Genomic DNA, 288,358 nt, shown 5'->3' with positions numbered 1-288,358 from the left:
ACAGATGCTTGGTCTAACTGAGATCTGGAGAATTAGATAACCAGATCTTTAACACTTCTGAACAGATCTTGTAGTCTTCTGAACCGAGAGCTGATGTTGATCCAGGTATTTGTTTGTGCCATTGCCAACTATCCAAATGCTTTCTAGTTGCCTGATCAGGCCTCAAAATTTTTACAACTCTTCTCACATACATCTTCCAGATGTTGCTGTCACTTCTCACTTCCAACTTTATCCCCACTGGTGTCTTTTTGGTCCATGTCTTATATCACTATGTCCAGTTGATTGGCCAATACCTATCTGTCCATATAGATAAGGAAGTCCGTGCTCTTGTTCATGACCTTCTGTGCAATCTCCCATCTGGATTTGGGAGGCTTTAGCACATATCCTAAGCAGGTGTTCCTAGCAAAATACCAAGAACTTGGTAGGTCCATTCAATTTATGCTGTTCCTAACTGCATCTAGCAATCATGTTATGTGTTGGATTCTCTCTAATTGCTATATTAAGTTAGTAACCATTTACATACCAGAACATATGCAGTCAATTTGTATACAACTATTTCTGCAACAACTAGTTAAATGTTACAAGTATTAGTTTACAAAAAACAACCATAGTTATGTGTAGTCAAATAAAGACAAATAAAGAGGTTCCTCTGAATGTGTTCAGTTGTGTTTATCTGTAAAACATTGTCTGGTAATTGCCTGTATATTGTATGTGCTATTGTATAGTGCCACTCAAGATGCATCCACCATATAAATTCATGTATTTTCTACCGATGTGGGATTCCTCCAGGCACTCCAGTTTACTCTCACATCCCCGAAAACATATACATAAGTTAAATGGTAGTCCCTAGAGGCAGCGCTCACAAAAGTCCCCCCCCCCCCCCCAAAAAAAAAAAAAATGGATAGCAGCTGGGTGTTCTACATACAACGTACAGTCCCCAGTCTCCATCCACAGATTAGATGCAGAATGTGTATCGACATCCTTAAAAACCTACTGGCAGATCTAATGGCACCTTGGGGCCATTGATTGATCATCCCCCACCTCTATGGCACAATTTATAAAATTGTTCTCCACCAATAAAACAATCTCCTCATTCCAATCAGCTCAGCCAAACATGGATGCCTCCACAAATAACCTAAAAAAAATGTCTGATCGCAAAAACACATTCACATTTATTATTTATAAAAACAAATTACACTCACATATCTTTCACACATATGTCAGTATAGAGTGATTTATCCTACGGGCTCTACCCCATTTGTAGGTATCTGGTGGGCTCAGCAGTGTGTGGCTTCTTCCTGCCCATTGATTGGTAATGAACATCCCGATAACACGCGTCAGCACAGTCCACTCTTTACTATGTGCGCTCCTATGTGTTTCCTGTGTATTTCTTTTATAGTTTGTGCTTTAAGAATTACAGAGTTTGAGACACACAAATGTACTTAAAAACTACCGGTATTTAGAATGAATTCAGCAGTTATGTGGTGGACATACATTCTTTTAGGCTATATTTTTTTCATTGGATAAGCATGACATTGTCCTTATGACTGTTTCATATATGTTTAGAGCACCAGGTTGTTTTCAGTAAACAAAATCATTTTTGTTATAATGAAAATCAAATTGTGCGATTGTGCATATTAGGCCTCAATAACTACCTTCACTTCCTTTCCCATCAGCAAAGCAAATGAATCTGTTCAGATCTAGCACCCGTAATGTTAGAAGCTGGGCAGTGCGTCAAAGCTGTGTGTTTGTTCTTGGGATGAAATATTCATGCATGATGATTTTCTTGGCTAAAATATATTTTAGCACAAGCCCTAATGCATTTTAAAACATGGAAAAAATCAATGTACCGGTAGTTTTACTTTTCAAATGCTTGTTTAACGTAAAATATTTGGGACTGAAAATCATCACATGATGCAAATACACAAACAAGAGCTGTCCAAATACGATAAAGTAGATCAATATTAAAATGGGAGATTTACCTTCAACAATAGTCATATAGCCAACAGTGAGGCAAGTAAAAACACTTTATTACAATGTGTTTAGCCAGCTCCCCTTGCTTCCTCAGGCAAAAACAAAACGCCGTCTGCTTATGTGAAGGTTTCCCTGTTTTATACGGGTGGACCCTAGATTATCTGAGAAAGGTGGCGCCAAAATACGCGGTTCATCAGATGAATGGACAACACTTTTTGAATGACGTTACCATCTTTTCCCATCGTTTGTGTAAACGTCTCATCTCTCTCTGGTCGCTACATGTAGCGTCCAGGATTGGCTACATTTGGCACTACTGTGTCCCCCCTAGGGCGTTAAAAGTGCGACGCGATGACCGTACAAGGGGAACCAATGCCAAACGTTTCTCTGCTTGTTTGCAAAAAATCTTTTAGCATTGGCTAAACACAACACCAACTCCTTATGGTGCCCATCCATGGTTTGGGGTACAATTTTTTTCATTTTTCTTTTTTATTAGATAATTTTGTTCAATTATTCCGTTAGATCGAATATAAAGATTTTTCCAACATGTTCGATCAGATTTTTATTGAAAAAAACGGGATAATCATTTGTTTTTCTTGATCAAAAAAAAGACTCTTTTGAGTTATTATTCCTTCACTCAATGAGTCACCCATTTGTTACAGGAGTATGACCAAACATTTGGACTGGTTCCAGGGCAAGGCTTCTATTATCCTTTCCCACAAAAAAACAATTAGTAATTGCCTATTCTGCTGTCAGTCAGCAATGAGTGAATATAATAATCTCCACCACTCGGTTTATGTGTGTAAGGGCCAGGTAGGTGTCCCCTGTTTTGTCCCTTTTTTATTGTCTAGCCAAGGACCGAAAAGCAGTTTTACTCTATTTATATAAATAATGCTATTGATCTTTAAAGTCTGAGTGAATGCATGAAAATAAGAAAATAATATGTTGCTGGGACACATTATATTGAAATTCATATATTCTAACACCGCGTACACTTCAGCAATTTAGATCAGTTAAAAATAAGTAAACCTTCAAGAATATTCACTGAAAACGAAGCTTGAAAATATTTGTTTGTCTTACTCACATAAAAGAGATAGTTCAAAGCTGCATCAAACCCAGAGATTCACAAATAGCACCGTTTACTGGAGCACATTAGGTTCATTTCTTATAAATTAGTAAGTCATATTAGTCTGAGAGAAAGCTTTTGTTATTAGAATTAGGTTGAGAAGCGCAGAATGAGAAATGTGAATCTGATTTTTTTTCTTTTAAAGATAAACACTCACCATTAAACACAGAACATAGCTTCCTACAGCAAGTCTATTTGAGGAAAGTCTGTGGGCCTAATTCAATTCACTTTTTCTCCTAAGTTTTCTCCTAGGTGATATTTTAATACCCTATCAATTAAATGCCTTTTAAAGAGACTGTGAAGCCTCCAAAAATACCCGTTTTTACTTGACAGTTCTCTTCAGTATTAATGCCATAGCTGAAACTCCGCATCCCAGTGGATGAACGCTCAATGAATACCCCCGAAATCCCTGGGGGGGCAAATTTTGTGGATCCTTCCCGATAGAGGCAGAGCTTTGTGCAGTAGCTCTGCCTCTACTCGCGTCAATTGGTGCGGATCTCCGCATCCTCCCGCCCCCTCAGTTTTTTTCACTGGAGGTGGAGATCCGAGGAGATTGACACGACTGGAGGCAGAGCTACAGCGCACAGCTCTGCTTCCCCAGGCAGCAAAATCCACGACCTGGGAAGTCATGGAATTTTGCTGCTGGATTTTGGGGGTATTAATTGAGAGTTCAGCAGCGGGGATGCAGCGTTTCAGCTATGGCATTAATGCTAAAGAGGGCTGTCAAATAAAAACAGATATTTTTAGAGTCTTCAGACTTTCTTTTGCCATCTATTTTTCACCTACTTTTTGGTACTTTTTCAGTTACAGAGTACTGCAAAGTTATTGTAAACAGAACATGAAAAATAAGCTTCTAGGAGAAAATTTAGGAGATAATTAGGAAATAATATAATGCATACATTATTTTTTTGAACTAGAAACCTCTGTTAGTAGAAGGCTTTTATAGAAAAATGTTCCCCTGCTCTGTACGCTTAGCATAAGCATTCATTGCTATTTTATGAAAATAGGATGTTCGAATTGACGAAAAGTTGCAAATGGGGAAAACAATTATATTTACACAAGTCTTCAATTTGTATCTATAATAATAATTTCCAAGCTTATGTACTTCTGCCCCACAAAAGCCCCGACCTGTCTTAGGCCCACTGTGATGTGCTCTGATTGGCTGCGCCATTCGGAGTTTACACACATCTTCGGTCTATAGCGGTCTAGGTTGCTTGTGCTCTGTTAGGCCATCACTTCATTCCCTTCTGGACGCCCCCCCCCCCCCCCTTCTGAAAGCCTCCTTCAGAAGAAGCCACTCAGCTGCGACTGCGCCAGGCTGCCTCCCTGCCTCTCCACAAGTGCCTTTTCTTGGGTAAGCCAGCTCATCTGCACTCTTGCACTTGGCTTATTAGCATCTTATCTACTGCACTTTATCTGCACTGCTTCTATCGTTAATTGATATACTCATGTCCATATACATGCACCAATTGAATGCACAGGACACTTTCTTTTTGCAAGTTGATTGGCGTTTTTTGCACTGCCCGTGTTTTACATTTGTATGAGGTTTTTTGAAACCCTATTTGATTGGTTTGTTTTTATAAAACAATGGACACTGTGTGACCTGTAGTTTTTTGGCTGTTCAACATTAACCTATATATAACGGGTTGACTCACAAACCACCAGCAAATTTGCTGTGGGCAGAGATTACACAAAAATGTTACCAGTATTTATACAAACATGCATTGAGCACTCAGCACAACTCACATTACGTATGGTATGTAACACATGCGTTGCTAGTATAACAAGCATTACACTACTTACGTAACTCACATTATGGAATCAACACGCTCATCACCTACATAGTGCAACTTGTGGTATGTGCTCAATGAGTGTTACATCATTTGCTTAAATACTTGTAAAATTGCCATGAGCTGTCTGCGCATGGCATTTCACCATTGGTTGGTGAATCAAACTCTGTCCCTAAAATGCATGCCAAACAAATCATCCCAGAGAGTAAACACTGCTAACACAACTGAGACATTTTGACATAATTTACTTGAAAAGTTGTTAAAGAGGAACTGTCGTGAAAATCTTAAAATTTAAAACACATACAAATAAGAAGTTTATTTCTTCCAGAGTAAAATGAGCCATAAATAACCTTTCTCCTATGTTGCTGTCACTTACAGTAATTATTAAAAATCTGACATTACCGACAGATTTTGGGCTAGTCCATCTCTCCATAGGGGATTCTCAGCATGGCCTTTATTCTTTAGAAAGACATTCCCTGAAAAAGATTTATATAAAGAAGCTGGCCAGCCTCCCTGTTCACTGCACACTATTTTGCCAGTTGGACAGAGCAACTGCCATTTACTAATTGTTTTAAAAATAAAGAAAACCCTGAGAACCCCCTATGAGAAGATGGGCTAGTCCAAAATCTGTCGGTAATGTCAGATTTCTACTACTTACTGTAAGTGACAGCAATATAGGAGAAAAGTAGTTTATGGCTCATTTTACTCTGGAAGAAATGTACTTCTTATTTTGTATATGTTTACATGTATGTCAAATTTTAAGATTTTCGTGACAGAGGTCCTTTAAAGATTGAATTTCTTATAGGAAACCATCTAAAATAGGTAATAATTATAAAGTTTCAAAGAAGTCTCCTTACTCAGTGGAATGGAAGAGAAGTATCTCTTAACTGTGCAAGTCAGTCTGCAGTATAAGGTAATTTGATTTTAGGAATGCTGGAGTTATTGTACAAGGTGGCCACAGCCTTGGCTCTTGTCATGGCCGGTTCTGGTAACAATGGGACCTTCTGGCAAAATTAACCTGGTGCCCCCCTGACCACATACTGACAGACCTGATCCCCCTCCACCTCTTCTTTAAAGCAGCATTATGGCCTCCTTGTTGTTATTTACCCCCAAGATCCCAAGCTGGTTGCCAGCCCCCCCCCCCCCAGGTCACCCCAAACTTAACTCTGCTCCTTGGGGCTTCTCCAGAATCTTCAGCAGAATAGCGCCTCACCTGTCTTGGTGGGTGGGCTGCTCTTCTGTCAGTCTGTGCACTCCTGTCTTCATCCTCACAGAGGCATCTCTCCTCTTTGACCCGTCACATCTTATTACGTGATAACATGCCCTGGGTCACAGAGGAGATGCAGCCGCCGGCCGGCAGTGGATGAAGACAGGGAGCACAGACTGACAACGGAGCAGCACGCCCGTGGGGACAGGTGAGGCGCTATGCTGATGAAGATTCTGTGGGCCCCAGGGAGCACAGTTAAATTGGAGGGGTGACCTGGTGGGCCCAGCAACTAGCTCGGGGCCCTGGGGCAATTGCCCAGGTTGCCATACTGGATACAAACTGGAGTTAGTAAAGTGTAACTTTTGTTAACCGGTATTGTCACACTGAGGAATTAATCCCAAAAAATATGAATTTTCTGAAAAAAAGCATAAGGAGGATTCAGCGACAATCAGCCCCGGTAACTGGTTCGGTCACATTAGTTGGGGTCTTCTGTGCATGAGTGGGAGGTCTGCACATGCGCAGAAGACCCCAACTGACGCAACTGAACCAGTTACTAGGGCTGATTGTGGCTGAATGGCAGACCGTGGGAGGATGGCGAGAGACTCAGACATGCTTATGGTGCTGGAGGAAGCCCTGGGTAAGTACCAAATCTTTGTTATTCTATGTCTCTGGTTTCCTTTAAGATGTCTTTAACAGACATTCATTTTAACCACTTCCCGACCGCTTAACGCACAGGGGCGGCCGGGAAGTGGAGCCCTTAAGGACCGGCTCACCCACAGAGGCGGCGGTCCTTGTAAGGGCATGGGCGGAGCGATCGCGTCATCCGTGACGTGATGCTCCGCCGGCTCCTGACGCCGCTCACCCGCCGCAACATCCCGCTGGCTATACGGAAGCGCCGGCGGGATGTTAAACCGACGATCGCCGCATACAAAGTGTATAATACACTTTGTAATGTTTACAAAGTGTATTATACAGGCTGCCTCCTGCCCTGGTGGTCCCAGTGTCCGAGGGACCACCAGGGCAGGCTGCAGCCACCCTAGTCTGCACCAAGCACACTGATTTCCCCCCCCCTGCCCCCTGATCGCCCACAGCACCCCTCAGAGCCCCCCCCTGCCCACCCCCAGACACATGTTTACACCCAATCACCCCCCTAATCACCCATCAATCACTCCCTGTCACTATCTGTCAACGCTATTTTTTTTTATCCCCCCCTGCCCCCTGCTCCCTCCTGATCACCCCCCCCACCCCTCAGATTCTCCCCAGACCCCCCCCCCCCCATGTACTGTATGCATCTATCCCCCCTGATTATCTGTCAATCACCTGTCAATCACCTGTCAATCACCCATCAATCACCCCCTGTCACTGCCACCCATCAATCAGCCCCTAACCTGCCCCTTGCGGGCAATCTGATCACCCACCCACACCAAAAGATCGCCCGCAGATCCGACATCAGATCACCACCCAAGCGCAGTGTTTACATCTATTCTCTCCTCTAAACACCCACTAATTACCCATCAATCACCCATCAATCACCCCCTATCACCACCTGTCACTGTTACCCATCAGATCAGACCCTAATCTGCCCCTTGGGGGCACCCAATCACCCGCCTGCACGCTCAGATTGCCCTCAGACCCCCCCCCCCCCCCTTATCAATTCGCCAGGGCATTATTTACATCTGTCCTTCCCTGTAATAACCCACTGATCACCTGTCAATCACCCATCAATCACCCCCTGTCACTGCCACCCATCAATCACCCCCTGTCACTGCCACCCATCAATCAGCCCCTAACCTGCCCCTTGCGGGAAATCTGATCACCCACCCACACCAATAGATCGCCCGCAGATCCGACATCAGATCACCACCCAAGCGCAGTGTTTACATCTATTCTCTCCTCTAAACACCCACTAATTACCCATCAATCACCCATCAATCACCCCCTATCACCACCTGTCACTGTTACCCATCAGATCAGACCCTAATCTGCCCCTTGCGGGCACCCAATCACCCGCCTACACGCTCAGATTGCCCTCAGACCCCCCCCCCCCTTATTAATTCGCCAGGGCATTATTTACATCTGTCCTTCCCTGTAATAACCCACTGATCACCTGTCAATCACCTGTCAATCACCCATCAATCACCCCCTGTCACTGCCACCCATCAATCACACCCTGTCACTGCCACCCATCAATCAGCCCCTAACCTGCCCCTTGCGGGCAATCTGATCACCCACTCACACCAATAGATCGCCCGCAGATCCGACATCAGATCACCTCCCAAGTGCAGTGTTTACATCTGTTCTCTCCTCCAAACACCCACTAATTACCCATCAATCACCCCCTGTCACTGCTACCCATCAGATTAGACCCCTATCTGCCCCTAGGGCACTCAATCACCCGCCCATACCCTCAGAATGCCCTCAGACCCCAGCCCTGATCACCTCGCCAGTGCATTGCTTGCATCTATTCCCCCCTCTAATCACACCTTGAGATACCCATCAATCACCTCCTGTCACCCCCTAGCACACCTACCCATCAGATCAGGCCCTAATTTGCCCCGTGTGGGCTCCTGATCACTCGGCCAAACCCTCAGATCCCCCTCAGACCCCCTTCCGATCACCTCCCCAGTGCATTGATTGCATCTATTTTCCCCTCATACCCCCCCCCCCCCACCCCCCCTGAGACACCCATCAATCACCTCCTGTCACCCCCTAGCACTCCTATCCATCAGATCAGGCCCAATACAACCTGTCATCTAAAAGGCCACCCTGCTTATGACCGGTTCCACAAAATTGGCCCCCTAATAGACCACCTGTCATCAAAATTTTCAGATGCTTATACCCCTGAACAGTCATTTTGAGACATTTGGTTTCCAGACTACTCACGGTTTTGGGCCCGTAAAATGCCAGGGCGGTATAGGAACCCCACAAGTGACCCCATTTTAAAAAAAAAGACACCCCAATGTATTCTGTTAGGTGTATGACGAGTTCATAGAAGATTTTATTTTTTGTCAAAAGTTAGCGGAAATTGATTTTTATTGTTTTTTTTCACAAAGTGTCATTTTTCACTAACTTGTGACAAAAAATAAAATCTTCTATGAACTCACCATACTCCTAACGGAATACCTTGGGGTGTCTTCTTTCTAAAATGGGGTCACTTGTGGGGTTCCTATACTGCCCTGGCATTTTAGGGGCCCTAAACCGTGAGGAGTAGTCTACAAAACAAATGCCTCGAAATGACCTGTGAATAGGACGTTGGGCCCCTTAGCGCACCTAGGCTGCAAAAAAGTGTCACACATGTGGTATCGCCGTACTCAGGACAAGTAGTACAATGTGTTTTGGGGTGTATTTTTACACATACCCATGCTGGGTGGGAGAAATATCTCTGTAAATGGACAATTGTGTGTAAAAAAAATCAAAAGATTGTCATTTACAGAGATATTTCTCCCACCCAGCATGGGTATGTGTAAAAATACACCCCAAAACACATTATACTACTTCTCATGAGTACGGCGATACCACATGTGTGGAACTTTTTTGCACCCTAACTGTGCTAAGGGGCCCAAAGTCCAATGAGTACCTTTAGGATTTCACAGGTCATTTTGCGGCATTTGATTTCCAGACTACTCCTCATGGTTTAGGGCCCCTAAAATGCCAGGGCAGTATAGGAACCCCACAAATGACCCCATTTTAGAAAGAAGACACCCCAAGGTATTCTGTTAGGACTATGGTGAGTTCATAGAAGATTTTATTTTTTGTCACAAGTTAGCGGAAAGTGACACTTTGTGAAAAAAAACAATACCAAATCAATTTCCGCTAACTTGTGACAAAAAATAAAATCTTCTATGAACTCACCATACTCCTAACGGAATACCTTGGGGTGTCTTCTTTCTAAAATGGGGTCATTTGCAGGGTTCCTATACTGCCCTGGCATCTTAGGGGCCCTAAACCGCGAGGAGTAGTCTGGAAATCAGATTCCGCAAAATGACCTGTGAAATCCTAAAGGTACTCATTGGACTTTGGGCCCCTTAGCGCAGTTAGGGTGCAAAAAAGTGCCACACATGTGGTATCGCCGTACTCGGGAGAAGTAGTACAATGTGTTTTGGGGTGTATTTTTACACATACCCATGCTGGGTGGGAGAAATCTCTCTGTAAATGGACAATTGTGTGTAAAAAAAATCAAAAGATTGTCATTTACAGAGATATTTCTCCCACCCAGCATGGGTATGTGTAAAAATACACCTCAAAACACATTTTACTACTTCTCCTGAGTACGGCAATACCACATGTGTGACACTTTTTTGCAGCCTAACTGCGCTAAGGGGTCCAAAGTCCAATGAGCACCTTTAGGCTTTACAGGGGTGCTTACAATTAGGCACCCCCCAAAATGCCAGGACAGTAAACACACCCCACAAATGACCCCATTTTGGAAAGTAGACACTTCAAGGTATTTAGAGAGGGGCATGGTGAGTCCGTGGCAGATTTCATTTTTTTTGTCGCAAGTTAGAAGAAATGGAAACTTTTTTTTTTTTTTTTTTGTCACAAAGTGTCATTTTCCGCTTACTTGTGACAAAAAATAATATCTTCTATGAACTCACTATGCCTCTCAGTGAATACTTTGGGATGTCTTCTTTCCAAAATGGGGTCATTTGGGGGGTATTTATACTATCCTGGAATTCTAGCCCCTCATGAAACATGACAGGGGGTCAGAAAAGTCATAGATGCTTGAAAATGGGAAAATTCACTTTTTGCACCATAGTTTGTAAACGCTATAACTTTTACCCAAACCAATAAATATACACTGAATGGGTTTTTTTAAATCAAAAACATGTTTGTCCACATTTTTCGCGCTGCATGTATAAAAGAAATTTTACTTTATTTGAAAAATGTCAGCACACAAAGTTAAAAAAATCATTTTTTTGCCAAAATTTATGTCTTTTTTGATGAATATAATAAAAAGTAAAAATCGCAGCAGCCATCAAATAGCACCAAAAGAAAGCTTTATTAGTGAGAAGAAAAGGAGCCAAAATTCATTTAGGTGGTAGGTTGTATGAGCGAGCAATAAACCGTGAAAGCTGCAGTGGTCTGAATGGAAAAAAAGTGGCCGGTCCTTAAGGGGGGTAAAGCCCACGGTCCTCAAGTGGTTAAAGAGCAAAGAAGAAGAAAACATATAAGACAAAAATTGTAACAAATATAAATGGTGGACAGACTGAACCATAATTACCAGTTAGTTCTCCTAGCAACTACCTGGGTCTTATTATTTGTCTTAAGTGTTGTTATAATTGGAACAGATATTTTCAGTTATTCTATTAATTATCTTAATGGGTTGGTAGATGTGATGTTACCATTTTTACACTCTGTAAAAATTGTAAAGAATTACTAAAACTCTGCAGGATACTGATATATTACTAAAAGATCTTGGGAAAATAGTAACAGCAAGTTAAGTTTGATACTGATCAATATATGTTTATGAACCTAGGCCACAGTAATATCATTATACTCTATGCATTACATGGACTTCAGTTGTGCAGAACAGAAATATATTTATCTTAGAAATTCTAGTGAATATTAGTATAAGCTGTCAATACCTAATTGCAACTATAAATTAATATCCTTTACTATCCAAAAACATGGAGTCCAAGATGCCATTGCGTAAGTCACTTGGAAGACTACATCACAAACATAGAGTAGCATACTGGTCACCATATCATAAGAAAAACAACAGATATCGTTCCTTGTTCAATACAATGTTTCTCTTGAGTTTTCTCTTAGGACAGGGATATCCAACTCCAGTCCCTGAGTGCAATATCCATGCCAGTATTTTTTGAATGGACAGAGACATGTATTCTACTTGATATACCACACCTTTCCTGATTCAGTTCCATCAATTAATTTAAGCTATGCTTAGAATGTGCGAGGACCTCAGCTCTTGAGGACTGAAGTTGGATATCCCTGTCCTAGGAGATAACTCGTAATATACCTTTCAGAAAATATCTGCACTCCACAATCTAAAGGTGTGCAGGTACAGGATAATCAAGTCACAAACCATTGAAAAAAAACAACCTGTACATAATCACTGCACCACCGTGTAAATATACAAGTATCAATTTTATTGAATCACAGAAAACACAGAAAATCAACTAAAAACAAGGAAAACCTGTTTAGACACATAATAATGTCAAACAATGTAACAAAAGCGCCTCACCACCAAAAATGCCTTAATAACCTGCGCTGCTAGATCATTTATCTTGGGGGTTCAAATAATGAACCCCGAAGTTTCTAGTGGAGACCCGGATTTTGACATAAAGTGACTAGTGTCTAAAAATCATATGAGTGCCGTGCACACGAAAGGGATAGATAGGCCCAAGTTGTGGAAATGAGATTACAAGAGACATATGCTCACAGTTAGACCAGCAAATATTACTAGTGCGAAGACATGATAAATGGATAAGGCATAAATAAGTATACTACACCGGTTAGCGTCACCATTATGAGGAAGATTGAGGCAGCGATAGATGCAGGAGGTGGGGAGCAGGTGGGGAGTAGGTTAAAAAGGTAACATAAAACTATTTTTTATATTTTCTATCTTGCTGGTGGCTTAAAAGACATTTTATGGATAAGGTGTGAAAATATCAAGAGAAAATAGAGGCACATATCACAAATGTTCAAGCCCATTGTGTATCTTCACCTTACAGAAATGATAGGGAACCATCTGAATATTTGAAGGGAACCTGAAGTGAGAAGCATATGGTGGCTGCCATATGTATTTCCTTTTAAACAATACCAGTTGTCTGGTGTCTTGCTGATCTCTCTGGCTGAAGTAGTGTCTGAATCATACACCAGAAACAGAGGCTGTGGCTAAAAGTATCAGAGGCAAATGTTCAACATCGCCAGGCAATTTGCACACCATATTTCTCTCGCTTCAGGTGGGTTTCATTTTAGGAATTAGCTCACAAGGTCTGAGCTCCTACAGCATATGATTTGTATAAAATAATACGTTTAATATAAATGCCAATGATGAAATTACACCTTTTCCACTTTGCTTAGGCCTCGTTCACATCATTTAGAGCAGATGGCTGTCCGATCACACGCCATCTGCGCTACTATGCGCTGTGCTGCAGATCCCATTCATTACAATGGATGGGATCTGCGCTGCGATTCCCAAAAATGCATGCAGCATGCGATAGCGCATATAAAGGGAACGGCAGAAGGGCTGTCTAAGCCCTTCTACCGTTCTTGCGTGTCGCACACTATACGCGCTGCCAAAATGCGCACGGCAGCGTGTATAGTCTGAACGAGCCCTGATAGTTCAAGTTGCCTGCTACCAACAGCAAATAAAGTATTACTGAACACAAACAATAAACTATTATAAAGTAGCTGGACTGTAGTGAAACATACATAGATATTTGGAAATGAAAATAATTTCCTCTCATACCATGTATGCCTGTAGTGACTGGGATATCACCAGTAGCATATGATCCTATGCAGCTGAATGCACTTAGGAGGGATGTGTGAACAGTTATTCAATAGCTGGCCTTGTCCGGTGGGTTGGTGTTTTCAAGGTTAGCATTTGATATGAATAATGATATTATAGAGAAGAAAAGGGAATTCCTAGGTGTAAATCAGAAGAAGTGGTTTGCCAGATGGTTCTTCATGAGATTCCACCTACCTTCACACAGTATATGGATACCTACAAAATGGGGATTTAAAACAAACCTGACAGTCTTGCCAGAGGAAACACACTTTTCATTCATTTATAAAACTGCAGCAATCAACCCACTGATTATTAGTTCTAAGCTCATTGTCGCTTTAATGATTTGTTAATTTCAAGATTATATCTATATCCTCTCATGCTTCAAATAAACCTCAAGAACAGAGACCTGCATCCTAAGCAATTATTGTAACAGGCCATGTGCTAGTTTGCACCCATGCTCATTTGCCTCAGGGTCCCAATGGGCAACAGGGAGGGAAGTCCTGCAACAGGGAGGGAAGTTCTGCAACAGGTAGGGAAGTCCTCCCTGATATTTGCATTCCTAAACCCACATGAAAAGGCTAAGTGGGAACACTCCTTTGTTCTGCAGTGTTGGTTGTCATTTTGACTATATTACTCCAATTCCTCCAATATTGATCCTCTATGCTGGGCCTCCTCTGCCTTGTCAACTCAACAGAGATGTGTCAGGCATGCGGAGCTTACCTCCACCGCGGCGATCAGCAGCGCATCTGCGACTTCCGGGTCACCGGGCTGCGCTGTCGGAGATGACGTCAGCGGCTCGTCAGCTGAGCTTCACTCGCAGGAAGAGAAATAGGGTGGACGCACACGCTGTTTGCGTCGCACCTCTTATGCCCTTAGGAAGCGTGTCAGCTGACAGCCGGTCAGCTGACACGCAGGGCTCCACCTCCATTGCTGATTGCTGGGCAGGAGGGAGGCGTGGTTGCACTCCCACCTCGGGCTATTTAGCCTCACACTGCCAGACTCTCTTTGTCTTCACAGTGAAGGCTTCAGACTTTAGTCAGATCTGTGTGTGCTTTGAACCGGCAGGACCCCGGGGATTTCACACTAGCTCAGGAATAAACATATTATTGTGATTGTATTATTTGACCTCTGCCTTGCCTCTTACTACTCCTTTGCCTAACGATTCTGTACCTTTGCCTATCTGATCTGTTGCCGACCTCTGCCTGAATACTCACTCTGATTTTGCCTAACGATTCTGTACCTCTGCCTATCTGATCTGTTGCCGACCTCTGCCTGTATATTTACTCTGATTTTGCCTAACTAATTTGTACATTACCTGTCAGATCTGTTACCGACCCGATTTGTTGACCAATGTATTATTAACCGAGACAGTATTGCTTTCTACTGTCTGCAAGCTATTCCCTTATTGGGAACCTCTAAAACCTGTCTGTCTGCTAGTGCTCTCACATTCACTAGCAGATTGTTACAAGATGGAACAGGAAGTTGGCATGGAAAATTCAGGTTGGGAGCACACATAATCACACACACAATCAACACTATAAAAACAAGGAGAAGTGAGTATAGTATGCACATCACTGCTTTATCTTTTTATTCTCTGCAGGTTAGGGTGAGGGGGACCACTGCAGGGCATAATAAAGATTTGAAGGGCACTAGATATCATATATATATATATATATATATATATATATATATATATATATATATATATATATATATATATATATATACTGTATATATTGCAGCAGGATCTGGATAGGATGGCTATATGGGCACATAAATGGCAGATGAAAATCAATGTTGAAAAATGTAAAGTCATGCATTTTGGTCATACCAATGGTCTAGCACCAAACAAAGTTAACGGGATACAGATGTGGATATCAAACTTGGAGAAGGACTTAGGAGTACTCATCGATAACAAGTTAAATAATCGTATTCAATGCAAAGCCGCTGCAGCTAAAGCTAATAACATTTTGGGATGCACTAAAAGGGAAATAAAAACTTGAGATGCTAGCATAATATTGCCCCTGTTTAACTCTCTAGTAAGGCCACATCTGTAATATGGAATTCAGTTCTGGGCACCACATTACAGGAAGGGTATTGCAGTTTTAGAGCAGGTGAAGAGACGAGCAACAAAATTGATACGAGGGATGGAAGGTCTCACTTACCAAGAAAGGTTAGATAAACTGGGTTTATTCAGTCTAGAGAAAAGACGCCTTAGAGGATATAGATATATATATATATATATAATTTCTATTAGTTGGATGTCTTGAGCACTGATACTGTTATACCTAAATCATCAGGGATTGCAGGAATTCCTACAGCTGCATTCTCATCCTAGGCAAGGCATTTTCCATCCTACTGGACAGTGCAGCTCTGTCTGAAGCTGCGGGTTACAGGCTTTTGGCCATAGTATAGGCACAAAGCTGGGGTTATTTTAACCCTATTTGATTATAGATTGTAAGCTCACAAGGACAGGGCTCTCTCACCCTTTTGTGTCTTGGAGTTTGCTATTCATTTCATAGCTTGCACTCGGTTATACCTTTTATTCATCATGTTACCTCTGTCATTGTAATCACCAGTTCTGTATTTTGTACCAGTGTCCACATTTGATGTATATCATTGTTTGTTTCATTATGTACCCCTTGTTTGTTTTCCTACTTCAAACAGCGCCACGTAAAAAGTATTCAAAAAGCACTTGTGTGCAACCTGAACTTGCTTGCAGCCATCAGTCCATAAAAGAGAGTGCACACAAGTGGTCCAGCTCAGTTATTGTATGGAGTCAGCAGGAAGCTGTGAGTTTTAAAACCACCGCTTACATCTCAGGTCAGTAGTCTGGATAAACTGCATGAATATACAGTACCTTTTACCCCCTTGAAGACCGCAGTGTTAAACCCCCCTAAAGACCAGGCCATTTTTCATTAAATTGGTCACTGCAGCTTTAAGGCCAAGCTGCAGGGCCACTCGACACAGCACACAAGTGATTCCCTCCCCCCCCCCCCTTTTCTCCCCACCAACAGAGCTCTCTGTTGGTGGGGTCTGATCCCCCCCCCCCCCAATGTTTGTTTGTTTATTTGTTTGTACTTTTTAAAATAAAAATAAGTGTTTTTTAAACTACTGTAACCCCCCTCCCTCCCCCCGCCAGCCAATTCCCGTGATCAACTGTCATAGGCTTCAGCCTATGACAACCGATCATCTCTGTGCCTCAGGAGGGGACAGCCGTGTCACACGGCTGTCCCCAGTACAGCGCTGCTGCAGATCGCAGCGCTGTACGTGTAATAAGATGGTGGTTACGCCGTCTAACAGTCTCCCGAGCAATCGCCGCTCGGAGACTAAAGGCAGAGCTCCGCCCACCAAGTATGAGATGCGCATGCACCCTGCGTGCGATCTCCTGCAAAAGAGAGCCCCAGGACTTTATGCCAATCGGCGTTAGGCGGTCCTGGGGCTGCCACCGCGTCCACGCCCATCGGCGTGACGCGGTCGGCTAGTAGTTAAAGTAGTTATTGATATTTTATACCGACATCAACCCAACAAATGTTAATTTAGGTAACACCTTTAATGACAAACTGGGCATAAACATTAACAATATTATCTTAATCAACAATTGTTGGTTTGATGTCAGCAGATCTGATCCATAAACACCTACCTCATCACCCTAACTCATACTTTACTCTATAAATATTTTAATATTTTAATAATGCTATTTCCATTTATGCATGTAAAAGCTTGTATGAAATATCTGAACTGCGAACCATGGGTACAGTATTTTGTTATTGCGTTTTTTATGTGCAGCAGCATTACATAGATGTAATTATTTCAGGCATTATGTGTTTTTGTGCTGTACATATCATCAGAACCAAATGGTAATCCTTTTATGACGGATTTAAGAATGACAAGGAACAAGATGAAAGAGTCAAGAGGTGAACAAATCCCTGCAGCAAAACAAAGCACACTGTCCGTACAAGGACAAGATTTTTAGTTGAAAGGATGATGCCTTGAAATGAACATACAAGCATTATTTTACATTGTCCATCTTAAGGTCCATACACACGCCGGACTGGAGGCTCGGAAACAGCCGTATCAGTCCACCGACAGACTGTACACACGCCGGACTGTCGCTGGAACGTCCACCCAGCGGGAGGTGACGACGGACCCGTCGTTGCCTCCAGTCTGGCGTGTGTACGGACCTTTAGGGTCCAGTAAAAGGAAGGACTGATGTTTACTCTAAAAAAAAAAAAATTTAGCCCTCCATACCTTTGCACCAGGCTTGCCCTATTTATTAGACACAGAACATTTATATCACAGGCTTTTCTCCTGGTGGACTCAAAGCACCAGGGCTGCAGCCACTTGGGTGCAATCAGTAGGCAGCAGCAATGTTAGGGAGTCTTGCCCAAAGTCTCCTTACTGAAAAGGTGCTGGCTTTCTGAACAGGAAGAGCTGAGGTTCAAACCCAGGTTTCCTGTGTCAAAGGCAAGGACACTTGTGGCTGGGTAGCATATTGGTTAAGACCAATATGCTATCCAGCCACAAGTGTCCTTGCTGCAGAACTACCTGGGTCATCCTCTCTTCTGTGGCCTCATCGCTCTCCTCGCTCACCTTCTCTCACACTGCTGCAAAAGGAAGCAGAAAAGTCAGAAAGGCCTGGTCACCACAGCTGTTCCATAGCATGACCTACACATGCTGCACTGGGAGGCACATCAGTAATGGTGGAGTAACAGAGCAAAGCGAGTGGTGGCAATATGTGGACAGTAAGCTTAATCAGCTTCAATTGTATTGTCCTATTCATTTGTCGGGGGAAAGGGAGGGGGTACACTGTAAAGTTAAATATTTTTATTCTACCTTATGATGCCTCTTCCCTGTAAACCTCCTCTTTAAGTATTATCCTTCTTTCTTTGCTTATTTTTTTATTAGGGTTGTCCTACAGTTACATTATTCAACTATTTCTCTGTTTTTAACAAGCAGTCTTGCAAACAACAAGTGCTTCTTGGAAAGTCACAGCCACACATTTAAAAATAACACTGCAAAGCAACACTGTCAAGCTCCATTATACATTTGTTACAATAAAACAACTGCAAAATGTGGACATTTTGTTATGTTAGATATCTATCACATCCATTCTGACAGTGACTGGCTGGCATTACACATACAAACCATACAGTAAATAAAAACCGCACATCTTTGGAAACAGAGTTATGACAGTTCACAGTCAAAAAAGATGTTGGTTGAAACTTTTATCAAGTTAATATAGCTGGCCAATGTTTCTTGAGAAATTTTGGCCATGGCCTGCACCCAGCATCCAAATGGCACCCATGTCCCACAAAAGAGGACCACATAGAGGCACTCAGTACCCATCCGTGCCTTGCACCTATGTGGCTTTCAGTATAATTTCCCACATAGCATCCAGTAGCACTTAGCATCCACATGGTACTCAGTACTACCTACCTATATGACACCCATTACCACTTAGTACCCACCTGGTACCCAGTACTGTTTAGCACCCCTATCTATTAAGAACCTCCTGCTTTATGGTGCTCCTTATCCATAAACACCTACTGCTGCTCTGCACTCATTACTGCTAAGCACCCACTACAGCTTGGCACATCATACTGCTTAGCATCAATTGCAACTTGGCAACCACTGCAGCTTGGCTCCCAATTCTGCTTAACACCCACTGCAGTTTGACACCAAAGGCCACTTAGAATCCACTGCTACTTTGCACCAAGTAGTGCTTAGCAAATTACACTGCTTAGAACCTACTGCAACTGGGCATCCTATACTACTTAATACCCACTGTTGCATGGCACCTACTAAAAACTTGGCACATAATACTCCTTAGTATCCACTGCAGCTTGGCATCCAGTAGTGCTTAGCAACAACAGCAATCTGGCACCCATAGCAATTTTGCACCCAATACTAGTTTTCACCCACTTTGAAGTTGGCACATAATACTACTTAGCAACCACCACAGCTTGATATTCAGTGCTATTTAACACCTGCTGCTGCCTGGTACCCCCTAAAACTTGGTTCCACAACTTGTCTGTACACACTATCTAGTACTTGCCAAACCACTATCTATCACTGATTGCCATCTATTGACTATTAGTACTTGTTTACCACTTAAATATACAGGTCCGTACCAGACTACCACTAAAATCTATAATCACTATCAGCCTGCCACTAGAATCTACCGATCACTTCCAAAGTGCCACTAGAATCTACTGATCACTACTTGTCCACCTTTTGGAATCTACCAACCACTATAGCACATCTGGCTACCTATATTGGGAGGCTACAGGGGCACAACTGGCTACCTATACTAGGTGATCACATTTGGCTATCTATACTGGGGGGCTACCTAATACTGAGGAATAATTAATAACGGGGGCATAGGCGGCTACCTATACTTGCGGGGAAATATTTTCTACCTATACTGGGAATACATCTGCTACCTGTACTAGGGGAGCTATCTAATACTAGGGATACATATGCAATCTCCACTCGAGACACAAAATATTGGGGGCACATCTGCTATCTATCTTGAAGGGGGTCAATTATACTGGCGGAGGGGGGCACATCTTCTACCTATACTGGGGGGGGGGGAGGGTACCTGGAACTGTGGACACAGCTGACTATCTAGGAGGAGCACTTCTGCTACCTATACTAAAGTGGGCTACCTAACACTGGGGGCACATCTGCCACCTATACACATCTATTACCTATAGTATGGGTGCAACCTAACACTGGGGGCACTTCTGGCTAATTAATACTAGAAGTGTACATCTGGATAATACTGGGGAGATACCTCTGACCACCTAGTACTTGGGGCCACCTCTGGCTACTTAATACTGTGGGTACCTCTGGCTACCTAATACTACCAGGCACCTCTAGTGACCTTAAACTATCGGAGGACACTAGCTCCCTAATACTATTAGACAGTTTCCATCCTAAGCACATTAAGAACTCTATAATTTACAGCCAAGCTAAAAGGTACAACCGGATTTGTTCTGACAGGATGGACAGAGACAAGCACCTGGATCGCTTTAAGAATGTTTTCAGTATACAAGGTTACAGTCCTCCTATGACTGAGACCCAAATTAGGAAAGCCAACATCATCCCAGGACTGAACTCCTGAAATATAAGCAAAATCAGAAAGATGACAGTGTCCCTATGGTTGTCACCTACAACCCACACCTGGAAATCATAAGGAGGATTGCTAAGGAATTTCACCCCATTTTACACAAGGATCACAGACTGAGAAAGATATTCCCTAAACCTCCCCTCCTGTAATATCGGCAACCACCCAATCTAAAACAGAAGTGCTTTGAATAGGCCACAACAAAACGGAACATCACCCTGTCGACAAAAAGGTGTGGGACCTGCAGATACATTTACTCCACTGACAGGCTAACGATACCAGGTTCACAACAGGAGTACAGAGTACAAGGCACATTTTCCTGTGAATCCACCAATCTGGTATATCACGTGTGCTAAATGCCCCAATGTTATGTACGTGGGAGAAACTGGACAAACTCTGCGCAAACGTATGAATGGACACAGGCACACTATTAACGATACCAAATCTGAACTCCCAGTTGCTCCGCACTTTCGTTCCAACGGACACAGCATGTATGATCTTTGTGTCACTTCCCTGAAGGGTGGCTTCAAAACGTCAAATGACAGATTAATAGCGGAAACAACATTTATAAATTGGTTCAAAGTGGTGGAAAAAGCCTCATACTGGTATTAGGCTGATGATATTTAATGCCAAAACTCTTTCTCAGCCTATTTAGTTAAACTTGTGAACTCAGAATTTACGATGCCTCTGTGACAGTCTAACTCCCAGGTCTGTGAGCATTGTGTAAACAAGGAGTCTTATCTCAGCCAACAACCTCCCACCCCATTTAGATGTTCTGTTTCACTTAAAGGGGAACTTCAGCCTAAAAAACATACTGTCAGCAAGTTACATTAGTTATGTTAATTAGCATAGATAGGTAATATAATCTCTTACACACCCTGTTTTAAAAGAACAGGCAAATGTTTGTGATTCATGGGGGCAGCCATCTTTGTCATGGGGGCAGCCATCTCTTTGTTTGAAAGGTGGTGACAAGGAGCAGGAGACACAGTTCCAACTGTCCTGTGTCCTGATCACCTCTCTCAGTTGCACACGCTAGGCTTCAAATGTCAAATTCAAAATGTAAAAAAAAAATGTGCACCAAAACAGGAGAACGAAAACAACAACATTAGAAATCCCATCATGCTTTGCACAGCATCAGGGGAAAAAAGCCCGGGCAGTTTTCTTCTGTGCAGCTAAAAATGAGGCTTGTATAAGAGAAACAAAGTTCTGATGCTGTGAAACTGTTAAAGAAACACAAAGCTTTTTCAGTGCTGCTGAGTCGATTTTTAGTCCGGAGGTTCACTTTAAGGCATCTTAATGACATGTATTTATGCTTGAAAAAATCTATGTATCCCCTTTTGCTGTTGCATGTATATAGCTCAGCTGTCTGTACCATCAGCTTGCAAGCAAACAGGATTGAAGCCCGATGAAGGATGCAAAGTTGAAAGCTTGCTTACTCTTATTCTTTTAAATTAGCTAATAAATGGTATCATCCTGATTCAAAACATCTTGCTAATACTATTAGTGACACATATAACTCCCTAATATTATTTGTGGTACATATCTCACTACCTAATACTACTATCTAGAACAGGGGTGATCAAACTACGGCCCATCTGTCTATTTCATCCATCCCACCAATGCAGGGCTGTATTCATTGCCCCAGATCTTGCCCCCTGTAGGTGAACTGGCCTGACACCCACCAGTTCATCGGTCGTACCTCTCCAGTTCTAGGCTGCAGGAGTCTCAGTTAATTCTGGCAGAAGGGCTAAGGGAAAATGGTGTCCAAAGGCGTTGCCTTATTATGTTTATTTTGTGGGGAAACACTGCTGCATTATGTGTATTTTGAGGGAAACGCTGTGGGATTATGTGCATTTTGTGGGGAAATGCTGCCTAATTATGTGTATTTTGTGGCAAACGCTGCCACATTATGTGTATCTGTAGGGAAAACACTGCCCCATTATATGTATTTTGTGGGCAAGCACTGCCGCATTATCTTTATTTTGTGGGGAATGCTGCCACATTATGTGTATTTTGGGGGGAACATCACATTATGTGTATTCTGTGGAAGACACTGCCACAATATGTTAATTTTGTGGGAAAAAGCTACAGCATTATGTGTATTTTGTTTAAAAATGATGTCACGTTATGTGAATTCTTTGGGAAATGCTGCTTATGTATATATTGTGGGGAAACACTGCAGCATCAACTGATACTGCTAATACTGGGGCATACTGGTCAACTTAAACTCATCAAAATCATCTGAATTGAAATCTAGTAATATACTTTTTGTTCAATTTTAAAAAATGTGATGTGATTGACATTTTCTGGTGACAGTCATGATTGCTTGTCTGTGACCACTTTGCCAGCGTGCTGCTGAAGGTTCTTTTGGACTAGAGAATACTGGATGCTGGGCATGCAAAAACCTCAATGGCATACTATGTCAATTGTGGGCAGATCTTAAGCCTGTTGACCCAAAACTGACCAGCGTCACTGCTGTCCGGACAAGAATCCTCCTCATAACTGCAGCCACTAATGGTCCTAATTCACTAATCTTTACTGTGCACTGAAAGCATTTTTTAGAAAACTATTTTCACTATTAATGCACATTTGTACAAGTACAATTCTCATAACTTTCGGAATTTTTGTGGCAGAATCCTGTAAACTCCTAATTCAGACTTCGACTCAAAATTTCATACCAACAGTCAGAATTCCACAAAATCGGTGCACTCATCCCAATAAGTACATCATCCCAACCTCTGGGTTTCTTCTCGTACAACCTCCATTAAGAATCAAGAAGGATTTATTCGCCAAGTACGGTGGTGCCGTACTCGGAATTGCTTGTGGTACACATGGCTTAGGCAAAATACACAACAACAGTTGTACGTGTTACATAAACGGAGATAATAGCATTAAAGCTGTTGGTTAACATTTCAAAAGTATAAAATCTTTTGCAAATTTGAAAACTAGAGCTACACATGAGTGTCTTACAAATACTGTATGTTTTTTTCCAGTACAATATAAAATGTTTACTGTACAATAAGTGACATAGAACATAAGCACAACCTTACTTGAAATGTTATTTATATATAAAATATTTGAATATTAACACAATCAAGGAAATTACTGCTTTGTACATTAACCCTCTCCTGACTGCCTAACACTGATCAGCGGTGGGAGAGTGGCGCTCTCAGGACTGCCTAACGCCAATTGGTGTCAAAGTCCTGGAGGTGGGGAAATGTGCACAAATAAATAAGATCTAGCGCAGCGCTGTATAGGAGACAGCCTGATCACTTAACTGTCCCTCCTAACGGCTCACAACCTGATCCCTCTCATAGGCTGATGCCGATGATTGTGTAGTGTAGTGTATGGATTGCAGTCTAGGGCCAATTTAAAGTGGGTAGGGAGGGAATAAATGAAGTTTTTTTTTGTTTGTTTTTTTTATTAAAAAAATTGCTCTTTTTTTTAATTAATAAAAAAATGTAATCACAGCAGCAATCAGAGACCACCAAAAGAATGAGTGGTAAAAAAGGAGGTAAAATTCAATTGGGTGCTAAGTGGTATGGCCGAGCAATAAACTGTTAAAGTTGCAAAGTGCTAAATTGTAAAACAATCGCCTGGTTGCTAGAGGGGTATAAACCTGTGGGTCCTCAAGAGGTTAAGAAAACTTTACTGCCCACTTAGAAGAATCTGTATTAGTATTACCTGTCTGCTTTTTAAAATGCATGAATGGCTGCCCATTAAGTTCTTGGATTAGATTAATGTTTTATTTCTCTGTAAAGAGGTTCTCACTTGAGAGTTCTCATCCATGGTGCCGTGATTGTCTCTCAGTATTCAAAATTATTTCAGTACCAAAGGAATTTCCAATAACACAAATCTTATTGTGAATGTTTTCTGTGATTCTCGCTTTGCATTTATTACTTTGTGAACAACCTTGAGCATGCTGAACAGCTAAAGAAATGCTTTTATAAAGTGCAAGTCTACCAAGAGTTGGGAAGAAGCCGCCGAGGCCTTACTGAAAACTGTTTTCACCTTGATGTACCTTTTCCACAGCTTGAAAGTTTTGGTTCAAGCAATTCTCTTGTCCCATTTTTAGGAAATGTTGAGCTTTAAAATCAGCGTACACGTGTGTGTGTGTGTGTGTGTGTGTGTGTGTGTGTCTCTGTGTGTCTCTGTGTGTGTGTGTGTGTGTGTCTCTGTGTGTGTGTGTGTGTGTGTCTGTGTGTGTGTGTGTCTGTGTGTGTGTGTCTCTGTGTGTGTGTGTGTGTGTCTGTGTGTGTGTCTGTGTGTGTGTGTGTGTGTGTGTGTGCGTGTGTGTGTTGGCCCGGAATTACATCACAGGAGCCTATAGGCACAGATGTCCTGGCACCTTAGACTTCGCCCTCCATGAACCTACAAACCCCCATGAACTGCACCATATGCTAGCTCGCCCAGCTGTCACTTCTCCCTTACTTCCCTTGCCCATCGTAGGTAGCCACAGGTGACTCTTAGCAAGAGGTACCCTCAGTATTAAGTAGCTAGTGGTGCCCTCGACTGAAGAGAGATCTTGTCAGTAAAATTCTGAGAGCTGGATGAGTAACCTCTCATTTACACTCTGCTCAGGACTCTGCATAGGGTAAGAGGGGGGGAGGCACCAGGGGAGGGGAGGGGAGTGATCCCTCTTTCCATCATCAGGCACCTGTAGGCATGTGCCTACAGTGCCTTATGGTAAATCTGGCCCTATGTATGTGTGTGTGTGTGTATGTGTGTGTGCATTTTAGTGTGCACAAATGTATACAGTAGTGTATGTATAAAATGCACTGCATTGCAATGGATTTGTGGAAACACAATCATGGATTTTTTTATCCATGTTCTTTCAAATTGTACAGGAACAACAAGCCCCATTATGTTTTAGGAATCGCTGTGGCTAAAGTTAAGCTTACTTGCTTGTTTGATGTCTTTAAGAGTGATACATACAGTTATTCTCTTCAATTATCTCCCATCCTTTTTTTCATCTCAAATATCAATAGAGCTAATTAATTAATTAAACAGATACAGAGATAAATCATGGGTTAAAGGACATCTATCAATGTTTGTAAACTGAGATGGGAATCATTTTTCTAGATGTTACCAAACACTGCTGTAAAATCTTTTCCTACTTATGTCTTCCTTTCCTGTTATAAAAGTGTTGTCAAAAACTCCCATTGATTCACTGACAACGTCAAGGAGCAATGGATCAGCTTGTTTGCATAGGTTCCCTACATCTATGAATGAAGTGTTTTTACTTTAGCCAGTGAGACCTGCAAAAGATATAACCCAGCTTAAAGTGAATGGGTACCGATTTAAAAATAAAAAAGTCAGATACTCACCTAAGGAGAGGGAAGGCTCGGTCCTAATGAGCCTTCCCTCTGCTCTCAGGATCCTCCGTTCAAATCCCCTGCCGCGGGGGACTTCGGAAGTCTTCGGGAGCACTCGGGCTCCCGAAGACGGGCCGCTCCATACTGCGCACGCGCGAGTGCGTCATAGACCCACACGAGTGCATCATAGAGGGCGCTCGCGCGTGCGCCGTATGAAGCGGCCCGTCTTCGGGAGCCCGAGTGCTCCTGAAGACCTCCCAAACTTCCCTTCGGCGGCGGAAGTGGCAGTATTTGACCGAACTGGTTGAATACTGCTACGGGGGATCCTGAGCGGGACCGGGCACCGGGAGAGGAGAGGGAAGTCTCATTAGGACCGAGCCTTCCCTCTCCTTAGGTGAGTATCTGACTTTTTTATTTTTTAAATCGGTACCCATTGGCTTTAAGCCAGCATTACACCATACAACCATGTTATCTATGGACATTACGATTAACATGCTCCTTGCGCAAGGCAACTTTACCGGAGTTTAGTGCATCATGCCCCTAGAGTTATAAATCAGAAGTTAAAGACGAACTTACCTAAACTAAATAAAATTGCTTATTTTTTTATAATATTAATTTATAAATGATTTAGTCAGTGTTTGCCCATTGTAAAATCTTTCTTTATCCAGACTTGCTTTCTTAAAATTATCACAAGGCTAGCAAGGTGCGTCACTGCAGGATGTTTGTTTGTTGTGTGTTCCGAAGTGAGCAGAAAAAACAAGGCTGCATTACATCGTAGCCTAGGCTATGTAGATACAGGAATTGATGCTGAAACCAGGTTAATTAACATAAAATTGGGAATCTTGAATAGTATGCAGTATTACATTCTGATGTATGCTGTTATGGTTCCCCTTCAAATCAGATAAGAATCTATAAATCATGAGTTAAGACAGACAAGGAGAGATAAATTGTCTTTAAATAACATCTCCTTGCATTCAAATTTCATGTAAATTATATGCAGCTTGAAATTGGACCAACCAGAATAACGTTCTGTCAATTTTTAGTGGTCCAAGTTCAAGCTGCATAATATTTACATAAAATTTGAATGCAAGAAGTACTATCCCTATTGTAATGTGTGTATTAATATCTTTCAGTTCTATATACAAATTATACGAGGCAAGTTGTGTATTTTCTGTTTCCCCTCATCTTCATGCAGCTGTATGTACTATGCACTGTCTGCTGTACATCGTAGAATATGCCAGCGCTGTATAAATTAGCAATAAATAATAAACCCAAGTCTTGTACAGTTTTTATCGCCAGTGACAGCACAAGCAAATTATTCAGTTCTTAGTACATTTTCATCTTTAATGTAATGTTGATTGCTTTAAATTGCCATTAATTTGAAGTTAATTATCTGAAGAATTTCAGAATCATCTTTATTGGTATTTGTGCTGAGGAGCCTTTTTTATTCTGCAAGAAATGTATTTATGTGGGATGACTAACTCAATCTTTTCTTGCTTGTCTGATTTATTACAGAGATAGATTTGCCTTAAATATATCTATATTTAACACTTTGTTAACAGGGGTGTCAGGCCAATCACATTGCTACAAGTCTGCTGCATGAATGATCATCCACTATTTTTCTGGCTGACACGGTAACATAGTTGATACACTTTTAAATGGGCCCGGACACTATCTGCTTGGAACAGACAACAAACAAATGACAGCTCTCATAGGCTGCAACTTAATTGTAGACCAACAGAGGCATGCAGAGCTCCACAGGGGCTAAATACATGCCTTAAGTGCAAATCAGATGCAAATCATGTACTAGTCCTAATCTATAATTTGAATGCAAATTGAAGCACATGGATGCAGCTAGCCATAGGTATACTTACATGAGTTTTCTACAGCAGGAGACATTGGCAGCGCTTCCAAACAAAGGCTGCACCCGAATTGACTACCTGCAATAGATGTGCAGTGCTCCACAATGTGGACTAAAATACACAACTTGCATTCAAAACAGGTACGGCAAAGGAGGACGTTAGCTTCAGTATAAATAATATGTGCACAAATTATTCCCTACTAGACTTCACCACGGCGATGACGGGTCCTCTCGGGGGAAGACTTACCGCTAGTCTAATGATAAAAACATGATTTTTTTCTAGTGCTGCTAATCATAAAATGGTACAAATTTCTTCAAACAGACAACAAACAAATGACAGCGCTCATAGGTTGCAACTGAATTGTAGACCAACAGAGGCATGCAGAGCTCCACAGGGGCTAAATACATGCCTTGAATGCAAATCAGATGCAAACTCTGCTTGGAGTTTGTATGTTCTACCTGTATTTGCATGGGTTTTCTCTAGGCACTTGGTTTAGCTCCCCAAAACATAAAGATAAGTTAATTGGCTTTGCATCCACTGCTGCTTGGCATTAATGGTCTGGGTTGTTGTTAAAGAAAACCTGTACTGAAAATAAAAGTCAAAATAAGCATACACAAGTCATACTTAACTTCCATGTAGTCTACTCCTCAGTGTCTTTCTCCTGTCCCACGTCCTATTTGTTCACTATGATCAAGGGAATTTTCCCTCCTCCATTTTGAAAATAGCCATTACCCCATAACAGATTTCTGGTCAGCACACAGTTAAAATGTAACATCGCCCACTTGAGCCATAGGGAAACATGAACATTACCTGGTACATCCGTTTTCCTCTCAGCTATAACTGACAGCAACTGATATTTTACTGACAGCAACTGATATATTTCAGATCTGACAAAATATTGTCAGAACTGGATGGGATTATTGTCAGAAGAAAATGGTGAGCTTCTGAGAGGAACTGATGGCAAGGTAACTCTGTAATGTTCATTTGAAGTTACCTCATGTGTTTATTTTAAATATTTTTACTCAGTACAGGTTCTCTTTAAGGTTTGTGTGGCCCCAAGCAGCATATCATTTGTGGCCCTTTGCCCCATTTCCCCAGTCAAAGACCCCTTTAGGTAGTCAAAGGCCCCCCTCCCCACTCTCCCACTCAAAAAATAGGAAGCCCTCCGGTATAGGTAGCCACCCCCAGTTTAGGTAGCCAAGGTGTCCCTCCCCCCAGTGTTCCCCTGTACAGGGCATTGGTGTCAGTGGAGGTATGTAGTATCCTGCTGCCTCCCTATCCTCAATACTCACAGATTTGCAGATCAGTGGCGACTCAAAGAGAGGAGAGCAGTGCATAGTAACCGTGCAACACTCTTCAAAATACAGGAAATGAGCAATGACCTCACTTCCACATCTGAAGTGCACTTAGTGGTAATTGCACCCCTCTCTTCTCTGTTCACATTGCCGCTTATCTGGGGTCTGTGTTTTAGTGATGGGGTGGTAGCAGTGGTCATATAAGTCACAGACAGGGTGGCCTGGCAGCATGGGAGGCCCCTGCTGTGAGGGAGACCCCAAGCAGCTGCTTGGTTTGCTTGGGCCAAGCAGCACCCCTGCTAATGATTACTTAGCACTCACAGATACTTGCCATCCTCTGCTACTTTGTATCCAGTACTACTTGACACGCACTGCTACTTAGCGCACAGTGCTCCTTAGCACCCAATGCTACTTTGCACACCCTCTCCAGCTTAGAACTCAATGCAGTGTAGCATATTAATACAGTGCCTGCAGCAATAAACCTAGGTTAACTTACTGTTATATTATGCTCAATATATGGCAAAGCTTACAATCTGTCATTGCTACACCCATACAATCTGTCATTGCTACACCCAAACAGGCAGCATCATTGTGGGCACCAACGTGGTCAGAAACAGCTTATGTACAATGGGCATACTATTACATTTATATTTCTATGCAGTAAAATTAACCACTTGAGGACCTAGGGCTTTACCCCCCTTAAGGACCGGCCACTTTTTTTCCATTCAGACCACTGCAGCTTTCACGGTTTATTGCTCGCTCATACAACCTACCACCTAAATGAATTTTGGCTCCTTTTCTTGTCACTAATAAAGCTTTCTTTTGATGCTATTTGATTGCTCCTGCGATTTTTACTTTTTATTATATTCATCAAAAAAGACATGAATTTTGGCAAAAAAATGATTTTTTTAACTTTCTGTGCTGACAGTTTTCAAATAAAGTAAAATTTCTGTATACATGCAGCGCGAAAAATGTGGACAAACATGTTTTTGATAAAAAAAAAACCATTCAGTGTATATTTATTGGTTTGGGTAAAAGTTATAGCGTTTACAAACTATGGTGCCAAAAGTGAATTTTCCCATTTTCAAGCATCTCTGACTTTTCTGACCCCCTGTCATGTTTCATGAGGGGCTAGAATTCCAGGATAGTATAAATACCCCCCAAATGACCCCATTTTGGAAAGAAGACATCCCAAAGTATTCACTGAGAGGCATAGTGAGTTCATAGAAGATATTATTTTTTGTCACAAGTAAGCGGAAAATGACACTTTGTGAGGAAAAAAAAAAAAAAAAAAAGTTTCCATTTCTTCTAACTTGCGACAAAAAAAAATGAAATCTGCCACGGACTCACCATGCCCCTCTCTGAATACCTTGAAGGGTCTACTTTCCAAAATGGGATCATTTGTGGGGTGTGTTTACTGTCCTGACATTTTGGGGGGTGCTAAATTGTAAGCACCCCTGTAAAGCCTAAAGGTGCTCATTGGACTTTGGACCCCTTAGCGCAGTTAGGCTGCAAAAAAGTGCCACACATGTGGTATTGCCGTACTCAGGAGAAGTAGTATAATGTGTTTTGGGGTGTATTTTTACACATACCCATGCTGGGTGGGAGAAATATCTCTGTAAATGACAATTTGTTAATTTTTTTTACACACAATTGTCCATTTACAGAGATATTTCTCCCACTCAGCATGGGTATGTGTAAAAATACACCACAAAACACATTATACTACTTCTCCTGAGTACGGCGATACCACATGTGTGGCACTTTTTTGCACCCTAACTGCGCTAAAGGGCCCAAAGTCCAATGAGTACCTTTAGGATTTCACAGGTCATTTTGAGAAATTTCGTTTCAAGACTACTCCTCACGGTTTAGGGCCCCTAAAATGCCAGGGCAGTATAGGAACCCCACAAATGACCCCATTTTAGAAAGAAGACACCCCAAGGTATTCCGTTAGTAGTATGGCGAGTTCATAGAAGATTTTATTTTTTGTCACAAGTTAGCGGAAAATGACACTTTGTGAAAAAACACAATTAAAATCAATTTCCGCTAACTTTTGACAAAAAATAAAATCTTCTATGAACTCACCATACTCCTAACGGAATACCTTGGGGTGTCTTCTTTCTAAAATGGGGTCATTTGTGGGGTTCCTATACTGCCCTGGCATTTTAGGGGCCCTAAACCGTGAGGAGTAGTCTTGAAACCAAATGTCGCAAAATGACCTGTGAAATCCTAAAGGTACTCATTGGACTTTGGGCCCTTTAGCGCAGTTAGGGTGCAAAAAAGTGCCACACATGTGGTATCGCCATACTCGGGAGAAGTAGTACAATGTGTTTTGGGGTGTATTTTTACACATACCCATGCTGGGTGGGAGAAATACCTCTGTAAATGGACAATTGTGTGTAAAAAAAATCAAAAGATTGTCATTTACAGAGGTATTTCTCCCACCCAGCATGGGTATGTGTAAAAATACACCCCAAAACACATTGTACTACTTCTCCCGAGTACGGCGATACCACATGTGTGGCACTTTTTTGCACCCTAACTGCACTAAGGGGCCCAAAGTCCAATGAGTACCTTTAGGATTTCACAGGTCATTTTTGTTTCAAGACTACTCCTCACGGTTTAGGGCCCCTAAAATGCCAGGGCAGTATAGGAACCCCACTAATGACCCCATTTTAGAAAGAAGACACCCCAAGGTATTCCGTTAGGAGTATGGTGAGTTCATAGAAGTTTTTATTTTTTTGTCACAAGTTAGCGGAAATTGATTTTAATAGTTTTTTTTCACAAAGTGTCATTTTCCGCTAACTTGTGACAAAAAATAAAATCTTCTATGAACTCACCATACTCCGTACGGAATACCTTTGGGTGTCTTCTTTCTAGAATGGGGTCATTTGTGGGGTTCCTATACTGCCCTGGCATTTTAGGGGCCCTAAACCGTGAGGAGTAGTCTTGAAACCAAATGTCGCAAAATGACCTGTGAAATCCTAAAGGTACTCATTGGACTTTGGGCCCCTTAGCGTACTTAGGGTGTAAAAAAGTGCCACACATGTGGTACCGCTGTACTCAGGAGAAGTAGTATAATGCGTTTTGGGGTGTATTTTTACACATACCCATGCTAAGTGGGAGAAATATCTCTGTAAATGACAATTGTTTGATTTTTTTACACACAATTGTCCATTTACATAGAAATTTCTCCCACCCAGCATGGGTATGTGTAAAAATACACCCCAAAACACATTATACTACTTTTCCTGAGTACGGCGGTACCACATGTGTGACACTTTTTTGCAGCCTAGGTGCGCTAAGGGGCCCAACGTCCTATTCACAGGTCATTTTGAAGCATTTGTTTTCTAGACTACTCCTCGCGGTTTAGGGCCCCTAAAATGCCAGGGCAGTATAGGAACCCCACAAGTGACCCCATTTTAGAAAGAAGACACCCCAAGGTATTCCGTTAGGTGTATGGCGAGTTCATAGAAGATTTTATTTTTTGTCACAAGTTAGTGAAAAATGACACTTTGTGAAAAAAAACCAATAAAAATTAATTTCCGCTAACTTTTGACAAAAAATTAAATCTTCTATGAACTCGTCATACACCTAACATAATACCTTGGGGTGTCTTTTTTTTCTAAAATGGGGTCACTTGTGGGGTTCCTATACCGCCCTGGCATTTTACAGGCCCAAAACCGTGAGTAGTCTGGAAACCAAATGTCTCAAAATGACTGTTCAGGGGTATAAGCATCTGCAAATTTTGATGACAGGTGGTCTATGAGGGGGCGAATTTTGTGGAACCGGTCATAAGCAGGGTGGCCTTTTAGATGACAGGTTGTATTAGGCCTGATCTGATGGATAGGAGTGCTAGGGGGGTGACAGGAGGTGATTGATGGGTGTCTCAGGGGGTGGTTAGAGGGGAAAATAGATGCAATCCATGCACTGGGGAGGTGATCGGAAGGGGGTCTGAGGGTTTGGCCGAGTGATCAGGAGCCCACACGGGGCAAATTGGGGCCTGATCTGATGGGTAGGTGTGCTAGGGGGTGACAGGAGGTGATTGATGGGTGTCTCAAGGTGTGATTAGAGGGGGGAATGGATGCAAGCAATGCACTGGCGAGGTGATCAGGGCTGGGGTCTGAGGGCATTCTGAGGGTGTGGGCGGGTGATTGAGTGCCCTAGGGGCAGATAGGGGTCTAATCTGATAGGTAGCAGTGACAGGGGGTGATTGATGGGTAATTAGTGGGTGTTTAGGGTAGAGAATAGATGGAAACACTGCGCTTGGGTGGTGATCTGATGTCGGATCTGCGGGCGATCTATTGGTGTGGGTGGGTGATCAGTTTGCCCGCAAGGGGCAGGTTAGGGGCTGATTGATGGGTGGCAGTGACAGGGGGTGATTGATGGGTGGCAGTGACAGGGGGTGATTGATGGGTGGCAGTGACAGGGGGTGATTGATGGGTGATTGATAGGTGATTGACAGGTAATCAGTGGGTTATTACAGGGGAGAACAGATGTAAATATTGCACTGGCGAATTGATAAGGGGGGGTCTGAGGGCAATCTGAGCGTGTAGGCGGGCGATTGGGTGCCCGCAAGGGGCAGATTAGGGTCTGATCTGATAGGTAACAGTGACAGGTGGTGATAGGGAGTGATTGATGGGTAATTAGTGGGTGTTTAGAGGAGAGAATAGATGGAAACACTGCGCTTGGGTGGTGATCTGATGTCGGATCTGCGGGCGATCTATTGGTGTGGGTGGGTGATCAGATTGCCCGCAAGGGGCAGGTTAGGGGCTGATTGTTGGGTGGCAGTGACAGGGGGTGATTGATGGGTGATAGGTGATTGGCAGGTGATTGACAGGTGATCAGTGGGTTATTACAGGGAAGGACAGATGTAATTAATGCACTGGCGAATTGATAAGGGGGGGGGGGGTCTGAGGGCAATCTGAGCGTGTGGGCGGGTGATTGGGTGCCCGCAAGGGGCAGATTAGGGTCTGATCTGATAGGTAACAGTGACAGGTGGTGATAGGGGGTGATTGATGGGTAATTAGTGGGTGTTTAGAGAAGATAACAGATGTAAACGATACATTTGGGAGGTAATCTGACGGCGGGTTTGCGGGCGATCTAATGGTGTGGGTGGGTGATCAGATTGCCCGCAAGGGGCAGGTTAGGGGCTGATTGATGGGTGGCAGTGACAGGGGGTGACAGGGGGTGATTGATGGGTGATAGGTGATTGGCAGGTGATTGACAGGTGATCAGTGGGTTATTACAGGGAAGAACAGATGTAATTAATGCACTGGTGAATTGATAAGGGGGGGTCAGAGGGCAATCTGAGCGTGTGGGCGGGTGATTGGGTGCCCGCAAGGGGCAGATTAGGGTCTGATCTGATAGGTAAAAGTGACAAGTGGTGATAGGGGGTGATTGATGGGTGATTGATGGGTAATTAGTGGGTGTTTAGAGGAGAGAATAGATGTAAACAATGGATTTGGGAGGTGATCTGATGTCGGATCTGTGGGCGATCTATTGGTGTGGGGGGGTGATCAGATTGCCCGCAAGGGGCAGGTTAGGGGCTGATTGATGGGTGGCAGTGACAGGGGGTGATTGACGGGTGATTGATGGGTGATTGACGGGTGATTGACAGGTGATTGACAGGTGATTGACAGGTGATCAGGGGGATAGATGCATACAGTAAACAGGGGGGGGTGGTCTGGGGAGAATCTGAGGGGTGGGGGGTGATCAGGAGGGGGCAGGGAGCAGGGGGGGGGGGATAAAAAAAAAATAGCGTTGACAGATAGTGACAGGGAGTGATTGATGGGTGATTAGGGGGGTGATTGGGTGCAAACAGGGGTCTGGGGGGTGGGCAGGGGGGGGGTCTGATGGGTGCTGTGGGCGATCTGGGGCAGGGGGGGGAGAAATCAGTGTGCTTGGGTGCAGACTAGGGTGGCTGCAGCCTGCCCTGGTGGTCCCTCGGACACTGGGACCACCAGGGCAGGAGGCAGCATGTATAATACACTTTGTAAACATTACAAAGTGTATTATACACTTTGTATGCGGCGATCGCGGGGTTAACATCCCGCCGGCGCTTCCGTATAGCCGGCGGGATGTTGCGGCGAGCGAACGGTGACAGGCGCCGGCGGAGGATCGCGTCACGGATGACGCGATCGCTCCGCCCATGCCCTTAAATGGACCGCCGCCTCTGTGGGTGAGGCCGTCCTGCAGGGCTCCACTTCCCCGCCGCCCCTGTGTAGTGGGCGGTCGGGAAGTGGTTAAAGACCACCTCCAGCCAAAAAAAGTCTGAATGGCAATATATACAGTATATGTAGTCTATGCACTGTGTACAGTTAGATGAACAAATAAAGTTTACATTTGGTACATCACAGTGGATAGAACAGACTCACATTTATATTTGTAAGTAACACTTCATTATTTCTCCTGAAGCCTTGCTAAAGCATTGTGCCTTCCTCTTCAGCTTGGTTAGCTTTCTTGCCCCTCCCTCCCCTGCTCTCTGCCTGCCTGGATCAAATTACTTCTCTTTTATTAATAACATAAGATTATAAATGTGTGACTCTCCTTATCGTTACCTAATCCCAAAGAAATACACAGTCAATATCTTCTTCAGGTATGCCAGTGCCTAAACCAAGTACCTTTTAACTAATCGAACTTTGTTGAATCTACTGTGTTACTGATGTCCTACCTTGTCCAAGCCAAAAACAATAATTTACCCCATTAATGAAAGGTACAGGCTTTGGTTTCCTTATAGGCTAAACCTGCACCCAATCCGCATGCAACAAAATTACCTGCTTCAAAACCCTTGGGTTTGTAAATAACAGTTAGAAAGGAGATACATATGACACAATATAACTAGGTTGAGTCCACTGTGTTGTCCATATGAACACCAGCAGCCAAATGCAATTAACTTTTTTCACCTGAGTTTCCTCCTCGGTGATATTTTCACACCTTGTCATAAAATTCCATTTAAATCCCCAGCAAATCCCCAGCAAGCAAGAAAATATTTAAAATAATGTTGATAGTACTTAAAATTGCAGAGTGTCGGAAAGTTAACTTAATAGAACATGAAAATAATGAGGGTATACTACTAATTTTTTAGCAAATGAGGGCTTGTATTTTTTGATGGGGCACCAAAAAAAACACAAAGCAGAAAAAAATACACCTTTATTTCCAAATAATATATTGTCACCATACACTGAACTAGCGACATAGTTTCAAGGTTGTAATAACCAGGACAAATGGAAAAATAAAATGTGTAGGTTTTATTTACAATAGTATAAACGTATAGGGGATGGAATTGAAGAAATTGTGTAGGTTTTCTTCTTTTTTTTCCTTGTTTTTTTCCCCTATAAAATGCATAAAAAATAAAGTAATTATTGAAAACAAGTATCGCCAGAAAAAAACGTAAATTGTGTCAAAAAAAACCCAGCATATAGATAATTTAGGTGTGATAAGCAGTGAGAAGGTTATGGCCAAATTAATTGGAGGAGCGCTGACAGAGGAAAATGGCTCTCGGCAGTAAGGGTAAAATAGCCTGTGGTGTTAAGTGGTTAATACAATATCATGCGTAAAAAGTTTTTCTCCTATAGGACTCAAAGCACATAGAAATGTCTCAGACCAAAACATAGTTACAGGGTGGACTGTTAAGTGATCATAAATACCAGACTAAACAGGTGACTTTTCAGCTTGGACTAAAACGCCTCCAGTGTTGGAGCTTGTCTTGCATGAGTGTTGCAAGGAGTTCCAAAGGATAGGGGAAGCTTGACAGAAGGCTCTGGCTCTAAAGGTGTTGAGGTGGACTCCTGGGGTGATCAAGTTATTATATCTTGTCAGGCGCGGAGCTAGGAGGGGCCAGGGTAGGACAAGTGCCCAGGGGCGCCGGGTCCCCAAGGGCGCCCTCCGCCTAGCTGAGCTGTGGGTTTTTTTTTCTTTTGGGGGGGGGGGGGAGGGGAGCAGCGTAGAGAAGAGGGAGAGCTGTGCGGACGGCGGGGAAGGGGGGCAATCACCCCCCTCCTTCCCTCACCTTAGGTGCTCTCCCTCCCTCACTCTCCCCTCCATTACTGTCCGGGTGGCTCGTGGCTGGCAGCGGCAGGTGGAACTCACCTCCGTCTCGCTCCAGCGCCGGCCGGAAGTTCGGGTCCCGCAGCCGCTGCTCTGGTCTGGACCAGACCAGAGTAGCGGCAGATCCATCCGGCGCTGCGACGAGACGGAGGTAAGTTCCGCCCGCCGCTGCCAGCCACCCGGACAGTAATGGAGGGAAGAGCGAGGGAGGGAGAGCACCTAAGGTGAGGGAAGGAGGGGGGAGATTGCCCCCCTTCCCTACCGCTGCTCACAGCTCTCCCTCTTCTCTGCGCTGCTCCCCTCCTGCTGGGGAGGGGGACACCTGGCTACCTACTCTGGGCACCTATACCCCTGCCTACATATATTGGGCACATATACCCCTAACTACATATACTGGGCACATATACCCCTGGCTACCTACTCTAGGCACATGTACCCCTGCCTACATATATTGGGCACATATACCCCTAATTACATATACTGGGCACATATACCCCTGGCTACCTACTCTGGGCACATATACCCCTGCCTACATATACTGGGAACATATACCCCTAACTACATATACTGGGCACATATACCCCTGGCTACCTACTCTGGGCACATATACCCCTGCCTACATATACTGGGCACATATACCCCTAACTACATATACTGGGCACATATACCCCTGGCTACCTAGTCTGGGCACATATACCCCTGCCTACATATATTGGGCACATATACCCCTGACTATATATACTGGGCACATATACCCCTGACTATATATACTGGGCACATATTATACCCCTGGCTACATATACTGGGCACATATACCCCTGGCTACATATACTGGGCATATATACCCCTGGCTACATATACTGGGCATATATATCCCTGGCTACATATACTGGGCACATATACCCCTGGCTACATATACTGGGCATAGATACCCCTGGCTACATATACTGGGCACATATACCCCTGACTATATATACTGGGCACATATACCCCTGACTATATATACTGGGCACATATTATACCCCTGGCTACATATACTGGGCACATATACCCCTGGCTACATATACTGGGCATATATACCCCTGGCTACATATACTGGGCACATATACCCCTGACTATATATATTGGGCACATATTATACCCCTGGCTACATATACTGGGCACAAATAACCCTGACTACATATACTGGGCACATATACCCCTGGCTACATATACTGGGCACATATACCCCTGACTATATATACTGGGCACATATACCCCTGACTATATATACTGGGCACATATTATACCCCTGGCTACATATACTGGGCACATATACCTCTGGCTACATATACTGGGGACACATACCCCTGCCTACATATACTGGGCACATATACCCCTGGCTACCTGTTCTGTGGACATCTCTAGCCCTGGCTACCTGTTCTGGGGACATCTATACTGCTGGCCACCTATTCTGGGGACACCTATAGACCTGGGAGTACCTATTTTTGGGGAACCACTGCTGTCAGATTGAGTGTATTTTGGAGAACTGCTGCCAGGTGAGAGGTGTCTACCATATTAAGGGGGCATTCTGCCTATTTATGTTAAATGCTGTCTATTTATGTGCCTCATGACTGCTGAATTTGTCTTGTTGGGGGCCTCATGGTTACTGAATTTGTCTTGTTGGGGGCCTCATGATTTGTTGGGGGCCTCAAGATTGCTGAATTTGTCTTGTTAGGGGCCTCATGATTGCTGAATTTGTCTTGTTGGGGGCCTCATGATTGCTAAATTTGTCTTGTTGGGGGCCTCATGATTGCTAAATTTGTCTTTTTTTGGGGGCCTCATGATTGCTGAGTTGGTCATGTTGGGGGCCTCATGTTTGCTCATGATTGCGGAATTTGTCTTGGAACATGCTGGAAGGTACATACTGAGGGAGGGTGGGTGAGCGTGAGCCTGCTAACCTCCATGTACATTTGGCTCCACCCATAACCACGCCCACATTTGGCCACGCACCTTCACCTTAGGGGGCGCATTAATAGTCTTTGTCCCCGGGCGCTGAAAACCCTAGCTACGTCTCTGTATCTTGTTGATGTGATGTTGGAGGTGTGATGCAGTTGCAACAAATCCTTCAGCTACCTGGGGCCTAAATTGTGTAGAGGATTTTCCTTTTTATGGGTAGCCACTAGCCAGTGGAGTGAAGGATCAGTGTTATGTGGTAATGAAGAGGTCGGTTTGTTAACAGCTTTGAGGCAGCTTTTTGTACTAATGGCAGCCGGTGTCAGGTATTTATTTGGAAGGCGGCATAGAAAGCATTGCAATAGTCCAACTGTGATGGGATGAAGTCATAAAGTAGGGTTGAAAGATCCGCTGGAGGTATGAAGTGCTTAATTTTAAGGGGAAAAGGGAATATTTCTCAACAGCTGTCACTTGTGCAATAACTTCATCAGAGAAAATAATTTTTGATACCCTGACAAAGGGAACAAAATATACAATTAGAGAGTGTTGTTCCTGTGACAAGTGGACTTGTGGACTTTCATATGCAGGGAAGACAGTGCAGAAATCTAGGGAAAGGATGGCTTCATATAATCTAATCTAATATTCGCATTACAAATATGGAATAGTCTGTGCCTGGGAACATCAGTGCTGCGGAATATGTTAGCGCTATATAAATAAAAAAAAATAATAATCAGTTTTCACAATTTACAGTTCAGATTATTAAAGGAGTTAATGTTTCATGTAAGGGAGGAGACAGGGCTAGAAAAAAAAAGTATTTGTGTATAAGGACACATAGACATACCTGATTCCTGTCTCATGCTAATAAATATTCAGTAGATCAAATAAACTGTTAATATTTAACAAATATCAATTGGTGGTGTTCTACCATGTAACACTAGATTTTATTCCAGCTTTTAGTATAAATATGAAATATTATCAACTACAGTAGCCATTGCCACTACCTTTGGACCGTTTGATGCCGCTTGATCTATTTATCGGCCAAACAATATTCATTCCTGGGCTCCAATTTCTGTTTGCCATGCTTGGTCCACCATATAGTTGAACCCAACCAATTAAGACAGGCTTCATTACAATGCTCTTGAGTAGGTCACGGCATAACAGAGACAAAGAAACAAGATGCAGAAAGGAAAATAGGAAAAAATAAAGGAGAAGAGACACAGAGAAGGAGTGTGTGTGTGTGTGTGTGTGTGTGTCTGTGTGTGTGTGTGTGTGTGTGTGTGTGTGTGTGTGTGTGTGTATTCACGCTTGTGTAAAGGTGAGGGGGTTATTTTGAACACCCTCACTTATCTTTAGTTGATGTTTAGAAAGCTGTGTTTCATATACTGATGTTGATGTATCTGATCTGCTAACAAGACCCAACAGCAGTGTAGCAATAAGCGGTGCAGAGGTTGCGAACGCACTGGGGCCCCTGGACCAGAGGGCCCCCTTCAGCGCCTGCATTAGCTCTTCATTGGTGTTATGTCAGTCGTTATCACCTATACATGGTCTTTGAATACTGGTGATCATTAATAAACTGTTCCTCTCTCTTGCTTACACCTCTCTGACATTGCAGCTATCCTTAGCAGCTTGTAGTGCTCTAATCAATCATTATGTATAGAGTGCTTGAGGGGGGCCCATGAAAAACTTGCATTGGGGTCCATAGATCCTTAGCTACACCACTGGGACCCAACCTATCAAGACTAAGAGATCTCAAAGTCTTTATAATCGTTATTGCTAGAGATGCAAAAAGATTGCTGCCATCTCAGTTTATCTACCTACCTCTTCTACTCAGGGTAGGGTTTTTCCTAGTCTTCCAAAATTGCAGAATAAGAGATCTGTCAATAAATAACACGTTGTTCATTGGAATGTTCTTAACAGATAATTCCGGCAGACTAGAAAAATGTAATACAATCTATTCCAATAAAGCACAGGTATCTATTTTTTAAATGTATTTTCTAAAGGTAAAGTTTTCTCTGCAAAACTGTTAAACTCCTGAGCAGCTTCACCATACATGAGATAATGACCCCACCTCCTTATCACATCTCTAGCACAAGGGGGGTCTTTTACTATATACATTCGTATTTAATTTAGTGTTTTTTGTTTTCATCAACTCTAATGTCAAATTGGTTAAGAAATAAAATTTGTCACACGAACATGTGGTTATTTACTCTTCATCTGAATGTTTTAACCTATCCGTGTCCAGGTGTCTATGTTTCTTTGACTAGGGCAGTGGTTCATTCCCAACCTAAATCCCCAATGGCCATAGCTGTAGATTTAATAATCATTGTTAGCATTTTCTGACTACATACAGGATAGTCTCATAAGTAAATGGCTATTATCAGACTATGAACTTGCATTACATTGATTGATGATGTTTTGTGAAATCGAGAGGTTGAACTGTTTAAAGATAAAATGTTTTTATTTAGGGACTGTTAGTTTGGCTCAGAGTGCTCTATCCCAAAATTGAAACTATGATCTAGCTCTACTAGGTGATAGGTGATTATAATAATAATTTAGTAAGTTAAAATGAAATGTAATCCTATTGTAGATGTATTTTTTTACACAATAAATTGCCTATTTTATTTTTCTAAACCATACACCTGGAATATATATAATACTGTGGCCAAAATTACAATATTCTACATAATAGGATATCATTTATAGGCAGCACAATAGTTGGCACTTTCACTGTGCAGCACTATAGTTCTGGTTTCAGTTCCTGGCCTAAGCACTATCTGCATGACTTAAAGTGGACCCAAATAAAAAATACAAGATTTCAGAAATAACATCTATTTTCATAAATTATAATGATAAATAGAAGCCTTTTTTCAGCTGCATGATTACAAATATAAAATATTTTACATTTATTGGAGGAACCCCTTCCTTCCTTTCATATTGCCGGGATTTTTCCGGCAAACTGGTGGAGGAGATAAAAAACAAAAAACAGAACACAGGCTGCTACTGATGATGTCACAGGGGAGGTGGTCTCAGCTTGTGTGAGATTTCACATAGATGATGCCCTTGTGAGGGAGGGTAGCTGATGACAAACTCCACCATGATCTAAAACCTCCTACTAAGCTCAGAAGTAATGGCTGCCACCTGTATAACCCTAGTTATGAAAAGAGAAGGGTGAAAAGCATGCACTGAAATGCTCATAGGATTATAGAAGTGTTTATTGATCTTTGTATGTGTCAGAGTGGTGCAACTAAATATTTTATATAAAAAAAATGTTTGGTTTGGGTCCGCTTTAATAAGTTCTCCCCATGTATGCATGGGTTTTCTCCATGCACTATGCTTTCCTCCTTAAAAATATACAGATGACTTTATGGACTTTAACTATGGTAAGAATTAGTCAATTTCTCTGAAGAATAGTAAGTGGCATGACTATGTAAAGCATTGTAGAAGATGACAGCGCTATCAATACATAAAAAATAATTGTAGCAAAAAGATACTATAAAGATAACAATGTATTATACTTAAATGACTCCATAGAGGTAATCAGACTACAACTGCCAATTAATATGATCCAAATTCAAATCAGTCTCTATTATTTTGCTACTTTTATACACAAGAAGCTTTCTCTCCTGTTGGTGATCAAAATATTTAAATGCATTTGCTATTCCCGATCTAAATTTTAATCTACGTCCTTTAGTGTCCCTACAGTTCCCTACATCGTTTGCTAACTCTAAATCTTTGAAGTTAATGGATGCTGGGAGGATGTCTAATTTTATCCCCCAATTCACCTTTGTGGTGACTTTTGATGTATGTGTTTGGTTGAATCACTCATCTACAATAATACACCGATGTACACTAAATACTCTACTACCCTTTCACGTGAGGAGCACGTGAACGCTTCATGGCTGAAACTTATCATGTTCTAGCACAATCTCTGCTCTTACTAATTAATTTGAAGAGTATTTAAGGAATAATATAAACCCATCATTCAATGCAAGAGTACTTTGGATGATTCATAAAGCAATCATCCCAGGTAAAATAATTACCATCTGCTGTAAAAAAAAACAAGAAAAAAGTAAGAAAGAAAGAAAAAATTTGCTAACGCTAAATAATATCCCCTTTATAAGGGTTAGAAGAGCTCGGAAAAAAAGACATTTTAGAAATCTGTAAAAATACTTTTAAATGTTTAAGGAATGAGAGGGTGGCATTGGAATCTTTACTTTGTGCTAATGTTATGATCATGTCTGCAGCGTTTACTGCTGGCTGCAGTGGTATTGTAACCCAAGCAGTTCTGATGTCATTACATGCATTTTCTTGCATAGTTTGGTTTGCACTTAAACTAGTTGCTGATTCCATCTGCAGTCGCTCTGAAGTTAATGACAGTTTAATATGCTTTTGTGTACACAAACATTGTCTGCTGCAATGGAGGGGCAATCCCTTTCCTGCAGGCTGCATATCATTGTCTGCCTTTTCCTGCTGTCAGCCTGTGATTAATTACCATTCACTTGTGTGGGAATCTGCAGGTCTGCTCCCATTGGATGACCTCAGTATAAAGAACTGCTTCCTGCAATGCTTGATGGGCTACCATAGTCTCAGATTCTGTCTGTTACTCTGCCCGTGCCCCACCTCGTTCCTAGTCCGTGTGGACTGCGCTGACTCCTGCGAAGGGGTCAGCGAGTCCTCCTAGTTCTGCTCTTGTTCTAGAAGTTGTTACTCTGCTTGTCTTGTGTCATATATTGGTTCATCGCCAATATATACGCATACTTGCGTATTTTATTATTTTCCTTGTATTCGTGTTACGTTGATACATCAGTGTCGCTGATATATACGTACACGAACTGTTTATATCCTATGTTCCGTTAGGCAGCGTTCCAGCACGCTGAGCTAGTTATCCTGTTCCTGGTCCTGTTTGTGGATTGCGTTCATCTCTGCAAAGAGATAGCGAATCCTTCTGAGTCCTGTTCCCTGTATTACTCCAGCCTTAGTCAGAGTTCCTGCTTATGTCATATATCGGTTCATTGCCGATATATACATATGTTAGTCAGACGTTACAAATAGTTTCATTGATAGCTGTAATTGTAATACGCTAGGAAATCATACTTATTGTATATTTATTTGTGTTACGTTCATCTATCTTGATCCTGCTATTTCCTGACTATCCTGTCCTGTCTTTGTGAGGCACGCCATTGCTGCAAACGCATTGGCTACCTCATTCCAGTCTGTTTTATTGTGGACGCTTGCTGTCACTAAGTAGTGGCTAGTTTAGCAAGCGTTCATTCTGTCTACCTGTCCTGATCTCCTCAGTCCTGGTTTATGCGCTCAGCGCTACTTTGCGCTGAGACGTTATTACGAAAGTGTTGTTTGTGGCTGTTCAGATCTGCACCGGCTCTGTGCACCACAATCTCCTATTGGAGTCAGTCCTCTCCTCCACTAAACTGGGGATATCCTGATTCCTTGTGCTGGTGTGTGTACCTCCTTCACGTCAGCTTATGTGTTGCATGCTGACTGTGGAGATTACACCTCCAAGCTTAACAGCTAATGATGAAAGAAGTCTGAGGTAACATAAACTTTATTTTCAAACACACAGTGTCAGCTCAAAGTCTGCTTGCAAATTAAATAATTCATTACAACAGATGCACATATACTGGTTAAAGAACAAAAAGTAAAAACTGTGTTACCTTACATGTCCCCAAATAAACATTCTCTGGATCTTCAACCTTTCCTATCAAAAAGAATATACGGTAGGTTCATGTCACAAGCTGATTCTAAATGTCACAACACAAAATGGGCATGCATCAGTGCCAAATAGGTAAACTAGCTCACAAAGTCAAACAAATAAATAAATATGTGTGTGCAGAAAAGGATCCAAAACAATTAGATTACATCCAAAAAAGCAAGATCCCCATAAATACCGCACCACACAAAATATTAGCAAAACATATTCAAATGAGCTTTATTTTTGTATTAAATTACACAAGAATATATAAAAACAATTAAATCCAAGATGTCTAGGTATCACACATATAGTACATGAATCAAGCTATACATATCATAATGGTAAAGCCCAACCCTTTCTCTACTCAAAATAATGCATACAATACAGTAGGAGGCGAGTAAAGTGACCTGTGCTAACAGCAAAAGAATAGCAAAAGTGCATTGGGTATCAATAAGGTCACACTGCCTTTCCACTCCTCCTGCTGTATTTGGTGAGTGCTTCCCTCCACGATCTCCCTTTGGGTGTTTCTCACTTGTGGTCCAGGACTGGACCTCTGTGCCAATGCTGACCTACCCTTTCTTGGGGTTTTTTTCTATTGATCATTGCACTTTAGCACGGTATTTTCTCGCACAACCTCATTCTATATCAAGTTCTATGCACCTTATTGATACCCAATGCACTTTTGCTATTCTTTTGCTGTTAGCACAGGTCACTTTACTCGCCTCCTACTGTATTGTATGCATTATTTTGAGTAGAGAAAGGGTTGGGCTTTACCAATATGATATGTATAGCTTGATTCATGTACTATATGTGTGATACCTAGACATCTTGGTTTTAATTGTTTTTATATATTCTTGTGTAATTTAATACGAAAATAAAGCTCATTTGAATATTTTTTGCTAATATTTTGTGTGGTGCGGTATTTATGGGGATCTTGCTTTTTTGGATAATATACAAGCTGATTCTAAACTGATAGATGAGCAACTACTAGCCAAGCCTATTTTGCCCAACCTTATTATAGCAATGTGCCGACATCACAGAACATGACAGTTACATAGTTACAAAGTTTGGTTGAAAAAAAGACATCCGTCTACAAGGCCTTGGCCAATTAGTCTTGTAAGGGTAACATTCCTTCACAACTCCAAATGGCAGTCAGATAAATTCCTGGATCAACTCTCCTTGGAATTACCTAGTAATTATGGCCGTGTATGTCCTTCAATGCAAGGAAGGTATCCAAGCCCTCTTTAAATACAGATATAGAATTTGCCATAACTATTTCCTGAGGTAAGATTTCTAGATTTTAACTACTCTGATTTTGATGGACCCCTTTCTAAATAGATGGCAAAAACTTTTTTCTATTTGCAAATCATGTCCCCTTGTCCGTTGTACAACCCTAGGGACAAAAAGCTTTTCTGCCAAGCTTTTGTATTGCCCTCTGAAGTATTTATACAGGTAGTCCTCGGTTAACGAACGAGATAGGAACTATCGGCTGGTTCTTAACCTGAATCCGTCCTTAAGTCAGGACGCTGTGCCAGCCATCTTTGCCCCCTTTTTTAAAGCAGAGTAGGCGCAGCGGAAGGCAGATAGAGGACATCTCATCTGTTCCACGGGGGTAGAAGGTCCCAGCGTGCTGCCCGGAAGCTGAGCTGCGCAGCCCGTCCTCTCTCTCGTCCACTGTCCTCCCGGCGGCTTCTCATGCGTCGCATAATGTTGCATCAGGAGGCGCTGCCACTAGGGGGCTTCTCCTGATTGCGTCATTATGCGACGCATAAGAAGCTGCTGGGGAACAGTGGATGGAGAGAGAGGACGGGCCGCACAGTTTCCGGGCAGCACGCTGGGATCTTCTACCGCCGTGGAACAGGTGAGATGTCCTCTATCTGCCTTCCGCTGCGCCTACTCTGTTTTACAAACGGCAGCAGTTGGGAGTTCGTAAACCGGGGACTACTTGTATATTCTAATCAGGTCACCTCTCAGATACCTTTTTTTTCAAGCTAAATAAGCCCAGTTTATCTGGCCTTTCTTGATAAGTGAGATGAACAACCTAAAACATGGGAAAAACACAAGGGCAGATGATGTCTCTCCTAAATATAACAAGATTTTTACCACCAGTTGTAATCCTCCACATAACTAATTTATTTAATTTTATAATAAAGACAAATCAAATAAAAGAAGAAATGATACTTGCCAATATTTCATACACACTTTAACCTCTAAAGGATCCCCCCTCCCCCCCCCCCCCCCCAAAAAAAAAATATGGTCTGATCTTGGATTTGAACATACGTTTAAAGCATAATGCATCTATCTTGAGCAGGTGCCTCTACACCCTGATACCTAGCATAGTGACAGTAGATCAGGCTGGGTCTATTCCTGCATGTCAACTTACAGACACTAACAGACTATGCACTTTTGCTATTCTTTTGCTGTTAGCACAGGTCACTTTACTCGCCTCCTACTGTATTGTATGCATTATTTTGAGTAGAGAAACTAGACGCAGAAGATTTACAAGTAAATCATAATCAAATGTTAATTCTAAGTATAGTTTTGGAAAAGCTCTTGTCAATATAAAATACACATTTCCCCAAAGCTACCTAGCTTTGGAGAACTACATATTTATAATTGACAAGAACTTAAAATACCTGTAATTTTTTTCTTTTCTATGTTTCCAGATGAAAGGATCACTATCTAAAATAAATAAAATGTAAAATACAAATAAAGCATACATTACTTTCAGAGTAAAAAGTACTATACATTACTTTTTCTTATGTCAGTGTCACAGTAGGTAGCAAAAATCTGGAAAATCTGACTGGTTTTGGACTTGTCTATTACCTCATGGTTAATTCTCAATAACTCCTTCATTTTTTTACAAAACCACTACCTTGAAATGATCTATATAAAGATGAGAGCCGGCCTCCCTACTGGTTTGTATACTATTCTGTCAGTTAAATGAGGAACTACTATTTAGTAAGTGCTTTTTAAAATAAAGAAAACCCTGAGAATCCCCTATGAGCATATGGACTAGCCCAAAACCAGTCAGATTAGTGAAATTATAACCACCTACTGTAAGTGACAGCAACATAGGAAAAAAAAATAATTTGAACTGCATTTAACTCTGGGACAAATGTACATCTTGTATGCATGTATTTTATACATTTTCATGATAGTGGTCTTTTAAAGCACGCCCAAAGCAGGAAAGAAAAGTTGATATTTACTTACCTGGGGCTTATGCCAGCCCACAGTAGTCTTTGAGGCCCCTTGGTGTCCTCCACATCTCCTCTGATGTGCCACTGTCACCCCTAATATATGAATCATACATGCACAGAACACAATCGAGGAGGTGTGCGACCGGGACAGTGCATGCTCTGTAGCACTGTAGCACATGACCTAGCAAGGTTGAAGACCTTAATTAGGGATGAGGGAGGGGAACTGGAGGACACAGAGGGGCCTCAAAAACTAAGAGGGGTGCTAAAAGCAGCCCCAAATAAGCAAAAATCAACTTTTTTTTTCCTGGTAATTTTGGAAAATACAGTGCAGGATAAAATTTGCTAAAAACAGTATAAAATGGGGTGTAATGGTGGACTTACCTCCCTGGAGGTGGTGGATGGGTGTGATCACCCTTTTCTTGTCTATGAAGAATGAATTCTTAGCCTGAGTGGGGACAGGTTTATACAGTATTCCCCTCATGTGCATATAGTGGTTGCCTGTGGCGGCAACCCTTACTTGTGAGTATATCACTGTTTTCTAGTTATTTATCTTCCATTGTTATAAATAATACACTATTGGGGCACTCAATTTGTTTTTGTCTCTACAACTGTACTGTCTCTACTGTCCTTTTTTTTTGTCTCTACAACTTTTTTTCCTGGTTCAGGTGTGCTTTAAATTGTGAGCTAGACATGGATGTCCCCTCTCCATGCTAATTTTTTGTTTTACTTCATCCAGACGCTGCGCTCTCATGTACTCCAGAAGAGGTCCCTCTTCAATATAGTGCTCAAAATAAAGAAAAAGAAACAAAAAACCATAGCGTGACTCTGTATCAACATTAAATTGTCCTTTACATCACACCAGTGCTCCAAACGGATTATCTGTGCTCAATATCACCACCATATAGGTCTCACAGGTTCTCACCAAATAGTGCAGCTGCCAAGCCACAGACAGCAATAAAACATTTGTGACTCTGGAGACTCCCACTCTCTCCCTCAGCGTGCAAGTGTTTCTTAATATCACACGTGGCCTCTCACCTTATTAATATGCCATCCACATTATAAGACAGCTCATGCACTTATTGTTCCCAGTCTTAAAACTCCCAAGGCAGCGGGCGCAGCCAAACGGATCATCCAAGAAGCAGCAAACTGAATCTAGTAACTAAAAAGCTTCTCATAGCATAAAACTGTATGTTTATTAAAAGATATTAAGAACAATTACACTCACATGATCCCAGTATACATAAGCATATAGTAACAAGTTGCTCCACGCCACCCACTCCACGCCTGTAAGTTCCACCCTACGCGTTTCGTGCATGCGCACTCATCAGGGGCTAGGCCTAGGCCCTTGTCCCTAGGCCTTCACAAAAGACTAGAGGACATGATCTGCGCGTGGAGGAAAAAAGTTTCAGCCATTTATTTAGTAACGGGTTCTTTACAGTAAGAGTGATTAAGATGTGGCATGCATTGCCACAGGAAGTAGTTATGCAAATTCTATATTTGCATTTAAAGGGGGCTTAGATGCTTTCCTTGCATTGAAAGACATCCATGGCTATAATTATTAGGTAATGCCCAGTGATGTTGATTTGCATATCTGATTGCCATCTGGAGTCGGGAAGGAATTTTTTTCCTTTTTGCCTTTTTGGGGCTAATTGGGACCATGCCTTGTAAGGGTTTTTCACCTTCCTCTGGATCAACAGGGATATGTGAGGGAGCAGGCTGGTGTTGTACTTTGTTCTCTGGTTGAACTCGATGGACGTATGTCTTTTTTCAACCCAAATAACTATGTAACTATGTACCATAATCATATGTGCATTGTAGTGTAGGGCCAATTTAGTATGGAACAAATTAACTTATGTGTATGTTTTTGGGATGTAGGAGGAAACCAGAGTGCCCGGAGGAAAACACGCAAACACGGGAAGATACAGACTCCTTGCAGACAGTGCCCTGGCTGGGATTTGAAACAGGAATCCAGTGCTGAAATGCAAGAGTGCTATTCACTATGCCATCGTGCTGTAAAATATGCACCTTGTCATGCCAAACTTGTATTTCTACCTGAGGGCACTTCCTTTCCCTATTTTTATTTACTAGATTAAAGCCCTCCCATTTAAAAGCGAGCGCTAGGCTTTGGCCGCTACCCCCCGCACTGCCTCTCTCCCCCGAACGACCGCACTCACACCGCCGCTCACACTCGCATGCCACATGTGAGCACACGCCCCCTGCACTCGATCTCTGCTGTCCTCTGTCCACCCGCGTGCCGCGCATGCGCAGTATGCCAAACGCACGGACACAGGGACAGAGGACGCAGGGACACAGCCATTTTATTATATAGGATTAGATTGAAATAGCGACAACATATTACGCAGTGCTGGACATTAAATAAGGTTACAGACAATGATAATATGGGTGATAGAAAACACAATACAGGTAATAATCAATAAGATACACAATGCCAGATCATGCACTGGGGTAGCAGTCCCAGTAATTCAAGTTCGTATTGTTCTGTTGTCTGGATGCATAATCAAGTATGATACACAAGGAGGGAGGATACTGCCAAAGGGTTACAATTCAAAGAGAGGGGGTGGTGACACGATGGGAGGGGTGCTGCATCAAAAGGTTCGGGCAGAGAGCGTTAGGGATTGGCGAGGTGGGGTAGGCCTTTTTGTACCTTCAGACAAGATAAGACATCTCCATTTAAAAATGTAGGATATTTATTCAGGGCCAAAGCCAAAACTACATACTAAAGTTTGTACTATTGAGAGGGAAGGTGCACGTTGTTTTGCTGTTTCTTGGTTGACTGACACTAAAGTTTGTCACTCAATGGCCTTGATTAATAAAGCATTACTGCATACGGTAATGCAGAAAACAGCTGACTTTACCAAGCACTGAGGAAAATGGAGATTCATAAATGCTGTTACTGCATGGAAAGCTGAAATGACTGAGCAGTGAGGTAAATTACCAACGTGTGCGGTAAATACCTCAACACATATCAGTAAATGTCAATTCATAAAGACTACAACATGCCTTAAAGTCCAAAAATATTACTGGCACCTCTGGTGTGGCATAAACAGTGCGGAGACTGTGCGAGACTGTGGGGAGCCAGCTGTGACTCACAGAAGCGGAAGCAGAGAGAGCTATGACTGACAGGAGCAGAGCCAATAGAAACAGACCCTGTCTCCTACAAGTCCCGCTGATCAGATTTTGATATGTTGCAAAGGCTTCTCGGGTGGAACAAGCTTTTCTACCACCCATGCAGTGAGCAAAGAGAACCGAACAAAAGAGGTTTCCCTGGAGCCCTTTGACCCTTTAACCCCTTAGGTTCCTGTTTGAAGATGCAGGGGAGCTAGTGGGGAAATCACCTAAGCATGGCATGTGTACTGTCTCTTGGAAGTTCTTCTAAGCTGTGGTAATGAAATAAAATGTTAAGAAAGACTAATAGACAGCTTTAGAGTGAGCAGAGGCAGTATAACAAACATGTATATTCTAAAAGGATGTTGGGATGCGTCTTACTGATGCAATCCCCTCACTGCATGGAACAGCTTGTTACAAAACAGACAGCTCCACACTGCTCTGCTGTTACTGAACAGGTTTTTGTCATCGGGCTTCGGTAAATTACCGAAATTCTACTGCACCTGTGGACATTTTTATGAATTAGCACACAAAAGTCTAAAATACCAAATGCGTTATTTTAACGTCCAGATTTTTTTTTAGCACACAGCCTTTTATGAATCAAGGTCAATGACTATTACATGTACAGGAGACTCCTGATGTTGATGGCATGCTCTCCTGCAGGCAACCAAGCTGTAAAAAGCTTGATTGACAACTCAGTTACTTACAGCTGCACATTTGCATCAGGATTTGTGGGTTTGGCTGAGGACAGAGTTCAGGGCAGCAAAACCTTATTGCCTATAGGCTCCTGAGTACTGAGATGTAAATCTGGCTTTGGCATCAGTCGTGCATTGCATTAAAGAACTATGGAAGTGAGAAGAATATGGAGGTTGCCATATTTATTTCCTATTAAACATTACCAGTTGCCTATCCGCCCAGCTGATCTATTCGGCAGTCGTGTTTGAATCACACACCTGAAACATGCTATTGCCTAAAAGGAAATAAATATGGCAGCCTCCATATCACTCTCACTTCAGTTTTCCTTTAAAGCTCACTATAACTGAATCAGTGTAAAAAAAAGGACTTAAAGTGTATCTGAGACAACAGCAATAAAAAATATACAGAACTGGAGCTTTCTCCAGCCCCCTTCAGGCTAATTGGTCCCCTGCCATCCTCCTCCACTGCCTAGATACTCTGGTAGATGCACGGCAACAGGAGTGCGACTGGCGCAGAACGCCCCAACTGGCGAACAAAATGGGGCATCTACCGGAAGATCTAGGCAGGGGAGAAGGACAGCGAGGGGCCGATTAGTTTGAAGGGGGCTGGAGGAAGCACCAGGTATGTATAAGTTTATATTTTTGTTTATCTTAGGTTTACTTTAAGGCTAGGTGCACATTAGTGCAGTTGTGCCGCTTAGCATCTTACTTAAACGGAATCTGAAGTGAAAATAAACTTATGATATAATGATTTGCATGTGTAGTACAGCTACAAATTAAAAAAAAAATAGCAGCAGAGATATGAGTCTAATATTGTTTCCAGTACAGGAAGAGTTAAAGAGAATCTGGGGTGGGTTCTAACAATGCTATCAGCACACAGAGGCTGAGTCTGCTTATACTGCCCAGCCTCTGTTGCTATCTTAATCCCCCTAAGTTCCCCCTGCACTCTGCTATGCCCCCATAAATCATCAGCCGAGCTGTCGACAAACAGCGTGTCGCAGCCGGCTGTTTACATCTGCAGCTGTCAGTCTCAGCGCACCCCCGCCTCTTCCATAGCTCCTGTCCCCACGCGCATCCCTTCCCTCCCCGCTGATTGGAGGGAAGGGACGCGGGCAGAGACCAGGGCTATGGAGGAGGCGGGGGAGCGCAGAGACTGACAGCTGCAGACGTAAACCCCCGGCTGCGACACGCTGTGTGTCGCTAGCTCGGCTGATGATTTTGTGTTCAATTATGTTATCTTTGACTAATAGTTAACGGTTGATGAGCAGAAACATTTAAGTGTGACAAACATGCAAAAGAATAAGAAATCAGGAAGGGGGCAAATAGTTTTTCACACCGCAGTAAATATGGCAGCCTCCATATCACTCTCACTTCAGTTGTCCTTTAAAGCTCACTACAACTAAATCAGTGTAAAAAAAAAGGCCTTAAAGTGTATCTGAGACAACAGCAATAAAAAATATACAGAACTGGGGCTTTCTCCAGCCCCCTTTAGGCTAATTGGTCCCCTGCCATCCTTCTCCGCTGCCTAGATACTCTGGTAGATGCATGGCAACGGGAGTGCCACTTGGCGCAGAACGCCCCGACTGGCGAACAAAATGGGGCATCTACCGGAAGATCTAGGCAGGGGCAGAGCCGGATTAAGGCTAAATGGAGCCCTAAGCAAACTAACTGATTTGGGCCCCAATCATGTCGTAATAGAATCAAAAAATGCAGCTGCACAGCAACATGCCGCACACATCGGGGCAGCCGAGCTACTGGTTGCTATGGGCAACAGCCCGCTTTCCTCTGTGAGTGCACAATGCACAGAATAGCAGAGGCAAAATGCAGAGTGAGAGATGAATGGCTGGGACATTTGCTCTCAGGGGCTGGGGCACCCCTGTGAAGAGGGCGCTAGATATCACAGCAGAAGCACTTTCCCCCTGCATCTCCAGCCTGGCAATAGCAGAAAACTCTGGACACCGCCAAACCGGAAGCCGTTCCCCAGACAGAATTACATAACCACCCCCACCACCGAACAACCGATTTCCTCCCAAACTAGACAGCCACCATGCAGCCTCCATCCCAGTAAATACAATAGAGAAGGCAGCCGCAGCCGGGGAGAATGACAGCACCAGATGACTCGCATTCACCTATTGCGATCCAAGCAATAGAGGTCCCATCAGTCTCCCATAGAGTGCCACTGCTCTGTTACTACCAGGGGCCCCAACCGTCCCGTTTTCGCCTTGACGGTCACGGGTCTGGGGAGGGGTCCCGCTGTCCCGGGATACCCCCCCTTGTGTCCCGGCTGGCAGCGGAGCCGGAGGTGACAAAAATGATCGAGGCCCCAGCCTCGTCCCCCTGTATGCAGAGATAACAGCGCAGCGGAGCGGGCAGTCTTACCATTCCTCCTCGTACCGGGCATCTCTCTTGCTTCCATCTACTTCCTGTGACGTCACAGGAAGCAGGAAGCGGAGAAGAGATAGAGATGCCCGGTACGCGAGGAGGAATGGTAAGACTGCCCGCTCCGCTGCGCTGTTATCTCTGCATACAGGGGGACACTGGGGGGCACATTTGGAGGGAGGGAGGGACAATATTATCCCCCAGACCCGCATCCCACACACCAAAGCCGCCGGCTGGGGCCTCGATCATTTTTGTCACCTCCACACCCATGGGCACCCTCACCCATCTCTTTAATAAATAATTGCATATATATATATATATATATATATATATATATATATATATATATATATATATATATATTGACTAGGGGTGTGTCAGGGGGTGTGGTTGGGGGTGTGGCTTAAGTGTCCCGGTTTCTCATCTCAAAAAGTTGGGAGGTATGTACTACTACTATCACTACTTCCTACTTCCTGTCTGATCTGAGAAGTTCAGAGCGAGCGGCTGCACTGTAGAAGAGACAGATGGGTTTCAGATGACGGGATCTCTATCGCTTGGATCATGGATAGGTGAGTGAGCATTTGCCATCTGCTGCTATCATTCTTGCTGCAGCTGTGGTTCTCTGTGGGAAGGGAGGGAGGAGTGGGCAGTGGCAGAGCGCAAAGTAGCAGGAGGGGGACCTAGGAGGAGAGCCTGGCTCTGAAGACAATCAGCAGCGCACGGCATCATTTGACAAGACAAATAACATTTATATTGCGCTTTTCTCCTGGCGGACTCAAAGCGCCAGAGCTGCAGCCACTAGGACGAGCCCTATAGGTAGTAGCAGTGTTAGAGAGACTTGCCTAAGATCTCCTACTGAATAGGTGCTGGCTTACTGAACAGGCAGAGCCGAGATTCGAACCCTGGTGTCCTGTGTCAGAGGCAGAGCCCTTAAAGGGACTCCGAGCAGTGCCTGTGGGTATGCCTTTAAGCATACCCACAACTAATTAATTACATCCTCACACCTACCAGCATGATGTTTGTAATTATATCCCCCTGGGTTCCTTATATTTCATTGCATTGTGCTGAATCGAGCTGCCGACTTTGGAGAAAAGTTGTCCTGTGTAATACGATGTAACTATGAAAAGATGCATATCATTTTGAAGCTCTCTTTCTCCTCTTTCCAATGATAGATAAACTGCCACCCTACGCCTTTTAGTTTTTGCTATTTTCGCGATCGAAATTGCTGTGGCCGCGATTTCAATCGTGAAAATAGCGAAAACTAAAAGCCATAGGGTGGTGGTTTATATATCGTTGGAAAGAAGAGAAAGAGAGCTTTAAAATGATATGCATCTTTCCATAGTTTCTTCCACTGCTCAGAGTCCCTTTAACCATTATACCATCCAGCCACCGCTGACAGGATGGCGGGGGCTGGTTTATGTGCTGATGGGGCCCCTTTGACTCTGAATGGGACCCCAAGCGACTTCTTTTGTTGCCTGGTCGGTAATCCGGCCCTGGGCAGGGGAGAAGGACAGCGAGGGGCCGATTAGTCTGAAGGGGGCTGAAGGAAGCACCAGGTATGTATAAGTTTATATTTTTGTTTATCTAAGGTTTACTTTAAGGCTAGGTGCACATTAGGGCAGTTGTGCTGCTTAGCATCTTACTTAAACGGAATCTGAAGTGAAAATAAACTTATGCTATAATGATTTGCATGTGTAGCACAGCTACAAAATAAAAAAAATAGCAGCAGAGATATGAGTCTAATATTGTTTCCAGTACAGGAAGAGTTAAAGAGAATCTGGGGTGGGTTCTAACAATGCTATCAGCACACAGAGGCTGAGTCTGCTCATACTGCCCAGCCTCTGTTGCTATCTTAATCCCCCTAAGTTCCCCCTGCACTCTGCTATGCCCCCATAAATCATCAGCCGAGCTGTTGACAAACAGCGTGTCGCAGCCGGCTGTTTACATCTGCAGCTGTCAGTCTCAGCACACCCCCGCCTCCTCCATAGCTCCTGTCCACACGCGCGTCCCTTCCCTCCCCGCTGATTGGAGGGAAGGGACGCGGGCAGGGACCAGGGCTATGGAGGAGGCGGGGGAACGCAGAGACTGACAGCTGCAGATGTAAACCCCCGGCTGCGACACGCTGTGTGTCACTAGCTCGGCTGATGATTTATGGGGGCATAGCAGAACGCGGGGGGAACTTAGGGGGGATCGAGATAGCAACAGAGGCTGGGCATTATAAGCAGACTTAGCCTCTGTGTGCTGATAGCATTGTTAGAACCCACCTTGGGATCTCTTTAAGAAACTCCAGTTGTTATCTATGCAAAGGAGCTTCTGTGAGCTCTGAGACTTTCAAGGTCGCAGAGAGCTCTGTCTTCTGAAGCTTATTATCTCAAGTGTCTGTCACTGTATTTTGTTTTTTCTGCAGAGGAAAGTTCAAAAGTTCAATAGCCTGCTCTGTGAAATCATTTAGAATGCTGAGTGTAGTGTGTAAACTGCAAATATTAGAGAAGGATGTAATGTTATAAAAAAAACTATGGGCTCGTTTCCACTGTTGCAGTGCGGAATCGCCTGGATTCCACTGCGGACAAAATCGCATGCGGATGCGTTTCCGCATGCGGATTTCCCCGCGATTTTGCATGGCAAGGAGCCAGGCGAATTTAACCATGTCACTGCCTGTGCAAAGTTCCATTGCATTTCATGCGAAATCGCACAGACAAAGCCGCATGCGATTTCCCTATTAAAAGCATTGCGGGCGATTCGTCCGCATTCCTGCCGCACGCGAAATCTGACGGCTCTGCCGTGCAGATTTCCCCCGCACGCCAAAACGCACCCGCACGACGCACAAGTGGAAACTATCCCATCCACTTGTATTGACTATGCGAAACCGCATGCGGTGCCTGCATGCGGATTCGCTATAGTGGAAACGAGCCCTATATGAGACTATTTTATTTGCTACTAATGTATTATTAAGTATCCATACTACACATACAAATCATTATATCATAAGTTTTTTTATCGCTTCAGTGTCACTATAAGCGCCACACATACATTGTATACCTAGGGGCCACTTGTGATTTTTCTTGCCAGGATAAAGATTTTTCTTGTGTTTGTTCAGGTTTCAGTGTTTGTGTAGGGGGAAAAACTTCCATTATATTTTAATGCTATGCACTTAAATGTATGCAAACGCAATTAAAAATCGCACATGGAAAAACGAATAAAAAAATGCAGAAAAAACACAAACCCATTAAAAAGTCCTCAAAACGTTTACAACTTTGGAGACCTCACGTGTTCAGCCAAATTGTGGCCACTAACGATACAATTTTTTTTTTATCCAAATTTACCAAATCTTTGCAAGTATAAATTGAGTGAGTGAATGAATTGAATGGATCATTTAGGCAGTCCCTTATATTATGCTGGGCATACACGCTTCGTTTATGCGCCGGTATCGAGCCAGCAGCTTGATGCCGGCGCGTCACAAGTCGTCCGCACGTGCGCGGGGATCGATTCCCGCTCGTCCCCGCAGGCGCTTCTTATAAGCGCTTCGTTTTTCTCTATTTGCCGCCCGCGGGGATCGAGCGCGGTATCGATCCGCCGCAGTGATCGGACAGGTTGGATCTTATCAATCGAACCATCAGCGGCTCGATTGATAAGAACTATCTAACCGTGTATGCCCAGCATTACATAGAAATGGTAAGAATGGATTAAAAAAAGATTGTATCATTAGTGTCCACCATAACTTTATATGCACTTAGGGCCCTTTTCCACTGGGAAGCGCGATCGCAACCACAATCGCACTGCGTTGCACAACCCACAATTTCCAATACCCACGATTCTGTAATAAGCTGCCGGGAACGGACAACAATCCCGGCGAGAACCGCGCAGCCCAACGATTGCGACTCTCACACACAAGTTGGAATTAAGCACCACAATTTACACGATATCACAGTGCTCATTGCAATCAGCAAAACGGCTGTGTTCCGTTTACAGAAGTGGAAAAGGGCCCTAAAGCAGGTTAGGACTTGTCCCTGTCTTTGGATGAATTGTCCCATTTTTGAAAAAATAGCTCAATTCATCTTTCTGTGCCCAGGCAATTTAGCACAATGACAAAGTAAGGTGTATACCTGGCCCATAATGTTGTTAGCAGTGCCTGGCTGCAAGTCTCTCCCCAAGCTCACTTGGGAAACCGTAATAAGCGTGCACAGCAGAAATGCTGCACATGCTCCGTCCCATCCATAGTGGGCTGCTGGGGACGAGCTAGGAGCGCGCACGTCTGCACGGATGCCGGGGAAGCCCGCTTTCTCACAACGTCAGCTTATTGTCCCCGAGAATCAGAGCTACATTGTAACAGTGTCACGCCTAGAAGATCTGAGTGATACTTTATCCCAGAGCCGCTGCTGCTGTTCAGCATCTTTTTGCATTGGGGATGGGCAGCTGAGCTCAGCTTTACTGGCAGCGAGCAGAGAGAGCCGTAGAGAAGTGCTGTGCTTGGCTGAGCAGTGTGACTTGGGATCTGGAAGTTCGGTGGACTCTATGGCAGGGGGGATTCCTCTTGGACATGGATCTCCTGCTCCACCCTTCTCGGAGTCCTAACCCGGTCGGATAGAATTGGTGAGAGTGAGACACTGGTGTGTTTCTTTCTGGGAAGTATCTGTGTGTGTATACTGTGTAGTAATGATGAACACTGGAGCTATGTGACAGCAGAGAAAAGCTCAGCTCCGCTGATCTGGGGAATGTTGCTCTACTGATGGAGAGTCCAGCTGTTCTGAGAGGAGGATGTGGCACGTCACTTTATCCGGCCACAGAGCCATAATATGTATAACCTATATTCAGGGTGTGCAAGCAATGTGTTTGATGGAATTTATTGTTTGTATGCGCCAGAGTCCTTCAGTGCCAAGTGAGTGAATTCTCCTCACAGCTGAAATGTGTGCATTCTTTTGACTTAGATCCCTTTAGTTTGTTGTGCATTCCTTTTTTTTTTTTTTTTTTTTTTTTTGTATGAAAAATAAAATGTTTACTGGACCCCCCTTCCTATCTCCCTCTCTCATACCTCTCTTTATATCACTTTCTCTGTCCTTCCCCATCTCTTCTCACTCTTCTTCTTCTTCTATAATCTCTTTATATCTGTCTCTCTTCCCTCTCTCTTGACATTACTCTTTCCACTACCATCTTTCTTCCTCCCTTTATCGCTCTACTCTCCCACCTCTCTGTGTTTCTTTTTTCTATTCCACCCTCTCTATATCTCTTGCTCCTCCATATCTCTATAACCTCTCCCATCTGTTATTTTTTTTTATCTCCCTGTCTCTTTCTTACCAGTATCACTCTCATTACTCTCCCAATGTTCCTCTCTACCCTCTCCTGTCTTCTCCCATCCCTTCCTTTATATCCCCTTCTTTCTCTCTCACTCTTCTAACATCTCTCTCTCTCTCTCTTCTCTCTCTCTCTCTCTCTCTCTCTCTCTCTCTCTCTCTCTCTCTCTCTCTCTCTCTCTCTCTCTCCATCTTTCTCCCTCTTGCTCTCTGATTTGTCTCTCCTCCACCCACTTTTATCTCCCTCTTTATATCCCTCTTACTCTCTCCTCTCCCTGCTTATCTCTTTCCTTCTCTCTCTTTATTCCTTTTCTTTTACATATCCCTCATAATTTCTCACTTCTCACCTCTCTCTCTCTTTATTTCTCTTCTCTTCCCTCTCTCTATCTCCCCTTATTTATTATTTTACTACCTCCATCTCTCTCTTTATTTCTCTTCTCTTCCATCTCTCTATTTATATTTCTTCTCCCGTCTCCCTTTTCATCTCTCCCATCTCCCTTTTTATCTCTCCCCTCCCATTTCTCTATTCCTCTTTTCTCCCATCTATCCCTTTATCACTCCTATCCCATCTCTCTCTTTATTTATCTCCTCTACCATATATCTCTCATCTCATTCTTTATCTCTCCTCTCCCATCTCACTCTTTCTCTCTCTCTCTCTCTCTCTCTCTCTCTCTCTCTCTCTCTCTCTCTCTCTCTCTCTCTCCTTTCTTTTCCTCTCTCTCTCTCTCTATCTTTCTCCTTTCTTTCTTTCATTCTTTCTTTCTTTCTTTCTTTCTTTCTTTCTTTCTTTCTTTCTTTCTTTCTTTCTTTCTTTCTTTCTTTCTTTCTTTCCCTCTCTCTCTCTCTCTCTCTCCTTTCTTTCTTTCATTCTTTCTTTCTTTTCCTCTCTCTCTCTCTCTCTCTCTCTCTCTCTCTCTCTCTCTCTCTTTCTCCTTTCTTTCTTTCTTTCTTTCTTTCTTTCTTTCTTTCTTTCTTTCTTTCTTTCTTTCTTTCTTTCTTTCTTTCTTTCTTTCTTTCTTTCTTTCTTTTCCTCTCTCTCTCTCTATCTTTCTCCTTTCTTTCTCTCTTTTTTTCTCTCTTTTCTTTCTCATTCTCTTTTTTTCTCTCCCATTTTTTCTTTCTAATTCTTCTGTACACCCCATTTCCAAATACTACTCACTGTTACTTTGATGTTTCTAGAGATTGTAGAAGTTGTATATTTACTAGGCAGCTGTTAGCTATTCCTGTCCATAGAAGACAATAAGATAATGTTTTGACTGAATGACTGTATAGAGTGGAAGTGGGATTGGGGGTTATTATACAGTATATTACATGGATGGAGGTGAATGTTTTTAATATATTATATGAGATTTGCTCTGAAGTGATGGGTGCGCACTTAGAAAATCAATCATGTGCAGCAAGCGTTGTTATGGGGCTCAGGCACAGCGTGAGCACCGTCAGGCATCCTTCTGCCCCTCCCAAATGACTGGGAGTCCTGTATGCAGTGTTTGACTTGACTGGTTGCACCCCATCCTTGTTCTGAGCACCCAAATGTGCTTTCACAAGAGTTATACACGAGATGGCAGCCACATGGAAGAGTCATAAAGTGGTATGTAGGAATCTGTTATTATATTACATATAAAAAAGAAAAAAAACAATGAATTGATCTGTTGTGATTATTATATAGCATTTCTATAGCTCAGACATTTCAGAAGTACTTTCAGGAGTACATTGAATAGTTAATGTAGCTAATAGTTCATCACAGGGGCTTAGTCTTTTGACCTTACCATAAATTGCAGTGTTATGTTCCTACCTTCATTTCTTACCAGTTTCTGGAAAATCTGATTAGCCTAGCAGTATGCTTTTACCATATAACAGAGATAAAACAGTTTGGAGGACCCATGCAAGTATGAGTAGAACATACAAACTCCATGCAAATAGTGTCCTGAGTGCAGTTTGATCCTGGGACCCCAGCACTGCAGGCCGAGAGTGCCAGTCGGTTAGCCGTCATGCTGCCTCGTGAAGTTTTGCTGTTGTGCAACTCAGCATAGAGGAGATCTACCATTTTTCGGTCGGTCTGCGAGACTGAAGATCCTGTGGTGATTCCTCTGTGCAGTGTGCTATTATCATCAGTGGAGTAACTCAGGGAGGGTAATTTACACCAGCAAAGTTATGCATGCTAAAAAATGATATACGCACATTTACAAAGTGAAAACCAGCCATGTGCTTGCATGGTGCACAGTCAGCTAAGGCTGTACAGTAATTCGCTAGGGGGAATTCCCACCATTTGTAGTGGCACTTTGCTTACTCAATAAAAGGTGAAGTTCCTGTGCCGATGTATTTATAGTAAACACAATGCTTAGGCGGAGCTTCACATCAATCAAAGTTCAGTGTGCCTCGGCCTTCACCTCTGTGTCCCTAGAGGTGCTCAGCACATTAGATCAGGAAGGAGGCCAGCACCTCTTTCCTGCTCTGATGTATTTATAGTAAGCAGGAATGTATTGTTAAAAACATCCCGGCAGTACTTTTTCGAATTATTAAAGTCCACACCTGGAAAACCGTTTAAACTATTGTCCCATTTCAGGTTGGTAAATGCCAGCCCATAGTGTCCGCCATAACTTTGGAGGGTTAGTCCACAGAAGGATGATGAGGGGACAACAAAACCACTTTTGACTTTTCCAATTGTCCTTGTCAAATGCATGACAGTCTCATCCCTATCTGAAGAGCACCGCCTTTGACATGGGAGACCAGGGTTCGAATCCTGGCTAGGGTCACTACCTATTCAGTAAGGAGTTTAAGGCAAGACTCCCTAACATTGCAGGGTTGGCCTCTTGAGCGCGCCCTTAGTGGCAGCAGCTCTTGAGCGCTTTAAGTCCGACGAGAAAAGCGCTATACAAATGTTCGTATTATTATTATCTCCTGCTAGGTAAGGTAGCAATGCCCTCACATGGAGGAAGATGGATTCATGATGGAGTTTGCAATATCTACTCAGTTATAAGTGAGACTCAGATGCTAGCCAGGCCCCCTCCTAGTCAGAAAAAAAGGATATTTTTTGGTATCCTTTGATATTTTGTTCTTTTGATCTGTAAAACCCTATCTCAGTCACCCATTTTTAATGCATATGATAGTACATTTGTAGTAATTAGCAATGCACAAAGTTTTTGCACATCTGGGCTTTTTGCAATAAAATTTGCCCTAGACTACGGTGGACATATGACTATGGTAGGGATTAGGTTGTGAGCCCCTCTAATGTACTCTGTACTGCGCTGCGGAAGCGCTATATAAATATTATATGATAACAATACCTGTTTGCTTTCTGACAAGCTGTATTCAGTAGCTTCTTGTTTTGAAGAAGAATGTGAGTTCCTTCCCCAGAACAAAGTAGATTAACTGATCCAGCCTTCTTCTGACCACTGGCAAGAGAGATTAACTATTTGTGGCCAGAACTGCAACTTCATAAAATCCAAATGTACCTCTTATCACCCTGTACTGCATGCAATACGAAGTCATTTATCATGGCTTTTTGTACAAACACACTGGAGAGGGTATGCTTTATTGTACCTAATGGTGAGGATCTAGACAGGAACTGATGATGAGACTGTAGAGCTGTAGTGTTGCTGTGCTGGCCACAAAGAGTTAATCCTTTGGCAGCAGAGCAGGGGTGGTCAGGTTGAGGTGATCATGCCTGTATTCACAGTGTGGTTCTCTTGTGTTTCTGTTTGGATAAATAACTAAGTGAACAGTCATTTTTCACTGTCTTATCTTATGAGGCATTTTAGGGTTTAAAGCTTTTTAAACATGTTCAGTTAATGCCTCCCTTAACAATCAGTGCCTAATGTGCACTGTACAGACATGCTGCTTAGCTAGAGAGAGGACGAGCAGTGCACAATAGAGTGGTCTCCTACAGTGCAAAACAAAGGAAGGTGATGCAATTGTTCATTAGTTCTCATGTAGCCATTTGTTGAGATAGATCGCTAAATGACACGTTAAACGACACTGTAGGATAGCTCTACACACTAGACAATGGTCTTGGCCAAAGATTATTGTGCATGTGTACTAGGCATAACTCATTATTGAGCAAATATTGGCTATAGAGAAGATTATTTCTGTCTGTCCTAAATTCTAGTTTATCTACATATAGCTAAAGCTAATGAACCTTGTGTGGATCAGCTTAAAGTGGAGATTCAGCCTTTAATACAAATTTACCTAATCGTCCTGATGAAGCGCCCCTCTTGAGGGTGCGAAACAGCTGTCGACTGAACCTTGCTTATTCCTCCCTCCCTTTCCATTGTTGCCTATGTATTTATGGAACTGGATTTTAAAGTGATTCATTAAAGTGTCGTTTTTATCCTGGCTGTGCCTTACTGCTTTTTCGACTAATATTGATGGTCTGAAAGTCTTTTCTTTGGGTCTGGAGCACCCCGGTGAAGTTATCTAGCCAGGGCCTCTGCATCTGTTTTACTATTTTACTATATCACCATATTTACCTAATCTCTTTGTCCTTTAAAGTTAAAATTACCTGTCCGTTCTTTTTCTTTTAAATCAGTCCTGGAGATCCATATCCAGCGACTTCTGGTGTGTAGCCCCCCCCCCCCCCCCCCCCACCACCACCACCACCACCAATGAAAAATTCCATTTGTTTTCTTTACTCGAGATAGAGCAAATGAGGTTACTCGGTAGGGGTGTGGCTACACACTGGAAGTCGCCAGACACGGACCCTGGGACTGATTTACAAGAAGAAGGCCGGGCACATAACTATAACTTTATGGGAGTAGAGGATCCTGTAAACCACCTCAAACTAGCAATTGGGGGAGATACTGTACAGTATAAAGACTCTGTGCGAAACCTTGGGGTGATCCTGGATGGAAATCTAAAACTCAAACAGCAGATATCAGCTGTCGTAAAGTCTTCCTTCTTCCATCTAAGAAATATAGCGAAAATCAAACACCTTATCCCAGCTGAAGACCTACCTGCCCTGGTTCATGCATTTGTATCCTCCCGCCTAGACTACTGCAACGCCCTGTTCATCGGATCTACAGAATAGGTTCTGCGCCCCTTACAGCTAGTACAGAATGCTGCAGCCAGACTCCTAGCCAATGCCCCCCGCAGCTCACACATCACCCCAGTACTGCAAACTCTTCACTGGTTACCAGTAAAATGGAGAATCAATTTTAAGATCTGCCTGCTGACATTCAAGGCTCTACACCACATGGGACCCAAATACATAGCGGATCTATTGGAACTTTATGCCCCTCCACGCACCCTCCGCTCTTCCAACAAGATAAAGGTGACTATTCCCAGGATACACTTAACATTTGGTGCTCGGGCCTTTTCCTACGCAGCCCCTACTCTATGGAACTCACTTCCACAATCAGTACGAGAGGCTTCCTCTCTGGACAGCTTTAAAAAAGGCTAAAAACTCACCTCTTTTCCCTAGCCTTTGAGACGGCATAATGCAGGGTCACAGCGCTTTGAGTCCCCAGGGAGAAAAGCGCTATATAAATATTATTGTTATTGTTGTTAAATTTGTATTATAGGCTGGATATCCGCTTTAAATTACTGCCATTTTTATTAGGGATGGCCACTTATTTGTGATTGACACTTTTGTGATGATCAGCATAAAATAGCAAAGCAGTCTTTACCACTTTCATAGCGATGACCACAATAGGCTATATTAGGCCAGCAGATTGTTGTCACTTTTTATAAAATGATTGATTGTATAGAAAAATTGTGTGTATTTTTTATGGGGATCAATGAGAAATTCGATCTTTTGAAAGCCTAATCTATTTTTAGAAAAAAAGATTGAATAGTATATGGTGCATTGGTTTGATTTTTCAAAGAGTACAATCAATCAACAACATTGATTGAGTTTAATTAATTGAATCGAAAGAAAAAAAGAAAACATTTGTGTGGAGTTTGGCCATCCTTTACTCCATTCATGAGAACTATGCTACAGATTGCCAAGTTAGGCTAATTAGGGTTGGGTGGTTAAAGCACTGATTGCCACCATAATAAATCTTATGGTCCTTTTACAAGCATAAATGAGATTTTAAAAGTGGTACTTAGATTAAAGAAGAAAAATTGCATGTTTTCTTTCCACTTAATTAATGAAACAATTTTCTGGCATGGGCTGTGTCCTAGTGTGTAAAAATGTATAGTGTTACTTTAAATTTTAAAAAAAGAAAAATTCAGAAGACTGAATTCCGAATTCTTCCGTATGATCTGTAAAATTGGGAGTTATTTTTGTCTCCATGAGTGGAAATAAAATAAGAAATTCCTATTTGAGATTTTAAGCCTGCACAAAGGGAGATAAGTATACCTTGAAATTGCTTTAAATTCACAAAGAACATTTTCAGAAAGTTCCATATTCTTGACTCCGGCTGGTGCTTTAAACTGCCTGTTGTCTGATTTCCAGCTTCGGAAGAGTAAGATAACGGCCACTTTTGACATGAATGTGGAGGAGTTAAGAGGAAAGTTGTCGTAATTCAAAAAGTAATAGCAGCAGCCTTCTAATATTACTTTAGTTCGAGCTCACTCCTTATAGCTCCATAGGCGGACCCGAATTCTAGGAAAGCTCACAACTAAAAGTCTTTATTCAACACAGTTGTTCAATAAATTTTCAGCTCTGTTCGGTCAGCGTTAAGGCACAGCAGAGTGTCCGAAGATGTGGATGAGAGCTGTGATGCTAGGTACACACTATACAATTTTCTGGCATATTTACCAGCCAGATTGATTATTTCCAACATGTCCAATCTGAATTTCGTTTGATTTTTCGATTTTCTAATCTTTATTGCAATCCTTTTTTCGATCAATTTCCGTTCACTTTTATGAAAATCATTCAGAAAAATATCGGAAAATCGAAAAGTCGATCAAAATTCAGATTGGACATGTTAGAAATAATTGATCTGGCAGGTAAATCTGCCAGAAAATTGTATGGTGTGTATTATGAGCGATCTCCTCTGTGAGAGCAGTGGCTCTCTTCTGATAAAGTAAACAGTAAAACTTAACCTCTTCTGTGCTACCAGCAAGCTCACAGGAATGTGAAATCAATTTAAACATCTGCTTTTTTAAGGCTTTCCATAAATTGTAATGACATTTTTTCCCCTAAAGGTTATTATGCTGTGGCTAATCTTTTAGAGCAGACAGGAAGTTCTGAGTTTAGATCCACTTTAAGGGCCTGAGCCCACTAACGCAGTTGTGCCCACTTCTGTCCGCTTTTCATCATCTGTAACATTGATGTGTAACTGAAAAGTGGATACAACTGCGCACAACTGGGCTCAGGCCCTTAGAGAGCGGTAAGTATGTGCTATGTATAGATGAAGAATTAGAGGTGTTTGGTTTATTCCAGTAGAGAAAGAGGTGGATGGTAATGTAATTACAGTGGGACATAAATAGGCGTTAGGTATACAAGCAAAGCTGTTTGTTTTATGCTGGTAAACAGGGAGATAAATGTGGGTAATGCAATTACAAGCGGATATAAAAAATGGTTATGTATGTATACAAGGAGATATATTTGTTTTATGCTTGTACAGAGAGTGACAAGTGTAGGTAACCAATTAATTTAAATAATAGTGTGTCTATAGACTGGAGCATGAGTCAAGCTTATTGCTACCTAATACCTAATACCTACCTAATAAGAACAGAATAGGCTATAGAATTAAATGTTTGTGTGTTTTCTGAGTACATTTTTTATGCTTTCTGCTGCTGTAAATGAACTCCCGTTACACGCTGTCTGCATATCTTAACCTCAATACAATCTCATTGAAGCAAAGAAAAAATAGAAAGAAAAAAAACAATATTGCTTAACCATTTCAGCCCGTGGGTTGTTTTCACCTAATGGACGAGAGGAATTTTCACATTGCAGCACTCCTCCCATTCATTCCCCAATAACTTTATTACTACCTATAACCACAAAATGATCTATAACTTGTTTTTTTCCGCCACCAATTAGGCTTTCTTTGTGTGGTACATTATGCTAAGAATTATTTTATTCTAAATGCATTTTAACGGGAATAATAAGAAAAAAAATCATTATTTCCCAGTTTTCGGCCATTATAGTTTAAAATTAAACCTTCTTCTGTGGATAAAAGCCACACATTTTATTTGCCCATTTGTCCCGGTTATTGCAACATTTAAATTATATCACTAGTACAATGTCTGGTGACAATATTTTTTTGAATATAATGATTTTTATTCAGAGAATTTTTCAAGGATAACATACAGTAAAGCATGAAATACAGAAAGGAAAAAGATATATAAGATACATAACGGGTTCATTACAAAAGGTAGTTATCGCTTATACAGACAGCGTGTTGATCATTACATTTGTCAAGGAGTGTTTATATGGCATTGATAGTTATGTCCCATTGACTCCTGACCACCATCGTACCCACACAGAGAACTCCTAATGGGTAAATTGGAAAAAATAATTTTGCGAAGTTACATGTAGAAGCAAGATAATGATCAGAGGGAGTTAATATTATCAGATTCAATTATTTAGATTTGTGTTACGGTGAAAATTCTTAAACCCATTGTAGCGAGATTAGCTAATGATAAGAGAGAGAGTAAAAAGAAAGAAAGGAAAGAAAAAAGAGAAGTAAAGGGAAAGAAGCAAGAGGAAGACGTGGCTAAAGCCTCAGCCACGTCTTTCTCCGCTTAGTCGTACACCCGCTGCCCCGCAGATAGAACAACCGTCTAGCCGGGTTGGTCAGTCAGCAAGAATTGGCTCTCCTCAGAAAGCACGAACAATTCCCACCTTCTCCAGAGTACGTTAAATTTCTCTTCACTGTCCGAGGCCAAGAAAATGACCTGTTCTGATTGTTTAGTGCATCCAGTTCTATTTTCCAATCTTGGATAGATGGCGATTGAGAAGATTTCCATAATTTTGTAATAGTGAGGCGTGCTGCAGTGAGGATATGGCGAATTAATGATTTTTTGTAAACTTTTATAGGGCAGGCTAAGTTTAATAGCAAAGTGTGTGCTGGGTCATTGTTAACTTTAATATTACTATTGGCTGCAATGATCTTGCAAATTTTTGTCCAGAAGGGAACAATTTTAGAGCAGCTATGCCATATGTGGATCATATCACCTACCTCACTGCCACAACGCCAGCAGAGGTCTGGTATACTGGGATTGTATTTGTGAAGTTTTTCTGGAGTCTTATACCACATTGTGAGGATTTTGTAGGCATTCTCCTGTGCCCGGGCCGAGAGAGAGAAAACTTATGAGCAAAAATACAACACTTTGTCCACTCTGCATCAGAGATTGAAATTCCCAGTTTGTTTTGCCATTTTGTCTTAAAACTGGAGATACTGTCACAAAAGTGAGAGAGTAAAGGATTATAAAGATATGAAATTCTATGTTCAACAGGGGGGTGGGAGAAACAGATATCTTCCAAGTCTGACACTGATCTAGTTGAGAAGTCTTTATCGGTTTCTTTTTTGAGGAAATGGGATAATTGTATATATTCGAAATAAACCTCATCAGGATCACTAGATAATCCAATCAAGGTGGTCAGTGTTATTGGTTTGTCGTTCTGCCATACCTGTTTTGAGAGTGGAAGAAGTAAGTTTTTGAAGACGGTTAGATTGGGAGAGGCCAGGTGGGAATAAGGGATTATCCCAAATTGGAGTGTCAGGCCCTAAGTATGTGGCTATGCGGTGTTGTGAGAGTAACTTGTCCCAGACTTTATATGTTTCTCGGGTTAAGGAGAATAATCCAGGGAAGAAAGAGGGGCGACGTGTAGGCCATACCCATAATCCTGCACCCGGGGCATAACCTAAAATATCTCTTTCCAATTCTACCCATTGGGTATTTCTCAAATTATGAGTCCACTCAATAATCCGGTTAAGGTGTACTGCTGAGTAATAGGCTCTGGGGTGTGGCAACGCCAGTCCGCCTTCTGTTTTAGGTTTTTGTAAGGCGCTCAGCGCTACTCTAGGCCTTCTGGATTTCCACACATAGAGGGACATCATTTTAGAAAACCTCTTCCAAAATATGGAAGGAATAGAAATTGGGATAGTCTGAAGGAGATATAATAGACGGGGCATACAGTTCATCTTCAGGATGTTCACTCTGCCCATCCAAGAGTGAGCCAAGGACCCCCAAGAGTCCACATCTTTCTCAAGAGTCTGCAGCAGAGGGACAAAGTTAAGATCATACAATTTACCTAGGTCCGAGCACAGGTAAACCCAGAGATATGTAATGTGTTGTGGTCTCCAAACAAAGGGGAAGGCCCTTTGGATAGTAGATTGGAGGGCACACTGATATTTAGGATCTCTGATTTAGAAGTGTTGATTTTATAGTTACTCAGTGAGCCGAACTCCATCACAACCTTGAGTAAATAAGGCAAGGTGGTCATAGGAGAAGTTATAAATAACAGTAGATCATCGGCATAGATAGCAGATTTATATTCTTTGGTGCCAACTTTCAACCCTTTAATGTCCGGATTAGTTCTAATTGCTACTGAAAGTACTTCCATATACAATATATACAGGAGAGCTAGTCCCATTGTGTACAGGGATCGTATCAGAGAGGTGACCATTGATCTTGACTTTTGCAGTAGGAGATTGATATAAGGCGAACACTTTTTGGTAAAAATTCATATCTGAAGCTATGCCTCTAGAGTTAAATACCCTCTGCAAAAAGAGCCAGGAAACCCTATCAAACGCTTTTTCGGCGTCTATAGAAAGTAAGAGGGTAGGGCTCCTGGCTCTCTGTGCAGACTGCATCAACAGTATGGTTTTGATTGTGTTGTCGGCGGCTTCGCGTCCGGGCAAAAAGCCTACTTGGTCTGTATGGGTAAGTAATGGCATAACCGTTTGGAGCCTGTTGGCCAAGATCTTTGACATTATTTTTAAATCTACATTAATAAGCGAAATAGGGCGAAAAATAGGGCGATAAATAGCACAAAACAGGGGGTCCTTGCCCGGCTTAGGGATAACAGTGATGTGAGTCTGTAGCATATCACGAGTGGGAGGAGAAGTGACAGATAAAGCATTAAAGGCTTTAATAAAGACTAGGTAGCTTTAATATAATAAAATAATAAATAATAAAATAATATTAATAAAATAAGGTAGCTTTGAATTTTTTGTAATATTCAATACAAAATCCGTCTGGGCCAGGTGATTTACCATTAGGGAGGGACCCCACTGTAGCGAGAAACTCGAGAAATTCGAGTTGTTCAGTGTTTAGAGAAGGGAGTTTATATCTATCCAAGAATCTGTCAATGATCAGGCTCACAGACTCCTCAGGTTTGTCATCAAGTGTTCCTGTTATATTGTATAACTCAGAATAATATTTATGGAAAGCTAAGGAGAATATCTTCTGTTTTAACCTTTAGGGAACCTGAACGAGAAAGAATTTTTGGGATAAAGGATGAGTTCTGACGCATGCGAAGGGATCTGGCCATAATACGACTACATTTATTATTATATTCATATAAATGAGCACGGTATCTCATAAAGTTATCAACCCTCTTAAATTCAAACTGTTGTAGCAACTGTTTACGCTTCTCTGTGAAAAGTGTCAAGGTCTGGGTTGCCAGAGTTTGTTTATGCTATAGTTCTAGTTTTTTAATGTCTTTCCATATCTCGGCTATCTGTGCATTCCTCTCTCTTTTATATCTGGCCCCCATCTGGATCATGGCGCCACGAAGAACGCACTTATGTGCTTCCCAAATGGATACAGAGCTGGGGCCGGTTTCTTCAGTACAATTGTGGGAAATATATTCTGAAAGCACCTGTGAGTAATGCAAGGCATGTTTTGGATCTTTAAATAATTTTGTGCTCATGCACCAGGAAGTATTACCTTTTTTTAGGAAGATATCTTTGAGCTCAAGATAAACTGGTGAATGGTCAGACCAAGTCTGAGATCCGATTGAGGAGCAGGCATGAAACGAGAGGAGTGCATGTGAGATCAGGAACAAATCTAGCCTATTGTACACATTGTGAGGAGCAGAGAAGTGGGTATAATCACGATTTGTGGGATGAAAAATCCTCCCTACGTCCATCAACTGCATATCTAGGATCCTTCCCTTCACAGCCTTTAATGATTTATATGTAACAGAAGAATGGCTTTTAGAGCTGTCAAGGAGAGGATCCAGAGTGAAGTTCAGGTCTCCCCCTACTATCACATAACCCTCTCTAAAACGATCCAATCTCTCAAGAATATTCGGCTACTTTTTCATGCCACCCGGCTACTATTTCATGCCACCCAGCTGGGAAAAATTTCTGGGGAGAACACTGCAACAGGATCTGAATAGGATGGCTATATGGGCACATAAATCATGGCAGATGAAATTCAATATTGAAAAATGTAAAGTGGTACATTTTGGTCGTACCGATGGTCTAACACCATACAAAATAAACAGGCTACAGATGGGGACATCTGGCGAAGGACTTAGGAGTACTCATCGACAACAAGTTAAATAATCGTATTCAAAGCCAAGCCGCTGAAGCTAAAGCTAATAAAATTTTGGGATGCATTAAAAGGGAAAATAAAAACTTGAGATGCTAACATAATATTGCCCCTGTTTAACTCTCTAGTAAGGCCACATCTGGAATATGGAATTCAGTTCTGGGCACCACATTACAGGAAAGGTATTGCAGTTTTAGAGCAGGTGCAGAGACGAGCAACAAAATTGATACGAGGGATGGAAGGTCTCACTTACCAAGAAAGGTTAGATAAACTGGGTTTATTTAGTCTGGAGAAAAGACGCCATTGAGGGTATCTAATTAACATGTATAAATACATCAGAGGGCAGTATTAAAGTTTGGCGGATGAGCTTTTTGTCCCTAGACCTTCTCAAAGGACTAGAGGACATGATCTGCGCATGGAGGAAAAACGTTTCAGCCATTTATTTAGGAATAGGTTCTTTACAGTAATAGTGATTAAGATGTGGAATGCATTGCCACAGGAAGTAGTTATGGTAAATACTATATCTGCATTTAAAGGGGGCTTAGATGTTTTCCTTGCATTGAAAGACATCCATGGCTATAATTACTAGGTAATGCCCAGTGATGTTGATCCAGGTATTTTAACTGATTACCATCTGGAGTCAGGAAGGAATTTTTTTCCTTTTTTGGGATAATTGGACCATGCCTTGTAAGGGTTTTTTGCCGTCCTCTGGATCAACGGAGATATGTGAGGGAGCAGGCTGGTGCTGTACTTAGTTATTTGGGTTGAAAAAGACATATGTCCATCGAGTTCAACTAGAAAACAATGTAACTATGTAACTAATGCCTGTAGGTGTAATTTTACTATTTGGCCACAAGATGTCCTCACAAGGGACTTCCTATACGCGTACAACAAGTACACTACATTGGAAGCAATGTGTTACTATGTAACTAAGGAAGTGACGCAGGCATCCATTGATGCCTGTGATCACGGTGGCCTGGAGGGGAGATGAATGATGAATGGGGAAGTTCCCATTCATTAATCTAACGATCGGCGGTGGTAAGCGGTAGACATCGGTGAGAAAACAGTGATTATTCTCGGCGGGCAAGAACAGATTGGCTCAGGAGACTTTTGTCCCCTGCAGCCAATCCCCCTTTTGCCGGCAACATCGTGATCACAGGCTTCTGACCGCACGATCGCGCACACAGCTCCCCAAACTGCAGGGACGTGACTAGTGTGTCCCTGCGGCTGTAGCACCTGCTGCTGTGGATGTGAGGCTCATGTCCCAGCGGCAGAAATGGTTAAAGTAACATTAAATAAAATAAATAGTTCTGATGGTAAAGATCTATTCTAGGGATGATTAATGAGATGCAAATAATTTCTTCTTGTATTCAGTTTTTATGTAAATTACATGCAGCTTGAAATTAGACCAATCAGAATAACTTCCTGTCAATTTTTATTGGTCCCAGTTCAAGCTGCATAACATTTACTTGAAATTTGAATGCAAGGAAAAATGATTTGCATCTCATTGATCATTCCTAGACTCTATTTACACTGTATCAAATATCAAATTAGTCCTCTGCACAATATATGTTTTAGCTGACAGCTGCCTCTTCATAGCAACAGGGGCTGTCTAAGATCTAAATCCCAGATTATGGGCATTGGCTCTAATGCTGACTCTGCATATAATCAGGGACTTTCTAAACACTTCTGTTCAAAAACAGGGTTATGCTTACTTCAGTAACCAGAGGGGCTCACCAATGACAACATGAGCTGTTCTCTGGTGAGTCCTACTCTACCTGTGAATATGCCTGTATACCTGTACAATGTGCCATGCTCAGAGGACAAGCTCAGAAGGGATTACTAATTCTAGTTGGGCATGTGCAAGCTTCTCAGAGAGTTCCATCTGTTCCTTCTATCTGCAGTGTGGACAGCAGGCAGATGTAATCCAAGCACAGCAGATCAATACACTGAGCCTGAAACTAACTCCCCAATTTTACATATTTCTTGTCATCAGAACATTGAGACAAGACAGATGATGACAAGCTGCAGATGATTTGTTTCAATTTGAGGAGTAACTTTTGAGCAAAAGTTAGTTTCTAACTAAATATTGCTCTAATTTCCTGCCCAGCCTCTTAAACTCCTTATTTGTTAGTCATCAGCCTGATTGGGTGACTACAATTTTTGATCTGTCCACCCATGCCTGCTTCTCCTGAACCTGGCAAGGCCTCTTTATTATTAAAGAAAAGCTGTAGTGAGGTTCCTGCGTCATCCCTGGTTTACAGTAATTTTTTTGAATTGTTAGGTCTTCAGTGCTCCTCAGACAGCCTTCGGAACAACTCGCGTTCCTGAGTAGTTCTGAAGACAAGGGCATCCGTACTGCAGGACAAGAGTAACTTCAAAGGCTGCCAAGGAGTACCAAAGAGCTATTCGACCTATCAGAAGCAGGAGGAAAGGGATACACTTGAAAGTGAAGGAGGAGGCAGTCAGCTCTGTTTGATATTAGTACAATGGAAGCAGGCATGGGTGCACAGAAGGCAGGTGGTGGCACCTGCTCCTGCTACTTAGACTGTCCAGGCTCACTTAGGACAGATAGGGCCTTTGTTAGGTCTGAGCACATGGAAATTACAGATTTTGAAGCAATTGTAGAGAAATTAATTAATAAGGATTAATTATTTAATTATACCCACAAGTCAGTAGTTTGCATAGCACACCAGTCCCAATTGGGGTGGTTGCTGGCAAGTTCTCAAGATTTTCATTGAACTTCTACTCGGTCCGAATGAATCTGACAAATCAGTTTTGTAAAGCTGGCATATTTGATTAGACAAACCAAATGGAAAATGAATCAACATGAAAGGCTAAATTGATTGAAAGATCTTGCTAACATCAATAAGGTGTAATTTATAATACTGCAGTTTACACAGAAAATGTAAACCCTCATTCTCACCTCACATGGCCACATGGCAAAATTGGCTGCTGATTTCCCAAGAATCTCCCTTACAGATTGGGGAAAATTCGCTGTGAAACCAAACTTGAAAATTGTAACTCTAGTCATATTTACACAGCAGAAGTCATCAATCCAATTAAAGGTTCATCAAAACGTAACCCTTGTTGCCAGTGGTTTAGAATCGCCTTGGCTTTTTTATCAAGTTATAAGCAATTTGGAAATTATATTGTAACATGAAATATAAACATAAAAGTAATTCAACATACCTCATAACAGCTACCTAACATTCAAATAAAAGGGATGACTAGAACAGTGAAGAATGTGGTCACCGAAATATCATTATACAAAAGGTTCAGATGTGACAGATGCCAAGAAATGGTCAACAAATTAAAATGCCCACAGTCAATGTCAGCAAAATCCACGATGTAAATATTACAGGTATTACATTGTCTAGTGGCTAATACAGACATTACTTTATCGTTTAGCTAAAATAACCTGTAAGATGCACAGAAAACAGACAGGGCTCAAGAAAATATAATGATCACAAGTACTACCTGCATAACTACAAAGACACTCTGGGGACAGCCTATCTATAGATAGATATCAGGGGCTTATCTATCCGGCTTCAGTGGGCTGTGTGGTGCAGTGGAAATCTTACATCACACCATTCAGCCAATCCAAACCTGAAAAAAATGAAAAAATGGCCTCCAGTCATTCCCATAGATCGCCATGTCCCAAACCAAACATCCTGTCTCTTGCCCCTACCCTTACTTATAATCTGTGGGGTTTATTGATTAAATACATCTTTGATTGGACTGTCAATGTCTGCTGTTTTACTATGATTTACACACGAGAAACAATATTTCCAAACAGAGTGTATGATCATGTTTCTTATAACCTGTTATTAACTCCTGTTTCCAGTTTTTTATTGCTGTATCCCACCATAAGGTTGCCTTAAACGAAGGCCTATCTTCAGCACGTGTTGGCTGAGGTAGTAGCTCCTTTTTGACTTGCTAATCCACTGTAGGCCTGGGCCTAGTTCTCTTTTTATACCTTAATTAACATGGTGCTTTTGAGTACATATTATCCAGCCACCCAGGGTACAGGGTGAGCCAAATGACAGCTCACCCTGCTACCACTGAGATTCTAAGCGGCATTAAATACTATTCCCCCTCTGAGTTGTAGCAACTCGGAGGGAGAAATAATTTGAGGTCCAGCTATCACCAGCAACTCATTTACATTTAAAATCCTGCTTCTCTGCTATACGTAATAACATTGCCTCTATGGCTGCGCCCAGGTCAGGTGCAGCATGGCTCTGTGTGCGCACTGAGATAACCTGTCTCAGGTGCTGAGTACGTATTATCCAGCCGCCCAGTCAGTTGGGCACAGGGTGAGTCGAATGATGGCCTACCCTGCTGCCGTTGGAACTCCGGGCAGCGTTAAATACCTTTCCCCACCAAGTCATAGCAGCTTGGAAGGAGACGATATTTTGGGTCCGGCTTTCCTGCTTTTCCCGCTGCATTACTATAGATGTAATAACATTAAGTCTGTGGCGGCACCCAGGGCAGGCGCAAAGTGGATGTGAGCGCGCACCAAGATAACCTGTTTTGGGTACTGCTTACATAAGCCTTAGTCATGCATTATCACATTCTTTCTCTGACACTCTGAATCTGTCACAGTGTCAGTAATCATTTGATGCTCTTTCTCCATCCTTCATTGTGATTCACTTTTGCTGTGTCAGTCACTGCTTGTGTCTCTATATAAATCCCACTTGATGACTATGCTGGGAATCCAACACAAATGTGCAAAGATAAGCTACTAAATCTTTACAGGTCTGGTGTAAGAGTTAACCTACTCGGCGTTCACTTTTTTCCTGGATTTCTGTGCAAAAAGTGTTTCAGTTAATTTTCATAATCTTTTTTTCCTGTAACTTACCAAAACGTGTCAAGCAGGGGTCTAGTACACATTTTGAGTATAATAAAAGCCTTAAACATAAACTCAAATCAAAACTAAATTTCAAAATGACCGTATTTTTCGGACAATAAGACGCTCTGGACTATAAGACGCACCTAGGTTTAGAGGGCAAAAATTGGGGGAAAAAAAATACTAAACCTGGTGCGTCTACAGTGCAGGGGCGCCTTATGGACCTTTACCCCCCAAACTGTCCATATCTAAAGTACACTGCCCAGCTACTCTAACCCTTGCTGCCCTCCCAGCTACACTCACTACACACCTAACTACACTCAGAGCTACACTTACTCACTACACTCCCAGCTACACTGCCAGCTATGCTCACACCTACAATCACAGCTACACTACACTAGTTACAATCGCAGCTACACAACACTGCACTAGCTACCATCACACTACACTACAATTACTGTACAGCAATGAGAGGCCCCTCTCACCTATCCAGTGACAAGCGGGTGGTCACTTGTCGCGTGCTGTCCCCAGCTCATCCAGCAGGCAGATCACCGATGCGGGCAGGAGCCATTTCCTGGGTGGTCATGTGAGGCAGTGTGCGCTGTCCTGTCCCCAGGTGGCAAACCACGCGATCCGGGCAGAGGCGTTCCACGGGTGGTCGTGTTAGGCAGGGTGCGCTGTCCTGTCCCCAGTAGGCAAACCACGCGATCCGGTCAGAGCCGTTCCTGGGTTGTCAGGTCACATGCGCGGTGCACGCTGATCCAAGCTCACGCGATGCGGGCAGGAGCCGATACCAGGTCACATGATGCAGCAGGAGCCGGTAACGATCGCGCCCTCCACAGCCACCTGGTCCACAGCCCCGCTGATCGAAGCAGGCAGGAGCCGATGCCAGGTCACATGATGCAGCAGGAGCCAGTAACGATCGCGCCCTCCACAGCCGCCTGGTCCACAGCCCCGCTGATCGAAGCAGGCAAGAGCCGATACCCGACAGGTCACATGATGCGGGCAGGAGCCGGTACCGATCGGGACCTCCACAGCCCCCTGGCAGGACAGCGCCGCATCCATCTCCAGCCCCGATCTTCAGTCTGCAGGATAAAAAACAGGAGCTGCAGCAGCTAAATGACAGTCTGCTCTCTGCAGCGACATGGAAGAGGATCTGGGAGGGCTGGCAGATGTCCACTGTGCGGCCCCCCCGCACTGCATTCCCCCATTGCAGATGTCCACTGTTGATAGAGAGGCAAGCTGCGGGGAGACTACAAGCAGCTGCCGCTCACTTTCTCCATGCAAGAGAGGCATTAGGCGGGCCCGGACATGTAAGCTTGTGTTTGTGCGTGGGGAGGGTACAGTATTTACCGTATATTCGGACTAAAGGACGCACTGACTCCCCCCCCCCCCCCCCCCCAATTTTTGGGGGAGAAAAAGTGCGTCTTATAGTCCGAAAAATACGGTACTCCCCACAATAAATCTCTGATCATTTACACTTCCGAGCTGCAGCTGCTTAACCTGCACTAATACAAATGTAAAGGTGGCCATACATCTAGCGATGATGGGCAGATTCGACCAAGAGACAAATCTCTCTCTGATCGAATCATGTATGATACCCAGAAAATTCTGATGGACTCTGATGACATGTGTAGTAACATGCTCAGTAAACTTCACTGCATAGTGCCTCATTTGAGGAGGTACTAGAGGACAACTTTGGGCATGGTCAATGAAATGTGCTGGCTCAGGATCTTTTTTATGCAAAATTTTATTACATTTTTAGAAAACATAAATATTACAGAACAAGCAGACAAGCACAACACACAACAACCCACCCCCCTCCCAAATTCCAAACCCCCCCACCCTCGTAAAGGTTCAGTGCGTCCAACAAACAGCTAGTCAAAAGTGAACGGGCATATCCAAATAGAATGTTAACAAGTCCAACCTCTCTAAGATAATTGCAACACATTGGGCCCGATTCACAAAGTGGTGCAAACTGTTAGCACGCTGGTGAAAAGCCCCTTATCACGCCTAAACTCAGCTTAGGCATGATAAGTTTAGGCATGATAAGTTTAGGCGTGATAAGTTTAGGCATGATGAGTTTAGGCATGCTAACTATAGCACCAACTGGGTTAGCACCGCAGTGCACAGCTGATCAAAAGTTTTGCGCAAGCAAAGTCTGGTGCGTGAAACATCGCATAGAGTTTAATGGTACTGCTTTGCGCGCAGGACTTTGCGATCTAAACTTATCTAAACTTATCACACCTAAACTTATCATGCCTAAACTTATCATGCCTAAACTGAGTTTAGGCATGATAAAATGGTTATCACGCCTAAAGTCTTTAACTGGGTTATCACCGCTTTGTGAATCGAGCCCATTATGTGAATCAACATAGTCGATCCATTGTTGCCAAGTCAATCGAAATGTATCCAGACAACTACGCTTAGTATAGGTCAATTTGTACCATACCATTGCTTTATTTGGTCTTTCAGGCCATGAGGAGATTGAAGGTAGAGTTTCATTACCCCATCTACTAAAGATTTCCCATCTCCCATAAAAACACATGATCTGGACCAAATTGATACGATGAGAGGAGAGGGTGGATCCATATATAAACCAAGTAGAAGAGCTCTTGGATCCCTCACTATCCTCTCACTCAGGCTCAGGATCTTTAACGCATAGCGACAGGGCATTTTCTTTAGTATTCTTTTCTATGTACAATAAAAACCCAAAACTGTAAAGTTAAGCCTGGTACGTTATAAGTCCTTATGGCTTGTTGAGGATTGAGTCTGTGGGCTATTAGGAGAATTTCACAAGTTGTTTTGGTCAGTCTAGACTTTCTTTTTTGAGAGATTAACCCTCCTGGCGGTTTGGCAAAATCCGCCAGGGGGCAGCAAATACGTTTTTTTTTTTTTTTCATGTAGCGAGACGAGGTCTCGCTACATGATAGCCGCTGCTCAGCGGCATCCCCCCAGCCCCTCCGATCGCCGCCGGCGATCGGAGATCAGGAGATCCCGTTCAAAGAACGGGATCTCCTGGAGGGCTTCCCCCGTCGCCATGGCGACGGGGCGGGATGACGTCACCGACGTCATCGACGTCGTGACGTCAAAGGGGACTCCGATCCACCCCACGGCGCTGCCTGGCACTGATTGGCCAGGCAGCGCATGGGGTCTGGGGGGGGGGGGCTGCGGCGACGCGGCGGATCGGCGGGTAGCGGCGGCGATCGGGCACTGCACGCAGCTAGCAAAGTGCTAGCTGCGTGCAGCAAAAAAAAATTATGCAAATCGGCCCAGCGGGGCCTGAGCGGTGCCTCCCGGCGGCATAGCCCGTGCTCAGCACGGGCTTACCGCCAAGGAGGTTAAGCTAGTCTTTTAGGGCTAGTTTAATCATAACCAACCAGTTGTTTTCAGAAAAAAAGAAAGAAGAAGAAGAAGCAGCAATAAGAAACATAGTATTCTGGAAATGTTTTGCTGTGGAAATGTTCTGCTGTGAAAGCTGCTAAAAGCTTCTTCCAACCTAGGTGGCCTGGACTTGCAGTTACTTCCCTTTCAATAGGAATTCATGCCACTACAGTTGGGTACTCTTTAAAGAGAAATCGTCACCAAGAATTGAACTTCATCCCAATCTGTAGCTGATACTCCCTTTCCCATGAGAAATCTTTTCCTTTTCTCCAGGGCTGTGGAGTCGGAGTCAAGGAGTCGGGGCAAATTTTGGGCACCCGGAGTCAGAGTTGGAGTCGGAATCGTGGTTTCAGAAACTGAGGAGTCGGAGTCGCATGATTTTTGTACAAAATCCACAGCCCTGTTAAGTATTAGACTGAGGAGTCGGAGTCTGAGCAATTTTGGGTGCCTGGAGTCGGAGTTGTGGTTTCAGACACTGAGTTGGAGTTGGAGTCAGAAGATTTTTGTACCGATTCCACAGCCCTGCTTTTCTTCTCAAACGGATCATCAGGGGGTCTGTATGGCTAGTATTGTCGTGAAACCTCTCCCACAGTGTGATGTCAGGACCATGATCCTGACAGTTTCCTGTCTGTAAACCTGATTGCATTGTGGGAAATTACAGCTGTTTCCAACTGCCAAAAAAAGCAAGCAGCATCTCCTTCCACTGACATCACCTGCCAGCAGTAAAAATGTCATCATGTGATAAATGTCCGAATGTAAATCAGAGAGAGGAAAGATTTTACAATGAGCAAACACTGACTAAATCATTTATACATAATTATTGTAAAAATGAAGCACTTTTTTATTACATTATTTTCACTAAAGTTCCTCTTTAATCAACTGGAGATAATACTTCTTGTGGTTAGGGGTCAGTTCAAAGTAACTGACATTTTTAGAGGAATCATATACAGGCCCTGTGCATAGCCTGTGTGACAAAAGAAGGGAGCATTGTGTTGTTCAAACAGGCATTTGACATCTCAGGGGGGGGGGGGGGGATGGTTCATATGCCACTCTGGAACATAATTTGTATATGTTTGCCGTGTTAATTTATGATAGGAAATAAGATCAGGATATGATATGTATTACACTTGTATAGCAGATCCTAAGAAATGCACTGGAAAACAGCTGAAAATACAAGCCCCAAACGGAATAACCAAGTAAGAGTTATGGGTGTCCTTGGTGTTTAATATGGCTTTACATTCATCACTCTTTTAATGCAAATTAAATGATATACTTCAGCTAAGCGAAGACAGCAGCTCTTTATAGATGATCAATGAGTCCAGCAATTAATGACATAGGGTATTTGTTCCCCATAGTAGTCCTACTGAGACCATAATTGTCTATGATGAAGGGCTCAGTATCAACTTAAGAAGTGGATTTTCAAATGAAACCATTTTCAAATGTATTTTTAATCTGATATAGCTTGTTTGTCTGGCATCAAGAAGAGATATATATACATATATTAATGCAAGGTGGAACTGAAGAAGGCAGCTACTCCTACAGTGATACAGTTTTAATACCAATGGTTTTGTCCAAATGTCTACTTGCTTATTATTGAAAACACTGGAATAATCCCAGTATGGCTGTGAGATTCCTGGCTATGGAGTGGCTGCTGCATTGTATTGAGAATGAATAGGAGAAATCTTATAGTGCAAGAAACAGGAGGTGCTCTGAGTTTGAATATCTCCAGAGAGGCTGTCTATGAAGGGACCATTGCAGTGGAGCCATGGTATACTTAATAGAATCTTCTATAATAAAACCCCTGTGTCCCTGCGTGTTCTGTCTCTGTGTAGCTGGGTCCGTGCTTTTTTCTACTGCGCATGTGCGCGGCACAGACCCAGCCTCACAGAGACAGGAGGACAGGGATGGGGCCAGGGAGCCAGGCGGGCTTGTGAGCAGGTGCGCACGTGCATGTGTGGCGGGCACGTGTGTGTGTGTGCGGCGGGTGTGCGCACACATCTGTTGTGCACGCGTGCGCAGTACATGCGGCGGGCGGCGGCGTTTTTAAACGGTCTTGGGTCTGCTAGTGGAATAAATAAATTGCAGACTAGGTAGCCCTGCAGCAAATTCAGTGATTGGACCATCATCTCATGACAACCACAAGGGACAGTAGAAACAGCCAAATAATGTGATGGGGTCCTAATGAGACCAGCAATTAAGGAGCTGGAGAAGAAGAAGATGAACCTGGGATGACAAAAACAGGGCTGTGAAGTGGGTGCATTATTTCTTTGACTACCAACTTCTTAGTTTATAGTAGTTAAAGGATACATCCAAGCTAAAAGAAAAATCAAAATCCACTTACCTGGGGCTTCCTCCAGCCCATGGCAGCCGTCCTATGTCCTCGCCGCAGCTCCACTCACTGCCGGTGTCCTCCGCTAAAGAAGCCTTGCCAGGTCGGCTTACGGGTCGGTTTCTTGTGCGCTCCGCCGCGCGGGTCACCTGGTCTAGCCGACGTCATCAAGTATGTACTGCGCAGGCGCAGTAGTTCTACGCCTGTGCAGTACAGACCTGATGATGTCGGCTAGAACTCGTGACCCGCGCCGTGGTGCGCACAAGAAGCCGACCTGGCGAGGTCAGATTCTTCAGCGGAGGACAACGGCAGTGAGCGGAGCTGCGGCGAGGGCACAGGACAGCTGCCAGGGGCTGGAGGAAGCCCCAGGTAAGTGGATTTTGATTTTGACTCCTTTAAAGGTCTGATTCCCCTGTTTTAATATAGTAATGTACATACTGAGTGGGCTCAAGATGGCTGCCTTACTTTTTACCTGCCCAACACCTTGTCTTTTCTCTGCGAATCAGTGTTAATATACAAGGCCAGCTTCTTATTATCTCTTAGGCCAACAAGAGCTGTTTCTCACATTGGAAAATTGTGAGCACTTTAGTTATGAAATGCAATTTTATACAATGTTACACATTTTTATGCATTTTCAATCCGAAACGAACAATGTATGGCTCTATATGTATGTTGGAAAGAAACACTTGCCTGTGACAATATATGACAGCCTAATTTTTGTTTGTCTGCTCCTTCCGTTACTGATATTGCACATTTTATGCACAATGTATGCATTGGCAACCTAGCCTGTATACATCCAAGTCTTCTTTGTGGTATTTTTGATAATTGTGGTAATTGTGATTCTGGATCCATTACTTTGAATCTGTCTCCCATCCACTGTCAATCAGTGCACGTCCCACTCCCCAGCCAAACCTTGTTTCCAGCGTGATTAACACCTCCCCATTAAATATTTAGTAGCTGGCTCTGTTACTTAACCACCACTTGCTCTGTGATTCAGTCACCTGACCTGAGGAAGCCGCTGTGTGCCGAAACGTGTCATCAGACTAATTACAATACAATACAATTGCACTATCCTGTTGGCTACGGTTTATTGTGGAGGTGGAAGGAATTCCCTCAACTGAGCAGATAAGCCTAAATAAGTTTTACATCCATCTTGTACGTGCAATACTTACTGCGCATTGTTTTGCAAATAAGGGTTATACACCAAGGAGCGTTCTCTTTTCCTTTTGTTTTTCAGCATTTGCACAACCTATCCCTTGTTTGACGAGAGACCAGTGAATTCCTGAGGCCTTTAATTAAAATGCATAGAGGCAAAAATGGTGGTCAGACCCAAAAGAAGTGCCATACTCACACTCAGACTCTATCCAACTTCATGGACCCAGGCCCAGTTGAGAAAAAGAACAGTCCAGTGATCAGCAGTGATGCTTGCTTACAGGAAATAAGAGATCATAAGTAGCAATGGTCGCCATGTCCCTGTCTCAGATGCATAAACACCCCTGCAGCAAACTAATTCGCCATTGCTAAGCCTTATTCGGTCACCATATCGCTAGGCTATTCCTGTTCTGTAAGTAATAAGCCATTATAGCAGACCTTATTTAGTCTTGTTATTTTTCATGTATCACTGAAACTTGGCTTGGCACAAATGCAAATTCTGGAAGCAACCATTCCAATTACTCTGTCTTAAGTGAGGTAAGACAAGACCTCAGAGGAAGGGTTATAGCAATTTGCGATAAAACAACACTACAGCACAGAGCCCTGAACGTTGGCACAACAAAGTCCTTTGAATGTATAGGTGTCAAGATCTCGGCGAGTAAAGGCATCAACATTTTAATGGTTTGTTGTCCTGGAAATGCTGACCTATTACTACAGGAATTCTCAGAACTGCTGGCCACATTGACACTGTCTTATCCAAGATGGATTATCCTTGGGAACTTCAACGTCTGGGCTGGTGACATTCTATCACAACATGTAAATGTGCTAATAAACCTTATGTGCAGACTAGGGTTCACACAAGCTGTAAAATCTGCTAGCTACTAACAGAGGAGAACATACCCTAAACTTACGTTTCCACCTAAGGATGGACATTAGCAACATAACGATAGCTCCAGTGGTATGGTCAGACCATCAAATAATAAAATTTGCTATTGAATGAACATCACCCTATAAAGCAGCATCCTAAGGAAACAATCAAATACTGACCCCTGAATAAATTAACACTGGAGAGGTTAACTGCCAACCTGGATTTTACAAATATGCTCCACGGTCCAATGGACGACAACACCCTAGTAACTCAGTACAACAACATAGTATATTAAACATTCGACAATACTGCCCCAACGAGCATTAAATCAGCAACCAAAAACCAGAAAGCTAATTGGTTTGACAAAACTATCATGGATCTAAAAAAGAAAGGGTCAGACAATAAACACAGTGGTGTAATTTGGGGTCTGAGGTGCACAAATCCAGCCTAGTCCATCACCTCAAACAATATCAAGAGGCAATAAACAAGAAAAAATCAGACTTCATCTCGCACAAAATATCTACGGCCAAGAACACAGTAGATCAACTCTTTCACACAGTGGAAACATTCTGAAATCCTTCATGCCTAAAATACCCAATCACATTCTCCAGAGAAATATGTGGAGAATTCTCTGGCTTCTTCACTAACAAAATGTCTGACAGCCATGCCAGAATTATACCAGCAACCTGAATGCACCCTAGGACTTCGCAAGTGCCTATTGCCATACGGCCATGGCATATATTTAACACTCTGAGCAATGAAGATATTGGTGTTCTCACTCAAAGTCTCTGTTTTACTACCTGTGACTTAGATCTTGGCCCAACTGGTCCCTTAATGCAGTGCCCGGAGCTGGTCAGACGAGCCCTAAAGAAAATAACTCAGTGCGCCTTGCTGGGTGGGCTATACCCAGAGGCACTAAAGAAAGGTATCATAAATTCTCTCTTGAAAAAACCATTACTGGATCCTGATTCTGTGGCCAACTACAGACTTGTAACAAACGTACTATTTCTGTCAAAAGTTATCGAGAAGGTAGTTGCCAGCTAGTTAGAGGCCAGGCTTACAGATAACAACATATTTGATACCTTTCAGTCAGGATTAAGGAAAAGGCACAGCACTAAGATTACTCTAGTCCAAGTAATACATGTTCTACTTACAGCCAGAGACAAGGGTAAGTGCTCAGTTATTATTCTTCTTGACCTGTCTGCAGCTTTTGATACCATGGATCATGGATTATTAACCCAGCAATTAAATAAATACTGTGGCTTAAGGAGGGTCTGTTCTGTTCTGCCAGCATGATTAAGGATACTGTCTATAGTACCTCAGCGCAAAAAGGGGTGTGGAACTTGCCCCGGGCTATGCAAGCCCACTCGAGATGTAAGCAGATGACAGTACAGTACCTTAATAGAGGTTACATCTAGTTGCCCAAATACTTGCTGTAATCCCGATCTCTGTATTTCAAGTAATCCCGATATCACAGCGGCGGGGGATAAGAGCTAGCTCGCTCTACCACGTCCTGTTTCCGGTCCGTCAAGCCCTACTGCCAGTAGGGTGCGTGCTGCACTGCAATGTAGTTCTGTGCGCCAATAAAATCGGACGAGTGAACTACTTTGCAAAATCTTCTCCTCAGACTGCTAACATTGAGGGGCTATTGGTCACTAGTAGAATATATTTGCCTCCTATCTCAAGAAGTTTCTACATTATATATTTTTATATTTTTGTTTATTTGCTGATGCTTATCAATTTTGCTGATTTTTATTATTTTTATCAATTTTTACTAGTGACAACGTTTTATTATGTTGTGCTCCTATAAGAAAGCGTATTTCCACACCCCTTTTTGCGCTGAGGTACTATACACATTTTCTCCTTCATCATTGGGTCTGAGCCGACCCCACCTCTAGCAGCAACACATTCATCCACACAAGCGCAAACTTTTTCCTTTGTTATCCCATGATTAAGGATACTGTTAAAGTTTGGATCTAAAATTTATAGCTAAGTCTATGTACAAACATTCAGTAGCCCTAGAGTGTGAACAAAAACAATAAGGTTATATTTTTTGTTTTTTTATCAAGAACTTATAACTTATAAAGTAATAGCATCTACATAGATAAAAATCAGGGGAAAAGAAACGTAATCATTAAAAGAGTTTCTCCATTAGTGTAGAGGGCTTGAAGGGCAGAGGGATGCTCCAGAGGGCTCACTTATCTCATTGCCTAGTGCTCTGGTGGCAGGTAATAATTTCTGCTAAAGTACAGCTCTAGGTAAAAGCATATGTGGAGAATGCAGACAGGGCCCCTGAACACTCACCAAGACCTAAGCAGTATTGTTGGTGTTCAAATTTATGTCACCCTCAAGTTCAACCCAAACATCGTCCATTTGAGCTTAACTGAAAAGAAATAAGCACATATTTTTTACATTCGGATTTCTGTGTTTGGTTGTCTAGTTAACCATTTGCTTTCATCTGTTACTTACATTTGAATGTGCTGCAGAGCATGCATTTTAAGTGTGTCTAACTATAGTAAACTCCTCCAGGGCTCACTGTCATGTGACCATGTGACTAGAGTAAAGCTCAAAGCTCTGGTGGGAGTTTAAAGCTGCAGGGGAGATGTGAGAACTGCTGCCAGAGCTGTGGAACTCTTCCAATGCACACTCTGCATACACATAACTCCAAATGCTCAATATCACTCCAACTGAAGCTACCCACAAACTTCTACTGACTGTTGACTCCAACTCCACAGCCCTATAAAGTCATAAGCAGCTGTAAGGAGTAGAGCATGAAAAACCAGGATAGAAGCAGTTGCCTGAAGTGTCTGGCTCTCCTGACAACTTACTAGTAAATGTATATGCTTCAAAAACCTATTGCCCTAAGTGTGTCTATATGGCAGTAGAAAAGATTGAAAAGGGCAGGGGCTGATGTAAGATATTACATGCTGTCAGTAAAGTACTCCAGAAATCTTTTCGTTTTTATAAATGTGTAAGGATGAATTCATATATTCAGGAATAAATTACAGGGTCTCAGCTGCGATATAGATCCATGATTCAAAGGCCAGCTGTGTCTATGATTTAGCAAATGCCTGTAACCTTCACAATCAACACATAGAATCGGGAACAAGCCCTGAGGCAGCATCTGCATTTTGGTACTGTGATGTGTCTCTTGGGAGTGGATTTTTACATCTGTTAATGTAAAAGGTTTAGGATGACATTCCATGTGAAGTTGTTAATGCCTCATGTTGCAGACCACAATTTTGAAAGCAAGGTTTACTGGCTGTTTATCAGGAGCTTTATGTTTGATTACTGATAACAATGATGCAAAACACCGAGCTTAGATCTACCCACATCTACTTAAAACTAAACATTATGCATGCTGCCATAACGCCATCTAAAACACCTGCAACAGCCGCTCCCAGCATAAAAACAATAATAACCGGGACAAATCTAAGTGTACTCCATTTAAAAAACAACACATTTACCATCCGTAAGCCTGACTGGTTAAGCTATTGCGTCATCATGGGCATGCAAAAATCCTGATCAGGTTTTGCATGCCCCTGATGACGCAATAGCGAAACCGGTCGGGATTACAGATGGTAGATGAGGACAGCACTCCAGTGATTGGTGACACGCGAGTTAACTTTGAGGGTCCCTGTCACAAGGGCCCAGAAGTGTGTACTGTGATTGTATCTGTTCGTGGATGTGAAATAAATGTGTTGTTTTTTAAACGAAGTACACTTAGATTTGTCCCGGTTATTATTGTTTTTATGCTGGGAGAGGCTGTTGCTAAAAGGAAGGAAAGCTGCAATACGAAGCTCTGAGGATTTATGAGAAGGGAAAGTGATCGTTATGGTGATAGTACTGGTGATCAGTCTAAACCTTAAAACCTTATAATCTGGGTCTCTCCAGAAATTGGTAAGCCTGCACTTTGAAGGGTGTTTGGTGATGGATATGCTAGCCTGAAATACCATACAGCACTGAAGTATTTAAGGAGAATTGGTGATGAAGTCTATCTGAGGACTTTTGACTTCTTGGCAGCTTATGGGACATTTTATTATCTCAAGTGCGGATATAATAATACGTATATGATTAAAACAGCTGTTCCCAATTAATCAGGGTAATTAGGATGCTTTAGAACAGCTTGGACTATTTGAAATGGTACAGAACTTTGGATTTTCCTACAGACTGTGACAGGGTATGAATCATTTTGGACTGGACACTTTTTTCTCAAATGTAAATAAAAGCTGAGAATTTTTTTTCCCCACAATAATGCCTCTTGTACATTGTCTTTTTATCTTTTGGGAGACACCTATGTCATTACCCATCAAAAAATTTGTTGTGGTTTGAATAAAAGTGAATTTAAATCAAAATTTGCCAGGGGTATGAATAATTATACGCAGCACTGTATATAAAAAAAAAAACCTAAATATATATAAAAATCCCTATCATAATAATTTATGTTTTTTTTTTCCCAAGTCATTTATTTTTGGTAGCTATGGGAGTAATGCAGGGACAGGAACCGGTTAACTTCCCTGGTGGTGCTTTTCTGTCTGAAATTGTGAGTCAAAAGCGGTACATTTTTTTCACGAATTTTAGGCCTCCAAAGTCATAACTCACCAAAATATATCAGAATGAAAGCCTGGTAGACATTCTGCATATAAATAAAATACTGGAACACAAAATTGTTGAATTAATTACATTTATGAATAAACTTAAAAAATTGTGAAACTGGACAAATAAGGCAGGCAGAGAGTAGTCAAAATCCAGGCAGAGGTCGGTGCAGGCAGCAAGCAGAGGTCTGTGCAGGCGGCAGGCAGAAAGTAGTCAAAATCCAGGCAGAGGTCGTATGTACTGTACATACATATATATATATATACAGTATGTGTGTGTATATATATATATATATATATATATATATATATATATATATATATATATATATATATATTAGGGCTGAACGATTTTCGGTTTTAAACTGAAAATCATGATCACACGCAAGATGATCTTCAGATCGTCAATGTAGCGGTTTTGCGGTGGGACCTACACTGCTCCAGGCCTCCTCCCAGGCCCTGCGCCCTCCTCCAGTAAGTTCCGCATTTTGGCAAGTTCACATCAGCCTCGCCCAATAGATGGCCCCTGAGCTCCTGTATGGAGCACAGGTGTCACATCCTCTGCTTGGAGCCCCGGCGATTTTAAGAAAGTGCAGGAGGATTCGGTGCAAACAGGAATCTGTGTGGGGGAAGGCAGGATGGGCAGCAGCAGCAGCTTTGCCCTTCACATTCCTTTATGTCCTCCTCTCCTATAGTGTGTCCTGTCAGTATGGGCTCTCCTGTCCTCCTCCTAATTAGAGATGGCCCGAACTGTTCGCAGGCGAATCTCTATGGGGGCAGTACTACTTCCGGGTCGCTATTGTGATGATTTGCTCAGCTGCCTGTGCAGGCAGGCAGCTTTTTGACCATTGTGTAGGTTTGCATGCTGCAGGACTCTGGAAAGAAGAGCTTCTGTCAGTTTTGCAGCTTGTGCTTGCAGAGGAATTTGCATACGTTGTCATGCAAATTGCCTGGCCACATTCATTGGAGGCGTGTACTATAAGTACTATGTCTTTCCCACAATGCTTGGCTGGTCATAAGGAGTCTTCCTGTGAAACACTCTGGAGAGTGTCAGCCATGCTCGTTGTTTGAGGATTAGCTTAGAGTAATTCCTGGAAACTGTGCTAGGCAGATTCCCTAATGCAGTTAGGATTGTTTATCTGTTTGTTTGTTCTGTTGCTGTTGTCCTGTCCCAGCGGTGGTCGACAGGAAATGGTTCTGATCTCTGTTCTTGGAGTATAGCTGGTGCAGCGGTTGCTACCAGCTATCTCTTCTGTTCTGTCTCCTTGGATCGCGCTAGCCACTTTTCGCTAGCGCTGTGGATCCTTCTGTTCTGTCTCCTTGGATCGTGCTAGCCACTTTTCGCTAGCGCTGTGGATCCTTCTGTTCTGTCTCCTGGGATCGCGCTAGCCACTTTTCGCTAGCGCTGTGGATCCTTCTGTTCTGTCTCCTGGGATCGCGCTAGCCACTTTTCGCTAGTGCTGTGGATCCTTCTGTTCTGCTACTCTGTACCTGGATCGTGCTAGCCACTTTCGCTAGTGCTGTGGATCCTATCTCTCGCTTGTCCCTGTTTTTGTGTGTCTGTCTTGTCTGCTACGGACGCTTGCTGGAGGCTCGGTGAGGTAACTGTTAAGCAAGCGTTCGCGTCCTCTGTTTCATGTTTGTCTGTCGATGGTTAGTTAGGCGTGCTTGTCTCTATTGTGCTTATCACGTGCAGACCGCGCATAACCGCGTGCACTGTTGCGAATGAGTGCGGTGTTCGCGGTTAGCTAGCGTTTGTTATTTTCCGTATCTCCTCATTGTATGATTTGCTGTGCCTTTGCTACTCTCGTGCTCCGCCTTGCTGTAGCCTTGTGTCACGTCTGGCGATCGCACCTCTCGCGATCGCGTTCCTGCTTCATACCTGCTGTGGTGTGTGCACAGTCACGGGTTGGCGACTGGTTTTATGCACACGCACACAATCTGTCTCTGTGCTCACTCTCAATCGCTTCTCTTGCGATTACGGTTCTTCCCTTCGTGCAATTCCTGTCTGGCGTGTGTGGTAGGGCAGAGGAGCTGTTCCTCTGCACTCCACAGCTCCACCTGCCGACAGGAATTTCCCTCTGCAGGTGCATTGCACCCACTGCTGGGTTCCTGCAAATTTATACGCTTGTGGAGGAGATCCGCCGTGTCGGCGCACGTCTGGTGCGCTGACCACGGAGACGATTCCACATTCGTTACAGTATGACCAGCCCAACCAAAATTCCCAGGGCAGAGGGAACCTTCGATTTTTTTCAGAGGTCATTGCCTGAGGCAAAGGCATATGTGGATCCTATTATAGGTAGGATCGCACACTACATTAAAGCAGTTAAAAAGTCTGTCCTCGTTCCTGACCCCAACCCATATGGAGATTACCTAGATACTGGGTTGTTTGAACCGCCATTTGCCTCATGGGAAATTGGGGCCTTGTTGGAAGAGTTTGATTTTGATTGGAAAGCCTTTTGCGATTTTTATATCGCAAAGAGCGCGGATGAACTGAATGATTGTCTTGACTCTATGTACCTTTTGATTGATTCTGATGAATGTGATGAGTGTGATGTGGATCTGGTGATTTATGTGTGGCAGACTATTTTGGACGAATTGCACACACATCAACCAATTATTTCCAATAAAGAGACACCATTGTCACATGATTATTCCTGTCTTTCTGGGGTAAAGCAAGTGAGTTTGGACACTGTGCGACCTGAAATGAATGGGTGTGCCTCGACTGTGGACACCTTCGTGAATTCTGATGGAGTTTCTCCCGTTTGTTTAGAGGTTAAATCTGTGCGATCTGATGCCTGTTTCTCAGATGTTCCTGCCGATTGTGATCGGCGTGAGTGTGTCAGTTTTGTCAATGATTTGTGGGATCCCTTGTCATGTAAAAACAGATCTTCTTCTCTCAGTACTACTTTAAGATCCTCCATCTATGATCTTGCTATGGGGAAAATTCCCAAACTATGCAGTTTCAAGAGTAAAATTAATATGATTCCTCATGTTGTTGTCACAACTTCCCCTAACATTGTTCAGTATGAATGCTCAGACCTAGTCAGGTGTGAATGGGAGCCCCCGTTCCAGAAAAAACAGCTCGAAGCTTTGGTGTATGAATTGGAGAACGATTCAGAGTCGTTTTGTGAGTACTACATTGCCAGAAGTGAATCTGTCTTGAGAGCATGTATAAGTTATGCTTCCGCCTTAAGAGAAAAAACGGGTGTGAATTTGACTTTGTGAGTCCGCTGATTTGTATGTGGAAAATGATTCTGAATGAACTACGTGTACGTCATTCAGGTGACGTTTGTAAAGGTACATTGTCAGCTGGCGTTTCTGAGATCCAGCAATCCAGCCTGGAGACCTCAGAATCCCTGTCTTTGGAGTGTTCGGTTTCGCAACCTAAAGCGATTGTGGATTCGCAAATTTTGCGTTCTGTCTCTTTGGATTCGACATCGTTAGCCGAGTCTAAGAATGAGACAGCACTTTGGTTTTGTGAACCTGATACTGAAGCACCTTTGCTCTGTCCAGAGAAGATTTCTCTGAGCCTGCCCTGTATCATGAATAAAGACATTATGTCCACTCGCATTGACATTTGCGAGTCTGATTCTGAAGTAAGCACTGACTCTCCACCCAGTAATCTGGATGAGTCAATATTACCTTGTTTAAAATCTCCTGCAGTGTCCCTAGAGGCTCGTCTAGGTATTGCAACCATTGTTACCTGTTTTTCTGCTATTTTGGAATTGCAGTCTGGTTTGACTGCTATGGAGGAATTTCCCTGCAGTGAAACGAAACTCAGAAGGCCAGAGTTAGTTTCACTAGATATTTCTGTGTATCCCTGTCCTGATGATGAAATTCAGTCTCAGTTTATGGTGGAACCTTTGCTGGGACATCTGCCCGGTTCACAAAATAAAGTTCAAGCTTTACCCTGTAACATGGATAGTTCAGAATCCTTCTTAGGAGACTTGAAAAAGGATGTTCCTGAGGTCCTGTCTGACCTCCTGGAGATCTCCGAGTTCCTCCCAAGGGGTGCAGAACTTGTAGGAGACGTCTCCTGCCCCCCAAGTCCTTCTGAGGTGTTGCCCACTTCAGTAGGCATTGCTGCCTTGCTGGCTACCTTTTCAGCTCTGATGGAGCTTCACGCCTGTGTAGTCAATGATAATATTGCAGTCACAGAAATTTCTGAATTTGAGTCTAAACCTTCGTTTGAAAGTCCAGTGCTTGTGACCACTACTCGTGATGATTCTATGCCCGGTCCTGGTTTTGGTTTTCTCGTCTCGGACTCTGAGGTTGGCAGTTCCCCAACATGTCCTGAGGTTTCTCCTGTGCTGGTGTACCCCAATGTGCTCTGTGACCCAGAAAGCCTAAGTGTGCCTCGGTTACCAGCGTACTCAGATGCTTCCTCGGTGCAGACATGTTCTGATTTAGCCTGCCTGCTTGCATGCCCAGAAGTGGTCCCTGAAAGTTTTGATCTTGATGGGTGTCCTCGTAATTCTGAATCCGGAATTGTCATTGGTTCCATGGGGGTTCTTGGTAATTCTTCATGTGAGCCTGGTGATTGTTCTGCCCTCTTGGGATCTCTGTGGAGCTTCAAAAGGTTCTGGGAGATTCCGGGAGAAATTTTGCTTGGTACTCTGGATAAGATCAACGGTGGCTTTTGTGTTTTAAGGGACACTTCGAACAGGTATTGTGGCAAGTTTGGTATTTTCGGACGCTCCTTGGAAGGTGGTGGGTATTGTCTGGAGGGTGTCGATGGCTTCCTCTCTGGTATCCACAGTCCTGATGGGTGTTACGCTGAGACTTGTAGTGCTGATGGGCATGTGTCGGTGGCTTCTGTTTCCGATGAGGTCGGTTTCGGGTGGACTGACTCTGGAATTGGACCTTGTCCGGCTGTCCCGACCCTTCATGAGTCTTCAGTTTGAGTCTGTTGCTAATAGCACTTTTGAGGGTCGTCTGGAATTCGCCCCTGTAGGGGGGGGGGGGGGTACTGTGATGATTTGCTCAGCTGCCTGTGCAGGCAGGCAGCTTTTTGACCATTGTGTAGGTTTGCATGCTGCAGGACTCTGGAAAGAAGAGCTTCTGTCAGTTTTGCAGCTTGTGCTTGCAGAGGAATTTGCATACGTTGTCATGCAAATTGCCTGGCCACATTCATTGGAGGCGTGTACTATAAGTACTATGTCTTTCCCACAATGCTTGGCTGGTCATAAGGAGTCTTCCTGTGAAACACTCTGGAGAGTGTCAGCCATGCACTTTGTTTGAGGATCAGCTTAGAGTAATTCCTGGAAACTGTGCTAGGCAGATTCCCTAATGCAATTAGGATTGTTTATCTGTTTGTTTGTTCTGTTGCTGTTGTCCTGTCCCAGCGGTGGTCGACAGGAAATGGTTCTGATCTCTGTTCTTGGAGTATAGCTGGTGCTGCGGTTGCTACCAGCTATCTCTTCTGTTCTGTCTCCTTGGATCGCGCTAGCCACTTTTCGCTAGCGCTGTGGATCCTTCTGTTCTGTCTCCTGGGATCGCGCTAGCCACTTTTCGCTAGTGCTGTGGATCCTTCTGTTCTGCTACTCTGTACCTGGATCACGCTAGCCACTTTCGCTAGTGCTGTGGATCCTATCTCTCGCTTGTCCCTGTTTTCGTGTGTCTGTCTTGTCTGCTACGGACGCTTGCTGGAGGCTCGGTGAGGTAACCGTTAAGCAAGCGTTCGTGTCCTCTGTTTCATGTTTGTCTGTCGATGATTAGTTAGGCGTGCTTGTCTCTATTGTGCTTATCACGTGGAGACCGTGCATAACCACGTGCACTGTTGCGAATGAGTGCGGTGTTCGCGGTTAGCTAGCGTTTGTTATTTTCCGTATCTCCTCATTGTATGATTTGCTGTGCCTTTGCTACTCTCGTGCTCCGCCTTGCTGTAGCCTTGTGTCACGTCTGGTGATCGCACCTCTCGCGATCGCGTTCCTACTTCATACCTGCTGTGGTGTGTGCACAGTCGCGGGTTGCCGACTGGTTTTATGCACACGCACACAATCTGTCTCTGTGCTCACTCTCAATCGCTTCTCTTGCAATTACGGTTCTTACCTTCGTGCAATTCCTGTCTGGCGTGTGTGGTAGGGCAGAGGAGCTGTTCCTCTGCACTCCACAGCTCCACCTGCCGACAGGAATTTCCCTCTGCAGGTGCATTGCACCCACTGCTGGGTTCCTGCAAATTTATACGCTTGTGGCGGAGATCCGCCGTGTCGGCGCACGTCTGGTGCGCTGACCACGGAGACGATTCCACATTCGTTACAGCTATGACCCGGAGTAGTACGGCTGCGCTGACCCGGCGGTGCGGGTCTTTGAACGCGCTCCCGTTGTCAGGCACTCTCTGCGCATGACCGTGATATCACTCATGACATCTCACACTTGCGCAGAAAGTGCCCAGAAACAGGAGCGCGATCAAGGATGCACACCGCCAGGCCAGCGCAGCCGTACTACTCCGGGTCATGGTGACCCATGTAAAGACTTCTATCCTGTAAGTGACTCAGTGCCTTGCTGCTGCTGGGGATGTGACTTGCTGGAACTCACTGTGACTTTTTCTTCTGTTCCAGGTGTTTTGGGGAAGGGTAACACTAATACCATGCAGCTCACTGACTATTCACCCTGCCAGTTGACATTGTCCTGCTGTTATAAAACTTTTTTTTTTTTTTATTCTTTTGTAATGCCTGGTACACATGATGCAACTTTCCATCTGATTGACGGTCAAATCAATTATTTCTGACAGGTCCGATCTGATTTCCAGTCGTTTTTCTGATCGATTTTCTGATCACTTCTATACAACAACGATTGGAAATCAGATTGGACCTGTTGGAAAATAATCAATTTGACCGTCAATCTGATACAATATTGAATGATGTATGCTACACATAAAAAGTAGAAGCTGGTTACCGGTTTATTTTGTACACATTCTTCAGTGGGTTTGCGTAGTAAAGCCTGGTGCACACTGCAATTTTCACTTATGTTCCTATTCCAGCAAGTGATCAGATTGATAATCAGATCTGAGATCGATTGGATTTAGAAGAAAGCTAGCCTATGCACATATGCAATTTTTAAAATTCCTGATCCCATTTCACAAATTGGATATCAAAAAGGCATTTACTCTGAACTCTATCCAGTATTTAGAATGATATTTTCCAGCATGTCTGATAAAAATTGTCTGAGAGGGGAAACAAAGCTTGACTTGATAGAAATCGCGAATCGAAATCGTGATTTTTGACAGAAATCGCTCTATTCAATTTTTTCTTAACACCGTTCAGGCCTAATATATATATATATATATATATATATATATATATATATATATATATATATATATATATATATATATACATATATTATATATGTATATACATACACACAGATGGGCGATCATGCAGGGCATTGGGTCCACTTATTTTGTTTAACCACCTCCGCACTGCCGCTCAGCTGTCCTGATTGGCTGCCGGGGATCCCGGGAACAAGAATAAAGCTAAGGGGATCCCAGTGGCCGGTGGGGGGAGAAGCCTGGGTCCCGCAAATGATCGGCGCTTCCAGTGGGACCCAGGCTTCTCCCCTCCTAACCGCCGGCAGTTCTGGGCCAGCCCGAGTTCAGCTCGGGCTTACCGCTCTGGGTAAGTGAATCCCAGCCCGAGCTCAGCTCGGGATTACCGCCAGGGGGTTAATTATATTTATTTAAGTTAATTATATTATTTAAGCACATGTTAGATAATAAGCACATATGCCAAAATATCAGTATATCAGCTTCCATCTCCCTCCCTCACACTTCAGGTGTGCTTTAAGGTCCCCTCTTACCCAGAGAGCCTTCCCATTCCAGTTCTGTTCTATATGTTATTTGTTATATTTATTCTGTAAGGGAAGAGTATGAAAGTTTAATAAAAATCACGTAATTAAGCAAAAAGGTTTTAGGGCCGGTTCACACTTGCTCTAAAAATGTATCCGTGGCTCCATTTTTCAGACCGGAGCCACGGATAGCAATGTTAAAAATAGCAGCCGTCTTCCCCCAACCAAAAAACGGATCCGTCTGCTTTCAGGGGGATCCGTTTTAAAAACCTGAACAGATGGTCCAGCATTTTCCTGGACCGCACATGGATCTGGATACACGGAGGGGTAGTGGCAGGCAATAGAAAACCGGATCCCCCTCTACACAGGCAATTTTGGACACTGATACGGATCCGTTTCTGTGTCACAGCCTGTGGGTGGGGAGGGGGCCACCATGCTGGAAAGGAAAGCAGTTAGGACGGAGGTGACAGCGGTCACCGGGGAGGGGGTCGCTCCCCCCCTCACCTGGGTTCCCCGCTCCCCCTCCAGCTATATGTGCAAAATTTGTTAAAATGTAAAGTATGCAGCGAGTGTCACTTCCTGCAATGCCGCCCTCCGAAGTATAGAGAGCGACATTGCAGAAAGTCAAGTGGCGAGCGGTGGAATGCAAGAAAGGAAGGTAAGCATTCCCGATCGCCGCATACTTTACATTTTAACTCATTTTGCACAAATAGCTGGAGGGGCGCGGAGACTAGGGACCCAAGTGAGGGAAGGGGGGGGGGCACATCCCCGCTGACTGCTGTCACACCCGTCCTGGCTGCTTCCCCTCCAGTTCGGATCTGATCTGTCATGGACTAGTGTGGACCTAGCCTTATAGAGTTGATCTATGTAACATCATCTACTTTGCTAAAATATATAAGTGAATGACTAGATCACATTAGCTGCGCTACAAGAAGTTCATCTTCATTAGCTCAAGAATTTGAACTTTGCTATATTATTTCAAACCTGTTTTGTACAGTATGGGTATGGTATGGTAAAGTGGGTGCAGGTAGGCATCCCAAATCTAAAAATTATAATTAAAAACTATAGAAAAAGGAAAAAGGTAACAATTGCTTGCCTCAGTGACATTCTATAACCAGTATGGTGGCTACAAAACAATTTATTAAGTGCGCTATAGATGGCACATTTATTGTGAAAAATTAATATAATACAAGAGCTCAAGGTCATATGCTAAAGTCATATATACATGTGAACCTGAGGAAGTGATAATTGCCTGTGAAAGACAATGTAGTCTATTTAAGAATGTTTTTATTTTTTAAACCACCATACTGGCTCATTGAGCTACCAATATGTACATTTTCATTTTTTATTCTGTTTTTAATTATTTTATTACTTTTGGAGCCTTATTCTGCCCAATATAGTTCTACTGCCCCTATGTTTATCTATTTTGACAGCCCCGTAAAATGACCTTATTAGTAGCATAACAAAGCCCCCTCCTTTTTTCTTGGCTTGTACAGAGCTGTTGGAGCCTTGACATGCATTTTATGTATTTCTTCCCATTAACTTATTGGTCCTCAAATTTGCAGTTTGACCCAAACAATTTGGGACTATTCCATAGAATGGCCAGCATATCGAATAGACTGATATTTGACCAACACTAATCTTATAGGTCTTTATGTTAAAGTTTCTCACATATGGGCCCTGATTCACAAAGCGGTGATAACTCAGTTATCACGCCTAAAAGACTTTAGGCGTGATAAGCCGTGCAAAGCTGAGTTATCACCGATTTGTGCTGCTCTTCGCGCGAAGCTCCCGCGCGCATAGTTTTGCGCGCGTAGCGCACCGCGCTGCGCGCGCAAAGTCCCATAGGGCTCAATGGACGCTGCGCGCGAAGCATGTTACACTGCGCGCGCAGCGCGGTGCGCTACACGCGCAAAACTTTGCGCGCGGGAGATCGCACGAGTTTCTTCTTATCACGCCTAAACTGGGTTTAGGCGTGATAAAGGGCTTTTCACAGGCGTGCAAACACTTTGCACCGCTTTGTGAATCAAGCCCATTAGATGGAAGGCCATTTGCTGTTTCGTTTTATTTCATTTTTAACTTAATTTTTATTTATGTGCATTGCTGGTTTGGGATTTGGGGCTGCAGCCAATTTTTACTATGGCACACTGAGGCTGTACAGCTGATGAAGTGTACTGACTGAATAGACTGAAGGTCTATCAAAATGTAATCACACACATTTCTAACAAGGAAAATGACATTGAAAAATGACAATTACTTTTCGGATTGCTTTGGATTACTTTTTGCATAGTCTTTTCCAGTAAGGACAAAATAAAACAAGAAAACAAAAAGGGGGGGGGGAAAGTGTTTTTTTAAGATTGTTGACCATTTTTTTCCCCTATATCTAAAAATGTTATACATTATTAGCTAATATATACTATCAAAAGGAAAGGTTCTTTAACGATTTTTCATAGAGTATGAATGACTAGGGATTAAGCCCATTTGTATATTAACAGGTGCTAGGCCTTAATAAAATGTCACGCACACGCCTGTACTTGCACACCGTCACACACGCATGCACCTGCTTGCAGCATCCCTCAGCGTGTCTCTGGGCAGTACAGTGGTGGCACGCACAGACACACGTGGTAGTTGTGGATAAGGCTCTTTATCTTCTCAGACTGTAAAGCTGCCCATTCTTCCTGGCAAAAAGCCTCCAGTTGCTGTAAATTCTTGGGCTGTCTTGTATGAACTGCACTTTTGAGGTCTCCCCAGAGTGGCTTAATGATATTGAGGTCAGAAGACTGAGATGGCCACTCCAGAACCTTCACTTTAGTTTGGGGGATTCTCCGGGTTTTCTTTATTTTTAAAAGCATTCCCTGAATGGAAGTTGCTCAGTCTAATTGTCTAATAGTGTGCAAGTGAGTAGAAAGGCTGGCTGGTATCTCATTATTTTGGCAGTAAGAAAGCACTGAGAATCCCCCATGAGATGGACTAGTCCAAAACCTATCGTTCTGTCAGATTTAACGGCTTCATTTTTTCGCAATAGTGGTCCTTTAAAGAACCACTATCGTGAAAAAAAACAAGCAGTTAAAAGCTGACAGAACCGTCAGGTTTTGAACTAGTCCATCTCTTCATGGGAGATTCTCAGGTTTTTCTTTGTTTTCAGAAGCACTTCCTGAATAACAGTTTAACTGCTAAAACAGTAAGACACCAGCCAGCCTCCCTACTCACTCGCACACTATTTTGGCAGTTAGACGTAGCAACTGCCATTCAGGAAATGCTATTGAAATCAAAGAAAAGCTTGATAATCCCCCATGAATAGATGGACTGGTCTAAAACCTGTCGGTCTTGTCACCTTTTAACTGCTTACTTTTTTCTGTGATTGTTATTATTATTTATTGTATTTATAAAGCACCAACATATTTCGCAGCGCTGAACAATAAATATATACACTGAAACAAGGAAGACAGACATAACAAGGTTATACAACATAGAACAAAGTTATACAAGGCAAATTGTACAAAATACATGATCATGCAAAATGGGCTGGTTAGGTAGGCCCAGTAATACAAGTACAGGATGTCATAGGACAGGAGCACACGATCCTGTAGATTACACTAGGGAAGGGAGGATCCTGCCAGAGGCTTACAATCTAAAGTTTAATACAGCAAACCTCCTCACACCCAAAAAATATTCAAGCTTACAGAGATTGAAAAGTTTTAAAAAAAACGTTGATTGCGAATTGGCTAAACATTTTTATATGATTAGTGACCCCACTATCATTCATTTTCAGACATTCCATCTGGAGTTGCTAATTCCTAGGAAAGTTTTAAAATCACATAAAAAAAAACTGTATCCCATCAGCTACTATACTGGAATATTATGAAGGCATTACCAGCTGTACTCCAGCCCTGTGTTGACTTTAAATTACTTTTGATCTGTAAAGGAGCAATGTAGCTGTCAACCAAAAGGGGGATCTGTCCTGGACTTCTGGTTGTGGGTGTGACAGCAAGTGTCATACTTTCAATAAAATTAACTTTTGAGTTGCTACCTGCTTTAGCTGTCCTCAGTGTTATGGAGTGGCGTATTGATGACTTCTAGAACAACGTTAAATAAATGTTAGAATCAAGCATAATGTGTGGAGTGAAGTCATATATTGCAGCCAATATTATCAGTCGAAGATCAGTTATAATTCGGTGTGTGCATCACAAATATATTTATGAAATAAGAATCGTGGTGAGGTGACCACCTTGCACTGATTTCCTGTGCAAAAACTTTAAGTACTGAAAGTCTCAGAATTGTTACTTCCCTTTTAGATCTTTACCATGGTTGTATTATTATTTTTTTTGCAAGAACTGCTCTGGTGAATCATCTTAACTGAGTAGCTGGTTGTATGTGACATATTAGAGTTCCTCTTTCACTTCTAGAAACCAGAGGATTCAATAGTCTTTCTTTACTTGCACAGTCCACAGGCTCGTTGTTGATTGTAGTCTGGTATTCTTTCTGCATTTAGGATGTCAGGGTTTTGTTAATAATGTGGATCTACATGAAGAGGAGGCCATATGCAAGCGGCTGTTAAAGGACCTGTAAAATTCTGCAGGTAGAACTGCACATGGCATGGCAGTTTGGTTTTATATTTAACAAAGATTGTATTGTGCAGTGATCCTTACAACAAACACAGGTCAGCAGAAAAATTGATCTATCAGCCATTTTTTAGTTGCAATTGGTCATTTTCCATATTTATGCTTCTGTTGAAAGATAGCTTTGCAATATATGAAGGTACAAAAGTCTGCACCATGCCAGAGACTCATTAAATCTATATTCAATTCAGACAGACAAAGAAACAGGCACCTCAGCTACTAGTGTAGTATGGTTCTTACAGATATGTCACTGAGAGTGCATGTTGGAGCAGACATTTTTAAGTGTATTGGTGTGCTCAGGATGAAGTGACATTAGATATACAGTACTTCAGTCAGCATCCAGCACTGCACTTCACTTAAAAAAGCTTTGTTTGATTTGGCTTGATATTAAAATGTCATAAAAATTGTTGTAAACATACCCGGTCCCTGAGGTGAGGCTGTGGGACAGTGTGGGAGTCGTGACTGCCTATTCCTAACAGTCATTTCGCTGAGTTGGCACCTCCAGAGAACAGTACATGTGTAACAGTAATTTGGAATTTTAAAAATATATTAAAATAAAATAACAGTAACTAAAGTGATTTATTTTATTTCTATTAACAATGTTAGCAAAGTTGTATTGAAAATATTCTAGACCAGTAGAGGGCAAGAACACTTGCTGAGTAATTTGTGTTACGTTTTTTACTGACATTTTTTTTTTTTTACATGAATAAAACTGATCATCAGAATAACACGTTTGGCATACGTCCAACATTAACAATATAAACTGAAATGGCAACAGTGCCTCTCAGCTATTTCTGGTAAGGGATGAAGCATAGACATGCTAATTTTTTTTTTTCAAAAATTCCAAATCTCATTGACATACAATAGAAGCCAATGATGATGGACAGTTAACAGTAATAGCGGCTACATAATCTACTTAGTTCACACTAGTAGTAAAAACGGTTCTTTCCACAGAACAGACCACTAACGACCAAGGTTCCTGTTGACGAATACTAGGTTAGACATGTGCTGCCATTTTCGGTCTTTCCAGTGTCTGTTCTATCTGTTGTAGTGATGGATTGCAAAATCCCGACCTGCACCTTTTTTCTAGACTCCCAACGGAAGTCAGACATGGACATGTCATAGATAGCATGCTATCTATTGCATGTCTGATGCATCACACAAAATAGGCATCCTGTGGACAGATTTTCCATTGATGTAGACAGGGTATGCACTTGAACCTGTGCAGTGTGAACCCAGACGTGTACAAGTGTACTGGATTCTGTACTTGCTAAAAATCTATAATAAACCCAACACTGACTGCAGAAAACATTGCACTGAGAAAAAAGTAGTTGTTAGGCCTACGTATTGTACTGAGACCACCAGCAGGCTGATCAGTGGCTGCTTGTTGTGATATATATATATATACTCTGTACAAGACCATAGAAGATGATTGCCCATATAAATAAAAGATAAAAATATTTTGCTTTTTGTTTTGCTAATAATCTATTGCAAACCACATTACTGTAATGGTTATGGGCTCTGCCTCTGACACAGGAGACCTGGGTTCAAATATCGGCTCTGCCTGTTCAGTAAGCCAGCACCTATTTCAGTAAGGAGTTTCTTGGGCAAGTCTCCCTAACACTGCTATTGCCTACTGAGTGCGCTCTAGTGGCTGCCTCCCAAGTGCTTTGAGTTCGACAGGAGAAAGGCGCTATACAAATACTGCAATAATTATTATTATTATTACTGACAGCAGGAAGCAATACAGTTTAAATAAAAGTATTATTTGGGGCTATATGATGTGCAGAGACCACCAGCATCAGTTATTAATTGCTGCTTGTTTTAAATATAAACAGCACTTTGTTTTCCTAATAATCTGTCATGATCACAGCAGTGGAAGCTCAAAGCATTGCAGTTGAAAACGTACTGGCTAGAGCTATATATTGTGCACAGGGCACCAGTTGCTTTTATTACTAATAATCTATTTTAAGTCCTGGCACGGAAAGCTGAAAGAAATGCAGTTAAAGCACTGGGTATGTGCACAGACCACCAGCAGCACTGATCAATGACTGCGCGTGTGTGTGTGTGTGTGTGTGTGTGTGTGTGGGTGGGTGGGTGGGTGTGTGTGTGTGTGTGTGTGGTGTGTGTGTGTGTGTGTGTGTGTGTGTGTGTGTGTGTGTGTGTGTGTGTGTATATATGTATGAGATTTTTCAGCAGATTTACTGACCGATAGATTTTCCGATCGTTTTAGAATAGAATAGAACAATAGCAGTGAATGGAAAGCGATCAGAAAAAACGATTGAAAAATCAGATCGGACCTGTCAGAAATATCTATCGAACCATCTATATCCCAAAAAATCTCATGGTGTATTCCCAGCATTACTGACTGGCAGCAGAGATCTATGATGATGAATGCTTTATAACAGAGGTCTACACTACCACTATATTCCACTGCTGGACTATGTAACCCTCCACAGCAGTAGAAAAACCACCTAGCAATTTCCTTAGCAGCAGAAAAATCTCAGGAAGGGATCACGCTTGGGATGGATGATTTTTTTTTTTTTTTGCAATGTGTGTTTTCCGCCTACGTCAACTGACTGTTGGCAATTAGAATCACATGTGGTGTGTGAAAAAGTAGCGCTGGCAGCAAGGTTTTTTCAGAGTTCAGGAACCACACTTAAAGAGAGTCTGAAGCGAGAATAGATCTCGCTTCAGACCTCATAGCTAGCAGGGGCATGTGTGCCCCTGCTAAAACGCCACTATCCCGCGGCTTAACGGGGGTCCCTGTCCCCCCAAATCCCCTCCGTAATGCGGGGGAGCGCTTCCGCATTGGGGCAGGGCTAACCGCCGCAGCCCTGCCCCACGCGCGTCTGTCAGCGCGTATCTCCGCCTCTCCCCCGCCCCTCTCAGTCTTCCTTCACTGAGAGGGGCGGGGGAGAGGCAGCGATGCGCCGCTGACAGACGCGACTGGAGGCAGGGCTGCAGCCGTTAGCCCTGCCTCTAGGAAGGGCTAATCTGCGATCAACTTGCGACCAAGGTATGCGGGGGGTGGTTTGGGGGGTCAGGGACCCTCGTTCAGCCGCGGGATAGCGGCGTTTTAGCAGGGGCACACATGCCCCTGCTATGTATGAGAGCTGAAGCGAGATTTAGTCTCGCTTCAGTGTCTCTTTAAATGTGACCCAGTTTACTGATTAACATAGGCTGTCACATCCAGTGCGATTCTGCATGCAGGAAAACCGTGTGCCATTCCCCCAAGTGTGACTCCTGTCCTATGTGCAAAACGCTTCACGCTAAATTGGTTTCTTCAGCGGTACCTTGTCTTCCTTAATAAACTGCTAAACAAAAAAATGAAAGAATCACTTTTTAAACAGAGTGTGACATCAAGTCAATGAAACTTCTGAGATAGTGATCTGATCAGTTAAGTATGTTTTTTCACTAATTCACTTTTTCATTAATTTTGCATTCGTTTTTTGTTAGTGTAATTCCTGGTAGCATGAGGACTCTGCATACCTGGACTCTGCATTGTGTGCACATGTAGTCCTAATCCTCCAGGATGGAACATCAACCTGCCATTGCCATGTGGTTTGCTGTGTTTCACCATTTCAAGGGCATGGAGGAGAATCCAGGAGACAGGAAGTTACTTTACAAGACAAAGAACATTATTATTGCACTTTTCTCCTGGCTGAACTATCACCTAGTTCTAAGAACTGTCATGTAATTTGTTTAATGTTCTTGCGGGAATATTTTCATAACAATGGCTCATATTTATGTTATTCGTCGCCAGCTACTCTGGCCTCTGCACTGGATAAACTCTTTAGGCTTGGCGGGTTTTGTGTAAGACACAAAACCATGTTCCAGTGTTTCTAGAAATGCTGGTTAAAGGGGGACTCTGCAAATCAAGACTTTTAACTAAACTCAGTTAAAGTAACTGAGGTCTACGAATTCAATCATATAATACTTAAATTATAAGTCCCCCCTGAAAAGGCTTGACCTGCAGATCCCTTCTGGTTCAGACAGCACCCGTTTTCTTTATGTTTCACTTTTTCGATGTTCATGCTCACACACTTTCTCTGCTCTAGGTGGTTATCCCTGGGAGAGAGAGCAAGACCTCTTGGCCTTCCTGTAACCAGGCTATCTGGGGATGCCCTACTTCTAGGTCCCTATATACCACATTCTCAGCATTTGTGTCACTTGCGTATCCCTTACAAACTTGCATGATCATGGAAAAGTGAAACTTGTTTGTCTGTTAAGCAACGGAGCAGTGCCAGGTGTCTTCTAAAAGAATACCTTTAAACATTCAGCTCCATCATAGGTACTGCTGAAAGCTATACACCTAACCTTATATGTCGCTTAGCTTGGAAATATTCGCTTATGAGATTGTTTATCTGACCCCAATCTCTTAACCATGTTAATTTGTTTATGTAATTCACACACAAACTCACCTGTGTAATGATGCCCAACATTGTCATCCCCATCATTATGACCAGTGGGTGTAGAAAGAAATATTGAACTGCAGAGGCCCAGTCCGAGTGTCCCTGGAACATCGCCAGAAACCTTCTCCACCAGGTCAGACTGGAACTCACCTGATTTTATTTGTGTTCAACCTCCTTAAGATCCCCTTGCTTATGGTGAAATATCACCTCTAGTTTAGTGTTCTGTTTGTTTAACCATTGTAACAAAGTGTGGTCTTGTGTCAAAACCTGTACTCATTTGTCCCATGGCGTGTGATCCCTCAGGATGGGCACTTCCTGTGGAGCTTTGAACTTTAGAGTTCTCTTAACAATTTGAGGAATAACATAGTCAAACCTTTCTGACTTGATCCATATGGGATCTCCGCTCACACAATAAGTTCCCCTTGCAAGATCAACCTTGTCGGAACAATTATGAAAATGTACCATGAATGTGTCAGTAGACATCATGTTTAAAAACAAACTTTTCCTTCAGCCACCGGAGATATTGGTTTGGCTTTGGGATGGATCTTTTAAATGGCAGCTGCGCATTCTGTGTAATTGAGCCAGCATGCTTCCTCACTAAATCTGATTTGCCCCGGCAAACACAGGTACTTCACTGAGAATTGCCAGCATAATGACAAATTTACTTGTTTCACCTCCCCGTCTAGCACCAAAAAATGTTGACCTCTCAGGTCATGGTGTAAGACATGTGGGGAAGAAACAGGTATCCCCAGTGATACTACTGGAAAACCTGGGTTTTTCCATCGGTAGGAACTAGGAAGTAGCGGTGCATAAAGAATTGCCGCACCCTTTCCACCTGTTTACCCAGACATCTCGGTGCCTCCATGCAAAAGATCCTTCCCCAGGAAAATCGATAATTCTCTCCTTGTCAAGTCTCAGTTGTAAAGGAGTTTTACCTTCTGATAAGGCTTGAGCCATTATCTTAAAATCCACTGTTAACTAAGTCTGCATAGACAAGCTGTTTCCCATGCAGTACCCCTAGCTAGCATGTGCAATCATCTTCTGAAGAATTATTTGAATGTGCCTTTGAGTGTACTCCTGAACTTTATATGTGTTGTGCGTTAACTGTTCCAAAACCAAGTTCAGATGATATTGGGTACCCACGGTCTGTTGTCCCAATGTGCCTAATTGTTGAATGGCCTCTGTCATACCTTCTATGTCTACACTGTTTGCTACCCCCATTCCAGCGCCCATGCCTCCCAAGAATGTATTGGCTAAATCCCAGGACCTTCTTCTGGCTACACTATTCCCTGTGGAATGTGCCCATGACATAAAAGCCTGTACCAGGGTGGCAGCGACAGTGCTGCAGTTAGGGTAGATATTAGATATTACCCACTCTTCTAAGTTAATCTGCCAAGTGATCAATTGAAGCTGGGCCTCCATGATAACTGGAGTCGCCCTCAGTTGATTTAACAGGAAAGGGCCACTTTTTACTACCTGATGTGTATCACATGACGGTAGGCGGGGTTCCTGGGTAGTCACTGGCAGGGTGACTACCTGAGCTTTAGGAGTCGTGGGAACCCCCACTTTTACTGTCACAGTTTCCCTTCTCATTATACAAGATGTATTTGGACCTTTAAACTCTAGGGACTGTGAGATGCAAAAACCGTATGTCCATGGTCCTTCATCCACCCGGACTAAGGGCGCTATATTATAAACTCCCTCTGTAATGATCTGCTCTGCTGTCTGCACAGGCAGGCAACTTTTTGACCATTGTTTAGGTCTGATTGCTGCAGGTCCCTGGAAAAGAGACCTTTGCTGGTGAGGAATTTGCATCCACTTGTCATGCAAATTGCTTAGCTGCTTCCTTTGATGGCTTGCGGTATAAATGCCATTTCCTCCCAGAATCCCCTGCTGGTCATAGAGGTTTGTTCCTGCTAACTTACCTGGAGTCTCAGCCTTTGCTAAGATTATCTTAGAGTAATTCTTGGGGAGTGCTCCTAGCACTCCTATTTAGTGCAGTTAGGTTTGTGTTTAATTTGTACTGCCTATTCCGTCTTATCTGTTGCGATTGTCTTGTCGCCAGCGGCGGTCGACAGGAAGTCGTTCTGTCTGTTGGGATCGCATTCTCCCTAGCGGTAGTGGCGGTGGTTCCTTCTGTACTCTGTCTTGGAGTTTAACCTTAGCTGCGGTTGCTACTGGTTACTCCTTCTGTCTGTCTGTTTGGATCGCAGCCGCCCTAGCGGAGTGGCGGTGGATCCTTCTGTAGTCTGTATCTTGGAGTATAACCTCGGCTACGGTTGCTATTGGTTACTCCTTCTGTCTGTCTTGTTGTGTGCTCTTGCGGAAGAGTAGTGGATCCTACATGACCTGTTCCTGTTGTCTGTTTGTCTGTCTTGTCTGGAACGAACACTTGCTGTAGGCTCGGTGGGGTAGCCGTTTAGCAAGCGTTAGCTTTCTCTATTCATTTTCGTGTTACATTGGTTAGATAGGGTTGGCGCGTTTTGTCTCTGTTGCGCTTTTCGTGCGGAGACCGCACCATTAGCGTGTTTTGTCGCTGTTGCGCTTAGCGAGTGCGTTTGTTATTTTCCTTGGCGTTCTGATCATTGTTTGCTGTGTCTTTTTTTCTACACTTATGCTCTGTCTTTACTCGGTCTTGTGTCACTGTTGGCAATCGCCATTCTTGCGGTTGCGTTCCCGCTTGGTTACCGCTGTTGTGTGTTCGCCGTCGCCGGGTGTCGACTAGATTGGTGGACACACATACATTCTGTCTCTGTGCTCACTTTCCCTCTACAGGTGCTTTGCACCACAGCTGGGTTCTGTTATTAGATACGCTTGTGGAGGATTTCCGCAGTGTCAGCGCACCTCTTGAGCGCTGCCCACGGAGATAATTCTTCAATCGTTACACCCTTGTTTTAGTCCCATCACCCTTCCATCATAGAGAGTCCCCGAGGTGCTACCTGATGTATCCCAGGATTCTACCTCTCTACTCCAAAAGGTCCACTGATCCATTAAACTCACGTCCCATGCCAATCCTTGTGGCCCTCCCCAGAAGAATACTGTAGGTACTCTTTCTTTTGGGAAATTGATTAGCATCTCAATGACAAAAGATATTCCCAACTGTCCTGATTGGACCTTTGCCCCCCTTATGTCCTGAGGCAAAATACGTACCTTCGGTCGGGAAGAATGTACTCTCTGCAATCTTTCAATTAAAAGTACCTCCTCACTTACCCATCTAGCATGAGGATAAGTGGCTGAATATGGACTGTGTAATATTGTCTCATATTGTGACCCGTGTAGTGAGGATGATGTTACCTGTGTTGACACTCCCTTTCCTGGGATCGCTCTCCGCAACCTCTTTGTCACCTGAACATGTGGCTGGATCTCGATTTTTACTTCTCGTTTCGAGAACCAAAACCCTTCTGCTTTCCAGCCTTTACGTGTGTATAGTTGTCTCAGAGACACCCTCTGTTGGTTGCACCAGAGTGTGATATTGTTCACTGCCTCTCTCCTGGAGGAGAAGTGACGCTTACTGCTCGTTCCTCTCCAATCTAGAACCATCTCACTCCAGAGAACCAAGACAAGGTAATCCTGCACAACACACTCCACCTTTTGCATGTACACATTGTACTGCAATGTACCATTTAACGAAACTTTGGATTGGTGCGTTGGTTCCGGGAGTGTGACATTCCAGAGCAGATTTAAGCAGACGTTCACATCACACTTCCAGCACACTTGACCCTTCATACCTTTCACCAACATTGTGCCATGAAATTTGTGTCCCCCTGGCACGATCTTTTCCTCCTTCATGGTTCGGTCCAGTCAGGCAAATCAGAGGGAAGGGCAAAAGGATCAGTACCTTTTTCTCCAAACATTAACATGCTTGGGCCTTGTGTTCTCATTAACCCCTTATTGTTCATGAGAATGTCCTCTCCTCAGTCTCCTAGGATGAAATGGCAGCCTAGGATCACCATCAGCACAGTACTCATTATTATAAGAGCACCTCCTTGGGAAAGAAAAACATTAGCATTTTTAGTCTCTTTCTGATCTCGGAAATCTCACTGTTCTCCAAACCAGGATTGGATCGCTTATCCGACTGACATGTCTGTCTCTGTCTCTGCTGCCAGCACCTCAGCTTTCTTGATTCCATATTGCCAAACTCCTGAAATCGAAATACAAACAAATCAATTCTTAGATTGATCAATATATACCGTAATTGATCTCATTTCTTTATAGTTCTCCTGAACTCTGTTTACTCTTTTTGGTAGACTGGAGCTAAACTCCTCTCCACTACCTAATGTACAATGTCATAAGTACTTACCTTCTTAAAATATGCTCCCACGGACTCCACCTGAGGAAGCTCTTGCCTCATTGAAAACTCTTCTCATACCCCCCCCCCCCCCCGTACATTTTCGGCCGCAGTATGTACTGAGTACAGATGCCACACACATGTAGCTGCTACCTGCAGACTGCTTTTCAGCTGAGCTTGCAATGCTCTTACGCATTTTCGTTGTTACTTACCTAGAACTTCATTGATCACAACCAGCTCTGCTAGAAGTCCTGTTTGTTGTACCCTCTGACCCATGTTTGCCAATGCTACTACCTCCCTACTTCAGGGTTCAGGGCTACGCGTGCCAGCTTCATATGCCTGCATGAGAATCACTGAATGCCCACTAGGTAGGTAGTCCTATGGCAAACACTGTATTGATACACTGTCACTCTGTAAATTGCAATTCCTTGCTTCTTTGTAATTGCCCCATGAACTGCTTTCAGTTCTGTTCTGTGCTAAACTTGATAGGAGCTGGAAAAAAAATATATTTGACCAATCAGTGGACGAGGAAAAACACACAAACAGCCCAGCATTGACCTCTCTGTCAATCTCTGGTCCTGTCCATGACAAAACCCGAAAAAAAGTTTACCGCTCTGCAGCCGCGGTGACAGTCACCTAGATTGGTCAACTCCTTTTTTTTTCTTCCACCTCCGGTACACCCTTATGTACTGTTCCCCCATTCTCTGTTGGGAACTCATGTTGCACCGCTCTTTAAGGTGCATCACTTAAAGGAATAATCCCCTAAGCACGTGATGCACATTCAACTGGCCCTGGCCACGTTTCTACCTGCTGGCTGCGGGCTCCGGGTCCATCTGTGGCTGCTGCAAGTGGTAGCTCCCTCCCCTGGTGCTGCTGGGGGTGATGGGAACGTAGACTTCAGGAGCCTGCTGCTGCCTCTTGCTGAGTCTGTGTGAGCCGTGCGGGCCAGTAGCGCTGCCCGTCGCTCACAGGTGATGTCTGCGCTGCTCACTAATCATAGAGAGACCTGCTTGTCACTCCTGACTCCTGGCCACCTTCTGTTCCCAGCTACAAGCAGAAAGTATGGTTCCCCAACTGCCTCCCGGTTGGGGAAGGGGGGGAGAATATACGCTAAAGGGGGATCTGCTTGTGTACTATACACTATTTATCTGCCTAGCTATATACACTAAAAAGGGATCTGTTTATATGTACTAAAAGGGAGGGATCTGCCTATGTACACTAAAGGGGGGATCAGCCTATATAGACTAAGGGGGATCTGCCTATATACACTAAAGGGGGGGATCTGCCTATATACACTAAAGGGGATCTTGCACATGGGCGTGTGTGTGTGTGTGTGTGTGTGTGTGTGTGTGTGTGTGTGTGTGTGTGTGTGTGTGTGTGTGTGTGTGTGTGTGTGTGTGTGTGTGTGTGTGTGTGTACACGAAGTGGATGAATGGGGGGGCACCAAAATCTGAAACCTAAGGCCGGCCCTGATTGAGCTGCGCTGGGAGTTAAAAATGCTGCTTGGTTCCCTTTAACGCCTCAGTGAGACTGTTATTTTCTCCTTTTGGCAAGGAGGAACAGGAGGATCACTGCTAGAATGCTACAAAATGACCTACAGCAGACCACTAGCGGGAAGTACTGCGCCTGCGCAGAATGCTCCAGACCACGTGACCGCGATCATGAGTGGCACAGCCACGCTTGCGCAGGCGCAGGAGATGCCGACCCGGAGGGGACCCCGTGCCACCGGCTGGGAGCAGAGTTGCGGCGAGGGACACATAGGCTACCAGGGGCTGGAGGATGCCCCAGGTAGTTTTAAACACCTCTCACCTTCCCTTTAAGTACAGGGTTGGGGAATCTGCCCTAGTGCATCCTGTGCTTACTGCCCTGAAGACACCCCTACTTTTAACCCTGCTTTTTATATTTAATAAATACAACAAAGTCATAAGCATCTAAAAAAAAATCTTTCTTTTTCAGCAGTAAGCTTCCCACTACTAAGAGCATATTAACACACTTTATCAATAAAATGGCTTTTAAGCAACCAGTAAGCAAGGAAATTATTTTGACAGTGCTTTTCACCTACTTTTTGGTACTTTTTCAATTGCAGAGTGCTGAAAAGCTATTTTAAACAGAAGGTGAAAATTATCTCGTAGAAGAAAAAGTGCATTGACGGTGTCATAAGAGTAATGCTGCATACACACTTGAGATAAAAGTCTTTGGAAAAGGCAAGATCACAGACCAATTTTACCCCATTCCATGTAGTATGAGAGCCATACTCTACACAGTCTATTCTATGGAGCTGCACTCCCCATCAGATAAAATGTTTGCAAGATGCTGCACACAAAGATGCCCGTACACATTCAAAAGATCATTATCTGCAAAAGATCTCTTCCTGCAATAGATCCATTCCTGCAAAATGCATTCATAGTCTATGAGATCTGCAGATCATCATACACACCTTGTTTAACAGGCAATCATCTGCAGATCATCTGCAGATAAGATCCACCAGGATGGATTTTCAGATCTGCAGATGATTGCCAGATATGCAGATGAAGTCTGTTAAACAAGGTGTGTATGAGGATCTGCAGATCTCATAGACTATGAATGCATTTTGCAGGAATGGATCTATTGCAGGAAGAGATCTTTTGCAGATAATGATCTTTTGAATGTGTACGGGCATCTTTGTGTGCAGCATCTTGCAAAGATTTTATCTGATGGGGAGTGCAGCTCCATAGAATAGACTGTGTAGAGTATGGCTCTCATACTACAGGGAATGGGGTAAAATTGGTCCGTGATCTTGCCTTTTCCAAAGACTTTTATCTCAAGTGTGTATGCAGCATAAGGCTAGTGTAGCATTCCCCTCTTTATTACACAATATGTGTCCAAGAATGTGGATAGAAAGGCAAATAAACACTCATCGCTGCTACTGCAATTCCAACTTCCAATTGGACATGTGCTCTGTGGAACAGGCATAAAGAAAGATCAGTATAAATATGACATCAGAAGAAGCAGAACGTGCACCGTCCGTCCATAGTCAAAGTGATTTATTGCATTTCTGGCAACAACAACATTCTTAATAGAAATAGCATCAACTGTGTTCTACCTTCAACATGTAGGATGTAGCTGCGGTGGTGGAGGTGGGTGCACTGGGAACTAAGTGGGACCGGCGATAGACGTTCACGTCCTCCTGGATACTTGGTCCACTATTGGAACGCAGCGTGACCAAGCATTCAGGAAGATGCGAAACGGCCGATCCCACTTAGTTCTAGTGCACCCACCTCCACCCCAGTAGCTACATCCGACATGTTGAAGGTAGGAATTTTGTTGTTGCCAGAAGTACAATAAATCACTTTGGCTATGGACGGACGGTGCACATTCTGCTTCCTCTGATGTCAGAAAAAGTGCATTGAGGTCTCTTTCACAGTGGGACATTGCGTTTGATGCGACGTTAAAGTCGCACAACGTGCCCCTAACGCAGCGCCTGTAGGTTATGAAATTGGACGTTATTTTGCACTGCGTTATGTGTCTCTTGGTGCGCTGTTTTTGACGCATACCGATGGAACAAAAACGGCGCATGCGTTACATTTAAAAAAAAAAAAACATTACTGAGCATGTGCAACACACATAACGCAGCAAATTTATTGCTAAACGCACAGCATGCAGCACTTTCTAAATATTGCTACACGTTACACACAATGCAACGTGTGCACTGTGAATGTCGCACAGACTTTGTATTGCTGTGCGTTAGTCTGCGTTATAATTTTTTATAACGTGCGACTTTAATGTCCCACTGTGAAAGAGGCCCGAGTCTATATTCCTTGCCGTATATGGTTGACCACCAAGAGATCCTTTAGATATGATGTATCTACTTATAGAGAAGTTGACTTCCATATATTCACACACAGTTACTTTCAAATTCAAAAGTGAAGAAAGTGTTTCACACTAGGCTTTAAAAGTTGGAATATCAGCCATCCAATGTATGTTGTCACATATAGTACATATGTAATATATAGGCTGTACTAACCATGCTCCTAGGTTTTATTTTATTTAACATATCCACTGGCCCTTCTCCACTATTCTGCACATTGCTAAACCAGATAGGGGCAAGGTCTTGGCATGGGCCTTGAATCTCAGCAGTGCCCCTAAATAGTCCTGCTCAGGATCATGGTCTGTAGATTGATCAACTGCATGCTGAGGTTGTCTATAATAACAGTCTCAGGTAATGCGGAGGGATATATGTTGCAGTGCATTACCAGGGTAGAGATGTCGCGAACATCAGATTTTCCGTTCGCAAACGAGAACGTCCGCAAATGTTCACGAACAAGTGAATTTGGCGAATCTCCATAGACTTCAATGGGCAGGCAAATTTGAACACGTACAAAGACTGTTTCTGGCCACAAAAGTGTTGGAAAAGTTGTTTCAAGAGGTCTAAAGGCTCATACACACATCAGACCATAGTCTTTGGAAAATGAAAGATCACAGACCAATCTTACCACCCTTCCTGTAGTATAAGAGCCAATACTCTACACAGTCTTTTCTATGGAGCTGAACTCCACATCAGGAAAAAATCTTGGCAAGATGCTGCACACACAGATGCTGTACAGACACAAAAGATCAGTATCTGCAAAAGATCTGTTCCTGCCAAAAATCCATTCCTGCAAATTGCAATGATAGTCTATGATATCTGCAGATCATCATACACACATGATTTAACGGACATTCATCTGCAGATCCGCAGATCTGAAAATCCATCCTGGTGGATCTGATCTGCAGATGAATGTCAGTTAAATCATGTGTGTATGATGATCTGCAGATCTCATAGACTATCATTGCAATTTGCAGGAATGGATTTTTGGCAGGAACAGATCTTTTGCAGATACTGATCTGTTGTGTCTGTACAGCATCTGTGTGTGCAGCATCTTGCAAAGATTTTTTTCTGATGTGGAGTTCAGCTCCATAGAAAAGACTGTGTAGAGTATGGCTCTCATACTACATGAAGGGTGGTAAGATTGGTCTGTGATCTTTCATTTTCAAAAGACTATGGTCTGATATGTGTATGTGGCCTAACACCTGGACTGTGGCAGTCCCACCAAAAATTACGGAGTTGACGCAAAGTCGGGTTTTAATCCCTAAAGGGCAGAAATCACATTATGCACAGCTCTGGGTGTCAATGGGCTGTGGAGTGTCACACACACAAAAAACACAGGAGACCGATGTGCGAGCCCTCAAAAGAGCTGTTTGGGGTGCTTTCACAGCAAGTAAGGAACAAGAACAAAGGCCTAGCTAATGCTTTCCCTACCTATCTGCAGCAAGTCTGACCCTGCTCTCACTAACAATCAGCAGCCAGCAGAGAATTAATCCAATATGGCCACCGCAACTGCTTTTTGATAGGGGGGTGGGGGGTCCAGGAGGGGGTGCTAGCTGATTGGCTGCCATGAGTCTGCTGACTGTGAGGTAAGGGGTCAAAGTTTACCTCAATGATGATGTATAGGGGGCGGGTCAAACACCCCAAATGTTTGCTGTTTGCCGGGAATGCGAACAGCGGAAGTTCACAGAATATCAGGCTATTTCTATACCTGGGATCCATTAAAATATGGCTTCAGGCGCGCCTTTTTGTCACTCCAGGCGAGAAAACCTATGCCCCCCCATAAAAATAATCGTAATGGGGCAGCATTTCACCAGAAAATAATCGTAATGCAGCAATGTTTCACCATAAAATAATCGTAATGTGGCAATGTTTCACCAGAAAATAATCGTAATGTGGCAATGTTTCACCAGAAAATAATCGTAACGTGGGCAGCGTTTCACCAGAAAATAATTGTAATGCAGAAATGTTTCACCAGAAAGTAATGGTAATGCGGCAATCTTTCACTAGAAAATAATTGTAATGTGGGCAGGGTTTCACCAGAAAATAATCATAATGCATCAAGTTTCACCAGAAAATAATCGTAATGTGGGCAGCGTTTCACCAGAAAATAATTGTAATGCAGCAATGTTTCACCAGAAAATAATCGTAATGCGGCAATCTTTCACTAGAAAATAATTATAATATGGGGAGCGTTTCACCAAAAAATAATCGCAATGTTTCACAAGGAAATAATCGTAATGTGGGCAGCTTTTCACCAGAAAATAATGTGCACCAGTAAAAAAAAAAAAGCATTTACTCACCTGCAGAAGACTCCTCTCCCGACGCGCTGCTCCCCCGTTGATCTACCTGTAGCCAGCCACTGTGATAGTCCCGCGCTGACAGGCAGAGAGCAGGGCTAGGGTTGAGCCGAAATTTCGCGTTACTATAATTACGCATGCGACATTTGCTATTACGACGCGAAATTATGGTAGTGTAATTGCCATTAAAATCGTAATTGATAATACCGTAAGCGTAATTTCCAACGCGTAATTTCGCGTTTCGTTCATAACGTAATTTCACGTACAACTATACCGTAATTCATGTTAAACCATAATGTAATTTCGCATATCTTCGCAATTTCGCGAATTTCGTAATGACTTTTAGCTATAAAAAGAAATACATTTTAATTTTGAAAATGAAAGTAATTTCGTTTATAATAGTAATTACTAGACACAGGAAAGTGTCTGGGTATTGGAGATTGTCCAATCATATTACAGGCTTCTTTTGAGATACATCCTAAACAACCAATTGTAGTTTGACCCACCCTCCTAGTATATAATCTGGCAGCCATGTTAGTTTCACTTTGTGGGTTGTTGTTGCTGTAGGAGAAGGAGTGAGAGAGAGCACATTGCAGAACTCATATACACCATTTCTTTGCCTTTTCTAGCATTTTGCTTTATTTCAGTCATTGCTATAGACCAGTGCTGTCCAACTGGCGGCCCGCGGGCCGCATCCGGCCCGCCAGGCCACCTGCTGCGGCCCGCTCGTGTCCCTGGGATGCAGGCATGGCTTGCGCTATCGGCGCCATGCCTGCTCCCTTGTATTGTGGCCTCCTGTGTCCCCGCTGGCCTCTCCTATGTCCTGCCGCTGCCTCACAGATCAGACCTCACAGATTGCGGCGACTGAGGTAAACAGAGGGCGCATGGTATCCGCACGGAGTATGTCACATGCGGAAGTGAATCATTAGTCACTTCCGCATGTGACGTTCTGCCTCGCGGGTGTCATGCGCGCGCTCTGCTTGCTTCAGTCGCCGCGATCTGTGAGGTCTGATCTGTGAGGCAGCAGCGGCATCGTCAGCGGGGACACCGGAGAGGCCAGCGGGGACACCGGAGAGGCCAGCGGGGACACCGAGGTAACGGGCTCGTTACTGGTGGGGGCACCTGTCACTAGCTGGGGGGGCTCCTGACACTATCTAACTGGGGGGGGGGCACCTGTCACTATCTAACTGGGGGGGGCTCCTGTCACTATCTAACTGGGGGGGCACCTGTCACTATCTAACTGGGGGGGCACCTGTCACTATCTAACTGGGGGGGCACCTGTCACTATCTAGCTGGGGGGGGCGGCACCTGTCACTATCTAAGTGGGGGGCACCTGTCACTATCTAACTGGGGGGGCTCCTGTCACTATCTAACTGGGGGGGCACCTGTCACTATCTAACTGGGGGGGCACCTGTCACTATCTAACTGGGGGGGCACCTGTCACTATCTAGCTGGGGGGGGGGCACCTGTCACTATCTAAGTGGGGGGCACCTGTCACTATCTAAGTGGGGGGCACCTGTCACTATCTAGCTGGGGGGGGCACCTGTCACTATCTAAGTGGGGGGCACCTGTCACTAAGTGGGGGGCACCTGTCACTATCTAAGTGGGGGGCACCTGTCACTATCTAAGTGGGGGGCACCTGTCACTATCTAGCTGGGGGGGTGCTCCTGTCACTATCTAAGTGGGGGGCACCTGTCACTATCTAAGTGGGGGGCACCTGTCACTATCTAAGTGGGGGGCACCTGTCACTATCTCGCTGGGGGGGCACCTGTCACTATCTAAGTGGGGGGCACCTGTCACTATCTAACTGGGGGGGCTCCTGTCACTATCTAACTGGGGGGGCACCTGTCACTATCTAACTGGGGGGGCACCTGTCACTATCTAACTGGGGGGGCACCTGTCACTATCTAGCTGGGGGGGGGGCACCTGTCACTATCTAAGTGGGGGGCACCTGTCACTATCTAAGTGGGGGGCACCTGTCACTATCTAGCTGGGGGGGGCACCTGTCACTATCTAAGTGGGGGGCACCTGTCACTAAGTGGGGGGCACCTGTCACTATCTAAGTGGGGGGCACCTGTCACTATCTAAGTGGGGGGCACCTGTCACTATCTAGCTGGGGGGGTGCTCCTGTCACTATCTAAGTGGGGGGCACCTGTCACTATCTAAGTGGGGGGCACCTGTCACTATCTAAGTGGGGGGCACCTGTCACTATCTCGCTGGGGGGGCACCTGTCACTATCTAAGTGGGGGGCACCTGTCACTATCTAGCTGGGGGGGGCACCTGTCACTATCTAAGTGGGGGGCACCTGTCACTAAGTGGGGGGCACCTGTCACTATCTAAGTGGGGGGCACCTGTCACTATCTAAGTGGGGGGCACCTGTCAATATCTAGCTGGGGGGGTGCTCCTGTCACTATCTAGCCTGGGGGGGTGCTCCTGTCACTATCTAGCCTGGGGGGGGGGGCTCCTGTCACTATCTAGCTGGGGGGACACGTGTCACTACCTCAACTGGGGGGACACCTGTCACCTGGCATTTCAGCCCACACATCATCCCCAATCCGGCCCAAAACACAATTGCCAGGCACAGCAGCCAGTAGAGGAGAATTTAGAAGCCAGGTGAGAGGTGTCTACCATATTAAAGGGGCATTCTGCTTATTTATGTGAAATGCTGTCTATTTATGTGCCTCATGACTGCTGAATTTGTCGTGTTGGGGGCCTCATGATTGCTGAATTTGTCTTGTTGGGGGCCTCATGATTTGTTGGGGGCATCACGATTGCTGAATTTGTCTTGTTGGGGGCCTCTAGATTGCTGAATGTGTCTTGTTGGGGGCCTCATGATTGCTAAATTTGTCTTGTTGGGGGCATCATGATTGCTGAATTTGTCTTGTTGGGGGCCTCATGATTTGTTGGGGGCCTCATGATTGCTGAATTTGTCTTGTTGGGGGTCACATGATTGCGAACTGTGAGACTATGGAAAAGCTGAATCGTCATCATGAGACAATAGCATTAAACCTACTTTTTTAGCTTTTTCAAACGGAAAATAAAACTGGGAGGTTCTAAAAAAAACCCCACATTTTTCAGGAGTAGGATGGATGAAATTGTTTATCTTCACAGTTTATTTTCAACTTGGATTTTCCATAATGTTCATGTATGAGTTAAAACGTTTGTATGTAGTTTAAATTGCTGTTGCCACTTTGCGATAAGTGACTTTTGGGTTGCAGTTTGGACACTCGGCCTCCAAAAGGTTCACCACCACTGTCCTAATCTAATGTCCCACATTGCTAAGTTCATGTAAATTTGTCTCCACCCGTGGCCACACCTGCATTCTGGTCTATGGCCACACCCATTTTTCGCAATGGACCCCTCATGTTTTCTGGCGCGCGTAACTTCACCATTATTTTAAATTGCATTTTGTGAAAAGTGCTGCCAATCTAATTATCCTTTAATTGCATTTTTTTCGGGGGGAGGGGGGGGGGGGCGGCTCTAGCAAGAACCTACGGCCCTCCACCATGGGGTCTGAAAAAAAAATGGCCCTCCATGCCCATGAAGTTGGACAGCACTGCTATAGACTGTGAGGAAGTTTATTTGTTTATTTAACTATTTTAGGGCATTATTCAGACTGGGATTTCTTTGTTTCAGTGTTTATCAGCTATTTTAGACAGATAGGGACCCAGTGGTAGAGGCTCGGTCTGTGTTCATCAACAGCCAGACAGAGAGTGATATATATTTCTGTTTATTTCTTTAAGTACTTGTTTTAAGTGTCAGTAACAGGCAGACACATATAACCCCTGTATGTAAGTTTTGTGTTTTCCACTGAGCCAGTGAAAGTTATTTGGATTTATTTTCCTTTTTTTTTTTTTCTCATTTTCGTTTTTTGTACTTCTAAATTGTATAAGTAGGCAGCTAGCCAGGTATAGATGCCCCAGTATAGGTGGCCAGCTAAAGGTGCCGCCAGTACAGGTAGCTAGGTATAGCTGCCCGCAGTAAAGGAAGACAGGTAAAGGTGGTCCCACTATAGAAGCCAGGTATAGTTGCTCCAAGTATAAGTTAACCAGGTAGGTGCCCCCAGGATTGGTTAACCAGGTACAGAGTTGACATTGATATAGTACCCACGTACAGTTGCCCCCCATATAGGTTAGCCAGAGAGGTGTACCCAGACTGGGACTGAGCCCACTAACAGTTGTGCGCAGTTGTGTCCGCTTTTCAGAAACATCAATGTTACAGATGCTGAAAAGCGGACACAACTGCGTACAACTGAGCACAACTGCATTAGTGGGCTCAGGCCCCTAGTAAGCAGCCTGTCCCCCCTCCCTTCCTGTCCGCCACTCCTTTACCTTCTGGAGTCAGGCAGCCCCTCCTCCACCACCACTGTCCCCTGATGGCTGAACGCCCTGATCGCAGTTAAAGGGACCATGAGCAGTTTCCTCCAGCCCCCTATAGCCCGCGAGGTTCTCATGCACCATCCTGGTACACTCTGTGGTCCTGTTCCCGGCAACTTTAGCTGAAGTCGCCCGCATGCGCTCCCATCACACACGTTGTGTTTCTTCATACTGTGCAGCGTAAGAGTCCCACACATGCATGGTTCAGTCTCACAGAACTGCGCATGCGCAACATAGAGAACTGCACTTGCATGGTCAAAGTTACCGGGGACAGGAACACAACGTAATTCGCGATACCCACCGTAACGCGAAAACTACGCGGAAATTAACGCTTACAGTAATATGAACTATCGCGAAATTACGTTATGTAACTACGCTTACAAACCGTTGCATGCAAGGCAAACGTAATTTCGCAATACCCACTGTAATGCGAAAGCTACGCGAAAATTACACTTACGCGGAATTTCGCGAAATCCTTCTTCATTACGATTATGTACTTACGGCCATAATCGTCATTACACTAATAACGCGAAATTTCGTGAAATCGTAATTAAGTCATTACGCTTACCTCTAAGCAGGGCTATGGGAAGATGGCGCCCAAAGCCCTGTACTGGAGACAGAAATAGTTTCCACTGCAGGACTTCGGATACCATCTTTCCGTAGCCCTGTTCTGCCTGCCGGAAGACTCCCGCAGGATGAGGTGAACTGCGGGCTGCAGGTAGTGAACTGGCGTGGTGTCTATTAGAAGCCGCAAGCCAGTTCACCACCTGGGGGGTCCCACAATCTAGTGGGGGGTGGGCACCCCCCCCCCCCCCACACACACACACACGACAGCACCCTTCCCCAGGCGTGCACCTAGACAGCCTGGTGGACCAGGTGCCCTTGTACAGCATGATTGCTAGTGCATGGGGATTCACTGACTGCACAGTTTAAGGCTGGCACAAGTAGCCAGGCTGCAGGTGAATGTCCGGTCTGTATTTGTATTTACAGGTGCCTACCACTGACACCAGGGATTTGTTAAACATTCACACTTCCTAACTATAGAGATTTCTGGGAGGGGGACCTCTGCCTAATTATTATTGGGGATGGGCGGGACTCTGCCTTATTATTTCTGCAAAGGGGGGCTATGCTTGTTCATACTTTGGAGGAGACAGGAAAACTGTGTCTAATTATAGTTTTTTAGGAGGGAGGGGGAAACTAATTGTTTTTTTTAGATTTGAGGGTGCATGATGCCTATTCATACTTGGGTAGCGGACTGCCTAATTATGTTTGGGGACAGGGCTTTGCCTTATCATGTTGGGAATTTAAGGGGGGGCTCTGCCTGATTGTGTTTGGTGATTCTAGGGAGGACCCTGCCTGATTATGTCTTTGGGGTGGATCTCTGCTTAATTAAGATTGTGTGGAGACTTCATTATGATTTTGCAGACTACTCTGCATACTTCTGTTTTGGGCACAATGCCTATTTTTGTGTAATGTTGCCTAATGATTTTTGAGGGGACAGGCTGCCTAATTGAGGCTTTGTTTTTTTTTTTTTTTTTTTTTTTTTTTTTTGTGGGATGCACTGCCTAATTATTACATTTGTGTGGAGGAAATGCTGCCTAATCTTGCTTTTTCTTTTGCCTAGTTTGCTTTGGAAAGTAAATGCTGCCTAATTATGTTGAGTGGGACTGAGGCTCCCTGCACACTGCATGCGATTCCAATCCCGATTTTTAATCGGTTTTTACATCCAACTCCGATTTTTAATCGCTACAGCATGCTGCGTTTTTTCCTCTGTTGTTCTGTTAATAGCATTCAGGGAAAATCGGAATTGCAAATCGGAATCGAAAACGGAATCTGAATAACAAAACGGATTTGCAGTGTGCAGGGAGCCTAACACTGTATGTAATTAAATGTTTTGGGGGACATGCTACAGATTGTAATGTTTGGAGCGCACGCGGCATAATTATGTAATTAAAGTACTGCCTAATTGTTATGTGGGAATATCATTAATGGATGTTGTGGAAAATGTCTATTTTTTATGTCTCATATGGCTGTTTGCATAAACCAGTGCCTTATTGTTTATTAAAGGAGAGGGGGCTTGCATGCTACAATTATTTTGCATCTGTCCTTGTGTTCCTAGCAGCCAGATAAAATTGCTAAATACAATTGCAGAAAACTCTCATTGCAAAATCGTGAAGAAATCACATTGCATTCTGCAAGGTTTGCAAATCACATGGACACTGGCAAAATAATGTAAATTGTGGTGTCTTCTTTCCACTCCTGTATTCTGTTGTGTGCATTTAAAAAAAATGCAGCTTGCATGGTATTGCACAAAATTGCATATGTTTGCAATTGCATTTTGAAATTTGTGGTAAACAGCCCTTATGGTGCGTACAGACATGCAACTATAGTCGTTTAAAACGATCGTTACCGACGGCATTGCCCAACGATCGTTCGTAAAAAGTGCACGAACGATCATTAAAACGACCGACCAACGAGATATGTCGTGGGTAAAGAACGATCCATTCTGCCAGATCTTTTCCAACGACCATCGTTCAAAAAGTAATGTCTGTACAACGATCGGTTGTTGATCGTTCGTTCTCAAAGCTTTGCACATGCTCAAACAGTTCTTTTTGACACTTGTGTTTGAAATCAGTTTATAAATCATGTTGAGCACGCAACGCTCGTTCCAAGATCGTTCGTACACGAACGATGTTCAAAGTAGCCTTTCTTCAAACGATCATTGGCCGATACCTCCTTTAACATCGTTCGTCGTTCAGAACGAACGATCGTTATCGTATGTCTGTACGTACCCTTAGGCTGCATGAAAGTAGCCTTACCAAGCTTTCTTCAATACTGCCCACCTCTTCTTCCACCTCAGTCACAAAATTACACTCAAAGGAGTAGCTAAGAATCATGGGGCCCCACAGCAACATTTTGATTGGGCCCCACTGTCTAAAAATTATAAGGTACCTTTGTGTACCAGGTAGCCCCCATAATAGGGAGCTAAATATCCCCCCAGTATTAGGTGGACCCAGCAAAGGTAGGAAAGGTATAAGTAGCTAGAGGAACCCCCAGTAGCCAGATGGTTGCCCAGCAGGTAGCCAGATTATTCCTCCTAGAGTATAAATAGCCAGATTAGCCCCCTAAACTACAGGTAGCTAGATTAGCTCCTTCTTAAGTATAGGTAGCCAGATTAACCCCCTCTTTAGTATATATAGCTGGATTAGCCACCTAAAGTATAGGTAGCCAGATTAGCCATCCCCAAATGTATAGGCAGCCAGATTAGCCCCCAAAATATAGGTAGCCACCACTACTTCTCAGCAGTGGAGGGCTGGAGGGAAGTTACATATTTCTCTGGGCTCCACCGATGATCTATTCTAATCTCAGGGTCAGAGTCTCTATGATTACAGCTTCCTCTCGTCACATAACCCATATAGCAAGAGAGGGCGCTTTAGTCATGGATACAAGTACACTACGAGGAATATAGAATATTAGTGGAGCCCAGACAGGTATATTTCTTCCCTCCAGCGCTCCGCAATTTTGCATTTCCGGGGGCCCACCTCGGGTCTCTATGGGGTCCACAACGGGACCCAATTAACACCGGCTAAGACCACTTGCCCCTCCCCCTTAGCTACGCACCCCACAGATGCTATGGCTGCTATGGTGATCCCTATGCCACTACCTACAATTAATATTTTAGGTGTCCTATGTGGCCTGTTCTGTGTCTGGAGAGTCTCTCCATATTTGTGCAATGATAATATCATGTGTAAAACTGAGGGGAGATTCCAAAGCAGAGGGTAAATGGGTGATCATGTATGGGTAAAAACATGTCAGAAAAACAACTATGCAGGGAGGGGGTTGGGATGGACGAACTCGTGCAGCAGTTTGAAGAGGAGAGAGGACAGTGCATGTTTCCTGCTATATTTTTATAATTCGATAACTTCTAATGGTGTGTGTATATGACCACATTCTTAACCAGTTCTGTTTTTTTTATGTGGTATTTGATGAGCTTGTTGTTACAGATTAAAAATGTTTTGTTGTTTCATGACTAAGCTATGACAAAGGCTGTTTGTAGATCTGAAACATGTCATCTTATTTCTTCTATGGTGCTTTAAAGTGAATATTTTTTAATTAGGCCCTGGCATTCTTCAGACTTCTGTTCTTTTATATTTATATACCGATGCCCTCAACAGGCTTCCTGACCACTTTGCTGGATTCTGGGTGAATGGGTGTGTGCAGTGTTTTGTTTTTTGTACATATTAGGTATAATCCAGCAACACACAAGAAATGTCTTGTACCAGGAAAATTTGTTTTTAATTTATCTGGGGCAGCACGGTGGCGTAGTGGTTAGCTCTCTCGCCTTGCAGCACTGGGTCCCTGGTTCGAATCCCAGCCAGGGCACTATCTGCAAAGAGTTTGTATGTTCTCTCCGTGTCTGCGTGGATTTCCTCCGGGCACTCCGGTTTCCTCCCACATTCCAAAAACATACAGATAAGTGAATTGGCTCCCCCTAAAAATTGGCCCTAGGCTACAGTACTTACACTACATAATATAGACATATGGCAATAGTAGGGATTAGATTGTGAGCTCCTTTGAGGGACAGTTAGTGACAAGACAATACACTGTACAGCGCTGCGTAATATGTTGGCGCTATATAAATAATAATAATAATAATAATAACATGTATTTTGTGAATGATTGATATTTTGAAAATTCTATTACACCCCCCCCCCCCCCCCCCCCCCCCAAAAAAAAGTTTGTGTATCCAATGGGTCAACTAAAAGCCTGGAAATTGATGTCTATTAGCTAGCGTCAGGACTTACTTCATTGAATATAATTTTAATTATTTGCTTTTAGTATTGATGATTTATATAGCATTAACTTCTTTTTATATCATGTTGAATATAGTCATGTCAATAACTGTCCCTCGGAGGAGCTCACGATCTAATCCCTACCGTAGTCAGTGCCTTATGTTGCTTTTGCAGTCAATAGTGGCAATCATTTTGGGGAGGAATCTACTAACCTATCTAAATGCTCTTGGGATGTGGAGGAAACCCGACTACCTACAGGAAACCCACAAAAACACAGAAGAGCATACAAACTCCATGCAGATAGTGCCCTGGCCTAAAGGGCTATCCACTAGGCCACCTAGTGAAATAAATTGTTAAATAGGCCTTCCCTATGTAGTTGTTTATAAATCTGGCTGATCTGGGAGATCCAATCTGAAACAACATGTGTTCTTGCAACCAGTTTATTTACATTGCCGGAAGAGATTTTTTAATAAGGGGAAAACCAAGACATTACTTGTAATGTAATATGCTTGGTCATGACAGAAATGGTTTGTTTAATGCATATTGTTTGTGGTGATGCCACACAGAGAGATTTTAGGATTGATTTCTTATAATTAAGAATGGAAATCCCATTTATTACGCCATGCACAAAAGCAATACTGCAATGGCTGCCGGGTTCTTTTACAGCAATGTGTGCATACACCAATCCCAGCACTTATACTGTGATTTCTAGGATTTGTGGATGTATATAACATACTTTTTACCATACAGCACCATCCTACGCTTACATTGTATAAGAGGATCTATCTCGCTTACTGCCATGTTTCTTTCTGCCGAACGACGATGTCACTGTGATAGTCATGTAACTCACAGATAAAAGCCCCAACTCCTCACTCAGTTCAGTATCACCATGCTGACTTGCACCTCCATTCTCCGTAATAAGACTCTAGAGCAGGAAAGTGTCTTCAAAAGAGATCCAATAACTGTCTTCTCTTGTATCGCTAGAGGGGGCGGCTGTCTTTAGTTTAACTCCTCTTTCGACAGTTGAAATGAAAATGTTGAGCAGCAGCTATGTAATAGGTGTTTTATAACCACTGTTAATCTGCTTGTAATTATTACCTTGTGAATCTCTAACACACAATGGTGTGATTTTACACATTGTTCTTTGCCACCTTTTACTAAAGCAGCATTTTAATTCAGTTCCAGGAATCGTACCTCCATCCTGCAATCGGCACATCTCTCCCTGCCTGCGGATCAGGCTTCCAGGCAGAGATGACAGCCACAGCTGCCCAAAAGTGCCTGAAGAATGATAAGGTAGATGAAGCCCAGGCTCTGGCCAGAAGCTGTGCCGGAAGACCAGATTTCAAGCCTTGCGATGGGCTCTCCATCTGTGCCACCCACAGTCATGGCAAGTGCTTCAGACTCCACTGGTGCTGTCACTTGGGCTGGTGCCACTGTAAGTCTATATTATCTATATGCTCTCATTATATATATGTTGGCTGCAATATCTTTTGTATAGTAAAGTAGTAATGCAAAACACAAGGCAAGGCAGTTTCATGCAAAAACATAAAATCCAGACTACCCATTTTTGTTCAGAGTTGAGAGGCAAGTTCTATGTAGAACACATATTTGTATGTAATTCATACCATAATTTTACCATAATTTTATGCATGCATTTGCGTAGACATGCTATAGTTTATTAATTAATTCTTACCAATAAGATTTAATAGGAGCAAGCATACTGTGACTATGACTGTATTCCATGAATAATATAATATAACATTCAAGCTGTTTCTGTCTGTGGAACATCCTGCATGTCATATCTGTTCAAATAGAATGTTCCGACATCAGAACAAGCTATTTATACAGAAAGAATGCAGACTTGCGTCTGTTAAACTCCCATCTTATGTGACATTCACTGTTCAATAACTGCAACGAGCCTTGCACTCTCCAGACAAAACTCCAGTTTGAGATGATATTTTCCTTGTAAGCAGTCTCAGACTTTGCAAGTTTTTTTTTTTTTTTTGTGAAATTATCATTACATATTTATACTAAATTGACATTATTTCTGCATTACTTTAGAGAGGACATTGGGCTATTCATATTCACAGAGTGTCCCTCAGAGGGGCTCATAATTCTTTGTCTCTACCATAATCTGCGATCTCCATGCTAGCTGAACGGCTTGAGGAAGGATCTGTGACCCTAAACCCTTTTAAATTTGCTTCTATTTCATGTGATTTTAATGAATTATTAGAAAGGAGCTTTTAATTACATTGTAGATGTGACCCATTTAAAGAACTTTGCTGATTTTGTCCATGTTGCACTGAGGGCATTGGGTCAGGGAACATTAAGACTTCCTTGGTGAGTTCTTTCCAGAACAAGATTCCTGAACTAGGGCTAGTTTAAGGAGAGGACAAATAACCTAGTAAGGGAACACTGCCAATCAATTTGAGAAAAGCCTACAAACTCCATAGAGATAGTGTCCAAGATAGGATTTAAACATTGAACTGTAGCACTGCAAGGTCAGAGTGTGGTATCTGGCGTCTGTGAGTAGCATTAAGGAGCACCCCATCAATACAGTGGCTTGCAAAAGTATTCGGCCCCTTTGAAGTTTTCTACATTTTGTCACATTACTGCCACAAACATGCATCAATTTTATTGGAATTCCATGTGAAAGACCAATACAAAGTGGTGTACCTGTGAGAAGTGGAACCAAAAATCATACATGATTCCAAACATTTTTTTACAAATAAATAACTGCAAAATGGGGTGTTCGTAATTATTCAGCCCCCTAAGTCAATGCTTTGTAGAACCACCTTTTGCTGCAATTACAGCTGCCAGTCTTTTAGGGTATGTCTCTACCAGCTTTGCATATCTAGAGACTGAAATCCTTGCCCATTCTTCTTTGCAAAACAGCTCCAGCTCAGTCAGATTAGATGGACAGCATTTGTGAACAGCAGTTTTCAGATCTTGCCACAGATTCTCGATTGGATTTAGATCTGGACTTTGACTGGACCATTCTAACACATATATATGTTTTGTTTTAAACCATTTCATTGTTGCCCTGGCTTTATCTTTAGGGTCGTTGTCCTGCTGGAAGGTGAACCTCCGCCCCAGTCTCAAGTCTTTTGCAGACTCCAAGAGGTTTTTTTCCAAGATTGCCCTGTATTTGGCTCCATCCATTTTCCCATCAACTTTGACCAGTTTTCCTGTCCCTGCTGAAGAGAAACACCCCCAGAGCATGATGCTGCCACCACCATATTTGACAGTGATGATGGTGTGTTCTGAGTGATGTGCAGTATTAGTTTTCTGCCACACATAGCGTTTTGCATTTTGGTCTCATCCGACCAGAGCACCTTCTTCCACATGTTTGCTGTGTCCCTCACATGGCTTGTGGCAAACTGCAAACAGGACTTCTTATGCTTTTCTGTTAACAATGGCTTTCTTCTTGTCACTCTTCCATAAGAGCCAACTTTGTGCAGTGCATGACTAATAGTTGTCCTATGGACAGATTCCCCCACCTGAGCTGTAGATCTCTGCAGCTCGTCCAGAGTCACCATGGGCCTCTTGACTGCATTTCTGATCAGCGCTCTCTTTGATCGGCCTGTGAGTTTAGGTACACGGCCTTGTCTTGATAGGTTTACAGTTGTGCCATGCTCCTTCCGTTTCTGAATGAAGGCTTGAACAGTGCTCCGTGGGATGTTCAAGGCTTTGGAAATATTTTTGTAGCCTAAGCCTGCTTTAAATTTCTCAATAACTTGATCCCTGACCTGTCTGGTGTGTTCTTTGGACTACATGGTGTTGTAGCTCCCAATATTCTCTTAGACAACCTCTGAGGCCATCACAAAGCAGCTGTATTTGTACTGACATTAGATTACACACAGGTGCACTCTATTTAGTCATTAGCACTCATCAGGCAATGTCTATTGGCAACTGACTGCACTCAGACCAAAGGGGGCTGAATAATTACGCACACCCCACTTTGCAGTTATTTATTTGTAAAAAATGTTTGGAATCATGTATGATTTTCGTTCCACTTCCCACGTGTACACCACTTTGTATTGGTCTTTCATGTGGCATTCCAATAAAATTGATTCATGTTTGTGGCAGTAATGTGACAAAATGTGGAAAACTTCAAGGGGGCCGAATACTTTTGCAAGCCACTGTATTTGGCTGATTTTAGAAGTGTGAAGGGACATTGTATGTTCGTCGTTTATCTATCAATAAAGGTTAACAGAAGCCACGTTTGACCAAAACTTTATTTGTTATTGAATTCTGTTCACCTTTAGGCTTTGCTCTTGTCTTTTATTGGGTAGAAGGGTTCTATCATTTGTTGTCGTTCAGCACTGATAAGTAAAAATTAGCTGAGTATTTTGGCAGTATCTTTTCCTTATTTATCATGCAACTCATTAAGACTTAACTCTCAATAATTTTTGCTTTTGTGTGTGGTCACTTGACCACCATAGTGGTCAATGGAGGGGCTTGGCGAGTTTTAACAGTGCACCCCTCTGGAGTCTACAAAGGAGGGCCATGCAATAATTTGAGCTTATTATTTATAGGTTTGTGTATGTATGTGTAGGGGGAGTTCATCTATAATAATAATTGAGCTTTACTGTCTATCATTGCTGATAACATCTGGATTTTTAAACTAGTTGGCTACAGTTGCACTTTAACTATTTCCGTACAGCAGCCTCTGCCCCCTTAAAGGACGAGCCGAGTCATATAAAAAAAGTTAATTACCTTAGGTGAATATCAGACCTCAGGGCAGACGATCACTGGCCCCCTTGCTGTTTACAGATGCTCCATTAGCATAATCCACTTATCATTAGCGGCCCCGACCCGGCCCAGGGTCGCCTTAGCTCACAACGCTAAGAATCGCCACTTTAAAAGTCCTCTGCCAGTGCCTGCACAGTTCGCATACCCAGTACTGCGGCTGCGCAGGCTTTCAGCCCTGGGAGCGGCACATCGTAGCTCCGTATACACTGTAATAAGTCATGTGGGCGTCACCACATGACCGCCCACATGACTGACTGCCCTTCACTAGCCGTGCCCCCTCAGTCAGCACAGAATATCAGCGCTGAGCGAGGGAGGACGTTACCTAGCTACAGGATTTGTTTACTGTAGATTTGCAAAGTAAGTTATTTTATGCAAATCTGCAGTAAACAAATCCTGTAGCTAGGTAACGTCCTCCCTCGCTCAGTGCTGATATTCTGTGCTGACTGAGGGGGCGCGGCTAGGGAAGGGCAGTCAGTCATGTGGGCGGTCATGTGGTGACGCCCACATGACTTATTACAGTGTATACGGAGCTACGATGTGCCGCTCCCAGGGCTGAAAGCCTGCGCAGCCGCAGTACTGGGTATGGGAACTGCGCAGGCACTGGCAGAGGACTTTTAAAGTGGCGATTCTTAGCGTTGTGAGCTAAGGCGACCCTGGGCCGGGTCGGGGCCGCTAATGATAAGTGGATTATGCTAATGGAGCATCTGTAAACAGCAAGGGGGCCAGTGATCGTCTGCCCTGAGGTCTGATATTCACCTAAGGTAATTAACTTTTTTTACATGACTCGGCTCATGAGTCCTTTAAGGACCAGAGGCTGCTCGTGTGGTAAAACGCCGTCTTCCGAAGAATCGCCCAATTAACCGCTGCTCCCGCCAGTCACGCCGCTCTGTCCCCGCCGCAGGTCCTCTCTCTGCTGTCTCTATGACGGCAGAGCACTGTGTGCCGAACAGGAGCCACTTTCATTGGCTCCTGACCCTTTCAATCAATGTAAGCCAATGGGATTGGTTTACAGTGATGACAGGGCCAGGAACCAATGAAAACGGCTCCTGACTGGCTCACAGAGCTCTGCCGTCATAGAGACGGCAGGGCAAGTGTATTGCGGCGGGGAGAAAGCGGCGCGACGGGCGAGAGCGGTGTGACTGTACAGCGTGATGATTTAAATCTACTTCCGGTCAGATCTGTACTGCCACATGCAGGACGTAGATTTCAACTGCGTCGGTCCGCAAGGAGTTAAACAGTAGCATTGCTTATAGATTGCCCACTGTTTTCATGATGCTACTTGTACATACAGTAAATGCAAATGTGAATCACACTGAAATGTTGACAGTTGTTGCAGTGATGAATTGAGTACGTATACACAACTGGCATGAACATCATATAAGGGGGCTATTTAGTTCAGAGGTGTAACAAATAAAAACTCAAAGGAGATTAATCACAGATTGTACTGCATTACGGAGACAAGGGCTCTGCTCTGGGCTTTCTCTGCGATACAGTAGCTCTGGGGGTCAGTGACCTGCTGTTTCACACATGAATGAGTTGCCAACTCACATGCCGATGTGTCTGCATTATGCAAAAAGCAATATTGGATACATGAAGTCTGTAAAAGCCACACTGTCATTAATAGTTTGATATGTGGCTCTAGCAGACAGCTAGATGCTAGGTCTGTTTGATGTTAGGCCCTGCTTCAGGGGTTTAGGTCAATGACTAAATGAATGATAAAAATCCAAAACTGGAGCGCCGTGGCCTTCCATTTACATGATAGGCAGTAGTGATCCAGGCTTCTGCTTATTCTATTGAATTAAAAAATATCTTCCTTTTTCTTATTTCTGTTGGGACAGTAAAGTAACATTCATACTTGTCTGTTTTCTTGCATGTTTTCTGCATAGGAAAACACATTTACCTGGAAACCCTTGTTAATCAGTGGGCTAGATCACACTTAAATGCGTTTTCACATGCAGAAAAAAAACTGACAGCACTGCAGTATAATTTTGCATACTTTGTGAGTTTTCTCTATCAATTACATTAGCTGCTATGAAAAAGTGAACGTTTTTTGCATACAAACGCACATGGGGCTTGATTCGCTAAGACAAACAGCACGCCTTAACAAAGTTAGCACACCTTATCAAAGTTAACATGCCTTATCAGAGTAGCATAGCGAGCGCTACGTACCCGCAGGGGCTCAGGGCAGGACAAGTGGAGCCCTCGTCATTGCCAATTAGCAGGCATAAGTTTGCTATGCTACTCGGATAAGGCATGCTAACTTTGATAAGGCGTGCTATTTGTGTTCGTGAATCAAGCCCCTGGTGTGCAGAAAACACACACAAAAAAATGCAAACAGAAAACTGAACTGAAGATCTAGAGGGTGTGGTACCAATGGAGTCTGAGGACCTTTCAAAGGAGACAAAAACGAGACTGGGACACCAAAAGCCCCTGATAGTTTAGCACATTGAGGGTATGGGACACTCAACAACAGTATGTGCAGAATACTCACAAGAATAGGTTGCAAGACCAGCAACCACAGTGTAACAGCTGGTGAGGAAAGCCCATACTCACTCGGATTCTTTAGTCTTCATGAATGTGGGTTGCTCTCCAGAAAAAGAAAAAGGGGTGTCAGGCTTGGCTGGTCAATGACTATAGGTCAGGCTGTATGCCCAGCCCGTAACACCTAAGCAACTTCTACCTAGTACAAAACTACAGTAACCCTGCAGGTAGATGTAGCATGCAGACTGACAGATAGTAACCACCAAACAAAACCAATAGCAATAATGTAAAGCACAGTATCACAATGATATAGTCACCTGAGGCCTGAAGGATGAGGCTGTCCAGATGAGAATCAGATGACTGCAAGCAGGAGTAATGGTATGCAGATCATATGCTTTAGAGATAGCATGGTCAGTTCTACCCAGATGTCAGGGCAGCAAGCGTTCATGCAAATCCTTATCCAGAAGGAGGTCAATCCAGGCGGCAATCAGAGTCCAGGTACAATGGCAAAGTCTGCAACAGGTGATCCAATGTCAGGAACATGCAGAGTCGGCAACGGGTCATTCAATAGAGCGTGGTCAGGAACAAGCAGAGTTGGCAGCGGGTCATCCAATAGAGCGTGGGCAGGAACAAGCAGTCAGCAACGGTAATCTAATCTAAAGTAAGCATGGTCAAGATACTAGGCAAATAGGCAACAGGAGACGGAAGGTTTTTGTGAGTGCATACCCAGCAACAAGCCAAAAGCTAATGCTTTCACGGGCGATGTCTGGGGGCACTCGCCATGCCTAAATACAAGGACTAACCAATCAGAAAGCAAAGGCATCCTAAACAACCAATGACAAGTCAGCTGACACGCCATACACACATGTGGCTATTGTTTACAGCGGCGGAGCGCGTATCGAGAGCGCGTCCGCCGCCTATCCAATGGGAGCTGAGCTCCATGCGCTCCAGTGACATCAGCGGCCTGCCAAGACCCAAAGGCTTGCGCCTCAGCGTGGTTCTCAGCATTCCGCTGCCATGAATGCCCCGAGGATCTCACAAGGGGGTAAGGGTTCCAAGAGACCAACACACATGGCCAACACCCCGAGCTGAGGGGTTGTTGTGGGATATTACTGGGAGGGAGAAGGCGCCCCAAGATGTGATGTGTGGAAGGGATAATGTCAGCTGGATAGAACATAAATAAATAGGCTTACCTCTAAAAGAAGGGGGTAGCCAAAATAAAGTGATAACATTTTTAGTAGAAACCAGACACTTAAATGATAACACTTTTCACGGATCGCAGTCCGCTTCCTCAGATCATATAACAAAAGTGTGCCTCCGTTTTGAAGATCTACTCTCTTTTTTATGCAACTAACACAAGCGTGGGCTATACATCTGTCATAGCAATTTGGACAGATGCATTTTAAAAAATGAATTGTCCTTCTAAGGCTAGTGAAAGGTTGACATAGGTGACTTAACGTTCAATGTGGTCTTGATTATCAAAATTGTGATGGTTGACAAGGTCACTGATTTACGTCATGTGGGCTTTACATCATTTGCAGCCACTGAAACTGCTGGCATGTACGCACGTTTAGTTTGATCCCAGCAACCTTTCAATGGTCATGGGAAAAAAATTGAATCATTTACCTTATGATACATGTTGGAATAAATGTAAAGATTGGGCTGTGTTTGATCACCCTCATAAATGTATTTTATCATATGAATATCCTTTGGGTTACTTGTATAATGTGTAATAACTGTGAGCAGAACAGTGCGGCTTTAGGCATATACCTTTTCTATGCACTATAGTGTTAAAATCTGATGGTCAAAATGACTATGTGTTTGGTGCTTAAGACATGAGAATATGTATATGCAGATATGTAAATATATTTTATAATATAAAGACAGCAGAATATAATATTTTCTCTATAACTAACATGAATGCAGTGGGGGCTATCAGATTTTTTTTGTAACATTCAGTCTTCCCACGCTACATATGGTTATTCAGAGCTGAGTGACAGGCTTGCCATATGTGCCCTGCTCTCAGAACAGCTAGAGAACACTGGGCAGGTTACCAGAATCAATACTAGAGATTTTGGCAGGAACGTTCCCTGTGGAAAAGAAGGAGTTAAACTGGGACATAGTAGCACTGCCAGAATTAAAGACCAATGCACAGATGTAATGCAATTTTTTTGTTAAACAAATTGCTGAGAGGCCTGACATGTAAACACTAATAGGATTTCCAGACCTACAGTGGAAGGAAGACTTGAAATGATTGGTTCCACATATTTACAGGCATGTGGGCAAGCTCCCTAGCCAGTGTGAAGGCCAATCCCATTGAGGGGTCAGCACACGTTCCTACGAATACAATAAGCCAATGTATGCAATCCTGAGAACAGACTTACCTGAGGTTTCCTGCAGGCCATGGGCCCCAAACTTCCTGGGGTGCAGTTAAATATCAAGAAGCCCCACCCCCTGGCTAATAAATTCCTCCTCCTTAGTACTCCTGAACAAAGAAATCCTAAAAGACAAAAAAACTGAAAAATGGCAAAGCTCTGGGCCCTGATTGTTTTAGCATAATTTTCTACGAGAAGTTCGCAGAGGATTTAACCCCCACATCTAACTACATTCTATACTTAAAGGAGTCATCTGGGAAAACAGCTCTCCCCTCCCCCCCCCCGCTCTACTTACTCGGGGCTTCCTCCAGCCCCTTGCAGCTGACAAATGCCACACCGCAGCTCCGCTCTCAGATGGTGGCTCGGGCTCCCCGCCGGTGAAGAGGGGGACTTCTAGGGCACGTGCGCGAGCGCCACTGACAATCCACATTGTCCACGTTGTACTGCGCAGGCGCAGTAGTTCTGTGCCTGCGCAGTACACCACGGACAACATGGGCTTGATTCACAGCGTTGCTTTTAGAGGCACAGTAGAGGATAAACTTGAGGTCTCCCTCTGCACCGGCGGGGACCCCGGGTCGACAGCTGAGAGCATAGCTGGAGCGTGGGACGTGTCAGCTGCAAGGGGGCTGGAGGAAGCCCCAGGTAAGTAGAGCAGGGGGAGATGATTTTTCCCTGATGACTCCTTTAAAGTGGACCTGAATTCAGAACATCCTCTCTGCTCTAAAAGATACAGCAGCATAATAACCTTTAAATAAAAAACATTTCTTTGTTACAGCTGATACAAATCCTAAAATAAATCTGCAGTGTTTCTACTTCCTGATTTATGGAAACAGACATATTGCTAACATCCTCTGCTTTCAAATGATCTTATCTGCCATCTCTGTCGTGGCGGTTATGTGATCAGATAAGATCAAATTACAACTTGTGATTAGACACAAATGAGAGGGAATTAAACAGGCCAAGCTCTCTAAATACATACAGGGTGCATTTCTCTGCATTTCTTCAGTCCTAAGCAAGAGTGCAGGTCCACTTTAACAGGTTCCCCCCCCCCCCCCCCCCCAAGTTTCTTCAGGCGGTGTCTGGCAGGGGCCCCCTGCTAAAAAAAAATGATTGTCCCATACCACTTTTAATTACCTAACAACCGCGTCATGCCAACGGGCGTGACCGCGGCGGCAGCCCCAGGACCGCCTAACGCCAAGTGACGTCAAGTCCTGGGGCCAGATACTGCAGGAGATCTCGCGCAGGCTGTGCGCGCTTCTCCTGCTTGGTAGACGGAGCTCAGCTCCACCGTCAGTCTCCCAGCGCCGATCGCCGCTCAGAGACTGTTAGACGGTGATACCGCCGTTTTTTAACATGGTACAGCTTTGCGATCTACAGCATCGCTGTAGTGGGGAAAGCCGTGTGACACGGCTGTCCCCCTGGGGCACAAGAAAGAGATCGGCAGTGATAGGCTGAAGCCTATCACAGCCAATCGCTGTGATAGGCTGGCTGGGGGAGGGAGGGTGGGAAAAATAAAAGAAAAATACATACATTTATTCTTAAAAAAAGAACATAAATATTTGTAAAAAAATAAATAAACATTGAGGGCGATCAGACTCCACCAACAGAAAGCTCTGTTGGTGGGGAGAAAAGGGGGGTGGGGGAATCACTTGTGTGGTGTGTTGTGGGGCCCTGCAGCTTGGCCTTAAAGCTGCAGTGGTCTATTTCAGTAAAAATGGCCTGGTCTTTAGGGGGTTTAGGGTTTAGCACTGTGGTCCTCAAGTGGTTAAAGCTAGATTATAAACTCCTCACATGATCATGACCAGCAAATCAGAGCCTTACAAATTGATCAGCTGATCAAACTGATCATGTGCTTCTCCATGAGTTCTCCAAGGCTGGGCCATCCCTAGTGTTAAGGTTAGGCAACACCAGGGAGGGGTTCTGTGTGAGAGTAGGGTGAGGTTAGGTCATAGTAAAATATTGGTAAATATTACTAACGTTTTACTATATGAATGAAGTACTGTAGTAGAGAAAAATATTGGTAAATTTACTGATATTATACTACTGCTTTGGAATTTATTCTGCGCCCTTTTCAACTGGTGCCTTTGTGAAATGTACTTCTATAAACAACCTATTACGTTTTCTCAAGTGCCTCCTACACCCCAGTTTACACAGATCTGGGTCAAGTGGATAAAAACGTATTTGGGCTATTGGTCCACCGTTAGGACCATGTTTTTTTTCAAGGAGAGTGACCAATGAAGGATCCACATACACTCAAGCATAAATAGGTGCATCCAAATCTATACAACTGTGCTGAGCGGTTGCCTATAGGTATACCAAACAGAAAAAGTATAATGCTTGAAGGTGACATCCGCCTAATAATACATTTAGCACTTGTCTTTTCTGGGGTATCTGGAGATTCAAGACCAAATTATGTTGCTAAGTACATCTCCCAGCATCTTTTTGTTGCCGAGCAACATCACACTCCATTAGTGAAGCTTGAAGTTGTTGCCAGGCAACATCACATAATAACCGGCTCTCACATCACTGCACATCATTGCAGTGTTAAATCCTGAAATAAATCTTTGATCATTTATAAAGGGTTTGATGTTTTCTACAAGAAGTGCTGGGACGTGTGAGGAATAACGGGAATAATTCTGCATTATAAAACAGGCCCCCAAAAGTCCAGTCACCTTAAACTCCATAATAAATAGAAGAAATCAAAAGTTAAGGCTGGAATTAGAAAGCCCTAATGAATTTTACGAGGCACGTAGATGCCATTCCTCGATGATAAAATATGCAGAACTAGAAGAGCATACCTCCAGTACTGGATGTGAAACTGGCTGCTGTCAAAAAGAAAATGCATTCATTTTGGAATATTTCCACAATCATCCATTTTCTCTGGGAGCTAATGTCATAGATGGGAGGATGCCAGGAAATTCCACAGCTGACATAAAATCTTTAGCTAAGACAAATGGTTTGTATTAGGCTGTCCCAAAAATCCAATCATATGCAGCTTTTATAAGATCTTGTTTCTCTAATGAACTTACTGGTACAAAGAGCTCAATGTATATGTAATTTAACTCCTTGCTTACTTAGTGATATGAAACTTCCTAGCTCAGCAAAGGTTCCTCGTGTTGGTGAACTACTTAAGTTCCCATCCTAAAATTAGATATGCTGCATTATCACGTTTAAAGGGCATCTAAATAACCGCAGAGAGAAAAGACCTTCCTGAACACCATACATTGCAAGGAATGGGGCAAACATCATTACCTCTGTTGCATAGATACATGGTATGTCAGAAGTTTTATAATGTATATACAGAGTAGTAAGTTACATCAGCACACCAGTCATAATTAAGATGCAATGCACATTTTATTGTGCACTATTCCACATAAACGATCCGACAATTGTTTCGGGGGCCGCGTAGGGTCCCCCTTTCTCAAGGGGGTGGCTCTTTCGACAAGACAACGACCCTAAACACTGCTCACAGTCCACTAAGGCATTCATGCAGAGGAACAAGTACAACTTTCTGGAGTGGCCATCTCAGTCCTCAGACCTGAATATATTCGAAAATCTGTGGTTTGAGTGAAAGAGAGCTGTCCATGCTCAGAAGCCATCAAACCTGAACGAACTAGAGCTGTAGTGTGAAGAGGAATGGTCCAAAATGCCTTCAACCAGAATCCAGACTCTCATTGGAACCAACAGGAAGCATTTAGAGGCTGTAATTTCTGCAAAAGGAGGATCTACTAAATATTGATTTCATTTCTTTTTTGTGGTGCCTAAATTTATACACCTGCCTAATTTTGTTTAAACAATTATTGCATAATTTCTGTAAATCCAATAAACTTCACTTCACTTCTCAAATATCACTGTGTGTCTCTCCTATATGATATATTTAACTGACAATTTTTTAGCGTAACAACCAACGATTTATACAGGAAAATCATGACGATTAACAAGGTTGCCCAAACTTTCGCATCCCACTGTACTATACAGGGTATATGTAACACCAAGTACCTTTGGTACTTAATATTTTAGGCTTCAAGAAAGCATACATTTTAAAAGGGTGACATGATAATGTAGGCACTAGGAAAACTGCCAGTAAAATATTAGTAAAATTACTAGTTACTAATAACTAAGTTCTACTGTTGGACAATAGGTAATACGAGATAGTAAAATATCGTTCATTTTTACAGATAGTTTACTATCATTAGACCTAAAAATATTCTCAGTTGAATCCTTCCTCTATTGATGCCTAACCCTAAAGGTGCAGTACGGCCTCGCTTATACACAGCGGGTAGCATAGGCATGCAAACATATCTGACAAGCTCTTGTGGGATATGTGCAGCGAAGGTAAGGGCCAGGAGGACATGAGAAGCCATGCTGGAGAGAGCATGTCCTGGGTTTCTACTGGAATAAAAAACTGTCTAGGAGCCATCTCAATAAGACAATAATAAGAAAAAATGTAAAAAGCACATGTTCACAAGCACATCATGTACTGTATAGTTCTGTTATGTCACGCACTGCCTGCTTTATCAAGTATGCTTTATTTTACTGTGTATCTTTTTTCTCTTTACAATATATAAATTGTGTTTACATGTATTGCAATGCACAGTAGGAAAGGTAATTGTATAGACTCTGAGAAGCTATTTGAGTTCAGAAGTTCATTTCACTCACATGTAAATTTTGTGTTTCTATATTTTAGAAAATTTCACACTTCTGGAACATGCTAGATAAGCTAAGAATTGATTGAACAAAAGTAGTGATTTTTTTTAAATAGCTGTCACGGTAAATAAAATACTCCACAACATTAAATGCACGTAACATTTTGAGACTTCAAAAAACACAAAAGATGATTCTTTTTTGTGTGTGCTGAAAAGCTCATGAATTAAATACAAGCTTTATAAAATGTTTATGTCAGGGTACTTCATAACATTCTGTCAAGTGATTGCAGCTGTATTTCTTTGTCGTTTATAGTAAAAGGAAAAGCCTTGAAAAACAATTCAGCATGGTAAAAGAAAGGCCAGGGAGCATGCTGAAGGTTTAACTGTTTTTTGTCTCATGTGGACACATTGCACTAAAAAAGAGTTTCCCACTGCAAATAAGCAAGTGCACCCTCACTGGATCTATAACATTGGCCCTCCTGCAGAAGGCCTGTCCTGTAAGTGCTTGCTGTTGGACACCTTGCTCCCGACACTGGTTCACAGAATTAGTATAGGCTAAAAATGATATTTGTTTCCTTTCCAAGTTTGTATATTTATTAAGATGGCTCCGATCTGGATCTACCAGCAGATTTTTTTTTTGTAAATAGACTCCATTAACTTTAAGTTTATCTTGGCCAAACTCCCAGAATAGCTCTAAGTGGATTAAGCTACCTATCAAGGAAGGGGGGGAGGGGGGTGATCTACACTTTCAGAATACTACAAGGTAGCCCAGATGGCTACTGTCCTTATTCTGGGGATTTCATAATGTAGTAATCTTTTAGATAGGAATAGTGTTTTGTTATGAAGGATGTGGTAGATGTAAAGTTTGCACTGTCTTCTAGTCTTGTGTTGCCAGGAATATATGGTGACCTGACACTGAGCAAGCACAAGCAGTTACTTCTTATGCTGTATCCACACGGTGTGTTCGCGCACTCGATTTCCCGCTCGATTCCCGTCGATTCGTTTATTTCCAACATGTCCGATTTGGATTTTGATGGATCGTTAGGTCGATTCGCATGCAAAGTATGCCAAATCGACCTAACGATCCATCGAAATCCAAATCAGACATGTTAGAAATAAACGAATCGACGGGAATCGAGCGGGAAATCGAGTGCGCAAACGCACCGTGTGGATCCAGCATTAAACTCCTAACATTCTACACCCAATGCAAGATTATCTGTCACCGAGCAAATTATCCCTAGTGGTGAGTGAATGCATTAACTCCTTAAACCATACTACAATCTGGAAGACATTGGAGCAAAACCCAAATACAAAATAATTTCTCCACAAACTGATTGTCTTTATGTCTCCCTCAAAGGCTGAGGAGGAGTGCTGATGATGTTTCTTTAATTATACATATACATACATATATTCTATAATTATACATATTTTGTACAGAAGGATGAAGGCCTTGGCCCATATGCAGTTGACTTTTTCTCCTGCGTTTTCTCCTAGGAGATAATTTTTCGTCTTGTGTTTACAATAAATTTTCAGCACTTTGCAATTGAAAAAGTACCAAATGGTGGGTGGAAAAGTATAATCAGAAATATTGTAAGTATGGTATTTTCATGCTTGCTGGTAATTTAAAAGGCATTTTATTGACAAGTTTGAAAATATCACTATCAGGAGAAACAGTTAATTGCATATAGGCTCTTATAACTCTTGAGGGTATCGCGTGGTTGGAATAGGCTGATACACCCTCATGAAAAGTCAGCACTTGGAGGGGTCCACTTGTTTATAAGTGGAGCTTTTTAAAAATTGTCTTTTTTTTTATTGTCTCTGGATCGATTGATCTACACCTTGGTTTAATATTCTATGTGTTTTTCACAATGACAGGCAGAGCAGTGTATATTTTAATAAGACTCTTAGCTCCTTGTGGCTGTGAAGGCTTTAATAATGGTGTTTGTGGAGTTGTTTTTTTAAAGGTTAGCAGAAATTATTGTTGAAATGTATCATAATTAACCAAAGCTTTAATGTTTAAACATTGGATCTTGGCTAAGAAATAACTCATTGAATTTTATTCACTGGTATTATTGCCCTTTTAATTATATCTATAGCACAGCATATTGCTATGACAACGTACACTCTGAAACGCAGTTTATCTGTAGATACAGTTAGGGCTTGTTTCCACTACAAATCACAAAGCAAATTGGAAAAATGCAGTTGTTTTTTCCTAGGTGCTTGCTCTCTGATTTTTGGTTTGATTGCAATGTCCCAGTCAGTTGTACTGAATGCAAATTGCACCAAAATGTAGCCTGCAGTGCATTTGTGCTTCTGAAAGAATTACATTGCACTAGGGAAAAGGGAACACCATGATTTCCAGCACTGTCCTGATCGGTCAATCACATGTGCTCCAAAAATTCAAGTACACTTTCTATTCGTGTGCTCTGTCAGATTGCCTGTGCGAGTTGTCTCACATGTCTGTCTCCACTAGGCAAAGTGTGAGAGTGCTCTTATGCCTATGGTATTGTTGCAATATACAGAGATAGTTTTTTTGTCTTTCTCACAAAAGTTTAGATTAACGTGAAATATACTATGATCATCTTTCTCAGTTAGCGTTAGTGTATGAAGGTGAAGTTAATTAGATTAATATTAATAGAATTATGTCCCTATTCTACAATTTCACTTCAGTGTATTCATTATGTTAAAGAGCTACTTTACTGTACTGTATATAACTTAATGTTATGTAGCATGGTGGCATAGTAGATAGCACTCTCGCCTTGGAGCGCTGAAGTTACCCCCTAAACTGGCCCTAGACTAATAGTCATATATCCCTCGTTGACTATGGTAAGGAACAGATTGTAAGTTTCACTGAGGGACAGAGAATGACAAGGCTAAATATACTACACAATCATGGTGATATATAAATTCTACATAATAATAACTTTGATAGTTACCCTAATTGGTGCTATATTATTAACAGATGGATTTTCATAAATGTATTAATAATTGTTTGAGGGGTAGGAATGTATTTTGCACTTTTACATTGTATGAGCACTGTACATCTATGGAATTGTAATATATTTATTGTAATTTTTGCACAGGCACTTTGTTAAGGAACCCGGTTTCTATCTGAGGGGCTCATTTCTGAGCCCTGTTGGATGCATAGAAATCTGTATCACTGGTCTAGCTATTTGAGCCTCTGCATCATAATTACATAATTACAATCAGTGTCAAATTTAATGGGGATTTATTCTTTTAACGATGTCAATTGAATTACTGTATATACTCAACTATAAGTCTAGAAATTTTGGACTAAGGTACTGTGAATAGAATAAAATATTATCATTTTTTAATGCATAGAGTGGTGCTGTTTATTAGGACATTATTTCTCTCTTTCCTCAACCAACCAGCACAAATCGCCAACAGTACTCACAGTGGTGAGGGCCAACTTCTTAAAGCAGGAGGATTAGCCATACTATGCCAGGGAAAAAAACACATATATAAGTAAACAAGTACTTGATCTACTTACATAACACATGTATTGCACTGTCCATGTTTTGGTTTCAGTGAATTTTATATAGTAGATGAAGATAATTCTGTTCCTGGTGGGTACCATGTCTTTTGCCCACAGTTTAAAGTGACTCCGAGCTCAGACTAAAAATAAAATTTGAACTTACCCGGGGCTTTCTCCATCCCAGCCCTGGTCGGGACGTCCCACGCCGGCCTCCTGGCTCTTCTCCCGGCGGCTGTCCGCATACCGCGGACAGGCCGGTCCCCCGGGCGACACTGGCTAGTGTCGGGCCTTCTCCTTCCTTATACGTCACGAATGACGTCACACGCCGGCCGCCGCGCGTCATGACGGCGGCCGGCGTGACAGCACGGCGCATGCGCGGTTTAATCGCACATGCGCCGCGCTGTCAGCCGGCCGCCGTCATGACGCGCGGCGGCCGGCGTGTGACGTCATTCGTGACGTATAAGGAAGGAGAAGGCCCGACACTCGCCAGTGTTGCCCGGGGGACCGGCCTGTCCGCGCTATGCGGACAGCCGCCGGGTGAAGAGCCAGGAGGCCGGCGTGGGACGTCCCGACCAGGGCTGGGATGGAGAAAGCCCCGGGTAAGTTCAAATTTTATTTTTAGTCTGAGCTCGGAGTCCCTTTAAGGCTAAATACTGATGTAATTTCTTCCCTTAACTTTTTTTTTCTTTTCTACTCCAATCGCTGATTCACCTCAGCTTTGCTTGTAAACACAAGTGAGCAGAGGATCATGTTTCAGCTAGACAGCTAGGCAGGGAAATAAAGGGAAGATGAGGAATATATTATATCTAAAAAGAACCCCCAGCATGCAACTGAATGGCAATGGCTATTGAAGGGCCAGTGCTCCTAAGGTATGTGATAACTCCAAACCTTAACAGCAGAAAAAGTTTTGGAAGTTTTGAATGCAGGATTGACATCTTTATCACTTAATACACTCAGACCAGTTGCTGTTGAAATTTGATTTTTATGATGACAATCCCACTTTATGCTGCTTGTGGGCTCTGATGTGCTTAAAGACTGTGTTTCATGGCTCCTAAAATTTTACTATTGTTTCAATTACTGCATTTTAACATATAATACAGCGTTCATGGTATGTACGTATATAGAGTGGAGTTTAGCACTGTATTAGCTGGGTCTATTTTTATTATTGAGTCTCAAACAACCAGAAAACACACTTATCCAGCATCAGCCGATCCCTGCTAGTGCTGGATAACCGAGACTCTAGTGTATTAACCTAGCACAAGACCTGGGTAAAAAAAATGGTATCCTGAATAATTTATTAAATTTTTCTGTGTCATTATGGTTCTTCTTTAAATTAAACACTAACAGATTCAAAAAGGTTCCACATGAATTCTTATAGAGTACTTATCATAGACCCAGCCAAAGAGAGTGGTGACAGTTCAGCTCTTTTATAAACTGCAGAGAGCTGAGAAAGTGAGCAGAAGAGGCTGACTATTGCATTTCTTTAGAACTATGTCCCTTGAAGTTAAATTTAGCAAAACAGCAGAATGGAGCCTATTGATGACTTCTATTAAAAAACAATATTCATGTCAACTTGTTCCATTGCTAAATCAAAGGAGGTCAACCTTTAAACAGAACTGGAGTGGGAAAATAGCAGTATATTTTCAAACTCTTATAAAAGACACTGCAGGCATGTAAAATGTTATTTTTTTGGAAAGCTAATTAATGTTCCTGGTAGCTCTCTACTTTCTCATGAAATGTGTTTAAGAATTAGAATTACTTTTTTACGCTCTTCTATTGTCCACTGTCTGCTTTCTAGTACTGTACATGTCTAATTTTCCAACTCAACAAACTCCGTGATGAGATAAGAAATAAACACATCATTAAAAATACCACCTTTAGCAGGTGTGCTGTAGACAGATCACCTTAAAACAGTTGATTGTAAAGAGGCACTGCTGTAATATATACTGTAGTAGAATTCATTACATTTTTAGCATACCTAATTTTACAGTAATTTTTCCTGGGTTCAACCTCATAAACACTTCCTATACCTATGTGTTGCTGCATATTGGTATGTAGCTCCACCCTCCCAGTGGTGCTTAGCCTAGGCTGTTTAGCTATGCGGAATTCTCCTCCCAGACCATTCTGAGAGACCAGGCATTATTTTCATTGGATTCAGAATGTCAGAAACAAGCATTCTGCAGAACTGCTCCTGCACAGGACAAACGATTTTGTCACCTGTGATACATTTCAGAATGTAAATCAGGGTGAGAGACCAATGAGCAAACACTGACTAGATTAAAAAAAATAAGCAATGTTATTGTTATTTGTACTACTATTGTTACTACAGTTCCTCTATAAGAGTCTGAATAACTTGATTTGAAGATAGTGGTAACAAAATGTTAGTAGCTTTAAAGGGGAACTTCAGCCTAAACAAACATACTGTCATAAAGTTACATTAGTTATGTTAATTAGAATAGATAGGTAATATAATCTCTTACCCACCCCGTTTTAAAAGAACAGGCAAATGTTTGTGATTCATGGGGGCTGCCATCTTTGTCATGGGGGCAGCCATCTTTTTGGTTGAAAGGAGGTGACAGGGAGCAGGAGACACGGTTCCAACTGTCCTGTGTCCTGATCACCCCTCCCAACTGCATGTGCTAGGCTTAAAATGTCAAATTCAAAATGTAAAAAAAAAAAATGCACCAAAACAGCAGAATGAGAACAACAACATCAGAAATCCCATCATGCTTTGCACAGCATTAGGGGAAAAATGCCCAGGCAGTTTTTTTCTGTGCAGCTAAAAATGAGGCTTGTATAAGAGAGAAAAAGTTCTGATGCTGTGAAACAGTTAAAGAAACACCAGGCCTTTCCAGTGCTGCTGAGTCAATTTTTAGTCTGGAGGTTCACTTTAATGTGGGTTGTACCTTAGTTGCCTATAATTTCCCGTCCCCAATTCTAATTTTTTTTATGCTTTGCAGCTGCGGCAGTGTAATAAGTGAAATTAAAAACCAATACTCAAATATTACAAGTACTAGGAAAATACTTCTGAATATACACCTTAGTTTTTATAAATCTTCAATACAGGAAATCTTTTTCCTATACAAAGGTGATGACTATTATCAGCATCAGGTTGTTATTATGGAGTCCAATATAGAAAAAGCAAACACATCAAAGCAATATAAGGTTGTTAACACGGTCATTCAGCCTCCAAGAAGCATTATATGGCTCTGCTATGATCGCTATTTCTATATTGGAGTTTCAAGATATAATTGCTACTTACTGCTAACAATAATTGTCATCACATTTGTGTTGGATGAAGATATCCTGTACTGAAATCAAGTTTGTATTCAGCAGTATTTTACAGATACTGGCCATGGTTGTGTACTGCTTTTGAACTGGCCACTGGTGTGTACTAGTGGATTGACTATTGCACAGGATAAGGCGATTGAAATAAGGTGAGGAGTACTCCCTGGCTTTGAAGCAGGTCTGTGGAGTCGGTACAAAAATAATCCGACTCCAACTCCGACTCTTTTAGTTTAAGAAACCTCTGACTCCAGGTACCCAAAATTACTCAGACTCCTCAACTCCGACTCCTTAGTCGAATTCTTATCAGGACTGTGGAGTTTGTACAAAAATCATCCAACACTTCAGTTTGAGACCATGACTCTGACTCAGGGCCGGATTTGTACTTTTCACCGCCCAAGGCCCACTGTCACCAGCTGCCCCCTCCAACTAACAGCACCCCTCCAATCAATACACAAGTGCAAAACACAATCCCCTCCCCCAGCAAACACAGATCCGTAACAAAATAAATCTTCTTACATCACACCGTTCCAGGATCGGGTCCCTCTCTGGTTAAATAAATCACTTGCCATACTTGTGCAAGCATGGTCATGGGCTACCATATCCATACTAGGCATGTGGAAGTCAGGTCACACTGAAGAAACCTATTTGAACAGAGAGGGATACAGCACTGGAACGGTAGGGTACAGGAAGCTATGGGAAGCCTCTAAACTATCAAGAGGCTTCCCATTACTAAAAGCTAAGCATCGATTTGTTTATTTTATGTGTTTCAGGTTGAGGTAGAGGGTGAGGAAAAAAAGGATAGAGGGGGCAGCCAGAACTAAGGGGGTGATCAGAGTGAACAAGTCAGCCAGGGTAAGGCGAGAATTGAGGGGCTAGCCAGGACAGGTGTTTCCATAGGGGCAAACTTAAAACCGCTCCCAGCATGCCCCCCTCTATAGAGGCACTACAGCTGCCAGCATGCCCCTACCTCTCCACAGAGGCACCACAGCTTCCATGATGCCTCTTCCCTTCCAGAGGCACCGCAGTTCCCAGCATGCCTCTCAGTCTCAATAGAGTATTGGGTTGTCCCCAAGGGTCCCAGTAGCTGGCTGCTGGGTCCCCTCTAATGTGAATAGTGGTCCCCTGGGGTCCCTGTATTTGCAGTGGAGTGCATTCAACTGTCCAGCCAGTGTGCTCCCCCATCTATGTGCTCCATCATTGTAGGCGCCTTATGTCCGTGACCTGGTGGCATGTACATACTCATATGCCGCTGGGCTAGGGAGATAAAGGAAGATAGAGCTCAGAGAAGCATGCCAGACAGGTAAAATGCGCTCCTCTGTGAATACGCTGCAGAGGCTCCAGGGGATCACAAATCACTGGGGGAGACAAGGTGGTCTACACCAGCCAGCTCTGGGGGATAACCTAATACTATATGGAGGAAGGGCATGCTTGGAACTGTAGTGCCTCTATAGAGGGGTATGAGGCTTGCTGGCAGCTATGGTGACACTATAGTGGGGGATGGGAATGCTGTGGTGCCTCTATGGAATGGGACGACATGCTGAGAGGGAGGGGGGCAAATACTACCTTGGATAAAGGAGGAGGGGGGTGTGAACACACAAGCATGCAGTCACACCAGCAGCAGAAACTTACAAGCATGCAATCACAGCGGCAGAAATTTAGGAATGTCAGGAATCCGATCACCCAGCATCATGATGCTTCTCTTCTGTGCACCGTGGAAGGCTGCACACAGAACCCTGCTTCTCCCCATCATGCGAGTTCCAGTAATCAGCTGATCTCTCTCTCCCTCCCCTGCCGTGCTTTCACTGTCTTCCTCCTTCATTGTCGGGGCTTAGAAGGGAGAAGGGAAAAACAGCTGCCGTGGTTCTATCTGTGCACGGAGATAGCTTTGCCTGCTGCGCCCTGGGGGTTTCTGATCTGTGTCAGCCCCAGCACGTGGCGAAAACTCCGTGTAGCAGCAGACGTTGCTCCTTTTCACATCTGTTTGCTGCTTCTGGCCGTTACGTTCCTATCAGCTAATCAGATCACGTCAGCCACGTGCTGGGGCACAGCAGGCAGAGCGATCTCCGTGCACAGAACCACCGCAGCGGGTTCCTGACTCATCTGTAGCCGCCCGCTGACTGCACTCACAAGGACAAGCTGCAGTGTGCAAAGCGGGCGGCTGTGAACGACTGGACTGTGGGAAGAGTAAATGTTGCGGGTGGCTCCTTACCCGCCCCAAGCCATCTTCCACCCTAGGCTGTGGCCTAGGTGGCCTGCCCCTAAATTCATCCCTGCTCTGACTCCAGGTACGCAAAATTGCTGCGACTCCACAGCTCTGGTTGGAAGTATAAAGGAGTGAGGTTAAGGCATGGCTGGGTGTGGCTTACAGCTTTATTTGCATAGAAGTCTCTCACAGAGTAGTGTGGAGTTATCATTTGGGCTGCATTTTGTCACAGGGAGGTATGGAGAGGTCATTTTGGTTAAGGGTAGGAACACAATAGGCAGAATCACATACACATTACACTATGTGCTATGGAAAATGCATATGTGATTCTGCCTAGAGAGTATGAAAAATCATTTTTTAAATTGGTTTATTGGTTATTTTATTGGGCTCCAGGTTTCCCGCTGTTAAATAGAGGAGCAAAGATTTGTTATAAGTTTCCATATGCATCCACCTTCCATACCAGACGGATAATGTTCTACAGGTGTTCCGAGCTCTGTCACAGCTTTTTAAGACATTGGCCTCAGTTCACTAAAGGAAGTTCGGTAAAATCATTTAGTTCGGTCAGATACTGCTTTCGGCATTTTACACTTATTTCCAAATTCACTGAAGATTTTCTGCATGAGGTAGAAGTTTGGTAATTTACCAAACATACTGTACGTGCTTCAATTCACTAAGCCCTGCTCAGTGAGTGTCACTTAGCAGCTGTTGAGCAGGTCAGCTTTGAGGCAGGGAGCTCAGTTGTGTGCATGAGTCGCAGTTTTCTTTCCAGTGCATCCCTGACATCCCTTTAGATGTGCTGCAGCCACCAGGGGGAGCTATTCTGTATAACAGTAAACAGATTTTCACATCTAAAGAGATGCAGAAAAGCCTCATAAAAAGTCTCCTTTTCCGCTGCTCTGCTACAGTGAAGTCCTGCCTTCCAGGCTGTCAGACCAAATCAGGACAGCAGGGCTGTGTGGCATCCCCTATTGGCTGCCTGGCTCTCCCTATTGGCTGTCTGTTAATGTTACCGCATGAAGAGAGTGAGTTATCGGCTGGTCATAGCTGGAGAAAAATACCAAACACTTTGGCTTGATTTACCGAATGCTTTAATCTTTGTGAATTAAAATTTCTTGAGGCAATGAGGCAATTAGCGCACAAGTCGGTAATTTACCTCACTAGTCGGTAATTCTACGTTTCTCTAATAGAATAGGTTTAGTGAATTGGAATTTGGATAGGTGATTGTAAAATCAGCTGTTGTCAGCATTACCCAATACGGTAAAGCTTAGTGAATTGAGGCCATTGTGTATTTATCTGATAAAGCAGGCAGAGACCTGCAAAATGCAATGTTAAGGTTGCCATATATTTAGCGATTTGGCTGTACGATAGACTATTCGATTCAATCATTTTATAGAATCTAGAGAGAATCGAGTGTGTTCCAGAATTCCCAATCGACGAAAAGTGGCTGATTTCATGTCGAATCGACTATCTTAGTCGATCGAGCAGGATGCAAGATATCGGTCAAATGCACAGGAGTCGGCTACTGTTCACGTCATTAGATCGACTCTGAATCGATTTTTGCATTCAGAGTATGGAGACACAACATCGGTCAGATTGAATGTGAAGGTGCATCGCATAGGATATCGTTTGTAGTGTGTGGGTCTAGTCGACTGAAGTTGATTCCTTAAAGGGAAGGTTCAGGGACAGTTGGTAAAAAATAAAAATCCGAATCCACTTACCTGGGGCTTCCTCCAGCCCGTGGCAGGCAGGAGGTGCCCTCGGCGCCGCTCCGCAGGCTCCCGGTGGTCTCCGGTGGCCGACCCGACCTGGCCAGGCCGGCGGCCAGGTCGGGCCTCTTCTGCGCTCCATTGTGCGTTCCACGCCGGCACGCTGACGTCATCGGACGTCCTCAGGGCTGTACTGCGCAGGCTCAGAACTACCGGGAGCCTGCGGAGCGGCGCCGAGGGCACCTCCTGCCTGCCACGGGCTGGAGGAAGCCCCAGGTAAGTGGATTTGGATTTTTATTTTTTACCAACTGTCCCTGAACCTTCCCTTTAATAAAGTCAATCGCTTTGTTGATTGAATCAGAATCGATATATATATATAAATATAGATAGATAGATAGATAGATAGATAGATAGATAGATAGATAGATAGATATTGTTATATATATATTATATGGAACTTTTTTATTTTTGAGGTAAGCTAAATTATATTATTGACCTTCCTACTTAATTTTTAGGATGCCTCTTCCCTTACAATATTACTCATAACCGCCCCCCCCCCTCCCATTTTGTATGGAGGGTTAAAGGGAACCATAGATGAAAATGAAAAAGATTTTACACATACCTGGGGCTTCCTCCAGCCCCATACGCTCTGATCAATCCCACGCCGCCATCCTACTCTGCCCGCAGCTACGAGAACCAATTCCCCGGTTTTCCGTCAGTCGGAGCCAGTCTAAGCGGAGAGATATGTAGAGGGCACGCTTCTCCTGTGTAGGCTGACTCCGATGACGTCAATGACGGGACTCGGTTCTCATAGCTGCAGGCAGTGGAGGACGGCGGCGTGGGAGCAATCCAGGCGGATTGAGCTGGAGGAAGCCCCAGGTAGGTATAAAATATTTTTAATAATGTCAGCTCTGAGTCCCTTTAAAGTACTTTTTTCTAGAGTGGGAGCCTCTAGAAGACCTCAAAGCTCCAGTGAGGACGGGTCTTCCTCACTTGCCTTTACACTGAGGTTGCTAGTTCTGCAACCCATAATTGTGAATATTACACATTTCTATTAACTGGTGTAATGAAAATACTACACTATGTGGGGCTCCTTGGGGCTCTGTGATTTTTCTGTTTTTCTGAAAAAGAACCTTTGGACTTCTCCAGACCTCTCCCTACACAATTCTAATAATGTTGCTGATGGTGTTAAAGTAAAACTCTTCAATATCAGTCTGTCACTAAGTTTGAAAAAGTAAGAACCAAATAAGTGAGTTAATGCATAATATCCTCGTCCACCACAGCACTCAGTTAGTGAGTCAGTAACATTTGTGATGTCAGGCATATTGGATGCCTTTATGCCTGGTATATAGCGCCACCCAGGTGTGTGATAGCTTCAATTTTTTCACATAAAACTAGTTGCTTTATCTGTTCTTGTTAGTAACATAAGTTCCAATGTAGAGCTAAGTGAGAGAGAGAGAGAGAGAGAGAGAGAGAGAGAGAGAGAGAGAGAGAGAGAGAGAGAGAGAGAGAGAGAGAGAGAGAGAGAGAGAGAGTGTGTTTGTGTTATACCTGTTTTTTTTTCCGTGGAGGGCTTATAGTATAGCATTTACATATTATAACATTATACAGGTAGGTTCTTTAAGCTGTTTATCATAATAATCATTGGTTTGTGCTGTGGTGCTTATTCTAGTATATTATATTTGCAACATATTACACCAGTCATTGAGCAGCCCTGCTGCTAGTCTGCATAGTGTAGCCCTCACTATTGTTTATCGTTGTAATCATTCCTTTAGGCTGTAGGAATCATAACTGCTTTTTATTGTGGGAAATGTATATTTGCAAGGGCAGCATATTAGACCAGGCACAGAGCAGTACTGCATCTAATCTGCATAATATAGTCCTAAACTACTTTTGCTGCTCCTCATTGTTTGCTTTCTTTTTAACTGAGGGGCTTATAGATTTGCAATATAAGTTTGTGTTATTTAAAAAAAATAAATCACTACAATTTTATTTTCATACAGGTTACCCACAGTCTACACAGCTAAATAGGGGATCTATCATTTCTTTAGTATCTCATTTGTCACAACAAGTTAGTGTTGCCACTGGTAGTATCACATTATTTTTAATACGTCTCTTTTCACACAGGCTATCCAGTTTTAAAGGTGGTCTAACATTTATTTTCTGTCTTACTTAAATCAAATCCCTATTACCATTGGGGGAAAAAATAAGCAACTTATTGTTTATACATTTCTTGTAATACCAGAAACAAATTACCCCAGCACTGTCACTCACCCAGGTCTACAGCCTGGTCCGCCGGTGCACAATCCTCCTGTGGGTCACCATCTCCACATACAGGAAACCAGAAAACGATTGAAGGAGGCACTCAGCTGGCGATAATTAAACTTGCATTTAATCGATAAAGCTGCTCAACACTACATGTGTTGGGGTTTCCCCCTTCCTCAGGTGTATAAGCACAGAACAGAACACAGCAAACGTATTTTTTTTTTTCTTTTTTTTTTTTTTTTTTTACTTTTTTTCAAACTCAGCCGGTAGGTGACCCAGATATGACCATGTGACAGCTGTGAAGCCATCATACGTGGGTCTCAGGTCTGCATCATAGTTTGATTTTCTTTCCTCTCCTCCCCCCTTCCCCCACCCCATCATCACCACACCATATCAAATATTTCCCCAGTGGCTCAGATCAAATTAATTATAGTAAAAAAGAAAGAAAGAAAGAAAGGAAGAGAAAAAACAGAACAAAATACAAATACCAACAAAAAAAAAAACTCCACCTACCCATCTTAATGTTAAGTGGTTAAATATCCCTTTCCGACTACCCCCTTATTTTATGTGCATGCCCTCCATGCATGAGCCAACAGGGCCGGACCGAGCCCAGTGGGGGGCGGGGGGGGGGGGGGGACAGGCCGCATGCACAAACAGGTCACATATCTAAACTGAGAAGCAAAGCAATTACTCTTATTTCAACTTTCATACACATTCATATAAGAGCCTTCTATACTTCAACATATATCCATGCAACTGCACATTCATCCATCCATTTATCCTTACAATTTCAGTTGGTAATATAGTGGTTATTTGGTTCCTTTCTCCTCATCCCTCCCACTTCAAATACTTAACTTCATATTATATGTTACTTATTTTTTCCCATGCAATTTTCCATTCCTCCATTTGTTTGTTGGTGCCAGCATCTTCCACACAGCCCTCGCCACCTTGCAGAAAATCTGACATCATCCATATCCACTCTTCCATACTGGGAGCTTCGGGGTTCTTCCAGGATTTTGCTATAAGTTTCCTGGCCACAATTGCTGCAGGGGTTACTAGTTTATTTGCATGTCTTAAGCTGTCAGGTTCCATGCAACTCAACAGAGCTATACTGGGATGAAAAGGGGAAGGAAGTTTAATGAAATCTCCTATCTCTCTCCAAAAGTTCTGTATAACCGGGCACGACCACCACATATGCATGTATGAACCAAATGCGGTAAGACATCTCCAACAGTTCCCATTCCCGCCTTTAAATTTAGCCATCTTAGAGGGTGTGAAGTACCATCTCGTCATGAGTTTATAATTAACAAGTTGAAATGAGGTATAACCGGGGGTCCAAATTTCCTGGAATACTGCTCCCCAATCCAAGTTTTTGATATGATTTAGGTCTTGTTCCCAGCCTTTACAGAACTTAGGTAGAGGATCAGTTTGACAACTGTCAAGAAGAAAATATAAATTTGCTGTCATTCCCTTCCCCATCCTCGAATGAAGAAAACACTTTTCATAAATATTTATGGTTTTACTTATATTATCCTTATGTTTGGAAAGGTAGCTCCTGACCTGGAAGCTCCACAGCCCCTTATCCATTCTGACTATGTTATAGATCTCCCTCAATGTGGAATCTCTGTGGCCAACCAAGTCTAGCATTCTAACATCTCGAGGGAGCCCACTTTCCTTGAACCACCCTGAGGTTAAGCCAGGTTGAAAATCTGGATTATTGCGTAGAGTGGTTAGTAATGATATTTTGTTGCTCTTTGACATAGATCTTATAGCTTCCATATGGGTTTTAATTGCAGGTGCTAATAATGGATGGCTGATAGAAGGGAGGAGTTTTAGTACCGTGTGGGGGTGCCACGAATCCAGCATATCATAATTAAACAGACTTCTTTCATATGTTGTCCAGAATCTCTTCGGGTCGCATATCCTGAGATCTAAGATTCTTTGCAATTGAAAACATTGGGCATATCGTTTAATATTTGGTGCCCCCATTCCTCCCAATTTCTTGTGCCTGCTTATTATCTTATATGAAATTCTGCGGTTTGGTGTGAACACAGCAAACTTACAACACAGTGCACCACACCTGTGGACAATAGACGCCACCCCCATGGTCAGCTGACCTGTGAGTTCACAGTCACAAACACATTAACCCCTCAGGGTAAGTCCAAATTCTTCATGGGCACTACACACTAGGTATCTACCCATAAAACACACCTAGTAAACAAGGGCATAAAGCAAACATTTTGCAATCAAAAAGATATGCATAATATTACATTAATAGCGCAATCAAACAGATATGCATAATATTACATTAATAGCGCAATCAAAAAGATATGCATAATATTACATTAATAGCACAATCAAACAGATATGCATTGACAAAGGTACAGTAGAGTTTTTGATGGTTGAGCATGAGCACCCGCAGATACCACTTTTATATCTGTTGCCGAAGATACATAAAAGTATGGTGAATCCCCCAGGCCGCCTGATAGTGTCTGCTATCGGATCTATCATGTATCCTTTATCTAAATATGTTGATTCCTACTTACAAGAACTGGTTAAAAGCATTCCTGAGTGTTTGAAAGACAGTACTGATCTACTGTGTTCTGTTGTATGCTTATACACCTGAGGAAGGGGGTAACCCACGAAACATGTCGTGTTAAGCAGCTTTGTCGATTAAATACATTTTTTGTTATACTCCAGGCAGTTCTAAAGGGAGTTTTTTTTGTCAAGTTAGCGTTATTGTTGAGAAAAAAATACATTTTAACGTACACAAGTTAGTTGACTTGCAGAACAAACTGTATACTGGAAACCTATTGTGTTGCTCTCCCTCACTGTGTGTGCAAACCTATTGGTCAGTGTTGCCAACTCATCCCTTTAGCTACTGACAGGTATGAATTAAACAGATCTTGAACTTATGTGACTTAATTATTTAAAGGGAAGATGTGTCATCTCTGCAATCAGTATGTGCTTGGTTGGTGGCAAGATTCCACAACATGCTGAAACTCAGAGGAAGGGGAGTCACAGTTGGGGTCATCATATGGGGTTAGACGCACAGAGATTAGGAGAGGTTGAGTGGGTAAAGGTCAATATTAGTTTTTAGGGTCAGACATTTTATTGTTTGGCATCAACAATTGGTTAGCATTACAGCAAGTGGTTAGGACTATGCATCAGGAAGTGGTCAATGTTAAGATGAGAGGTGAGGGTAAGGCGTCAGGAAGGAGACAACATTGTGAAGGTCAGTTTGGGTTAGGCATCAAGAAGGGTTTAATGTTAGAAGCTCAGGAGGATTAGCATTGGGGAATATAAGGGTTAAGCATCAGGGAAGGGATTTAACATAGGGCGGATCAATTAGCGTCAAACAATCAATAGAAAAAAAATTGTACAAACAATGATGAAAACACCATGCTAATCCTAAAATGAACTATATATATTTGGTTTGCTGATAGCCTGCTTATCAGGGACTGCTGCTAAATCAAACCAGGTACATAACCTTGTTTCCTTAGCAGCTCATTTCAAATTGCTGTATGAACTGTAGGACACCTGTTGGTCAGCTGTGGATGAAGATACACACTGGTAATAAAGCAAAAAAAAAAACACTTTAAAGGCGTAACACAAGAATTTCAAATTATTTGAAGGTGAAAAAAAGAACAGAACTTTACTATTATATTTGTGAACCATTTGCACTGTATGGCTTTATTTAATTAATGAGCATGTTCTGACTTTACTCATCTACAGTACTTGCGGGTTGGTTTCTTTGAGTTGCTGTTTAGACCATGATTTTGAAATGGAGAGAAGAAATACATGTAATTATTGTAATTCTTACAACAAAGGCACATTTACAAAGCAACTAGTGCTGAATGCAGTGCTTTGTAACTGGATGTAAAATAATGTATTCAAGGGCTTGTGAAAATGTAGACGATCCAAATAAATAACTTTTAACTACAAATAAAGTGTAATTTTAACTTCTCATTCCTGTGTCACTCCTGCTGGCAAACTATGTAGCCTAATAATGTAAAACACAATTGTTAATGCAAGCATTTTAGATTAGTGGAATCACATTCCATATCACACAGGGTGCTGGGATCCTTCACTGTGTGAACATAGTATTTCCATAACAACCATATCCTGAGTTAAGAATAGGAGGTTTGAGCGTCAGCAACATGCAGTAGTGTGAAAAAAAATGATCTGGACATTAAAATAACTGAAATAGTGCTTTATTAGTTCGTAAATTGACAGCCTATGATAAGCCATAATAAAATGTATGTAAGCCTTTTTAATAAGGGCATTTATGATCATTTGTCTCTGGGGAGCAAGCTAATTTCACCTCTTATTTGCTTGCAGTAGTGATAGATGGTTATTGATTGCTTGATGTAAATTAAAAGGTGCTTAAACATTTTCTTTTCTTTAAAGCAGGTACATTTCAAACATTTTACACAATTATTTTACATGTACTAAAAGCTCAAGTTTGGGGCCAGGCTTTTAAATGTATTTTTATTTACATTTAAAATGCCTATTATTTACATTTTATAATATACATTAAAAATAAAAAGTTCCATATTTTCCGGGGTATAAGATGACTGGGCGTATCTTATAAGGGATATACTGGCCATATAAGATTACCCCTCATCCAACGCACACCAAATAAAAATTTAAAAAAATCATATACTGGGGCTATGTATGAACAGATACTGGTGCTGTATTGTATGTGGTACCAAGTATATAACGGTATACAGGTGATTGAATGGTTGGATTGGTCAACTCTCCCTAAGCGGATTGGTCAGCTCTACCTGCTTCCAAGTGGATTGGTCAGCTCTCCCTGTCTCCCTGTTTATCAGAGTAGTATGGAAGAATAGATTACGCTGTGCCCATAAAACACGCCTCTTTCACCCTTCTGGCACACCCTTATATCCTGTTTACCTCCTTCTCTGCCTCTCAGATCTCACACATGTGGTAATAGGATAGGGCGGGCAAGACTGGTGGAAGAGGCTTGTTTTATGGGCACAGGGCGATCTCTTACTTCCATACCCCAGGCGTCCCAGGCCTTGCAGCGTGAGCTATAAGCTTCCCCCAGCATATGCGGCAACCGCCTAATTTCCAGCACCTGGTAATTAAACATCAGCATGTCGCATATGCACATTGGGTATCAGAATCGCGTATCACCCAGCATCAACAACACCCGGCATATAAATATAAGACTACCCCCGACTTTTCAGAAGATTTTTAAAGGTTAAAATGTAGTCTTATATGCCAGAATATACAGTGTCTGTTGAGTGGTTGACTGGTTATCACATCCTTATACTGACCTGTTAACACATTATTATTAGGAATCCTTTTTTAGGCTTAACTCAGTGAGGATTGTGCCTATGTTCCGACGGTGTCTCCCCCATTAGCAGTCTCTGACCAATGGGTTGGAGACTGCTCATTTCTGCCACTATGAAAGGCTTTAGCAATCTTCAGGTGCCTGAGTACTCCCGAAGACACGCCGCTACGTGCTGTGCATGCATAGTTGGAAGCCTTTGTTTAGGCCTTCCTCACACATGCCCAGTTCAGATGCACTCGTCCACATTGGGAGCGTGGCCATGAGAGAGTTATTCAATAACCTCTTGTGTAATAGGTTTCGAGGGACACAGTGCTGAAACAGTGAGCTGTAAAAAGATTCAGGAAACCTCCAGACTTTCCATAAACTTCCTACCACCGAGGTAACAGACTTGTTTGTTTTGGTTGTATAAGTTACCACAGTGAAAGAAGCTGGTATTGTCCTGAACAGTTAGAGGAACTTCCTAAACCAGGGGTCTCAAACCCGCGACCCGCGGGCCATTTGCGGCCCTCGGTACAATATTTTGTGGCCCGTGCCAGCAAAAGCAAAAGAGACACGGAAGCGAACTATTTTACCTTATAGTTCGCTTCAGTGCTCCCAAGTAATCCGCCGCATCCCCGCCGCTAACCAAGGGTTTCAGAGCCCCCAAATCCCCCGGGAAAACATCCTTGACTGCGCTGAGGGGCAGAGCTTCCAGCTGTAGCTCTGCCCCTCCTAACGTCAATCACCGCTCAGATCGCCGCCTCTCCCCGCCCCTCTCTGTGAAGGAAGAGTGAGAGGGGCAGGCAGAGGTGGCGATCCGCCACGATTGACGTCAGGAGGGGCAGAGCTTAAGCTGAAAGCTCTGCCCCTTCCAGGAAATGCCGGCGGATTGCCCCCCGGGCGATTTGGGGGCTCTGCAGGCCTCGTTTTGCGCCGGGGACAAGGCGGATTACTTGTAATGGGAGCACTGAAGCGCACTATACGGTAGGACACTTAATGTTCAGAAGAAATAATTAAAACTGTTAATAATGACATTTGAGGACTTTTTTTGTGAAATCCCTTATCCCCAGCCTCATCCTGACTTTGCCTCCTGCGGCCCCCGGGTAAATTGAGTTTGAGACCCCTGGCCTAAACAAACATAATGTCATTAAGTTACATTAGTTATGTTAATTAAAATAGATTGGTAATATAATCTCTTACCCACTCTGTTTTAAAAGAGCAGGCAAATGTTTGTGATTTCATGGGGCAGCCATCTTTTAGGTTGAAAGGAGGTGACAGGGAGCATGGGACACAGTTCCAACTGCCCTGTGTCCTGATCACCTCTCCCAGCTGCTAGGAAACGAGAACAACATCAGAAATCCCATCATGCTTTGCACAGCATCAGAGGAAAATGCCTGGGCAGTTTTCTTTGATGGGGCGGAGCTTAGCTTCAGAGCAGCTAAAAATTAGGCTTGGGTAAGAAAAACAAAGTTCTGATGCTGTGAAACTGTTAAAGAAACACCAAACTTTTTCAGTGCTGCGGAGTAGATTTTTAGTCTGGAGGTTCACTTTAAGGAGCATGTCATCTGATGGTTATGCTATAAACATATTAAAAATAGTTGACTTAAATATAACTAAGAGGATCTTTATTCTCCCATCTTTGTCAAGATGCTGGTTTGCCAGTAAACATCACTTCCGCCATCACACTGGTGACCCATTGTTCCTGCCAGCAGGGCTGTTGGTACAAAAATCATCCGACTCCTCAGCTTATGAAACCACCAACTCCAAGGACCCAAAATTGCTCCTGCCTGCCAGTGTGGTCCTTGTCATCTCTGCTGTCACTGCTTGTCTTCCCCTGTGTAATAAAATGCAGCCACTAGTGTCTCACAGTGCACAATGATTCTTTACCAGCAGCAATTTATGTCCAATACTAATGTTCAATGTAGCCAAACTGCAGTGTAAAATCACAGTGCTAGAGTTTCACTATGTAGTAGCAGAACTCTGCAGCAACACAGGCATGCTGGGAGGAGTAGGTCACCAGAGTTAAGCTTCAGTGTTGCCAAACTCTGGTGTAAAATTACAGTGCCAGAGTTCCGCTACATAGTAGCAGAGCACTGTAGGAACATGAACATGCTTGCAGCAGTAGTTCACCGAAGTTTGGCTACACTCCCAAACTCCAGTGCAAAAAAGCAGTGAGCTGTAGTTAGGTGGGGGGTGGTAAGGGTTAGGAGTAGGTGGGGGTGGTTACGGTTAGGAGTAGATGGAGGGTGGCTACGGTTAGGAGTAGATGGAGGGTGGTTAATGTTAGGCATAAATTGGAGAGGGTTCAAATGATTGTTACATAGGGGGAATAATAGAATATTGGTAAATTTACCAATATTCTATTGCCGCTATTTAGCGCCAATTTTTCCTTGCACCTCTTTTGCTCAGACACTCTGAAGTTCGCACATTACCCCAACATTTGTAGGTGTAATCCTGGTATCCCAGAAGCTGAGAAATCGTGTCACACTTTGCATTTGTTGGATGCCTGCTCTGAGAAGTATAAACAACAACATAAGGTGATGGATGCATTTTCACACTGACAGTTCTGCAAACATGAGTGAAATATATGCAGACAACCTGTAACCTGCTGACTCTGACAGGTTTCCGCATTAGCATCGGTACCAGACTGTGCTCCATACCTGACATCTCCATTCTCATAGATTTTCTCTGTATTCTGTTTTTTGCTGTTTTTTTTTATATGTTTTGTACTTAATTTTTCAATATAGAAAAAAGTACAATAGTAAATAACATCCTCAGCATAAAAAAACAATAGAAGTAGTTGGACATGAAATGCTTGCAAATAATTTTTCTAGAAACCAAGGATTCTTCACAAAAGCAAAATAGATACAATAGAGTTGAGATCCTGTTAGACATAGGTATTATAATTATTATTATTTATTTATAAAGCGCCAACATATTCTGTGGCGCTGTACAATGTAAGAAAACAAACAAGGGATACATAATGATACAGACAATGATATACATCATATATGAACACTGATACAAAATACAGCACTGCTGATTACAATTGCACATTTAACATGATGACTAAAATGTATAAATGTCTAACAGAGTGCAAGCAATTAAATTAATAACATTCCATGACACAAAAGGGTGAGAGCCCTGCCCTTGCGAGCTTACAATCTAAAGGAATGGGGTGGAAACAAGAGGTGAAGGAAGTATACAGTATATGTACAGGCAGTGCGTAATTAGGTTATTTAGTGGGTGCATGGCCTAAGCTAGAGAATATGTTTGTTGGAAAAGGTGGGTTTTGAGGGAGCATTTAAAGATTTCAAAGGTGGGAGAGTGGCGGATGTGGTGTGGAAGGGCATTCCAGAGGAGAGGTGAGGCACGTGAGAAGTCTTGTACATGTAATTGTGAGGAGGTAATTGTAGAAGAGGATAAAAGAAGCTTGTGTGCAGATCTGAGATTGCGGTTGGTTTGGTATCTGGAGACTAGTGAGGAGATGTACAGGGGAGAGAGATTGTGGAGAACTTTGTAGGTTAGGGTCAAGAGTTTGAACTGAATCCTCTCGTTAATTGGTAGCCAGTGAAGAGCTTGACAGAGAGGAGCAGCAGAGGAAGAGCGAGAGGAAAGAAGAATAAGTCGAGCAGCAGAGTTCAGTACAGAATTGAGCGGTGCTAGTTGGTTAGTTGGAAGTCCACCAAGAAATATATTGCAATAGTCCAATCGAGATATAATAAGAGCATGTACTAACATTTTAGTTGTGTCATGGGAGAGAAAAGGTCGGATACGTGCTATGTTTTTGAGTTGGAGATGAAAGGAGTTGGTTAGGGGGTTAATGTGAGGAATAAATGAGAGAGAAGAATCAAATATTACCCCCAAGCACCGTGCTTTGGGAACTGAAGTTATAGACATGTTAACATTTATTGTAATATCAGGCAAAGAGATGGACAGGGATGGTGGAAATCAGGTATCAGCTTGCAATGGATAATGAATACTTACAGAAAAGTAAGTGAAGAGGGATTATCACACCTTCCACCACATTATCTAGGCCACTTATGGCTGGGTGGTTGATAACTTCACATTCTTTTCAGCGGACTGGTTCCACTGACTCAACCTGGGACTGAAAACCCGAATATCATCCTGGAACCTGCTCCTCATAAAAGGAATACAAAATACTACCAGACAATGTCAAAAACAGATAGAGAGCATAAGAAACAGTAGTAAAATCTTTAGTAAACAGCTATGGAATATTGACCTATTTTTAAAGTTCAACTGACAACAGAAAGTTAAATAATTTGTTCTTCCCTAGTGTTGGAAGTGTACTCAGTGTGGGCAGAAATAACAATAAGTACTTTGGAGTTGTACTCTTCTTGAGGCTGGGCAGTATAAACATATGATTCTATATTGCTAGTACTCTGGGATTTTAAAAGTTATTGAAATCCAATATTAAGCATGGCAAATTGTAATGACAATCTTGATAAGTTAAAGGGATACTGTAGGGGGGTCGGGGGAAAATGAGTTGAACTTACCTGAGGCTTCTAATGGTCCCCCACAGACAACCTGTGCCCGCGCAGCCACTCACCGATGCTCTGGCCCCGCCTCTGGTTCACTTCTGGAATTTCAGACTTTAAAGTCTGAAAACCACTGCGCCTGCGTTGCCGTGTTCTCGCTCCCGCTGATGTCACCAGGAGCATACTGCGCAGTCGCAGACTATACTGGGCCTCAGCAGTACGCTCCTGGTGACATCAGCGGGAGCGAGGACACGGCAACGCAGGCGCAGTGGTTTTCTGACTTTAAAGTCTGAAATTCCAGAAGTGAACCGGAGGCGGGGCTGGAGCATCGTTGAGCGGCTGCGCGGGCACAGGATGTCTGCGGGGGACCATTAGAAGCCCCGGGTAAGTTCATCTAATTTTCCCCCGACCCCCTACAGTATCCCTTTAAGATTGATTTAAAAAAAAAGAGTTTTTTTCATGCACAGAAAAATGCTTTATATGTAAACTAGCCTACGTCTAATGAATTTATGAAATTTTATCTACCGGTATTTATTATTTATCCAGGGCATTTTTGCATGCAGGGAAACATGGAAAACTGCAGTGTGGATGGACATGTGGGAGATTTTAGTGGTCCAAAGAAATTAAAGAGTAATAAATGATTTCAACTGAAAAGATAAATGATGGGTAAAACATTGAGAACAGAGAGACAGATTCCAAAGCCTGAAAGAGATTAGCAGAGGGTAATGTGATTGAATATGTGAACCAGAATGCCATGATAGTATTCATTTGTACAATAAAGTTCTTGCTTATCTAGTCATTGCCATAATCTAGTTACTTGAGATATAAAGAGTGAATAAAATGGAAGCCGGTTTTCAAGAAAGACCTTGAAGGTAGAAGCATACAGAGTAGAGAGGAAGGAAATACTATCGCTGAAAGGAGTCCTCCCCCATAGGAACCTGTGAAGGTTGAAGTGAGTCATAAAATTGCTGATGCAGTAGGCACAACAGCAAAACCCTTTTGAGCCTCTGAGAAAATAATTGAATATGCAGCATGGTCTCTTCTGACCACACACAGAAATATAGAATGGAAAAGCACTCAGAACAGGATTGTGCTGGAGGGGACATGTACATGTGCAGGAGGTCTGATTCCTATATAATTTAAATTTTAATTACAGCAAATAAAGTGTTACCATAATGCAGTGTATAACAAATTTGCATAAATATTGTCTGTGCCAGAGGGGTTAGTTACTCAGACATTTCATAAATGTTTTGTAATTGGCAAGATTGATGGCTACCAGAGATACAGGATTTTTATATTTCAGAATGGTCACATATGATGGGTTGTTAGGTTTATGGGTTAGGGATTCCTCCAGATTTGTGGTATGAATGTCCTTTTATACAGGGAGTTATGCAGTGTTTGGTCTTCGCTAGGAACCTCCTTGCATGAAAATATGGTGGATGGTCACCAGGCTTGTTCAGGAAAGGCTTTGTTCAGGTACAGTTTTATCACAGAAAGGCATGGCTGGCAAACTAACAAACTGCCTAGGACACAGCAGATTCCTAACCAGAACTACAGCAGAAATCATAAGTCTTATGATTGACTTGCAACAAATATGAGAAGGAAAATGTAGAATGTTAGAAGTAAGCTCGCTTTCTGCTGTACTTTGTATGTTGGCCAGCAGATGGCGTATAGGAACAGTATGCCTTGCCAGTAAAGAAACTACCTACTGTATGAAGGAGATGGAATGGAACCTGCAAGCTCTTTACAGTAAAATTAGTTGAAACCCATTTTCGTCAGACCCACTTTGATCAGGCTGACAGTGATTTGAGTATATTTCATGCATTATGTAACACTCTTTTTGAGATAAACTTCATAGCTTAGACACTGCTAATGCAAGAATGCCTTTTATAAGCAATTTGTTTTCTTTACAAAAGATGAAAAGCTGAAATACATATAAAAATTTCCTAACACAGTATACATTTTTATGGTACACTACCAGTTATTGTTACTAAATTTCACCTTTGTGCAGTGCTCAGATAATGTTTGTTGGTTGGGGAGTTTTGCAGTCAGCATTTCAAAAACCAGAAGAGAGGAAGCCTCAAATTTCTGCTAAACTAAGGAAAGTCTATCATCAAGAATGTCCACACCCACCATTAAGAGCACAGTACTTCATTTAAATCAATGTACATCAGGAAGTTCTGTTTGTGTGATTGTGTCTGTGTAATTGATAACTCTGTCCTCCACCTTCAATAACAAATTAACCCCTACCCTTCCAACAATGCAAATTGTCTAAAACACCAACAACTTAAAAACTAAGAAAAAACACAGGAAATCTGCTTTGTGACTTGCAACTTTGATAACCGGTTCCCTCCACCATTCCATAGCCAGTTTGTCGTGTTAGTCTGTTCTTGGACTAAAACAAGTTCTTGGGCTTGTGCACATGAACTATGGTATAATGCACCACAATTGCTATAAACAAAAGCATTGCATAGGCACCTCAATAGTTCTTTGCTAATACCACAGTTGTAAAGGTAGTTGTAAAGGTATGTATCGTTTTTCAGACTCAGCATTATACAGAACATACTGCATTTGGATAACCACAACACCGCTGTTGCTCACATTAAACACAATAAATATTTATAGTGGTATATGTGTTCTTCCTCTGTTTTAATTTTTTCAGCAGTTTATTCAAGTATGTATTATCCCAGCGGCATTGGTCTGGGTGTGGGGAGAAGCTGAGAGATGGCTCTCCCTGCTCTTGCCGGCACTCAAATGACAGTGTTTTCCCCCCTCAGCACCGCTAAATCCAACATTACGGTCTATAGCGACACCCAGGTCAGGCACAGCACAGCACAGCAGTGAGCGCGCACCAAAGTGACCCATTTCATTTTTTTTTTTCGTCCAGAATATTTTCATTGCTTTATGCAAAAAGGAGAGCTCAGCTGCAAAATAAGACAATTGCAACACTGAAGTGAACTTGAAGTGAAAAATAAAACAGGTACTCACATTGGTAGAGCAAAGCCTCAGGATAGTCCAGATGCTTCCTGTGGCCTCCCCAACCCCACCGTTGCTATGCATGGATCCTCTGAACTTATCCAACAAAAATGTATACTTGCCATGTATGAGCGCAATTGTACTGCAGTCATGCCTGCACAGTAAGCCATAGCTGTGCATTCACAAGCTGCTTTGTGCTACTGTGTACACGCTGCCATACTCACACAAGTGCAGTACAGCCGCACTCATGCAAAAAGAAGAGCACGGCTACAAGCTAAAGGAGGGACCCAGCCAATAATGGTTGGATCAAGGAAGACGTGGGATGCCTCTGGACCATACAAAGATTTACTCTGGTAAGTATCTGTTTGTTTGTTTTTAAGTGAACCGGAAATGTTGAAATCTAAATTGTAAATAAAAAAAATTTGTATGTATGTAAGGCCTGGTAGATCTCTTGCCTTCCTTCAGCCTCTTATACCCCAATCCATTACCATGCTCTTCACCTAAGTGACAAGCCCCAACATGAACAGGGGACAAGTATGCCTACCCGACTACGGTTACCCTGCAGGACTTCAGCATGCAAGGTATAGAGACTGAGGCCGGGAAGACAAGAGTACTACCAGAACCCACTAAACAAGAAAAACGTTACTGGATAATATCGGGTGATAGTGCAGGATGCATTTGTGGAGGAGAAAAAACAGATCACAGCAGGAGTAGTAGACTAAAGACAGGGAGGAAGGTAGCTCAGATCGACCACATCTCTGAGCTTCTGGTGTCCACCACAATGCATAAGACAGACAGACAGGAACGTTTGTCAATCTAATAGCTACCGCAGTGATGGTAAACATCCACGCAGTCACAAACAAGACAGAACAGGGAAGAGTGTAACTAATAACGACCACTGCTATAGTTACATCCACAGAAGCAGGACTAGCAGAAGCATTTGCCAGTCTTTACCATAGTGATGGCGAAGTCCAGACAAGCTGAACTTGAAAGGCGTTTGCTGTTTGCCCACACAAGAAAAGCAACCTTCCACACTGAAAGGTAGGTAAATAACAATTGAGACACTGGACCCAGCAAACAGTTGTAGCAAAGCTGAAAGCTATAACAGGCAAAGTGTCAAGACTGGATGAGGCTTTTATATAGTCATCCACCAATGACAAAAGGCATGCAAATTCCAACACAGGTGAATGGCAATTAATCAGTCCTGTGCTGCTCTGAATGGCAAGGTGATTGCAGATGGTTATAAGGGCTGGGACCCACTACAAAGCGCTATCACAATTGCTAGCAATTTGTGGAAGCCCTTTGTAAGTGATTTTAGAAGCAATTACCCTGCTCTTATACAACACAGAGTGGAAACGCTCCTAAAATGCTGCATGTCCTGTGATTGCAATTTCCCTAATCGCAATCACTCCATTGGGATCTGCTCCTTCCACTTACATTGGCAAAGCGTTTTGGGAAATCCCTCGCAATTGTGAGTGGTCCCAAAATGCTACCAAAAACACTCTAGTGGGTTCCAGCCCTTACACTCAATGCAAATGTTAGCAAAACTATGCAGCTATATGCGTGCAGGGAAATTAGAACTGCCTGTTTGCAGTCCAACTGCAACAAGTCATAGGCGGATTCATGGCAGTATCCTGTGCTGCTGTTAACCACAGGGTGATTGCAGATGGTAATGACATTCATTGCAAATTCTAGCAAAACTATGCAGCTGTATGCATGCAGGGAATTTAGAACTGCCTGGTTGCAGTTCAGCTGCAACCAACAGGACATACTACGAGTGAGATCATGACAATGGGCTCTCTATTCACAATAATTTTCAGCATGCAATAACTGTCTGTAAATTTCTCACAAAAATAAGACCATGTTGACATTCACAACATTTTCTCCATGTTTTTCCAGTATGCGGAAAAAAATGCGGTAATAATGCGTAAAAATTCATGCAAAAATGGGTAAATAAGAATTATTTTCCACAAAAAAAACGAAATTCACAATGAAAAAGGGGCGCATTATTTATGTCTTAACTACTGCTTTTTTATCACTTACAAGTACATGGTGATATTTTTCGATTCCCATTATATTAAATGGAGTCTAGAGCCTTTAGCACTGTGTTTTCTGGACTTAAAAACATTTATTTTGACAAAAAAAAATCCAAATTTCTTTCTGCATGTTTCTGGCTGTATACACGTTTCTGCACTTTTTTATGCCATCTATTCGCATGTGGAAAAAATGCAGAAAATTTTTAGTGAATGTGGAAAAAATGTGGAAATTACCGTTGGCTGTAATTTAGCGGTAAAAAAATCCATTACTGCATGTGTGATTGTAAATAGAGCCCAATGTGTCTACATAGCTACTTTCTCTTTAAAGTTCAATTTCTCAGATATTTCAAGTTCCTGCTTTTAGGCCAGAAACCCACTAGGGGCCCTTTTCCACTAGCAGTCGCTAGCGTTCGCGCTGAACGCTAGCGATTGCTGAATCGCAATTCCGCCGTTTTCCCGACGTTTGCGGCCGCGATTTTGCTATGCTATGCACTGCATAGCAAAATCGCGGCAAAAGTCGCTCCGCGGCGCGATCGCGATCAAGTAAAAAACGAATCGCGGTAGTGGAAATGACCTACCGCGATTCCTATGTTAAAAAGCAAACCGTAGCGATTGTAAAATCGCTAGCGGTTTGCGGTTTTGCGATTCAGCTAGCGCAAAAGCGCTAGTGGAAAAGGGCCCTAGGAGTGATTTTCTGAGCGTTTTGCGATTTGAAAACTCTTGCTAATGTAATGCTATGGGTGTGATCCCACTTGAGCGATGTGATTTTATAAAAATCACCTATAGCGTTGCATTAGCAAGAGCTTTTTTGTGATCCCACTTGAGCGATGTGATTTTATAAAAATCACCTATAGTGTTGCATTAGCAAGAGCTTTTTCAAATCACTTGCGATTAGAAATCGCTCCTAGTGGGTTTCTGGCCGTAAGCCTACTGCCAGTCAGCAGACAGGAAGTGGGATTATGTAAGAAATGGGTGTTCATAGAGGCAAAGGGGCAAACTCAGGATTTTAAGGGGGGGATTCCTGAAAGATCTCTCTTGGCAAGCCGCGCACTACCACACATGCGTTTGCCCACAAAATACACATGATGCACAGCATTTCCCCACAAAATACACACAATGGGCAGTGTTTCCCTTCAAAATACACATGATGCAGTAGTGTTTCGCCAAAATATATATAATGTGGCAGTGATTAAGTAGCCAGATAACCCCCCCCCCCCCCTTTATTACGGATAATGAAATTACCCTTTAGTACAGGTGACCAGATGACCCCCCCATTTATCGCACAGGTAGCCAGAGGAGGCCCCCCATTTACAGTATAGGTAGCTAGATGACCCCCCCGTTAGGATAGGTAACCACATGATCCCCATTTATCGTATATAGCCAGATGACTCCTCGTTCAGTACATATATCCAAATTCCCTCTTGTATATAGCCAGTGTATATAGCCAGATACCCCTTGTATATAGCCAGGGTATATAGTCAGAGTATATAGTCAGATCCCCCTTGTATATAGCCAGGGTATATAGTCAGATCACCCTTGTATATAACCAGGGTATATAGCCAGACCCCCCTTGTATATAGCCAGGGTATATAGTCAGACCCCCCTGTATATATAGCCAGATCCCCCAGTGCTGTTGAGGTATTCAATATATCAGTGTGGAGCTCCAAATAGAAGACTATAGGTTAATCTACGCATGACAAATACAAAGTGCTGCTTCTGCAAAAAGCTAAATCAGCAAACACCAGCAGTGAAAGGGTTACAGGAGACAGTGAGATGCTGGGCTGTGTGATAAGCACTGGCCTGTTCAAAGCACAGGAGAAAAGAGGAGAGGTGTCACCTTACAAAGAAATGTCTGTAGCTGATGTCTGCTGCAGTCAGTGTCCTGGCCTGTCCCTTTGAGTTTTAAAACCAAGGAGGCTGGGATTGAGGGAGAAACTTTCCTGCTGAGTGCAGACATCAGGCAGGACTGGAATCCTCTGGCTGCCTCTGCCCTTTCAAATGACGCGCTGGAAGCCCGGCTGCTCGCTCCTCACTGGCTAGCTATCTCTGCAGGCAAGGGGCAGGACTTCTGTTACCTAGCAGCCAGTCACTCAGTTACAGCAGCAGCCACGATAGGTACCAGGAGAGACAGACATGCCCCATGGCTGAATACACGGCAGCCCCACTTCCCGGTCTCGGTGCAGGGGGGTGGTTCCAGACACCCGGAACACCCCCTTCCGTGCGCCAGTGAAAAGGTATGTAGCTATGTATGCTGCAGACGACAACACACAACATACCTTTTATTTAAAAAGACATCCTTAGTTTTCAACCCCTGTATTGCCTTGGTGAAATATAGAAGGACCACTACTGTGAAAAAATGTTAAAATTTAAAATACATTTGTAGATATGCACATATGATGTACATTTCTCATAGAGTACAGTGTACTCTAAGGCCTCTTTCACATCAAGACGTTGCGTTTTAGGGGACGTTAAGGTCGCATAACGTGCCCCTAATGCAACGCATGGTGGTGTTGAAGTTGGACGTCAGATTGAGCCGCATTATGTGGCTCTTGGTGCTATCCTGGGAAGTCCGGATCTTTTCAATGATTCGGATGAATCGGATCATTGAAAAGATCCCGATCTTTGAACTGAATCTTTGAATCATTTTACTAGGGAAGCAGGTGTGCAGCAGAGTGAGAGGTGCAGGAGAATGAGGGCACATTGAGGAAGGGAGAGATGCAGCAGGAAGATTGTGCTTGTGCACAGAAGCTGCAGTTCCTGTTTCTTCCAGACATCCACTGTGAACGGAATCCTTCATTGTGGTGATCCGAATGATTCGACTCACAAAAAAGATCCGGATCAAAGATTCGAATTGTTCATGATCTGGACAGCACTACAGTGCAGTGAATATTAATTAGCCATGTGGCTAGGAACAATAGCGGACTCTCCCCTTACTGAGCATGTGCAAACAGTCTAATGCAGCTAAAACCACCTATAACGCCCAGCATGCTGCACTTTCTTTCAATGCCCAGTGTTACAGTGTAACGCAATGTGGGCACTGTGAACAGCCCATTGATTTTTCATTACTGTGAGTTGGGCTGCGTTACAGGCTGCTCTAACGTGTGCCTGTAACGTCCCGCTGTGAAAGCAGCCTAAATTACTTTTTTTTCCTATATTGCTGTCACAATCAACAGAGCTAACGGGTTTTTGACTAGTCCATAGTCTTTACAAAAGCACTCCCTGCAACAAGATATCTACCTATTCATTTACACACTGTTATAGCAATTAAAAACCACCAAAATCTCCCTTGAGGCGATGGATCAGTCCAAAACCTGTAAGATCTCTCAGGTTTTTACAACCTACTTTAAGGCTGCTTCCACACACGGACGTTACAGGCGCACATTAGTGCAGCCTGTAACGCTCCCCCAATGCACAGCAATGTAACACAAGTGGGCTGTTCACACTGCTCACGTTGCGTTACATGTAACGCTGCACGTTGTAGTGAAAGTGCAGCATGCTGTGCGTTCTAGCAGCTTTAGCCGCGTTAGACTGTTTGCACATGCTCGGTGGGGGGCGGAGAGGAGGCGGGGAGATGCCGCTACAGCAGCCGCGCACATGGCTACTTAATATGCACTGCACTGGCGGCCGCTGATTGGCCGGCGGGACCACGTGATGCGCAGTGTGTCGCTCCGCATCACGTGGTCCCGCCGGCCAATCAGCGCCACCCTGGGAGACCTAATGCGGATAGAGCCACCTAACGCGGCTCACTCTACCGACCTCTCCTGCACCACCATACGTTGCGTTAGGTGCACGTTATGCGACCTTAACGTAGCACCTAACGCAACGTCTTAGTGTGTAAGTAGCCTTAGTGAGTGCAAAAGTAATTTATAGTGCATTTTACTCTGGAATAAATGTACATATCAGGGCCCGGTCACACCGAAAAGCGTTTTCGTGGGTCGTTTTAGTTTTTTTAAAAATGCTTCCATAGATTTACATTAAAATCACAGCAAAATAGCTGAGATTGCGATTTGTTGAAAAATTTTAATGTAAGTCAATGGAACTTTTTTTAAAGATGAAAATGACCCGCAAAGCGCTTTTTGGTGTGACAGGGTCCTTATATGTATGCACTCGCATTTATTTTAGATGTTGCTATTTTCATCCCCGTCTCATTGAAACATACAACTGACTACATTTAGTAAATTATTAGTAGAGATGAGTCCAAAATTAAACATTCAGTTCAGTTGGGAAATGATGGTTCCTTCACATTAGAAGCCAGACATTTTGCAGGATCCAGCATTTGTAGGGGTGCAACTGGAAATTTGTACAGACTAATCAGATTTGGGAGCAAAATATAAATGAACTGGAAGTTGATTATCAGCTACCCGTTAATTGTTTAGCAATTTCTAGCTCTGCCCTGGGAATTCAGCTGCCGATCATTAAACTGGAATTTGCAAATTTGAATAAAGATATTAATCAAAATAATTTTGTTGCGCCTCACATGACACTCCTCAACCATGTTGATTAAAATAGCACAGCTTATTGTGATATTGTTAGACTTAAGGCTTGAAATGTTTAAACCAATGCTTCTAAAATGAACACAGTCAAGTTTCAATTTTAATTTTAATCTAAATCCACTATATATTAAATCCTACCATGAGAGGGAAATCACAACCACAAATTTGCTACAAGAACGCAATGCCAGTGACTATTACGGAATGGTTAAAAAAAAGTTGTTGATATGTACTCTGGAAAGCCTTAAGCTGGCCATACACTGGCCCGATTTACCGCCGTTTCGACAGCAGATTCGATCACTGGGATCGAATCTGCTGCCAATCGTTCGCGTTACATGCCGAATTTCGATTCATTTCGTCCGATCCCGTCGATCGCGCCGTGCGGAAAATTACCGTCGATCGCCCGCGGGTGAAGAGCGCATCGCTAGCGGCGTTCGAGTGCCCGACGACCGACGCAATAGAGCCTGCATACATTACCTGCTCCGCCGGCGCGACTGCCCCCGCTCGTCTCCGCTCTTCTCCGCTCTGGTCTCCGGCATGCCTTCACTTATTCCTGCCCGCAGGAAGTTTAAACAGTAGAGGGCGCTCTACTGTTTAAACTTCCTGCCGGGCAGGAAGAAGTGAAGCATGCTGGAGCCGGAGACCAGAGCGGAGACGGAGAAGAGCGGAGAGAGACCCGGGAGTCGCGCCGGCGGAGCAGGTAATGTATGCGGCGGGGGGGGGGGGGGGAGCGGCAGCAGCAGCAGCACCACCACAACAGATTGTGAACGGTTTCAGGCTGAAATCGGTTCACAATCTGTTTGCAGTAAAGGTAGCCATACGATCCCTCTCTGATCAGATTCGATCAGATAGGGATCTGTCTGTTGGTTGAATCTGATGGCAAATCGACCAGTGTATGGCCACCTTTAGGCTAGGTTCACAGTGGTCAGTTGTATAATGCATGCGTTATTGTAACGATTGGTGTCAGCGAGGACAGATTTTCTGATTATTGGTGATCAGCAGTATCACAAACAATACAGATGCTATACCTGATTATATGGTAATCTGCAGAATCACCAATAATGCGAGTATAGCAAGACACAGGACAACCAGGTGTGAGATAAGTGTTTGGTGCAACAGTAAATATAGATAGAGATACCCACTTTCCCAGAGGAGCCGGTAATCTCTACAGAACACTGGAATCAGTACTCCAGCAGGCTGGAGACTCAAATGAAGTAGTGATCGGTTCACCCGAGGAGCGGATTATGCACAGTAGACAGAAGGTACCTATCACCCGAGGAGCGGGTGATTCAGACTGTACTATAGCTGTCAACCTGAGGAGCAGGTGATTAAGACTGTACTGCAGCTATCAACCTGAGGAGCAGGTGATTAAGACTGTACTACAGCTATCAACCTGAGGAGCAGGTGATTAAGACTGTACTGCAGCTATCAACCTGAGGAGCAGGTGATTAAGACTGTACTGCAGCTATCAACCTGAGGAGCAGGTGATTAAGAATGTACTGCAGCTATCAACCTGAGGAGCAGGTGATTACTAAACTGAGAGTCCCTCACCAGCACTAAGCTCACTGGTGAGGGTAGGAGAGTCAGACAAGCAGGATCGGCAACACATCCCCCCACCCACTCCGATCGCCTCTGGCGATCAGAGTAAGCAGGAAATCCCTTTCAGAACGGGATATCCTGCAGGGCTTCCTCGGTCGCCATGGCGATGGGGCGGGATGACGTCCCCGACGTCATGGACGTCGGGACGTCAGAGGGAATCCCGATCCACCCCTCAGCGCTGCCTGGCACTGATTGGACAGGCTGCGCAGGGGTCTTGGAGGGGTGGCTCGGCGCGGCGGGTAGCAGCGAATCAGCGGGTAGCGGCGGCGATCGCGTACCACACGCAGCTAGAAAAGTGCTAGCTGCGTGTAGGAAAAAAAATTATGCAAATCGGCCCAGCGGGGCCTGAGAAATCTTCCTGCGCAGGTTACTCCGAGCTGAGCTCGGGATAACCGGCAAGGAGGTTAAACAATACCAGTTGCCTGGCAGCCCTGCTGGTCTATTTGGCTGCAGTAGTGACTGAATCACACCAGAAACAAGCATGCAGCTAATCTTGTCAGATCTGATAATAATGTCAGAAACACCTGATCTGCTGCATGCTTGTTCATGGTCTATGGCTAAATGTATTAGAGGCAGAGGATCAGTAGGACTGCCAGGCAACTGGTATTGTTTAAAAGAGAATAAATATGGCAGCCTCCATATCCCTCTTGTTACAGTTGTCCTTTAAAGCAAACCTGACATTTCAAAATAATAAAAAAGATACTAACCTTGGAAGGGGGAAGCCTCTGGATCCTAATGAGGCTTCCATCATCCTCCCCTGCAGCCCCATTACAGTGCTTGCGTCCGAACAAAAATAAACAATCTCAATTGCTGCTGTGCGCAAGCACACTAGCAGATTGCCGTTTTGTCTCCAGTGGAAATAGCGAGCTGATCAGGTCTTCTCTACTGTGCGAGTGCAAATGGCTCACGTCTGCACAGTAGAGTGGACCTGATCAGGATCAGACATTACCACCAGAGCCTGAGCGGAAAGCCGCTAGTGTGCATGCTTGCCTTTGGCGACAAGGGGATTTTCGGGGGAGCCAGCACTGGATCCCCTCTGCTGGGGAGAATGGGGGAACCCAGAGGCATCCCCCTCCCAAGGTAAGTCAGATTATCACATTATATTGTTTAAAAACAGAGAAACTGGTGGGCCCACTTGATTCTGAATGATCACATTATTGATTGTTACTTTAAAGTGGAATTATACTCCTAACACTAAAAATTCAGTAACTACCGTTAGGTACATAAAAGAACATTTGAAAGTGTTCTCAAGCATTCCCTGTGTGTAAAAAAGTTTACTTTCACTGGACAGAGCAGTACAGGCTTGCTTATCTCCAGCTAATTGGCACATATAATCATTGCTGGCCAGGATACACTCTGCCTGTGTTTTGATTCAACTCCCCCCCTTCCTCCATCTGTTGAATAGACACATCACCATAGCAACAACTCAGTCACCTCAGCAGAAAAGGAGGGAAGAGGGTGCTGCTTGCAACTGCAGCCATAACACTCACTAGTTCGGCAACCTTTTTTTCTGATCTGATATAACCCAGACAAATTCTTACCTTTTAATAACTGGTCTTTTTTTAAATGAATCTATTTCAAGGTTTCTGAATCAACTATGATATCCTCATATGTTTTTTTTTCTTTGGTTATGTCTTGGTAAATTTGGTGCACTATCATTGTACTTTCAGAAGATAGTGCATGAGTTTTGCTACCATTGTGTTCAGTGAATGTATTTTTAGTGCTAAATCAGCTCTTTCTACCCTGCGATGAATGGAGCCTGGGACAATAGTACATGGCTACAAGAAAAAAGTCAGTGGAAACACAATCTTTTGTTTAGCAAATTCCAAAGCACTGTATTCATGTAAATAAAAAAAAATGCAATCATTTCTTTCACACACTCAATTAAGTTTCATGCAGTGCAGCATGAGCTTGCTGTCAAGTATTATTACATTTTAGCCAGTGTAACTGTGTGCTTGTACATAAGTATGCATGAGTGCCTTTGGGGAAAGAGTGGTTAAGGTCTTGATCCTGTAGATAGGAATTGCATTAGCGCTAATTACTGAACATACACTAGGAAGACCGCTAATGACAGCTAATATCTCCTGCGTGATACATAATTGCTGACTTCAAGGCTAAGTATTTTTTTTAATAATCTTGTTTACCTTCAATCATACTTTAAAGTATATTAATGTCGTTTTCTGCCTATCATGCCTAATTTACATAAACTGTACTTTAGGAAATTTTCTGTGAAGGACAGAAAATAACAATTGCTCTGCTCCATAGTGTAGAACCACTTCAGGAATATCCCTTTGATAATAACCTCACAAAATACTTTATATCCCTCTGATGATAACCTCACACAGCACGTTTGGGCTACAGAAGTCCTAAGTACAATGTCCATGTTGTTACACTTTCAGGGTGCCCGTACATTGCTTGATTTTTTACAACTTAACAAGTTGCATGCAAGCTGTTACAGGAAACCAACATCCTCCAGTGGTAGACAGGTTATGTGTATGCTGGGTGTGTATTTTATCCCACAAGTGGGGCTTGCACTCTCTTGCAGGTAGGCACTTGTCTGTTTTTATTTAAGTAGCGCTGTTCATTTCTCTGCTATGTACTAATTTAATTCATTTTTGGTCAGCTGCTCCCACTTAGCAGCCTTGCTTTTGGTGCATATGCAGAGCTTCTTTTTGGGTTCAAGGTGCGTTTGCAGTTTCTGGGGGGGGGGGCTCTGCGCACCTCTGATTCTAGGCATTTCTGAGGCGGCCTGGTGATGCGCTGATCCACTTTTTGCGCAATTTTTGATTTTACTTGGTAGCGCACCCAGGCTATGCATAGGCATAGGTTAGGATTTAGTTAGTGTTAGGTCTCCTCCCATAGGGAGATGACTTCTCCGCAGTGGGAGGGATGAGTACTTAACAAGTTGCATGCAAGCTGTTACAGGAAACCAATATCTTCCAGTGGTAGACAGGTTATGTGTATGCTGGGTGTGTATTTTATCCCACAAGTGAGGATTGCACTTTCTTGCAGGTAGGCACTTATCTGTTTTTATTTAAGTAGTGCTGTTCATTTCTTTGCTATGTACTGATTTTTTACATCAATATCGTAGCATGGCCACCCGATCGATCGCTTCAATCTACTTTTTGCCAAAATTGGTCAAAAGGACCAATAGGGCATGTTGGAAAATCTTGGTTGCAAGGGCTCGATTGGGTAAAAGCCAGTTACAGGGTTCATGTTCCTGATGACCAACAGACCCACAGACCCCCGGCCAGTTTAGTGACCTCACTACATTGGCTGGTGTAACACGGTACATACAATTGCGGTGACAACTGAAAATGCCTAAAACTCAAGGAGGCAAGGCTTCGCGTTGGCATGACAGGTGAACGTTCAACTCTCACCACGAATATGGGGAGGGGGTAACTTGAGGGGGTCGGCCGGCAGGGTTATAGCAGTACTTGGACCATTTCCAATAGCAGTGTGTAGGAAGGTAATAGAACCCTCTCGATCAGAGAGCGATCTATCTGATGGTCAATCTGGTGGCAGACCGACAGGTATATAGCCACCATAAGAGTGGTCATTCAGATAGATGCTCCAGCCACCATCTCCTTGCCACATATGTACCTCTTTGGTATATTGGTTGCCTTTGAAGTCGTGTTTGAGCCCTTAACCAAGGTTTGAATCCTGGCTCAAGCCAGTATGAAAAACAGTAAAGAGAATTTGGACAAGGCTCAAAGCTATGGCAGCAATCAATCAGAAGAGGAGGAGAGCGGGTATCCTTCCTTCACCTCCCCTTCCTTGATTCCCCTCTCCCACTTTTTTCTTCTCCCCTTTTCCTCTGCATTCCTTTATCCCATGTTATGCAATTATTCCCTGTTCTTTCCCTATTTGGGGTTCATACAGTTTATGTATTTATATTTCAGCTTTGTTCACAGATGTTGACATTAAGTCCTGGGTCTGGGGATTTTGACTACCCCATTTAGGGGACCCATGAGTTTATGCTTTTCACAATATATGATTGTTGAACACTGGATTTTTTACCTAATCAGCAGGTTTGAAATATACCCATTACACTTAGACACATCAGAGCTTTTCCTTATCACTGCTTTTCCCTACCCCCTCCTTCCCACACTCATCCCTCCCCTCTTGCACAAGGACCCCTGTTCCTCTAGAAACCTAGTGGACTCACTTGGTTTTCTGTTCACCTGTAATCAGGAGCATCCAAGTAAAGCAAATATGTTGGCCGAGGGATCAAGCCCCGATCTCTGCTGGGCAAGGGAAATTGTATGTATGTACTGTACTTAGTGTAAATATGTACACATATCCAGGCACATCGTCTCTAGTTAGGACATTCAATAAGTTATTAAAGAAAGGGGGGTGCTGAAGGGGGTGTGGCTAGAAAACAGCAAAAGTCTATTAACCCTTCGCACTCTCGCATGCAAATGTTCAAACAAATGCATTCACAGATTCACTCATCCAGGCACAACTGTTATCCCTACAGCGAAGTTAAAAGCCGGGGTCTTAGTTCACAGAAGAATGCATTCTTATGCTTAGTCACCTATACTGCTCAGAAGTACCCAGGTAAACATAGGTGTCCTAACTCTGGCTCTGTAACATGCATAGTGTAGACATGCAAACACATTCATTGCATCAAACCTATCAATGGATTAGGAGCACACATCCTGAAGTCCTCTCCTGGGACATATAGTGCATCTTACCAATTGCACAAGGGAGCTAACGTAATGTATCCATGTGCACTATGCACATACACCAGCATAAGCTGTGTGCATGCTGACAAACACATACAGGGGAAGGAGGGAGTGCACTGAATTAGACCCTAGCCACATGGGTCAGTACCAAGAAAAAAAGACATATATCCAGGCACATCGCCTCTAGTTAGGACATTAAATAAGTTATTAAAGAAAGGGAGGTGCTGAAGGGGGTGTGGCTAGAAAACAGCAAAAATCTATTAACCCTTCGCACTCTCGCTGCAAATGTTCAAACAAATGCATTCACAGATTCACTGATCCAGGCACAACTGTTATCCCTACAGCTAAGTTAAAAGCCGGGGTCTTAGTTCACAGAAGAATGCATTCTTATGCTTAGTCACCTATACTGCGCAGAAGTACCCAGGTAAACATAGGTGTCCTAACTCTGGCCCTGTAACATGCATAGTGCAGACATGCAAACACATTCATTGCATCAAACCTATCAATGGATTAGGAGCACACATCCTGAAGTCCTCTCCTGGGACAGATAGTGCATCTTACCAATCGCACAAGGGAGCTAACGTAATGTATCCATGTGCACCATGCACATACAGGATCTTCTCAAAAAATTAGCATATTGTGATAAAGTTCATTATTTTCTGTAATATACTGATAAACATTAGACTTTCATATATTTTAGATTCAAATACACACAACTGAAGTAGTTCAAGCCTTTTATTGTTTTAATATTGATGATTTTGGCATACAGCTCATGAAAACCCCAAATTCCTATCTCAAAAAAATTTGCATATTTCATCCGACCAATAAAAGAAAAGTGTTTTTAAAACAAAAAAAGTCGACCTTCAAATAATTATGTTCAGTTATGCACTCAATTTTTTAGTGTAAATATGTGTGGGCTCACAAAACCCACCACCAACGTTTAAATCTGCTTGAGAGCTCAAACCCACTAGCAGCCTTTTCTAAGTGCTAGTAATTTGAAAAAGCTCTTGCTAATGCAATGCTGTGGGGAATTTTTATAAAATGACATCGCTCTAGTGGGATCACACCCATAGCATTGCATTAGCAAGAGCTTTTCAAATCACAAAGCGCTCAGAAAAGCACTCCTAGTTGGATTCCAGGCCTGAGATTGATTGAAACAGTCCTTGGATATACCAATTTTTTTTTTATTAGTGGCACAATGCAAAACGAGCACATTAGACCCCTTTTACACTTAATAAGTTGCTGTCAGTTATAACTGAAAGAAAACTGATTTTCAAAGTAATGTCCATGTTTTCCTATGGCACGGTTCCCACTATACGCGTTTTAACTGAAATCTTTTTCACAATGCAGTGCTGGCACATACTAACAAACACTAACGCATAACAACGTATTAACCATTATATGACTGCTCCACGCCAATTAGCGCGGACACGGCGGCAGCCCCAGGACCGCTCAATGCCAATAGGCGTGAAGTCCTGGGGCGGGGTTTTGCAGGAGATCGCGCTCCACTCCGCCATCAGTCTCACAGCGGCGATCGCCGATAGGAAACTGTTAGACTATTTACATGGTACAGCGCTGCGATCTATGGCAGCACTGTACTGGGGACAGCCGTGTGACACGACTGTCCCCTTTGGAGGCAGAGAAGCAATCTGCTGTCATAGGCTGAAGCCTATGAAAGTCGATCGCTGTAATTGGCTGGCAGGGGGAGGGAGGGAGGAAGAAAATTATAAAAAAAAAGCTAGCAAAATGTATTTAACAAAAATCAAATAAATATTTATAAAAAAAATAAACAAACACCCCAGCAGCAATCAGAAAAGGGAGGGTGGGGTGGGGGGTCATTTGTGTGCTAAATTGTATGGCCTTGCAGCTAGGCCTTAAAGCTGCACTGGCCTAATTAGTAAAAAAAAATAGCTTGATCACTGGGGGGGGGAGGGGGGGTAAAGCCTGTGGTCCTTAAGTGGTTACTTGTAAAAGGGCCCTTAGCCTTTGTTACATTTTGATTGTAAGGTGTATGTGTGTATTTGCTTTTATAATTAACACTGGCCTCAATTCACGGAGCATTATCAAACGTTTATCAAACACTTTATCAAATGTTTGATAATTTACCTCATGGGTAAAATCTCACTAAGGTGTTATATATTTGTTGAACGTTTTAGCGGTAAAACATTCGATAAATATATAACACCTTAGTGAATTTAAAATGAGATTTTACCCATGAGGTAAATTATCAAACGTTTGATAAAGTGTTTGATAAACGTTTGATAATGCTCCGTGAATTGAGGCCACTGAGACCATATTACTGATCGACAGTGTGGATGTCTCAACCTCAGAGTACCAATATGATGGAGGCAGTGGATTATTGCTTCCTGTTTGAGGTCAAAGCTTGGTATTCACAATATTAGGGGTCACAAATGTATTGTGTGCTGTATGACTCTTCTAAAGCATTCTGTAACAAAGAAGGATCTGATAATTTCGAAGTTGCAGCTGCTTTTGGAGGAAAAAAAAAAGAGATGTCAGGAGAAAATATAAAGAGCTATAAAAATCGTTGTCCCTCAAAGGAAGGAAACAATATTTTCTCTTTTTTCCCTCCACTGGGAGCTTAGCAGATGGCTCCTCTGCTTGCCCTGCAGCTGAGAGCTACATTATATCAGTGTGAAGTGAACAAATTCATGGTACCACCAGCTACAGTTAACACAATAAGGATGATTTTATATTTGCAATAAATCTTCATTTCTGTTTGCTTTTTGGTTTAATAACAGGTATTACCAATAGACTAGGCCATTTTCTGGCAGTCAGGGGACTTGCTCTGTTTTAGAGTTTCTTATCACTGTTTTACTGCCTAGTTTACATTAGCTGAAAACTTTTAAACAATAAATCTGTGATACATTAGGTGCCTTTCCTCAACGAAATACCTTATTTGCTATTGCTGCTTTAAAAGATTGTTAGAAAAAAATGTCTTCTCTAATTTGTTTCAAGCATCTTTTTCCTGAATTGCACTATCTCTGCAGCTGTGTTAATGATAAGCATTTTTTTTCCTGGCAAAACCCTCCCACTCAGTTATGTTTGAGCTATGGCTATAGTTGTCAAAACTGTGAATTAACTACGTGAACTCTTATTCCCATGGCTACAGTCAAAGAGCTAAATAGGCAGACCACTTAAAGCGGTTTAAAACTCTGACAAAATTTTCAACATGTTTTTTCCTACTTTTTATAACCTATACAATTATCATATTTGCTTTTGTGCACAAGTATTATTATTCATTTAGACATTATAACTTCCCAAAGTTCAGTTAATTTATTTGTATAGCTGCTGGTGTATTTTATTCATAGCTGTTGTAATTCTGTTGTGAATGCAGCCACCAGAGATTTCTGACCTGTGTTTCACCCCAGGACTCATCAGCTGAAGTCCTGCACAGCCAGAGAATGTTTACATAAATGTATCAAGTAAAGAATGTGTACACAAAATAAGCTTAACAGCAGTTCAGATGCGGGTTCTCCCTGCAGAAGAAAGAGCCAGCCCTGTGATGTAACCCTTTGAATGCTGTTTTACTAAAAAAAAAAAAACATTGTGTTAGTATATTATATGCTGTAAAGCCAAAATTACTTACGGTAATTTCTTTTCCAGAAGTCGGAAGGACAGCAACCCTGAGACTTGTCTCCCTCCACACACACTGGACAGGAACCAGATTAAACAATTTGCATAATTAGATAGGCAGGGAACACACACACACACATATATATATATATATATATATATATATATATATATATATATATATATATAGCGTCATGTCCTTACCACCTCAGTTAATAAAAAAGACTCCACACATAATGATGCTTCAATAACTTTTAATAAGAATAGCGGTGGGTAGTAAGGGTGCTGGCCTTACGACTTCTGGAAAATAAATTACCGTAAGTAACTTTGGCTTTCCCAGAACGTCTCAGGACAGCAACCCTGATATGATAGACAAGATATAATTTTTAGGGAGGGACTACAGCCTGCAATACTTTTCTGCCGAAACTTAAGTCAGCACTAGACAAAACATCAAGCCTGTAGTGTTTTACAAAGGTATTATGGCTCGACCAGGTGGCTGCCTTACAAATTTGCTCAAGTGATGTTCCTGCCCTCTCTGCCCAGGACGTTGATACAGCTCGGGTAGAATGCGCCTTGACCTTAAAAGCCAGCTGTTTGCCTTGTTGAGCATAAGATAAAGCAATAGCCTGCTTGATCCATCTGGCTATGGTTGCTTTTGAGGCCTGTTTACCGCTGAATTTCCCCGCAAATATTATCAATAAAGCGTTGGAATTCCTCCAAGACTCAGTACGGTGAAAATACTCCAGTAAACATCTTCTGACGTGCAGACAATGCAATTTCTGCTCTTTCTGATTTGAAGGTTTATTGCAAAAGGAAGGCAGGACAATTTCTTGAGACCTGTGAAATTTTGAAACTACCTTTGGTAGAAAAGGGGTATCCAGTCGCAGAGTAATTCTGTCGTCACTTATTACACAATATGGTTCTAGGATTGATAATGCCTGTAATTCACCTACTCTTCTGGATGAAGTTATTGCTAGAAGGAAGGCCATTTTGATAGTTAAATGCTTATCTGAACTTTCCGATAGTGTTTCAAAGGGTGATTCACATAGGCCCTGTAACACTGTGTTCAGATCCCAGGAAGGCACTCTGCTCTGAACAGAAGGTCGAAGTCTTTTGAGTGCTCTAAAGAACCTGATGATATATTCCTCCTCTGCCAACTTTCTGTCAAGAAATACAGTTAATGCTGAAACTTGTACCTTTAACATGCTTATACTTAGTCCGTTCTGGAATCCACTTTGAAGAAACTCCAACACAGAATTGGATTGACAGGTGTCTCTAGAATTCAACTCACACCAGTTATTGTATATTTTCTAGGCTTTATAGTATATCTGCCTTGTCACTTTCTTTTTGCTTTGTAAAAGTGTTTCTGCCAGTTTATTAGAAAACTGTGAGAATCCGCTCAGCTGCCTGCGCAGGCGGGCAGCCTTTTGACCATTGTTTAGGTTTGCTTGCTGCAGGACTCTGGAAAGGAGACCTTCTGTCAGTTGTGCAGCTTGTGTTGCTGAGGGATTTGCATACATTAGTCATGCAAATCCGTTACCTGCCTTCTTTTGATGACTGGCACTATAAAAGCATTCTGCTCCCAGAATGCTTTGCTGGACATTTCCCTTTCATGGTCTGTTCCTGATGGACACTCCTGGAGTGTCAGCCATTCCCGTTTGTTAAAGTTATCTTAGTGTAATTTGTGGGAATGCACTAGGCAGGTTCCCTAGTGCAGTTAGGATTGCATTATCTGTTTTGCCTGTTCCGTCTGTCTTGTGTTTGGATCGCACAAGCCCTAGCGTTAGCGGCTGTGGATCCTTCTGATTGAGTCTGGAGTGTAGGTTGGTTGTTTCTGCCTACCTCATCTGTTCTGTCTGCCGTGTGTTTGGATCGCGCTAGCCACTTTTCGCTAGCGCTGGGGATCCTTCTGTTCTGTTACTCTGTCTCCTGGGATCGCGCTAGCTACTTTTCGCTAGCGCTGGGGATCCTTCTGTTCTGTCTTCTGGGATCGCGCTAGCCACTTTTCGCTAGCGCTGGGGATCCTTCTGTCGCTTGTCCCTGTTTTCGTGTGTCTGTCTTGTCTGCTGCGCTTGCTGGAGGCTCGGTGAGGTAACCGTTAAGCAAGCGCTCGTGTCCTCTGTTTCATGTTTGTCTGTTAATGGTTAGTTAGGCGTGCTTGTCTCTATTGTGCTTATCACGTGGAGACCGCGCATAACCGCGTGCACTGTTGCGAATGAGTGCGGTGTTCGCGGTTAGCTAGCGTTTGTTATTTTCCGTATTTCCTTATTGTATTATTTGCTGTGCCTTTGCTACTCTCGTGCTCCGCCTTGCTGTAACCTTGTGTCACGTCTGGCGATCGCACCTCTCGCGATCGTGTTCCTGCTTCTTGTCTGCTGTGGTGTGTGCACAGTCGCGGGTTGGCGACTAATTTTATGCACACACACACAATCTGTCTCGGTGCTCACTCTCAATCGCTTCTCTTGCGATTGCGTTTCTTCCCTTCGTGCAATTCCTGTCTGGCGTGTGTGGTGGGGCAGAGGAGCTGTTACTCTGCACTCCACAGCTCCACCTGCCGACAGGAATTTCCCTCTGCAGGTGCATTGCACCTACTGCTGGGTTCCTGCAAATTTATACGTTTGTGGAGGAAATCCGCCGTGTCAGCGCACGTCTGGTGCGCTGACCACGGAGACGATTCCGCAATCGTTACAGAATGTCCAGCCCAACCAAAATTCCCAGGGCAGAGGGAACCTTCGATTTTTTTCAGATGTCATTGCCTGAGGCAAAGGCATATGTGGATCCTATTATAGGTAGGATCGCACACTACATTAAAGCAGTTAAAAAGTCTGTCCTCGTTCCTGACCCCAACCCATATGGAGATTACCTAGATACTGGGTTGTTTGAACCGCCATTTGCCTCATGGGAGATTGGGGCCTTGTTGGAAGAGTTTGATTTCGATTGGAAAGCCTTTTGCGATTTTTATATCGCAAAGAGCGCGGATGACCTGAATGATTGTCTCGACTCTATGTACCTTTTGATCGATTCTGATGAATGTGATGAGTGTGATGTGGATCTGGTGATTTATGTGTGGCAGACTATTTTGGACGAATTGCACACACACCAACCAATTATTTCCAATAAAGAGACACCATTGTCACATGATTATTCCTGTCCTTCTGGGGTAAAGCAAGTGAGTTTGGACACTGTGCGACCTGAAATGAATGGGTGTGCCTCGACTGTGGACACCTGCGTGAATTCTGATGGAGTTTCTCCAGTTTGTTTAGAGGTTAAATCTGTGCGATCTGATGCCTGTTTCTCAGATGTTCCTGTCGATTGTGATCGGCGTGAGTGTGTCAGTTTTGTCAATGATTTGTGGGATCCCTTGTCATGTAGAAGCAGATCTTCTTCTCTCAGTACTACTTTAAGATCCTCCATCTATGATCTTGCTATGGGGAAAATTCCCAAACTATGCAGTTTCAAGAGTAAAATTAATATGATTCCTCATGTTGTTGTCACAACTTCCCCTAACATTGTTCAGTATGAATGCTCAGACCTAGTCAGGTGTGAATGGGAGCCCCCGTTCCAGAAAAAACAGCTCGAAGCGTTGTCGTATGAATTGGAGAACGATTCAGAGTCGTTTTGTGAGTACTACATTGCCAAAAGTGAATCTGTCTTGAGAGCATGTATAAGTTATGCATCCGCCTTAAGAGAAAAAAAGGGGTGTGAATTTGACTTTGTGAGTCCGCTGATTTGTATGTGGAAAATGATTCTGAATGAATTACGTGTACGTCATTCAGGGGACGTTTGTAAAGGTACATTGTCAGCTGGCGTTTCTGAGATCCAGCAATCCAGCCTGGAGACCTCAGAATCCCTGTCTTTGGAGTGTTCGGTTTCGCAACCTAAAGCGATTGTGGATTCGCAAATTTTGCGTTCTGTCTCCTCGGATTCGACATCGTTAGCCGAGTCTAAGAGTGAGACAGCACTTTGGTTTCGTGAACCTGATACTGAAGCACCTTTGCTCTGTCCAGAGAAGATGTCTCTGAGCCTGCCCTGTATCATGAATAAAGACATTATGTCCACTCGCATTGACATTTGCGAGTCTGATTCTGAAGTAAGTACTGACTCTCCACCCAGTATTCTGGATGAGTCAATATTACCTTGTTTAGAATCTCCTGCAGTGTCCCTAGAGGCTCGTCTAGGTATTGCAACCATTGTTACCTGTTTCTCTGCTATTTTGGAATTACAGTCTGGTTTGACTGCTATGGAGGAATTTCCCTGCAGTGAAACGAAACTCAGAAGGCCAGAGTTAGTTTCACTAGATATTTCTGTGTATCTCTGTCCTGATGATGAAATTCAGTCTCAGTTTATGGTGGAACCTTCCCTAGGACATCTGCCCGGTTCACAAAATAAAGTTCAAGATTTGCCCTGTAACATGGATAGTTCAGAAGCCTTCTTAGGAAACTTGAAAAAGGATGTTCCTCAGGTCCTGTCTGACCTCCTGGAGATCTCCGAGTTCCGCCCAAAGGGTGCAGAACTTGTAGCAGACGTCTCCTGCCCCCCAAGTCCTTCTGAGGTGTTGCCCTCTTCAGTAGGCATTGCTGCCTTGCTGGCTACCTTTTCAGCTCTGATGGAGCTTCACTCATATGTAGTCAATGATGATATTATTGTCACAGAAATTTCTGAATTTATATCCGAGTCTTCTTTTGAAAGTCCAGTGCCTGTGACCGCCACTAATGATGATTCTCTGCCCGGTACTGGTTTTGGTCTTGTCGTGCCGGACTCTGAGGTTGGCAGTTCCCCAACATGTCCTGAGGTTTCTCCTGTGCTGGTGTACCCCAGTGTGCTCTGTGACCCAGAAAGCCCAAGTGTACCTCGGTTACCAGCGTACTCAGATGCTTCCTCGGTGGAGACATGTTCTGATTTAGCCTGCCTGCTTGCATGCCCAGAAGTGGTCCCTGAAAGTCCTGATCTTGAGGGGTGTCCTGCTAATTCTGAATCTGGAAATGTCATAGGTTCCATGGGGGTGCTTGGTAGCTCTCCATGTGAGCCTGGTGAGCGTTCTGGCTTCTTGGAATCTCTGCGGAGCTTCAAGGCGTTCTGGGAGATTCCGAGAGAAGTTTTGCTTGGTACCCTGAATACGATCAACAGCGGCTTTTGTTTTGAAAGAGACACTTCGGACAGGTTTTGTGGCAGATTTGGTATTTTCGGACGCTCCTTGGAAGGTGGTGGGTATTGTCTGGAGGGTGTCGATGGCTTCTTCTCTGGCGTTCACAGTCCTGATGGGTGTTATACTGAGACTGGTAGTACTGATGGGCATGTTTCGGTGGCTTCTGTTTCCGATGAGGTCGGTTTCGGGTGGACTGACTCTGGAATTGGACCTTGTCGGGCTGCCCCGACCTTCATGAGTCTTCTGTTAGAGTGGTTTGGAGATATCAGTTTTGAGGGTCGTCTGGAATTCGACCCTAGGAGGGGGGGTACTGTGAGAATCCGCTCAGCTGCCTGCGCAGGCGGGCAGCCTTTTGACCATTGTTTAGGTTTGCTTGCTGCAGGACTCTGGAAAGGAGACCTTCTGTCAGTTGTGCAGCTTGTGTTGCTGAGGGATTTGCATACATTAGTCATGCAAATCCGTTACCTGCCTTCTTTTGATGACTGGCACTATAAAAGCATTCTGCTCCCAGAATGCTTTGCTGGACATTTCCCATTCATGGTCTGTTCCTGATGGACACTCCTGGAGTGTCAGCCATTTCCGTTTGTTAAAGTTATCTTAGTGTAATTTGTGGGAATGCACTAGGCAGGTTCCCTAGTGCAGTTAGGATTGCATTATCTGTTTTGCCTGTTCCGTCTGTCTTGTGTTTGGATCGCACAAGCCCTAGCGTTAGCGGCTGTGGATCCTTCTGATTGAGTCTGGAGTGTAGGTTGGAACAGCGGTTGTTTCTGCCTACCTCATCTGTTCTGTCTGCCGTGTGTTTGGATCGCGCTAGCCACTTTTCGCTAGCGCTGGGGATCCTTCTGTTCTGTTACTCTGTCTCCTGGGATCGCGCTAGCTCCTTTTCGCTAGCGCTGGGGATCCTTCTGTTCTGTCTTCTGGGATCGCGCTAGCCACTTTTCGCTAGCGCTGGGGATCCTTCTGTCGCTTGTCCCTGTTTTCGTGTGTCTGTCTTGTCTGCTGCGCTTGCTGGAGGCTCGGTGAGGTAACCGTTAAGCAAGCGCTCGTGTCCTCTGTTTCATGTTTGTCTGTTAATGGTTAGTTAGGCGTGCTTGTCTCTATTGTGCTTATCACGTGGAGACCGCGCATAACCGCGTGCACTGTTGCGAATGAGTGCGGTGTTCGCGGTAAGCTAGCGTTTGTTATTTTCCGTATTTCCTTATTGTATTATTTGCTGTGCCTTTGCTACTCTCGTGCTCCGCCTTGCTGTAACCTTGTGTCACCCAAGCAATAAAGTGTATGCTAAAGCAGTCACTCTCCCAGGACTCCCTGCCTGGTCCGCCGGTGCTCAATCCTTCAGTGGGTCACCACTTCCACTAAGACAGAATCCAATTGCAGGTAGAAGGAGGCACTCAAAAGGCGTATAAACGTAGTTTATTCCGCAAGCAGCTAACACAACATGTTTCGGGGTTTCCCCCTTTCTCAAGTGTACACTTGAGAAAGGGGGAAACCCCGAAACATGTTGTGTTAGCTGCTTGCGGAATAAACTACGTTTATACGCCTTTTGAGTGCCTCCTTCTACCTGCAATTGTAACCTTGTGTCACGTCTGGCGATCGCACCTCTTGCGATCGCGTTCCTGCTTCTTGTCTGCTGTGGTGTGTGCACAGTCGCGGGTTGGCGACTAATTTTATGCACACACACACAATCTGTCTCGGTGCTCACTCTCAATCGCTTCTCTTGCGATTGCGTTTCTTCCCTTCGTGCAATTCCTGTCTGGCGTGTGTGGTGGGGCAGAGGAGCTGTTACTCTGCACTCCACAGCTCCACCTGCCGACAGGAATTTCCCTCTGCAGGTGCATTGCACCTACTGCTGGGTTCCTGCAAATTTATACGTTTGTGGAGGAAATCCGCCGTGTCAGCGCACGTCTGGTGCGCTGACCACGGAGACGATTCCACAATCGTTACAAAAACCCTTTACTTTTTAGTATTCGCCATTCAGGCTCCATGCAGAAAGATGAAGGAGGCTCAGATTGGGATGGACTGCTGGTCCCTGAGTCAACCAATCCACTTGTTCCGGAAGGATTAGATGATCCGTAGCTAATCATCGTAGCAGAGCAAACCACGGCCTTTTTGGCCAGTATGGGACCACCACAATCGCTTGTGCCCGGTCTCAATAGATCTTGTTCAGTACTCTTGAAATCAAATGTAGAGGCGGAAAAATGTACATTCTGTGATGACTCCAGCTGATCGAGAAGGCATCTACTGCCCATGGTTCGTCTCGGGGACATATGGAGCAGAACAGTCGGCACTTCGCATTGCTTTTCCTGGCGAATAAGTCTACCTGTGGAACCATCCAGTACTCTGTTATCTGAAGAAACACCTGGTCGTTGAAACTCCACTCGTCTTGAGACAGATTGCATCTGCTCAGGTAATCCGCTAAACAATTTAATGTCCCCTTCAGGTGAACCGCCTTTAGAAACCTGAGATTGTGCTCTGACCAATGCAGAATCTTTGAAGCCTGATGTTGCAGAAACCTTCTCCTGGTGCCTCCTTGATGATTTATGTACGCCACCACTGTACTGTTGTCTGTACGTACCGTCACATGGGCTTGGTAGATCTGCCCCTCGAATGCTCGCATGGCTTCCCAGACCGATTGCAACTCTCTGCTGTTCGATGATCTGTTGCTGATCCTGTTTGACCATTGCCCCTGAGTTGTCAGGGTTTCCAGATGAGCTGCCCACCCCCAAGAGCTCGCATCCGTTGTTATGATGCACTGGACTGGAAACTCCCAAAGATTTCCAGTTAAAAGATGTTGTGGCTCCGTCCACCAAAGGAGTGACTGCTTGACACTCCAAGGAATCAGAAGTCTTTTGTCTAGAGACGAGAGACGCTTGTCCCATTTGGACAGGATCCAACATTGGAGGCTTCTGGAGTGTAGTTGACCCCACTGTATTGCCGGAAAGGATGATGTCAGTGTTCCCAATAAAGCCATCGCTTTCTTCAGAGATATTGTTTTCAGCTTCTGAAAAGAGAGAATAGACTTTAACAACAGTGAAGATTTCCTGTCAGGTAGGAAAAGTCTCTTATTAGTGGTACATATCTCAAACCCCAAAAATTCCATCTTTTGGAGAGATTGTAAAGATGACTTATCCCACTTAATTAACCACCCCAGGGACTGCAGAAAATCTAGAGTGAACTCAGTCTGGGAACCCACTAATTCAGCCAACGGACCCCAAACAAGCAAATCATCCAAATAAGAAATTATCTGCATAGACTGAAGACTGAGCCCTGCTAAGACTTCTGCCATGATCTTTGTGAACAGCCATGGAGCAGATGACAACCCAAAGGGGAGGGCTACGAACTGAAAGTGTCTTACCTCGCCTTGTAACACCACTGCATATCTCAGGAACTGCTGTGATTCCAGGTGAATCGGTAAGTGCAGGTAAGCATCCTTTAGATCCAAGGATGTCAAATAACAGTTTTCTTGTAGCAGATTTAATACTGAGCGAATGTTGTCCATCCAAACCTTTCTGTATCTTACTGCCATGTTCAATCTTTTTAGGTTTAAGATAAATCTGTAGCTTATATTATGGAAGGAAGAAAAGTGCGCTCCTCGGGTATAACGTAGACGTTGTTACCGCTCTTGGAGCAGTAAGTCTGCTCCGCCTGGTGCGCTGTAATCAGCAGGGAGTGTATGCCCTGAATAGGATTTTTTATGTTAAAATTGATGTTAGCACTCAACAGGGTTTATAACAGATTAATCATGCCATATACAGAACTCCTAACTAGTTTAAATCCAAAAGTGGACAAGATGCAAACAATAAGTTGTAACCCTTAAGTATCGAATGGCCTAGTATACACGACCCAACCTAAAAAACTATCTCAGATCTTCCTTCACAGCCTCTGGACTGTGTATAAGGGGTTGGTTTGTTCAAAAACCAATTCCAGAGATAAATTAATTTACAATATTGAACCGGCAAAAGTCCAAGTTTGAAAGTCCTAAATTTTAAAAAACTCTAAATCCAGCACAAAGTCCCAATTTGGTGATTCTTAATACTTGATATATCATCAGATGTTATTCTTTTCTAGAGAAACGATTATGCTCACCAGATAGCCATGCCAATTGTAACAGTTGGCATACAACACATGCGGCCCAGCCAGTAAACCTCAATGGATCCTCCTGTGTATCTTCAACCGTATCCAAACCATGTATAAAAGGAGAGAAAAGCCTCTATGGCGTAGTATGTTTGATATCCTCACCACAAAGTGCTCAGCAAACACGATCTCACAAAACGTGGCCCAACACCTTAATCTTCCTCCACATGCAGGCACTCTCAAGCTACAACATATAGCCTCTTACCAGACAGCGTGGCTGACCCAGTTAGACCAGCATAAGCGTTTTGTAGAACCACCTTGCATCTGTTTTGCAGTTTGAGAAACTTCCTCAGCACTCTAAACTTAGACAGAGACTTACATAGCGTAATACTGTTTTTAATCCAAATAAAAAGTAATTGACCACTTCCCGACCGCCTAACGCACAGAGGCGGCCAAGAAGTAGACCCCACAAGGACCAGCTCATGCCCAAAGGCGGCGGTCCTTGTAGGGGCATGGGCGGAGCGATCGCGTCATGCGTGACGCGATCCTCCGCCTCCGCCTGGCGCCGCTCACCCGCCGCAACATCATGCCGGCCATACGGAAGCGCCGGCGGGATGTTAAGTCCGCGATCGCCGCATACAAAGTGTATAATACACTTTGTAATGTTTACAAAGTGTATTATACAGGCTGCCTCCTGCCCTGGTGGTCCCAGTGTCCGAGGGACCACCAGGGCAGGCTGCAGCCACCCTAGTCTGCACCCAAGCACACTGATTTCGCCCCCCCCCGCCCCAGATCGCCCACAGCACCCATCAGGACCCCCCCTGCCCACCCCCCAGACCCCTGTTTGCACCCAATCACCCCCCTAATCACCCATCAATCACTCCCTGTCACTATCTGTCAACGCTATTTTTTTTATCCCCCCCCTGCCCCCTCCTGATCACCCCCCCACCCCTCAGATTCTCCCCAGACCCCCCCCCTACCCCCCCCCCCCCCCTGTGTACTGTATGCATCTATCCCCCTGATCACCTGTCAATCACCCGTCAATCACCCATCAATCACCCATCAATCACCCCCTGTCACTGGCACCCATCAATCAGCCCCTAACCTGCCCCTTGCGGGCAATCTGATCACCCACCCACACCAATAAATCGCCCGCAGATCCGACATCAGATCACCACCCAAGCGCAGTGTTTACATCTATTCTCTACCCTAAACACCCACTTATTACCCATCAATCACCCATCAATCACCGCCTATCACCACCTGTCACTGTTACCCATCAGATTAGACCCTAATCTGCCCCTTGCGGGCACCCAATCACCCGCCCACACGCTCAGATTGCCCTCAGACCCCCCCTTATCAATTCGCCAGCACATTACTTACATCTGTTCTTTCCTGTAATAACCCACTGATCACCTGTCAATCACCTGTCAATCACCCCCTGTCACTGCCACCCATCAATCACCCCCTGTCACTGCCACCCATCAATCAGCCCCTAACCTGCCCCTTGCGGGCAATCTGATCACCCACCCACACCAATAGATCGCCCGCAGATCCGACGTCCGATCACCTCCCAAGTGCAGTGTTTACATCTATTCTCTACCCTAAACACCCACTAATTACCCATCAATCACCCCCTATCACCACCTGTCACTGTTACCCATCAGATCAGACCCTAATCTGCCTCTTGCGGGCACCCAATCACCCGCCTACACGCTCAGATTGCCCTTAGACCCCCCCTTATCAATTCGCCAGTGCAATATTTACATCTGTTCTCCCCTGTAATAACCCACTAATTACCTGTCAATCACCTATCAATCACCTATCAATCACCCATCAATCACCCATCAATCACCCCCTGTCACTGCCACCCATCAATCACCCCCTGTCACTGCCACCCATCAATCAGCCCCTAACCTGCCCCTTGCGGGCAATCTGATCACCCACCCACACCAATAAATCGCCCGCTGATCCGACGTCCGATCACCTCCCAAGTGCAGTGTTTACATCTGTTCTCCACCCTAAACACCCACTAATTACCTATCAATCACCCCCTGTCACTGCTACCTATCAGATTAGACCCCTATCTGCCCCTAGGGCACTCAATCACCCGCCCACACCCTCAGAACGCCCTCAGACCCCAGTCCTGATCACCTCGCCAGTGCATTGCTTGCATCTATTCCCCCCTTTAATCACACCTTGAGACACCCATCAATCACCTCCTGTTACCCCCTAGCACACCTACCCATCAGATCAGGCCCTAATTTGCCCCGTGTAGGCTCCTGATCACTCGGCCAAACCCTCAGATCCCCCTCAGACCCCCTTCCGATCACCTCCCCAGTGCATTGATTGCATCTATTTTCCCCTCTAACCACCCCCTGAGACACCCATCAATCACCTCCTGTCACCCCCCTAGCACTCCTATCCATCAGATCAGGCCCAATACAACCTGTCATCTAAAAGGCCACCCTGCTTATGACCGGTTCCACAAAATTCGCCCCCTCATAGACCACCTGTCATCAAAATTTGCAGATGCTTATACCCCTGAACAGTCATTTTGAGACATTTGGTTTCCAGACTACTCACGGTTTTGGGCCCGTAAAATGCCAGGGCGGTATAGGAACCCCACAAGTGACCCCATTTTAGAAAAAAAGACACCCCAAGGTATTCTGTTATTCATAGAAGATTTTATTATTTGTCAAAAGTTAGCGGAAATTGATTTTTATTGTTTTTTTTTCACAAAGTGTCATTTTTCACTAACTTGTGACAAAAAATAAAATCTTCTATGAACTCGCCATACACCAAACGGAATACCTTGGGGTGTCTTCTTTCTAAAATGGGGTCACTTGTGGGGTTCCTATACTGCCCTGGCATTTTAGGGGCCCTAAACCGCGAGGAGTAGTCTAGAAAACAAATGCCTCAAAATGACCTGTAAATAGGACGTTGGGCCCCTTAGCGCACCTAGGCTGCAAAAAAGTGTCACACATGTGGTACCGCCGTACTCAGGAGAAGTAGTATAATGTGTTTTGGGGTGTATTTTTACACATACCCATGCTGGGTGGGAGAAATCTCTCTGTAAATGGACAATTGTGTGTAAAAAAAATCAAACAATTGTCATTTACAGAGATATTTCTCCCACCCAGCATGGGTATGTGTAAAAATACACCCCAAAACACATTATACTACTTCTCCTGAGTACGGCGGTACCACATGTGTGGCACTTTTTTACACCCTAAGTATGCTAAGGGGCCCAAAGTCCAATGAGTACCTTTAGGATTTCACAGGTAATTTTGCGACATTTGGTTTCAAGACTACTCCTCACGGTTTAGGGCCCCTAAAATGCCAGGGCAGTATAGGAACCCCACAAATGACCCCATTCTAGAGAGAAGACACCCAAAGGTATTCCGTTAGGAGTATGGCGAGTTCATAGAAGATTTTATTTTTTGTCACAAGTTAGCGGAAAATGACACTTTGTGAAAAAAAACAATTAAAATCAATTTCTGCTAACTTGTGACAAAAAAATAAAAACTTCTATGAACTCACCATACTCCTAACGGAATACCTTGGGGTGTCTTCTTTCTCAAATGGGGTCATTTGTGGGGTTCCTATACTGCCCTGGCATTTTAGGGGCCCTAAACCGTGAGGAGTAGTCTTGAAACAAAAATGACCTGTGAAATCCTAAAGGTACTCATTGGACTTTGGGCCCCTTAGCGCAGTTAGGGTGCAAAAAAGTGCCACACATGTGGTATTGCCGTACTCGGGAGAAGTAGTATAATGTGTTTTGGGGTGTATTTTTACACATACCCATGCTGGGTGGGAGAAATACCTCTGTAAATGACAATCTTTTGATTTTTTTACACACAATTGTCCATTTACAGAGTTATTTCTCCCACCCAGCATGGGTATGTGTAAAAATACACCCCAAAACACATTGTACTACTTCTCCCGAGTACGGCGATACCACATGTGTGGCACTTTTTTGCACCCTAACTGCGCTAAGGGGCCCAAAGTCCAATGAGTACCTTTAGGATTTCACAGGTCATTTTGAGAAATTTTGTTTCAAGACTACTCCTCACGGTTTAGGGCCCCTAAAATGCCAGGACAGTATAGGAACCCCACAAATGAATCCATTTTAGAAAGAAGACACCCCAAGGTATTCTGTTAGTAGTACGGTGAGTTCATAGAAGATTTTATTTTTTGTCACAAGTTAGCGGAAATTGATTTTTATTGTTTTTTTTCAGAAAGTGTCATTTTCCGCTAACTTGTGACAAAAAATAAAATCTTCTATGAACTCACCGTACTACTAACGGAATACCTTGGGGTGTCTTCTTTCTAAAATGGGGTCATTTGTGGGGTTCCTATACTGCCCTGGCATTTTAGGGGCCCTGAACCGTGAGGAGTAGTCTTGAAAACAAATGTCTGAAAATGACCTGTGAAATCCTAAAGTTACTCATTGGACTTTGGGCCCCTTAGCGCAGTTAGGGTGCAAAAAAGTGCCACACATGTGGTATCGCCGTACTCAGGAGAAGTAGTATAATGTGTTTTGGGGTGTATTTTTACACATACCCATGCTGAGTGGGAGAAAGATCTCTGTAAATGGACAATTGTGTGTAAAAAAAATGAAAACATTGTCATTTACAGAGATATTTCTCCCACCCAGCATCGGTATGTGTAAAAATACACCCCAAAACACATTATACTACTTCTACTGAGTACGGCAATACCACATGTGTGGCACTTTTTTGCACCCTAACTGCGCTAAGTGGCCCAAAGTCCAATGAGCACCTTTAGGCTTTACAGGGGTGCTTACAAATTAGCACCCCCCAAAATGTGAGGACAGTAAACACACCCCACAAATGACCCCATTTTGGAAAGTAGACACTTCAAGGTATTCAGAGAGGGGCATGGTGAGTCCATGGCAGATTTCATTTTTTTTTGGTGCAAGTTAGAAGAAATGGAAACTTTTTTTTTTTTTTTTTGTCACAAAGTGTCATTTTCCGCTTACTTGTGACAAAAAATAATATCTTCTATGAACTCACTATGCCTCTCAGTGAATACTTTGGGATGTCTTCTTTCCAAAATGGGGTCATTTGGGGGGTATTTATACTATCCTGGAATTCTAGCCCCTCATGAAACATGACAGGCGGTCAGAAAAGTCATAGATGCTTGAAAATGGGAAAATTCACTTTTTGCACCATAGTTTGTAAACACTATAACTTTTACCCAAACCAATAAATATAGGCTGAATGGGGTTTTTTTATCAAAAACATGTTTGTCCACATTTTTCGCGCTGCATGTATACAGAAATTTTACTTTATTTGAAAAATGTCAGCACAGAAAGTTAAAAAAATCATTTTTTTGCCAAAATTCATGTCTTTTTTGATGAATATAATAAAAAGTAAAAATCGCAGGAGCAATCAAATAGCACCAAAAGAAAGCTTTATCAGTTACAAGAAAAGGAGCCAAAATTCATTTAGGTGGTAGGTTGTATGAGCGAGCAATAAACCGTGAAAGCTGCAGTGGTCTGAATGGAAAAAAAGTGGCCGGTCCTTAAGGGGGGTAAAGCCCTAGGTCCTCAAGTGGTTAAAAGTGCACTCACAAGACTCGTATTAAAATGCGCATATCACATAAAACATCCACATGGCTCAGCGTCTTCCTCTGTGGTTAACTCCGCCCGACTAGTTTCGTCAATGATGACTCATCAGGAGCAATCTGTAGCTTCCCTGTGGTTTCTTTATTAGGAATACTGGAGAGTAGAAGCCTAGTCTTCCTTGGCATTTTGGTACTTTCCGTATAACTTTTTTCTCCAACAGTAAGTTCACTTTTGTCTGGAGGGCCTGTGCCTGAACTGAAGCTCTTGGGGAAGGGGTTATCAAAAACTGAGAAGGTGGTGCGGGCTATAAATTCTATTTTGTACCCTTGGAGAATAATGTCCAACAGCCACCTGTTTCTGAACGTTACCTGCTACTGCTCGAAAAAATGAGCTAGTCTGCCCCCCCCCCCCCCCCCCCCCCCCTGGGATCCTGGCGTCATTGCTTTGTCGATTGACCTGCAATGGTATACGGGAGAGACTTGTTGGGAAGCCATCTCCTTCTTTGGTTCCCCTAATTTTCCTGTTCGCTTTTCCCTGAAACACGAAAGGAACGTTTAGGGCGGAAAGTCTTTCTTTTATAAGGGAAATTTTTCTTTTTATCAGTAGATCTATCAAGTGTTTCTTCCAACTTGGTCCCAAACAATAAACCCCCTTCACACGGAATACTACATAACTTCGATTTAGACGGGGTATCTCCCTGCCATGTTTTCACCCAGATTCCTCTTCTGGCTGAATTGACCAGGGCTGTGGTTCTTGCTGTGAGCCTTACTGAATCGTCTGCTGCATCTGACAAATAATTTGTTGCATGTAAAATCTTTGGAAAAAAATTCAAAACTTCCTCTCTAGATACCCCTGAGGCGATCTGAGACTGAACCTCCAATAACCATAACTTTAATGATCTTGCTACTGCTGTAGCTGCCACAGAGGGTTTGAAGTGTAAAGATGCAGCTTCCCATGCCCTTCTCAGGATATTATCCATTTTCTTATCAATTGGGTCTTTTAGACTCCCAAAATCCTCAAACTGAAGATCTGAACGTCTGGAAACTTTAGATAGAGATGGGTCTAGTTTAGGTGATGTGCCCCAAAACTTCTGGTCTTCTGGACTATAAGGATACCTTTTATTTAATGATTTCGGCCAGAAAGCTCTCTTGTCTGGATTATCCCATTCCCTTTTGATAATACTCTTAAGACTGCTATGCCCAGGGATAAAGACCACCTGAGGATCTGATAGGGTCTCATACATCTGATCCAGTGGAGATAAAGTATTTTTCTCTGTAGTGATACCCATAGCTTTATGCATGGCTTCTAACAATTCCTTCATAAAATCAGTGGAAAATGCAAACTTTTGATTTTTCACAGTTTTATCAGCAGATAGGTCTCTAAAGGAATTTCTTCCAGAGATTAAATTTCTAACTCCCCCTCTGACATATTTGACTCCTCAGATTCCTCATCTCTCCTTTTCCTTTTTAATGAAGGGTCATCTATGGTGAGAGTACCTGAAGGACCTGGAATGTCTGAGCCAGACGGAGCTGCAGAGACTGCTGCAGGCACCGACAGCACATCCACATTAGATACTGGTATTTTTGGGACCTTAATAGTCTGAACAGCAGAAGAAATTTCAGATCTAATCCATCCATTTAATTCTTTTAACACTTTTTAGTACAATCCTGGCACAATATTTTTGAAGAGGATGACATGTTATTTCCACATAAAGCACATTTTTTCCCCGACTTATGTGTTGATTTAGCATGTGGTGTAACTTTATCAGGCTTGTCAGGCTTGTCAGATCTTTCTTGTCTTGGTCCAGATCTGGAATTAGATTTAGAATCTGATTTATCCATTTTAGGCTGAAATAAAACAAACAAATAACAGCCATTAGCCCAGCCAAGCCTAATAACCCTCTTAACGGATATGCCAACAAATGTCACCATGTTACATACCAGAGAGGGTACGGAACTTGACTCCACAGAGCCCTGGGAGGAAGATCCACTGGCAGCCTCCATAGTCGTTACCTCAAGTGACTATGGACCCAGCTTAAATAGCTGTTTGCATAATTAGGAAAAGTCCCCACCCTTTCCTGCATCTCCTAATACCTTATTCCTACCTCCTGTGGTAGATGGGTAAGCGTTCCCCCTCGGCCGTGTTCCTGCAGCTGCTGATGTGTCAGCCGACGCTGACATCCATGCTGCAATGGCCGCTGGAACGCACGCCGGGCCAGGACCTTCCTGCTTCCGGCTTCCGGTCAGGTGAGGCGCCTGTCACATGACTCGCGGGCGGGACTTCTGGGTTCAGATGCCGCTCGTCCTCCGATCACTACACAGCGGGAGAGGCCAGTGCGTGCAGCATGATCCCGCACTGAGTCAACTAGCCAGCACCGACACAGGGGATCACACCAGCCGCGGCTCCTGTGGACTCACATGGGTGGCCAGCCTTACCCCCTACATCCAGCATCCTGCTGGACAGAAAAACAACTGAGGGGGTAAGGACATGACTCTCTATATATATATATATATATATGTGTGTGTTCCCTGCCTATCTAATTATGCAAATTGTTTAATCTAGTTCCTGTCCAGTGTGTGTGGAGGGAGACAAGTCTCAGGGTTGCTGGGAAATAATCTTTTAAGCTAAGTACCCACGGGGGTACAATTGTAGCTGTCGCCGCACACGGGAGCGTGTGCGCGACAGTTCGGCGGCAGTTCGGCGACAGCTCGTCGCCAAATCCCTCTGCATCCACACGGCAGCAGAGGGATTAGCGATGCGGCGGAAGCTGTCGCCGAGTTTCCTCCCCCCCGCCGGAAGCTCCGTGTGGTGTGTGTGGGTAGCTGTCGCTAGCCCGCATACACATGCGGGGCTAGCGACAGTTCCGGCGAGGTTGCGGCGACGACTGTAGCCGGCGATTGAACATGTCAATCGCCTGGCGACAGCTCCGACGGGCGACGGTTCGGGGCGTTCGCATCATACACACGGGGGAACTGTCGCCGCAACATGCGCGTGCCACGCGGTTGCGGCGACGGCCGTCCCCCGTGAGTATGGGCCTTTAGAGCAAAGAAGAAATTCTGGGTTATATTCTGCTTTAAAGAGGAACTTGAACCCAGGATTGAACCTCATCCTAATCAGTACCTGATATTCTCTTTCCCTCGTGAAATCACAACCTTTTCTTTTTTTTGAGTTTTTGGGAACTACTGAGAGTTTTAACAGTTCGTATTTTTATAGCTAAGGGCTTATTAGATAGCTTTTCCGAAACTAAACAGTATATTCCTTGAACACTGTAATTGCACTGTGTTTCTTTGATCTTATCACCCACAAGACAAATAACATTTATATCACACTTTTCTCCTGGCAGACTCAAAGTGCTTGAGCTGCAGCCACTAGGGCACACTGAGTAGGCAGTAGCAGTGTTAGGGAAATGATCCCAAGGACTCTTTACTGAATAGGTGCTAGCTTACGGAAAAGGAAGAGCTGAGATTCTAACCCACATCGCCTGTGTCAGAGGCCTTAACCATTACACTGTCCAGCCACTTTTGTTGCAAAATTTAGTTCTTGAACAGCTCTGTAAAACCACAGAAGAGCTTAGTTTTACATATACATTTATTTATATAAGCTGTTTAAATGCAATGACAGCCCCTAACAGTGCTGTTCTATGAACAGGAGGGACTTTCTTGTATCCATAAGTAATGCCATCTGTGTAAAAATCACAACTATATGAGCATGAAAGAGCATGGGAACATATTTTTTGATTTTTATTGTCTGTTATGCCAGACTGTAATTCTTCTTTAAGATATGTTATTTTTTTTTAGAATAGTTTGTATTTTTAAACAATTTTCAGTGGTCATTTAAATGGAGTTGTCATGTAAAATAAGTTAAAACCAATCTGAATTGAACAAAAAACAAGCATTCAATTATATTTGTAGTGGCAATCATATATGAAAATGTCTTGGTGCCTCATATTCCTTTTTTTAATTGTAAGGTGACTGTGAAATGTGCACAACAGTATGATGTTAAACCTGGTTCATTCAAAAAAAAGAATAATTAGCTTTGTTTTTTAAGAACATTCTCTTTCTATTAGCATTGTTTGCTTAGCCAGATAAAAGTGTTTTGTTTCTATTTACGGTTTAGGAGAATCCACCTCTTGTACACAGATTACTAGATTTTAACCCTTCCAGTGCAAAAAAATAATAAATAAATGGATTTCAGGCAAGTCATTAGTAGCCTTCCTACTCTATGTAAGCATGTTAATATCCTTATTTCACATGCAAGGCTTTTATCACCATTTTGTTACAGACAACTGCAATGAAGATAAGTAAACCTGGAAATATCTGATAATTTGCAGTATATTGAATTCTATAATACTCACAACCTGCCAATCTGTGTATTCTCATTGTAGTCTCATTTTACTTTGTGTGTTATACTATACAGCACAGGGATAGCATAACAAACAAGAGTATACTCGTATTTCATCATAAAAAAGAGACTCAACATACTTCCAAACCATTTTTTATTATAGTACTTTAGTTTAATCCCTGATGGAGAAATAATGACTGAGTCCATCACTTTCGCAATGACAAAACAATTGCTATTTTTTGCTGTTGTGCCATAATTTGACACCACTTACTTTACTTAAAAATCAGAAGAGATGCTGAATAACGTGGCTCCCTGTAGATCAGTCTCTTACCCTAAAACACAGGCTGGCTGGGAAAATGCACTTACACTGATCTGGTAGCGAATTATTTATGATTTCTATGTAATGCCTCTATTTCTTGGAGATCACTTTCCCCAACTATTCAGTTGTTTTTCAGTTTAAATTAGTGAGAAAAGTCTGTGTGCAAATTATAAAAATTTATATTTTTTCAAGACCTGGGACAAATGCCATTTGTACGATAGAAAGTCAAAAAACGCTACTTGTAGTCTTCTAATTTCCTTGGAATTAGATGTTGCCATTAGGCCCCTTCCTTGCTTACATGATTTTAGCTGCATGCTCAGTAATGCGATTCGACGCAATCATCTGGGACATCAGAAGTGCATAAGCTGCACAGTGGAAGCTAGGTTTGCGAACAAATGGAAACTCAGATGTTTTGTTCCACAATCCAAAAACATTTATAGAAAAATATATAATACCAAGTACCGTACGGTATGAAATAGAAACGTAAAACAATTATCACTGTAACTAATAGAATCATTGCTATCTGTTGGATCGCCTCAACCTTTTTTTTTTTTTTTTACTTCAAATTTTTATTAATTTTTGCATTACACAACAAAGCTCATAATGCATGACCGTATAGTCATCAAGATAGCATCACTCTACATGTGTAATGCATATAAACCATAACAGTAAATGGTGCCGTAAAGATCAAATTGCACACAATATATATTGCAGCCCGGCAGGGGAGAGTCAGACCATAGCTTAACCATTCCCTCAGCAATTACCGTATTTTTCGCCGTATAAGACACACCTTTTCTCCCCAAAAAATGGGGAGAAATAGTCCCTGCATCTTATACGGCAAAGGCAGGGAATCCCCGACTTCCATGCGGCCGCTGATACGACCCGCAGACCCGCCGCCATTGGGGATTTCCTGCCTGTGTCCCCCCAGTGTCCTCATGTGTCCCCGCTGGCCTGTCCTGTCCCCAGCTTATGTCTCCGGTCCCCTGCAGTCAGCGGCAGCAGCTTACCTCCTCCATCTTGCCCGCGGCGATTGAAGACATCCGGCTTCAGTGTGCGGCTTCCTCTAGTGCTGGCTTCTAATGACGCGTCATCAATGACGCGTCATTAGAAGCCGGCACTAGAGGAAGCCACACGGGGAAGCCGGATGTCTTCAATCGCCGCGGGCAAGATGGAGGAGGTAAGCTGCTGCCGCTGACAGCAGGGGACCCGGAGACATAAGCGGGGGGACCGGAGACATAAGCGGGGGGCAGGCCAGGCCAGCAGGGACACATGGAGGAGGTAAGCTCAGCTGCTGGAGACCTAAGCGGGGGGGGGGGGGCGGAGACATAAGCGAGGGGCAGGCCAGGCCAGCGGGGACACATGAGGACACTGGGGGGGGGCAAGTGGACACAGAAGGGCGACCACCGGGGGGACCACAGGGGACAGGAGGACACCGGAGGTGGACAACAGGGGGGACCACAGGGTACAGAGGGGACAATAGGACACAGGGGGGCAACCACAGGGGGGACCAGAGGACACAAGGGGGTGACCACAGGGAACAGGGGGGGACAAGAGGACACAGAAGGGGGACCAGAGGACACAGGGGGGACCACAGAGTATGGGGGGGGGCAAGAGGACACGGGGCAATCACAGCAGGGACCAGAGGACACGGGGTGACCACAGGGCACAGGGGGGCAGAGGACACAGGGGGGCAACCGCAGGGGCCAGGAGGGGACCAGAGGACACAGGGGGCAACCACAGGGCACAGGGGGGATCAGGAGACACGGGGGAAACCACAGGGCACAGGGGGGACCAGAGGACACAGGAGGGCAACCACAGGGTACAAGGGAGACCACAGGGGGGTAACTACAGGGGGGGGGACCAGAGGGCACAGGGGGGAGACCAGAGGACACAGGGGGGAGACCAGAGGACACAGGGGGAGACCACAGGACAACTTAGGTAGACAGGGTGAGATAAGAGGGCACATGAGGTACACAGGAGGACACCATTTGGGGGAGGTCATGTATAAGACACTCCTGAAATATGGACGCACAGGTTCAGTTTATATTTTTTTCCCCTGTTTTTTGCCCTCTAAACCTGGGTGCGTCTTATATTCTGGAGCAACTTATATGGCGCGAAATACGGTACTCCCTCAGCCAACCCCAACCTTTTTTTGTGCGGCTCTTTACAAGGCACTTAGATGATGACAGTTATCTAGTTTTTGAGGATTACAAGGAAATGTGACTTTGTACATTCCCTACACTCAGATTAAGTACAATCCTGCAGCATCGAAGGGAGAAGAACCATCGTCTCAGCTCTGATGAAGTGACACTCGAATACGTTCTGTGCTTGTTTATCAAGACGTCTCTTGTTTATCAAGTTTATATGTCATAAAAATGTTTGTTTGTCTTGCAAAGTGCTCTTAAACCAAGTTACTTGCAATCTAAGCCCAATCTACACGATACGATTCTTTGTACGATTCGATTTCCGATTCCATTAAATCCGACATGTCCTATCGGGATTTGATTCGATGCAATTCGATTTGCCATTGTTTTGCATGTTGGATGTAATCGAATCGTAAATAGAATCGTAATCGAATCGTACAAAGAATCGTATCGTGTAGATTGGGTTTAAGGTTTAACTGTATATGTTAATTTTAATAAAAACTGCAGAGATGAAAACATTACTGGTGGAACCATGCCTGATGCATGATGGAGACACTAGGTAAAGCAACAAAGGCCTGTGGATATAGGGTGAGTCTTGACATTTGGTGCAGATATGGATACAGTATATTACTGAAGGGCCACCATGACAGATTAGTGTATGCATGTCTTAAAAGCTGCTGCATTTTAATGGTGTGTTTGAAGGTTTTAAGGCTCAGACCATAGAAAACAAAATGTGGAAGAGAATTCCATAGGATCACTGAAACTCATTAAAAGTCCAGGATGGAGAGTAGGAAGATGTGACGACAATGGAGGATAGGATAGTTTCATGCGTCCAGTTTTCTGTGTGGTTATACTGTAAATAGCCTAGCTGCTTTCATCTGTTAGGACACATTAATTTATTCTTGTTTTAGGAATAATTTCCAATGAATGCCTTGTTGAGTCATGAACAAACATTAGCAGCAAACACCAAATGATGCTGGCCGTGCTTTTGTATTGCAGTCAGTGCTGTTGTTCACAGTAGAAGGATGTGTGCACCACAGGAAGTGCCAGCATATAAGACCTAGTATTTATCAAGTTTTGGTAGCAGTTAGCTTTCAGTGTCTTTACACTTTGACTTCAGTCGATGTCCCAGCTATAGTAGTAAATGGCAAACAGAGGCTGGACTGATTGTGAACCGAAGATAACCTATCAACTAGGTTGAGTCAACTTTAATCTGACATCCAGCTGATGTAAAATGCTTGATTGCAATAGCCCTTCATACCCAGTCACTACTCTTTTTCTTAGCTCCAGAATTAACAAAATATGTACAGAATATGCAAAATATTTTTTTTAATGAAATCATAATTAACTAAATTACATATGACCAATCAAGCCTTTACCAACATGAATTCATTTGCACAGCCATCTTTCAGTGGTAGTTGTTCTTGAAACCCTTTTTGTATAAACAACAGTAGTTGAGTCCACACAATCCTAAGGGCCTGTTCAGACTATGTGCGTTCCTAGCCGTTTTTCCAGAACGCGTACAGGCAGACTTTCCGCATAGAAACGGCTACTAATGTTTTCTAATGGCCTCGTTCACATGTATGCGTATGAGACGCATACATTTCTCATCCGCATTGCTGCACGCAGTTCTGTGCATCACGCATAGAAACAGACGCAATGAAAGTCTATGGACGCGTATCAAAAACGTGTACTATTGCGGTTTTAGCGTACATTTCCCTCTGCGGTTCCCATAATTCTTTTTTTTCCTGGGTCACGTGTGTGCGCAAAAAGCAATAGAAAACGCATTCGAACGCAAGAAAAACGCATGCGTTTTTCAACTTGCGTTTCTTTGAATTTATATGCGTTCTACAAACGCTGACAGTCTGAACAGGCCCTAAGTGTTGTTTTCAGGCACTATCTTTATCTGAGTCTTAACAGACGCGAGAGGCACTTCCATCTACAGTATGTTGTCATATATCATTCTCATTGTACAGTTTTAATAATTTTGAACACTGTTCAATGTTTATATTATTTTTTAATTTATATTGAATTAAGGTAATGTATACATACTATTAAAGTACCATCAGCTATCTTCCAGCTATAGAAGTACCTGTGCCTCTTTTTTCCATTACAGTTACAGGGTTTCCCTGTACTAGGTGGAGAAGTCACTTATTTTTTTGCTTAACACAAATATACATTCTTTTGAAAAAAAAATGGCAGATTTTTATATTTTAAAGTGAACCTGTATTCTCTTTCACATTCTCACCTTTCACCACATGAAACGTATCAGCTTTACATTGCCGTGAAGAGTGCACTATACAGCTGTTTCTTGCAACCATGCTATCAACTCACTCATTGTGCTGTCTGCAACATTCCTTGCTATCTGCTGCTAAGGTATCCCATTTTAGTGATGGGCCAACAATATAGTTTGAGAGGTGAGAATAGGAGGAGCAATCTGGAGAAAGAGCAGGCTGAAAGTCAGTGCAAAGGCTTTTGTAATGTCTGATCGTGCTGCCCGGAAGCTGCCTTCCACACTGAGTAACGCACATGCTTAGTGGGAACTGTAATATAAACCCGCCAAAATATCTCAGCAGCCACACATCTTACACTCCCCAAATTTTCAGGGTAGAGAGAGAACTACCTCTTTGGCAGATGGCAGCCCCTGAGCCCGGCTGGTTCCTGAGATAGATTACAGAAACCTATCTTGTGAACCAGCGCCCGGGGACTGCAATTTGGCATATAGGTAGTTTGGGGGTCCCTTCTCTACCCTGAACATTGGGGGAGTGTAGGATGTGTGGATCTGGAGATATTTGGGTTGTTTAGTGCTGTCAGCATATTTGAACAGGAAATGTGGCAGTCCAGGTTCCTACTGCGCACGTGGGGCAGTGTAAATCATAGAGCAGCATGATCAGACGCCGGCTGTGATTCGCTTTAATAGAGTCCCCAGGAAGTTGAGGCCCTGGCTCCACTCTTCAAGATATGTAAGAAGGCATGCTGCCAACTGGAGGTGTCTGCAATCTTTCATACTGACAAGTGAGATTGCTGGATGTGAGTATTGGTTTGCTTTAGGCAGGTTAGCAAACAGTATAATATTACTTTAAAATGAATAACATCTTATATGCGGCATATATAGGGCATACTCTACAACCGAATGGTGCAGTTTAACTATTCATCAGAGATAATTGACATGCATGTCTGTATAAATCAATTTGTGTTTAAATCTATAAATAACTTACGGTAGCATTGCTATTTTTCAGTAGTCAGTTCATTATAATTGGCTCATTTGATTTTTATAGCGCCTTTAAAAAATGTTTTCAGCCAGATTCTCATTTGCAGCTTAAGATCTGTCTGGGTGTCAGAGCTGCACATAGTAGCTGAAATACCAGCAGTGTTTTGGTAATGCTCCTTTGGGGAATATTGTCTTTGCTCAGAGATGACAGATGGTTTTAGCTGAGCTGTCACTTTGTCTCTTCTGTGGATGTGGCAGGTTTTACATTATTACTAATCAGTCATTTACATACAACGTTGCAAGCTTTTCTTGAAAGAAGGTCAACAGAAGCTCTTTGAAACAAAAAGTTTGGTAGGAAAAGTGGGCCTGGGGGACGAGGCAGCAACGTGAAAACTATACATAATGAATTGAAATGAACTCTGGATTAAAACTGTGGCCTGGTTTTTGCCCTTTCAGTTATATCAATCCTGGGATTTCCTGAGATCTGCCCAATATAAAGTAGCTGCAAACAATCCAAATGTTGTACAAGGAAAATAGATTCTAACATATGTGTCAAAAGAGACAAACCCTATATGTACTGGAAATATATAAAAGAAATAGCTTCACTGCGTTCAGATAAAAAGAACACTAAGCAGTATCTTTATTTTAATAGTCCCTCAATTAATGCTAGTTCCATTCTCTTTTACATGCTTGAATTTTATTCACCTCCCTTTTAGTCCTTGTATTATTATTTTCTCCATTAAAGTGCATCTCTCACAAGTGCCTCTCTCTCGCACCTCTATAGTGTATTATTTATCGCGTGGCTGGATAGTGTAATGGTTAAGGGCTCTGCCTCTGACACAGGAGACCTGGGTTCGAATCTCGGCTCTGCCTGTTCAGTAAGCCAGCACCTATTCAGTAGGAGACCTTGGGCAAGTTTCCCTAACACTGCTACTGCCTATAGAGCATGTCCTAGTGGCTGCAGCTCTGGCGCTTTGAGTCCGCCAGGAGAAAAGCGCGATAAAAATGGTCTGTGTTTGTTTGTGTTTTGTTTGTTCTAGAACATCCATATAAGGTGACCCCGGTATTGTAGCACTCTCATCGTAGATGCAGTTTGAAGTGCCTCTATATGTTGCTCTCTGATGAGTACCGTATTTATCGTCCTATAAGATGCTCCGGAATATAAGACACACCTAGGTTTAGAGGTCAAAAACCAGGGGGAAAAAAATATATGTTACGGCCAGAAACCGAAGTCTGGCCACTTCAGGTTTTAGCCAGTGAAAACTAGAAGTGGCTGTCTCATTGCAGCCAATATCAGAAATGAATGGAGATTTCCGAATTCCCGGCAGCAATGTGAGAGAAAAAAAGCCGGCTCCTTGGCTTTGGCTCCACCCGCTGCCCCTTCCTATTCAGTTCTGGCATCCGGGGACACATGCATTCCCCCAGAGTAGTTCCTGCCGTTCATTCCTGCAAAGCGGGTGCTGACAAAAGCAATGTCTGCAGTCTTCCTGCTCTGCTTTCCCACCGCTACGAACGACTCTGGGGAATTCATGTGTCCCCTGCCATAGCTGAATAGGAGGGGGGCAGCGGGTAGATCTGAGGAGCCGGCTTCATTTCTCTCACATTGCCGCCGGGAATCCAGAAATCTTCATTCATTTCTGATATTGGCCGCAGTGGCATGGCCACTTTTAGTTTTGACTGCCCAGAACGCGAAGTGACCAGACTTCGGGTTCTGGCCATAACATATACACTAAATCTGGTGCGTCCACATTCCAGACGTGTCTTGTAGAGGCTCTCTCCCAACTGGTGTCCTGCTGTGTCCCCTTCTAACCCCGGTTTGCCTCCTTCTGTCCTCAGTGTGTTCCCATTGTTTCCCCTTCTGTACCTAGTGTATCCCCTTCTGTTTCCCTTCTGTCCTCAATGTGTCTACTTCTGTCTCCCTTTTTGTCCCCAGTGTGTGTCCACTCCCACCAGGTGTTCACTTCCACCACATGTGTCCGCCCCCTCTCCCTCCATGTCTCCTGTTTCCCCGTGTATAATTAGCAGTGTAGCAGCAGGGTCTCTCACCTAATCCATAGCGGGGATCACAGACCTTCTCTCTTCCGCACTGCTCATCTAGTGATGGCTTTTGCTGATCATGTAATCAGCAGAAGTCATCACTAGGAGAGGCCGTGCAGAACAGGAGAGGTCTGCGATCCCCGGAGAAGCCATGGATTAGGTGAGATAAGCTGCTGCTACATTGCTAATTATACACAGAGGAGAAGGAAACACGGGGGGGGGGGGGAGTAGACACAAGGGGGGGACAATGCAGAGAGTCCCCAACATGGCAGTGGTGCATATCGGCGGGTGTCCATAAGTCAGGGATTCAATGCATTCACCGTGTAAGACACAGGAACTTTTTGTCCCCGTTTTTCAGGGAAGAAAAAGTGTGTCTTATATGCCTGCAAATATGGTATTCCCTTTTTAGTGCCGGTTGCAGAATATTTCCCTTTAAAAGTTTCTCCAAAGGATAGTACCCCTACGAAATGGCCCCCTGATAGTACTGCTCAGTTTAGTGCCTCCAGGTTATAGTGCCTGTGTAGAGTCCCACATATAAAGTGGCTTCTTTCAATGCTCTCATGTACTATGTAGCTGTCTATCATCCATCACTTCCCCAGAGAAGGGCATGGGAAGCATTATATTTACCCAACCCCTCCTCCCATTATAGGGTTGATTACAGTGCTTTGGAGCTTGGCAGGAAGTGCTGGTTAAAGTTTGCAAGAAAAGTTGATTTGCATATTAATTCAGCAGTCTTCATCTCTAGGATCTTTGAGTACTTTGAAGTTGTACTTGAAAGTTTAACCCTACCTTCCCTAACAAGAATACAATCTGTAACAAATTATCTCTCAGCACATGTATTTGAAGTATTTTCACAAACTCACATGCCTGTGATTGCTCTGGTGTTTCCAGCCCTAGACCTCTTCCATTGCCTTATTGCATAAGCTTACTATTATCACTATCGAAAGCTTACTGTTATCGCTATCAAGTACTGCTGAGATTAGAGTGATTATGTACATTGCCAGCATGACTGAGATCTTGCCAGTCCATTTTTCCCGTAAAAAGATATTGCAGTAAAAATAGACAAAAGGAGCAAAGGAATGCAAGTAATATTACTGCCTGCTTTGTGCAGGCTTATGGACCAATAACAATAAAATGAGAATATTCATTGTACGAAGAAATTTTCAGCAAGCATTATAAAAACACCCTATAGCAGGTGCAGACTGAAGGTGAAAGATAATAATTAATGGCATTTATTTATAAAATGCTGTGTTGTGATGACATATGTACATTTTTATATTGAAGTAAAGTTTGATGTTTCTGTTTATTTGTTACTGAACTGAACAAGCAAGCCAGGCTAAATGTCATGTTACTGAAGGGGGATTTCCAAACCATACAAAATTAAAGACATTTGCACAGATTGATAGTCAAATAAGTGCGTCTCTTCTCCACACCACTTGCCTCCTGTTCCATACTGCCGGGTCACTGAAAAGAGGCATCCAGCAAGGATGTAGACAGAAGCACACAGACTGAAGGAGGAGTGTGTCGGCTGAACTGGTGAGTTCGCTCTGCTGCCCATATTCTGCACTGGACCACTATTCACTTGAGGGTAGACCTGGGTGGTCTAATGCCACTTCTGAAGGGGAGATGTGGGTAAGGGTGGGGCCCTGTGTATTTTTTATGCAGGGCCCCATTGTGCCTAGAACCAGCCCTGCCTCTGTTCCTAGCTTTAGCTCTAAATAGCAACTTAGCAAAGTCAATGTTCACCCCTCCTCCATGATGTGTTTTCCAGAAATGTCTGCATGAGTATGAAGGATGATCTGATCTAACCTAAAAACAGAAAACATTGCATGATCTTGGAAAAATCACCAGGATCTCTAAACAATTAATTAAACCCTTTGAATACCTTAACTTTGTTATTTTTTTTTGAGGTTTTTCAATTTTGAATGAGCTTATTTAAACATTCCTTTTCATCTTCCTATGATTACAAGTTTTGTTTTCTCGTTAGCACAAGACGCATAGATTATTGTTCTTTATGTACAGAGAGACCAGGAATGGTCCTATGATTACAAATAACTGGGAGAGATGCGTTCAGGGGAAGCCTGCAAGAGGCAATCCAATATTCAATGTCTTTGTGATTATTATGTCTGATATAAATGGCAGTATGGAAGCAGCAGCAATGCTTTGCCCGTAGTTAAAACCTGTAAGTATCCAGTGTTTCCTGTTTGGGAAAGAAGATATATCTTTTCTTCTGATTTATTATAGATCAGTCTTTTTTGTGCACATTACTGAGCCCGTAGTCTCATCAAAGGGCTGCTTTTGGACAGATTTGCTCTTGCTTTGTCCTTTAGATGTGAAGTCCCCCTGAGCTGGCTTGTCCTTTCCTATTATATCTGTAAATGACAGTTTGCTGCACTCAGGCTTCTTTGCACTCTTCATCTCCCCTGGCTTTGAACTGCAACATATATTTAGTGCTACTGTCTTCCAAATGAACCACTGCACTAATGGAAATCAGTGGGTGTTCATACTCTATAGAGACCTACTGGCAACCCAACTCCTGCAATGCATTGTCACCATGGTAACTTCCTAGCCAACAAGCAGATACAATTTTGAACATGAAAACTGACAACAGTTATACACCTCAGCTAAAGTGCCCTTTTATTAGCCATGATGCCAGGCTCCTGTGAATGCCTCTGTGTGTGTGTGCATGGGTTTGCGATTGCCAACAGTAAAAGTACCGTATATAGTCCAAGTCCAAATTTTTAACTGCCTTATTTCAAAACACTAAAAATTTGTTTTTATTTTTACTAGAATTTTAATGATTGCCATAGAATTTTATTCACTATATAATGCTTGAGTATTAAAGAGAAACCGTGACCAAGAATTGAACTTCATCCCAATCAGTAGCTGATACCCCCTTTTACATGAGAAATCTATTCCTTTTCACAAATGGATCATCAGGAGGCTCTGTATGGCTGATATTGTGGTAAAGCCCCTCCCACAGGAGTCTGTGAGGACCATTTTCCTGGCAGTTTCCTGTCTGTGAACCTTGTTGCATTGTGGGAAATAGCTGTTTACAGCTGTTTCCAACTGCCAACAATGCAAGCAGCAGCTACATCACCTGCTAGCAATAAAAATGTCACCATGTGATAAATATCAGAATGTAAATCAAGGAGAGGAAAGCTTTTACAATGGGCAAACACTGACTAAATCATTTATACATAATTATTGTAAAAAAGAAGCACTTTTTTAATTACATAATTTTCACTGTCGTTCCTCTTTAAAGAGACTCCGTAACAAAAATTGCATCCTGTTTTTTATCATCCTACAAGTTTCAAAAGCTATTCTAATGTGTTCTGGCTTACTACAGCACTTTCTACTATCACAGTCTCTGTAATAAATCAATGTATCTTTCCCCTGTCAGACTTGTCAGCCTGTGTCTGGAAGGCTGCCAAGTTCTTCAGTGTTGTGGTTCTGCTATGAACTCCCCCTTCCAGGCCCCTCTGTGCACACTGCCTGTGTATTATTTAGATCAGGGCAGCTTCTCTCTTATCTTTTACAAGCTGGATAAATCGTCCTCTGAGCTGGCTGGGCTTTCACATACTGAGGAAATTCAGACAAGGGCAAAGCTGTTTGCAGGAAGAAAAGAGCAGCCTGAAACTTCAGTGCATGAGAGATGCAGGGGGAAAGAAACACACAAATGATCTCTTGAGATTCAAAAGGAAGGCTGTATACAGCCTGATTGTGTATGGATGTATTTTCTATGTGTGGACATACTGTACATCAACCTACTTCCTGTTTTGGTGGCCATTTTGTTTGTTTATAAACAAACTTTTTAAAACTGTTTTTAACCACTTTTAATGCGGCGAGGAGCGGCAAAATTGTAACAGAGGGTAATAGGAGATGTCCCCTAACGCACTGGTATGTTTACTTTTGTGCGATTTTAACAATACAGATTCTCTTTAAGTCTTACGAAAAGGATACCCTCATAAAATGGCTTAGAATTAATGTACCTACAAGAAATTTTCTTCAGTTATTCATTGTAAGCATGGTGAAATGAATTATGTACATCAGCATGCAGTGTGAACTAAATTCTAAATCCAAGCATGAACAAAGGACTGAATATGAAAGGGGTATCTTTTGTCAACAGTAATTGTTTTTTTGGCTGATGAACTTCTAAATAATTTTATCAAGAGTTCCCCATATCTCTACTGTCATCCAATCCTGACCTCCAGACTTCTGGCATGAGTAATGACAGCCACTACAGTGGTGCTGTTGTTCTAAACAATTCTAATGTTGTTTTTGAGAAAAGTATAAACCACTCTAATCCAGTGTGTACTATGCCAGAAGTATAAAGTTAAAGTTGCAGAAGCTTGCAAGAAAACTATGTGCAGTTAGCCATTAAAAGTATTACAGTACCGGCATCAGCATTTGTAGGTTTGATGTTGGCAGATTTAATACCAGACTATGGGCCTGATGCACCAAGCACTGGTAACTTTGCTGTGTGCAGAGAGCGCATAGCAACTTTACTGGTACTTACGCCAGGGGAAAAGTGCGCATTGCACTATTAGCATGGCGCAGGTTACTAGGGTAACGCGCGTTCCTATGGTAATATGCAATATGTTACTTAAATATATATAATAATATACTTTCCATTACTATCTAGAAGATGCACCGGTATGCTACCTGTCAGTAGTGACCAGAAGGGGCCTCTCTTATGTGAACAGCACGGTGGCGTAGTGGTTATCACTCTCGCCTTGCAGCGCTGTGTCCCCGACTCGAATCCCAGCCAGGTCAACAGCTGCAAGGAGTTTGTATGTTCTCCCCGTGTCTGCGTGGGTTTCCTCCGGGCACTCCGGTTTCCTCCCACATTCCAAAAACATACAGATAAGTTAATTGGCTTCCCTCTAAATTGGCCCTAGACTTTGATACATGCACTACACAATACATACATAGACATATGACTATGGTAGGGACTAGACTGTGAGCCTTTCTAAGGGATAGTTAGCAACAAGACAATATATACTGTGTACAGTGCTGCATAATATGTCTGTGCTGTATAAATACTTAAATAAAAATAAAACTCACAGCTGTATACAGTACTGAGTAGAGTACTGAAAACTTATTTATCATTTTGGTATCAATGCAGCTCTTACAAGAACTCTTTTCCTTTCAGTGGAAAATTAAAGTCTATTTTTTAGACAGGGATTTTTACTTAAAGGAATAATATCGATTCACATATTTTTTTCAATTCACACAGGAATTGTTTGGGAAGTGCTGCTAAGTACTGGTGTATACATTTTAGTAGCAACTTCATTGTTTACTGGTAGCAAAATACTTTCAATCTTTACTGATGCCAAAACTGACGGCTGACTGAGCCATGAGGAGAGGGGAAATTCCCCTCACACTTGATCAGTGTAGCTCTGTGTGTGACAGAGAGAGAGAGCTCCTAACAGCTGCTGCAGCTCCTGTTTCTTGTGTTTCTGACTGACCTGTCTGAAGAGAGCAGAGGAAATGTAACTAATTGTCACAGCTTTTTCATATTGTGTTTGCTTTCAGAGTTTGATATGTTTGATATTTGCTTTCTGTAGTCTGATTTGCAACTCTGGCTGTGCATTGAAGCAGACACCCCTTCTGCAATTGATTTGTCCCAATATAGCTAAATCCTACCCTCAATAAATTACAGCTTTTGCCTCTGATATTTAGCATGAAAAGTAGGAAAATGTTTACACAGCTACTTAGACATTATTTGCACACTGTCATTTTAGAACACTTGGGTATCGATAGTATTCCTTTAACTGTCAGAATCTGGACAGTATAGAGATCACTTCCTGTCCCAAAGGAAAGTCAGTGGTGATGAGAATTTAGTTCAAGCAAACTGTGATTTAGTCTGGATCTGGCTAATCGTAGTAAGTTAATGTTCACAGTGATTGCTAAATCTCAGGGTAAACCTAGGGCATGGTTCACACTGGGGCATTGGATTGTAAACACAACAGATGTAAAAAGTTGCATTTTGCGCTATATGTGTAGTGTGACGCATACAGTGAAGCATACAGTACATAGAAAGTATGCTTTACTGCAACTGTTAAAACACATATTATGTGGTACTGTATTACATGCAGCATGTTAGCTGATTTCATCCCACCACCCTGTTAATACATTGATATGAACATTCCAAACGTAATTGCATCATGTTAGCAATGTGATTATATTGTACGATGCAATGCACCATAACACCCCACTGTGAACGTAACCTTACTGTCAGTAGGCTGAGCTTTTTTGTTAGCTATGAAAGCACAGGCCCTCTGACTCACTGAGGGGTTCTGGGAAATATTCAGGGTTGTCCTATATAAAGTAACTATGCACTGAACAGGTGAACATTTTACTCAGTAAATACTGTATATTTCTGATGGCACTACCAACATGACATTTACACCAGATGTCAGTAACAATACAGGCATAACTCCAAACAGTCCCTTTTTTTGGAGGGACAGTCAGTCCCTCTTTGGATACCAAATCCATCTGTCCCTCTTTGTCCCTTTATTTGCCCCTCTTTCACCACTGATGTACAAACGTGTAAATATACAGTATGTATTTATATACTGAAAAATGTGTTTAATTGACTCTGAACTATATTCCCACAATTTAAATGTATATATATATGTATATATATATATATATATATATATATATATATATATATATATATATATATATATATATATATATATTATATTTCTTAATTTCAAATGTTAATATGAAGAAAAACTAGTGATGACAGAAAGAACCAGCGTGGTTTGAATTCTAAGATGACATCTTTCACTTATTAATTTTCAGTGGTATGATGGCTAGGGGTTTGATGGGGTTGTGATCAGAGTTGTGGCAGGAGGGTTAGGGCGGGCAGGGTTGTCCTGAAGTGTCCCAGAGACTTGGAAAAAAAAGTTTTTAGTAGAGAGCGCACTTCCTCTTGCGCAGACTGGCCGCAACTGGAGGAAGTTACGGGACCCGCTACCGGAGCTGCAGGCAGTGGAGGACGGCGGCGTGGGAGTGATCCGTGCGCATGGGGCTGGAGGAAGCCCCAGGTATGTATAAAACTTTTTTTCCCATCTCTGTGTTTCTTTAAAGTATCCCTCTTTCTAATCTCAAAAAGTTGGGAGGTATGATTTAGGTATTCCACACATACAAGAAATCAAAACAAATAAGTCCATAAATTAAAAAACATTGACATGTTCAATACCTGTTTTCTCTGTAGTGTACCTTTTTGTGATGTGCTGCTCATACAAGATGTTAACTTCTACAAAACTCTGTTTTTGTAACTTCTACAAAAACGATCATTCAAACCCTGGTTTGGCCTTTATTTCATGCATTTGATAGTAAATTAGCATCAATGAATGAGTTACATATTTAGTGCTGTGGTTCTGAACATAATATTGAACAGGACTCTGTTGCATATCAGTCTTCAAAATAATGTAGATCATTAGCTCCTGTGTTAAACAGTGCATCTAAATTTATACTACAAACAGATACCAGTAAGTGGTTATTCTTGTAGTTTATTTATCACTAAATGGCTTGTGTGACTGAAAATCCCGTTTTAACCTTTTTTAGGCGTTCCTTGTTCTCTCATCGTCCAAGTTCAATTCCGCCAGTTCTGTCCTTATATAATATTTATACCGAGAAGGAATATATTTTTGTAACATATTCCCACGCTCCCTGGGAGCAGATGCACTTCTGAAAGCATTACTGTCAGCTTAACAGGGATGTTTTCCATCAGATTCTGACATACACAAATTAAACTTGCATCAGGCAGAGAGGGATAATTGTTAAGTATATGCATGAGAGCTAAATTTACACTCTCTTTTTGTGTCTTTCATTGGAAAAGAACTTTATTTGTAAAAGTTAGATCCCTAGTCTACCCTTCAGGTTGTGTTCATTAATGTAACATTATTGGATAGTATCACTTTGTTTATTAGTTAGCTTTAATGCTATTATTCCAGTGATAGTGGGAGAGAGAAATGTGGTGATAAATACATATGTAGTGCTTCTGATGACTGGTAACTGAATCCTCTGTATTCTGAAGCAGTATCATAATTGTGTCTATGAACATTAGATTTTAATCCTGCAGTATGGGCAGCACAGTGGCATAGTGGATAGCACTCTCACCTTGCAGTGCTGGGTCCCTGCCAGGGCACCATCTGCAAGTAGTTTTTGTGTTTGTTTGGGTTTCCTCTGCACACTATGGTTTCCTCCTACATCCCAGAAACACATAAGTTAATTGTCTGCCACCTAAATTGGCCTTAGACTACGCTGGGCATATGTCACTACAGTAGTAGGAATTAGATTGTGCACTCCTCTGAGGGACAGTTAGTGTCAGTACCATTTACTGTATAACTCAGTACAGCGCTGCGGAAGATGGAGCTATATCAATACTAAGTATTAATAATAGTAATCCTGATTTACTAAGGTTTTTCCAAATCGGGCTTAAAAACTGTGTAACTGTGCTCAGTAGTGTTCTAACTTGTCAGAATGCTCCTCTGTGATCAAATATGATCCAGGTAAGGGTTTAAAACCCATACCACGCAATAGCAGATGGTTTTTAAAGAAACCCAAGACAGTTTTTGCAATATCATTTACAAGTCAGTCTCTATGTGTGCAATTTATATGGCTAAGGAAGCTGACCAAACCATCTAAACCTATTTTTTGTGCAGATGGTTTTCCCAACTGCTTGAAGCTTAATGCTATTCCCAGTCATTGCAAGCCCAAAACTCTTTGCCAGACTATCCTGAGACTGAAAATTGTGCGTCCGTCTCTTCTCCATTCTGCTTTATCTACCTCTAGCCCAAATTGTGTTGGGCTGCACACCATGTACTTTTCTTGCTGTTAAATGCTGCTTGATTTTTGTGCATCTCTTTTTATACAGTAGTTCTCGTTAAGTATTTTACATTTAATCCCCTCTTTTCTTCACAATCCACTGAAACAAAATTGGAATTAGTTGTATAAGACACTGTGAATGATGATTAATTCAGCACTGGACAAGTCTGAGAGGGAAGTGAATGAATTTAAAGCACATGCAATCCTCTTAAAGCTTTTTATTTCAATTTGCATTATAGATGAAGCTTTGCCGTGCAGAGTTACATTAGATTATAGAAGAAACTGAACGGCCTTAGCTATATGAAAGTTTCTCAGAATTCTTCTGGCCCTGTTTATAAAGAGTGACATTTCATCACAAATTTAATGTACCATGGTAAAAATGTACAGAGCCTGCTGGATATAGTGTCAGCAGATGCAATACATTCTTGTGGGCTGTCCCTATGTACTACACAAAATGTTAAGACATAAGCACTTAAAATACAAATCCAAGAAGTTTTAAAAAGGGATTGCCAGCCACAAAATCAAATTCCTTTTAACCTCCTTGGCGGTAACCCCGAACGTAGTTTGGGGTAAGCCGCCGGAGGGTGCCGCTCAGGCCCTGCTGGGCCGATTTGTTTAATTTTTTTCTTTGCTGGACGCAGCTAGCACTTTGCTAGCTGCGCCAGCACACTGATCGCCGCCGCCCCGCGCACGATCACCGCTATCCGTCACGCCACACGCCCCCCCCCCCAGACCCCGTGCGCTGCCTGGCCAATCAGTGCCAGGCAGCGCCGAGGGGTGGCCCGGGACTCCCAATGACGTCCCGACGTCGGTGACGTCATCCCGCCCCGTCGCCATGGCGACGGGGGAAGCCCTCTGATCGGAGATCGCCAAAGGCGATCGAAGAGGGCGGGGGGATGCCGCTGAGCAGCGGCTATCATGTAGCGAGCCCTGGGCTCGCTACATGATATAGGAAAAAAAATTTAAAAAAAACTGCTGCGCTCCCTCCTGGCGGATTTTTTTATACCGCCAGGAGGGTTAAACACTGCACTGTGTTTATAATGCTGCCAGGTATCTCACCCCGCATTGCAAGCTCTCCAATCTGTTAAGAAATGTCTCTGCTGTAATTATCTTATCTCAGTCAGCCTTGCTCTGTTCTCTGCCACCTCCGACGAGAGGGAAGCTTGTCATCTCCCCATCTTACATTCCTGCTCTTCATTGATTGGATGAAAGCATTTCAGTGTGACAGGCAGAGGAGGAAATCTGATCCTGTGCTCACACGTGTTTACAAGCAAGCTAGCTATGACACTGCAGATTGGAGGAGAGCGTAAAAGGGGAAAATTGCATCAGAATTAGCTTCACTCTGAGGGGAAAAGAGATAGCACGTGCCAGGAACAGAATTCTCTTCATTTACTACATAAAATTCACTGAAATCAGTACAATATATCTGTTATGTTAGTAGATCAAGTATGTATCTACTTATATATGTGTTTTTCCCTGGCATAGTAATGCTGTCCCTCCTGCTTTAAACCAGTTAGAAGTAAGAACAGTGTCATCTCCCCATGTGATATTTGTTAGATCTGTCAGTGCATAGTTTTATCTACAACCCACAGGGCTGCCCTCCCCTGCAAAAATGACATGGGGCCCCTCCCCTGGGATCCACCCCTTTAATTGTGGCCGGTATAACATATCCCCTAAGTGCTCCCCTCCCCCCTGCAAGTGTTACTAGTAAAGTACACCCCTTATGCACCACACTTGAGATGTAACATGCTGGAAATACAGTGCATTGAGGGAGCAGCTGCCAGGAAGTACAGAGAAAGCCTAATGCAGGGTTGGAGCAGGTAAATAAAGAGGAGCTGGTCTGCATAGCTTCCCCCCCCCCCCCCCCATTCCCTGGGTGACACAAGAGCTATTGTTATGCCCCTGAAGCAGAAATAACTTGTATCACTACTTATGACATCTTAGTGATATATAGAGATGGGCCGAACGGTTCGCCGGCGAACGGTTCCCGGCGAACTTCGGTGGTTCGCGTTCGCCTCCCGCAGGCGAACGTTTCCGGAAGTTCGGTTCGCCCCACAATGCACTATGAGGGTCAACTTTGACCCTCTACATCACAGTCAGCAGGCCCAGTGTAGCCAGTTAGGCTACACTATCCCCTGAAACTCCACCCCCCTTATATAAGGCAGGCAGCGGCGGCCATTACGGCCACTCGTGTGCCTGCATTAGAGAGAGTAGGGCGAGCTGCTGTCTGTCTCTCATAGGGAAAGATTAGTTAGGCTTAGCTTTTCCTGGCTGCATACCTGTTCAGTGATCCTGCCACTGCATTCCTGTTCTGTGAACCCACCCACCACTGCATACCTGTTCAGTGATCCTGCCACTGCATACCTGTTCTGTGAACCCACCCACCACTGCATACCTGTTCAGTGATCCTGCCACTGCATTCCTGTTCTGTGAACCCACCCACCACTGCATACCTGTTCAGTGATCCTGCCACTGCATACCTGTTCTGTGAACCCACCACTGCATACCTGTTCTGTGAACCCACCCACCACTGCATACCTGTTCAGTGATCCTGCCACTGCATACCTGTTCTGTGAACCCACCACTGCATACCTGTTCTGTGAACCCACCCACCACTGCATACCTGTTCTGTGAACCCGCCACTGCATACCTGTTCTGTTCAGTGGACCCGCCACTGTATACCTGTTTAGTGAACCCGCCACTGCATACCTGTTCTGTTCAGTGAACAGTTTGGTGTGTCAGTGTGAAGCAGTACCTTAATTACACTACCTGATTGATGTATACACATGCAAGATGTTTTAAAGCACTTTAGGCCTGTCATTTAGCATTCAATATGATTTCTGTCCTTAAAACGCTGCTTTGCGTCAAATCCAGATTTTTCCTGGGGACTTTTGGCGTATATCCCACTCCGCCATGCCCCCCCCCAGGTGTTAGACCCCTTGAAACATCTTTTCCATCACTTTTGTGGCCAGCATAATTATTATTTTTTTTTCAAAGTTCGCATCCCCTTTGAAGTCTATTGCGGTTCGCGAACTTTAACGCGAACCGAACCTTCCGCGGAAGTTCGCGAACCCGGTTCGCGAACCTAAAATCGGAGGTTCGGCCCAACTCTAGTGATATATACAACTTTTTTTTCAGGACAAGGTAGACTTTCTCTGAGTGCTATTTCCTTCAGGAATTATTTTATTTTGTATGAATTTCACAATTCTCTGAAGGAAAATTATTAGTGGTGCATCCAACATTTGTTATAGTCAAATTCTTTTATATGGATAGTACTTCTGACTTCAGTGCTGTGGTCCCTGCTTCAAATATGGGCCAGGGCACTGCATGGAGTGTATTTGTTCTCTGTGTGGTTGTGTGAGTTTCCTCTGGTCACTCTAGTTTCCTCCTATATACATATAAGTTGCTTGGTTCTACCCCAAAAACTTGGCATTATACTACGATAGGGACATATGGCTGTGGTAAAGATTAGATTGTGAGGTCCTCTGAGGGGCAGTTAAGCTGGCCATATGCGTATAGATTTCCATCCAATGTTCCAAAACAATAGATTCCCCTCAGAAACTAATAAATTCAGAAGGAATCGATTCCTACCACACACAGCACAATGATTTTAATAGATTCCAACAGGGAATCATTTGAAAATTGATCAAACTGCAGCATTGCACTGTTCAATTCAATGCAACACTATGGCCTGTCGCTCCTGCCTCGTCTCCAACTGACCTTGATTTTCCATCCTGTCTGATTGATACTTTCAATCGATTTTTGTCAGAATCGATGTAATTAACATTTAAAGATATCGATTCCCATCTGATTCGATCAAAGTGATTAAATCTGCAGGGAATCAAATAGTAAAATCGATAAATGTATGGGCATTTTTAGTAACATACCTATATAGATTTCATAAACTTATGCGAAAGTTGACAGTGCGATAGACACACAATAATCATTTTTTTTCTACAACGTTCACATTAAACTTTCTTCTACACTTCAATTCATTATTTGGCTTCTTATTTTGGTCCCCCCTCCTTTTTATCATTTTCCCATGTAGTCTGGTGGTCCCACCTCCCCCTTCCACTTTTAGGTAGTCCCTGGTAGACAAGTGGTCTACCTTCCCCTTTAGGGCATTACTTTGTAGTAGCCCCACTTCCCCTTTAATGGATTCCCTGGTAATCTAGCGGTAAACCTCCCCCCCCCCCCCCTTTCCCTTCAAGCATTCCCTGGTTGTCTAGTGGTACCTCTTCAAGCATTCTCTGGTTGTCTGGTGGTAGCCCTTTAAGGATCCCCTGATAGTGTAGTAGTATCCCCCTTAAAGATTCCCTGGTAGTCTAGTGGTATACCCCATTATCCTTGGAAGTCTAATGGTACTCCCTTATTCCTGATAGTCTAGTGGTCGCCTCCCTCCCCCTTTTGCAGAGTTTAGCTGCAGCTGGAAGCATTGATGCTGATTATGTGTCACCTCTCCTGGTTCTTGTGGCGATCATCACTCACCATTCAATCACTGCCGGCCTCTTGTGTTGGCATGTACCGGTAGGGGTGACACTTACCAGCCACCTTTCCAGCTGCTGCCAAACTCTGCCAGGGGTGTGGGGGAGGGATTGGACACCAGGGTATTACACGGCCTGCAGATTAACAACTTGTCCCTTTCATACGACTGGTGGCATACTGTGGTGGTGTTTATACTATAGTGTGGGCACAAGTGGTTAAAAATCTGAATTCCTGTTTTTTGGAGCTTTTTTGCTGTAACATGAAAGATGACATCTGTCAATATGTCTTTTTTTTCCTCCAAATTACAGACAAGGAACACCAGTTATAGTGCTCACTTGCAGCACCACCTGCAGGTTCGATCTTGCAGTGCAACAAAAATACAAATGTACTGCTGCTTTAAATATGTAACTATGTCTGAATAATCAGGGATACATGCAGCTAACAGTATGTAAACAGTGGGAGAAGTTGTTAATAAAGGCAATGCAGAGCAAAGCACACCTCTGTGATACTAAACAAGGGGGTAAGTGAGAGGTGGCAAGGGATTTCAGTTTAAAGTGTAAATACTTTAAGGAATAAACTGCAGAGAGAAAGTATGTGCTTTGTATGTGAACCTTTCTGGGGTGCCATGGGAACAGAGCACTTAAATGAAGCATTTGTCTTGAAATTGCGATGAAAATAAAGGTAAGTGTGCAGCTGGGAGAACCCATCTAGTTTATTCTTCATCAAGAACCAATTCAGCAGCTTGATTAAACCTAATAAACTATGTGATGAATTTGTGTTTATCGTTTTCAAGGTGTGTATATGTGCATTTCACGGCAGTGCTAGCGGGGCTGCCATCGGGGAGTGCTGGGCCCACTCAAGTGGGGAACCAACACACAAATGAGGGGCTGAGATGTCATTGTGTCATTCAGCAGGGCTACCTGATGCTTACTTAGTGTATCTCAGGGGGATTTCTTTCCGCATTTGCCTTCACATATAGCAGAAAGGGAGAGAGTGATTAGGCACAGTTTTTCAAGCAGAATGCAGACTGATTGAAGTGCATAATTTATGTAGCGTAAATCTGTGGTTTATCCATTGGAGGCTTGCAGATAATTTTGTGTATTTGTGATTTATGCACATAAAGTCACAGACAACATATTGTGTCTTTTCCATATATTTCTGCATTTAATATCTCCTTGCACATCCCTCTATTGAAAAGTGATGCACGTGTTCCAGCTGGACAGGGGATTTGTCATACTTGCACAGCATTGCTTCTGTGTCGCACAGGTGAATCTATGCTTCAAACTGCAAAGTAGTCTCATCATAAATCTTTCTGGCATACTATGTGAATTAATGAATAAGAGAACATTTGAAAAACATATTTCTTCTTTAGTACTCAAGGTGCACAAGCAGCTAAGGAGAGCAGCAGCCACTAGAGGGCACTCAGTAAGCTACCCTAGTCATGCTTTAAAGGAACCAAAGGTTATTATTATTATTATTATTATTATTAATTTATAAAGCACCAACATATTCCGTGGCGCTGAACAAAGTAAGAAACAAACATGGGGTGCATAATACAGACAATGGTGTACACTAATATACAAGATACATCATTAGTGACAAAATACAAAAAATGATACAGCTTACAGAGTACAAAATACAGAAGTGGTAATGACATTGATAAAAGTAACATGATGAATAAAATGTATAATGATTTCCAAGACACAAAAGGGGGAGAGAGCCCTGCCCTTGCGAGCTTACAATCTAAAGGGAATGGGGGGAAACAAGAGGAGGGGTAGTATACGATAAAATATATAAAGGCAGTGTGTTTTAGAATACCTAGTAGGAGTGCAATTTGGTCTTAGGACAAAGGGAAGTGGCCTAGGGTAGCGCATATGCTTGTCGGAACAAATGAGTTTTTAGAGAGCGTTTAAAAGTAACAAAGGTTGGCGAGTGACAGATGTGTTGTGGGAGGGTATTCCAGAGAAAGTGTGAAGCGCTTGCAAAATCTTGTAAGCGGGAATGTAAGGAGGTGATTCTAGAGGAGGACAACAGAAGATCATGTGCAGATCTGAGATTGCGATTGGGTTTGTATCTGGAAATGAGTGATGATATGTTCCGGGGAGAGAGATTGTGGAGAGCTTTGTAGATTAGGGTTAGGAGTTTGAACTGGATCCTCTGGTTAATTGGCAGCCAGTGAAGAGCTTGACAGAGAGGCAGGGGCGTAACTAGGCCCCACCGGGCCCCCCTGCAGATTTTCTGAGCGGGCCCCCCCCCCCCCCCCGGGGCCCGCTCGCGGCCGTTTTGTGGGTGCTGGAGGGGTGGCAGCATGAGGGGAAAGCCTTGCCCACAGTCGGCGGGGAGAGGGGTAGTTCCCCCCTCTCCCTCACCTCGGGGCTCTCCCCTCTGTGCTCCCCTCCAGCTCTTTAGTGTGTGGGGCTGTGGGCAGCGGGCAGCGAGCGGCGGGCAGATACATACCTGCTTCCGTGCGTTCCATCGGAGACTTCTCCCTCTAGCGGCTGACGTCACTTCCGGAAGTGACGTCAGCCGCTAGAGGGAGAAGTCGTCGATGGAACGCACGGAAGCAGGTATGTATCTGCCCGCCGCTCGCTGCCCGCTGCCCACAGCCCCACACACTAAAGAGCTGGAGGGGAGCACAGAGGGGAGAGCCCCGAGGTGAGGGAGAGGGGGGAACTACCCCTCTCCCCGCCGACTGTGGGCAAGGCTTTCCCCTCATGCTGCCACCCCTCCAGCACCCACAAAACGGCCCCAAGCGGGCCCCAGGGGGGGGCCGGGCCCCCCCGCGGGTGCAGGGGCTGCAGGGCCTATTCCTACGCCCCTGCAGAGAGGGTCAGCTGAGGAAGATCGAGAAGAAAGATGAATGAGATGAGCAGCTGAGTTCAGTACCGACTGGAGCTTAGAAGGTAGGAGGTTTAGAAGGTTTGTTAGAAGGTAGTCCACAAAGTAGTACATTGCAGTAGTCCAGATGAGAAATTATAAGAGCATGTATTAACATTTTGGTTGTGTCTTGAGTGAGAAAGGGACGGATGTGAGATATATTTTTGAGTTGGAGATGGCAGAAGCTGGTTATGGAGTTAAGATGAGGAATAAAAGAGAGAGAAGAGTCGAATATTACCCCCAAGCACCGTGCTTTGGGAACTGAAGTGATGGGAGTGTTATTAACATTTATAGTTACTTCAGGCAGAGAGGTGGCCAGAGACGGTGGAAAAATTATTAGTTCCGTTTTACTCGTATTAAGTTTTAGGAAGCGAGAGGACATGAAGGAGGATATAGCAGACAAGCAGTCAGGAACACGTTTGAGGAGGGAGTTAAGGTCTGGGTCCGAGAGGAACAGTTGCGTATCGTCTGCATAAAGGTGGTATTGAAAACCGAATGAGTTGATTAAGTCACCAAGACCGTGAATGTAGATGGAAAAGAGGAGGGGACCAAGGACAGAGCCTTGAGGAACCCCGACAGACAAAGCATGAGGAGAAGAGATCTGATCTGAGTAGGAAACTGTGAATGACCTTCCAGAGAGGTAGGAAGATAACCATGTGAGAGCAAGGCCCTAAATTCCTACATTTGAAAGTATTCGTAAGAGTAAGGTGTGGTCAATCGTATCAAATGCTAATGACAGGTCAAGAAGGATGAGTATGGAGAATTGACCTTTGGATTTGACTGTAAGGCGGTCATTGGCCACTTTGGTAAGGGCCGTTTCCGTGGAGTGGTTGGAGCGAAAGCCAGACTGGAACTGATCAAGTAGGGAGTTAGCTGATAAATAATGGCTTAATTCTGCATGTATGTGGCGTTCAATTAGTTTGGATGCAAATGGGAGGAGTGAGACTGGGCGGTAGTTGGCGAGTGTGGTAGGATCTAGAGATGGTTTTTTAAGTAGTGGTGTCACAACAGCCTTTTTGAGTGGCGACGGAAAGATGCCAGTGGAGAGGGACAGGTTAAATAGCGATGTTAGTGTAGGCATGAGAGATGAGGATAGCTGCGGAATGAAATGGGAGGGAATAGGATCCAAAGAACAAGTGGTTAGATTAGCTTTGGATATTATAGAGGAGAGAGAATGTTCAGAGAGTGTAGAGAAGGCAGTTAGAGAGCAGTCCATGAGAGGTGTGGAGGTGGGATTTGAGGGTTGCGTGGAGAATTCACTTCTGATTTTGTCAATTTTATCAGTGAAGTATGTTGCAAATTCTTCAGCTGATAAGCAAGATGAAGAAGGAGGAGGAGGGGGATGGAGAACAGAGTTGAAGGTGCTAAACAAGCGTTTTGGATTGTGTACTTGGGCGGATATTAGGGAGAAAAAATAGGCCTGTTTTGCCACAGAGAGTGCGTTTCTGAAGCTGTTCAAGGCTATTTTATATGCGATGAAGTCCTCGTTGGTGTTACTTTTCCTCCAATGCCTTTCCGCTGCTCTAGAGCATCTTTTTAACTGTTTAGTGTCTTTGATCATCCAGGGTTGGCGACTGACACGGTGAGGGCGGACATTGACGAGGGGGGCGAAGTCATCCATGACTTTTGTAATGGAGCTGTTGTAGTGTATAGCAGCTGAGTCTGGGTCAGTGAAGGATTGTGTGAGGAGAGGTGCCAGGGCATCAGAGACGGATTGCATGTCTAGATTGCGATAGTTTCTGCGAATATGTGAGCGTGCTTGTGATAGAGTGGTAGGAAGAGAGGAGGAGAGAGAGAAGCTAAGTAGGTTATGGTCAGAGAGTGGTGGTGGATCATTAGTAAAGTCAGTGACAGAGCAGAGACGAGTGAATACGAGGTCAAGCGTATGGCCATTAGTGTGGGTTGAGGTAGAGGACCACTCAGACAAGCCATAGGAGGAAGTGAGTGAAAGAAGTTTGTTGGAGACAGCGTTCTTGGTGTCAATAGGAATGTTAAAATCACCCATAATGATGGTAGGGATGTCAGAGGACAGGAACTGGAGAAGCCAGGCAGAGCAATGATCTAAGAAAACAGAAGCAGGGCCTGGAGGGCGGTAAATAACTGCAATCTGGAGGTTTGAGGGTGAGTATAGTCGGACTGCATGGACTTCAAAGGATGGCAGGAAGAGAGAAGGAATAGGAGTGAGAGGCTTGAAGGAGCATTTGTCTGAGAGAAGAATGCCCACCCCTCCACCATGAGACATATGGTAGCTGCCATATTTATTTCCTTTTAAACTGTTGCCCGACTTTCTTGCTGGTTTTTCTGGTCAGCAGTGTCTGAATCACACACCTGAACCAAGCATATAAATAATCTTTTTCATCATTTTATACATATATATATATATATATATATATATTTTTATACATAGCTTTTAGTTTTAAGCTATATACTTTCTTATTGCCTTCTCATTTATATGTATACTACCACCTACTGGCCACCTTCATTATTGCAACAGCTGTCACATATCTATTAATTTTGGACCATTCCTTTTTTATATCACTATGGCCTATGCATTTTAATTGTATTTATATATGGAGCTCACGTGTGTTTAATAGATATATGTATATATTCATAATCATATGGATATATTGAATTTTCATTCATGCAATCTTAATTTTGTTCTGATGCGCAAACTCTCTTTATCTTATAGTTATATGTATATTTATATCATGCCAATGTACATGTTAGTCTGAGTGAAATCCTTTGTTCTTTTTATAGCACTTTATATGACCTGAGGAAGCGACTTATGTCGTGAAACGCATTGTCAAGGTGCTTATCAAATAAATTATTATATTTTATATTGTCTTCCTTTTCCGTTGCAGGTAAGAATATTTTCTTCTTACCTGGCCATATAGTACATATTGTATACAAAAACGTATTGGACATACATACATCCCATGGGCGCCTCCTTTTGCTTTACTTGATAATCTGTGACCCTAGTGTTCCAGCTAGGGACAGCGTCTCTACTGACTCGTAGAACACTTTTTTCAGGAGCAGCGACCATAAAGGCCGAGTGGGGACGGCACTTCCCCACATGCACTGGAGGGGGTTTCTCTTTACAAACAACCCACAATTGTGAGTATACATTTTTCTAATATAGGCCATATTGAGTGACGTTATCACATGATACTGGGCTCCTGGTGTCCCTGTGTTTTTTGTTGTCTTCAACCAGCCCATGCAAATAATCTGGTCAGACTTTAGAGCATCTGATCTGCATGCTTGTTCAGGGTCTATGGCTAAAAGCATGAGAAGCTGAGGATCAGCAGGTCCCTCAAGAAAAGTGCATTGTTTAAAAGGAAATAAATATGGCAGCCTCCCTGTCCCTCTTACCTCAAGTACCATTTGAGTCTATTATATGAGTTTAGTCATAATCTGCTACCTCTACCATAGTCTAGGGTCAGTTTCTTAGGAGAAGTCAGTTAATGTATCAGTATATTTTCGGGATGTAGGAGGAAATGGGAGCCATTAGGGAAAACCACTCAAACACATGGAGAAGATATAAAATGTATGTCGATAGTGTCCAGGCTGGGAATCTGTAAGCGGAGAATAATAGCCATTACACTACCATGTCGCCCTGTAGGTCTATTTCTCCTACACACTGCTTTAGTGTACAGATGGTCAGGCAGATGCAAATCATTATGACTTGCATGCACATTCTGTACTACAGTAAATGTATGCAGCTTGGAAGTGGGCCAATCAAATGAGCTTCCTGTTGCTTTTGATTGGATCAATTTAAAGCTGCATGCGGTTTACATGAAATTTGCATTTCATTGACCACCTGTACATCAGTGAATATAGTATATCTTGTGCTGGCTAAGAGCATAATTCTCCCGACTCACCCGACCCGTCCGTGACGCTCTTCGTTCACACTTCATTGCTCCTCCTCCCCCACACACATACAGCATCTAGGCTAGTGACTTGTCTGTAAAGCCTTGTCTTAACTCTGTTACCCAAAGGATCGAGGGGGGCCTCTATTGGGGGACAGGTTAAATCAGGTGGAAGAAAGATGGGCTGGGCACATCACACTTAGGGCAGCCGTTACTTATAACATATCCTTTTCTACCTTTAGGGCTCTTCCCCACTAAGACGTTAAGGTCGCATAACGTGCCCCTAACGCAACACATGTGAGCTTTGAAGTTGGACGTTATATAGAGCCGCGTTATGCGTCTCTTGATGCGTCCGTGATACGTACTTTTTGACGCATACTATCGGACGAAAACGGCGCCTGCGGCAAAAGACTGGAGACTACGTGATCGGAACACTCCGCATCACGTGGTCCCGCCAGTGACGTCCGCACAGTGCAGTGAATATTAATTAGCCACGTGGCTACTCACAATACACATCACTGAGCATGTGCAAACAGTCTAACGCGGCGAAAGCCGCATATAACGCACAACATGCTGCACTTTCATTGAATGTGCAGCGTTACACTGTAACGCAACGTGGGCAGTGGGCACTGTGAACAGCCCATTGATTTTTCATTACTGTGAGTTGAGCTGCGTTACAGGCTGCTCTAATGTGTGCCTGTAACGTCCCACTGTGAAAGCAGCCTTACTGTATATCAAATAATGTCTTCTTTGTGAAAATCACAATTACACTCTTCTTATGGTCAGTATACTGGAAGCAACTATCTTGCATAATAATGTAATATCCAGTTCAATCAGAAAGCTTTGCAGTCAGGAAAATACAATTTTACAGACCTGTTCTTAGTACTGCCTTGTAATTTATAGCGTTATTCTAACTCGCTGTATGCAGGCTTTGTATGAAAGTCTATGTCTGATCTCCATTGCAGTTCCCTCTCATTATAATGCATGCATTATGCAATGGACCACTGTGAATCCAGACTAAATATAACACAGAATGTTTATGTTTAGTTGAATGACAATTTCAAGACTTAATTCTAAACAGCAGCTATGACAAATATGCCTTACTGAGCTGGACAATAAGGAGAAGTAATGACAATTTGTACTTTCCAACTAAAACTTTATCAGAGGCCTTACCCACTACCCTGCTTCTCAGCCTGATTTGTTCCAACATGGTGGAAGGCATGTCTTCACTCCCACAGGGCAGGGGAAGGAAACATTTTATGAGGCTTTTCTGCATCCCTTTAGAAGTGAAAATCTGTATTCTGGCATACAGAAGAGCTCCCCCTGGTGGCTGCAGTACTTCTAAAGGGATTACAGGGAAGCACTGGACAGAAAACCCTGACTCATACACGCAGCTCCCTGCCAAACTGCTGACCTGCTCCACAGCTCGTAAGTAACACTTACCGAGCAGGGCTTAGGGCCGGTTTTCCACTACACGCAGATTGGATGCAGAAACACTGACTCCAATGAATGCCTATGGGCCTGTTTCCACTAAACGCGATTTTTCAGATGCAGATTTTCCCATAGGCATTCATTGAAGTCAGTTTTTCTGCATCCATTCTGCATCCAATCTGCGTGTAGTGGAAATAAGCCCGTGAATTGAAGCATATTTGTTCGGTAAATTACCAGACATGCGGAAAATATTTAGTGAATTTGGCAAAAAAAAAAAAAAAAGAGTGTAAAATACCGAATGCGGTATTTTACCAACCAAAATTATTATAACGAACTACCTTTAGTGAATTGAGGCCAATGTCCTAAAAAGTGCTAGTACTACATGTACCTATATGTTTATCTCATTATGTCACATCTTTCCAGGTGAGCTTTGTGTAGCCCTATAGTGAGACTTAAGGTACGTACACACGCACGACAGCAGCCAACGACGGGTCAGTCGGCACCTCCCGCCGGGCGGGTTTTCAGCAGACAGTACAGCGTGTGTACAGTCTGTCGGCGGACTGATAAGGCTGTTTCTGAACGATCTGCCCGGTGGATCGTTCAGGAACAGCCTTATCAGTCCGCCGACAGTGCGTACACACACACTACAGTCTGCTGAAAACCCGCCCGGCGGGAGGTGCCAACGGACCCGTCGTTGGCTGCTGTCGTGCATGTGTACGCACCTTTATAATGATCGACAGACAATTGGCAAGATTTAAAAGAAAATGTACCTATATGTTTATCTCATTATGTCACATCTCTCCAGGTGTGCTTTGCGTAACCCTATAGTGAGACTTATAATGATCGACAGACAATTGGCAATTTAAAAAAAAAAAAAAAAATACAGCAAATTGAGATACTCCAGCCTGTAATTCAGTTTTAACTTGTAGTTTTGGAGCAAAATAAATATGTATTATTTACCCACTCTTAAGTGTTTGTGCTGCTGGTAAGTACATTTTTCCTCACAACTACATATCATGTCTGGGAGCGCTCCTAACTCTGTTTTCTGTTTTTACCATCACTTCTATTGACCCGAGGAAGTGGGAAATTTCCTGTGAAGCACATTATCCATAGTGGTTCAATAAATCTCCCTAACACAGTTGTATATAATTTGTAAAAAGCATTTCTTACCATTTTAAACTGTTTTAATATATTTTATTTTTAAGGGGTAACCTCTTGCTAGCTTCTATTTTTCACATTTCTTTTTGGGAGTCTATTGATTAGTTTGTATGCTCCTCAGGATTTTCATTTGGAAAGCGACCTCACATCTCTGTAGAACATACTACATACCCGAGTGAAGACAGACATTTTTCACAAACACACTGTCATGGTTGCTGGGCTTGCAACCTGGAGACCTCACCTTTGTGAGCATCTCCCTTCGCTGTGAGATATATTCTGGATATCAAGACGCTACACTATATGGGCTCTGGGTATGTCTGCGGAGCTTTTTCTCCTTTTTCTTTCCTTATGGAGGGTACACTTCTGCTTCTAGATCCCTTGCTACACAGCAGAGATTTGTGTGACAAGATGTTGCCTCCCTTACAATCCTGTCAGAAAGGTGCTTAATCTGGATACATTCTTTTTATATTTAAGTCAAGTAAAAGCGATAAAAGAGGGGAATTTGACTGTATAATAGCTGCGGTATTTTATAATGCTTGTAGTTGCACTTTTATTTCGGCTCCTGATAAAAACATAGTTGACTTGAGCTGAAAAACCTAGATGAGTTCTTCCTGAACCAGTGTAATATAACTGTTGTGTGACTATATTTGGGAATGGATGGCTAAATCTGATCCCTTCTGTTGCTGGTTGATAGTAAGAATGTTGCTTCTGAAGTCTTCCAGCAGGCACTAGGTCCAGTGGTTGCTACCACATGACCCAATACATATTAGTTGCCTGATAGGCTGATACTTTGACAGGAAATCAAAAGATTTTTCTACATGCTTGCTTTCACTTTGTAATTTGCACTGGAGAAATAGCAGCCATATGGGTTTATAGGATAAGCTGTGCATAGAGCAGAAACTCATAGCAATCAATCAAGATTCACTTAACTGAAGCCAGACTAGTACAATATGCTTCTGAATGGTTGCTATGGGTTCTGCTTTTTTATACTTGGCTTTTTGGCATATTTTTGTGGAATTAATTTGCAAATGATTTTGCTGCTATAACAAACACTTCTATCTTATAAAAGACGCAAATACACATTATATATATTATACACACACTTATTATCATGTTCTTTTTCTTATATAGAAAAAACATCCAACTTAGAATATTGTACAGTCCTATCGCTACCTGAAAGCTATGTTTGCATTTTTTTATGTAAAAGGATGTTTGCCATCACTTTTAGATATAACTGAAACAGCAGGAAGTTATCAGTTTTTAGCGCAGATCTAAAAATACAAATGGTGCAAACAAGCCTATTGATTAATATGGGCACTGCTTTCCTTTGAAGCAAGCTTATGTGGAAACTTTTTTTTCCTTATACTGTAAACAGGAAGACATGAAACATTAGGAGCCAGACATCTCTGGTTAGCCTACTCTTGGGATTTGTCCAATCCCGCTTCAGTATTTTGTATGTCTACTATATTGGCAACTTCATTCCTCTGCTGTTACAGTGTTAGTTATTGCTCTGGAGTGATATTCATGTATATCATTATACTATTGATCCCTCCATAAACAAACATTGATCTAGCAGTGACTGATTCCTTACCACCTTGCCCATTAGATCTCAAATTGATTTCTGAAGAAACCTGAGAACCAATCAAAGTTGATGGTGTATTGCTTGATGCACTATCGTGCTATGGGATGGTCCTTTACCACACTGCTCCCCGACCTGCTTGTTGGAGATTTGTTAATATGAACAATCAAAGTTTGAACGAGAAACTATCTGATATTGACTAAAAGCTAATCGATCAGGCTTGTTGGGCTGATAGACATCTGGCAGATTCATTTGAAGTGCTCGAATTGGCCAAACTTTAGGAGTCCTTTAATAGGTCCAGTTAAGCACAGAAATATTGGATCAATACAATCATAGAACTCAATAACATTTGTAAAGCACTTTTCTTCCATAGAACTCAAAGTGCATAGACATGTCTCAGACCAAAACATAGTTGCAGGATGGGCTATGTTACAGAGGAAATAGTCAAGTGTTCATAAATGCCAAACGAAATAGGTGGCTTTTCAGTTTGGACCTAAAAGGAACCCAAGGTGAGACACATATGGAGGCTGCCATATTTATTTCCTTTTAAACAATATCAATTGCCTGGCAGTTCTGCTTAAAGAGAACCTGAACTGAGTAAAATGATTTAAAATAAACACATGATGTAGCTGCAAATAAATATTACATATTTACCTCGCCATCAGTTCCTCTCAAAAGCTCACCATTTGCTTCTTACAGTGATCCCTTCCAGTTCTGACAAGATTTTGTCAGAACTGAAATATACTGTTTTAGTTGCTGTCAATTGTATATCAGCTTCTGTCAGTTACAACTGAATGTGCAAGGTAATGTCCATGTTTTCCTATGGCTCAAGTGGGCGATATTACAGTTTAACAGTGTGCTGTCCAGGAAGCTGTTATGGGGTAATGGCCATTTTCAAAATGGAGGACAGAGAATTCCATTGATCACAGTGGAAAAACAGGACGCAGGAGAGGAGAAGGAGACTGATGAGTAAACTACACAGTAGGTAAGTGTGAAGTGTTTATGTCAGTCTCCATATGTCTTTTACCGCAGGCTCCCTTAAATGTTTCCCGGGGTGGAGATGTCCTGATTGTGTGTGTCAAGGAGTTCCAAAATGTAGGGGCAGCATGAGAGAAGGCTCAGGCACCAAAGTTGTTGAGGTGGACCCTGGGAGTGACCACGTTATGGTTGTGGAAGGTGTGATGAATTTCACAAAAAAATCCTTTAGGTATCCAGACCCACAATGTGTACAGATATGAATCTTAATAGGCCAGTCTTGAAGATGATTCTCCATTTTATGGGTGGCCAGTGCAGTGAGTGAATGTTTGGCGTTTTGTGGCAATGGCGAAGTTGCTTAGTTAACAACCCCGCTGCAGAATTCTGCACTAATTTCAGGTGGTGCAGGTCTGTGTTTGGAAAGCATGTATAGAGTATTAGAATAGTCCAGGCGTGATGTGATGAAAGCATGAACTAGTGTTGGAAGATCTGCTGGAGGTATGAGGTGCTTCATTTTAACAGCTGAGATTTGAGTATTACATTTTAATTCCCCATCAATCAGTACAACCAAGCTGTGCACAAAGTCTGAGCTATTCACATCTGAACTCGCTATCTTTAGTGGTGCTGATTTAGACTGGAGTTGCCTTGGCATGCTGTGCTGTATCCTCCACATTGAAGCTCTGTTTACTAGTGGTGTTTGTTGGACTGTGTTGAAGAAAAGCATCACAGAACAGATGTTGAATTTCTGAATTATAGCTGCATTGGGCAGCATAGTTCTTTAGTGTTCTAAAGCATACAGCTCTTATTAAACAAAGTGGAGGAGGACACAAGTTGTGTTATCTACTAAACATGAGTTTTCTTTAACAACCATTGTCTTAACTAGTTTTTTTAAATGTCCCTGAATGTCCTACACTCATAGATAATGTATAGCAGTATGGAGAACATTCAGATGTTTCTGTTTGCATTTTTAGTAAAGCAGAGTGCCTCTTCACTCTGAAAAATGTTTTTATGCATTAAAAAACAATTCATGGCATTGACAATCTAATAATACAATTTTTTTTTCTAGTTCTGCTTCTTTACAAATGTTATTATTGTATTGTTTTGAAAGCAAGGCTTTTTTGTTATTGTGATCGTGAAAGTAGTATGTTAGGCTTTATTATTCAAGGTTTTGCATGTTTTTGAAGAACAAAGAATTCTAATCCATGTACGGAAAAAAATCTCCAAAGTTGTCCCAATTGCAGTAGAAAATTGTGGCTTTTAGCCACTGTCATACATTTACATTTTTAAAAAGTCAGCTTATCACATTGATCTATATTTTACTTTGCTACCTTTTGAGAGCCCCTGTCTTTTCTCTGCATATTCTGTGCATTATATTAGTGTGTTAGCATTAGCCTCATATTGACATCCAGACGTCATATAGGCACGTGTCTACTACTGCTTAGCAAATTTCATACACAGGCAGGATTGCGGGTCGCTAATAAGTCTTTTATTTGGCAGCACTATATGTAATTTGTTATTTGGAAGCGTATGTGTGGCTGCCTACTTAAAACAATTTTACAGCCTCAGTTTTTTTATCTTCCCTTTCATCATCCCCATGCTGTTCATTACTTTAATACACAATCTCCTCGTCACCATAATAACCCCATCATTACAACTACATTAATCTGCCAGTACACAATGTTTATTCATGAGAATGCAATTACCCTGCCAACTGCGCCCTGCAGCTTAAGGATTTACATTGTGGATTGCTACTGTCTTCATATAGAGTCTTCAGAAATGGTAGGATTCTGTCACATTCTAAGAACCCACAAGGAGATGTTTTCCGGGGGAGGGGAGTTGTAAAAGGAGTATGTTTTAATAAATTATAATGATTGTAATCCAGTATAGCAGAATTATAGTATTGTTGGATCAGATTGGTATGAGGTGCCTGAATTACTACAAACTTGCTGAGGATTCATAGGGCAATTTTATTCCTTGTACCCGGTAGGTGTAGGCTGTTTGGGGACCATTTATCATTAGTATGTGTAGTAGTTATTTCTTGAAGGAAACCTGTAGGGCAAAACAGTGCCAAATTTGCATGCTTATCTTAGGAGAGGGAAGCCTATTTCTTCACACAGAAACCGCTGACAAGGGCTTGTCAATGGCTCGGGTATGTGCACTAGCACGGACCTGCTCGAGCTTTGGGGGGAAAAGCCAAGCCCAATCAATCCGTGCTACTTCGCAAGTCATCTGCACAGTAGCACAAACCCAATTGAGGTCAGATTTTTCCATCAAATCTCGAGCAGGTCTGTTCTCCTGCACAGCTACAGTCAATGGTCTCAGCGCTGGAACAGCCTGGCAAAAAAGGATGGGTGAAGCTTAGAATGGGGGAAGCTTCTGGATGACTCAGAGGCTTTTCCCTCCTTAAGGTAATTAACTAAATGTGTGCATCACAAACCTCACAGGTTTGCTATAAGTTGTTTTAAGGCATGTAACAGTTTTCTGGAAAAAAATTTATATTTGCATACTTGTTGCAGGGGTTCATCACTTTCCATCTTCTCTTACAGTGATGTCTGTGCCGGTGTGAACGTCCTCCTCACTCCTACTACATCAATGCAAAATCCCTTTAATCCATGTCAAATGGGGCAGGGTGTCCCTGCACATTCCACTGAAACCTCACCTTCTAGAGACTGACAGTCTATGTAAATGAGCTCATAGTTGCCAGTCTATAGTAGGGGTGTGTGGTTTTAGTGAGGAAAGCAGACACATCCCCTCCCCCCTTCCACCCAGCTACAAATAGAGCTACACTGAGTTTGCAGGGCTGTGCGCATGATTTGCGGGCGGAAGCCTGTCATTGTGGTGGTCCCAGAGACAGGGGGGATTGGTGGCAGGGGGACATAAGTCCCCTGAGCCAGTCCGTTCTTGTACAGCAAGAATGATCACTGTTTTTGTTCAAAAACAGTGATCATCCTAAGATTTAGTACCAATCGTGCTGCAGCACTCCCTCCCGCTTGCTCGTTCCAGCCACTCCCGTCACCGATCATTAGATTAATAAATGGTAACTTTGTTCATCTCCCCTCTAGGTCCCAGTGATCTCTGGCATCAATGAGAAGCCTGGGTCACTTCCGAAGTAACACAGCCACGCATTACTTCCTTTTTGTGTACATATGGTACGCAATAGAAAATAATGTGCAAGGACATCTTGTGGGCAAATAGTAAAATTACACGTACAGGCATTAGGGACTACTTTTTTTTAATATGTATGTCAAGAGGGTATATTATTATTAAATTATGGGCTTGTAATTAGTGATAGATGTAAAACTGAAAAAAAGCAGCTTTATTTACAAATAAAATATTGTCACCATAAATTGTACTGGGAGGTACAGACTAACCAGCAAGCTCATGGTGACCCAGAACTCATTGGAGTGTGTAAGGGACTACAATGGTCCTAAAAGCCCCCTTACTAAGATGTTAAGAAAAACAAAAATTTGCTTTCCTAAAACAGAAAGAATTTGCGATAATTCAGGTTGGAGTGAGCTCGAGATGTCTCCCAGAGCACCACTGCTGAATATATGCAAATTAACCATTGTACCCTTAGAAGCTAAACAGCCAAATTAATCCATGCCATGCACTGATGAGGATCAAACAATCCGAAACAGTCTGTATGCATGTTGGATTAATATGGCTCTGTACAATTTAACAAGCTGACACATCATTGCATTCCAGCGGTTCTGGAGGTGTGTTTAGCTTCTAAGGGTACAATGGTTAATTTGCATATATTCAGCAGTGGTGCTCTGGGAGACATCTCGAGCTCACTCCAACCTGAATTATCGCAAATTCTTTCTGTTTTAGGAAAGCAAATTTTTGTTTTTCTAAATTGTACTGGGGCAGTGATTCCCAAATGGTGTGCCGCGACACATTTATGTTGCGGCAGCCCTGGCTATGTGTCGCCACTCGATGCATCTCCCCACTTTATCCCCTCCTCGCTCCTGAGATCCGCCTCGTCTACAGCAGGGCTTCAAGAAAATGGCCACTGATGTCCAAAAATGCAGACAACGGCATCCATTTTCTAGTAGCCCTGCTCTAACTATACACGTAGCAGAGGCAGGGAAGTATGGAGGGAGACAGCGCTGGAATGCATAGAGCTGGTGAGTGACCGACTGCCAGCACATGCTACTAGGGTCACCTATTCTTAGCTATCTATACTGAGGGCACCTACACCTCACTACCTATGCTGAAGGCACCTACTCTTGGCTGTCTATCCTGAGTGCACCTACACCTCGCTACCTCCCCAGAGGGCATATTCACCTCGCTACCTATCCTGAAGGCACCCACCCCTTTGCTACCTATTCTGAGGGCATCTACTCCTCACTACCTATACTGAGGGCATCTACACTTAGCTATCTATCATGAGGTCACCTATACCTTGCTACTTATCCTGAGGGCACCTACTTCTGGCTACCGATACTGGGGGCACCTACACTTTGCACATACTCCTGGCTATCTATTCTAAAGGGCACCTTTGCCTGGCTACCTATACTAAGGACCTATACCTGGCTACCTACCTACCTACCTATAATGAGCCCGAGGGTGTTTTATTTGGGGGAAGAGGGTTGATGTGTCACAGAGGTCTGAGCGTTTGGTGTGATGTGTCACGACTTAAAAAAGGTTGGGAACCACTGTACAAGGGATATAATTTAAATGTTGCAAAAACCGGGACAAATGGGCAAATAAAATGTGTGGCTTTTATGCACACTGTTTTTGTTTTATTTTAAAACTATAATGGCCAAAAACAGAGAAATAATGATTTTTTTCGATTTTTTTCTTTTTATTTCTATTAAATTCATTTAGAAAAAAAATACTTAGCATAATGTACCACCTAAAGAAAGCATAATTGGTGGCAAAAAAAAAAACAAGGTAGTTCATTTAATTGTGAGAAGTAGTGATAAAGTTATTGGGGAATGAATGGGAGAGGTGCTAAAATGTGAAAATTAATCTCATCCATAAGGTGAAAACAACCCGCGGGCTGATGTGGTTGTCAGTATATTCCGAATATTTTATTTGCTTTACTGCTTTTAGCTATATGTTTGCTAAAATATAACATGTTTTATGCATTTCAGCACACATAATTAATTGTAGAATGAACATAATGGGTATAATCACACAGTGTGATAAATTCTATTTTGAAATACTCATGCTTAATTATTTATGAAGAAGTGTGTAAAATTAAAACTAAGTACAGCATGAGAACTGTTGTTAATCATGGTTTTGAAAAAGTCATGCTTTGATCTCGTTATACTTGCAAGACTTTTATGATATGAGAAGTAAAAAAATATATCTTTTAAATTCTTCTTCTTTTATTGCTGTCTTTTATATGATTGCAGCACCTTATTTGTGCACTGTGGGTATTTTTAAAGAGCAATATAAAAGAATCAAGATATTTTAGGATGGCATATTTTTTTTTTTTACTCAAGAAAGTTGCTTTTATTTAAAGGGGCACTATGGCAAAAAATTGTAAAATTTAAAATATGTGCAAACATAGACAAATAAGAAGTATGTTTTTTCCAGAATAAAATGAGCCATAAATTACCTTTCTCCTATGTTGCTGTCACTTTCAGTAGGTAGTAGAACTCTGACAGAAGCAACAGGTTTTGGACTAGTCCATCTCTTCATGCAACAATTTTTCAAAAGGTCTACCTTGAACAGAATAATATCTTTCTACAGCAAGAAAAACCCAACCAAACAAAAAAGCAAAACTGTCAGCATCAATATACTTATGTGTGTCTGTCTGTTCCATATATTGCATAGTGTAGGGTTTACCCTGTTACATCAGTTCCAGGTTAACCATGTTTAACCATCGCTGTACATAGCTACAGTCTGTAGTTTTTGGCAGTTGCTTAGTATGAAAACCGCTAATTGCATTTTGAGTAGGCATCTGAAGAAAGAAGGTAATCAGCAATACTCCTGTGGGATGCTCTAATCAGACGAAAACTAGATATTCTTTAATATACCAGCTTGCTACTTCTGAAGTAGATTTTTACTCGAAAATTTGCTCTCCCATGTGGATTTCTGAAGATGTGTCTGTGTGTAGTATATCTTCTCAAGAAATTCTGTTTATTTAAGCATTTTATCATTCATCATGTACAGCACATTGCATAAAAGCGAAAATAAATTGAATAAAATATTCACTGAAACAACAACACTTTTTTAGCTGTCAGTATTATATAGTCTCAGACCACAAAGAATGTGAGGTATTTTACATGTTAACAGTTTGCATCCTCACTGCATAAGAATTGCTTTAAATTCAAAAACAACTTAATAAATCAGCATGTATGCAGCTAATTTACATCTTTACAAATGGCTTTGCACCTATCATATGTAAAAAAAAAAAAGAATAATCATCTGAAGTCATCCCTTGTGCTAATGGCATCATCCTGTTGACACCTGATTTTACCGATCATTTAGTGAAATGTCAATTCACTAAGGCTGTTGCCGCATGACAAGCTGAAATTACCAGGCAGTGAGGTAAATTACTGACTGCAGTAAATACCTCAGCACATGTCAGTAACAGTTTTGTGAAACTGAAACCTCTTCTTTGGTTGCTCTCTAACAAGTGTTGTTAGGGCCATGGCCAAGGGCCAAACAGACTCTGTACCTATATGGAATATAAAGCTATAGGAAAGGGGATATGAAACTTCCCAAGTGAGGTAATAGGAGTGTAGGCTGTGGTCACTTACCTCCTAAAGTATGAACAAAAAAATTGTATGGAAACAATAACAGGTTATTGAAGAATCATATCATTCACCTCTTCAGAAATGCCACTATATACAGTATGTGGTAACCACCAGGCACATGTACATGCTCATTCCCCACATCAACCTAGACTTTCTACATTCGGAGGTAAGTGGCTTTAACCTACTCCTATTTCCTCACTTGAGGAACCTCCTATCCTCTTTCCATATATGATTGAATTGATCAGGTGATTTATTTAACAACCACTGTGTGACTGGTTATGACTATGGTCATGTCTCACTTCTGCTCCTTGATTTATTCTACACAAAAATCATAACCAAAACATGATCACATGCTTGCAGAGAGGCTTGAAGTTATTTTTTTTGTTTTTCTTATTAAACTTACTAAAATTACCCAACAAAACAATGCCCTTCATTGAGAACTGTGTCATGTTGTGCAACGCACAAGTTAGCCATTTAATTAAATTCTAATACTACACTGCATACAGTATCTACCTCTCATACCTCTGCTAGGCCACTAACTCTAATGCCTTAGCACATCACCATCTGCCTTTAAATTGTAACCTTCCTCTTTATATACTGTATTTTTTGGACTATAAGACTCACTTTTTCTCCCCCAAAAGTGGGGGAAAAAAGTCACTGCGTCTTATGATCCATACCAAATATTTCAATGGTAAAATGAGTAGCACTCACTCCAAGGGGACAGCGTGTCCAAGCCTCAGCGGACCACCGCATTCCCTGGTCCAAATGAAGGCAGTATACACGATGGAGGCTGGCACTGCAGTAAATAAGCTCTTTTATTGAAAAAACATTAAAATTATGTGGTTAGCAGCACAGAACATGCAGCGGTACACTCACACACATTGATGCACAGTTGCATGAAATGTTAGTCAATGAAGGTGCACATTGGTTATTTGTATCTTTGCATGCATTACATTGCACTCTTCCGCAAATATTGTCATTGTTATATAATATTGTTATGTGTACGTTATAACACAAAGAAATGCAACAGTTTGGTGTGAAACAAGTCTTAAGGTAGCCATACACTGGTCGATTTGCCATCAGATTCTACCAACAGACAGATCCCTATCTGATCGAATCTGATCAGAGAGGGATCGTATGGCTACCTTTACTGCAAACAGATTGTGAACCGATTTCAGCCTGAATCCGATCACAATCTGTTGTGGTGGTGCTGCCGCCGCTCCCCCCACCCGCATACATTACCTGCTCCGCTGGTGCGACTGCCCCCGGTCACCGCTCTTCTTCTCCGTCTCCGCTCTGGTCTGGTCTCCGGCATGCTTCCCTTCTTCCTGTCTGGGGAAAGTTTAAACAGTAGAGCGCCCTCTACTGTTTAAACTTCCTGCCGGGACAGGAAGAAGGGAAGCATGCCGGAGACCAGACCAGAGCGGAGACGGAGAAGAGCGGAGACCCGGGAGTCGCGCCGGCGGAGCAGGTAATGTATGCGGCTCTATTGCGTCGATCGTCGGGCACTCGAACGCCGCTAGCGATGCGCTCTTTACCCGCGGGCGATCGACGGTTATTTTCCGCATGGCGCGATCGATAGGATCGGAGGGAATGGATCGAAATTCGGCGTGTAGCGTGAACGATTGGCAGCAGATTCGATCCAGTGATCGAATCTGCTGTCGAAACGGGCGCAAATCGGGCCAGTGTATGGCCACCTTTTAGTGTTAAGAGATTAACAATATTGTTCATTCAATTTTAATGTGTATAGATGCATACTGTACAATGTTCACATCCCTTTGAAAGAATTTAGTGAGAACTCCATAAATGAGATGTTTATTCAGGAATATATTACTTTTTTTTTTTTGCTTTATTGGCTGTATTATGCTAATTATTCAAGTTAATGCAACTACATTAAGCAACAGTTTCTAGAGAAACACACCAATAAGGCAGAAAACATGGAAAATTAGAGTAGTTATTCATTTTGGGGGGATTCAGCAACACTGAACCCATCCTACATGTCCTACAAAATGGTACCAGTGCAAAGCCAGCACTTTAATATTTCTTTTCTTTAATATTTCTTATTAAAGAATGCATCTTCAATTAACCTATAGAAATGATAGATGCTGAAAGTAGAAAGCGTGTTGAACATGCTTTTGCGGTCAAGTGCCACATGGAGGAATTTGCAGGCACTTCTGCAGCAAGTATTCATATTTTCAGAGAAACATTAACATCATCACTGCGGAAGTGATTTATTCATTCATGTGCATTTAGGATTTTTTTTCCATCAAAACTAGCATAGGAATATTGTTATACTGTACCAGATTTCATACTTTGCATGATCATTTTTTCCATACTAACGAGAATCTGTACTGTCCGATTTGCGCAATAAAAAACATACAAATCGAGTCACTGTGATCTCCTGGATCCCTCTTTGCCATTTCCACTGCTCCCTGCCGCGATCCTGGCTTTTAACCGCCAGTTTTAGGCAGTGTTTACAAACAAAAATCATGGCTGCTAACCAGGAAGTGATGTTCATATATATATGTATGTATATATATATGTATGTGTATAGTCAAGAAAAAGGCCCCTGTGTATATATATATATATATATATATATATATATATATATATATATATACATATATATATATATATATATATATATATATATATATATATATATATATATATATATATACAGGGATGGCGCTACAATAGAGGCAAAGGGCCCCCGATCTCTGCACCGGCCTTGTGCTTCCAACCCTGCTAAATTATGCCTGCTCCCCCCGCTCTCACTGCTCCCCGGGTCCCTTGTGTGAAGCTGCAACAGTAATTAACCTATCCTGGCAGGCGGCGGTGGCTACACAGTCCAGGGCACTCTCTCCACGCAGTTCTTCTCCTCCTCTATGTCTCGGCGCATGTTTACACATAACATATATGTGTATATATATATATATATATATATATATCATGTTACAGTACACTACAAGTTCTTATTACATAGTGAATAATCTGCACTCCAGTCTGGGATTCGCACAGTTTATCAGCATGAGACAGGCAGTTCCCTCCCCCCTCAGCCTCACAAACTGCATCAGACAAGCTGAAACAGAGCAGAGACGCTGAGCCTGCAGGGGGCGTGCATAACTTGTATTCATTACAACAGAGGCAGCCCATTCCTCCCTGGGTTGACAAAGCTTGACAAAGAAAAGAAGATTAGATATACACAACCTGGCCTTTGAGTGAAGTCATTGTTGACCTCTAGGCTACTTGGAAACTGACCAGTGTGTTTTCAGCCCCTATAACACACTGAAGTGCATTGACAGCAATTTTGACATCACTGTAGAAAATTTAGAAGACGGTGTCAGACATTTATGAGCTTTAGCCCAGCGGATGATAAGACACTGGGAACATCTTAATGATATTATTTAATTGTACGCCAAACAAACACAAAAAAAACACTTAGTGTAGGCAACAAAATATGTACATGTCATGTACATGAATATGATGTAATTGAATATATACTCAAATAGTATACGAAATGCATTCTGCCTTTTTTTTTTGGCTTTGGAATTACACTGTTATGTTGTAGAGGGTTTTATTTATTGGAGGTAGTAAATGCCATAAAATGGTATGTTCCCTAAATTTTGTTTATGTGTTTATGTTTTTTAGGCAAATATGTATACCAGCCTATGACACCAGTAGAGCAACTACCAAGCACAGAAATTCCAGTGGAACCACAGGAACAAACCAACACAATCCAGATTTCTGTCTCGCTGGCCGAGCAGTTTCTCAAGGTAGCTTCTACCTTCCAGCCTCCATTCATTCCAGAATCTCCCCGCTACTGTACCATTTCTGACCTCTTCCTGGATAATTATCAGGTAAAGTGTATCAATGGGAAGATGTGCTATGTGCAACGACAACAGCCACCACCACCTCCTCCTGCACAACCATGTGTCAGGTCAAGGCCTGAAAGAGAATTTCTACAGGAAGTTTACACACCCAAAGACACCACAGATGGACCAAAAATAGATCATTGCTCTTCACCTTCCAACTCAGAAGACTCTGGAATCAATGCAGTAGGAATCCCATACTTAGAGTCCTGTGATGAAGACACAGAGGAAGGGGCAGAACTCAGTTCAGAAGAGGACTGCAGTCCAGATGGTTGCTGGGAACATGAGCCTTCTCCACTGGTATCTCCTTCCAAGACTGACCTGGAGATCATAGAAACTATAGAGACCACAGTTTAATTTTTATGGAAGGATAACAGAGGTCATTTATTAAATATAGGTAGTGATGACCTTTCAAGGGACATAGCAATACAATCATATTGCACATTTACCTACTAATATCGCTAAGTCACCAAGAATGTGTAATCAGTTTATGGGTCAGCTGCACCCTGGATAATTGAAAGATAATTGAAGGCTACAGGCAGCTACCAGTCTTCAGCTCCTTCTCTTACATAAGAATCAATTTTATATTCATTAATGCTTATTCCATTGGTTTGACCCAGTTGCTAGCGTGGTCAGTGTATTCGGAACATTTAATATGGAAGATAAACTGCATAATGATAAGACACCCCTGTGAGATGCCTGGGGAAATGTTGGCTACATTATTAATTTCTCTCAACAGGTTATCGAAGCAGTCGCAGCATGTAACCTACAGAACCATCGAAATCGCTATATGTGCTGGTCACAACACGGGGCCTTTTTCTTGACTATGCTGCAATGAATATAAAATACTTATGTACAGCAGCGTTGTATTATTCAAAGATCTGGTGAGCTTTGAAGAAACTATCATTTAGTATCAGATGTCTCACATTCCTGAAGTATCATCAGCTCACCAGATAACAATAATTGACAAGCTATATGGTCCAATATTGACTAGTTCTACTCAGATGCCTAGAGGGCACTGCTTTGTACATACAGTGCTTGTCACGAAACAATCACAGAAACTAAGTAAATCACAAGTCTTGTACGGAAGAGTGTGATAGGAGAATTACGGTATATTAGTGTTTTAGTTCTACACTAGGCACTAAAAATCCTCATTATTCGTGATTCCGTCTCTTTTTTTATTTGGAGCCTTGAGCATATTGCTCAGCACAGAGAGGCTCACAGCATTGAGTGTGTCTCTGATCTTTACAGATCAGAGATGTCCATGCTTATAAAAGTCTGTAGAACAGTGGTTCTAAGGGGTATTCATATTTATATCAGTAACTAGCTCACTATGTAAAGTGACCAGTTGTAGCAGTTGTGATCACTGCAACTGTCATTCCTACCACATGTTGTAATTTATTTTAATTTAATCAAGACCCGCTCTCTTTATTGTTGATGGTGCTGGAGAAATTTACAAATAATATGATACTAACTTAGCACAGAGGTGTATCTGCCTCTAGGTTGATGTCCTTATCAAATATTATCATGTTAAACAATGTTCATTTTATTGGAACTACAGTGGGATTAATTACTAAGAGTGAAGTGTTTTGTTTCATGAAACCAAGCACATTAACGGCGCTAAACTTTTATCGTATTACTAAACTTCATGTCCTCAGCGTTATCTGGATATTTTTTTTTCTTTTGAGAAAAGGACTGACAAACCTTGAAAAGGGGAGTGTTTATGTTTAAATTATTTTAGTTTGCTACTCAATGAATAGGGTTGATACACAGAACCTCTCATGCATTATCTCCCTTCAATATTAACTCACAATTTATCAATTCTTATCTGCTGGCATAACAAAAGTTGGTGTCAGATTGCTTCAGTGATGCTCGGATAGTACTTTTTAAAATCCGAATTGACCTCAATATCCGAATCCGGCCCTTTAGATATCTGCGTGAACGCGGATATCCGGTCGCATTATCCGCAGATATCTGGCCTATTCGGATATCTGGATAGAAAAACCGGAAGTGCCCTTTAAATAGCTTTAAAGGGGTTTTGAGGGTAAATGAGGCATGTATCATTATTATTTTGCAAAGGGAAACACTAATTGATGATGTGGGGACTTCGAAACCCCCCCCCCCCCCCCCCCAAAAAAAAATGACTGTCAATTAACATTAGGCCTAGATTCCAGACAGCGGTCGTGCAGCCCACATTGTGTCCAAAGTCCAATCGCACAACTGGGACATGACAGTTTTCAGTCAAGACACTTCCAAAAATTGATGCTGCAAATTTTGTTTTGGGTTAAATATAGGTGGTATCAGTGGCCTGTGGCAGCAGGAGCAGGGCAATGCAGCAGCAGCCGGTGTAACGTGTGCCAGCCAGGAGCATGACGGACGTGGTACGTGGCACTTGCCAAGTGTCACGTGACAAGTGCAGAGTGACAGACAGCAGAGGAGAAGACACTAACTGGTGCACACTAACACATTAATGAATTAACAATAGTGGAGTGATAGTGAAGGGGTTAATCACTGAGCTTATCACTGTGTACAGCCCTTGGCCCAGCAGCAGCACTGCAGCTGTACAGCACACACTAACTGTCACACTATGAGACATCAGTCAAGCTAATTAAAGATTACTATAGAGTAGTGAAGGGGTTAATCAATGAACAGCTTTAGGTTTATAACTGTGTACAGGCAGCCCTTGCTAGGCCACCAGCACTACAGCATGTCTCTCAGGAAGCATTCAGCAAGCCATAACGATATGTCTCATCATGGCAGCCCTCCTTATTATACAAGGGGGGCTGGCCAGTGTTCCTTTCTGTGATTGGGTGCCAGGGCTTAGGCTAGGAGTCCTCTGATTGGCTCAATGAGGTCAGGTGGGGCTGGCCAGGGTTCCCCTCTGTGATTGGTTGCTAGGGCTTCTGCTGGGAGCCCTCTGATTGGCTCCAGGACGTCATCACCTTAGTTACAGTATTTCGGATCCGGATATCCGGGTCATGCGTCAAACTATCCGCAGATAGCTATCCGGATATCTATAGCTATCCGGGATCCGGAGTCTGACCCGGATAGCGTAAAAAATGCTCGGATATCCGGGTTACTCGGATATCCGGAATCTAGATGAGCATCACTGGATTGCTTCACAAGCCTACAAAATCATATACAGGTCTCTAGATTTTACATGACTTTTGTATGGCTCTGATCCAGTTCTGTATCATAATGAAGAAGAAACAAAGTTTTGAAATCTTGCAAAGAAATCTTGCACAGTTAAAGGTATTTCTTAAACAACTTTTCTTTTTAGGTCTACGGATTCTCTCCACGACTTATGCTGGGAACACACGTTACGTTTTTCCGTTCGATAGATGCATTCGATTGATAAATTCCGCCATGTCCAATATTCATCTCGATCGTTTTACCGCTCGAATCCTCATGAAAGTGAATGGAAAAATATAAGAAAAACGAGTGGAAGATAAGAGAATTGAGTGGGGAATCGAGCGGAAAAAACGATCGAGTGGAGAATAGAATGGGAAAAACATATTGTGTGTTCCTAGCATAACATCGGACCACATACAACTTCTTATCTTCCCTAACATGTTTATCTCTCTTTTTAGTATATTCAAAAAAGATCAGTTACATTTATGTAAAAGTGAAACAGAGTTTCTGTACAGGTTGAGGTGGTAAGTTAAATTACATTTGCTGTAAGTATTACGAGGAGACACTTTTTTGAGACACATCTTACATTAAGTAGTAGTTAGAGAAGTGGTTGCTGGACAGTGAAGATCATGCTGTTAATTTGCTGAAATGCCATAATTGACACAATTGAAAATTAAATCTGCAGTGAATCCAGAAAGTATTGAGACCCATTAAAGACATATTGTCATGTTGCAACCTCATGTTAAACGCTTTGAAAACAATTTCTCCTTATCTAGCAATCCACAGTACTTTATTATGTAATTGATTTAAAATCAAAAAATGGGAATCTCACATTGACACAAGTATTGAGACACTTTACTTGCTATACAGTTGAAGCATGTTTGGCAGTAATTACAGTACTCTTTAGTGTGATATGACAAGCTTCACACACCTGCATTTGTAGCATCCCTACCATTATTCTCTGCAGATCCTATAAAGCTAGATCATATTAAATGGGGATCATCACTGGACAACTATTTCAGCCAATTCATCTCTAGCCATTCCAGTTCAATACTTGGCCACTCTCGTACACACGCCGTACTAAAGGCAACGACGGGTCCATCGTCACCTACCGCTGGGCGGGTTTTCAGCAGACAGTACAGTGTGTGTACAGTCTGTCGGCGGACTGATAAGGCTGTTTCTGAACGATCCGCCGGGACACTCATAGAATATTCCCTCAGCAATTCCTGTGTCTTTACTGTGTGCTTAAGGTCATGATCTTATTGAAAAATGACACTTTGGTTCATTCTAAGGTTAAAGGACTTCCGAGGCCAAATGTTTAAAAAAACATAAAAAAAGTTATATACCTTTGTAACTTTGTAGGACACAGAGGACGCCGTCTGCGCCCTCCGTGCCGTTCCGCCGGGTCCCCGCCGCTCATAGCCCCCCCCCGGGCAACAGGATGCGTGGATCGGAGGGCTGGCCCTGGAGCTGCGCAGCCGCACTAGCGGCAATGCGTAGTGCGCAGCCGTGGCCAGGGCCGGCGGCCATCTTGATACAGGCAGAGAGCCCGACCCTGCCCGTGGGGTCGGGAGCCATCCGGGGGGGCTATGAGCGGCGGGGACCCGGCGGAACGGCACGGAGGGCGCGGACGGCGTCCTCCGTGTCCTACAAAGTTACACAGGTATATAACTTTTTAATGTTTTTTTTAAACATTTGGCTTCGGAAGTCCTTTAAGATTAGTCTAGATATGGAGATTATCAATATCCATATTCCTGGCTCAGTTTATTGACCCTGATTAGTATACAAATCTTTTCAAACTAAATAAAAAAATAAAAACACAATGTGATGCTGTCAGCACCAGGCTTTTTTGAATGGTAATGTGTGGGTCATGATGTTAGAATTGAGGCCAAACTGTGCAATCCTGGCTTCATCGGATTCTTGTTTTCGACACAGAGATTCCTTTAGGTGCTTTTTGCAAACACCAAGCAGGCTTTCAGGTGTTTTACTGAGGGGAGGCTTCCTGCTAACCTCTCTTCTATAAATCCCTGATGGAGTCTTGCAGTGGTGGGTGTCCTTTTGAAAGTCTCTCCCCTCTCAGCATAGTTTTCTTTCAGCTCAGCCAGAATGACCATCGCATTCTATCTCATATACAGGTGTCTCATGTACCAAAGCCATTCTCCTCAGCTTCTCAGTTTGGTTTGGCCGGTCTGGTGTATGAAGATTTGTGTCTCTTCCAGACTTCAGGAATAGGAATCAGTGGCAGAATTTGAAATGTAAGGCAGAATACATTAAAGGATACTTAAGGTGACATGATGAGATAGACATGTGTATGTACAGTATTCCTTTTGTTCTTTCTCTGCCTGAAAGAGTTAAACATCAGGTATGTAAGTGGCAGTTCCTGTCAGGACTGGGTCAGACTACAGTGTGACCCTTACTGATGAGAATTTACAACTATAAAACACTTTCCTAGCAGAAAATGGCTTCTGAGAGCAGGATCGAGATAAAAAGAGTCAATAGTTCATAGATTTTAGCTCTGGTATACTTCAAAGAATGTGTCATTGAGCAAAAACAATAAAACAGTAAAAACATAAAAAAGTACATTTAAATATATATAAAAAAAGCTGTGGAATATTTCAAAAACTAATTTTTAGGAGGAGGATAGATACAATTGTTTATTTTCACCTCGAGTGTCCTTTAAAGTCAACAAAGAAAGGGAAATCGGATGATTGTTAAAATTTCGCCTTACACATTGACTTTCATTAATTCTGCCTGAAATTCTTAATTACACCATTCATTCATATTTAACAATCATGAAAATCATTGTGCACATAAAAGAATTTATATAGCCTTCCCTCACCTCACATGTTCTAACCTTTAAAAAAATAACTGAACCAGATTTTCATCCTTATAGTACCGCTTTCAGAAGCATAGCTGAAGCTGAATTGACTATCATGTCAGCGCCATCCAAGTGAATAAACTTGCTTCAATGCAATGCTGTCTCTAAGCTCTGCAAGCAATTTATTTGCCTTTTTTTTTTTGCATTGATACATATAACCAAATGGGATCCCTTTGCTAATCATACCCAATCAATACAATTTACAATAGAATAACATCTCAGTAATGATTACCAGAAAGAGATGCACCAGAGGCAAATTTCAAGTGGCATACAAGTGTAGTAAAGGTGCCGAAAACTCTTGTATGTAACATTTCCATTTTGAAAGCTTTTGAAAAAATGGTTAAAGGACGGAAGGCAAGTTGTATAAAAACAAAAACACGTCTTACCCGGGGCTTCCTCCAGCCCCTGGCAGCCGATATGCCCCTCGCCTCAGCTCGGCTTCCATCCACTGGCCCAGGGTCCCCTCCATGGTAGATACTGACGCGCATCTACTGCACGGGAGCCTCTCTTGGTCTCTCTGATGTCATCTGGAGTGTTGTGCGCAGGCGCAGTACACTCCAGATGATGTCAGCGTGATTGACAGCGGCGCTCACGCAGGCGCAGTAGAGGATGACCTGGCGAGGTCGTCTTCTACACCGGAGGGGACCCCGGGCCACCGGCTGGGAACGGAGCTGCGGCAAGGGCACAGGCTTGCTTACAGGGGCTGGAGGAAGCCCCAGGTAAGTAGAATTTTGTTTTTTAAGTACCCCGGACCACTCCTTTAAAGTTGCTAAAATTCTGTTTCTAGTTTCTCATTATAGGGTACTTGCTTGATGAGGACAAAATTGAATTTAAATGAGTTTAGCTTGAGAGGTTGCAACAGAACAAAAATTAAGAGAAAAAAAATGAGAGAATTTAGTTACGGTAAAAATTCAGAAACAACAGTCTGCATAAATGTAAACGTTTCTTTAAATTGACATATACTTGGTGCTTAAATCAAGTTCTAACCTTTTAAAAAGGAACTGAACCTGATTTTCATCCTGATCGTACTGCTTTCAGTAGCCTAGCTGAAGCTGAGTTGACTGTCCTGTCAGTGCTGTCCAAGTGAATAAACTTGGCACCAGCTATCTCTCTTTGCCCTTACTTTACAGATACTGAATGGAGGAGAAACCAGAGTCAATTATGATGAAATTAGGTTATTCTGACCTTTAAAGAAGCACATCTTCAAAGGGAAAATGGCAAACCATAGGTGGTCAAATCATAATTGAGCAAGGAATATGCAGTATTAAACCTTTCACATCTGTCCTATGAGCGCCAGACAGCTCCATCTCTTCATTTCTTGCTGACTGCAGGGTAGAATGCCTGCAGTGCTACTATTAATATTTAACAATATTAGTAAGTCTATAGAAAACAAGCTTGTTTTGGAGTTTAGGTGAAATGATGGTGGGTGCATGTCAGGGATGGATATGGCTTCTGTGTGAGCTAGCTTTAGTTTGTGAATATGTTAGAGAGGTCTTGTTAATGTGAATGTGGCTCACCTTAAGAAGTAGAGAAGTGTTACACTGAATTGTTTGATAACCTATTTTAATAATAACAGAAAGTGCCCAGCAGCTCAGATATAGGTCTTTAAAAATACATTATTTCCTTGGTATAAAATAAAATTATTTTCCTTTCTATAGGGAGAAGACATCATAGATCCAGAGTAAGAGGAAGGGTACTCAGGGGTTTAACCTTGCAGTGGGTCACTGCTTATATACTTGGTGGTGAGGCTACACAGTAGCTAGTCTTGCTCACTCAGCAGTGATGGCTGTTGTCTCTAATGGGTCTGTACTGAGCCCCATAGAGCTCCCATTGTCAGATTAGAGGCTAACTATTGACTGAACTACCCCTTCACACAGACGCCTGGCATTTGTATTGGTGCGGAGGTCAAGTAATAAACATGGAGCTGTGAAGTGTGGGCTGGGGCATGACATGGGGTGGGAGGGGGGGTTGGCAGTGCTGGGCCGTAATTACGCATCGTAATTCAATGTAAATTTACGCGTAACTTACGGTCTTACGCGTAATTATTTCCGCGTAAGCAGTAAAGTGGTATCGTAATTACACTGTCTACCGTAATTGCTAGGTATGCGTAATTTTACGAACACTTACGCGTAATTGTACGCGTAATTACTAACGTAAAAACTCCCCTTTTCTAAGAGTTGCCAATCAGTCAACATCCTAAGCAACCAATAGTATCTTCTCCCGCCCTTCAGTATAAGCGTACGTTTTGACGCATACGAATGATATGTACGCAATAACTGTCACATTAACGGCTATTGCGTACATATCGTCCGTATGCGTCAAAAAATACGCATTAATGGGTATTACTGCACTACGCGTATCATCGTAGTGTAAGCGCCTACATTACGGTATCCTTATGTGTAACTGCGTAAGTTATGTACCGTAGATAATTTCCTACGCCGTAACCGTAATTGCGTAATGCGTAATAGCATAAAATTACGTGTAATGATCTGTAAGCGTAGATTTTTCCATTACGACCAGCACTGGGGGTTGGCAGGTGCAGGAAGGGGTATGGATGGAATTCTAAAACCCACAGGTAAAAAAGTGGACTCGCCAGGGCTCTGTTAGTGGCAGCATCCTGTACTGCTGCGATTGTATACAGCCTTGTTTGCTGCCATGCAGTCTTCTTTAAACAATGTCCTACTACCACTGTGACCGACTCAGCCTGAGCAGGAGAAAGAGCAACTTCCTTTGGAGCTCCTTACTAAATTCACTGAAACTTAGTTGAACCTGAGCAACTACATATGAAAATATGTAAAATTAACTTCCCCATAAGTAGTTCATCATAGAGTGGGCCATTGGTGGAGGTGATCAGCATTACATACCTCCAGCAGGCTGCTCCCTATCGCTACCGTGTTTTTCCTAAAGTAAGACATCCCCTAAGAATAAGCCCTAACAGGAATTCCTAGCATTCTTGAAATATAAGACATCCCCCGAATGTAAGCCCTAGGAGCAGACCACATGACACCAGCAAGTCACGCTCAATACAAAGCCTGGATACAGAAAAGCAGCAGTATAATGTGAATTCTACAGTCCTGTATATGTGTCAGGCAATTTGTGTTTTTGTTGGAGCCAGCCCTCCTAATCTGTCGTGATAAGCATCAGCAGCACTTCACCTCTTCACCTTTTCCCAGAACACACAGCTTATCCAATCATAGCTCTGGGGAGCCTGACAGAGTTCTCTGCCTGCAAGAAATAGACGATTACCCACATGATCAGCAGAATCAATTTCTTGTAAGTGAGAGCCAATGTGTGCAAACCACAAGCTCTGTGCAAGCTGCTTGTGTTTCAGCATGGCATGCAGTATATACATTTTGTATAGTAAAACTACCAGTGTGTCCCCCAAAAATAAGACATCCTCTGAAAATAAGCCCTAGCACATATTTTGGAGCAAAAATTAATATAATACAGTGTCTTATTTTCTGGTATATACGGTAGTATAATACAGTAGCAAGAAAAAGTATGTGAACCTTTTGGAATTATATGGATTTCTGCACAAATTGGTCATAAAATGTGACCTGATCTTCATTTAAGTTACATAATAGACAAGCACAGTCTGCTTAAGCAAATACCACACACATAATTAAATGTTTCCAAGTTTTTATTGAACACGCCATGTAAACATTCACAGTGCAGGTAGAAAAAGAATGTGAACCCTTGGATTGAATAACTGGTTGAACTTCCTTTGGCAGCAATAACTTCAACCAAACGTTTCCTGTAGTTGCAAATCAGATGTGCGCAATGATCAGGAGTAATTCTTGACCATTCTTCTTTACAGAACTGTTTCAGTTCAGCAATGTTCTTAGGATGTCTGGTGTAAATCGCTTTCTTGAGGTCATGCCACTCAAGAAGGCGTATTTTCTTCAGTTTAAGCCATTCGGTTGTTGATTTACTTCTATGCTTTGGGTCGTTGCCGTGTTGCAACACCCATCTTCTGCTGAGTTTCACCTGGTGGACAGATGGCTTCAAGTTCTCTTGCAAAATGTCTTGATAAACTTTGGAATTCATTTTTCCTTCGATGATCGCAATCCTTCCAGGCCCTATGCAGCAAAGCAGCCTCAAACCATGATGCCCCCACCACTGTACTTCACAGTTGGAATGAGGTTTTGATGTAGGTGTGCTGTGCTTCTTTTTCTCCACACATAGTGTTGTGTGTTTCTTTCAAACAACTCAACTTTTGGTTTCATCAGTCCACAGAATATTTTGCCAGTACTGCTGTTGAACATCCAGGTGCTCTTTTGCAAACTTTAACCTCTTGAGGACCCACCCTTTACCCCCCCTTAAGGACCAGCGCTGTTTTCGCTGATCTGTGCTGGGTGGGCTGTGCAGCCCCCAGCACAGATCAGGGTGCAGGCAGAGCGACCAGATCGCCCCCCTTTTTTCCCCACTAGGGGGATAATGTGCTGGGGGGGTCTGATCACTCCTGCCTGATGGGTGTTGCGGGGGGGGCACCTCAAAGCCCCCCTCCGCGGCAAGATTCCCCCCCTCCCTCTCCTCCCTGTCCCCCCTGGTGATCTGGGCTGCACAGGACGCTATCCGTCCTGTGCAGCCAGTGACAGGCTGTCACATGGCGGCGATCCCCGGCCGCTGATTGGCCGGGGATCGCCGATCTGCCTTACGGCGCTGCTGCGCAGCAGCGCCGTACAATGTAAACAAAGCGGATTATTTCCACTTGTTTACATTTAGCCTGCGAGCCGCGATCGGCGGCCCGCAGGCTATTCACGGAGCCCCCCGCCGTGAATTGACAGGAAGCAGCCGCTCGCGCGAGCAGCTGCTTCCTGATTAATTAGCCTGCAGCCGGCGACGCAGAACTGCGTCGCTGGTCCTGCAGCTGCCACTTTGCCGACGCGCGGTATGAGTGCGCGGTCGGCAAGTGGTTAAATGTGCAGCAATGTTTTCTTCGGACAGCAGTGGCTTCCTCTGTGGTATTCTCCCAAGAACTTAATTCTTGTTTAGTGTTTTACGTATCATAGATTCGTTAACATGGATGCTAGCATATGCCAGAGACGTTTATAAGTCTTTAGTTGACACTCTTGGATTCTTCTTCACCTCATTGAGCATTTTGCGCTTTGCTCTTGCAGTCATCTTTACACGACAGCCACTCTTAGGGAGAGTAGCAGCAGTGCTGAACTTTCTCCATTTATAGACAATTTGTCTTACCGTGGACTGATGAACAGCAAGGCTTTTGGAGATACTTTTATACCCTTTCCAGCTTTATGCAAGTCAACAATTCTTGATCGTAGGCCTTCTGAGAGATCTTTTGTGCAAGGCATAAGTCACATCAGGCAATGTTTCTTGGGAAAAGCAAACCCAAAACTGGTGTGTGTTTTTATAAGGCAGGGAAGCTGTAACTGTGGCATGTTGATATCCATTAAAGCAGGTGAGATAAATGTGTATTAACAGTGATTATAATTGTTGCACTTTTCTTCAATTGATAATTGGCTGCAAGAAAAAATGTGGGTTTGCTCCACCACCACCGACAGTTAACTAGTTATAGGTAGAAAGTTAGTTAGGCGCAGAAAAAACTTTATATCTATAACTGTGTGTTAACAGTGCCAAGCTTGCTTTGATCTAGGCTGTGTTCCTTTTCTCACTGTAGGGATCAAAATTCCAGGGCTTTCCAGTTGTACTTGAGCCAGACTGTAGCGTAACTCTTAAGGCTCATACACACGTCCAACTTAATGCACAACCAACCGCACAACATTACCAACCACACAACAAGTCGTTTACCTGACAAGTATGTACACACACGCCAACCAACTAAACAACCAATTAACTGCACAACATGACCACATTCAGAAACAATAAAGTTGTTCAAAAGACTTGTACACATATTCCATATGTTATCAGTTGGTCAACTGGTTGTTTCTCAGCTGTACAAACATCCAACTTATCTTCCAATAGCCAAGTTTGGAAAATAGTTGGACAGATTGTTGATACGTGTGTATGAGCCTTTACTGATAACTAATAACAGGCTATAAAACTCTTGCATGGAAAAGAGACAAGCCTGAGTAGAAGAAATAGATAAAAAAAAGATGGGGTTTGTAAAACATCTAAAACGGACATCATTCGGCTGAGATAATAAAAACCTGAATCTTATTTTTTAAGATTTTAAATACAAAATAACCAGGGAATTACAAGACAATCCTGTTTATGAGTAGGCCCTACAAAACCTGATCTGAAAATAAACCAATGAGATAAACAATTGTGTCTATGGCCCATAGACACAATTGTTTATCTCATTGGTTTATTTTCAGATCAGGTTTTGTTTTAACTACGAAATTTGCTTCTGTAATGATAATAACATAGCATGGTTAAATCTTATTAGTCTGTCAGAAGGCCGTTGTAGAATGAGAGGCCCAGACATCACACTAAAGTAACATTAGTGGACCAGATCACTGCACTAAACTTTTATAATTGGAAGTCGAATAGGATGTGTTTGGAGGCTCTTAAAAGAAAATAAGTTTTACCTTTCATTCTACTATTTTCTCTACAAAGTTATTTGTGCAACTTGTATCTGTGGAAATACCTTTAAAGCTAGCCATAACATTGGACAACAGTCATACTGTATGTGATCACACAAACTGACTGCCAAAGAATCTTTCCCTATTACAGCTTAGAACATAAGCTTGCACTGGTGTTGCTTGGGTGTGCATGTGCCTACATTCTGTTCCTTTGTTTAATCTGTTTTGTTATCTTCAATATCAGTATTACCAGGTACCAAACTCAAGGACAATTCGTAATATCAAGAAAGCTGGTTTTGTATGTGGTGCTATATTAACTGCGGTCAGTTTGGTGTATATAATAATGTCTGGTCTTTATGTATCGTAGCAAATATTTCTGCTTTCTACCTTGATCTAAGATAGCAGAAAAGTCCTATTTCTATAGATAGCGAAGTTATTCAGGGAAGCTTCAGTTAGATTTTGGTCTTACAATCACACTGTGCCTCTGCAGAACTATCTTTTTATATTTCTATAAGATCAGAGCAGTGGCAGAAATGTGTAGGTTAGCCTATTGCCTACCAGGGCCTTACCATACAGCCATGGGCTGGCTTACATCAGATTCTGGGAATAATCCCCAGATTATAAATTACAGATCGCAGCAAGCTTATAGTGAACCGGACCTCCTAGGAGTGTGTTAGACACAAGTGCAGGTGGTATCCATGCCTGTGGTCTATTCCAGTGAACCATCTCAAGGTCTTATCTCTCTATGAGATCACCCCTTTGTTGATGGTTTAATCAGTTCATATCTGTACAGTATCTGGGGCCACCTCTATTTATGATAGTCTTTCATAAGTTAGATTGGGGCATGAAACTCTTTGGGTACTAGTGACTGATACTACTACCTTATCTACTCTAAGTATTATTATTTTTTGATATAGCGCCAACATATTCCGCAGCGCTTTACAAAGACAATCAACACGGGGAACATAGGTACAACCAAAAAATGTACAGCAGAGTCTCAAGCAGCACAAATATTGCAACAAAAATAGTAAACATTAGGAGGAGGACCCTGCCCTTGCAAGGGTAGTGGGAGACACAATAAGGAAGGAGACGGAGGGGGGGGGGGTGGATGAGGCAGTGAGCCTTTGCCTCTGATTACATTGTGAACAGATAAGTAAGCAGGGGCTAAAAAATGTTATAAGCTTGTCTGAAAAGGTGCGTTTTAAGAGTGCGTTTGAAGATGTCCAGGTTTGGAGCATGACGTACAGGCTGTGGAAGAGAGTTCCAGATGTGGGGTTATGCTCGTGTTAGTCCTGAATGCGAGCATGAGAGGAGTTGATCAGCTTAGAGGCCAGGATAATTTTTTGGGAGGAGCGAAGGTTGCGGAAGGGACAAAATCTAGAGATTAGTGAGGAGATGTATGGAGGGGACAACTCCATACGTGATTAAGTATCACAGGTACATTTCAGTTTATAAAATGAGTTATTGAAAATCAAAAGGCAGACAGCCACAGTTATTGAGTTGAAAGAAGTGACAGATAATAGGTATCATGACTATAGCAAATAATCTAATAATGGGACAATAGTTACAAGCGCATTAACACCGTAAAATGACACTGCTGGCTAAAAACTGTTTAGGTTCAAATAAGATACCACATTGCTTCTATTAGAAAAACCTCAAACAAAATATTTCCATGTAGTATCTTGCACAGGTCTCCTCATAAATACAACACAAGTACATTTCGGTGGAAATCTTACTGAGAATTCATTGAACTACTAGCATTGTAGCCCTCAATTCAATACTTTTCCCCCCCAAAAGTCTGTCTTCTTCACTGTGTCATATAGTCCAAATACAGGGAATGTGACTGACTTATGAACATCAATACGAACCGCCAACCTGTTGTAATGTCGGGGGCTCCCTGTATTATCCTGTGTTATCCTTTGTGCCCCGTTTGTCCCTGTGTTCTCCTCCATGTCCCCCTGCATCCTCCTTTGTCCTTGCTCCCTCTGTGCATAGTTAAAAGCAGAGGCAGCACCAGTTTCACCTATCCCATCAGATTAGAGACCTTGCCTTTCCTAACTGTTCCCATAGTGGCGGTTGCTTGTAATGACACGATTAGCAGAAGCCGGCACTAGGGGAACAGTGAGGGAGAGGAGAGGTCTCTGATCACCGCAGGCGCCAGGTGAAACACAAACAGCCGCTGCTTTTAACTATGCACAGGGGGGAGCGGAGGAGGACACGGGACAAAGTAGGACGCAGGGGGGCACAGAGGAGGACACAGGGACAAACAGGTCACAAATGGTGACAGAGGAGGAAAAAGGGGGATGGAGGAGGGAACAAGAGGGGCAAAAGAGGACACAGGACTATGCAAAGTTGGACAGAGGAAGACACAAGAGGAACAGAGGTGGACACATGGGAAGCACAGGAGAACCTTAGGGGGACATGTCCCCTCACTATTAAGATGAGAACCTGCCTGAAATTGATCAAACGTTTATCAGGCAAGTATGTTGAGAGTAGGAGTTCAGTTATAGTATAATTGGTATCTGTTCCTTTTAGATAGGAAAGGAAAAAAAAACCTCTTAATCCTTTTCTGGAGTCATCCACTTGACCCACCAAAACACTTTTTATATATAGAAAGGACCATAAAAAGTTCATGCAGAGTCTTTGTAAGACAAAAAATTATCAAAAAATGCTTTATTGACACAAATTCATAAAAAATCCAGGAATACTCTCAATGAAAGGGCTCCTTATAGGTATACAAAATCTTCTAAAACAGGAATATAACAATTTAGTGCAATACAGAACAGGCCAATGCACAAAGCACTATCTATTAGTCCTAGGGAAATGTATGACAGGAGCATCACAAAATGGAGAGGACATCTGAGGCAACCAGATGTATATAACACAATCCTGAAGGCTGGTAGAAGATCAATTCAGCTGCTAGATCAGGAGCTATTTTTTGATAATTTTTTGTCTTACAAAGACTCTGCATGAACTTTTTACGGTCCTTTCTATATATAAAAAGAGAGTAGGAGTTCCCCAGCAGGCTACATCAAATTGGGTGGAGAAAGTCAATACATGCATGGCCAACCTTAGTTCTTCAGTGTCCACCACAGTTCTTCAGCTCAGACAGGACTTGGTAAAACAAACCCCAAAAAACTAACCGTTATAAGGGAGTTAGTCACATGGCAGATATCTGCTTATGTTTGTATTCCTTATAGTAATGTATATATTTTTTGATGTTGTTGATCACATAGTTTTCAGTGTTTACCCCTTAAGTGGTGCGGTTGATAATCTTGTTCAAAAGAGTACAGGTTGCATTTCATCTACTGACGGAATAATCTCAATTATATTATTCAAGTATTTTATTGTACAGTTTCGGTCATCTCCTATGTGCCCTTTTTAATCGCTGGTTGCAGCTTGCAAGGCAGTATGCAACAAGTTTTCCCTGCGGACTGCCTTAAGCTGGTTAGAGGAATAGTTTCCTATATACTTTCAAAGTCAATGCGGCAGGTTTACCTCAGCAGGCTCCAAGAAATAATTATGCCAGCATGGACTTATTTTTCATAGCGTCTCCTTTTACTGACTGAAGGTTAAACCGCGCTGCGTTCCCTGCCTCTGAAAAGCTCGGTGAGGGAGCGGCAGATGTAAGGAATGATTCCTGTACATACTTTGTCTTGACAATTGTTTTTAAGCTGTGTATTATTCTATTTTTGGCTGGATATGGAGTGAAAATTACGGAAAAGCATTTCTGCCAATTGTGACAGCTTTTCAATTTATGGTAGCGTGTTACAGAATGCTGTTCCCTCTTGCCATTAGTAGTGAAAGCTTTCTGAGCAAACAATCATTAGCTTCAGTAAGAAGGACATCACATATATACTGTATATGCTGTGTTTTCAAGGCTTATGTTATATAGTGACTTTTCTAACAAGATAGGATGTCATTAACAGCAGGGAATGCAGGTTTGAGTCTTCTGATCACTGGCTGTTTACCACAGGGGAAATCTATCAGCCAGTATGCTAAATCTGAGTTTGCCTTTAAAGTGTAACCCCGCTTTTTCTAACAATAAATAGTCCTTGCCAGATTGCATGTATTTTAACCAGTTGTATTACAAGAAATCGTTTCCTGGTAGGAAGTAATTAGGGGGAATTAATAATGTGTACTATCTCTTTCTGTGTAAAGGAAACGGTCATTGCGGTAAACCAACAGATAATGAGATGCCTAAAAAACGCTGTTCCTAATTTGTGCACACTAACAATGACATAGAGAAGAGATCATTCGTGGAAGTCCTGTATATAAAACCATATACTGTCGCCACATTTTTTTCACCAGTGTTTTAAATCATAGCAGCTGTGAGCTGAAATAAAAGGGGTCATTTTCTTATTCATGTGAATTTACAACATTGTGTAGCATTGATAGGTATATATATATATATATATATATATATATATATATATATATATATATATATATATATATATATATATATATATATGTATATATATATTCTTTTTGGTGCGATATAATGCATTCCACTCTTGCTTCAAATAAGCTATGAACATGTATCGGTGCTGTGCTAAAAGAACGTTTGCAGTTGCAGCTGGCTGCAAATTTCAAAAAACAGCCATAAGGTCCAGTTGCATTACTATTCTACTGAAATCTGTACTTATGTTTTGCATTAGTTTTCAGGACAAAAATCCCAGGAACATTGTTTTGTATGCACTAATTAATTGCTTAGAGGCGGAAGAACTGTTGTGTGTTTTCTTTATCTGTACAAACTGATTGACTTTCAGCAGCTTTGCTGCTTCCAGTCTTGACAGGAACCGTTACAGTGTTGGGTAGCTAAGCATATTTTTTCAAGGTTAGTGACCCACTAAGAAGGAGACACCCTAAAGCTTGCACCTTAAAGACAAAATGTCCGCTATGAAGTGTGATTCCCAATAAGCTCCATCTAAATGTAAATTCAAACCATGCAAAATGTACTATGGATTAAAGCCACTCATATGAATATACTGTAAACTAGCCTTCCCCCATCTAGGCAAATATCCTTTCGATGCTACCTATACTTTAACAAATACACTAAATGATACTTCACAGCAGAAAAATGTGGGGCCCTCCTTACCTGCCTTGGTAAGTCAGTCATGTTATCTTTCTTTTACTCATTAATAATTTATAGACCTGCAACAAGATTGATCTAGATATTTGCAAAGGGCATGCTTGTTCAAGGTTGTACTGTTATCTCTTTTCTGGTCCTAAATGTGCTCGCCCTGTCCACCTGCACTGGAAGTAGGTAATGTCCTAGTTATCTTTCTTTTACTCATTAATAATTTATAGACCTGCAACAAGATTGATCTAGATATTTGCAAAGGGCATGCTTGTTCAAGGTTGTACTGTTATCTCTTTTCTGGTCCTAAATGTGCTCGCCCTGTCCACCTGCACTGGAAGTAGGTAATGTCCTAGTTTGATTACACAAAGCCCCTTCTTAAGGTCCGTACACACGCCGGACTTTAGGCAACGACGGGTCCGTCGTTGCCTCCCGCTGGGTGGGCGTGCCAGCGACAGTCCGGCGTGTGTACGCTCTGTCGTCAGACTGATACGGCTGTTTCTGAGCGATCCGCCCGGCGTGTGTACGGACCTTTACTCTAAGTAAGGGGGTGTGGCCTGGCATATCAGACTTCACTCACTGCAGTATATTTGTAAAGGAGGGGCAGTGGCAATTGCTGCCAAGATGCAGGACAATGGAAGCAAGAACAATAAAATGTGGTGGTCAAGTGACAAGGAAAATGATTTAAACACTGTATCTCCAAAACACTTACCTAATTTACAAATCAAGCAGTGAAATCCCCCAGCGTCAGCGCTGAAACAGCTCACATCCAAAGCATACAGCATATAGATTATTCTAACTGCTGTAGGATCTCAGTGTCTGCCCTGTTTGGCACCGGGTCAGTGTTTTTCACTGGGATTGTTTCAACACACTTGTCTCGGGACCCCATTCGAATGAATGGAACAGCTGCATCCAAAGGCAGATCTTGTGCAGAGATACCTTAATGCCAGATGGATCTGGTTCAGTAAAGGCATTTACTAATAGATCAGATGTTGGATTTGATCCTGATCATATGAATTTGAACATTGAAGCTAATCATGTTGAAACATTGATTGGGAAAGGCCAGATCAGTGTGACTAAAGCGTAGGAATACTGTGGGTGGAAGCAATATGTGAGTGATGCCTGCATTTGTTTTGTACTTCATGATGACATGACATTAGAGCTACTGTGGCCTATTATCAGTGCAGCAAGCAGGTAAGCAATCAAAATTAGCTAGATATAAATTGTCTACCACATCGAATAGTATATGTCCTACCTTAACAGAAGACGTAATGTGTAAGATGGTCTTCCTGTACTTCTACCACTGCAGAGGGTGAAAGTAACCAGGTTTGTAGTCCTGTTCTGTTCTGGATTCTGTCCTTTAGTTCATATTAAGCAGGCTCTGCTGAACAGACCAGAAGTATTAATGTGTCATTACTAGAAGCTTTGTATTATCACTGTATTGCTGTTATATGCTGCCCAAGGGACAGTGGGCCTGACGCACATAATGAGGTAAAGTTGCTGCGCACAGTGAGCACACGGCAAACCATTGCTAACAGCGGCGGTGCACTGCAGCACTGTGGGCATTACCGTGGTAACACGCACTTCTATGGTAACGCCTGATTCACCATGCCTTACCAAACCAATGCTCGTTAACACGGTAAACTCAACGGCGCTAAAGTGTTAACATGCGGTGCTCTCCTACTGTTAGTAACGGTAAGATTGGCCCCATATAGCTATTTGGTCCTCTTTTACCTGGGGAATCATTTAAACAAGAACATTTTTTCATGAGTGTTTGGGAATTATACTTTTATTAACACTTGGCAAAACTACAATTTTGGCAGTGCAAACTTTTTGCAGAACCAGTTTTAGCTATTGGAGAAAAAAAGAGAGAGAAAGAAATGCTGGGACAGTATTAAGCAACTGCAAAACGTGCCAGCTTTCTTGAGGTGTGAGAATATATGAATAATGGCTTGAGAAAGAACTGCATAAATAATCAAAACTGTCAGCTTACTTTTTTTTTTCTTTTACTTCTGTTCATTTTTTTACGTAGAAAAATGATAATGTATTTACACTTGAGAAAAAATACACCCCCTCGCCACCTCAGAAACACAAGGCCTTTATATAAAGCATTGCATATTGAATGTATCAGCCCTTGTTCAGTGAATTGCAGCGTTACTTTCGCACAGTGCCCCTGAAATGTGGTTAGCAACAAATTAACTGTTCAGGTACCAAAGAGAATTTCCCAACTCCCAACTTATTGGAAATAAATTTGCATCTCTGTATTCACACAGTTACTTTTTTATATGATATAGTATTAACTGATCAATTTGAAGCACAATGTAAGCAAAATTAATGCACATGACCTGTATTTAACTAGCCAAGAAAATTGTGTGTACATTTTATCAAATGTAATAAAATTTGCTGTGTTTCCTTACTTTGTGTTGGTTTATGTCTTCTCTCCTGACCACGGCTTACACCAGAATGCTCAGGCTACTTTCACACTGACACATTGCAATGCGTCAGAAAAAATAATCGAATAGCAAATGCAATGCGATTGTATTGTAATGTGATGTGATGTTTACATTGGTGTGTTAGCAGTGCAGTGAAACTGATGATGTGACTTTTAGCCCCAAATCTTATCTATACAGGATGTGCAATGCAACAGTCCAATATGAACCTAGCCTTAAGCTTCATATGCACTTTAGATTAAATGCCGCCGAGGTGGGATAGGTGGAGGTGTCTTGACCGTTGACTCTCCAATAAATGATGCAGGAAACTATGGGAGCCAAAAGAAGACTGGAGGCATTGAAGGAAGAAACACCCAGACAGGTAGGTTAAATTCACTCACCCACTGTTCCACTGTCCAACTCTGCACACACCTGCAGCAATCTCTGCACCACTCCACCCCATAGTCAACTCTACTGTGGCTTAGCATTCCAAACCTAGTTCACAAACTCATCAAACCACTGAAGGATTTGCAAACTGGTTCTTTAATCAGGCTGTGACAGGTTTGCTCATCCCTAGTTATCAGGATAGCTGAGCTGCTTTCTACTTGCTTCTGCTGTGTTAAAAAAACATTTAACCTTTCCAACTCCATCCCCAGTATCTTAAAAAAATACATAAAAAGGTGTAATAAATTGTTTATTACTGCAGGAAAAGTGATGAGAGGTAAACATGGCTTTTATAAAAGGGAGCGAGGAAGTGTAGCTGCAGTGCTGGCCACAAAGTTAATTTCTTTCAGCACAGGGAGGAGGTGGGTGTGATCGGGTGAGCTGCTCTGTGTTGAAGAAGGAACTCTCACTCTGCTGCCAGGAAGGAACCACAGCAACCAGGAATTTATTGCGAAAAAGTACAGACTTGCAAGGCAATTTCATTTATGAATGCGCTAATGATTACTCTTTAACGCTTGTTTTAAAACTGACACTGATGGATTGTGGAATAATCCATTTTGCATATAGGTGAAGCTTACTGCATTGCCTATAAAGCTACTAGTATATTTCTTTAGTCCCTCCTAAGTATCAAACACCTCAGGCGTTGTGCCACACATTGTAGAAGCCTCTCCTCCGCATAGGCAATTATGCACATTACAGGGAAGGAGGACAGCGGTAAGTAGGCTGCATACGGCTCATGTGCTGTACTGTTGAGTATTACTCCACATAGGATGCTGCCTATGTAATTGCCTACAAAAAAAAGAAAAAGCTGGGAACATTGAAAGTGTAGCTTTTGCACAGTAGAAAAAGCGTGGGCACCAGCAATATGATTTGAAACATTTATTGCACAGCCGCGTAACACATAGTAGCAGCAATTTAAGTTGTAGAAAATACATCACCCGTTCAGATGGCACCCTTACACACAGAGCCCCCGTCCTCCGACAATTGTTTCGCACCAGCTGGTGCTTGATCACGGATGGCAAGACCTTATGGCGTGTTGGTAATCCATAAACGCCATGGAGGGAAGGGAGCTTACATATAGCGTGAGAAACTACACGCCCCTCTAATCGCCTGCACCAGTTGGCTACTCACTCCTAAGGCCGACGCGGAAGACGCGACGTACGTACGCGTCTCTGCATTCAGGCAACAACAGCCAACCAATCCTGACTGCCTATGACGCCCGCTTCCGCGGACGTCAGCATCGTCATGGATACGGGCAAACAATGCCCGAAAAGACACGGCAACATCTCCTCCCCCTAGCAATCCGGGAGGACGCTCAACGCTGCTTAGTCCTGGTCGGCTTAATGGAGATGCAGTCTTAAAGGCGCAGGCGAAAAAGGCGCGCAGGAACACAGCTATTCCCTGAGTCAAAATACAACAAATGGTGGCTATATTTATAAAGACCATTATTTACAAGCATGTTGATGTGTCAAATCTCAGCTTTAAAGATAGAGAGGCATAAGAAAATACAAAACAGACATAGCACCTATAAAAGATCCCTGAAGAGGATAGAAAGAACATTACATTACCCAACCAATTCCTGTGAGGGGATTCAAGGACAATATCCATACACATCAGGGTGATCTAAGACACATATTAAAATCCAGTATATGATATCTATTTCTCCAAGAAGACACTAAGCTCATTACGATCATTGAAGCCCAGGGGCCCCATTGCTTCAGTTTTAGAAATCAATATAGATTCTCGCTGCGAGAGGAGCCGATCCCGGTCTCCCCCTCTTCTCGGGGCCACGACAGCGACCAATCCCACCATTCTTAGGAGGGAGGGATCGCTGCCGTGGCCCTCCTCAAAGTGTTAAACAAGTCTGGGCACCCCTCCTTCATTTTTTCGAATAGAGCGTACGTGTTCCACCAATCTTTCCCGCATCGGGCGTGTCGTCTTTCCAATATAGAAAAACGAACAGGGACACAGGAGGGCATACATCACAAATTCAGTCCTGCATGTGATGAAGTCCCTAATCTGGAAATATGTAGAGCCTAATCTTACTTGTTTTGTCTTGGTAATATGTGGACATGTAGGACAATGTCCAGATGGGAATGTACCCACAATTTTGTTCCTATACAGCCAGGTATCTCGTTTGGGGGGTAAGAATTCACTGTTTGTCAACATTGAACCTAACGTGGTTCCCTTCTTAAAGGCCAACGTAGGGGTTTTTGTCACTCTAGGGTTCAGACCCTCATCCTGTTCCAATATTTGCCAATTGCGTTTCACAATTTCCTGTACTCTATCTGACATGGGAGAAAATTCAAATACCATCACAAAAGAATCCTTCTCCTCCTTTTCTTTAGTCTGCAACAGATCCATGCGGTTCGTGTTATGAACCCGTTCCAAGGCATGGTCTAGATTTACTTGATCATACCCTCTAGCTAGAAAGCGATCATACATCTCCTGTGCCTGCTGTTCAAAATCTTCCCTTCTAGTATTATTCCTATGCAGTCTAAGGAATTAGCTATAGGGTATAGCTGATTTAACATGGGGTGGGTGGTTGCTCGCATTGTGTAGAACTGAATTTGTGGCAGTAGCGTTGGCTGGTGATAGAGGAGCGACAGGTGGCGTGGCACAGCACCTAATGTATTTGACAGTTGGAGGATGGAGAGTGATTAAAAAAAAAAAAAAAAAACACCTAAAGACGTATACCATTAGTTGTATAGGTAATGCAGTAAACTTCACCTATTTGCGAGATGGATTATTCCTGAGTTCATCAGCATCAGTATTGAATCAAGCATGCTACAGCATTCATTACTAGAGGTAAACTAAGAAGAAAAAATATAAAAAATTTGTATTGGACATTAACCTCTTGAGGACCATGGTGTTAAAGCCCCCTAGTGACCAGACGATTTTCTGTTTAATTGGCCACTGCAGCTTTAAGGCCAAGCTGCAGGCCCGTACAACTCTGCACACAAGTGATCTCCCCCCCCCCCCCCCCCCCTTTTCTCCCCACCAACAGTTTTTTTTTTTTTTAATATTTATTACTATTTTCTTTTTATTTTTAACAATTCCCCTCCCTCCCCTCAGCCGGCCAATCACGGCGATCGGCTGTCATAGGCTTCTGCCTATGAGAGCCGATCGCTCTCTTGTCCCCCAGGGGGACAGCCGTGTCACACGGCTGTCCCCAGTACAGCGCTACTGCTGATCGTAGCGCTGTACAAGTACACACACGGCAGTTTCGCCGTGTAACAGCCTTCTGAGCGGCGATGGCCGCTCAGAGACTGAAAACGGAGCTCAGCTCCGCCCACCAAGCAGGAGATGCGCGTGCAGCCTGCGCACGATCTCCTGCAAAACAGAGCCCCAGGACTTTATGCCAATCGGCGTTAGGCGGTCCTGGGGCTACCGCCGCGGCCACGCCCATTGGCGTGACACGGTCGGCAAGAGGTTACTGTGACTTTTTTTGAATGCATTAAGGAGATACACTTTAACTCCATTATTATTGTGGTATTTTTTGAGCAGGGAGTACTGATTACATTTAGCATCATGCTGTAGGGATGTTTTTCAGCAGCAGGGACCGGAAAACTGGCCTGAGTTGAGGGAAAGATGGACAGAGATAAAAACGTATATTCTTGAGCAAGATCTGTGTCAGTCTGCCAGTGATTTGAGACCAAGATGGAAGTTCATCTTCCAGCGGGACAATGACCCAAAACATCTTGCTAAAGCAACACTCAAGAGGTCTAAGGGGAAAATATTTAGTTTCAGTACGTTTTTTATTGAAGTTATAAACAAAGATACAGAACAACAGTTGCAACACGTCCCCCCTCACAGGTGGCTAATGATTACAAGTAAAACCGAAAAGAAAAATAACACAAAGGAGAAAAAGAAAAAACTAGAGGAAAAGTTTAGCTGCAATATTGAGTATATAATCAATCATAATTAGACCAAATTACCAGTGCAATAAACAAAAACAAACAAGCAAACACAGAACATTTATATCGTACTTTTTTCCTGGCCGACGCAAAGCACCAAAGCTGCAGCCACTAGGACGCGCTCTATAGGCAGTAGCAGTGTTAGGGAGACTTGCCCAAGGTCTTCTACTGAATAGGTGCTGGCTTACTGAACAGGCAGAGCCGAGATTCGAATCCAGGTCGCCTATGTCAGAGGCAGAGCCCTTAACCATTACCAGGTCCAGCCACTTGTTGATAGTATCCTATAACCATGCAACTCTTATAAGCAGGAAGAAGACAAACATGGTAACACGCTGACTTAGGTGCACAGATGGCAAAAGCTGCTAGGAGCCCGCTAGGGGCTGCTGGAAGGCTGCTAGAATTCGCTGGAGGTTCGGTAAGTATTTTAAAAGCCTCAAAACTAGAGACGGCCCAAACCTCTGATTTTCGGTTCGCAAACCAGGTTCGCGAACTTCCACAAAAGTTTGGTTCGTGTGAACTTTCGCGAACCGCAATAGACTTCAATGGGGAGGCAAACTTTGAAAACTAGAAACACTTATGCTGGCCAGAAAAGTGATGGAAAAGATGTTTCAAGGAGTCTAACACCTGGAGGGGGGCATGGCGGAGTGAGAAAGATGCCAAAAGTCCCGGGGAAAAATCTGGATTTGATGCAAAGCAGCGTTTTAAGGGCAGAAATCACATTGAATGCTAAATTGCAGGGCTTAAGTGCTTTAAAACATCTTGCATGTGTATACATCATCAGGGAGTGTAATTAGAGTACTGCTTCACACTGACACACCAAACTCACTGTGTAACGCACCGCAAACAGCTATTTGTGTAGTGACAGCCGTGCTGGACTGGTGTGCACCATGGCCAGGGTGCAGGCTGTGGCGGTTTTCAAGCCCATACGGTCGCCGGGCTGTGGTAGCTCAATGATAGAACAACAGTGACTGCCCAGCTGATCAAATTTGGCCTGTCCACAATGAAGCAACGACCTTATTTTCTAGGGTGTGCCCCCCCCCCCCCAAGACACTCATATAGCTATCGGTCATTGCTTCATTGTGATACGCAAGCCTCTTCACCGCGGCAAGGTAATGATCACGAAGGAAAATTGGCACATGTACATGCCTTTTGTTTTGTTGTTGCAACTGCAGTGCAGCCAGAAAAATTAGGCAGGTATGTACATGAACCAGAAAAATTATTATAGCGGCCGCTGCTAGCAGCCTTAAAAATTCAGGAATCCACCTGGAGTCCTGGACCCTGTTGGTGGTGGCGGAGAAGGCAGTCAAGAAGGCAGTCAAGCGGCCTGCAGGCAGAGATGCTGTGTGGAAAATAAAAATTTGTTAAAAAAAAAAAAGAGATGCTGTGTGGGGAGTGACTTAATCTTGGGGCATGCAGTCACACGGCGTGCAGGCAGAGATGCTGTGTGTGGGGGCTGACTTAGTCTTCGGGCAGGCCTGAGCGTGCTTTGCAGACCAGGGTCCGTGGTCACATGGACCCTTGACCCAACGCTGTGTGCCAGAGATGTCACCACTTGCCTTTCAGCATCACGGTACAGTTTAGGTACCGCCTTTTTTGAGAAAAAATTGCAGCCTGGTATCTTCCACTGCGGTGTGTGGCTTTGCTTTTGTGTGCTGATTTTCTTCAGGTGGTCATCCCATAGCAGTTTGTGCTTTGTAATCATGTGCCTTCGTAAGGTAGTTGTCCCTACGCGGGTCTTGGTCTTTCCACGGCTCAATTTTCGGTGGCAGAGAGTACAGATGGCATTGCTCTCATCTGAGGCAGAAACACAAAAACATTTCCACACCGCTGAGCCCTGGGGTGATGGCACTTTGGTGGTGGCCGGACGACTGAGTGTTAAGTGGGATGCCAGAATCAGAGCAGAAGGAGTCAGATATGTCACGATTCCGTGCGGAAGCTGAGAAAGATGAGGTGTGCTATGTTAAATAGTCAACTACATCCTGACAATATTGGGGATTGATGGCACGTGCCTTCTTCTGAACACTGTACTTTGGTCGAGGGCCGCACAAAATCATGACAGCACGACCTCGAACAGACCTGCCAGGTGGCCTGCCTCTGCCTTTTGTTTTGTCCATATCGGGGGGGATGAAGTGAAAGGTATGCTCTGACTTGACTAATACAATGTGCAGTCACACAGGTGCAGTTAACAGGTATGCACGGAGTGGTATATCACACTGCGTGCCCTCACGTAGGTAGGTGGGTGCACTGAACACAACAGGTAGGTATATGCAGTGATGGGTATTACAATGTGCACCTGTCACACACAGACAGGTACCGGACAGGCACAGTGACACTACATGCGCTCACGTAGGTAGGTGGGTGCACTGACTGAAGTGAACAAGAGGTAGGTATATGCAGTGATGGGTATTACAATGTGCACCTGTCACACACACAGGTAGTCACTGAATGTGTTAGGCCTGGCAGTGGCACACACAGTAGGAATTACCAAGGCTGTCTATGCAACACAAGTGTCAGTGGGACACACACACACACAAAAAAATTGATCACAAGAACAAGATTAGCTCTCAAAAGAGCTGTTGAGGGGTGCTTTTTTAGCAATAAGAATCAGCAAGGAGCAAGCTAACAAGCCTACAAGAGCCTAATTAAGCTTTCCCTATGAGAGGCTGCAGCAGCTTTCCCTTCTCTAATTAATGCAGGCACACGAGTGAGTCCAATGCCTGATGCTGCCTGCCTTTCATAAGGGGGGGGGGGGGGGGGCTCTAGGAGGGAGTGTAGCCTAATTGGCTACAATGTGCCTGCTGACTGTGATGTAGAGCGTCAAAGTTGACCCTCATGATGCACTATGGGGGCGAACCGAACTTCTGGAAAAGTTTGTGGTTCTCCGCGATCGCGAACCACAGAAGTTCTCTGGGAACCGTTCGGGCCATCTCTACTCAAAACCCACCTAAAGCAAAGTCCTCATTATTCCTTCTGGATAATGGGGACTTTGCTGTACTCCATAACTCTGTCACCTCCTATCAACTAAAAAGATGGCTGCCCCCATGAAATCACAAACATTTGCCTGTTCTTTTAAAACAGGGTGGGTAAGAGATTATATTACCTATCCATAACTAATGTAACTTAATGACAGTATGTTTTTTTATGCTGAAGTTCCTCTTTAATGCTGGTAATACACCATAAGTTTTTACCCCCGATAGATGGGTTCGATAGATAATTTCCGTCATGTACGATATTCCTTCCGATCGTTTTTTTGGCTTGATTTCTCATAGAAGTGAATGGCAAAAGATAAGAAAAACGAGCGGAAGATAAGAGAATCGAGCAGAAAAAATGGTCAGGCGGAAAATCGAGCGGAAAAACGTATTGTGTGTACCCAGCATATAATAAGTACACACATGAGATAAAAGTCTTTGGAAAATGAAAGATCAAATGCCAATTTTACCACCTCCATGTAGTATGATGGTCAACAGATATTGAGTACTAAAGCTGGGTACACACAAGATAAAAGTCTTTGAAAAATGAAAGATCAAAGATAATCTGCAGATAATCATTGCAAAAAAAAAAAAGTTCACAAATGACCTCCAAAGATATAGACCAAAGATATTTGTCTCTCAATCTTTCAGAAGCATCCTGGTGGATCTGATCTTCAGACGATTGTTCATTAAACAAGGTGTGTATGAGATCTGCAGATATTTCTTAACGTTTGTGGGCACAGGCATGCATGAAAACAAGTAAATGGACTATGAAAGCATTTTGCAGGAACTGATCTTTTGCATGTGGACAGCATCTTTAGAAAGATCAGTCTTTCAAACCTCCCTGACAAACCTATGTGATGCTGGGAATACACCATAAGTTTTTTCAGAAGATAGATGGTTTGATAGATAATTTCCGACATGTCCGATCTTATTTTCAATCGTTTTTCAGATCGATTCCTCATAGAAGTGAATGGAAATTGATAAGAAACTCGATCGGAAATAAGATCGGACAGTAATTTGACTGAAAAATCTCATCGTGTATTCTCAGCATGCAGATTAATTCCTCAGATTAATTCCTCAGTTTACAAAGATTTTTATCTGATAGGTGTAGTCAGCTTGAGAATAGACTGTGTAAAATTGGCCTGCTAGGTACACACCATACAATGTCCTGTTAGATTTTCTGTTATGCTGGGAATACACGTTACGTTTTTCGCGTTCGATTCTCCGCGTGATCTATTAGCCATTCAATTCTCTGCTCGAGTCTCTTATCTTCCGCTTGTTTTTCTTTCTTTTTTCCATTCACTTCTATGAGAAATTGAGTGGAACAGAATCAAGTGGAGAATCAGTCATGTCGGAATTTTATCATCGGAGGCATCTAACGGAACGATTCTCCGCAAAAAACTTAACGTGTATTCCCAGCATTAGATTTACCTGCCAGATAGATTTTTTTTCCACATATTAGAAAAAATCTGTCTGGCAGGTAAATCTTACAGAAAATTGTATGGTGTGTACCTAGATCTTACATTTTCCAAAGACTTTTATCTTTTATGTACCTAGCATCATCTTCATTCTCGATCGATTGCAAATACCAACTTTTTTGTGTGCGTGTTTCTGTGCATTGTGCACTTTCCTTTGTGTAACAAACCGTGTGTGTTTCTGCTGTTTTTTAAATGTATACCTGGAAAAGCATTGGATGTAAACAAGTCCGCAGATTAACATGGGTTGTCAATATTATTGCGTTTCCAGCAATATGAAAGCAAGCATGTAGAAGTGGCCATAGTGTGAATGTAGTAAATATTGCATTACTGTTGGGTCCTTTGATCATCAAGTCAAGAAAACATCACTCCTAAAATGCTTGGTTATCGGCTGTACTTACCCAGTGCAAGCTCTTGCTTCCTAGTAACAATGCTTCTGACAGACCACAACCCAAAATCATGCAAGTCTTGTGGATTATATTGGTATAATCAAATATGCATACTTACAGTTTGAAAAACATTTCTTTCAACACAAGATGTAAAGCAGTGTAAGGACTTGTTTCAGTTTTCCTGTACGGTTATTTTATAATAACAGAAACCAGAATATCTATATTGCTATTTACAGGTTGCCACTATGGTTGAAATTGAGCTTTACTCGACTTTTAAGACATGTTAGCTGCCTTTCTGATAATCTTCCTGGAGCCTAAGGGAACAAGAGCCTGACACCTTTCTGTGGAGCAGGAAAAAATGGCACATACCGCAATAAAAACTTTCTTGTGCGCCATTGAAAAGTACGGTAAACATAATTTATCGTTTTGATGTGCAACATTCTGGCGGAATGCTGATAAATATCTATCACTGCGCCTAAATGTTGCACTTCAAAATGGTAAATTACTTTTACCATGTGTTTTTCAATGGTGCTCCATAAAGTTCAGTGTGACAGGTGTCAGGTGTTAAATGATACATTACCTGCTCCTGGACGATCCTCTCCACTTGTTAGTTTGAATGAGCCCGGCAGCCAGCCTATCACCATGCAGCTTCAGTTCCCACATGGTGATTGGTTGGCTGCAGGACCCTTTCAAACTAAACAGGAAGTGGAGAGGAGACGGGATCGCGGGGACCAGGGAATGTATCACAGATGCCGGTAATTACATCTTATTGCTTAGGTTATTTAACATTTTAGGACATTTATACAATGTTAAAGAGACTCTAAAGCGAGAATAAATCTCGCTTCAGAGCTCATACTTAGCAGGGGCACGTGTTCCCCTGCTAAACCGCCGCATATGCGCCGCTAAACGGGGGTCCCTTCACCCCCAAACCCCCCACTGCAACACTTGGTCGCAGGCTTGGTCGCTCCTGGAAGCAGGGCTAACGGCTGCAGCCCTGCCTCCATTCGCGTCTATCAGCCGCGCATCGCCGCCTCTCCTCCGCCCCTCTCAGTGAAGGAAGACTGAGAGGGGCAGGGGGAGAGGCGGAGATACGCGCTGACAGACGCGCGTGGGGCAGGGCTGCGGCGGTTAGCCCTGCCCCAACAAGGAAGCGCTCCCCCGCATTACGGAGGGGATTTGGGGGGACAGGGACCCTCGTAAAAGGCGCGGGATATCGGCGGTTTAGCAGGGGCACACATGCCCCTGCTATATATGAGGTCTGAAGCGAGATTTATTCTCGCTTCAGACTCTCTTTAAATAACCTTAGTAGCAAGATGCCATTATCGGCATCACCCTGCACCATTTTTTCCTGGTGCCTTTTTGTTATGTACGCCCTTCCTGGGTTTGGCACAGTTGATATCCTGGCCACTTGATGAACAACGCACTATTGTGTGGCAGACTAACTAGTGAATAAATGATAATGTTGCTAGGTTATCCATCCACTGGAGTGGAATGGAAAGTGGGCAGGGCCAGTTCTAGACTTTCTGGTGCCTGAAGCAATCTTTGGAGGATGCGCCCCACCCTGGATACACTGATCTATCTATCTATCTCCAGTGTTGTGAAAAACTATTTGCCCCCTTCCTGATTTCTTATTCGTTTGCATGTTTGTCACACTTAAATGTTTCTGCTCATCAAAAACCGTTAACTATCAGTCAAAGATAACATAATTGAACACAAAATGCAGTTTTAAATGATGGTTTTTATTATTTTGTGAGAGAAAAAAACTCCAAATCTACATGACCCTGTGTGAAAAAGAAATTGCCCCCCTTTGTTAAAAAATAACTTAACTGTGGTTTATCACACCTGAGTTCAATTTCTGTAGTCACCCCCAGGCCTGATTACTGCCACACCTGTTTCACTCAAGAAATCGGAGCACTGACACAGAGAAGTAGACCGAAAGCACCTCAAAAGCTAGACATCATGCCAAGAGCCAAAGAAATTCAGGAACAAATGAGAACAAAAGTACTGTAATTGATATCTATCAGTCTGGTAAAGGGTATAAAGCCATTTCTAAAGCTTTGGGACTCCAGCGAACCACAGTGAGAGCCATTATCCACAAATGGCAAAAACATGGAACAGTGATGAACCTTCCCAGGAGTGGCCGGCCGACCAAAATTACCCCAAGAGCGCAGAGAAAACTCATCCGAGAGGCCACAAAAGATCCCAGGACAACATCTAAAGAACTGCAGGCCTCACTTGCCTTAATTAAGGTCAGTGTTCACGACTCCACCATAAGAAAGAGACTGGGCAAAAACGGCCTGCATGGCAGATATCCAAGGCGCAAACCACTTTTAAGCAAAAAGAACATTAAGGCTCGTCTCAATTTTGCTAAAAAAAACATCTCAATGATTGCCAAGACTTTTGGGAAAATACCTTGTGGACCGATGAGACAAAAGTTGAACTTTTTGGAAGGTGCGTGTCCTGTTACATCTGGCGTAGAAGTAACACAGCATTTCAGCAAAAGAACATCATACCAACAGTAAAATATGGTGGTGGTAGTGTGATGGTCTGGGGTTGTTTTGCTGCTTCAGGACCTGGAAGGCTTGCTGTGATAGATGGAACCATGAATTCTACTGTCTACCAAAAAAATCCTGAAGGAGAATGTCTGGTCATCTGTTCGTCAACTCAAGCTGAAGCGATCTTGGGTGCTGCAGCAGGACAATGACCCAAAACACACCAGCAAATCCACCTCTGAATGGCTGAAGAAAAACAAAATGAAGACTTTGGAGTGGCCTAGTCAAAGTCCTGACCTGAATCCTATTGAGATGTTGTGGCATGACCTTAAAAAGGCGGCTCATGTTAGAAAACCCTCAAATAAAGCTGAATTACAACAATTCTGAAAAGATGAGTGGGCCAAAATTCCTCCAGAGCGCTGTAAAAGACTTGTTGCAAGTTATCGCAAACGCTTGATTGCAGTTATTGCTGCTAAGGGTGGCCCAACCAGTTATTATGTTCAGGGGGCAATTTCTTTTTCACACAGGGCCATGTAGGTTTTGAGGTTTTTTTTCTCACTAAATAATAAAAACCATAATTTAAAACTGCATTTTGTGTTCAATTATGTTATCTTTGACTAATAGTTAACGTTTTTTGATGAGAAGAAACATTTAAGTGTGACAAACATGCAAAAGAATAAGAAATCAGGAAGGGGGCAAAAAGTTTTTCACACCACTGTATACATATCGCCACAATAAAAGGATGTGTGCATCACCAAGTTAAACCTGACTCATCTAACTGCAAACTTAGCCTGATCGGCTCAATTAAAAGGCACAGCTTGTGCAAATTTGCTTTCGCTTGCCAGAATATGAGGGTCTTAAACTGACTTTACTGCAAAATATTGCCCTGCGGGGGTTAGTCTGCACTAAACATTTTGCACATTAATAGGGGCGCCACGGGTAGGCCTCTCATGCCCCCATGAAACGGGGAGCAGCATGAGCCGAACCCTTTCACCGTTCAACTGTATCCTGGGGGGAGATGTGCAGGTGACACCCTCCCCCCCAGAGCGTGACCACCGCCAGGGAAAGCCATCCACAAAGGATAGGTACCTGTCTTGTAACACAAGCAACAGCAAGTGCAAGTTTGCACAAGCTGTACTTCTTAATTGAGCCGAGAAGGCAAAGTTTACAGCCAGATGAGTCAGATTTAACTTGGTGATGAACACATCTTGTTGTTGTAGTAGTATATACATATACCACCATCAAATATGCCACATATCATATTTACCCCCCATATAAACCCCATCACCGTCAAGAGCTCACCATGGACCAGTCAGAGGGGAAGCTTTGGCACTCAATCAGTAACTGACCTATCAGATGTCACTGCTACTGATCGAATACAGTGATTGGCCCAATGATGGTGCCGAGGTCCTGCCCATTAGTCCATCAGCACTAGTTAGGAAAAGGAGCAGTGGGAGGCTGTGATTGGCTGGTCTGGTGCCATCACCCCCACCTGATTGGTTGCAGCAGGTGTCACCAGTTGAATGAGGATGGGGATTCGGGGATGCATGGATGAGGAGGGTAATGTGTGTGCCAGGAAGGTGGGCCCCATCCTCCAATTTTGCCGCCTTAATCAAGTAATTCGGGTGGCTTCAGTGTAGGTTCGACTGTAAAGGTGGGGATGGTCATATTTCAGCTATGTTATATTTTATAATGAGGATTTGAATACATTATCCCCTGAACTGTCATCCACCAGAATCCATATCACGTGTTCACTGTTTATAATATCTCTTCTCTTGGTACAGATTGCCGATTATGTATTATTCTTCATCTGTGGATTTATCTTATTGGAGGGATAACATCTGCTTCTGACAAAAGCCATTACTAAGAGAGCTGCATCATCATTCCATCAGGATTAGCCAATCTCTGGAAGAGTCAGGAAACATTGACACTGTCAGGCAACTGTCACTGTGCCTAGAGGAATAGAAATGCAGGAAGGTCTGGCACCTCTGGATGCTAAGTACCATCATTCTCAAGCAGGAGAGAGAACCAGATATATGAACATTTGCTTTCATCAGAGTAGATAAAATGTACAGAGCCTATTTATAGGCCTGCTGCCCTGTGCTACTCTGTGTGAAGAATTTTCTTTCTGATATGTAATACACACAGTATGACTGGCCAGTGGTTACTCATACAGTATTTTTACGTCCAATCACAGAGAAGATCATTAAGACTACCAAAAAGTATCTGTTACCTGCAGGTACTCGTGTGAGGAAACAATTACAACAAACATAGCCAGGAAATGACAATGTTGTGTCTCTGCTTGCTGTGTGAATGACAGCACAGTGTGCACTCCTAGAAGGACAAATTAACTTCCCAAACATAGGATTTGTAGTCAGTCTGGAAACATGCTGACTGAAAATGATAAAGAAGTGACAGCTAATGGAGGGGGGGAATATGATTTCCTCTTGTATTCTAGATTATGGCTCTGATGAAGAGTCGCTGGAGAGTTAAGGTTGTGAATATTAAACACACTCATTGACTAATATAATATATTCCCAACACTATAAGCTAAAGCAAGTTATTTTTACTTACGCTTATGAGTTATGACTACTAGTTGTGCTGGTTATACTTGTATCTTACTTGTACCAGATTGGTGGGAAAAGTATTTGCCCCCTCTGTTGAATGAGTTTCACAATGTGGTGCTTTTTAGTAGGAGGGTTTTCAGTCTCTTTTAGTCCCCTATACTTTCCTGGTGGTTTTGGGTCACCCTGAGCTGCTTGGGTATTCGGTTGTTCTGGTCCAAGCCTTATTCCATAGATCCATATCAATCCCTGCTATGCACTGAGGAGAACCAAAACTCCCAAAAAGGCTGTCTGCATGTGGGGTTGATGTGCTCTGTAAAATGTAAAGCTATAGTATATGCGTGCTGTACACCAGCGGTTCTGAATGTCAGCCTGGCTTCAGGGGAATAAAGAGATCATTTGCATATTCAGTAATGGAGCATTGTGGGTAACCATAGATGTTCACTTAAAGCTGAATTATCGCAAATACCGTCTGTTTTAAAGTGAACCAGAGATGAATAATGAAAAAGATTTTATACATACCTGTGGCTTCCTCCAGCCTCATCCACCTGGATCACTCCCACGCCGCCATCCTCCGCTGCCCGCAGCTACAAGAACCGGGTCCTCACACTTCCGTCAGTCAGATCCAGTCTAGCGTAAGAGAAGTGCGCTGTTTGCATAACTCTCCAGGTGCCGCTGCAGAGATACATAGAGGGTGCACTTCTCCTGGCCGTGATTGACGTCAGTGACAGGACCCGGTTCCCGAAGCTACGGCGGGGTGGGAGCGATCCAGGCGGATGGGGCTGGAGGTAGCCCCAGGTATGTATAAAAGCTTTTTCATTATTCAACTCTGGTTCCCATTAAGAAGGCAAAGCCCACTAAGCATTGCTTTTTAGTAGGATAGCTTTCCGGTCTCTTTTAGTCCTCTATAGTGGTTCTGAGTCACCATGAGCTGCTTGGGTACTCTAAACTAAAATAGGATGTAATATTAGGCAAAGGGAGCATCAGCACTTCAGGCTGCACAATATTTGACCTGATGAAGCAGCTTATGCTGTGAAACGCGTGTTCCCTGAAGTACTGAATGTAGATAAATCATTTTGAACCTTGCAGGTGAGTCTTCTTCCAGAAGGTAGGTTCACGCTTACCTTGACTATTTAAATTTTTTTATTAAATATATTATGGGCGCCTCCAGTCACTCAACTTAGTCTCAGCAAGCGTACATACATCGCTGTTATAAACTGTATCAAATGTTGAGAACAAGATCACAAAGAATAGGATCCTAAAATCTGCAATCACCATATTTATGAAGGTGACAGTCATCTGAAATGATTCCCACTTTTGTCATGGATCACCTGTTTCCCATTACCACCATTATAATAACCAGCAATCACAGATGATCGCTATATTTATGAAGGAGTTTTGCAGATAGCATTAGCCATTTTGAAAGTGAAGAGTGCTGTTGACTTCCGGGGAATGGAGAGTAGGGTGTTTTCTTTTACCAAATCTCCATTCACTACTTTGACTTCAGACCATAACGTAAAAAAAAGTGGCAACTGGCAGCCACGGCTGAAGTCAGTACAAGTCTGTCTTTTCTGGCTTACAGCCATTCACCACTTCCAGTCTTAGGCTCAGCTCAATTTAGGCCTCTTTCATATGGGAGGCTGAATCATGTGCTGGTTGGGCAGTTTGAGGTCCCATCTGCCGCCCATAAGCGCAAGTTTGGTACAATAAAAGTGCAGCCAAACAGCAGTGATTGTAACACGCAGGGGCTAGCAAAACCCTTTGCGGTTTTAGGTTATAAAACCCACATGGATATGTTGAGAAACAACTTTCTTTTGCCATCAGAAAGCAGATCTGCCAGAGAGCCTCTGGAAGGACATTTACTGCAGGGAACTCTGAACTCAAATGGGCTTACAATATGCAGACCTGCTGTAATCCACTGACAGACAAGTGGAAATTTTCATTTAAAACCATTTGTTAGGCTGAGTATCAGGGTCTGGCCTGTTGACCCAGCTACAGGAAGCTGGTGCGGGCTCTCCCAGGGCGTGGAGTCTAAATGGCCATGGGTGTTCACCAGAGCACCCCGCAAGGGATGAGGGGCCGATACTCCTAGTGGGCAATTGACTACTTTGGTGCCTAGTGACCACAGGTCACGAGCCCTGGGATTGCCCCACCGGTAGCTAAGGAGAACAGGTGACGCAGTTGTGGGGAAGTTCTGGAGCAGCTAACAGGATGCAAAGCGAAAGTCCAATAACAAGCCAAAGGTCAGTGCAGGGGGAGTTCTAGCGGAGGTCAGGTCACAAGCCAAAGGTTGGTGCACGATAATCAGGATACAAGGTTCTTAGCAAGGTTCACCGGACAGGCAAGCTGTCAAAACAAACAGCACTGTCCTTTGGGAAGGGAAATCCTTAAATAGCCCAGCCCTCCAAAATTGGCGCCAAGGACCCCACGCGTGCATATTTGTGCACGCCATGTAACGCATTAGCCAGGAACAGACATGGCTAAAGCAAAAAAAAAGCGACATTTCCCGCGTGCGTGCGTAAGATGATGGCACCGCTGAGAACAACATACAGAACGGTAAGCCTGACACCATTTATTCTTACTGTTGGCTATCTTCTTTTAATTGTTATTTACATTTTTCTGTAATATTACAATGCATTATTTTTGCTTTTTTAAATATATTATATAAAAATAATTTAAGGCTGAGTATACATAATTTATATTGTGGTTTGCATAGAACAAAGGGTTAAACAAAGGTTTTTTGTTTTTTTTGTATAACTGTTCTTTTCAGGTTATGTCCTGTATGAGACATATGGTGGCGAGCGATGTGATATGTGTGTGTAAGCTCAACCTCTGGTTCTCTTGTTAACCTGCTCTTAGCTGGCTGGAAGATCCATTGTAGTCTTGGATGCTGGGAAATCTATGTGTAAGCTCTAATGCTAGGTACACACTACAATTTTCTGACAGATTTACTGTCAGATGGATTATTTCCAACAGGTCCGATCTGACTTCTGATCGATTTTTCAATCGATTTCCCATAAAAGTGAATAGAAAATTGATCGGAAATCAGATCGGACCTGCTGGAAAGAATCGACCCGACAGTGAATCTCTCAGAAAATTGTATTGTGTGTACCTAGCATAAGAGGTGTGACAGGGAGACTGTAGTCCGTTCAATCATATCACACTGCGTGCCATCTGAACATCTCATAGACTTACGATTGCAGTGCTATTCTGTGCGCTAAAATTCCTCCATTACGTCTCAACGCAATGCCTTACTGTGAACTTAGCCTAAAGGAAACAGATCAGCGCATTTTGAAGGAGTCGTCAGAATCCATACTCAACACATGGTGCTGGTGCTTCAGGTAAATGTGACAAAATGAAAAAAGTGTATTATCAGCATTCTACCTTAAATTGAAACTCAGCAATATGCTTTATGTGGAGATAATGGTCTTCATCCCATTGCTTATCATAGACCATGGACTTTATCCAAGTTTATGATCGGATTTCTGCTAAAACACAAATGATACAGGTCTCCATTCCTCCCGTGACCTTGGTGATCCGTGAGATTAATTTTCCCTTACCATTTCCCCATTTTACAAAGTACATTACAGTAATAACATATCATCAAGCACTAATCTGCCTCTCAGGGAGATAATGCCAACTCAAAATCTCCCATTTAATAATTCATAAACTGTTCACACAGAGTCTCAATACCGCATACCACATGTATATATTTAATGGAGGCCTTATCCGCATAGGCCGGATGTTAATATTATTCATGTGCAGCTACTTAAGGCTTGCTACAAATAGGTAATCAGATATTATGCACAAGACAGATACTATAGTAAATCCATGTAATAGCTTTAAATGGCAAAGCTGTAACTTTTTTTTAGCATTTTTTTTTTTGCTTATAGTGTAAAAATTAAAAGCTTATGCTTGCATTTTTTTTTCATGTAGAAATGTGATCTCTACAGATGTGGCATAATATTATAGTCAAGGTGCCCTTGCATGGCTGTAAAGTCTTTGCCCATGTGATCTCATCATAAAACATGATTGTACTGCAAGGAACAAACAGCATAATTATGGAACTTCTAGCTGTTATGGCACTGCAAGAAGTGAAATTGAGGCAGACAGTAGTAAATTACAGTTCTTTACTTCTGAGTTTACAACCTCAGTGCTGTATCATTCACACACAGGCTTTCAACACAGAGTGAGAGGATATCATGCAATGTTTGACAACAAGATTGTGGAGAAGTAAACATACACAGCATAGACATTTTTGACTTTTTCAACCAACAAATAGCTGATCTTCATTTTGACAATACTGATAAATGAAGGTGATATACCGTATATAGTCACATACAAGCCGAATTTTTGACCCCCAAAAAGTGGCCCAAAAGTTGGGGGTCGGCTTGTATGCAAATCATGTATGTAGTGATTCCCCCCCCCCCCCCAGTGAAGCACCCCACGCTAAGCAACAATGGCCGTGTGATTCCCCCCAAACATGTGCTCACTGTTTAGTGCTGCACATCAAAGCAGGTGGCCGTGTTATCCCCCCAGCGCAGCTTTGATGTGTCCGCTACGCCTCTCTCTCTCTCTAAAGCCCCCCCGAGTGTCTTCGCAGATGTGTGATTACTGCCGAGCCGCAAACATTCCTCCGTAACTGTCCAGAGGTCTCGTCTCTATGACGCCTTCCAGTGGCGCAAGTATCATAGAGACGAGACCTCTATGGACTTCAGTTACGGAGGAATGTCGGCGGCTCGGCGGTAAGCAAATGCAGCCGCTTAGGCACACATCTGCGGAGACATTCAGGGGGGAGAGAAAGACACATAGGACACATCAAAGCTGCCAAACATTCATGTCTGGCGGTGCGCTGGGGGGATAACACGGCCATCTGCTTGAATGTGCAGCACTAGACAGTGAGCACATGACTGGGGGGATCTCGCAGGCCGCAGCCATTGTTGCCTAGCTTTTTATTTTACATGAAGGTGGGTGCTTCACTCGGGGAGGGGGGCCAGTTACTACCTGTTGGGGCATGTAGTAGGGGCTGCATGGAGAGAGGGAGGCTCTGAGGAGGACTATCCTGAAAGCGGACCTGAACTAAGAATGTCCACTCTGCTCTGAAAGATAAACAGCATAAGCATTACAGCATAATACAGTAATCTTTAAACAAACAAAAAAACATTTCTTTGTTACAGCTAATATAAATCCAATCAGATAAAATGTCATTGTATTACAAATACATTACAAATATAATGATCCGATCAGATCATTTCCATCTGCACCAATCCAGCATTTCCTACCCCCGGCTTATATGCGGGTCAATACTTTTTTCCTCTTTTTTTTCAGGTAAAAGTTGGGGAGTCGGCTTATATGCGGGTCGGCTTATATGCGCGTATATGCGGTAAATAAAATATGTTGCACCATTACAATGTTTAGTCCGCTGTCTAATTTAATTTAAGTAAACATAAAGGCTACTGAGCAATTGCCCAGGGTCCCAGAGCCTATAAGGGGTGAACATCTCCCCTCAGTGGCTATGGGGGTGCTGCATGTACCAGGTTGCCATTCAGATGGGTTAATGCAGACTGTAGAAGTAGAGCATAATATCTCCACTGTCCAGCCAGTGCCCTCCTCCTTTTTCCTTCCTCAACATGTCTTCCAGTCTCCATGGTGTCTCTACCCCTGTGTCCCGCCTGCATGTTACGTCAGTGCGGAAAGGACATTGACCTGCTGCAACGGGTATAAAGACAGGCAACTAAATTAATCAGAGGGATGGAAGAGCTCACTTACCAAGAAAGGTTGGACAAACTAGGCTTATTTAGCTTGGAAAAAAGGCGACTGAGAGGTGACCTGATTAACATGTATAAATACATCACAGGGCAATACAAAAGCTTTGCAGATGAGCTTTTTGTCCCTAGAGTTGTAGGATGGACAAGTGGAAATGATTTGTGTATGGAGGAAAAAAGGGATGATGGGCTGTCACCCCTAGTGGGTGGTGGACTACTTAGCTGCCTGGTGTTCGCCAGGTAATGACCCCCAGGACTATCGCACCAGTGATGGAAAGATGCGCATGCCGCAAGATGTAGGGCCGAAGTTGGTCAGGTCGGGTGTGTGGCAGTACGGCAGAGAATTACGGAACGAGCGATGAGACGAAACCCCCGCCGCTACCGTCGATATGCATGAATATGCCCGGTGTGTGCATTTATAAGTTACCTCTCATGTAGCAGCCTCCACGCGGTGTCCGTAACCTCCGGGTGGCTCTCCGTACACGCTACTGGCGCATATTGTCTGACGTCAGCGCATAGTGTCTGACGTCAGACGCTATGAGCCAGTGGCATGTACGGAGAGCCAACGGAGTATTACGGACACTGCGCGGAGGCTGCTACAGAACAGATAATATATAATGCACACACAGGGGGCACATTATACATTGGGGGCAGCGGCGATGCGGACTCCCGTGACCTTGGTGATCTGTAAGATTAATTTTCCCTTACCATTTCCCCATTTTACAAAGTACATTACAGTAATAACATATCATCAAGCACTAATCTGCCTCTCAGGGAGATAATGCCAACTCAAAATCTCCCATTTAATAATTCATAAACTGTTCACATAGAGTCTCAATACCGCATATCACATGTATATATTTAATGGAGGCCTTATCCACATAGGCCGGATGTTAATATTATTCATGTGCAGCTACTTAAGGCTTGCTACAAATAGGTAATCAGATATTATGCACAAGATAGATACTATAGTAAATCCATTTAATAGCTTTAAATGGCAAAGCTGTAACTTTTTCATGCTGAAATCAGACGGGAATCGGCCTGTAGTGTATGGGCAGTATCAACAGAAAACAAATTTATTTCTAATCAGATTCGATTAGAGAATTTGTCTCTTTGTCGACTCTGCCCATAATCATCAGGTCTACTTCATGTTAAACTATAGCTATCACATTAACATGGTCCTTAATGTTCTTTTTTTTTTTTTTTTTTTTTTTTTTAAAGTGAAATCACCAGAAGGAGACTGCTCCAGAGTCTGTGAAGCACTCTCAGGATTTCGGCTCTGTACCAAACCAATGTCCCACTTCAATATGCACGGCTGGCCTGAAAGATAAATCTCTCAATGAATTATGAGCATTAATGAAATCTGTTAAAATGGAATTGCCTCACACTGGGATTAGCTGTGTTTTAAGTACAGAGGAGATTCACAGAGTGGCAGGATTCCTGGATATTAAAAACATAAACGGCCCGTACAGATGTAATGCTGGATTGACCTACATTCCGGACTCAGGAGAAGAGGTTAAACACTTCCTATTACCCCTTTCATCACCTTATTTTGTACTTCAAATTTCAGGGAAGTGGAGGAAGTACTGACAAGTTGAGGATTTCTGATAAATCATTAAAAAGTCTACTAGTCTTGAAACCTCGTGGATGACTATGTCAAGAAATGTTGTATTGCAGAGATGCTAAACAACTTCCTTTTTCAGACTTCTATATGAAAAAAAAATGTTATTGCTACTGATATAGAAAGTACTTGCAAATTATGCTCCCCCTGCTGTATGCATTTCTTAAATCACAAAATTTAAAGGTGGCCATACATAAGATGACTTGGCAATCGATCAATCATGCGATTCGATTATCATAATCAAATTGGATTAAAATCGTTGCCACCAAGTGCATGCCCCACCAGCAATGTGACCAATTTCGGGAGGAAAATTGTTTCCATTGCCAATCGTGCATGCTGCAAGATGTCGGGCTGAAGTTGGTTGGTCGGGTGTGCGGCGGTATGGAGGCCGATTTCAGACGAGCAACGAAATGAAGAAACCCCCGCCACTGCCATTGTTATGTATATGTCCCCCCCCCCCCCTCGTGTTTTTTTACTCAAGTATAAAGCTTGATTAGAAACCCGCGCTGCTACTTTTAATATCTTCATATCACTTCTCTGGTGGTCTATTGATTCCTGTTCTTCCCCCCAAAATGTGTTCCCTGGTGTTTAGTGGTTCCCCTTCCTCCTCTTATTACAGTATTCCCTGGTGTCAAGTGGTCTTCCCTCTCTTCCGCATACAGTGTTACCTGGTGTCTAGTGGCCCACCTCCCGTATACAGCATACCTGATGTCTTGTGGTCACTTCTCCACTGTGCAGTGTACTTGGTGTCTAGTGGTCTCCCCTCTCCCCCTCAAATAGAATGTACCCTAGTGTCTAGTGGTCCACAGTTGGTCCCCCGTACAGCGTGCTTGGTGTCTAGTGGTCCCTCCTCCCTCCCCCATACAGCATTATCTGGTGTCTACTGGCCACCCTACCTCTCCACGTCCCGAGTACGGAAAGCGGAGGCAGTGGAGGAGCATCTCACGTTATCCAGGGGAAACACTGCACTGCAACTCTCAGTGTATTCCTTCGTATTTGGCCTCTACCGCTTTAACTTCCTGAACTAAGAAGCAGAGAGCGTTCAAACACTAGAGGCTGAATTGGAAGGCAGACACAGAGAATCGTGATGTAGTGTGTCCAGCCACTGATCAGGGGAAATGGGAAATGCTCTTCCACCTCTGCAATCAGTACTCTTTCAGACACCAGGGAACACTTTACATACCAGGACATGCTGTATGAGGGAGGGAGGGGGAACTGTATGCCTCACTGTATGCGCCCCATTCCACACATACCCACTCAGCTGCAATCATGTTTTTACAGGATCTGCAACACAACCTCAAAGATTGAAACAAACCTAACACTGCCTCTACAACTGAATAGTTAGACTCTATTATGCATACTGGTATCCGTCTGGAGAGGTTCCTGCATTGTTAACACTCTGTGGGGTGTTTTTATTTTTTTATATACATCCAGCTATATTTCATTTTAGATACCATATGTGATCTAGAAAACTATGCTTAAATGCTCAACTATGAAAAAGATCTTTTGCTTTTAAAATGGCCCCTAAAATAAAACCTTAGTTTATACTAAGGCCATATGTAGTGGCTGCCTGCCGCCCCATGCAGCATTTCTGGTGTGGTGTCTAATGGTTGTGTCATAATAATGTCAGACCAGCATTAAAAAATGAATTAGCCACTTGCTAGCATCATCACAAAATATTAGGATTTTTATTTATTTTTTGCACTTTATAAATGGCAACATTGATTGCAAATTTCCTGAGAATGTCACTAAAGGTGGCCACACACGATACAATAGAATGATCCGATTTTACGGCAATTCGATAAAAATGATCGGATCTTCCGAAAAAAATCGATAGCTTTTTTTTCATTCGACTGAAAAATCCGATCGGATTTCCTGTTTTTTTTCCATTTTTATCTATTCGGAATGCCAGATATTTTTCTTCAATCTCTCAAAAGATTGTATGGTGTGTGTTAAATTGTCAATTTATTAATATACACACCCTAGCAATTTTCTCAGTACATGAAAAGTATGCTTTACGACAACTATAATGTACAGCCTGGCTCAAATTTTTTCAATGGACTCCGCCAAACTGCACTGC

At 43.0% G+C, this 288,358-nt stretch overlaps 1 protein-coding gene across 3 annotated transcripts; it reads left to right on the top strand.

Annotated features, from left to right (window-relative positions):
- The first annotated feature begins 58,618 nt into the window (after window positions 1–58,618).
- On the top strand, window positions 58,619–246,670 carry C7H3orf70 (chromosome 7 C3orf70 homolog). 3 transcript variants are annotated; one of them, XM_068245066.1, is made up of 3 exons: window positions 58,619–58,853; window positions 126,730–126,985; window positions 244,394–246,670. In XM_068245066.1, the coding sequence occupies exons 2-3, from the start codon at window positions 126,802–126,804 to the stop codon at window positions 244,969–244,971; spliced, it is 762 nt and encodes a 253-aa protein (XP_068101167.1). In that variant the 5' UTR covers window positions 58,619–58,853; window positions 126,730–126,801; the 3' UTR covers window positions 244,972–246,670. The 3 variants fall into 3 exon arrangements, with proteins under 3 accessions (XP_068101167.1, XP_068101168.1, XP_068101169.1); XM_068245067.1 differs by having other exon boundaries at window positions 58,619–58,870; XM_068245068.1 differs by lacking the exon at window positions 58,619–58,853 and adding an exon at window positions 59,058–59,139.
- The last annotated feature ends 41,688 nt before the right edge of the window (window positions 246,671–288,358 follow it).

The sequence above is a fragment of the Hyperolius riggenbachi genome, chromosome 7 (assembly GCF_040937935.1).
Source record: "Hyperolius riggenbachi isolate aHypRig1 chromosome 7, aHypRig1.pri, whole genome shotgun sequence".
Classification (NCBI taxonomy): domain Eukaryota; kingdom Metazoa; phylum Chordata; class Amphibia; order Anura; family Hyperoliidae; genus Hyperolius; species Hyperolius riggenbachi.
Note: the sequence above shows the minus strand (reverse complement) of the source record. Positions and strands in the feature narration are given on the sequence as shown.

Coding starts and splice junctions, on each gene's coding strand:
- C7H3orf70 (XM_068245066.1), top strand. CDS start 126,802: ATGACAGCCACAGCTGCCCAAAAGTGCCTGAAGAATGATAAGGTAGAT. Junction 126,986..244,393: donor TCACTTGGGCTGGTGCCACT/GTAAGTCTATAT, acceptor TATGTTTTTTAG/GCAAATATGTATACCAGCCT.